Genomic DNA, 288,358 nt, shown 5'->3' with positions numbered 1-288,358 from the left:
TCTAAATGCTAGGAAGCGTGGTTCCCTATTCAAGTCAAGTAAGCCTTCTGATAAAAACCAACTGGGGGCTGGGGATTTAGCTCAGCAACATAAGCACCTGCCTTGCAAGCAGGCAGTCGTGAACTCGAACCCCGGTACTGATAAAAACAACAACAAAAAAAACCAAACTGGAGGAAGGAAGAGCTGAGAAACATCCTCTGCCTGCCCACTACACACCAGGACTCTACCAAAAGCTCTGCCTATTATCATCATCTCCTCTAAGGGGAGGAACACTCATGTCCCAAGTCACTTGTTTATAATACATGGCAACTATACATGACTGAGTGAATACACAAGTGATCAGGAAATGGGAGCAGAGTGGTAGAGCAGGAAAGACCCAAGCCTTGAGACTAGAAAACTAAATTCCAGCCCCACCCTGGCCACAAAATAGAATACAACTGTGCCTGTGCCACACACCTCTTCTCATCCTCAATGTCCTCATCAGCAAGCTGAGGCCTCCTTCCACAGTGGTGTCTCCAGAGCAGTATTTTATGCTCTTCCAGTATAACATCCCTCTCTATGAGGCACTGAAATTATTTCTCTCCACTCAAATCTGAAAGGCTGTTGTGATGCCTCAGCAGAAATCACAGTGCATGACTTCCACAGACCGGTGATAAAAGGCAGACAGCTACCCTTGCTTTCACTCTTTCAGGATGCCTACCTTGGGGGCTCAGACCCCACACTGTGGGGCTGTGCAGACTACAGTACTGAGGGGTGCTATGCAGAGGAATTAAGTCCACAATCACAGGGCAGCACCAACAGTCACCCATGTAAGGCTGCAACCTTCAGGTGGCGCACACCCTGAGCCTCCTCCTTATTCTAGCAGAGTCAAGAAGTCAGCACTGACAAGAAGTCAGCGGAGTCAAGAAGTCTGAGGCGTAGCTCCATGGCAGAGTACCTACACGGCATCGGTAAGGCCCTAGGTTTCATCCCCAGTATCGGCAAAAGAACCTCAGCACTGTACGCCATTCTAAGCCTAGAACAGCAAAATACACAAACAAAATAAATGACGGTTTGAGGGTAAGATACAGTCACTGTAACCAGAACAGAGCCTAAAACTTCATGAGTCTATAAATCAAGCTTTGTTCTCATTTCAGAATTTAGTATAAATGAAGTCTCCTTAAATTTTAAGGTCATTTTAGAAAGCTGTGGACCCTAATGTGAGTTTCTTATTCATCTATGCTGCCCCTGTAAGATCTGGCAGCAACCTGAGTAAGAGGAAAGTGTACTGGCACAAATTACTTTCTACTAATGTTTACTGGCATCTCCTGTTTCTGTTCATTTCACATATAGAGGGAGAAAAGAAAGACTTTTTCAGGTTTTTGTGAAAGTATTGTTTATGGGCCAAAAGAAAATATTTCTCATTCACTTCCACCTATTCCTTGATGTCATAATTAAAATGATTTCTTCCACCAGCTGGTTCTCACAAAATTTCTTTTCTTCTATATATTATGTAGTTCTACTTATTTTTTAACATAAAAGCATTATAAAAATACAACACATACACCCTACAATTTGCCACTAAAAGTACAAAATTCAAAATCTTACTATTCAAAGAATTGTACATTCATTACCAAAATCAACTTACAATACTTTCATCATCCCAAAAAGAAACTTTTGCCCCTTAGCAATGACTCTGCTCACTGTCTGTCTGGGGTACGTTATAACAAAAAGCTCTCCTTTATTCTAGATAGCAGGCAAGAATATATGACTTGAAATTAGTTCTTATTTTGTAGGTAATCATTTGATTCTTGCTGACTCTTCATGTATCCACTGAAGCACAACAGTCTGTCATTTTGATGAAGTCTAATTTCCAGAAGTCAAAGTTACAGAAAGACAATGCTTAATTTTGTTACTGTTGATGTTCATCATTAAATACCTAAAACGAGGATGTAATAGAGATAGCACCTAATGTGCCTATTGGGTAAATAAACACATAAAAATAAGAAAGTTCTGTGTCGCTGGTACAAAAAATCCTCATCTGCTACATGAAGTCAAAAGGTTAGACAAACTACTGCATAGATACAATTCAGGACACTAACAAAGACAGGCTAACAGTGGGAGATGATAAAAACCATGGGAGCTGAGTATGGTGGCACATACCTGTAATCCCAACTCTCTAGGAGACCTGAGGCAAGAGGACTGTAAGTTCAAACCTAGACCAGGAAATTTACAGCTTAGTGAGGCCTTGTCTCAAAAATTTCTTAACAAGGCAACCCAGTATGAATGCCCTGGGTTCAGTCCCCAGTACCACAAAAAGTGAATGAATGAATGAACAAATGAAATGAATACACATATGTATATATGTATATATCCTGTGGGGACTCTGGCTTCTTTTCCCATGTACAACAGTGTGTGCTTCAGCCCTCCTTAGGTAGGGCAAAAGATTCAAAACTGTGTTCCCAAGAGAAAAATATCTGGTGGAGGTGCTCAGTGAACCAAGGGAACTGCGAGTTCAAGGCCAGTACGTACTACAAAGTGAGTTCAAGGCCAGCCTGAACCATATAATGAAACCCTGTCTGAAAAAGACAAAAAAAAGAGCCAGGCATGATGGCATACACCTGTAATCCCAGCACTAGAAGATGGAGGCAGGAGGACTGCCATGAGTTCCAGGCCAACCTGGGCTAAATATTGCGATCCTATCTCAAAAAAAAAAAAAAAAAAAAAAGGAGCTAAACAGAGACAAAAGTCTATTTGTGGAACTAAACATCATACATAAAGGAGGTACTATTGAAACATTGTAATGGTCTTATATTTCTTTGAATGATGTCATAAATATTGGTAAGGTTTGGGGTTTTTTTATTTTTTTATTTTTATTTTTTTTTGTCTTTTTGGTTTTTACCAGTACCAGGGATCAAACTCACAACACACTTGCAAGGCGCTTATGCTGCTGAGCTAAATCCCTAGCCCCTTGGGTTTTATTTTAAATAATGTTAAAATTTCTAGGTAAACACAAAAAGAACAGAAAACTCAAAACAGGCTGGGGATTTAGCTCAACGGCACAAGCACCTGTCTTACAAGCACACAGTCTTGAGTTCGGTCCCCGGTACCAAAAAAAAAAAAAAAAAAAAAAAAACTCAAAACCAAGTAGAGGGCATCAATGGAAGGAAGAAAGCCCAATTCATCTAAGAGAAGGCAAAGGAAAAAAAGGACCAAACTGAAGCAAGTAAATTGTAAAAAATGTAGTATCACAAAAAAGGCTAAGAAGAACTTTAGTGAAAAAGCAAAGACTGTCACACTGACTTTTTTAAAATTTTAAAACAAAAAAATGATGATCCAGAATTTCAAAATGAAATAATGGGAGATTAACAATGGTTAATATATTGTGTACTGTTATCTTCAAAGTAGTTGCTCAGGTTAAAAAACACAGGCAGGAAGCTGGCAGGGCTGTGGGGAAAAAGGAACCCTTCTCCACTGTTGGTGGGAGTGGAGACTGGTACAACCACTGTGAAAATCAGTGTGGAGATTCCTCAAAAAACTAGGATTGAAGGTCCCATTCAATCCAGCTATTCCCCTTCTAGGTATTTTTCCAGAAGAATTCAAAACAAACCACAGTGATATATGTGCACCTGTGTTTATAGGAGCACAATTCGTAATAGCTAAATCTTTGAAATAACACTGACTTTTTAAAAATAATCTCTTTCACTGTTTACAGGAGACAAAGTATTAAGGACTCAGAAAATTTTAAAGAAAAACAATGAAAATAGTTATACTACACCACATATGTTAACAAAAAGAAAGCTAGTGTAGCTACATTCCTATACAAAAAACAGATATTAAAACAAAACAATTAGAAAAGGGCTGCCTACAGATGAGGGTCCTCACTCCAAAAGTACAAAATCCAAAGCCTCTTGAGCATCGTGCCATTTATGATTTAAGAAAATAATGATGACTCTTCATATAAGAGAAGTTCCATAACCTGACAAACAATATGAAACTTATAGCAAATATCATTCTTAACAATATTAGAAGCACTTCCTTTAATGTAAAAAACCACACAAGTAGGCCTACCATTCTCCTTGCTCTTCAATATAACATCTGAGAGCCCAACTAATACATTAGTTCAAGAAAAAGATTTACAAAATGCATTATTTAAAATTGTCATTAAAAATGGTATACTTACCTACCCAAGTAGAATTTATAACCGTTAAGTTTAAAGAGGTGTGATGACTGACACACTAAAATCAAAACACCTAGGTGATACACTTGAGTGATAAGGCTAGAAACAAATGCCTGGACAGCCACAGGAAGTAATTACACTGGGGTTGTGGGTGACACTGTTTGGCAGGAGAGACAGGGCCTTCCAATAGTGGACCAATACAAATCTTTCTGTGAAGAAATGGGGAGAGGGGGTGTCACCCAACACCTCCCAGACTGTCTTAAACTGTCAGTTGGTTATAGAAAGAGCATTTGTATGATGTTTATCAGTTAGAGTAACAACATTCTCAACGTTAAGATTGTTTCAAAGTCTCCCAGAGTCACTCTCTTTCACATGCCCATGTTTATTTAGGTACAGCACACAACACAACTACTTCTCAGTATCAGAAATTATTGTATTTATTTATTTGTCTTCTTAGTTTATCTGTTGTACTTTATTAACCTGTAAGCATCAGAGGTAAAATCACGGGACTGTGTTTTACTCTCAACTATTACCCTAGTATTTAGAATAGGGACCAGAAAATAGTAAATTCTAAATCATCAGTGGCAAAATTTTAGAGCTTTCAGTGATAGCAAACAGCCCACTGCAGCATGCATGCCACAGATTTGCCACCACTGTCATGCTAAACACTGATGGAGAAATGACCCCTTGAATCTTGAAGGTAGTCAGAGGCAGTCTGCCAGATAAGGAGGGAGATAATGGAATTAGCAAAGGCACAAAGACATGAAACAGTGTGACCTATCCACAGGAAAGCCATGCAAGGTGGTACAGCATCTTAAATGTCTCTGAGCAGCCCATTGTTAAAAGGCTGGCATTACTGGAAAGTGAGGGCAAAGGGGACAGCGGGGCATCAGCTCCTTCTCCCTTCTCTACTGCTGTCATCAGGTGAGCAGCTGCTTCATCACTACACACCATGATGAGCCAAAGGAAACAATCATAGACCAAAACCTCCACAACTGGAAGCTGGAATAATCCTTTTTTTAAGCAGTTGATTGTCTAGGGTATTCTATTATAGTGACAAAAAGCTAACCCACAAGGCATGTGATACAAACGGGGAACTGAAGAACAAACATCATAAGACATCATCAAGATGACAGCCCTAAGATATCATCAAAGTGATAAAAAGCAAAATAAAGAAATGTAAGTAAAGAGTAACATGGAGTCACATGATTCAATAAAGCACACAAATAGATTTGAGAGGCCCAACTGGACAAAAGTACCAGAAACTTACTGCTTTAGTTCAGAGAAATAACAGTGGTTTAAAACCATTGTAGGCTGGGTTTCTGTCTCCACTCTCCTGCTACAATCATGCAGCGTCAATTTTATAATACTCCTCTGCTGGGTATATGCTTGAAGTAGTATCCTTTGAAAAGGTTTCACAATCACTGGTCCAGATCAATCGCCCTATGCTAAAAATGCCAAAAGACTCTGAGATTCAGTAAGTGTGAACTAGTCAAAGTCACACGGTCAAAATCACCAAGATAAGCAGTCAAACAGCAAAACAGCCCTTCAAATATTGGGAACCACCTCATTCCTCTCTGATATCTTCTGTTTTAAGTCCCATTCCTCCTTCTCTAAAGCTTGTAACAAAAGTTCTGATCAAAGCCAACCTGAAGAGTGAAAGGAAACGTTCTGCACACCAGAACAAGGGCCCCGGAGCTGTGGAAACTCACGCATTTCTAGGAACAGCTGCCTCTTCTCCGCCATGGTCTTGCGCTTGTTCCCACTTTCCTCAATCATCCTAGAGACAATGAAAGACATGGTAAACCGCCGTGCAATTTATAATTCAACCAAGCCACTTTTCATTCTGTTGTGAAGAAGTACAGGAAGCCACCCTGACTGTGCACATTTTAAGACAGTCTAAACACAGTGGGATCCTAATACAGATAAAGGCAAGCCGCTGTCCCTTTATTTGGTAGCTTTTAAAATACTGTTTAGCTTCTTCATTAGTGTAAGTTTATAATACATAATGATTATATTCATCGTGGGAAACTGGTACATACACGTATCACATCTTCATCACTTATTTACTCCCCCATCCCTTCTCTGCCCTCCCATCTTCTTCCATTCCTCTGATTCACTTCCCACCTCAACGAAGTCTATATATAGCCATAAATGACCTTGTACGCCTGCTTTCTGTCCCAGGTTAAAAAAAAAAGAGGAAAAAACAGAATAAAACTAGTCAAAACAAATCAGTGTCACACAGGACTTCAAAACATTATGAAATCAACAACAGTTACCATAATGCCTTTGGATGCCTTCAAAATAGCTGCAGGTAACTTTGGACATAGTAAAAATCAAACAGAATCGAATAGAATAGAAACAATAAAAACAAGACAATGAATGCAATAAAGGAGTTCAAAATAAGCCAATAGTAAATCCAAAATGGCTACCATAATATATCTTGCTATCTTTGAAACTGCTGCTCCTGCTATGTCTTATTTCTAACTTAATTATTTTTTCTACAGGGTCCTGGATTAAATGAGACACAATTTCATATATCATCACTGCTTTCACAAACATGTTACTAAATATAATTCAGGAACTAATATAAAGAAAAGCTATAATAAAGTACATAAGAATAGTGCTTTTAAACAAAAATGATATAGGTAAGATGTTCGTGTGTGTGTGTGTGTGTGTTTGAGACAAGCCTACACAGCCTAGGCTGGCCTCAAGCTTTTGATCCTACTGCCTCAGCCTCTTGAAGTGCTGGAATTACAAGTGTACACCACCACCATGAAAACAGAAGAAAATGAATCTTCTATTTTCATGTCAAACATCTCCAAATCCTAAGAGCTCCTAAATGTACCTTTTCTATCACGTTATAGTCTTTTATGCTGACAGACTTAGGTTATGCCACGCACTTTGCTACAAGTGTATAGGTAATAAGTTCAGTATGATGGCAAATACCTGTAGTACCAGCTACTCACAAGGCTGAGGAAGGAAGAGTTAAACCAGGAGCTCAAGACCAGCTTGGGCAGCACAGAAAAGACACTATCTCAAAAAAAAGCAAACAAACAAACAAACCCCCAGAAAACTTCTGCTTGCATTCATGCATTATCTCATTTAATCCTCATGTAAAAATTACACACTATTATTATTACTATTATCATCTTTTTATTTTTTTTTGGTTTTTTAAAATTTGATTTAAAGAAAGACTAAACAAAACAGAAGATAGGTAGAAATAATACATACATTCAGAGAAAAAATAAATAGTAAGAAATCACTAGTTGATGTTTATGTACTGTTGTTTTACAAATAGTTGTTCAAAATACAAAAAAGGAACGTGTAGAGTGTGGAAATTCAAACAGTGACACCGCAAACAGTTCTGTGGAACTGTCCAACAAAAACTTAGTAACATGGTTGTCAATCTTATACACTTAAACATACATGCAGTTATCCATATCTTCATTTATGTTTAGATTAGACAAACTAAAGCAGGTTAAAATCATTCTGAACAAAGAATAGTACTGCTGGATTTCACATGACACTCCGTGATGAGCACTGGGTATTATAGTGTCTTTTTTTAAAATTTGATTTAAAGAAAGACTGAACAAAACAGAAAATGGGTAGAAATAATACATAATTTCAAAGAAAAAAAATAAACAGTAAGAAATCACTAGTTGATGATTATAGATTGTCTTCTTACAAATAGTTATTCAAGATACTAAAATGGAGCATATAAAGTGGGGATTCAAACAGTGAGACTGCAACCAGTTCTGTTCAACTATCCAACAAAAACTTAGAAATATGGTTATCAATCCTATACACTTAAACATACATGCAGTTATCCATATCTTCAATTATGATGAGATTGAACAAACCCAAGCAGGCTAATATCACTCTGAACAGAGAATAATACTACTGCTGGGTTTCACATTATGACACTCCAGGATCAGCACTGGGTACTTTAGTGTCTCTTTTTCTTCAAAGTATCTGTTCATTTCATCATGTGTCATAAGATCAGTCCTCATAAACTGTTTATAGATTCTACACATTCATGAATCTTAACATGTATTTCTATCCTTTCTATATTAGAGAAACAAAACAAAGCAAGGCAAAACAAAATATACTCCTATAAACAAATGAAACAAAATAAACATATAACACCATTGTACAAAGAGTTCTACCATGGTTCCTGTGTTTTCTCTTGTTATCTCCAATATAATTGGCTATATCATCAGACATAGCATAATTAAATATATCAGTACATAACAGTATTAATAAAAACGCAACTTTGTATATAGTATAGAACTTCAAAAACTGGCAGTTATCAAACCAGAATGTGTATTGTAGAGTCTTGTCATCTTCAGTGTAGTTGCCTATACTTTCAGACTTGATACTATCAATCATATCAGTTTTGAATAAAATCTTCTCTGCCTCATTTCTGTTATGCTCTTTTTTTGCCATCAGTTGTCTGCTTATCTTCTTCATTCTGTTTTCTGTCCATTCATTGAGGCCTCTCTGCCACTGTTCCTGAAATCCTACTACTTTTCTCTCTCTCTAGAATGCCCTGAAGTATTCTCTGTAGAGTTGGATTGGTGGTTGCGAATTTCCCAAGTTCCTCTTTGTCTTGGAAGGATCTGGTTTCTCCATTAATTTCTAGAGACAGTTTAGCAGGGTATATCAATTTGGGTTGGAGGTTATTTTCTTTCAGGGCTTGGAATATTTCGCTCCAGGCTCTTCTTGACTTGATGGTTTGTGTCGAGAAGTCTGCCATTATTCTAATGGGCCTTCCTCTGTAGGTTATCTGTTTCTTGTCTCTAACAGCTTTTAATATTCTGTTCTTATATTGAATTTCTGGGATCTTGATTATTATATGCCTGGGTGTAGCTCTGTTATGGTTGTAGGTGGCTGGAGTTCTGTATGCCTCATATATCAGAATATCATTTCCTTTTCCTATGTTTGGGAAGTTTTCTTTAATTATTTCTGTGAATAGCCTTTGTAGTTCCTTTGTTTGTATCCCAGCTTCTTCACTTACATTCTTTATTCTCAAGTTATAGATCTTTTTGTCCTCTTCTAGCCTTTATATTGTTACTGCTTGTTTCCTTGTTATTTTTAAAAAGTTTTCCCTTTCATACTCCCACATTGCAAAATTGTCCTCCAGTTTGGATAATCTAGCCTTAGTTTCTTTCAAGCTGATTTGCCATCCTTCCATAGAGTTTTTAATTTCCTGGTGATATCTTTGAATCTGCTTCATGTATTCTATATTTTTTTTAAATATTCTTCACCAAATGATTCTCTCCTGTGTTTGAGTTCCTCCCTTCTTCCATCTGTGTCTGCTTTGTGGGGTGCTTAGTATCTCTTTTATTAATCTTCTTATACCTTGCTTTATTTGACTAAATATTTCACTTTTGAACTTGTCTATGAGGTCCTGAATATATCTCTTTACATCCACTGGCGTTATGTCTGATATTGCATGTTTGCTGTTCTCATTCTCCCTTGTATTTACCTGTCCTGGGTCACTGTTCTCAGGGTTGGGGCCTGGAGACTTTTTGTTGTTGCTTCCTCTTCCCATCTTTTTTGCTTCTTCCAGGAGGCTGCAGTTTCTTTCTTTTTTGGTTACAATTCTTCTGAAGCGCACTGGCTAGATGACCCTTCACACTCTATCATCTCTTTTTCATAGATTAGGAAACAGATACCTAGAAAATTGTACTAACTTGCTAAAGGGCACACAATTCATAAGTGGTAGTGCAGAATCCCAATAACAATGATTAAACTTCTTACATAATTCCTGCAGATGCGTATTTTCACTCTCTATTTGTAAAAGGCTAGAACACAATAGTCCATTATATGGATGCTACTAATATAAAATTCATGATTTTTTTTTAAACAGGGTCTCACTATGTAGTGTAGGGTACCCTTGAACTCACAGTGATCCTCCAGCCTCAACTTCCTGAGTGATAGGATTAGAGTTGTGTGCTACCATGCCCAGCTTAAAATTTTTTCTTCAGCAAAAACTGTCATGAGGTGTGGGAGACAACTCCAGTGAATCCCCTTGAATGCAAAACAATTACTGTGACTTTGCTTATCTGGAGACAGTTCATTACACTGATATGTAGAGAACTGGCTATGGGATTTCCTTCTCTCTTCAATTGGCTCCAAGTATTGCAAATAAGGCTAGTCGAGGTGCTGGTATGTAACCTCTAAAGTATGTAACCTCTAAAGTCGACAGACAATCTTGTCTCCTCACATAATGTTAGCATAATGTTCTCCGTGTACAGGATATGAGCACAGTGGGATGTTAGAGCTAACAGCTCAGGGAATGTCAAGTGGGTAGGAGCCTCAAGGTAAAGAGGCTATGACTCCCCAGGGCACAAAAGTTTGCATATCAGAAACTGAAGCCAGAGCCTCTTAAAACAATTCAGTTGCTACCTTATCTTTATCTCTGCAATTTACGGAGGTGCCTTTCTTTCACCTGGGTAGCCAGCTCAAGTTACTCATGTAATTTCGACCATCCTCACTGTCATTCATCCCTGAGCCACCCTCCTTCTTCACAAGATAATACATGCTGGGAGAGGCCTAGGATCAAGGCCTTTGCCCACATGTCCTTATGGGAATTGGACTTAGGACTCCTTGGCTGCCCTTAATTGGATCATGTCCTAGTGTCTTTACTCTGGCCATGGGTTACACTGGTGGTGGCAGATTAACTTGCTGGGATTCCAATGATGTCTCAATGATATTACAAATATAACCTTTTGGAATGGAGGAAAACTGGAAAGAGGAATACAATATTTGGATGACTGAACTCAATATTTGGGATTACAATAATGAGGATATAGTGGTGCATACCTGTAATCCCAGACTACCACGAGTTCAAGACCAGCCTAGGCTACATAGTGAGTTCAAGGCCAGCCTGAACTACACTGAGAATTCATCTTAAATTTAAAAAAAAAAATTGAGAGTGGGTTGTGCTATGTAATTCAGGCTGGCCTTGAACTTTCGGCAATTCTACCTCAGCCACACAAGTGCTAGGATTACAGATGTGTGGCATCATGCCCAGCTGAAATTTTTTTAAGTGACACTGGGGATAAGACCCAGCACTCTATACATGCTAGGCAAGCACTCTACTACTGAACTACATTCCTAACTTTTCAGCTGAAATTTGTTTTACTGTAAGAAGGAAAATTATCTAGGCAATTAGCATAATTTTCCTAAGTAGATTAAACTGTTATAATCAAATATGATTGTACATTGAACTATTACAAACCATTCCTAAATATGTTATAATCACAAATTGAATGACAAGTATACAAATGTCACACCCATTAAAGCAACATGCCATAAAAAGTTTAGCTAGAATATTTCTCCACATTCCACAATTCATATTTTTAATCACTGAAACTGATCCTTTCTCTCAAACTGTGGATATAGCTCAATGGGAGAGTGCTTGCCTAATACATATAAGCCCCTATGTTCAACCTCCAATACCAAAAAAAGATACCCTTTCCCAGATCACTGAAATGTTACCAGCTGGCTTCAACACTCATAACGTAATGAATAATTTATTCCAGTCAAAAGAATTCTACATAGATGGGGGAACGTATCTGTAATCCCAACACTCAGGAGACTGAGGCAGCAGGATTACCTTGAGTTCAAGGAAAACCCGAGCTCCACAGTGAGTTCAAGGTCAGCCTGAACTACATAGTGAGACCTTGTCTCCAAAATAAATAAATAAATTAATTAATTAATTAAAAAAAAGAATCCTAAACAGAAAGCCAAAGAAAAAGTAATCACAATCGTGCATGGTAGTACATGCCTGTAATCCCAGCACTTAGAAGGCTGAGACAGGAGGATCCTTGTTGAGACCAGCCTTGGCTGTGAAGTGAGTTCAAGGCCAACTCAAACTGCATAGCAAGATCTGTCTCAAAAAAAACATAAGAAGTAATCAAAAAGCAAAAATCTAATAAAACCTAGCTCCTAGAAAAAAAAATGATTCCAGTAACATATAATTATGAAAGAAAAACAACACCCAAAAGCTTGCTCACTCATCCCCAGTCTTGGTCTTTCACTAGGTAATACAAATTTAAGTACAGAATGAAACAATACCATAATAGCTCTTATCATATATCTCATTTATTATATTCTTTTCTACTTGTATTATTCCTTTATATCACCTACTCTCTCAAAATAAGGATAAGAATTCCTGGAGATTGCTATATTCACAACAATTTTATAAATTTTGTTTTCATTTCCAAATTAATCTTGAGAAAAAATGCAGAGTAAACTATAATCTGCCTCATCTGGATTACAATACTACAAGTACTACCAGGCAATTAAAAGACCCACATCTGTGTCATTACTCGTGGCACTGATGGCAAGGGCTAGCAAACTACACAAATTATACTACCTTGGGCATAACTAACTTGCCATCTTTTTTTTTTTTTTTTTGGTACCAGGAATTGAACTTATGACTTTGCGTTTGCCAAGCAGGCACTTACGTGCTTACATGGCTAAAGCTCCAGCTCTTTGCCATCCATTCTTGCAAATAAAGTTTTCTTGGAACACAGCCACATGGATCCATTTCTTAATTGCCTAGGACTGTTTTAACACTACAATATCAGATTGGAGTAGATGCCATAGAAAACATCCAACCTGCAAACCTATAATATTTATTATTTAGCCCTTTAAGAGAAAGTTATGGGGCAGAACCCATGGTGGGCCCGGGCGAAGTAACAAGAACAACAGGAAGCCAATTCACCCTTCTGGCGAGCCAACTGGTGCACAGGCTGGGAGACAAGAACACCAACTGGCACCCACCCATGAGCAAGCACCTGGCTGATTCAAAGGACAGGCTGAATTGACAGCATCTGAGGTACCAGAACAACTTAATGCTTCTATTGTTTTACTGACTTTGCAGGCCTAAGGCCAGCAGTCTGAACATCTATTAAGAGGATAATAATACAGCAAACATGGGGATTTTCTTCTGTCTTGTTTTTGAAATCCAATATTGTTCTGTTTGTTTTATTTAATGTCCTGTTTTGATTGGTTTCATTCTGTTTTGTTTTGTTTGATTTTATCATGTCTGATGGTCTGGGCAGCAATTTTGAAGATTACAAGAGGCATTATGGTAGCCATTGATGACTTCCTATTATCTTGTTTTGAAATCCTGGATCACTTTCACTGTTTTCTTTTGATGGGCTTTATTCTGTTTTATTTTGTTTGGTTTTATTCTCTTTAAAATATGCATTTAATCTTTTGATTGGTTTTATTTTGTTTGATTTTATTATGTCTGATGATATGAACAGCTATTTTGAACAAAACATGAGACATTATGGTAGCCATTGCTGATTTCCCATTATCTTGTTTTGAAGTTCTGTATCACTTTCATTGCTTTGTTATGATTACCTTTGTTTTGTTTCGTTTGATTTTATTCTTTATAAAATAAAAAAAAATTTTAAAGAAAGCATTAAGGGAAGCTGACCCACAGCAATAATATTGAATTACTACACGTCTACCTCACCGCACACATCTGGCTATAATGAAGGCAGCATGTACCCACTGTCAACATGACAGCAATCATCCTACCTGTATTTGGATTTCAATTCCATTACTAGAAATCTATCTTTAGAGCATTGCTTCAATCACTCCAGGATTCATTCCTCACTGCTAAAATGGCAGAATTATATAAACTTCACACTAATGACTCATTTGACATTTATTGGACAGCTCTTTAGCGGGCACGTGAATAAACACCCTCACCTGCTCATAGCTTACATTCTTATGAGAGCAATGAATGTAATAATTCACTCAGTACCTTCTATGACTACTATTGCAGGTAGGTGATAATCTAGTGGGGAGAATCTCAATTGTAAATAATATTTGACTAATTGATTTCCTTTTAGCATCTGACTTTCTAAAACTAATAAAGTCCAGACTACACACTTCAGAAACTTGATCTATATGGACAAAATGATAGTATCTTGAACTCACAGAATTATTGCAAATCTGAATCAAACAACACCAAAATATGTATCAAGGAGATCTGAGATACCAAACGAAAGGGTTCTATCACACTGATAAATCTATAATGTATAAAAAGACATCTAAGACTCTTTTACAGACTAGGGGTATAGGTCAGTGGTGGAGCACATGCTCATTATGTGTGAGGCCCAAGGTAAGCATAGGCCCTGCTTCAATCTCTGGCACCTCCAAAATTTGTTAAAATAAACTGGATGCTAATTTTGTTACTATTCTTAAAATTCTCAGATTTAAAAATACAATTCACCTATGTAAGTTTATGTTCTCAACTGAGGGGGTGGAGAGAATGATGGAAGGAGACAGAAAACAGTACTAAGAAGGCAATTCCACACAGACCACCAGCTCTAGAAAGAGCTTTGGGAAGAAAGCCAACCTTCAGTGCCTGGCTCAGGCTCCCTTCCCTCTGGCCTCTAAAAGGATAAACACCTTCAGGCTGTGTCAGGTACATACTTTTCTTTCTTCAAACAGCCCGGCATGGTGGCACGCACCTTGTAATTCCGGCACTCTGAATGGCTGAAGCAGGAGAATTAAAAATGCAATCCAGGCTGGGAAGCTTACCAAATTTAGCAAGACCCTGTCTCAAAACAGAAAATCAAAAGGGCTGAGGATGTACTCAGTGTGAAGGTGCTAGGTAATTACTTCCATTATTAAAAAAAAGAACCTGTCGTGCTGAGCTTCCTGAAAGAAGTACACGCTGTTCCCAACCATGGTAACTCTGTTCAGAAGTTACGTGTTTTAGATTTTCCCCTTACTGACTTCAGAAATAAACCTAAGTAAGGTCTGGTTTCACTGTATGAAAAATAATTAATACATCTAATATTTTCATTATTTAAGAAAAATCATATTAATGTAACAATATTCTATATATTTTATAAAATTTTTGGTCATATTTTAAAATTCTCAAACCAGATGTGGTGGCACACGCCTATAATCCCATCACTCAGAAGGCTGAGGCAGCATCACTGAGAGTTCAAGGCCAGCACGGGCTACAACATGAGTTCAAGGCTATCCTGAATTGCAGCATAAGAACCTGTCTCAAAAAAAGACACCCCCCCCCCCAAAATAAGAAAAGAAATTTTTTTTTCTGAAAATTTGAAGCTACAGCGTAAGGCTGCAATTTGTTCTTTCAAAAACAATCAAGAAGCTGGTCCAACTTAGTACAAGCACTCAGGAGGCTGAGGCAGGATGCTCACTTAAGCCCAACGTGTGAGGTCAGCTGGGGGCAATATCTTGAGACCCAATCCCAAAGGGGGGGGGGAATATCTGGACTTTTTGCATATCACTCAGCTTATGACGTATCAAGTGAAAACTTAAAAGCAAGAAATTCTCTTTATGGTGCAGTAACAATTACTTAATCATCACATCCATATAAAAAAAGATTAGAAGTAAACATGAAAATGAAAGTGCACTTATAACATATGGGTTTTTTTCTTGAGGTTCACTGTCACCATGGTGCTTGGCAATTTTTAGAAAACTGAATATATTTTATGTTTGTACTTAAAATAGTTTTTAAATGTTTCAATATATGTGCTTGGACGCAACAGGCAAACAGATACTCTGATAGGCTGATGGTACATATACTTTGACACAAGCATTTTGGGAGGGCAACTGACAGTATCTTCCACGTTTTTACACGTATACTAATTTTGATCCTGTAAAATATGTACAGATAGGAATGGAAGTTACACTTAACCCAGAGATTCAAGCAGACTTCTGGGTATGTCTGGGTGACCATGGCAGCCCAAATGTGACCTATCACACGGTCCAGGCCCCTTCTGCTCCTGCACTGTTACCCCTGCTCTGCTTCCTAGCCTCCACCAGGCTCTTCCACCACAACGGTTCTGCTTAGGAGCCAGCTGATCATGGACTCAATCCCCTGAAAGCATGAGCCAAACTAAGCCCTCAATTAAATCCTGGGTGTCAAGAAAAAGGGAAGCTAACTAATATAGTTTTTTTTTTTAAGGGTGAGGTTGTTAAAAAAAGGAAAATTGGAGGAATGGAAAAGAGAAGCATAAACGAAGGAAGGAAAAGACAGGAATGAAGTCTGGCGATTTAGGTCGGCGGCATAAGCACCTGGCTGACCAGCATGAGGTCATGAGTTCAATCTCTGGTACAAAAAAAAGGAATTAAAGAAGAAAAATTCATTATGAAACAGGTTAAACAAGTTATGGAACATCCATGAAATAAAATAATATAGCTCACAAGTATTAAAACAAATAAGTAGCTTAGTCTACCTTTGGAAAGGATGTTCAGGACGTGTCGACTTAAAGGCAAGTGAGGAACAGTACCACGGGCCTAGATGCTCCTTCCCCACAGTGACCTCACCAGATCCTCCAGGTGCTGGGAGCTGTGATTTCTCGAAGCTGCACTCTTCCCTGGAGAATAACCTTCAGCCAACTGCATACTCCCTCACAAGAAATGCCTGCAAAATGACTCACTCTCATGGGGGTAAAAGGTAGCAGCAGCAGATTATTGGCTGACAGAAGGTATAACAGTTCTGGATCCCAGGAGGATGGAATGAGCACTTATCAACTTCACCCAATGAATGCAAGTACAAAACCTGCATTGAATATATCCTGGAATTACCTGAGATCATTCAAGTGTAAGCGTAAGTGCAGAGACTGAGAAACAATACAGAAATCCAGGATATAGCTGAGCTGCAAAGCACCTGCCTGGCAAGTGCAAGGTTCTGAGTTTGATTCCTGATACCAAAAAATAAAATACAGAATTTAAAAGACCACTGAATAGACAGTAAGTTTGCCCCTTTCCCATCTTAAATCTCTAAGCCTGACTCTACAAAGCCAGGCCCCCAAATTGAAGGCTGTGGTACATATGGGAAAATCCAGGAGAAACCCTCAAGTTCTGCTCCACAAGAACTAAATCACAAAGTGTGAGGGAAAAAGAACCCAAACATTTACCTTCCTTCTTTATTCTCTCCCATTGCAGCCCACAGATAACCTCAAAGAGAAGGCAGAAGAAAAGTAGAAACTACAGAACTCAAAAATGTGAAAAGGAAATGAAAGCTACCCAGATTGAGAGGCAAGAAATTACACTGTCTTTGTTCAAGGATACCTCGACTGTGCGAAGAAAGTAAAAAAAACTGACAAAAAATTTATTTCTGGAACCAATCAGTAATTATGCTGATTGTATGTGAGGTTGTAGGATAGAAGGTTAATAAAGTATACAAAATTTTTTCCTATATATTAGCAATAAACAAGTGCAATTTCAAATTGCAACATAATACCAGATTTTTTTAAATGTAAAAATTAGAAGTCAAAACATAACACTGCTATGGGGAGCCACAACAGATTACATCAAACCTCACTGTCTAGCCAGACGTAGAACAGGACAGATTTATGTAACCATGACTTAAGCACAGGTAAGTGTGCATGTGCTGCATGGGGAAGCACACAAGAACATAAGCACATGTAACAACATGTAAGAACTGGAAAATAAAGATGCAGGCTGCGGGCTCTGCTCTTCCCTGCTGCTTGCTATTGCTTCTGTCTGCCTCTATGTGCTTTCTTGGGAAACTCACAAGCAAATTTAGCCATCCCAGTAACTGCTTACATTAGCACCCACAAAATAAAACACAGATATAAATCTAGAATAATATATGTAAGGTTGATATAAGCAAAACTATAAACCTCTGATGAAAGAAATCAAAATTAAACTAAACAGTAAAAGATATTCTATGGGTATGGCTTATGTCTAGATGTCTCCCCAAAGTCTCATGGAATAGGCTTCAAGGGTTTGTGTCTGATTCATGATCCAATGTGGGATTAGGGATGTGAGTGCTACACCGGCCCTGGGGTGGGTAGTCTACATACATTATAAGAGACAGAGTTTTGGCACACTCCTCCCTTCTTTGGTCTTGATACTTTTGCTGTTTTCTAACAATGAACTGTTGCCCTTTGCCACAAGCCATGCTGCCTTGGACCCAGCAGGTTATGGACTGAAACCTCCACAAATTGTAAGTTAAATAAACCTTACCTTCCTTAATTTTGGATGTCAGATATTCTGTCTCAGCAATAAGAGAAAAGTAACTAATATATTACGTTCATAAAAAGGAGCATTAAACAATGTCAAAAGGACCGTTCTTTCCAATTTGATCTATAGATTGAATGCAATTTCAAACTCCAAGTAAGACATTTTGTGGATACTGACACAGAGATTCTACAGTTTAGAAAGACAAAAATCTGTGATTTACTTATCAACTGACTTGTGAAAAGACTGTGATGGACTTGTCAAAAGATTGTGAAAGACACCAATTTTTTTTAAATAAAAACAAAGTTGGAGACCTGACATGACCTAACTTCAACATTAACTATACAGCTACAATGATCAAGGCAGTCGGATATTAGAAAGAACAAACAAATCAGCAGGACAGAAAGGAACACTCATCAACACACCCATATAAATAGTTCCAAAATACCAATCCAATGCAAAAAACACAGTCTTCAACAAAAGATACTATTAGAATTAGACGATCATATACAAAAAAATGAAACTAGATACAAACTTAACTACCCTTCACAAAAGTCAACTTAACTAGATGATAGGGCTGATTTTTTTTTTTGAAAGACAGACAGGGTCTCATAGTACAATTCAAGATAGTTTCAACCTCAATGACCCAGGCAGAGTAGTCAGCAGCAGAAAAAAAGATGCTCTCTGAGTCACTGTCTAGACACTGGACTATAGCACTGTGAGGAAGACAAGAAGGAAGGAAGTGGGTCGCCTGGACCTAAGAATACTGAAGTACAAACTGAAGCCCACTGAAAGAGTAAAAAGAAAAATCCAAGGAAGAAAAACGCAGTAGCCAGCAGCACCTTCACCCTGAGATGGGACTGACTCACTGCACCACAGAAGCTGCTCAAACCAGTGGACACACAGTGACAATGACAGTGACAATGGCCAAACCCAGATGCCTCTGCAGAGAGATGCAGCAGTGGAAGGGAGCAGCAGATGTGGAGGACTACACTGGCTGGTGAAGAGTGTAGAGAACTTAGTCCTCTGACAAGGAGAGAGTGATGAGCCAGGAGCCATTTTGGAGATGAACTACCTGGGCTCAGAACCCAGAACTGCTGCAAGCTCCATGTAGGGGCTCCCAGCTGGGCGGGGACCCATGGAAATTTCATGGACTGCAATAAACCCAGTGAGTCTGGTGGCAGGGCAGGCCTGCTGAGGTTATCCACTACCCTACTACAAAACCACTGCTGTAATGCTGGGGTGGACTGGCACAGTTCAGGACTCTGTCTCCACAGGGTGTCTGCTAGTGAGACCACAGAGGCTCCTGGAATGGAACTGTTTGATTTTCTTTTCTTGCCTCCTTCTCCTTCATTGTTTTTACATGAATGTGACAGTGATTCCTAACCTCTATGTGTGTGTGGTTCTCTTCCATTCTTCCTTCTATCTCTACCATGTCTTTTTTCCTTCAGTCTTCTGTACCAGTTTCCCCAAGCTGGTGTGATCCCCCTTTGTCCTCCAACAATACTTCTAATCTCTTTCTCTGCTTCCACTTTTCTATTTTCTCCTAAATCCATTTTAAATTTTAACCCCTGAGGGCAAAAATGACACTTTGGCCTTATATACTGCATATAATACTCTGGTTCCCGTTACATTTTATTATGTAATTACAAATCTAGTTAATGAGGTTAAACGTTTCAAATTAAGGTTTAGCTCAATCTGTTGCTCTCTAGGCTGTGTTTGATGCTATTAGTACCACTATAACCAAAACTGACCTAACTATAATAAAAAGCTGTTGGTCCTGGTAATTTATGACTAAGATTAACAGTCACAGGAAACACAGTGGCACATGCCAAAGAACCAGCAACTAGAACACACAAGTAACAACTTCTCATCTCCAACAATCTGAAGAGGTAAGATCTTCCAACAGATTCAAAACCAAAAAACCAGCTACACCTAGAATATACCTCAGAGAATGAATCATCACCTAAAGGTCCTAAACACTACCAATAAAGGAACCCACCATAGGCAACTTAGCATTACAATAAATTAAACTTAAAAATAAAAGAAAAACAAAAAAGTGAGAAGACATTAAACAAAATGCAACCTCAGATATCCAGTTCCCCAAAGGCAAATCCAGGGGGCAATGAGCTGGGACAATCTGCAAGCCCCCCACCAGGTCTCTCAGAAGTGGAAATAACAAAGCAATGGAATGAGGCTCTGGAAAAATGAAATAAAAAATAATCTCTCATGTAACTACAGAGATTACCAAATACCCACCATGCTTAGCAGACATACACAAAAATGTTAGAGAGGACACAGACAAAAAGAAAGATGAGCTTAAGAAAATTATGGAAGCTCAACATAGGAAAGAAATGGAATCCATAAAGCAGATTCAAGCAGATATCCAGGAGAATAAATACTTCACTAAAAGTAGTCAAATCAGATTAAATCAATGTGAAGACAAGATCTCAGATACTGAAGACAGGCTTGTAGCTGGCCACCAAGAAAAGAGGATTTCTCAAAAATCACAAGGGACTATGAGAAATCAGTCCAGCAGGTGCTAGATGAGACAAACAAGAATAACTTAAGATCTATTGGAGTCAATGAAAAAGCAGGAGATACTAAAAATGACATTTAAAATGTTTATAGACATCATGACAACTTTCCTGGTGGTAAAAAATAAACTGACATACAGATAAACAAGGCATATAGAACTAAATTTGCAATTATCCAAAAAAAAAAATCTACAGCCAGGCATATCAGACAAGACTCCAGAAACTCAACACAAGAATAAAACCCTAAAAGTTGTTAAAGAAAAGGAACAAATCACCTATAACAAAAAAAGGAAAAGCCCATCAGAATTACAGCTGAATTCTCAGCATAAACTTCAAGTCAAAAAGTGCTTGGAGTGAAATACTCCAAATTCTAAAGGAAAACAATTTTCAATCCAGACAGTTTTGTACCTTGCAAAACTATCTTTCAAAACTGATGGAGAAATAAAATACTGTGATGACAAAGACCATCTGAGGAAATTAATAATCACCAAACCAGCACTCCAAAATGTTCTGAAGGACATTCTAGAAAGAGATAATAAGGACCACAGCTCCATGAACCCAAATAAAAGGAATTCACTAGGAAGGCAAACAAATAGAGGAAGGGGGTATGGGGAGAGCCAATAATAGGAAAATAATACAACAAGGATAAATTAATACATTTCAGCTTTAAGCATTAATAGTAATGGTCTCAATTCACCAATCAAAAGACACAGACTGGCAAAATGGATCAAGAAGCAAGATCCAACAATACACTGCATCTAAGAAACACATTTAATTCAAAAAGAAATTCATAGACTGACCGTCAAAGGATGGAAAACAATACTCCATGTGACAGGAACCCAGAGAAAGACAAGGATATTCTATTTGCAGACAAAGTAAATTTCAAGCCAAGACTGATGAAGGGAGATAAAGGTTACTACGTTCTTGTAAAGAGAACAAGCCAAGAGGCAGAGATAACAATCACAAATATATGTGCAACAAATACCAGTGCACCCAACTATATAAAGCATTTACTAACAGACATGAAAAATCAAATAAATCCTAATGCAATTGTATTGGGAGACTGCAATACCCTACTGTCACAAAAAGACAGATCAAGTGGTCAAAAACTCAATAATGAAATATTAGAAATAAATCAAACTTTTTAGCAAATGTACTTAGTAGATATCTACAGAGTGATCCACCCCACAATATCAGAATACACATTCTTCTCAGCTTCACATCAGACATTCTCCCAAACACATTGCAGACTGGCTCACAAAACACGGGTAAATAAACCCAAAAGAACTGATTGTTTTTGTGTGTGTGTGTGGTTTTTTTGTTTTGTTTTGTTTTGTTTTTGCCTTTTTTGAGACGAGGTCTCCCTATGCAGTTCAGGCTGGCCTTAAGCTCACTTTGTAGCCCAGGCTGGTCTCGAACTTGCAAGAATCCTCCGACCTCAGTCTCCCGAGTGCTGGGATTACAGGCGTGAGCCACCACGCCTGGCAATCCAAAAGAATTGAAATTATCCCATGCATACTGTCAGACCACAGTGCAACGAAATTGGAATTCCATGCCAAAGGAAACCACAAGAACTTCATAACACACGGAAATTAAATAGCACACTATTGAACAACCAATAGGTCACAGATGAAATTAAAGAAAAAAATTAGTTTTTACAGTTCAATGATACTGACACTACAGCACACTAGAACTTATGGGACACAACAAAAGCAGTCTTAAAAGGAAAACCAATACCTGTATCAAGAAAACAGAGCAAGTGCATATAAACAACTTAATGTTGAACTCCAAATTTCTAGAAAAAGTCTGGCCCTGAATCAAGGCCGGCAGCTCCCTGACTGTTAGTTTTAAGGAGGAGCCTAAAGAGATGTCTTTCTATGGTCTGTTGGCCATTTCAGAACTTGGGCAGTGAAATGGTCAATTCATTAGAAAAAAACAGCTGGAAGCACCCACTCCACCCCCATGAGGGGCTGTGAGCATGGCAGGCTCTGGTGACCCAGGACAGGAGCCACCAGCATTTACTGGGACCTGTGCCATGCTGGGACCTGGAGCACCTGAAAACCAAGGAACCTCTCCCCCTCTGCCTGTTTTGTTTTGTTGAACTTCAATATACATGAAAGTATGGACACCTATTTTGAAGAGAATGAGAGACTCTACAACAGTCATTAGTGACTTCCCTACTGTCCGGTTCTAAAGAACTAAAACACCTTCCTCATTCTGTTCAGAACAGTTTTATACTATGTTGTTTTGTATGAATTCTCTGTATGCGAAGACATGGACAACTATTTGGAAGAAAACAACAGACAATATGATAGAGAGTGAAGATCCCAGGTCGTCTACCTTTGAAATTTATATCTCTTATATTACTTTCTTATATCCTATTTTGTTCTGTTTTGTTGTGTTTAATTTTACCCCGTTTAAAATAAAAATTTTAAAAAAAACAAATTTCTAAAAAAAGAAAAGCAGGCTAAGCTAAGAACTCCTACAAGGAAGGAAATTATAAAGATCAAAGCAGAAATTAACACAATGGAGACTAAAAAACAATACAAAGAATCAATAAATCTAAGAGCTGATACTTTGAAAGAATAAATAAAACTGACCAACTCTAGCCAACTTTATCAAAAAAAGGAAAGAAAACCACACAATTAGGAATGAAAAGGGTGAAATCACAACAGACCCTGCAGAAATTTACAAAATCATCTACATCTACTTTGAAAACTTGTATTATAATAAGACGGAATACAGAAGAAATGGACAGATTCCTACACACATATGAATTACCAAAGCTGAATCAAAAAGATATAAAAATTCTGCATAACCCAGTATCAATAAATGAAATTGAAGATGTAATTAAAAACCTATCAACAAACAAAAGTCCAGGTCCTGATGGATTCATTGCTGAATTCTATAAGAAATTTAGGGAAGGCCTAACACCACTACTTCTCAAACTCTTTAATGAAATTGAAAGGGAAGTAATATTTTCAAATTCATTCCTGGAAGCAAGCATTACCCTCATACCAAAACCAGAGAAGGACCCAACTAAGAAACACAATTGCAAACCAATCTCCCTAATGAACATTGATGCAAAAATCCTCAGTAAGATACTGGCAAACAAACAATATAAAATCGTCAAGAAGATTGCAAACTATTATCAAGTGGGATTCATCTGAGGGATGCAGAGATGGTTTAATATATGTAAATCCATAAGTGTAACACACCATATTGACAGAGCCAAGGACAAAAACCATACGATAATCTCAGTAGATGCAGAAAAAGCTTTTGACAAAGCCAAGCAACCATTATGATAAAACAACCCTACAGAAAATTGGAATAGATGGTCTTTATCTCAATCTGACAAAAGTCACGTACAACAAACCAATAGCCAACATCATACCAAATGTACAAAAACTGAAAGCTTTCTCTCTAAAATCAGGAACAATACAAGGATGTCTACTGTCTCCACTCCTATTCAACATAGTTCTGGAAACTTTAGCTGGGACAACTAGACAAGAGAAAGAAATAAAAAGAATAAATACAGGAAAGAAATTAAACTTCCTTATTTTCAGATGACGTGATACTCTACTAAGAAGACCCCAAAAGCTCCATCAAAAGACTACTAGATTTATAAGCCAATTAAGTAGCATAGGTAGATACAAAGTCAACCCTCAAATCAGTAGTTTTCTTGTACATGAATAACAAAGTCACTGAGAGAGATCAGGGAAACAATACCTTTTCTAATAGCATCCAAAAAAATGAAATACCTAGCAATCAATCTAACAGAGGATGTAAAAGACCCCTACATGGAAAACTACAGTACTCTGAAAAAGGAGGCTGAAGAGGATATTAGAAAATGGAGCAATATCCCATGCTCTTAGGTAGGAAGAACCACTACAGTGAAAATGGCCATACTACCAAATCTGCCATCCCAATAGAAATTCCAATAGCATATCTCACAGAATTACAGAAAACAATCCTAAAATTCACCTGGAACCAGAAGAGACCTAGAATAGCAAAGGAAGCTCTGGGCAACAAAAACAAGGCAGGGGGCATCATAATCTCTGACTGAAATTATAGTACAAAGCTATGATAAAAATAGCATGGTACTGGCAAACAGAAAGACTAAAGGATCAATGGAACAGAACAGAAGTTGCAAAAACAACTCCAAAAACTCTCACTACTTTATCTTTGATAAAAGGATCAAACATTCTCATTGGAAGAAAGATAACCTCTTTAATAAGTGGTGCTAAGAAAACTGGCTTTCCACATGCTGAAGATTAAACCTAGACCTGTATCTCTCATCATGCACTAAACTAAAATTGAAACAGACCAAAGATATAAATATTAAAATAGTAACACTCTGCTATAAGATAAAGCAAGTAAAACTCCTGACAATATAGGTGTAAACACTTTATGAATGAAACCCCAATCACGCAGGAAATATTACGAAGAATCAACAACAGGGAATGAGAAAAAATTTTTTACTAGCTACACTTCAAAGGACTAATATCTATACTACAGAAAGAACTGAAAATAATCAGGCCTCCCCAAATTTAAAGACATAATGCAAAAATCGGCACCTGAAATGAATACATACTTTCTCAGACAAAGAAGCACAAATGGCAATTAAGTTTATGGAAAAATGTTTAACATCACTGGCCATTTGAGAAATGCAAATTGAAACAACACAGATTCCATTTTGCTTCAGAAAGAATGGCTCTCATCAAGAAATCAACCAATTACAAGTGCTGGAAAGGCTATAGGGAAAAAAGGAATCCTTCTCTAATTTTGGTGAGAGTGTAAATTGGTATAAACAGTATAAAAATCAGTATATAAATTCATCAAAAAACTAAAACTAGAGGTTCCATTTTACCCAGATATTCCCCTTCTAAGAATCTTCCCAAAAGAGTTTAAATCGTATCAGAGATTTATACACACCCATGTTCACAGCAGCACAATTTGTAATAGCTAAATCTCAGAAACACAGCCCAGACGCCCATCAACTGATAAATGGATAAAGAAAATAGGGTTTTTATATACGATGGAGCACTACATTGCCATAAAAAGGGTAGAATTAAGACTTTTAGGTAAATGGTTGCACCCTGAGATCATAATTTTAAGTGCAGCCAGGCACAGTGACACACATCTATAATCCCAGCACTCAGGAGGCTGAGGCAGAAGTGCCATGAGTTTGAGACCAGTCCAGGCTACATGAGTTCAAGGCCAGCCTAAATTGCATAGCAAGGCTCTGTCTTTAAAGAAAAAAAGAATAAAAGAAAAATAATTTTAAGTGAAATAAATCAGACATACATGTTGAAATATCACACTGTTTATCTTGTATGAGAAACCCAAAAAGTAAATGAAAACTGAAATAGAGGATATTGACAAGCAGGAAGAAAATGTTCAAATTGGAAGGGGAACAAGGCAGGCAGAGGAGAAGAGAAGGGAAGGGAGGGAATAAGGACTTTAAAAGACAATAGAAAAAAGGTGATTTTTTTTGTTTTTGGTGTTTTTTTTTTTTTTTTTTTGTCTTTTTCCTTTTTATTGGTACCGGGAATCGAACTCACGACTGCCTGCTTGCAAGGCAGGTGCTTATGCCGCTGAGCTAAATCCCAAGGCCCAAAACAAAGGTTTTTAAAAGGAGAGAAGGATTGAAGGGAAGAGGGAGGAATGGGTAAAACAAATTAAAATACATTATATACAGCTAAAAATTCCTTTTGATGACTATGATCATTTATGTATGTCAGAAGTGTACCAATAACATTAATTCTTGAAAAAATTCTAGAAAATGCATATTTACTAAGTGAAAGCAGTCAATCTGAAAAGGCTACATTTTGGCTTTCAAAAATAAGACAGCGGGGCTGGGGATTTAGCTCAGTGGCATAAGCACCTGCCTTGCAAGCAGGTGGTCATGAGTTTGATCCCCGGTACCGACTTAAAAAAAAAGGAGGAAATCAGTAATAGTTACTATATTGCATATTATCCTCTAAGTAGTTGCTCAGACTACCAGATACAGGCATGCAAAGTTAACCAAACAAGTAAGTCCTAAGCTGTGTCCCTAGTTCAGTTGGTATCATTTGAGAAATTTCAGGAGTATGACTTCCTTTTGTGTCTATGTCTCCTGCACTTGTTCTGGATGGACTAAAGGTCTGAGACTGCACTCTGCTTCCTCATCTTGACATTTTCCCATGTTCCTCCGAATCAGTCAGCTGCTGAGTCCCGTGTACTTCCTGCCTGTCCCACAGTGCAGGGGACTGGGCTTAGGTACCTGGGTTCCTCCAATCCAAGGTTCCCAGGGTGGCAGACAGATGCACGGGGGAGGGGGGGAGCCTCACCTACGCTCCCCCAATGGTGGTGAGGCATCAGGGTATGGCTTCTCTAGGCCAGTGTGGGGGAGTCTTTTTTTTTTTAAAGGATTTTCTCTAATCTCTGAAACCTATTTTGTTCCCTGTATTCCACACCTATAATATTAGAGATCTATCACCCTATATAAAAATAAATCATTCAATGATAAATTCTATATTTATCTCATCACCTCTAAGACACGCACTTACACTAGCTTGCAGAATTTCCCACTGGGAATAAGTTCCGTTTATCTACAGTGTAACACACTTTATAACAAACTCTGCCTGCTACCTTTCCTTTCCCTAGCTTACTTCCCAGTCTCCACCGGTTTGTACTCAAATCCTTGTCTAAGTGTCAGCTACTGAGGAAAGTCAGACAAAGCCTGTAATTAAGATCACTTAAAACTCAAATTTATGTACTTCGCACAAAGTAAGTCTACTATAAATGATTTCCCTAGGCCAGTGCTTTGTGTATACTAACATCTGCATTATTGTAATTATGTTTTTAACAGTTCCAACAAGGATATAATGCTATTACCACAGCTAAGTATTTGCCCTTGTCATTCTGACATGACCTTGAAGGTCAACACTTCCAGCAATGCAAGCTCATCTCTCTACTTCCTTCCACTTGACTTCTGGCACTGTGCCTTTTCTTAGTCACATAATCTACAGATAACCAAAAGTCTATCACTCCTTCACACGCTAACTTTAATTTAAACCCTGCTATTTCCTTCCTCATATCCACCCTCTTTTCCCATTTCAACTGCCAAAAATTTATCCACATTAATGAACAAATAAAATCTATGACCTCCCGATCTCAGGACACTCCGCCCCCCTTTTTCCTGTAGTTCATCCTGTAGAAATACAAAGGTGTACTTACACATGTGCAGTCTTCAGTTAGTGGCAATCACCCTGCTTAGGCACCTAATTTAAAGGTCAGTATAGGCTTAGTCTACAGAGTAAAAGACGAGCAGGATTCTACCTATCAGCATGTAAGCAAAATGTGACAAATCTAAAACAGGCTAAAGGAGCAGGGGATATAGCTCAGGAGCACAAGTGCTGGTCTACCAAGCATGAGGTCCTGAGTTCAGTTCCCAGTACCAATAAAATAAAATAAAGTAGGCTAAAACTGGAAGTTCTTAGAGAGGTAGTTTAATGTCCTGAGCCCAAAACCAAACTGAATAAATGGATTTTTAGATACGAGAGACAATCCATGACACAAAAACTTGATACACTGAACTTTATCAAAATTAACTGCTCTGCAGAAGATATTAAAACAATGAAAGGACAGACACCAAAGTGAAATCTAATAAATATTTTCAAAACATAAGCCTAATTTAAAGGCTTATATTCAAATTACACAAAGAATTCAGTAAGGAAACAGTCCAACTAAAAAATGATCATAATATCTGATCAAATACCTCACTAAAGATGGTAAGTTAAGGATGTGAAAAACAGTTCAGTATTGTCTATCAGTAGGAAATTACAAATTAAAACAAAAAAGAGATACGACTCTGCACCCATTTTAGAATGGCTAAACTTTTAAAAGCCAACAATACCAAATGCTGGCAAAAATGTAGAACCAAAGGAACTCTATCTGTTGCTGGTGCGAATGCACAAATTTGCCTAACAAACACTAGGCAGTTTCTTACAAAGCTAATCAATCTTACCATATGTTATGGATTAAGAACTGGTGGTCAACTTAACGCCAGCTGGACTACATCAGCATGGCACTGAGCGAAGATGCTCCACCCGAGGAAAGTTGCCAGCAGAAACAGGGGGAGAAGAAGAGAAGTGTTGAGGCGTTAATGCGTTATTACATTGCATTGAGGTATTATGGGTTCTCCTACGAGTTGCTGTTTGAGCCGTTGGTTCTCTTGGAGAAGCTTTGGTCCTCACATCAAGCATTGCTTCCTGGCTCCAGAGGGGAAGATGTGTGCCGCTTGCCAGGATGGGCTTGTCACGCTGGCTTCCTGACATGTACCCGACTGTGCTTGTCCTTGGAGGAGCTTGGGGCCTCCGTGTCGCTGAGGATGGCTGTGGTGCCTTTCAGGACAGCCCTGGTCTTTGTTGTGAGTGTGACTTCTCGGCTCCAGCATAGAACCCTCCTCCCACTAGCACGGCTCCTTCGTCCTGCTGGCATAAACTTTCTGGCTTCCACCGCTGACCCTTGGGCCTTCCCGGCACGGATCCATAAAAGAGACTGGTGTGAGTCCTTCTTGTGGGCTCTGGTCCTCCAGTTGGACTCGTGAGAGGCATTGTCATGAGCTCTGGGTTTTATCTGGAATCATGTGGGACACTGCTGTGGGATTTAGGCTCTTGACTAAATAATCTATGTTTTGGGTGTTGCGGATAGATTTCGTGCATTTTCTTGTGTTAACACCCGGTGACCATTATAAAATAGTATTATAAACTCCATGTCCTGATTCTATTTGTTCTCTGCAAACCCCTAACTACAACACCATATGATTCAGATACCACACTACTAGGCATTTATCCAATTGAATTGAAAGTTAATGTCTACACAAAACCTGTTTCAAAATGTTTATACTAGCCTTATTCTTAAATCTTCAAAAACTGGAGGCAACAAAGATACCCCTGAATCAGTGAATAAATAATAAAACTGCAGTATTACCATAAATGGAATACTGCTCGGCAAAAAAGAATGAAATACCAAGCCACGAAATGATACAGAAGAAGCTTAAATGCATATTGCGGGCAACCCATTCAGAACACTCCTATCTCCGGAGTTATTCCTATTCCTCCTTCCTTTTATTCTGTAAGTTTTCCTACTCCTAAAAAAAAAATACATATTACTAAGTGAAAAAAGCCAGTCTAAAAAAGGCATGATCCTAAATTTATGACCTTATAGAAAAAGCAAAACTAGAGAGTAAAATTATTAGTGGATGCTAGAGGTCATGGGGAAGTGAAGAAGAACCAAGTAGGTAAAGTACAGAGGAACTTTTACAGCAGGAAAATGCCTATGTATGGTACTCACTACAGTGGTAGATACACGATGCTATACATTTGTCAACAGTGATAGAACTGTACAACACAAAGAGTAAACACTAATCTTTACAACTTTTTTTAACCAGACCCCAGATAAAAAGTATTCTAATTGTTTTTGCAAATATATGAAACAACCCTTTGAAAAGGGTGAAGGAAAAAATAACAAGGACATGCAAGCACTGAGCACTATCACCAAGGAACAAGACACATGGTATCTACAGAACACTGGCCCCACCAATGACAAAGTGCACCTTCTTTTCAACTGCACACAACAAGTACACCAAAAAAAACAAACAAAACAAAACATACCGTGTGCCGTAAAACAAACATTAGTAAATTCAAGAGAACAGAAATCAAACACAGTGTGTTATCTGTCCATTACAGACGTAAGCTAGAATTCACTTAGGGAAAGAAACAAATCAGTGAAACCAAAAAAGCTGGTTCTTTGAAAAGATCACTGAAATTAGTAAGTAAGGATCAAAGATATAGCTCAGCAGCATAGCACCTACCTAGCAAGCATGAGGTCCTGAGTTCAATTTCTAGAACCAAAAAAAAAAAAAAAAATATATATATATATATATATATATATATATATATTAAGCAAGACAAAAATTTTAAAAATAAAGAAGTCATAAACTACCAAACTCACTAACGAAAGAGAAAACATCACTACAAAACACATTGACACTAAAAGAAATACTACGGAGCAGGCCTGGTGGCTATAATTCAAGCTGATAGGAAAGCCGGGGTAGAAATTCAAGGAGGTCTGGGCAAGGTAGGGAAATCCAATTTCAAAATAAAATTTAAAAAAACAAATGTACCTCAATGGCAAAGTGCTCACCTAGTACATGCAAGGTCTTCCCTCACTTCAGTCTCCACTACTGGAAAAAATAACAGAAGGGAAGGAGGAGAAGGAAAGAGTACAAGAGAGGAAGGAAGGAAGGAAGGATACTACGAACAATTTTATTCAAAGCACACAAATATGACAATTTAGATAAAATGAGCCAATTCCTCAAAATCCACAAAACTCAATCAAACCTAAATATTAGAATGACCCCTAAGAAATGAAATGTAGGTTTTTTTTTTCCTTTTGGCAAAGGGAATATCCAAACCCAACTCCAGAAGATCTCTAAAAAACAAAAGAAAAGGAAACACTTCCCAATTCATTTTGTGGCCAAGGAGAAAAGTGTGAGGAGAATGTAAACTCCACAGTCCACGCAGGTTTACTGCAGAACCTGAGAGGGACCTCCCTGTGCGAGCAGAGCAGAGAAGGTGTCCCTTATAAGCTAAGAGGCTTTTGTTAATAGTGTTTTTTGGTGGGCTTCAGAAGAGGTGAACTGGAGAAAGGGTAGGCTTGTGTGTCCTCTTTCTCCTCTCTAACCTGCTGTCATGTCCTCAGGGACTGCAAAAACTCTGAATGTGTCCTTGGGAGACGCACTTGTGGCCTGCAGACATGCCCTCTGTGACTAAAGTGAAATGAGACCCACAATTCTCTAAGATGGTGGGTGGGCTCATTCGAACTGGTAGTGTCCCTGTTCAGGCTCTATCAGCGGCCACTGTTATACAGATACCAAAACGAGACAAAGATAATACCAAAAAAACTGCTAGCCAGGCATAAGTGAATCCCAGCACCTGGGAGACTGAGGCAGGATGAAGTGAATTCAAGGCCAGCCTTGAAACACGAGGCCTCCTTACACTGTTTTCCCCACACCTGGCTTGAATACAAGGATTACTTAGGAATGCACACATATACAGAAAAAGCATGAAGAAGTACTCCGGTATGATAACCACCAAATTCAATCAGTACTCCAACAATATTTGTAATATTTGATAACAAAGGATGAATTATTACTCTGTACATTATTTCAGCCAATTTTACCAAAATAGGAGGAACAAAAGCTTATGGTTGTTTGTCTTTTACTTCTCAAGTAAGAAACCTCAGAATAATGTGTGTGTGTGTGTGTGTGTGTGTGTGTGTGTGTGTTTGAGACAGGGTCTCGCTATGCAGTTCAGGCTGGCCTTGGGCTCACTTTGTAGCCTAGGTTGGTCTAGAACTTGCAATGATTCTCCTGCCTCAGCCTCCCAAGTGCTGGGATTACAGACGTGCGCCCCCATGCCCGGCTTTCAAAATAAAATTTTAAAACATTTTTGTTAAGCTTAATAAAACTTTGAAGTACTAGATCAATCAATATATAACTTTAACCATTACTGAAAAAGATCTTTATCTTTAGATTCTGAATGCTTAGTGTTTAAGTACCTCAACTGAGAATAGAGCCTCATGAATATCATCAGCCAAATATCTTAAAGCACAATATACTCAATGCATAACAGTAGTATTTTTAATAATTTTTAAGACTTTTTAAAGATTCTCCCATCAACTGATCAGATTATCATTGCTCTTTTTTGCATTTGCCTGACAAGCTGACAGCATAAATGTAAGTATCCAGTCTGCTTATTTTCTTGCTCTTCAGAGTGTCTGTACTGTTACTTCGAACTTCAGTTGATCTGAATCTTGGAAACTGCAAAGTGAAGTTTGCTAAACTATTCATCAATTTAGTAAGGTTCATTTCACGCAAATTAGACAATATAATCTGAAAGACCTATAAGCCAAGCAGAAGGGAACTGCAGTATGTTCTAACTCAGCAAAAGCTTGGCAAAAAAAGGCCGATCACATTACACACTTCCCGCATCCCCCCAGGCTCCCTGGCCTGCCGCAAAAAGGCAGGTCATCAGATGCACAGATGGCGCAGCCTCAGCAATAAACCGTAATTGCTTACATTTTCTTGTTATACCTTGCCTAAAGAATCATTTTGCATGGCTCTTACTTCTTTAGAAACCACTGCTCATGGGCTGGGTGTATGGCTCAGCAGCACAGTGGCTGCCTGGCAAGCACGAAGAGTTTGATTACTGGTACCAGCGGAAAAAAAAAAACCACAAGGTGTGTAATGGCACACACCTGTAATCCTAGCACTCAGTAGGCTGAGGCAACACAATCACTAATCTGAGGCCAGCCTGAGTTACACAGCAAGCTCAAGGCTACCCTCTGCAATGCAAGACCCTGCCTCAAAAACCATTAGAATGAGAAAATACAATTACAGGATTATAAATGTCAGAATTAGATAAGGAAATTGAGAACCTAAGTAGCTAAATAACTCGGCCTAAGGTTACTAACCTAGTAACTTGTGTAGCTAGGCAATGAGGGGCCTCTAAAGCCCATTTTCTTCCTTCCCACTGCACCACATTTAGCAATTTTTAAAAAAAAAATCTGGTCCCCAAACTGTGAAGTTAATGGGGTCTGGACAGAGGGCAACAATAAGTCCTTTTAGTACATTTTCTTCTAGAAAGGCAATGTGCTCCACAGTTGGACGAAGTCTGCAGACAGAGGTCAAGTAACTGCTACAGTGAAGACTAAAGGAAAGAAAGAGAAAGCTGAAAATGTAACTTTCCCAGTGGTTCACCTGAAATCATGCAGGTACTGAAAATTCTTGTGCAAGTTCACAATCTCTCACCAAAGCCTGACAAGCTATTCTCTGCATACCCATTTGATGCAGAACTCAGAGAAAGCTAAGAGTGCCCCTAACACTCAGTTACAGCTAGCCAAACTGTCCTGAAAAAGAGATAACCTTCTGCTTATTTTAGGAAAATTCTCAAGTATCTTCATCTAATACTTCTCTTTCAGTTTAAAAAAAATGCCAATGAGCGCCAGGCGTGGTGGCTCATGCCTGTAATCCTAGCACTCGGGAGGCTGAGGTGGGAGGATCGTTGCGAGTTCAAGACCAGCCTGGGCTACAAAGTGAGCTCAAGGCCATCCTGAACTGCATAGCGAGACCCCATCTCAAAAAAGACAAAAGAAAATTTTAATAAAAAAAGAAATGCCAATGAAAATAAACATAAAATCCTAAAGATTTATTTTAATAATCTGAGAGCACTCTCTAGGTTCTAATGAAAAACTTGTAAGAACTGTATTCCACTACTACCCAGAGCCGGGAATAATTACATAGAACCCTGTAAAGCTGTGGCAAGTATTAAACCATACAAAGCATTAGGCTGGTGCTTAGCACCACAATGCTTAGCACAAAACATGAAGCTAATAAATATTAACTATCATTTTATCTTTTAACTATCATTTTTAATGTGAATTGGTACTCTTTGATCACTTTGAAGTATTAGATTACGCAGCATTTTTTAAATTACAATGAAAGGCAGTGGCAAGGATATTTAGTCCAAAACTTACTATCACAATATTTCAGTTCTGTTTTATCTATAGTATTGATAATACACAAAAGCTCAAAATAGAAATGTATTTTGTTTAAAGACCACTGTTGTTAAAATGAATTAACAAGTAGGTCATATACATATTTCCCAGATAACTACAATACAGAAAGACTTGTCCTATTTGTAACACAGAGAAAAAAAAAATGATAATTTCAGCAAAATGCAAAACATTAAAGAGCCCTTCATAAAATTTAATACTCAACAAAAATATAGATCAAGAACAGAAGAAAATGTAGTACTTAAATTGACAAAAGACATCTATCAGAAACCATAAGGATGCATCATCTCTAAAAGCAAAGCACTGGAAGCATTCCCATTCAGGAAACAGGTCAAAATGCCCATTACCTTCACTGACCTCAAGGCTTAGACTTGAGGGCCCAGGCAATACAACAAAAAATAACAATAGTAACCAAATGATAACCTTGGTAGTGAAAGGATGTTGAGAAAGAAGCCTGGTCAATTTAGTCTCCTAGTTAAACTAGCCAGTAAGTAGGTACTTTGATGTTTTCCTTTCTAAAATAATGGAAAAATATTTTTACAATAAAAGTCAAAAAGCATAAGGCTCAAAAAACAAGATAAAGCTTCATTTAGATGAAAAACAGAACATCTACACAAAGTGGTAAGCAGGGCAAAGCTGTAAACTTGCTAGACTCTGAGTCCAGAACCACACATGCACTACCTGCACACTCAAGACAGAAAGGAAAGGAGGGTGGAGAACAGAGGTCATCTCAGGCAGACCGGCTGTGGAAGGCCAGGGAAGAGGCTAGGGCTACCAGTCTCTGCCTAGATTCCAGTTTATATAACGCTTAGAAAGTAGGAGGACGGCATAAGTGCCTGCCTGGCATGCACAAGGTCGTGAGTTCGATCCCCAGCACCAAAAAAAAAAAAAGGAAGCAGAAGACACAAACATAGACCATGATCAAGAACTGAGACAAGCCATATAGCCTATGACTAGATCTAAAAATCCAATTACTTCCAAGAGCAGAATTCCTGACCCATCACTACCAAGTATGACTCCACACTCCGGTTCCAAAGGTCAGCTCGACATCTGAAATACCACACACAGAGAAGGGTGAACACTGAGGTAAAAAACAAAATGAAAAATACTCACTTTAAGATGAGTCTGTAAATCAAAACTTTGAAACCCATGAGGAAATACAATGCTAATTAAGGCAACAATACTAACAAATGAATCTGAATTCACTCCAGATGAAGATGAATTTTACAAAACATTCTGACAAAGACTTATTTTATAGGAACATTTAGGGTATTTGAACAAAATTTTTTAAATATTTAAATATTAGGAACCTTAAAGAGAAAAAAGAAAGGAAAAAATAAATAAATAAATAAATATTAGGAACCCAAAATGGTAGTCAGTTCAAAAGCCAATTTAGCAGTATCTACACAGTTAAACATATTCAGACCACATGACCTAGCTTCATGCTCCTACATGTTTACCTAGGTGAACTAAAAAATTCTATCCACACAAAAACCTTTCATACACATTTTTAGCAGCTTTATTCAGACCTAAAAGAAACCTACAAGCAACCAAAACACCCTACAGCAGGTGAATGAACACTTCCATACAATGGAAGAGTTATCTCAAGCCATAAGAAGGCACAAAGGAACTTTAAATGCACACTACTAACTAAAAGAAACCAATTTGAGAAAGTTACACACTATATAATTCTGACTTACAAGATTCTGCAAAGGCAAAACTAAAGACAGTAAAATGATCAAAGGTTGCTGGAGTTTAGTGATAGAAAGAAAAAACGATTGAGGGGAGCACAAAGAATGTTTAGAGCACTAAAATTATTCTTTTTGATTCTGCAATGGCAGTGTATGTAGTGTTATATAATGGCATTGGTGACATATGACATTACATATGGAATTTGTCAAAATCCGTGGAACTGTACATCACAATTTATGGTCTTTGGTTAACAATATATCATTCATCAACTGTAATTCTACCACTAATGAAAGATATTAATAATAGGAGAAAATTACAACAGAGAGTACACAAGAACCCTTTCACTACCCAGTCATTTCGGTCAAATTGCTCTATTTTTATTGTTACATATATTGTTTATAAAAACATATCACTGACGATTCTACTTGAGTATACCCAAAAGAACTGAAAGCAGGACTTTAAATAGATATATGCATACTGATGTTCATAGTGGTATCATTCACACTGCCATATCAGCCATGGATTAATGAAAAAATAAACATGAGCCAGTCATGGTGCGCACACCTGTATACCCAGCCTCTCACTGAGGCTGAGGCAGAAGGATCACAAGTTCAAACCCAGCCTGGGCCATTTAGGGACTGAGACCCCATCTCAAAATTTAAAATTTTTCTGGTCCTGAATCAAGGCTGGCAGCTTCCTGACGCTGCTGGTTTCAAGCAGGAGCCTAAAGAGATGTCTTTCTATGGTCTGTTGGCCATTTCAGAACTTGGGCAGTGAAATGGTCAATTCATTAGAAAGGAACAGCTTGAGGCAACCCCTCCCGCCCTGGTGAGCAGCTGTGAGCCTGGCAGGCTCCGATGGCCCAGGACAGGAGCCAAGGGCATTTACAGGGACCGGCACCATGCTGGGACATGGAGAGCTGCGAAGCCAAGCAACACCACCACCACCCCGTGAGCGGCTGTGAGTGTGGCAGGCTCTGGAGGTTGCACCATGCTGGGACCTGGAACACCAGGAAACCAAGCAACCCCTCCCCCTGCTTATTTTGTTTTGCTGAACTTCAATATACATGAAAATATGGACAGCTATTTTGAAGAGAATGAGAGTCTCTACAACAGCCACTAGTGACTTCCCTATTGTCTGGTTCTGAAGAACTAAAACACCTTCCTCATTCAGTTCGGATCAGTTTTATACTATGTTGTTTTGTATGAATTCTCTGTATGCGGAGAAGTGGAAAACTATTTGGAAGAAAACAGGAGACAATATGATAGATAGTGAAGAACTCAGGTCATGCAGCTTTGAAATTTGTATCTCTTACATTGCTTTCTTATGTCCTATTTTGTTCTGTCTTGTTGTGTTTAATTTCACCCCCTTTAAAATAAAAATTAAAAATATTTAAAATGTCTGAGAGTGTAGCTCAGTGTGAAGCCCCAAGGTTCAAACGCCAGTCTCGCGCACACACAAAGACAAGTATTATAGCAGCCTTAAAAAAGAAATTTTGCTGGGTGCAGCAGCTCACACCTATAGTCCAAGCTACTGAAAAGACAGAGTTCACAGCCAGCCTGGGCAACATAGTAAGACCTTAATGCAAACAAAAAAAATTTTTTTGAAACATTCTACAATGTAGGTAGAGAGCACATTCTGTTAAGAAAAATAAGCCAGACACATAAAGATAAATACAGCTTGAAAAGCTGAAGCAGAAGGATTACTGTGAGTTCAAAGCCAGCCAAGGTTACAAAATGAGTTCAAGGCCAGCCTGAACTGCATAGCAAAACACTTTTTGTCTCAAAAAAACCTAAAAAAAAAAAGAAAAGGACAAATACAGGATCCACTTAAATGCGCTATGTAGAAAAGAGCAATGAGATTGATAAAAACAGAAAGTAGGATGGTGGTATGTCAGGGGCTAACGGGAGAATTGGGAGTCACTGTTAATGGATACAGAGACTCTTTTGGGGAAGATGAAGCTTTGGAGAGGAATAGTGGTTACAATTCCAACAACATAATATACTTAATACAGCAGAACTGTACACTTAAACATGGGAGAAATGGTAAGTTATATATTATGCATATTTTAACACACTAAAAATTATTTTTAAAGTATTAAAAAACTTGTTATCCAATATATTGTATATTTTTTCATATTACCATACATAAAAATAAAATTCTGAATGAGAAGCAAAACTTCAATAAGAAAATATGTGAATTTTACAAGAAAATACAAAAATATATAATTCATATCTTGTGGTAGTGAACATTTTAAGCCAGACACACACAAAGACAAGCAACTTAAAAAAGAGAAATTTTCCATAAATATGGCATCAAAATTTAATGTCACAGTTAACAATGAAAAAGGAAAAGTCTCAGATTGGCAGAATGCATTTGGAATACATACATTCATCAAATAATTACAATGCAAAGAAACCAAATTGTTCCCCAGGAAAAGGATAAACTCTGCTTTAAATCTACAATTGAATATATTCGATAAAATAGCTAAAACTCTTGAAAGTCATTAGCATAGAAAAGGACTTCCTGAACAGAACTCCAAAGGTAAGAGAAACAACACCAAGAACAAAAATGAGATTATATAAAATTAAAAAGTTTCTGCACAACAAAGGAAATAACCGACAAAGTAAAAAGACAACCTATAGAATAAGAAAAAATTTTGCCAGCTACCCCTCAGGGGACTACCACCGAGAATATATAAATAACTCAAAAAAGTTACCCCCCCATAAAAGACCCAATCCAAAAATAGACAACTGAAATGAACATTTCTCAGAAGTACAAATACATGAAACTATGTTCAATATTGAACTGGGAAGCCAATATTGAACTACGTTCAATATTGAACATATAAAGACATACCCAACTTTGTCATATTAAGACAAACCCAACTTAATATGACACTGAGATTTTGTCTTCCTCCAGAAAAAAATGGCTATCATCAAGAAATCAAATTTCAAAGTAAAAAAAAAAAAAAAGAAATCAAATAATAAAAAATGCTGACAAGCCTGCAGAGAAAAAGGAACTCTTCTATACAGTCGGTATGAATGTAAACTAGTGCAACCACTATGGAAATCAGTATGGAGAGTAATCCTAGCACTCAGAAGGCTGAGGCAGGAGGATCATTGCAAGTTCGAGACCAGCCTGGGCTACAAAGTGAGATCAAGGCCAGCCTGAACTGCAGAGCGCGAGACCCTGTCTCAAAAAAAGACAAAAGAAAAAGAAAAAAGAATTAAAGACATTGGGCTGGGAATTTAGCTCAGCAGCGTAAGTGCCTGCCTGGCAAGCGCAAGGTCATAAGTTCAACCCCCGCACCAAAAAACATAAAAAAAAAAAAAAAAAGTTAAAGACATAATATTACAATTTATATCAACACAATTCATAGTAGCTAAACCTTGAAAGTGGCCTATATGTCCATCAACTGATGAATGAATACAGAAAATGTGGAATTTATACACAATGGGGTGTACTTTAAGTCACTGGTGGGAGAATGGATGCCCCTTGAGATCATAATGGTAAGTGGAATAAATCAGGCACACAAACTTAAACATGGCATCATTTCTGTTACATGAGAAACTCAAAATCTAACAAAGAGCAAAATAAGTCCCAGCAGTTGAAAGGCTAATACAGGAGGACTGCTGCAAGTTTAGGGTCAGTGAATTCAAAGCCGGCCTGAACTCCATAGTGAGACCCTGTCTCAAAATATAAATAAATTTTAAAAATAAATTTTAAAAAAGATAATAGGAAACAGAAATATAGATCTTTTGCAAATAGGAAAAGGAGCACAGGATGAGGTAAAGCAGGCTTAAAAAGAATTAAAATGTGTTACCTACATGTACCAACCCCCCAAAATGAATGTAATCATTATGTCCTACAAACATGTACTAATGAAAAAAATTTTTTAAATTTTGGATTACTATGCCCTTACTTTTTTATGTGGAAGCCCTGAGAAATTATTATCAAAGGCATATAATAAATGGCAAATCAAAATTCTATGAATTCTAAGTTTCTAAGTGTAATTAGAAATTTTGTCTCAGACAAATTTTAGTGGAACCGAAAATCCTTCCCAGCACTAGACTTTGTAACACACTTCAAAGGCAATTTCAGGTATGCCTGACAAATATCCTCAGAGAACTCATAAAAGGTCACGTTTTAATTTGGCAGACAAAGTAAACTAACAGGCACCGCAACCCAGAGGACTGAAGCAGCAGCCTGGAGCTGGAGAGTCCAACAAGGATGAGGACAGGCAGAATTCCAGCCCTCACACAAGAGCAGAAACAAGCATCTAAGACTCAAGAGCCAGGATAAAAACGAAAAGAGTTTTCTAGACAAAAGCATGCTCCCACCTCCCCTAAGAAGCCAACGGAAGCTCCAACCTAGCCTGGGCTACAACAGTGAGTTCAAAGCCAGCCATAACTGCATAGCAAGACCATGTCTCAAAAAAAAAAAAAAAAAAAAAAAAGCCAATGAGAGGTCCAGAACATGAGGATCTCAAACAACCACCCAAAAGGAGTGGCAGGCTCTAAGAACCAGAGACAGTATGTGGAGGACAACAGAAGCCGATCAACCATGCCAGTGATGGATAACGCTCCGTACATAAAGTAGCAAAACTCTGCTCATTCATTCACGCAGCAAGCATTTACTGCACTACCGCTGCAAGCCAGGCCACATCCTGAGGATTTAGCAGTGAACAGTCACCGAACTTAATTCTATGTGTGAAGAAAGGGAATTTCCTTTCTCTTTCCAAATTTGTTTTTCCTCACTTCTTGAAAGGTCACACAAGAAGAGCCTTCAAAACTCTCCCAAATTCCTCCAAGATTTCTTGATCTTTCTGCTTTGACCCAAAACCAAGCAAGTAACCGATTTCCAATTTCCCAGTACTGGGGAAAGACCAACGAGACCTGAAGGGACCAGGGCTTGAGACATAAAATCCAATGCTGCTTTTTATTTCAATATCTCCCTTCATGGCCAAATTGCCAGTACCTCGACACCGGATCTCGGTCGTGTCTCACACTATTTCGTGGCCCTTGTGCTAACCACGGCTGCCTAAGAAAGGTAGATAATCAATAAACGCTGGCTAAGAATGCTGCGAGGTCTACCACATCCCGAGGCCCGGCACAGGACTGCACCGTGAGCCTTCGCCAGCCGCAGCCTCCCTCGCCGGGACACTTTCCGACCGAGCGTGACCTCAGGGGCGGGTGCGATGTCAGGCGCCTCGGGAAACGGTGCTTCGGGGTGACCTGGGATAAATTCCCTTCCCTCTGCCAGGGCCTGCCCGCCTCACCTGCCCTCTGCCAGGACCTGCTCCTGCTCTCCTCGGGCACCTAAGGCAGAGCCTCCGCGCCGAGCGCCGGGCTCGGGCGGCATCAGCTGGCGCCCGGAGCCCTCGGCGCGCGGGACCCCGAGCCGCTCCCAAGCGGGCTCCACTGGGCCACGGGCTCGCCCTCGGCCCAGCGCGCCGCCCCCGCCCCGCACCCCGCACCACACACCCCGCAGGCTCCGCGGTCGGGCGCCGCGCGGGCTCCCTTCCCGCTCCTCGCGCGCGCGAGGCTCCGGCCCCGCCGGCCGCCGTGACTCCCCACCTGGCTCCCTTCCCGGCCGGAGCTGGGGGCGTCGGGAAGACCTCCGCCGGCGGCACCCTCCTCAGGCCCGGCCCCCTCGGCTGAGGCGGCAGCGGCGGCGGCGCCCTCTCAGGCCCCGGAGCCGCCCCCGCGGCGAACGTCCTCGGCGCCCGGCTCGCGCCGCTTCCCCGCCAGGCACGCGCGCAGCGAGCCCGCCCCCGACGCGAGGCCGCGAGGACGGAGGCGGAGGGGCGGGAGCGCGCGGCGGTGGGCGGGGCTTTCCCCGGCGGGGGCGTGGAGGGGCGTGGCCGTCCCCTGAGAGCCGAGCGGTACCCGCCCCCGGCCGGCTCCGAGTTCCGGGCGCGCCGGAGGGGGCGCTCCACGGCCGTCCGTGCCGGGCGCCCGCGGCGGGGCTGCGCTTCCTCTCCTCAGGTACCGCCGGGCCGCTGGGTACCCGCCCTGGTGACTGGGAGAGAAGGAATGCAGGACCGGGTCCCGCCTCGGGCGGCTTTCCAGATGAACGCGGCGGCTCTGAGCGCCGGCCCCGCAGCGTCCGTCCCGCGCTGTCCCGGGTGTCGCCGTCGCGGCCCCTGGCCTGCACCGCACGCCGTTTAGAAGAAAAGCCGTGTCGACTGCCGGCTCAGCTGCAGAGCCGAGCACAGCCGGACCCCGGGCGAGCGTGAGCAGGAAGAGATGGCGTCCGCTGGAGCCAGCCGAGGAGCAGCTCCTGGAGGAGGCGCCCGAAGGAAGAAGCAGCAGCAGCCTTGTGACAAAAAGAGAGCATCGCAGCCGGTGGACGGCCTGGGCAGAGCAGCAGAGGGTGGTCGCCAAGGCTTGGCAGCCCAGCACCTTTTTTTCGTATTTTTACAGAATCCCAAATATGTAAACGATAGGAGGGAGGGGAGGCCACATGAGACACGGCTACGCACTTTTCAATGGAGCAGATGATTCTTTTTCCTCTGTATTGTTTAAGACTCAAAAACAGGATCATTTTTAAGGGTTACTGATCAGCTAAGCAACCCCGAGGGCAGTGTGCTTTGCAGCTGCTTGTTGACACCTTGTGGTGTAGCAGATCACGCCCCGCCTGCCGCCGGTCCTTCTGCCAGCCTGCCCACCTTTAGAGCACCCTCTTCTCTCCTCTTCCTATTTTTAAACGCCTATAGAGAGGGAAATGCTGATAACTAGCTTTAAGTAAGCGTCAAAACAGATTCTTCAAAAATAGTGCATCACCTTTCACACACGAATCCTGTGAATGTGTTGCATGCTTGACGCTTTCTTTGCTATGCAGGGTATTGACAGTGGTCTGACCATGTTAACATACTCAGAAAACACCTACGAGGTATCTAGTTTATTCTTTGGCCGTTTGTTAACCACCCGCTATGGGGCAGACATTGAAAGGATAAACACTGATTCATCCTTAGGAGAGAAGAGTATACTCATAAATATGTAAATGTTGCATGACATGTTTGCTTTGTTGATTGAAACCAAGGTTATTCCAGGATGAGAGCAAGACCCCTATAGACCATTCTGGGAATTAACTACTTCATACCCGCTGGTTTGTTTTTTTTGTGTGTGTGTTTTGTTGGTTTGTTTGTTTGTCTTTTTCGTTTTTATCGGTACCAGGGATCGAACTCACGACTGCCTGCTTGCAAGGCAGGCGCTTATGCCGCTGAGCTAAATCCCCAGCCCCATACCCGTTGGTCTTAGCATCTCTCCTGGGTCATCACCCCCACATCCCTAGAACACTTTTCCAACATTTTCCACTCATTATCTTTACTCCCAGGTTATCCATTTGTCTTGCCTCTTTTTCCTGCACCATCTAATCCTATTCAAGCTTTGCCTGTCCTAAAGAAAAAGGACGAAAATTCCACGCCTGTTACCACTTCCTCCATACTTTCCTTAACAGATGTCTTGAGAGCTGATCACATGCACCTCCCCTCCTCATCAGCTTCCCACTCCTCTACCCGTGGCTATGCCCGCACCACCGCGTTAATGGTTTATGTGATCCTAAATGTCCCTGTTCCTTTGTGAGTCCTCATGTTACAACTTTCAGGTATTTGGCAACGCTTTGAAACCCTCTTACCTTCAATACATGACCCCCCTCTTAAGCTCTTTAACCACTTCTCAGCCTCCAGGATTCTGATTTCAGCTCATCTCCCCCGACATATTCTCTCTGAGCCACTTTGTCTCCTCCATCTTCATCTACTACCTGAATCAGCACCTGCCACGGGGTCAGCCCACATACACAGAAGCCTGCCAGGATATCCTCCTGGAGGTGCCTGAAGCCCTGCATAGCAAAAATGACTTAGCACACTGTGTGCCACATGTCCTATTCAGACACCTGGGCATCGTGCTTGATTCCGATCTTTTTCTCCCTGCCACATCCGATAATCATGAAGTCCTGTCGATTTGACTTCTTAAATACCTCTGGAATCTGTCCTCTTAGCTCTTTCACATATAGATTAGTGCACCAGCCCTTCACACCTGTTTCCCTCCTGAACTCTTTTTTTCTTTTCTTTTTTTTTTAATCAGTACCAGGGATCGAACCACCACCTGCTTGCAAGGCAGGTGCTAATGCCGCTGAGCTAAATCCCCAGCCCCTCTCCTGAACTCTTATTCCAGCACATCTCCCACGTTGCAATGTGATGGTTAAGGTAATTGTCAACTTGCAGGGTTTAGAGGTTCCTGGAGAGTGACTGGCTCATGGGGAGCATTAACCCAGTGATGCTGACAGCTGACCATGCTGTTAGGAGGTGGGGTCCCTGGGGGGCAGTCACTGAAGGCTGCCCTTGGGGGTGCATCTCTCCAGCTTGGGGCGCTCTTTCCAACTTGGTCTGCTTCCTGGCTACAATGAAGTGAGCAGCTTTGTCCAGCACACCCATCCACCACACCTCTGCTTTAGAGCCAGCTGAGTATACACTGAAACCTATGAAGCAGTGAATGCAAAAACAAACCTCTCGGGGCTGGGGAGTTAGCTCAGCAGCATAAGCGCCTGCCTTGCAAGCAGGCAGTTGTGAGTTCCATCCCCGGTACCGATAAAAAGGAAAAAGACAAACAAACAAACAAACAAGCAAACAAACCTCTCCTCCTTTCAGTTGTGTATATGGGGTAAAGCTAATAGATGCAGACTGGAAAAACCTTTCTAAACTTTGCCACCCATTGTGTCCCTGCACAGCATGGCACGCAGACGTCTGTCCCTCCCCTGTCTCTCTGTCTCCTGTTGCTTCCTACATCACCATCCAAAGTCCTAGAATGCTACTGCTTGCCCCAACCCCCATACATCTGTGCTATTTGCTTTCTGTTTAGAATGTCATCTGAATAAAGGCAACAGTGCAGAACATCAGTGTTAGCTGAAATTCCATGTATGTTGAAGCTATAATCCAAGAAGCGTTCTAGAAATAAGAACATGTAAGTATATACAATGGAAGGGTCCACCCTTGCCTGAGGAAACTGCCAAAGAATAATCAACTTCGAGAACCTTACTATTAAAATTGTTTTACAATTAATAATAGTTGTAAAAAAATAACAATAATAGCTTCACAGGCTGTTAGGCAAAAAATTCAAATTTTTTAAAAACAGGGCTTTATACAGTGCCTGCATGGCAAGCAAAAGGTTCACTGGTACCAGAAAAAAAAAAAAATACAGGACGTTATGATTATTGGGTATGGCATAGAGGAAGAAGGAAACAATGATGACCTTAATTCCAGCACACTGGGAAGCTTGAGAGAGAGTCATGGGTTCAACCTCAGCCTCTACAATTTAAGGAGAGTCTGTCTCAAAAAATAAAAATAAAAAAGGGGTTGCCGCAGGTTAGTACAAAGGCCCTTGGTTCAATCATCAGTACCATAAAAGAGAAAAAAGTAGGAAAAATTATATGGCCATCCTGTAAAGATGGCTGCAATTTCTTTGTCACCCGTTTTGACCCAGCTGGTCGTGGCAAATTGTAAGAACAATAAATTGTGTGAAGAGCTCTCCAGGTATCACCTGGTCTTTAGGAACACTTGCTGTTAAAGCCTGCACTGCAGGGAGAAATATTTCATTTCCTGCAGAAAGGTCCTGAGACTACATGAAGGAGAAGCCCGCACTGCTCCTCACCCACAGTAGTGAACTCAGGACTCTGTAACAGTCCAGATACTAGCTCAGTGCTCAGCGACCTCCCATGAAGTCAGGTGGAACAGAGGAATCACGCAACCAAGCCCTTCTCAGATTCCCGACTCCAAAGTTTATAAAACTATTCAAACAGTTCTTACTTTTTAAAAACCATTCTCTTTTAGGGTAGTTTATATGTGGTTGTTAACCAAAATAGTGGGCATCAGACTTCTCAAGAGCATCACGAGGGACGCATTTTCAAGAGATGCAAGCTAAAGGTTTTAGATTATCTATCATGCTGTTTGTCAAGCCTCAACACTATAGTAAATCTGTTTTTTGGTTTTTGGTTTTTTTGTGCCAGGAATCAAACTCAGGACTTTGCACTTGCCAGACAGGTGCTTATGCTGCTGAGCTATATCATCAGCCCAAAAATCTGTTTATAAAATGCAACAACTCAAGAATTCTACATATAGGGGTTGAGGATTAGCTCAGCAGCATAAACGCCTGCCTTGTAAGTGCACAGTCGTGAGTTCGATCCCCAATACTGATTAAAAAAAAAAGAATCCTATAAATATAAGCTGATCCTAAGTATCTACTATAATGGGAGTTATTTTCTTTCTTTCCTTTTTTTTTTTTTTTTTTTTTTTTGGTACTGGGGATCAAACTCATGACCTTACACTTGGCAGGCAGGCACTTATGCCACTGAGCTAAATCCCCAGCCCTGTAAATTTTTCTGAAGCATCACATAATAGTGTAGGTTTGGCAGCTACCCAACTCTTGTCACTGTAGCACAAAAGCAACCAGAAATAAAACGTAAGTAAATAGGTGCATTTACCTCAACATTTACCTTTCAGTCTAGCACTGTCACTTGTAGAAATTTACACTGAAGATACTTGTATTGAAGATACGTGGAAAAGTACATGTGCAGGGCTAGGGATTTAGCTCAGCGGCACAAAAGCCTGCCTTGCAAGCAGGCAGTCGTGAGTTCAATCCCCCATCCCGATAAAAAAAAAAAAAAAAAGAAAGAAAGAAAAAGACAAAAAAAAGTTCATGTGCATTCTCATGTATGTAAACTGCTCCATTGTCCTGTTATGAATTGAAAAATATTAGACATAAGTGCTTGAATATAAATGACTAGTCAGATAAACTATGATACACACAGTAGAATACTAGGAAGCAATAAAAAGAAACGAAGTTTTCAGTAACTGATCTGTAGTCATTCCAGGATATATTAGCAAGTTATAAAAGCAAATACATTCTATGTTAATTTTTGTCCAATAAAGATAAGGAGTAAAGCCAGGCATGGAGGTGCACACCTATAATCCTAGCACTTGGGAGGCTGAGGCAGGAGGATCATTGTAAAGTCAAGACTACCCATGGCTACAAAGTGAGCTCAAGGCCAGCCTGGAATGTGTAACAAGTCTCTGTCTCCAAAAGACTAAAAACAAAAACAAAAAAAATGAGTAAAATATAGTGGACTTACGTATTTTAGTAAAATGAATTACAAGACAAGTAACCAGAAAACAATGCAATTCATTATCCACAAGGACCTAGGTGAGGGGACAGGATAGAAAGTAGAAGAGAAGACAGTTCTGATATTTTGCTGTAGTTTTGGCTTTGGTGCTAATGTTACATACATTCAGAATAAAAACAAATTTAAAAGGAGAAGGAAAAATTAAAAACTTTCAAATGAAAGCAAAGAGAAGCAAAGGAATCTAGCTACATGGCCAAAAAATGGCAGGACCACAATAAAGAGGGAGAAATAAATCAAAGAACTTTGAGGATAGCACATTGCTATGTCAGCATCAGATGATGACAATAAACTGCCAGAGGCCGGGGGGGGGGGAGAGGGGGACAGAATTGCTGTTTGAAAAAAATTGCCATTGGAAAAAAAGAAACAGAATTGCCAATAAACTTTTTCTTTTTTCCAGTACTGGGAATTGAACATAGGGAATGCTGAGCTATATACAGAGTCTCACTAAGTTGCCCAGTCTGCCCTCAAACGTAGGTCCTCCTGTCTCAGCCTTCTTGGATCACAGGCAAGCACCACCGTGCCAGGTGGAATATTGGGTACCTTAATGTTTAATACTTATTTGCAAGCTAAATTAGCAAAGTTTTAAAATGTTAATATTCAGTGTTAAAGCATTTGTTGAAGAAATGTAAATTATACAATCACTATGGAAGGTGATTTGTAGCTAAAATTTTTTAAAATGCTGATACCCTTTGACCTAGAAATCCTAATTTTTAGAATTTATGAGTGTTTTATGAAAATATTAAATGATGTATAATTAAACTTACGCATTAGATTTTTCTTATCAGAGTTACTTCTGAAAATCAAGCTGGAAAAAAATCATTACTGAGCCTCAATGCCCACAGCAGAGTTATGGAATCAGCTTCAATGTCCACCAGCAGATGAATGGACAAAGAAAATACAGTAAATATACATAATAGAATATTATTTAGCCATAAAAGGTGACATCCTGTCATTTGCAGCAAAACAGGTGGAATAGGAGAACACTATGTTAAGTGAAATAACTCAGACCCATAAAAATAATACTATGTTTCTCTCATATGTGGACATTTTAAAAGTTGATTGAAATGTGTAACTGTGATCACCATCAGAGTCTAGGCAGTACTGAAATACCACACAGTACCCCATAACTATCTACAATTATTAACATGTTAATGACAATTTTTTAGGATTTTTAAGGAATTAGAAGTGTTAATTACAGGGCTGGGGATTTAGCTCAGCAGCATAAGCGCCTCCCTTGTAAAGCAGGCAGTTGTGAGTTCGATCCCCAGTACCAATAAAAAGGAAAAAGACAAAAAAAAAGAAAAAAAAAAAAGAAGTGTTAATTACTCTGATTTGATCTTTACACTGTGTATGCATGCATTGAATTATCACACAGTACTCCACAGTATAATTATGAATATTTAGAAGAATATTTTATGTCATATAAAATGGTATGTACTGTATCATTCAAAATTATGTGAGCTGCAGGTATCCAAATAGAAAAAGGGACAAAAATGTAAATTTTGTAGGAGAGAAAACACAGGGTAAATAAACAAATCAAAAGACTTTCAACTTATTAGCATCAGGGGCATGTAAATTAATACTACAAAGTTAAACACCCATTAGAATGGCCACAGTTGTGAAGTCCGACAATTTCAAATCTCGGATGGCAGTTACTCACTCGGGGATCCTTGCACTGGGAGTGTGAATCAGTGTGATCGCTTCAGCAGTGTCCCAGGAAGCTGAAATTCTGTGCGACTCTGTCTACAAACTGCACCTGTGAGACACAAAACACCAGCACCAGGAGGTGCGTGCAAGCCCCGCGCTGCTCTCAGGACCCATGACTGTAACGTACTGAGGACAATGCCAGTGTCCAGAAAGAAAAAGATGAGTAAATAAACCCGGGCTTCTGTGCGGGCTCGAAATAGCCAGGAAGACAGGCCGTGCAGGGTGTGAGCTGGCACTGCGGTTCTCCTCCAGATTAGAGTCCATGACAAAGCTTTTACAGGCAAAAGTGTGCTGCTTTTCTTGTCTTTTTTTTTTTTTTTTTTTGAGACAAGTTCTCACTGTGTAATCTAAGTAAGCCTTAAGCTCAAAATTCTCCTGCCTCAGCTTCCAAAGAGCTGGAATTAAAGGCATGTGCAACCACGCCAGTTGATAGACAAAACTTCTTAAGATTTACCTTGGAACCCGCAGTCATATTCTGCAACAAAACCACCCCTGAGACTGATCCCCCTGGCACAGGTGTGTAATCCCAGCTACTGGGGAGGCAGAGGCACAACTGCAAGCTTCCAGGCCACCCTGGGGGACTTCGTGGGAGTCTGTATCAAAATGAAATCTTAAAAGAGCTGGGAGCCAGGAACATCTCAGCACTGTGGGAGGCTGAGGAAGGAGGATTGCAAATTCAAGCCAAGCCTGAGCAATTTAATGATTTAAGGTACTGCTCAAAATAAAATATAAAAAGCTTTAAAAAGTTCAGTGCAAAGACCCTGAGTTTAATCCTCAGCATATGAAAATGTATACACATAAACAAACAGGCTGGGGATGCAGCTCAGTGGTAAAGCCCTTGCCTCGCATCCATGAGGCCCTGAAATGGATTTAATGGGACATTAAATAAAAAGGAAAAATAAAAACCCTTCTCCTTAGATGTCAAGCTGAGGTTGAACTGAACTGGATAGAGCAGGAGATGCACGCCATGGCGTCTTCTGTGTGCGGCCGCCACAGGAGCAGCTGTCGTTCCCGTGCATTATGCAGATCTCCTAAGTCAGAGGCTGATCCACACCCATAGGCAAAGCTATCCAGGGGCAGTGTGTCCCGGGTTTTGCTGGCTTCCCAAAGATCACTTGTTTATGTGGTGCTGTTGGTCCCCTAAAAGATCCACAGAGTCTGTGCTGATACAACTTTCTGTAAACTGACTCCAGATGACCAATTCCAGCTGTTCTCTCTGGCTCCACATCAATCCTCGGACACACTTCTGAAACAAAGATACCTATGCCTGGGTCCCACCAAGATGAAATTTTTAGAGACCCCAAGTTATACCACCTACTCAGAGCAGACCACTGAGGTCCTCCCTTTGTTGCAGTTAATTATTTGAGGAGTTTCTGGTTGCATAAGGAGTGCAAAGGGTGCTGGAGGACAAGCCGAGAAGGGCATTCTGCCAGGTGACCAGCGAGGTGCTTAGAGACCGATCAGGCGGGGGGGGGGGGGGGGGTGTGCCTAGATTCCAGGGGGTTAGCACACTGCTTTGGCCACTTTCGGAGGTCAGCTCCGAGGCCCGTTCCACAGGAGGAACAGACAAGGGAGGTGCGTTCTCCTTCCTTTCCTCTCTCTAGCTGTGCTGGAGGCCAGCGGGCAGGCCAGGCCTGGCCATCTCTTTCTTCCCTTCTGGGACTTTCCCCAGGCCTGCGGTGGGTCAGCCTCCTCTGCTCCACGTCCCGGCAGGTCTGTGCCTGTCTCAGCGGTTGGCCGCTCAGCCTGCCCGCAGCACAGCCCCTCCCCAGGCCCCCAGAACTAGCTCTCCATTAGGGCTTAGAGCGCCACTGTTTTTAGCAAGAGTCCTGTTGAGGCCGGTGCGGCCCTGGGCCTGTTTGGGAGGGAGGGAGGGAGGCAGCATTGGCCCTGTGGCTTCACTTGGGCTACATTAAAGGTGCTTTCACTATGAATCAGAACCACTATTTGCCTAGCAAAGTTCCTGCTTTCTTCTTGCATTGAGATATTTCTATCCTTCGCAAGATTACAGTAACGCAGATCCCAGAGTGCAAAAAAGAGAAAAGGCTATCTTGTTACTGTCCAGATTCCTAGCTGGAACTCGGACCAGTGTGGTTACAGCAAAACCACGCGGCCCGCGGGAACCCCAGAGCCTCCTGCTGCAGATGCTCTCCTCTGCGAGGCCGGCCGAGGTCCCATCCCCCAGGTCCGATACACTCCAGCTGCGGGTGCTTGGCATAGAAATCCTCCCTGTAGGCCGAGAACGCTCCAGAAAATTCACCCACAGAGACGCTTCTGGATACCCAGACACCCCACTGGGTACAGGCAAATTTAGCTCACTGAGGTGTCACAGGGGTCACCTTTATATTCCCAACATCTTTTTTCCGCTTTTTGTCTTCATGGTGTCTTTCCTCCTCCACACATCCAGTGTTAATCTCCTGTTGCACCCTGTGGCTTTCTCCTTTCCCACACCTTTCTGTCTCAGTCACACTGTCCTCTGTCTCCACTGACCGCTGGCCATCACCTGTCTCAGGATCTGAGGCGGACATCACCGTCCCTGAAAGGCTCCTTAGCCTTCACCCGTGATCGCTTCACTCCCCCTTGACATGGAGGCCTAGCTGGGGCTGCTGGTTGTCAGCATTTGTGGAGATGTTGCTTGGTAAACAGTTTGGGGGTGTTATATGTGTGTCCAAGTTCTGTGTCCTCAGCTAAATTGCAAGTTCCTCAAATGCAGGGCTCATGGCCAAAATGCGTGAAATAAATAGGGTTTGGCCGTGAGACAGGCAGGTATGGGGGTGCTCGGAGGGATCGCACCAGCGTGGGGCAGGTGTGAAGTGTAATTACGGTGGACGGGGCTTTTCCTCTTAGCTAGACTGACACTCTCCAAACCGCATTTCTACCAGCCCACATCCTTTTGTGACTTGTTAGGAATCTAGAAAATCATCAATCTGCAGAGTCACAACCTGGGCAGTACACTGGGTCCTTGGTGGGAAACACCGCTAATCCCACACAAACTGCAACACACTGCGTCCTGTTGCTAGCACTTGTTCACTAGCAGCTAATATTGATTGACTGATTTATTGATTGATTAGGGGAAGTACCAAAAATCGAACTCAGGACATCATGTTTGCAAAGCAGGTGTTGCACCACAGAGCTAAATTCCCGGCCCGCTAGCAGCTAATATTTAAGGAGCATCTACATGTACTAAGCTATGAAATAAAAGGTAGGATAGAAAACAGACCTGATGACTAGCCCTTCTTCAGCTGCAGCTTATTAATTTCTCACCGTAATGGTAACCATGAATTTCTCCCTTTCTACTCCCCAGCTCCTGTTACCACCAAGCCCTCAATTTCTCCTTTGTATGTGTACTACAAGACTCATGCGTTCTTGATAACTCTGGCCCATTGTAGACCTAGGATAGTATCTTCTCAAGAATTCTTTTGCAATCAATTTCTACTCCCACATTGGAACTCCTGAGGAGATAACTTAATGACTACCCTCTCTGTCTCTCTTTGAGATTTTTGAGCCTAAGTTTTTCTCCAGTGTCATCTTTGGATAATTTGCTTATTTAATGGAAAATTCAACAACAGGAGAAACATCCCATGAGACTTTGTATCTCTCATTCTTTTTTATGGTACCTAGCACATAGGCGACCTCTTAAGTAAATGATAAAGAGGTAAATAGTTTCTGCTTCATCATGAAAATACACAAGTGTACCTGCTAGAAAAATATGAGAGCCAATGGAAAAGAACCCAGGCCCCTCTAGATCTGACGACAGCCAGCTGGTCCCCCAAACATGTGTCACTATGTTACCACGGCTGGCCTCAAACTCACAACCCTCTTTTTTCAGTTGGGATTAACAGAGTATTCTAGGGGCCACTGTCAGAGGCAGCCTTTTGAGGAGTGGACCACAGCCGGGGAGTTTTTAAAAGTCAAAGTTCAGAAACACAGGAAGATACGGTGAATTCCTCGCCTGACAACACTGATGATCATGCCATCCCCAGAGCTGCTATCAGTAAGACGATCAAAGGGGCTCTTCCCAATGCCCAGTGGCCAGCAATGCCCGAGAGCTGGTGGTAAACTGCTGCACCGAACTCACTCACCTTATATCATCTGAAGCCAGTGAGATTTGTAATACATCAGAAAAGAAGACGGTCTCCCCGGAGCACACCTTACAAGCCCTAGGAAGTTTGGGCTTTGGCTTGTACATCAGTGCAGTAAAAGAAGTCTTACAAAAATGCAAGATGGTAGCATTAGAAAGAAGAAAGGCCAGTTCTCATCTGGAAAACCCTGGCATTCCTGAAGAAGGGTAACTGAGCCGGCAACAGGAATTATGCACAAAAGCTAAACAGCAACAAGCAGAACTGGCCCCACAGGACTGGCTTCCAGTGCAGCGGGTGCCCAGCAAGCACGGCTCGCTGCTGCCTCGGCCAGCCGGCAGGTGCATCTGATCCGGCAGGATCTTCCCCACATGAAGCAGACGACGGTGCTCTCTGAAATCCCCCAGCTGAGTTGCTATTTCCTGTTTCCTCTACAAATGTCTTTTCTTGCACCACAAAACAGTGGAAAAAAAAAAGGCTTACCTGAAATTTTGTATGTATCTTTGTGGACTTACATTGGTATTCTAGGGATCTCTGCTGTTAAGTTTCATCTATTGTGTGCTATTCTTGTAAAAACTGTCTCTTTGAACTATTGAAAATTTAAGGTTGACTATAGTATCAATTTTGAATTTTTAAAGGTGTTTATGAAATTTTAGATTGCACTGAGCCCTTTATTTGATCAGTAAACAGTGTTATAGAAAGCTTCAAGCTTATAAAATTACAGTGAAATTTATACAGAAGCTCTTAATCTGCATTTGCAACTCCTCTGCCCTTTTAACTAAACTAAAATTGGAAATTTTAAATTGAGGTCTGGTGTATATGATGAAGACTACAGTGGATCAGGTTGGTAAAAAAAGAGTTCAGTTCTATAGTATTTGAATATTTGTCTTTTAAAAAGAGTACACATACAGATAATAAATATATATATACTCAGATACATATACTTCTTTAGAGAAACTTCAAAATAAGACATGAAAAAACTACAAAATAGTATGTTTGATAGTAGATGTATAAACTTGATGAGTTTTTTAAATTTTGTTTTGTGTAGAGGTAAAAATTAGTTTTATTATGGTATAATTTATCTTGAGCTAAGCTACTATATTTCAAAGACTGCCCAATTTTGAGACTGTCATGGTGCTTACTATTTCATCCAGTTCAGTAATTAATAGTATTAGTTCCTTAGCCCATTCATGTTTATATTATTCAGATATATAATTGGAACTTGTTAAACAGTTGTGTGGGTTCCATTGGTTTAACCGAGGTTTATAAGTATTCAGACCTTTGCCAGAGAAAAGAAATGAAAGCTTACGAGCATGCTTGCTATGAAAGAGGGCCCCTCTTTTTTTAAAATTTAACTTATAGCTGTAGTTTAAACGTTTGCTTTTAGCATTACATTTATACTTTTTGACTAGACAGCCTAGCTTCCTCTGCTACCTTTTGAAATAGCATCATTGTCTCCTTCTTCATAATTTAATGACAGCTTTTAAAAAGTTTGGATTCATTTAAGAAAGTGTGTCATAACCTATCACCCCATCTGAAACATAGTGTCAACCTGCTTTTTAAAAGGGGGAAGCTTTAATTTGTTTCCAATAAATAAAGGGTGGTAATGATTGTTATAGGAATCTAGTATATAGAGAAATTGCATATTGTTTGTATTTGGGGACCAGAAAGTAAAAGCCAATTAAGATGATATAAAGTAATTAAATTCCTACATTGATTGCCAAATCACTTAAATTTCTACATTCGCCAAGCCCCCAAATAGGTCCTAGTTGCAAGGATTCCAATTTTAATTGAAGAACTAAATAAGGAAAATTTATGATTATTAGATAGATTAATGATTATATTTTGCAGTTTTTGAAAAAGGGAAATAGTCATCTATTTATCAAACATACTTTGCCCACATACTGTGAAGGTTAATAATATTGATGACTGTTTTTAGTTGAAGTTACTTCATGGATATTATACTCATTAATATTTGAACAAATGGAAGGAATTTTTTTTTAAAAAAAGTTAAAGTACCAAAGGTAGTCTAGTCTAAAGAAATAATAAATGTTGGCTTTACTAATTTGTACTGTGACATCCTGATACTTTCTATTTTACATGTTTCTTTTTCTCAATTAAATAACCTAGGTATTTTTCCATAGCTTTTTTTTCTCATGCAGAGTTCAGGTTAATATTTTACTGCACCTAATCATGTAGGATATGTTTGAACCCTAGGGACTTTTCATTTGAACATTCTTGTGATTTCCCATGATGTATTCTTCAAGCAATAAAATGCTGATGTGTTTGATAAATAAAAAAAGAAAAGGAAATAGACCTGATGATTTTTGATTGAAGAGACTTAAAATTGAGCTGGGTATGGTGGTGCAGGCCTGTAATCTTAGCACTCAGGATCCCGAGGTGGGAGGTTTGGGTTCAACAGCTAAGGGAATAAATCCTCATTACCCCAGAGGCATGGTGGTAGACTGGAGCAGTCATGGTCCCCGGGGCAGCATGCCTCTTGGCGGGCATAATCTCGTGTGTTCCCCTCCCACACAGACTCCATGTGGCTGTGGCACATAAAGCAAAGGTGCACGTGACATGTGCAAAGACTTGGTGGTAACATCTGCACCTTCAGGTTTGCTCCTTGTCACACTGCCTGGGGGCCCTGTGTGAGAAAGTCGGTCTGTCTACAGAAGGCCACGCCTTGTGGTGGACCGCTGGGGTCCCCCGCTCCGCCAGGTGTCAGCGTCCCCTACCAGGCCTGAGAAGGGAGTCCCCCTGGCTGTTCCAGTCCAGCTGATGAATCCAGAAGTCCCTCTTATCCAGTTTTCCTTGCCAAGGTTTGGGTTACCCATGGTCATCTGTGGTCCAAAGATATTAATGGAAATATCAGAAATAGTTCCCAAGTTTTAAATTGCCATCTGAATAATACAATGAGATCTGCCACAGTGTCCCACCAGGGACCTAGCAATCAGTACTTTGTCCAGAGTATCCATGCTCTACTTACTATCTGTGGAAGCGGAGGGAGGGAGAGACCACATTCATGTCACTTTTATTACGATATATTATAACTGTTCTAATTTATTGTTAGTTATTGTAAATCTTTTTTTTTTTTTTTGGCTTTTTGAGACAGGGCTTTAGTGTGCAATGCAGATTGACTTGAACTGACTTTCTGACTTTGTAGCCCAGAGTGGCCTCCAACTCACAGCAATCCTCCTGCCTCAGCCTCCTGAGTACTGGGATTACAGGCATGTGCCACTACCACCAGCAGTTCATCTCTTAATTATAAATTATAGTCATTTATAAGTTAAGTTTCACTGTAGGTGTGTATGTACAAAAAAACCCCACAGTGTCTATGAGGTTGCTGCCACCCAGCATTTCAGTCATCTACTGGGAGGACTTAGATTTTATCCCATGTGGGGATAGAGAAGTCCTGTGACCACATGAAGGGCCTGGTGACCCCACGAAAGTGGCCTCCCAAACAATTGAGGAAAATAGGACTAAATTTTTAAGATCAAATATTTGGGGATAATTTGTTATACAGCAAATGCTTATATACAAACAATTGATGCCCAGTGCTAGAATGAAACAAAACCTTTGGTGCTTACTGGTTTGGGGCTGCATGACAGAGCGAGGCTGGCAGGTGGCACAGAGGCTGGCAGGACAGGAGGACTCTGCTAGCGCAGGTGGAAGACAGTGACGTGAGGAAAAGGGGCAGCGAGACCGGTTAGGGAGAAACCAGCACTGCTGGCCCGTCCCTTGCGGTGCCTCACAGGTAGAAAATACACCTAATGAACTTGGGAATCCAAGCAGTAAGCTCAGGCAGGATGCTAGAAGTGTAAATTGTCTTTTCAGCAGTTCTAATGAAAAGGGAAGGGAAAAAGGAACTATTCAGCTTGCCAACAGGATTCAGAAAAATGGGGGAAGTCTGAAATATGTGGGGTTGCAAAATAAAAATTTTCATAGTCACAGCTTCTGCAACCCGAGTCTCAAAGTGAAACGTGGCCTCGGCGTGAAGATCAAGTGAAATCTGAGGCTGTAAGATGTTCTGCTCGGCCTCAGAGACTGAGAGGGCACTGCCTCGTTACTCCACCAGTGATAAAGGCCAGTTCTCACTGGGAAGGAAATAGATCTCAGAAGGTGGAGCCTGGAGGCCACAGAGCAAAAACCAAGCCCCATGGAAAGCAAGGGATGGAAGAATCACTCTGAGCGAGTCCAGGGAACTCCTTCTTCCAAAGCACAAAGTCTTGGAAACAGGGATCCTGCTTCTTTCACACTGCATCTCCCGTTCCCCCCCCCCTTTGGACACTGAGCATCTTCTGAGGCCATCTGTCCTAGCTAATTGTTGCATGCTGGGTGTGTGGAGGAGGACATCGTTTATCTCCTTAGCTCCTCAGTCCTTGCAGCTGAGGAACCATCTGTGGCGCTGCACCTGTGGCCCTTGGCCACACCTGGACCTGTTACGGATCGCAGTCTGTGTGGCCATGGTTACACAGGACTCCTAGGGCCCTAGGAGGAGGGATCTTAGGATCATACTCAGCGTGAGGGAAGGTGGGAACCATGTGGAGTCTGAACAGGCTCTTAGAAAGTGATTGTCCCTCCCTCTTTTGTGCATCGGACCTTGGCACTGTGGTTTTCTGTGACCAGAGGGACAGTGGCACACACCACATTACTAGAGCCTTGATGAGCCCTGTTCATACAGCGCCCACGGCTATCACATCAGGAGGCCAGTTTGCCCCCCAGAACGAGGAGAGACCACATCAAGGAACCAAGATACTCCAGATGTCAGCCAGCATCGGCTGCTAAGCAACATCCTGGACCATCATCCCAGTCTACCCCATCCTGGATGAGTTTTTTCAGGCTAACCTTTCCTTTGCTGAAAGAAACTATCTGACCAATCCACAGAATCATAGAAAATTATGAATCATTGTTAATGTATATATAGAGTCTAGGGATGGTTTTGTTAGGCAGCAATAGATAACTGATACACAGAAGATGGGAAAATCCTTCTTGCAGGAACAGGTACTATCGGATCCATAGGGTTAGCACATGGAGAGCCAGGAAAGGATTACCCTGGCACTGCAAGAGAAACTGCAGTGAAAGCCAGGGCATCAGGAGCTGCTTCATACTTAGCATGCCACAGCCTGCAAGAACTACTCCAAGGAGCAGACATCTCCTCCTAGCTCCACCAGGTCTTTCATGGCTTCACAGATATTGGTCTAGTTGAGGTGGCATGGCGTGAAAGAGGCCCAGGGCATTTCCACTTTTACTGCCCAAACATATGTCATGAAAGAGACTCTCAGGGTGGTGTTGGCCAGAAGACAAGCATGAGTTGTCCTTTATCATCTGTGCATTTAATAGAAAATAAACATATAAACCTGAGCATGGTAGAAACAGAGTACTCCAGGTCCAGTTACAATATTGTCATTTTGAAACTTTGCAACCATGGATCATGAGCATAATTTCTCTGGGTCTCATTTAATTTGTAAAGTAAGCAGATGTCCAACTCTGAAATTCTAAAGTTCTAGCAAGAGACTATAATCCATAAATAACAATGAAAGTGTCTCCTGCATTTTAAGCAAGCATATATGTGTTCAATATGAGTAGACATTAGCAATAAGATGGACTAGCCACCCTGGGATTCTGTCTGTTCATCAATACAACCTTTTCAGAAAGTAACGTGGAAATAAGAATCAAGAGTCATAAAAATGTGCATTCCAGACTGGCTGTGGTTTTGCCTGCCTATAATTTCAGCACTCGAGAGACCGAGGCAGGAGGATCACTGCAAATTTGAGGATCAGGCGAGCACAAGCGCCGGGGCTGGAGGGTTCAGGGACTAACTTGTCCAGGGCTTAAACCCGCGGAGACAGCAGTGAAGGAGGCTCGATGGAAATGGGGAACCGGGAGGAAAGACCTGGGGTGCAGTGTGTCCGGGGTGAGTGGCCAGGGCCGATGAGCAGCTGAAATTTATGCGAGAACTCAGGACAGAGGTCAGGGTGAGACTGGAGAGCTGACCAGTCTGAGAAGATGGAGGTGTCAGAAGCAAATGGTGGCAAGCGTGCCCAGGCAGGGTGGGCGCAGGGGGTGAGGGCTGCAGTGTGGACATGCGGGAACGCAGCAGGGGTGCCAGCTGGGTGGGGATGGGGGCTGCTCGGGCTGGGAGGGTGGGGCTGGAGGTGCAGGGGTGGCTGGAGGTGTGGATCTTCCCCTGAGAGCACAGTCACAAAGTGGGCACGCATTTCCACAAGCTTATCGGTGCTTTTGAGGGTGCGCACCTTTGAGTGCATTTGCAGGTACACTGCTGGTAAATGACAGGAAATCGTGAGCACTAGTGCAAGCACAAGAGGAGCTGAGGCTTTAGTGCATCTGCTTTGTCAGGACACAGATGTTTGTGCCTTCAAAGCAATGCTGTTAATTTCTTTTTTTCTTAATAACAGCAATTGTCAGGCAAACTTATTCAGAGCATGGGGGGCTCATCACTGCTGAGCTGAAACGGAATGGAGAGATGTCACACTGGGGCATCAGCTCCAAGAAAAACAAAGTGTGGGTGGAGACAGAAGGGCAATCGTCACCAGGAAGCTGGGAAGGGAGAGATTACTGAAAGCCACAGACTGTGAAAGAGCCACAGGGAAAACGGAGCCACTGGTGCCATTGAAACTGGGAGAAATGGGATTTCTGGGCCACACGGAGGTCCCCATGGAGTGGGAGCAGGACCCGAGGTGCAGCCAGCTGGCCCGCTGATTCTCTCCAGCTGTGCTGTCGCCAGCGTGGGGGCTGAGGCAGGGAGGGCGCACAGGGCTCCAGGGAGCTCTCAAGGCCATGCTAGAGAAAGCCAGGCCCCCGAGGCTCTGGTTACCAACCAGCAGCGGGAGTGGGGCTCTGCTCCTTGGGCTGGGGTCAGTGGGCAGATAGGCTGCTCTGCAGGCCAGGACACTGGCGCCTTTGCACCATCCTGTCCTGTGGTTTTAGTTTTTTGGAATTGTGGTAAGATGAGTATAATATAAAACGTAACCACAGTGACCAATTTAATAGTATATTTATATTGTTGTGCAACTATGGCCACTACCCATCCCTAGAAACTTGGCATCCTCCCCAGCTGACTCTACCCCTTAAATGGTAGCATCCCCTGGCCACTCGGAACGAGCGCTCCAGCCCCATCGCTGAATGTGCTCCCCCCGGGATCACATGTAGATGAAACCAGACCGTTTCCTTCTGCAGCCTGCAGCATAATTTTGACCCCGATGTGTGGTGCCAGCTATGTGAATACAGGGTACCAGGGGACTGGGGCAGCAACGCCCCCACCTGGCAGCCACACATACCCATCTCCAGACGCCTCGAGGGAGAGATCTGGTCTTCCAGGAGTCAAGGCTGGATCCTAGAAGGACTCTTGGCTGCCTCAAATTGGGGACAGAAAGGAGCCACGTGAGCTGCAGAAGCTCCAGGCCTGCTGGCAAACACCCACCCTGAGGTGTGGCGTGGAGCACAGCCGTGCTTGGACCTGGGTGAGAACACAGCGGGCCCCTGGTAACAGTAAAGCTCGCGTTCATGAGGCAGGCAGCCTTCCTTCCTCGGGGTGTGTGTGTGTGAGAGAGAGAGAGAGAGACAGAGACAGAGACAGAGACAGAGACAGAGACAGCACAGGTCCTGGAGTCAGCTAGTCTTCTGCTACAGCCTGCCCTTCGCCCCATCTTAGCTCCGTTATGCTGGACAGATCATCCTATCACCCTGATTCTTGGCATCCTCATTTGCAAATTGGGTGTCTACCGGGTTGTATGGGAGGTGTGTGTAAGTGCTTGGTAGGTGGTCAGTAAGCAGTTTCCTTGCTTCCTCTTTTCAACTTCAGGACCCCTGAGGCCCCTGGCCCCCTCCCAGGTAGTTTTAAGCTGCTCAGGAAAAGAAAAAGGTGAAAACACTGCCCCTCTGCCTTCCTTCCAGGGGTGAAAGGCACGTATAGTCAATGACAAGCTCATATTTTATTGGCTATGAATCAGAAGTCAGATCTAATGTATAAATCCATATCCGAGTCATCAGCGGTGTATCACTCTAACCAGAGCCTGCCGCTTCCTGTTCATGTTAAACCCCGCACAGCAGCTAATAACATGGAGTCCTAACAAGGTCACCTTTGCTCAGTCTGACTGACTGCAGCCTCCTAGCTGCCTGCTTACCCGTGGTTAATGTGAAGAGCGCCTGGCTGTGAACAGCAAGAGGCCAGTGGACTTCTGAAGCCCGGAGAGTTCAAAACACCCCGCACCAGAGCACAGACAGCAGATGAGAGCTGGCAGGGTATGACTTGGGATGGAGAATGAGCTGTTGATGCTGTTCTTCAGAGAGACTAACAAAGCAGGAGTGGGAAATAGCACTGCAGGGGCTGGGGATTTAGCTCAGTGGCATAAGTGCCTGCCTTGCAAGCAGTAGTCGTGAGTTTGATCCCTGGTCCCGATAAAAATTAAAAAAAAAAAAAAGACACAGCACTGCAGCTGGTCACCTGGTACTCCCTAGAGCTCCAGGCTCTGCCAGAGTGGGCACCGCAGAGAGGAAGTGGGGGATGAGGCAAGCTTGGATGTGGAGTCACCCAGCAGCGGGGGAGGGAAGGCCTAGCCCAGGGTTCAGCAAGATCTGAGCCAGCATTCCCTGAGAGCTGGCAGAATCCACTTGTAGGAACCCAGCTATTGCATCAGGAGCAGGTTCCATCCTGGAAGCTGCCTTGCTCTAAGTCTCTCACTGTGCCTCATCTGGTTGGCTACTGTGTCAGTTCCTCTTCTCAAAATGCTCGCTCCTGGGGAACAAGAAGTCAACAAGAAGCTAAGACCTCCTGTGAGTCGGCGTCATGGGCAGGCTGACGGGGGAGAGTCAGATCCCAGTCCACTCCAGCCTGCGGGCAGGGAGACTAGAAGAACCCCTTCCTCTCTTCCTCCACCTCAGGAGACTGGCTGGTCCAGAGGGACACAGGTGCGATGCTAGCTAATGAAGGGAAACACAGCTTAATGCGTGTAGTGTTTAGTGTTTCACTGCCTTTGCAGGATCGTCTATGTGGAGGACAGTGGTGTGCAGTGCAGCATCTCTGGGGATCTCCTTCTGAAGGTGGCGGCCATTGTTTAAATTATCTTGTTTTGAAATCCTTTGTCATTCTCATTGTTTTGTTTGGTTGGATTTTATTGTGCTTTATCTTGTTTGATTTTATTATATCTGATGGCATGGGCAGCTATTTCAAAGATAACAAGATATATTACTGTAGTCATTTTGGATTTACTATTATCTTGTTTTGAAGTCCTGTACCACATTCATTGTTTTGTTTCTGTTGGTTCTATTCTGTTCTGTTTTGTCTGATTTTACTGTGACTGAAGGTATGGGCAGCTGTTTTGAAGACAAGAGGCACTATGGTAACCATTGTTGATTTTCTATTATCTTGTTTTGAAATCCTGTGTCACTTACACTGTCTTGCTTTGACTGGATTTATTGTTTTATTTTGCTTGGTTTTAGTCTCTTTAAAATAAAAAATTTTTTAAATGCTTACTCCTAGGCTCTATCTTGGATGTATTCCTCCGTGAGTGCTGTCCAACAACCTGTGTTCCCACCCCTCAGTGATTCCAAACACACTGAAGTTGGAAGATCAATTAATCAATCCTCCCTTAAGCAACAGTAACACGAACCCAGATGCTTGGGCAAGTACGGGGTCGGGGGAAGCTGGGTGTGGTGGTGCATGCTTGTAATTCCAGCGTTCTAAAATGCTGAGGCAAGATTACAAGATTGAACCCAGCCTGGAAAACTTAAAGGACAGAGCATCAGGTGATGTACATAGATTCAGGCTTAGGCTCAGAACAGATGGGTGCCTTCTTCAGCTTAATTACATCTGCAAACCCTAAATATGCAACAAGAAAGGAAACAGCACATCATCTGTGATACAAATGAACTCAGTGAACTACATAGTTATTATAAGGTGATATTAAAGTTTAGGGAAATATTTGTTATTAAATGTCATAGTAAAGGTAGAAGACAACTAGAAATATGAAAAAAACTACACAAATATGAAAAATAAAATTATGCAAAGAATGGGCTTTGAGAATTGTGACCAATAATCTCTGCTTCTTAAATTTTTTAGAAAATCTGTTACAGTTGTTAAAAGGTACCTTTCTATGGCCCCTTTTCTGAATTACAAAATGTTACACTGGGTATAGGGCATGTACATCTAGTCTTTGCTACTCAAGAGGCTGCGGCAGCAGGATCCCGAGCCCAGAAACAACAGCAAGACTCAGTCTCAGAAATAAACAAACATGGGAGCCAGGAGTTTAGCTTAGCAGCGTAAGCGCCTGCCCCGGCAAGCTCGAGGCCGTGAGTTTGATCCCTGGAATCAAAAAAATTAAAAAATAAAAAAAACAGGGCCAGGTGGTGACTTTGCTTCCTGGTATCACAAGAAAAAAAAAAAAAAGATAATGATATGCTATATATTAACTAATGTTAATTATAAATAAATAAACAAACCAGGAATGATGCAACCTTCTATAATCCCCAAATTCTAGGAAGGTGAGGCAGGAGGATTGAAAGTTTGGATCTATCCTGGGCAATTTAGTGAGGCCCTGTCTCAAAATAAAAACAAACCAGGCACACCTATAATCCCAGCACTCAGGAAGCTGAGGCAGGACAATCATTGCAAATTCCAGACCATCTTGGGTTGCAAAGTGAGCTCAAAGCCAGCCTGAACGACACAGTGAGACCCTGTCTCAAAAAGCAAAAAAGAATTAAAAAGTAAAATAAAAAGGGCTGGGGGTTCAACCTCCAGTGCTACAAGGAGGAGGAAGAGGAGGAGATGATGGAGGAGAATGAAGAGGAGGAAAAGCAGGAGAGATGAAGGGAGAGAAGGGAAGGGGAGGGGAGGGACACAGGGAGGGAAAGAGGAGGAGACATGGAGGACAAGGAGGAAGAGGAAAGGCAGGAGGGAATGATGGAAGAGAATGAGATGCGGAGGAGGGGAGGGGAGGAGCAGGAGAAGGCTGGCGGAGCCAATCCTGCTTGGCATTGCCCTCCGCCACGCTGTCCTGCACACATGGAGGCCTGCCCGGGAGGGACCACCCTGTTGCTTGCACATGAAAACTTCTTGTGGGCATGGTGTAATCCCAGCTACTTGGGAAGCTGAGACAGGGAGGCTGCAAGTTCAAGCCCGGACAAGATAATGGCTGAGGATATGGTCCAGTGTGAAGGCCCTGGGCTCTTTGGCTAGTATTAAAGACAAAAGATAAACTATACCCAGGACTGACAGCTACAGTAACAGAAGTGCATGACTGCTCAGAACTCGCCAGTTTTGAGAGGTAAAAAGTATCCCCCCACAAGGTCCTCAGAGCGACCCCAGCACTGAGGGACAGACAGCAGGATGACCACAGGTTCCAGTCCTGCTGGGGTAACCCAGGAGACCATCTCAAAGCAAAAGAGTTGAGGACATTGCTCAGGGAAAGGCCCAGCGTTCCACCTCCAGGACTTCAAAACAAAAACAAAACAAAAGCTGGCTGGCAGCGTGGCCTCGCCTGTTCTCAGCATCCCCAACCTGAGCTGAGCATTGAAGCAGCTTGAGCACAGCAGATGCGGGTCCCCCAGGGCCCCTCTTGTCCACCCCCAGATCTGCAGGGAGCCGGCAGGAAGGGGTCTCAGGAGCCAGCGAGGGGGCGCCAGCCTCCAAAGCCAGCCTGGAGCAGGTCTGGCTGAATACTTCTGGGCCACTCCTGCCTGTGCCCCTTACTGCCGGCGGGTCCCAGCCTCCGCCTTCCTGGGGATGAGGGAGGCAGCGCAAGCACCTTCCCTTGGGAGAATTAGGGTTAGGGCCAAGGTGTGGATCCAGCCAGAAGGAGCAGGCAGAGTGAAATGTAAGGGACACAAGTGCTGAGGATGTAGCTCAGTGACCCGAGAGCCTTCCTGTCAGGTGTAAGGTCCTGAGTTTGAGTCCTGATTTTAAAAAAAAAGAGAGACACAGTCTCATTATAATGCTTCCCTTTTCAGCCTTTGGCTGTTCTAATACTTGAGCATCTTCAGGACAAAGTAAATATTCCATCTCGACTTACTATCACACAAATGAATGAAAAATTGCTGGATTACAAATAAAACTTGAAACAAAGTTGGGCGTGGTGGCCCACGCTTGTGATCAAAGCACTTGGGAGGCTGGAGCAGGAGGATCTCCATGAGTTTGAGGCCAGCCTGGGCTACACAATGAGTTCAAAGGCCAGCCTGCATTACATAATGAGACCGTGTCCCAAAAAACCAACCAAAACAGCAATGCCCTGAAGGGAATATTGCAAATTTCCTATTCTAGTGCAAAGGTTATAAGGGGTATGGAGGCTGCTTTCTCCCAGTCACAACCTCCGTGGCCTGAGCAAGTGTCAGAGTCAAGCCGTGGCCCTGTGGACTGCGTGAGAAGGCACAGCGTGGACACGAACACCTGAAAGGAAAAAACAGAGGAGAATAAAGGATTCCTTTCTGCTCTCTCTGTACACGGTGTGCTTCTTAATTCATGGCTACTATTTTATCAAGCTATTTGGCAAGTTACGGTTACTCCTTAAAGGTAAGGAACTCATTTTTAACACATTTTTATCTTCAAAGACTCAGTTAAAAATCCAAGCCAATCCTTGACACAGAATAGCATCTAAAGGAAATTCACTAGGATGTATCGAAGATTCAGGAGTGCGGCCAGTGTGTGCTTAGAGGGGAATGTGTGTAAGCCCTACACCAACAAATAAATCTCATACCAATAATTTAACTTTCCACTTTAAAACACAGGAAAGCCGGGTGTGGTGGCACATGCCTGTAATCCCAGCACTTGGGAGGCTGAGGCAGGTGATCGCAGTGAGTTTGAGGGCAGCCTGGGCTACATAAGCAAGTTCAAGCTCAGCCTGTACTACATAGTGAGGCTCTGTCTCAAGTAAACAAACAAACAAAACAAATTAAAAATAAATAGAGTTGGGGATTTAGCTCAGCAGCACAACGCATGCCTGGTAAGTGCAAGGTCATGAGTTCGAATCCCAGGAAACTAAAAATAAATAAGTAAATAAACAAACACAGGAAAAAGGGGCTGGGGCCTGGCCCAGCAGTGGACTGTGTAGTTAGCACGCAGAAGCCCCTCGCTCAGCTCAATCCCTGCACCCATCCCAGGTTTGCTCTGTGGAGCTCTAGACACGTGTGGGAATATTTGGTCAGTGCTGGGCTTCAGGCAGATGAGACCCCAGGGTGATGTAAGGAACAATATTCTGTGTCCTGACGTGAGGACAGTGGCAGGGAGACCGTGCACATGGCATCTTCAGACACCTTCATGGGAATAAGAAACCTGCTTCCCTCGGGACTTCAGATGTCCGACAGCCCTGTGCCACACTGAGAGGTCAAAGAAACATATGTCCTGGAGAGGAGCCAGCACAGCGCTGGAGCCCTCACGGTCGCTGATGCCAGCTTCTTCTTCAGAATGGAACCCTGACAACGATACAGGACACACAGACACATCGAGCAGCAGCAGTCTACAAACCCAGCGCCAGTAATTCTGGGACCACCACCTCCGACATGTCATTGTGGTGGGTCAGCAGTCAGCCCAAGAGGAAATCTGGGTGCTGGCAATGGAAGCTTGCAAGGCCCAAGACCCAGGCAGAAAGGCAGAGCGGGCACTGACTGAGCTATTCGCATCATGGATTTTCAGAGGAGGGAAAAGTTGAGAGCTACCAGCTGCTAAAGCTCGAGGAACCATTTGGAGTTATTTCAAATCATACACTTCTAAGTAAAATTAATGAGGCATTTATTGAAATGGCACCTACAGAAGATGCTCAGGCGGCTGTGATTATACAACTACGCCAGCATGAGTGTTTGGCAAGCCAGTGAGAGTTCATTTATCCCAGAAACATAAAAGAATGCAGAAAACTGAAGGAAAGCCAGATCAGAAATCTGATCAAAAGCAAGAACTTGGGTGCGTGATACATCTCAGTAATCTACCCCCTGCTGGCCATGCCGATAGTCCTGGAGCTTGCTGAGCCTTACGGAAAAATACACAGTTATATATCCATGAGGATGAAAAGTCAGGCTTTCATCGAGATGGAGGCCAGAGACGACGCTGTGGCAACGGCTTGACCATTGTCTGAAAAAGCCCTGTGGTTTCAGGGGAGACGCTGACCTGTCTGAGAAATAACGATGAACTGTACTGAGGATTCCCAACACTGACTTGTTGAAGAAAGGTAAGTCCTGGAAAAGGTCTTATTCTGCAGCTGCAGACAATCTCCAGGGGATCAGAAGGCCACGCCAGATGGTCCTCAGGAGACAGAAAGCACAGCCACACAGAAGAACAAGAAGAGCGGTCAGTGACGATGCCGAGGAAGACACGAAGGAGGACCGCACAGAACAGGAGCCTCGAGAATCCGAAGATGAGCGACCGGAGATGAAGAGCAGCTGCAGCAGCTCTTCTGGAAACGGCAGTTCAGTGGGGATGAGACGCCTCGCTAGGTTAGGTGAGGTGGCTTCTGATGGGAGAAAGGAGCCATCCGAGAAAGCTCAAAAAGAGGCAAATGCTTCGGCAGCAGTCAGGAAAAGCTCAAAAGGCGGACGAGATCAAGCAACCTGATCATGACAACAAAGAGCGTTGGAAAATGGAATTAAAAATGAGGAAAATACAGAACCAGGGCTGAGTCTGCCGAGGATGTTGATAATCCTGATAATGATACCAGTGAAAATGCAAGTGGCCGAAGAGGCGCAAACAAGGGGGACTTTACAATCCAGAAAAGCACAGAACTGGCCGCAGCAGCCCAGTGCTCCCGCTGGTACAGACTATGTCACAGTCTGGCCACAGAGAATGACGTTGTAAGCTAAAATGACCTTCACTACTAAAAAAAAGATAATGTGGAACCAAACTGGCTGTGGTGGTGCACACCTGTCATCCCAGCACTCAGGAGGCTGAGGAGGAGGATCCTTGCAAGTTCAAGACCAGCCTGGGCTACAAAGTGAGCCGGAGGCCAGCCTGAACTGCACGGCGAGACCCTGTCTCAAAAAGACCAAAAAAACAAAACAAACAAACATAGAACCATTCAGATAAATGAAATTCAGTAATTCAAACTTCAAAGAAATGTCAACAACTTTTGATTCAATAAAAAGCAAAACTGACTGTATTTTTATTACTTTCATCTGAAACATTCCACATTTTAGTCTCAGCCTGGCAGACTTTTTCTTTGCTGTCTGAAACAGTGTGGGTTGCATTTCACTCTTAGAGAACTTTCTGTGCGATTGGCAGTTCCAGTGCAGATGCAGTTTTCTTGAGTGTCATGCTGTTGTTAGGTAATAAGAAATGTGAAGTAATTGGGTTTAGATTTTGTAATTTCTCCCCTGGGTTCCAGATATGTTTTATGTTCTACCAGTCAATGTATTTTCAGTGAAATGTAAAAATATTCCCGTTCTCTTTGAACAGTATTAATTTCTGGGGATCTGGCTTGAATCCTGCAGCTGTCATGCATCTTTGGTATAAGCAACATTTGCTTTTTGAAGTGTGCAGACCATCTTCATAGTTTCAACATGTAACTTTACATTTTTGCATTTTAAAAACAGTTTGGGGGCTGGGGATTTAGCTCAGCGGCATAAGCACCTGCCTTGCAAGCAGGCAGTCGTGAGTTCGATCCCCAGTACCGATAAAAAGGAAAAAGACAAAAAAACCCAGCTAAAAACAGTTTGGCCATAACTCTTGATGCACGCTTCTAATTCATGAACCTGCACATGTGACTTTTGTGAACACAAACTTGCACGTATAATCTGTGTTTACTGGTAACTCTCTGGTCATACACTGCTTATATATGTGGATTCAAGTTACTGCAGTAAATACCAATAAAAGAAAACCTAGGCCATGGTCTTTGGTTATACATGTTTGGCAGGTTAAAAAAGAAAAAGAGGGCCGGGGATTTAGCTCAGCGACATGAGCGCCTGCCTGGCAAGTACGTTGTCATGAGTTTGATCCCCGGTACCAAAAAAAAAAAAAAAAAAAAAGAAGAAGAAGAAGAAGAAGAAAAAGAAGAGGAGGATGAGGAAGAACAAATTGAAAAATGTAAGGAAGGAAATAAAGAGTGGAGTGGAGGTATAATGAAATAGAGGGCAGAAAATCAATAGAAGAAGAAAAACAACACAGAACATCAATGCAATAAAAACTATTTTAAAAGATCAACAAAGTAAAACTTTTATCTGGATAAGCCAAGGAAAAGAAAAGGGTTAAATTACTAAAATCAGAAATAAATGAGGGGGCGGTGGATGTAGCTCCGCGGCACAGCTCCTGCTTGGCAAGTGCAAGGCCTTAAGTTCAATTCCTGATATCAAAAAAGAAAAAGAAAGAAAGAAACGAGGGGACGTGACAAGATTCTTCCGATTCCACAGAAACAGAAAGGATCATGGAGAACACTGTGCCCAAGTACGTGCCGACAAATCAAATGACTTAAATGAAATGGAAAAGTTCCTAGGAAGACAAAAACTACCAACCCTGACTCCAAAGAAATAAGAATCTGAATGGATCTATAATGAAGAGATTTAACTACAAGTAAGTAAATAAACACTGTACGGGACCGGGGATGCGGCCCAGGGGCAGAGAAGTTGCCTAGCGCACGAGTCCGGCTCAGTCTCTAGCACTGCAAAGCAAACAACACCCACTCTCAAGAAAAAGCTGAAGCCGGGCGGCTTTATTGGCTAATTCTACCAAACATTTAAGGAATCAGTACCAGTCTATCACAAAACTTTCTGAAAAACAGTCAAGGAATGAACATTTCCTAGTTCATTCTAAGGCCAATAGTATCCTGACACCAAACCAAAACATCACAAGAATAGAAATTCAGCTTAGCATCTCTTAAAAATATGGTCAAGGGCTTGGGATTTAGCTCAATGGCATAAGCGCCTGCCTTGCAAGCACAAGGTTGTGAGTTCGATCCCCGGTACTAGAAAAAAACAAAAAGGTCAAAAAAAAAATCCTCAAAAGTTGACAAACCAAATTCAGCTGCGAGTTAAAAGGATTAGGTACCATGATCAAGTGTGATGTATGCTAGCAATATGAAATTGGCTTACATCCTCAAATCAGCTAATGTAATGTGTGAACCTCATGCGTGCTAGGCAAGTGCTCTATTGCTGAGTTATATCCCAGCCCACAATACCTAGTCTTGATGTTAAACTGCCAGCAGCGTAGGAATAAGAAATGATTTCCTCGACCTGATAAAGGGCTCAGGGAAGCAGGTGAGTGCTGTGAGCTGGGCTGGGCAGGGAGCCGGAAGTCGCCTCTGACAGAAGGATGTGCAGAGTCATCTGCATGACTCAGTTTGCGGCAGTATCTAGTGTTTTGGGGTCCGTGCTTCAGTTCTGCTGTGTAACCCTGGTTCTGCTTCTATGCGCTGGGCAGTCATCACCTCCTGTCTGCAGTCTCTACCTCAGCCGACAGCGTGGCTACACATGACCTAGCTCACGTGTACTTGGGAGCTGTATTTGGGACTTCACTGACCTGTCCATTGCTTTAATGACCACACCAGCACTGCTACACCCATCTGCATTGCTTAAAGCCAATTGAGAGGACAAGGGAAAGTCCTGGCCAGCTCTATACACGTCAGTACATGGAAACAGATCTGCGGTTAGCCAAATGGAGACAGTTTCTCTTCTCCACATCATGGGCTACATTATGAGACCTTATCTGGAAACAGGATCCCTGCAAATGAGGTCATCCTGATGTAGGGCAGGTCCTTAGTCCAAAATGACTGTATCCCTGTAAAAAGAGAGACAGAATCGGTCACACAGGGGAAGGCCATGGAATGACAGCATCAGGCTGACAAGGTGCAGAGGGCTTGCTGGGGCACCAGGAGGTAAGCACAGGCAGGGCATGGATTCTCCCTTTGAGACTAGGCACCTTGATTCAGACTTCTGGACCTTAGAGCTCGAAGAATAAATCTCTGCTTTAAGCTCTCAGGCTGTGGCAATCTGTTTTGACATTTCCAGGCCGCAGACCATTGAGTAAGCACTTTCTTCCACTGGCCCAGCAACCCTAGTAAGGGAGGGCTCTCCTGCTAGCAAGCAGATACCTGTGTCACCTGCTTACCTGTGTTCCTGCTTGGTCGGGAGCAGGCCCTTTGTATGTGGCCAAAACCCATGACCCAGGGCTACCCACACTGACTACTCAGAAAGGAAAGGAAGCTCTTAGTGGCTCTGGCCTCCCCCGTCCCTCCACTGTTGTGCAAGTCCACCCAGCATCTGCCCATGTCTGACCAGGGGTCAACCTGCCAGAGCGGCCGACCATCTCCCAGCTCAGCAAGGACCCTGATCATCCTAAAGCAGCAGCCCAGTAACCTACTCATCCAGGGACCGACTAAGGGACGGGCCAGCGAGGGAGCTCTCGGGGACCTGTGAGAGCTTCCAGCGTGCAGACACCGTTAAAGCCACGAGATGAAGTGAAATCCCGCCAGCACGTACAGAAGAAAGAGCCTGCAGCAGCAGCAGCCCCTACGGAGAAGGAACAGAAGTGATCACCGGATGTGCGGGCCCCGCATTCTGGGAGGCTGAGGCAGAAGGATCGCAAGTTCGAGCCCAGCCTGGGTAACTTAGTAACTTAGTGAGAGCCCGTCTCAAAATAAAAAGGGGCTTGGGTATGGCTCACTAGAGTCCCGGGTTCAATTCCCAGTACTGAAAAAGACAAAACAAAGAGGCCAAACTGAGAAGAGGGAGACAGAGACAGAGACAGAGACAGAGACAGAGACGGAGACAGACAAGCTCAGCAAAATGCATAAGAAAAAACATAAATATATAAGACCAGTGTCTGAATGTTAACTCAGTAAGTTAAAACTAATGATAAAGACAGCTTACTATGTGCCAGGTCTTCGTATCTATGATCCATTTTGATCTTTGTAAAAATTTTATTAGCAATTTTGAAATTCCAGTAATGATTCCAAAGTACCACTGCACGAAGTTGGTTAAAAGCACATCTCGGTTTAGGGGAGGCTGTGTGCTGTGTGGAAACAGATGCCCTGCAGGAGCTGCTGGTACTTCAGCTGAGAGGAATCTGGTAAAAATGTAACAAGAATTTTAAACTCGGGAAACCTTTTGACCTTACCTAGGGAGGAAGAAATATTTTTTCTTTGGTACCAGGAATCAGACTCAGGATGTTGCTAGGCAGGTGCTGGCTGCTGAGCTGTATCACTGGCCTAAAGGGAGGAAAAATTAACTTTACATACAAGAGGAGATCAACCACTATGATGAGTGTTTAATTTTTTTAAAAAATATTGTAGTGAGACACATTGCTATGAATCCCTCTCAAAATGCGAGGTGTGATTAAAAACTAAATACTGCCCAGTGCCATCCGTCAGAAAGGGAGGCTCGTAAAAACATCACAGTGTGCCCACATCCACCTAGTGCACCGAATCTGGCTGTTTCTCAAAGTCAGGAGGGAAGGCGGACGCTTTGAGTTCATTCAGGACATCGTGGCAGCCATGTCAGCCGAACTACAGACATTCACGGGAGAGGACGTCCAGAGGGGCTGCGGGAAGTGGCCTGAACAGTCGGGAAGTGTGTCTGAAGAGGGGGCATCTTGAGGGAATGAAGGGCAATGCGTCTTCTACTGCGATACACTTTCAAAATTTAAGCACACACCATATTTTTTACCCCACCTTGTATGTTCATTGTAACTTATCAACGAGCATGAAAAACTGGAAATGACCCAAGTCATTGCAAACAAGCTACGGCACAGTACCATTTGGAACGGGCACTTAACCACTGGAAACGGTAAGAATGCGCACTGTGTTGATACAGCAGGGTAATTTGTCTTGGTTGAGGAGCTGCTTCCTTTTGAGGACAGAATACCAGCCAGTTAGCTGAAGCATGAGGAAGCTTACTCTGAGGACACAGAGGTATCCTGTGAGTCTAAGAGCAACAAACAGAACGGGGACTTGGCCCGGGTAGCCATGGGAGCAAGGCAGTGCCTCCCAGACATCTTTCTGGGCTTACCGTGGCAGAAGCCCTGAATCAACCCCCAGGATTTGGAGGCAGATTTACTCATGCCGGCAGGCACTGGTTGGGCTCATTCCCAGAATATCAGGCCCCAATCCCTGGGGGCCTGGGGCTTTTATATGATGCCCAAGCAGAGATACAGAGGAGGCACAAAGGTGAGCGGGACAGCCTGGCAGTTCTTCTGATTAGCTAGCAGGGTGAGGTCATCGCTAACAAGGGTAGACCAATGATCATCAGTTCATGAAGCTTGGTTCAGTGGTGCAATCATGTATCCCGCATTTTCTGTTATGCTCTTGAGGTTACAGGGGTCAAGAAAGTAATAACAAAGCCAGGAAACAGTTACAGAGCTGGGAGTTTCAAAAGAACGAAGTTTATAAAGGGACAGTTTGTCTTGTACAGTGTTCCCACATCTCTCTATCTCATCATCTCCCTTTTTCGCCAATCAGCTCTCTGAGGACCAGAAGGGGGCCTGGCGCCCTCTTCAGCCAGGTGCGTCCATTACAACTCCAGGAAAGCGGAAAGCAAGGAACGTGCCCACGCCAATTTCAATCTTGTAAAACATGCATAGACAAAGCCCACAGAGGTTGGAGTAATACTTACAATGTAGACACTTATAAATTACTTTTTTTCTGTAAAATTTCTTGCAGTCAAATTTAAAAATGCATTCCTGAACTGTTATATTGGAGTTCCACCTAAGTGTAAAAGAATAAACGTTCAACCATCATTGGTTGCACGTTAACACGAACAAGAATTCAATGGAAAAAAGAAAATTAACGGGCACATTTAAAATTAAGTCAGCTGACTTCTGGGTGGAACACGGAGCAGTGGCAGCAGTGAGCACAGCCTCTCTGAGCATCACCATCCAGACTCTGGAATACGGCATCGTAAGGCAGATGCGAGGAAGAAGTGGGTCCCTGAAGAGCAAATGAAGCCCACAGAGAAGGAGAGAAGAAAAACTTCAAGGAAGAAGAAGGCGGTAGCTGGCAGTGTCTTCCCCTGAGACGGGACTCACCACACAAGAGGAGCTGCTCAAACCAGGGACGTGGAGGACCGCACTGGCTGGTGGTGAGTGCAGGGGACTCAGTCCTGACACCGGGAGAGAGCCGTTAGCTGGGGCCGTTTTGGAGATCGGCCTGCTGAGCTTGGAACCCAGAACTGCTGCTGGCTCCATCTAGCAGGTCCCAGCTGGGCACAGAGCCCTGGAAATTGCTTGCACTGTGGCGAGCTCTTTGAGACCGCTGAGATTATCCACTACCCAGCCATAAAGCAACCGCTGGCTTGCTGGGATAGATGGGCACAATTTGTGGCTCTGTCTCCACAGATTGTCTACTAGTGAAACCATAAAGAATCCTGGAAGCAGACTGTTTCTTTTTCTCTTTAATCCATTTTAACTTTTAATCCTCGAAGGCAAATTGACACATTACAGATGTATATTTTGCATATAATTATCTGGTTCACTTTACATTTTGTTATGTCATACAAGTCTTGGCCATGTGTGGTGGTGCATGCCTGTAATCTCAACATTTGGGAGGCTGAGGCAGGAGAATTGTTACAAGTTCGAGACCAGTCTCAGCTCCAAAGTGACCTCAAGGCCACCCTGAACTGCAAAAGTGATACCCTGTCTCAAAAAGACAAAAGAAAAAAGTCTATTTCATAAGGTTAAGCATTGCAAATGAAACTACAGAGATTACCAAAATATCCACCATGCTTGTGATGTTAGAGCAGACACAGACAACAAAAATAGACAATGTTAAAAAAAATTATGAAAGCTCAGCACAAGAAAGAAATGGAATCCATAAAGCAGATTCAAGCAAATATCCAAGAGAATAAAAACCCCACTGAACGTATTCGAAGCAGATTAGGCCGATGTGAGGACAGGATCTCAGATACTCAAGATAAGCTTGCAGTTAGCAACCAGGAAAAGAAAGATTTCTCAAATCTAACAAGATACCTGAGAAATCACTCCATCAGCTGCCATGTGAGACAAACAAGAATAACTTAAGATCTATTGGAGTCAGTGAACAAGCAGGAAATACCACAGAAGACATTTAAAGAATATTCACAGACATCATGACAGAAAACTTGCCTGACAGAGAAACAGAATTTGACATCCTGATAAGAGAAGTATATAAAATTCCAATTAGCAAGGATCAAGAAAAATCTACAGCCAGGTAGTCAAGATTCCAGAAATTCAACACAAGGATAGAACCCTAAAAGCTGTTACTGAAAAGAAACAAATCACCTAAAAAGGAAAAGCCCATCAGAATCACAGCTGACTTCTCAGCACAAGCTCTCAAGTCAAAAAGCACTTGGAGTGAAATACTCCAAATTCTAAAGGAAAACAATTTTCAATCCAGACAGTTTTGTACCTTGCAAAACTATCTTTCAAAACTGATGGAGAAATAAAATACTGTGATGACAAAGACCATCTGAGGAAATTAATAACCACCAAACCAGCACTCCAAAATGTTCTGAAGGACATTCTAGAAAGAGATAATAAGGACCACAGCTCCATGAACCCAAATAAAAGGAATTCACTAGGAAGGCAAACAAATAGAGGAAGGGGGTATGGGGAGAGCCAATAATAGGAAAATAACACAACAAGGATAAATTAATACATTTCAGTTTTAAGCATTAATAGTAATGGTCTCAATTCACCAATCAAAAGACACAGACTGGCAAAATGGATCAAGAAGCAAGATCCAACAATACACTGCATCTAAGAAACACATTTAATTCAAAAAGAAATTCATAGACTGACCGTCAAAGGATGGAAAACAATACTCCATGTGACAGGAGCCCAGAGAAAGACAAGGATATTCTATTTGCAGACAAAGTGAATTTCAAGCCAAGACTGATGAAGGGAGATAAAGGTTACTACGTTCTTGTAAAGAGAACAAGCCAAGAGGCAGAGATAACAATCACAAATATATGTGCAACAAATACCAGTGCACCCAACTATATAAAGCATTTACTAACAGACATGAAAAATCAAATAAATCCTAATGCAATTGTATTGGGAGACTGCAATACCCTACTGTCACAAAAAGACAGATCAAGTGGTCAAAAACTCAATAATGAAATATTAGAAATAAACTTTCCAGCAATTGGTTTAATAGATGTCTACAGAGTGATCCATCACACAACATCAGAATACATAACTGCACATGAGACATTCTCCAAAACGCACCACTGACTGGCTCATACAACATGCTTAAGTAGGTATGAAGGAATTGAAATTATCCCATGCATACTGTAAGACCACAGTGCAATGAAATTGGAATTCCATGCCAAAGGGAACCACAAGAACTTCATAAACACGTGGAAATTAAATAGCTAGTGAACAACCACAAGGGTCACAGATGAAATTAAAGAAAAAATTAGACAGCTTTTACAGTTGAACAATATTGACATTACAGCACACTAGAACTTGTGGGACACACATAAGCAGTCTTAAAAGGAAAACGTACAGCAATAAATACCTGTATCAGGAAAACAGAGCAAGTACCAAGAACATAGAAAGAATTCAAAAAATCAGTCCTCCCAGATTTAAAGCAGAAAAAGACAAGGCCACGTGATGGAAAGCCAGTCAAAAATTGGCATCTGAGATGAACACACACTTCTCAGATGAAGAAACTCAAACAGCAAGTAAATAAATGAAAAATGTTCAGCCTCACTGGTCACTCAAGAGACGCAAATTAAAACACTGACATTCCACCTCACCCCAGACAGAACGGCTTCTATCAAGAAATCCAGCAATAACAAATGCTGGAGGGGCTGTGTGGAAAAAAGAACCCTTCTCCACTGCTGGTGGGAATGCAGACTGGTGCAGCCACTGTGGAATTCAGTGTGGAGATTTCTCAACAAACTAGGACGAGGTTCCATTCAACCCAGCTATTCCCTGGCTAGGTATCTTCCCCCCAAAGTTAAAAACATCATACCACAGTGACATATGTGCACCCAAGTTTACAGAAGCACAATTTGTAATAGCCAGATCATGGAAACAATCTAAATGCCCATTGACTGACAAATGGATTTCTTAAATGTGGCATTTTTATACAATGGAGTACTACTCAGCCATAAAGAAGGATAAGCAGGAGACTTTTATAGGTAAACTGATGCAACTTGAGATCATACTCATGAGTGAAATAAACCATTTACACATGTGAGATCACCGTATTGTCTCACTAGTGTGAGAAGCTGAAAGAAACAACATATGTATATATGTATATGTTTATGTATATGTATATGTATATAAAAATAGTTAAGATAGTTACACTACTGATTTCTCTGAATTTACTGTAGAGGAAGATTTGTGTTGATATTGTTGAGATGACTGAATGCAGATTTCTTGTGCCCTGGATAAATGATTTGGGGGGGACAGTGTGCAATGTATGTACCATTGTTGCCCTCTGTTTGATGTGTTTTGAAAGTTTAATTTTTTCAGGGCTTGGGATTTAGCTCAGCGGCACAAGCGCCTGCCTTGCAAGCAGGCAGTTGTGGGTTTGATCCCTGGTACCGATAAAAAGGAAAAAGACAAAAAAAAAAAAAAGTTTAATTTTTTTTCTCCTTTAAATAAAATGGATTTGGAAAAAAATTTTAAATAAAACTAAATTAATTCAGAATGAAACGAAGGCGGACTGGTGGCTCATTTGGAGCCAGTCATTCCGTACTTAGAAGAACCTGGCCCTTATAACACATGACCATTGTGTGGTGTTTTGTGCGTGGCTCTCACCCACACGCTTTCTCCGTGAAACCTAAGGTTATTATTTTTAGTGGACTCATGGGAGAAGCAGAGGAGCCATACGGTAGAGAAGCCCTTGGTGACGAGCGGTGCAGAGCAGTAGAGAATGCTCCCCGAGACCCGGACAAGGTGCCCTTTGTGACATCTCCGTGGCTTGAAGCCGGATGGGAGGCTCAACCCCGCAGGCAGCACTCGGAACCTCGCCCGCTGGTCAGAATGAGGCCCTGCCCTGGCCTGTCCTGCCACGCTGCAGCCACTCCCGCGGGACTGGTACACTGTCTCACAGCTCACTGTGGAGGCCACCGTCTTCCTCCAGGCCGGAAGCCGTCCAGTTCCCTCGGCTCTGGGTGTGAGTACCAGGCTTGGCAAACTGTAAGTGACAGATAAACACTTGGCCAGCTGAGCTCCTTGACTGCCATTTGCGGCTTATTCCTTACAGATTCCTTCACGAGCTGAGTGGGCTCAGTGTGGCCTCCCCACATCGCGCTCAGGTTCCAGCTCAGGTCTGTGGGCCCAGCCCGGAGCCCTGGAGAAGGCAAAGGGCCCCTTCTCTGTCCCCTGGGGAGAGGCCTCCAGAGGAGCCTGCCGGGCCTGGTGCTGCAGCTGGAGAAGAGCTCGGCTCCTGCTCTGCGCTGAGCTTCCCTTTCTGGACAATACGATGGTTCTCTGTCCAGATGGGGATCCACGCAATGACCCGAAAGAGATGGACCAGAACGAAGGAAGGATTCATTCATTTTCCTGCTGTGGGCTTGGTGAAAACATACATGCCTCCACTCCCTATCACTGCTGCAACGAATTACCAACATTTAGATGCTTAAAATCACACAAAATTACTCTCTTGTAGTTTTGGAGGTCACAAGTCCAAAATCAGTTTGGTTCTTTCCCCCCAGTACTGGGGGTGGAATCCAGGGCCTCACACATGCTGGCAAACGCGCCGTCCCTGAACTACAACCCCAGCCCTTTTTATTTTATTTTGCAACAGGACCCGCTGAATTCCCCAGGCTGGACTTGAAGTTGCTATGCTCCTGCCTCGGCCTCCTGTAGAGCTGGGATTACAGCAGCGTCCCATGCCTGGCTCCAAAATGAGGTTTATCGGCTGATGTTACGGTGTCTGCAGAGGCTTTGGGGAGAGCGGTAGAGGCTGCTGGGTCCCCTGCTGGGCTTCACATCCACCGCCTTGTCTTCCTCCGCTTCCCTAAACTGCTCATCAGGTCACATCCACTGCCTTCCTCTTGATCACGTCAAAGCCACACAGATACTCCAGGACAACGTCTGCGTGGCTGTTGGCTGAGTCTGTCTACCAAGTTCTCTTCCCTTACGTCACGTAAAGTAGTAACAGATGCGCCACGGACTGGGACAAGGACCCTCTGTGGGGCCACTGTTCATTCTGTCACCGGCTACTAAAGGTAGACGTCTTCTACCTCCCAAAAACCCTGCCCATTCAGAAAGCCCTTCTCCGGTGTTTCTGGCCTTTTTAATAACTGCAGCAAATCAATGACACCGCTGAACCCACTGATTGGGCCAACCATATATATCCCAGAAAAAAGAAAAAAGTAAAGCAGCCTGTTACACTGTGTCTGGATGTCTCCCCCGAGCCTCCTGCAGTCATGGGGGCAGGTTCTAGAATTCACAGTCCAGTGCTGGGATCACGGGTGTGAGTGCTGTACCCATCTAAGGTGGGTGTGACCCACACACAATAGAAGGAACAGAAAGATCCTTCTCTTTGTGCTCCTGACACTTTGCTCTCTGTCTTCTGCTGCCATGAATGATGCCCCTCTGCCACGCCACTCTGCCTGGGAACCAGATGGTTACGGACTGAAACCTCCACAAACTGTGGGCTAAATAAATCTTTCCTCCCCTAATTCTGGGCATCACGTATTTTGTCTCAGCAATGAGACAAAAGTAACCCACACACAGCCCAAGAAAACATAACTGCTTCAAAGCTAAGGAGTCATATTGGACAGAGGATTGCATGTTTTGGGGTTCATGCCCTATCAAGGACACAGAATAGGGTGAAAATCATTTGCAGTGAGCTTCAGAACATGACATACAACAGGGAGTGTAATAAATCAGGACTGTAGTGTGTGTGCTAATCTTAGAAATATATTGTCCTTATCTGGGACTACCTTATTGGTTGACATGCATGTATCTTTCCCATGATACCTCACTCACTAGAATGTCAGAAGAATAAAGTAGGTGCTAATGAATCTCAGAATGCATATATAGGCCTGGTGTACCGGGGCATTACTGTAATTCCAGAACTCTGGGACGCTGAGCAGGAGGAGCACAAATTTGAGTCCAGCCTAGATGGCTTAGCTAGACAAATTATATATACTTATATATTTTTTTCCTTTTCCTTCTACCCATTTAAAAAGAAATGAGCTGGGAATGATGGTGCATGACTGTAATCTCATCACTCAGGAGGCTGAGGCAGGAGGGTACCCATGAGTTCAAGGCCGGTCTGGCCTACACAAGCTGGTTCAAGGCCAGGCCAAACTACAAAGTGAGATCCTGTCTCAAAAACGAAACCAAAACCAATGAAAATAAAGGACATGACCCTTGAGTTTCTGTTCATAAGCAACAATTAAATAACAGAAAATAATTTTAAACTGGGTGTGGTGGTGCATGCTTTTAATCCCAGAACTTGGGAGACTGAGGCAGGATGATTGCTGTGAGTTCAAAGCCAGCCCTGATTCTTAGTGAACTCAAGGCCAAGCTGAACTTACATAGTACAGACCTGTCTAAAAAAAATTGTGTCCAGAGACACATCTGAAGAAGATAGAAGTCTCCATGGCTAGGCTTACATACTTCCCTAAGGGATGAGCATAAACTTGAGGTTATTGGTATCACCCTGATGAGATGTACCACTATCTCATCGGGGTGGGTCATCTTCGCCCACCCTCTAGGCCTAAAGCCACTAAGACTAAAGACAAAACTTCAGACCATGGACCCAAGTTAATCACGTCGCCCGTATGCCCTCGCTACCACTGGATCAATATTACCCAAATGTCTGCACTTGCAATCTTATGAGTTAGTTATGATCCTGACCCATGTTGCACCCCACCTCATGATTCTGCTCTGTACAACTTCCTCTAAGAAGTGGGTTCCCTGGCGACACATTCGGGACCCCTCCTGTCTCTCAGGAGCTAGTCCTGTTCCTCTTTGCCTTTCCCCAGGAAGTTTTCCTGCTCTTCACCTCTGGCGTTCCTTAGAATTCATTCTTCAGTCAGAGAACATGAATTCAGACTATCTGATACATCTAGCATTTCCCCTGTGTCATCTTGGAGGTCTCACCCAAGATACTTGGAAAGAGGCAAGCGTTTGCTTCTGCCTTAAGGCAGAATTTCAATTGCATATTTCAATTGCATTCTAAATTATGACTCACCTAGATAATCAAAATTGTCATCCTTGAGTTTTATGCCTTTGTCAGTTGCTTAGGCCTTGTCTCTTTTATGCACTATCCTTTGTTAAAATGATGATAAATTTAAATTGAGAACATGGGAAGGCTATGATGCTTCTGTAATGGAGTATTTTGTTCCCATTTTGTATGTTTTTTTTTTTTGTCTTTTTCCGTTTTATCGGTACCAGGGATCGAACCCACGACTGCCTGCTTGCAAGGCAGGCGCTTATACCACTGAGCTAAATCCCTAGCTCCACCCGTTTTGTATGTTGCATTAGAGTATTTGCTGAATTTACTGCTGTTTCTTGCTTATTAGACAACAGCACTGAGAAAAGTAGTGTTAGAGCACCCCCTAGTGGATTTTGCTATGAAATGCCATAAAATTGGTCTTTTAATGGAATCTAGTCTACATTTATCTAGGATGTTTCCCTAGCAACTTCTAGTGAATCTCCAATAAAATGTTGACTAGGCAGCTGGATTCCTTCCCAGAGACCATCTCTGGGTGAATAAACCTACAGCAACTGAGAAGACCCTCATAGCTAGGGCTACCTTCGGGGTAATCATCAGAAAAAGCACCCCACCTATCTATTATTCCCACCTGCACTCCTCTGTGGGGTGAGTGGTAACACTTTCAATGATCTTCTGGTATCCTCTGTCTCCGTGACTAGAGGCAATGCTGTTAGAGCACTTTCTGAAAGTCTCCACTGAGAGCTAAGCTACAGGCATGGACTTTTCTTTCTCTATTAGTAAGTTGAAAACCCCAGTTTTTCTCCAATTTGCTGGGAGTTAACTTTAGAACATCTTCTTAGACTGCTCCTCCCTCCAGAAGTCAGGCTGAGGCAGCTTGCAGCTGTTGGCCTTTTACAAACAAAAACAGCTATCAGAGGAATGATTTACACTTATGCCTCACCTATGCTAAGGAAACAAGAGATTTTAATCAGCTTTTCTCTCCTTTCTTACGTGTTTCAAAGACGGATAGATGTGCCTTTGTTAACATGTGAATTGTGGTTGCTAGGTGACAGGTACAGGTTTATCCTGCTAACTTCAGTGATGTAGAAATTTTAGAATGAACTTAAAAACACATAGCCTTGTCTTACTGCTAAGGAAGACTGGCTGGGTGATGACATGGATAATATAAATGTCTTACAGACTTGATGGCCCGAGGGCCCAGGGCAGGATTTTTCTCTGAACCATTTCTGCCTGGCTCTACCTATAGGTGACCTCTTTTACAGGAGTGCTGCCTTTGATCTGTTTGCCTCACTCTCTCTCAAAGAATTACAAAACAGTGCTGTAGATCCCTTGATCGTTGGTTTTGCCATCAACATTTCTTTCTTGAAACATGATTGCTACAGCTGGAATCAATTGTAGCTTGCGCTCTCAGAAACATCTGCTATGATCACGGGTATGAGTTTCCTGGGAAGACAGGGCCGTGAGCTGGTAAAAGGTGGCCTGTCCAACCCAGCGGTCTTCTGGTTCTTCTCCGGACAGCTGCCATCTGCTCTGGAGTGAGTCACCTCAGGGATTCCTTGGGGATACAGAAGTTAAGTAGAAATTAAAAGGATGTCACTTTTTTTTCTCTTGCATTGATGGGAAACCCTTACTTTTGATCTCAAATCTCTTACTCCTTTGGAATTTTTTTTTTTTTTTTTTGGTACTGGGGATTGAACTCACGACCCTCATGCTTGCCAGGCAGGCACTGTGCTGCTGAGCTACATCCCTGGCCCAAGAATGTATTCTTAAGCACAGAAGAATCTGAGACCCTTATGGATTAAGAAAGAGTGGTTTGATATTTGTCTGCACCCACACATGGCCAGCCATAATTAAAGCCTCCGTGAGGCTGTATCCACCCTGAGCTGACTCTGTTCAAGCTTCTCAGAGACAATACCCCTTAGAAGAAGTAAGTGGACATTTGGACTACGCAGGTTCTATGTGACCTAAACGGATCAGTCAAGATCTCAGAGAATTTTCAGATGATCCTAATACATACACTGAGGCCTTTAAGGGATGTACTCAGACCTATGAACTATCCTGAAAAGATGTAATATTATGCTTAAATCAAACATTGACTTCTAATGAGAGACAATAGGTACAGACTTTAACCGATGAGTTTCTTAAGTGTACTACAAATATCTGGGGATGTATTTTCAAAGTTTAAATAGACCCTAGCCAACATGCTGGCCAAGTTACCTCGGTGACCAGAGAACCCAAAATGCCTCAAAGACTTCTGTGCCCTAGGACTGGGATTCCTTCCTGTCTGGAGGCAGAAGATCTCTTTTGCAGACCGGGATTTTAGAGCTTTTCAAAGTCACTTGTTAGAAAGTAAGCTCTAAACAATATAACTGGAACACTTCTATTTTCTTTCACTCTCAAAAGCAGCCATGAACGTCCATTATTGGTTTAGTTTTCTGTTTGGCAATGCAGTTGGAGTCAATCATGGCTTTTATCTCCAGAAGCATGTTTGGCTAAAGATTAGAGACCCACCCTGGGAAAGCTCTTCATCTTAATTGTCTCTCTGCACCTGCAATGGTTAGGATTTAGTTCTTGTGTCATACTTGGGGTCACTCTTCGGTCCCTTCTCCACTGCTCTGTCCCTGAGAAACAACACAGTTGATAACAGCGTCTGGTTCTCTCCTTTGTGGCTGCTGAATTTCAGGACCAAGTTTCCAGAATGGTGAATTTCCCCTCCCTGGGGCCCTTCCCAATGACACTGACCTTCACTTATAGCTGGGTCACATTAAAAAAAAAAAAAAAACAAAAACAAGTGGTCTAGATTTAATCCTTCAACTCTCAAAGAATAAGTGTAAAGTTTTAGTCCAGGTTTATCTGCCTTTCAGTCTTTGGGAAGAAATTAACACCTCTCAATGATGCTGACTGGTTTTTATAGCACAGGACAGACTGCATAATTCTTATACACAGATAAGTCCACTGGGGGAACCTTATAGTTTTATACATGTGGGTATCAAAACAGCAGTTTTGATAGTAACTATCTGCCATGACTATCAAACCACTGAGGCTATGAAAGCAACAGGGAGAAACCTGAATAGCTGGGCATTCCAGTGAGATAAAGTGTTAGTCCAGGGCCTGTCTTAAAACTCTCTGCTATCATAAGCGTAAAAGATTTTTATTCATTCTGATTGTTTTTATCGGTACCGTGGGCTGAACTCAAGACCATATGCTTGCAAGGCAGGTGCTTATGCCGCTGAGCTAAATCCCCAGCCCCCATTCTGATTTTTATTAGAAGAGATTCTTGTTAGCTGATCTACAAAGATTTCTGACCAGTCTATTTATAGTTACAAACTGATCCGACCCGCGGATTGGTCTGTGGGCCTCGCCTGGAGAGGGGACGGAGATGGAGGGCTGGGCGAGAGAAAAGAGAGACGGAGACAAGGCAGGATTCCATTCAAGTCTCCTTTATTCTTAAAATGGCTACAACTTATATAGGGTGGAGGCGGGCCAATGGGGCAGGAAGAGGGCACGGAGTGTTATCTGATAGGTCATTGTCACATCCAGATATATGACATAAGCAGGAGAGGATTATGGGAGATGTAGGCTGAAGCAGGAAGTTGCTCATGTCATGCGCACGGTAGGCAAGGGGAGGATCATGGGAAATGTAGGCTGACACACAAAATGCCCTCAGGTGGGAGGGGCAGGGCAGCAGCGGCCATTCTGAGCTGCTCCCTACATCTCCTCCCTTATTATTATATATTCTTGAGGAATATGGCAGACCCTGGGAGGACAGCGCCTGTCTTGGATCAAGGAGTCCTCATATGAACCCAATCAACCTTACCCGTTGTGGGCCTGCAGGACAGTCGTTGGTCCTGGGCCTGTCTTAGGTGGCCAATGGCAAAACATGTGTCCTAGTTGCCCGTCCTGGCTGCCTGTCCAGTGCCTCAGGGCATTTGGGCCACAGTATCATGTGGGCAATCGGTGGGTGTTCTTTCCCGATAACTTTGTTGCTCTGCCATCTCCAACCGATGGTGATGTACCTGAATGGGCTTTGCCATAAATGTGTCAATACTGTTATTAATGTTATTAATGAGCATCATGATCCTCTGAAAAATACAAGGTCCTATAGTAAGCAGTAACAGCAAGGTGGCTAGGGGTCCCAAGAGGGGGGCAATGTAAGGGAAGAGACCCCCCACATGGAGGAGAAGGTGGTTTGTCCAAGGCGCTCTTTTTCTCTCTCTTTGAGGTGTTCCCTTAGCTTAGTCTTGGACTCTTTGACAACTCCTGAGTGGTCAGCATAAAAACAACACTCTTCCTTGAGGGCAGCACATAAGCCACCCTCCTTCATAAATAGGAGGTCTAGCCCTCTTCTATTCTGTAGGACCAACTTCAGATAGAGATGTCAGGGATCACAGATCTGTAGAGCCATCACAGATGTTTCTATTTCTTTTAAATCTTGATCTACTGCTGCCTGTAATTGAGCTAGATGCTGATTTCCCAACACTAGAGCTGTAGTCATTGTTCCTATTCCCATTGTGACTCCCTTCATCCGTCCCACGGATCGGTCCGTGGGCCTCACCTGAAGAGAGGATGGAGATGGAGGGCTGGGCAAGAGAAAAGAGAGACAGAGACAAGGTGGGATTCCATTCAAGTCTCCTTTATTCTTAAAATGGCTACAACTTATATAGGATGGAGGCAGGCCAATGGGGCAGGAAGAGGGCACGGAGTGTTATCTGATAGGTCACCGTCACATCCAGATATATGATGTAAGCAGGAGAGGATTATGGGAGATGTAGGCTGAAGGGGGAAGTTGCTCATGTCATGCGCACGGTAGGCAAGGGGAGGATCATGGGAAATGTAGGCTGACACACAAAATGCCCTCAGGTGGGAGGGGCAGGGCAGCAGCAGCCATTCTGAGCTGCTCCCTACAACAAACTTAAACTGCAAAAAGGTTATTATAATTTAAGTTGGCCAAATACAGCAGCATGCACTCTGATCTAATAACAATTATCTTAAATGTGCCTCTGTCTGTCTGTCTGTCTATTGAATTTGGGACTAGCTACAATATTTATAGCGGCTTTATTTGAAGTCAACAATATTTTTCTTCTTTTTGTCTTTAATTTTTAAAATATTTGTCTATAGCTTAAATTGGCTTATAGATAAATGTCACTAGCATTAAGAAATGCTTCCACACAGGGCTGCCAGCTAACCAAAATAATGTCAAGACTGGTTTTACAAATGCAACAAATGCTATTGTTGTCTATGTACAATAATTTAATATTTTATTGACCAAGAATAATGTGTTAATTGTCATGGTTTGGTTCTCATTTGAAAAATTTGTTAACGTAATGAAATTGGACCCCTTAGGTGCAAGGGAGCTGCTGGACAGGACTCCCTTTGGTGAATAAAGGAGCAGTTGCCTGGAAACATTTTTATTCCAGCACTAATGGGATCCCACTGATTTGCACACTCAATGAACACTGCTAAACATACAGTTGTAATATGTTCACCTTGGTTATCATCAAAAGATTACATTTTCTTGGCTGGAGGTTTAACTCAGTGGCATAAGTGCCTGCTTTGCAAGCAGGCAGTCGTGAGTTCAATCCCCGGTACAAATAAAAAAGGAAAAAAGACACACAAAAAAAGATTACATTTTCGGTGAGTGAGATGATAAGATCTTTTATTAAAAGATGCTCTTGGTACAAAACTAAATTAAGAGGCAAAGGTTTCCATGTAACTATGACACTTGTTACCATTAATTCTATGGTATACTAAGTGTCTCTATGGCTTCTGGGTGTACAAATCTCATAAGATGTAAAATTAGGGTCATTTATGGTAAAAACCTCTTTACAGACTCAGCTGTCTGCTGAAATATCAGACTTACAGATCATTTCCATCGGGAGAGGGTCTCAGAGCCTGCCAGGTCAATCAGTATTCCAGTCCCTTCTGAGCAGTCCCTGGAGTGGCTCTTTCCCCAACCTGCCTTTCTGCTCCAGGGCTCACGCTCTGAGTAGACACGCTTTAACTTCCTGGGAGATTTATTCCTGTCTAGAGGCTGCCCCTAGATTGACCTTGTAAAGGGATTTCCTAACGCCACACTGCAGCATGACTTCTGGCCAAGGCCCATTAGGTCAGCTCTCTGGAGGAGACCTGACTGCAGTCCCCCCTATACCCGCCCTCAGCTGGGAGCAGCTAGACGGGAACTACGCCCCTCTACCCTGACCGCAGTTAGGGGCCTGGGGAGGACCGCCGAGCCGGCTCCCCCGCCAGACGGTTTGTTTCCTTACCCTCCTTCCATTTACTGATTGCACAGAGCTGGTGGTAGGGAGGTGCCAGCCCCTCATTGGCTGTAAGTAATGCAAATGGGGCTGGCTGAGGTGCCCACGTGTAGCTCGGAAGCAAAGCAACAGGTGTGCGTGTAGCCTGCCTAAGGCTCCCTCCTGCTAAGCACAAGCTAGGCGAGAGATGCTGCACCTTCAGCTGGGACAGATCCTGAGAAAGAAGCAATGGTATCCCATGCAGATAAAGGCCCTGCAAAAACACAAGATACTGCCTCAGACCATGTCCTGCAGGTGCCCCCGACTTAGAGGACACGTGTGACTGGAATTCAGGGCTCTTTCCACATAGCGCTCTCTCTCTCTTTCTCTCTCTCTCTCTCTCTCTCTCTCTCTCTCTCTCTCTCTCTCTCTCTCTTTCTCTTCCTCTCTGCATACTGCAGAGGTGCTAATCGTTTCACCTACCTGGCTCAGCTCACAGAATCACAGAATTCATGTAGTGCCCACCAACCACACCGTCACTCAACCCCAAGCCCCTGCCCGTTTCCCAAATGATGAAAACCTGGGTTCGGCCCTGGGTCGTGGCCCGTGTTCCGGGTTGGATTTAGGATCCCGCTGGCTCCCCACAATTGCAGATATGTCTCTGCCTCTTTTTTCTCACCGTGGGTTGCATTGGAGGTGCTGGATTAGAGTTTACGCGTGAGAAGGCCAGTTACTTTCCCCTGGGATTACAGTGTACCAACTTGAGCTCTTGAGGGGCTGGGCATTGATAAGACTTCCTCAGAGGGGGACACATAGACAGCTAAGTTATGTAGAAATATAGCAGGCTGTCAGACAGGGCTGGGCCCTCCAGAGAGTCTGTGCAGAAGACAGGGTGTATTCAAACTGTGTTTGGGCTGGCGATTTAGCTCCGTGGCACAAGTGCCTGCCCAGCAAGCGCAAGGTCCTAAGATTGATCCTGGGTACCTCAATAAGGCTGACTATAAATTATCAACCAAAGTTAATCATGTTACTCATCTGCCCTTCCTTGCGTTGGCTCAATATTACTGTATTTGTATCTTAATCATAATTTTGACCCACGCTATGCCCACCTCAGGATTTTGCCCTATAAACTTCCTCTGAGAAGTGGGACCACCAGCGACACCCGCGGGCCTCTCCTGTCTCCGAGGAGCTATTCCAACCCCCCACTGCTCCTCCCCAACGCACTTTCCTGCTCCCAACTTGGGTCATTCCCTAGAATTCATTCTTTGATGTCAGGGAACCCGAGCTCAGCGTATCTGACATCTAGCATGTCCCCAGGTCACCAGCAGCAGCCAGGCTGCTGACCGCACCCTTGCCCAAAGCACCGTTTGTTTGACATGGGCATCTGCTCATCTTGCTCTAGCTGGACTCAAATCCCCAGGCCTAAGTGAGGCCTGCGTCAGCCCCCTCAGCAGCCAGAACCACGGGAATGTATCACTCTACTGGGTCCGCGCACGCCGTCTCGTAAAGAATGAAACTGTCTCACAAAATAGGAAAGGCTGTGTGGAGAGGAGCTGTCTGTGTGTGTCCTTACCTCACACTCCTGACACCGCAGCCTCCGAGGAGGAGGAGGAGGCGACAGTCTCCTTGGTGGCCGTGTCTGCGTGAGAGCGGGAATGTGCCACGTCCCTCTTCAGCCTCGGCTTGCTCAGCCCCACGACAGGCGCTGACTGCTTTGCCTGTCACTCCCAGGCTGGTCCTGTCCCACCTGCGGGCCACCTTGGCACGCCTGCTGCATCCTGCTTGGCACAGCGCAGGGCCGAGGCTCTGCCCCTGGCCTCCCCTCTGCCCTCTCCAGCCTCCGCAGTGCAGAAGGGACCCCTCCACTCCAGGCCACCAGGGCCTGCGGGGCGGTCACCGGCAGTGTTGCGGGGGAAGATGTGTGTGGGGAAGGCAAGACTGGCCCAACCTTATCATGTGGCAAAAAGAACCTGTGACTGAACTTCTTAGGGCCTCAGTTTCCCCATTTGTACCACAGAGATGAGATAGTAAAGCCTCACCCAAAAGGTCAGTCTTCTAAAACATAAGGGCACATTCCTGACACATTAATGAAGTGACTGGTTTGGGGGGCCCTGGCTGTGTGAGGCAGATCCCTGTCAGACCCTGGTACAGTTAGCCACCACCTGGGCTTGGTTTACTCTGGTTTAAATATTTATGGGGACAAATATGAGCCCCACAGCTGTCTGAGGTCCCCATGCCAGTGACACTGATTCTAGGGACCTCCCCGTTATCTGGAACCTTTGCATCTTTTGGACGCAAGGAAATGTGTGACACAGACTCACCTCTGCCTGTCACCCCCACTTTTGCAGGGGGAAAGCTGTGGTTGGAGGAATTTTAGTTCATTCCTGCAAAACTTGGAAAAAACAATGCTGTGATATCTGAATTTACTTTACTGAATAGTTTTGCTTTAGTGTCTATTTTACTTGTGCATTGTATGAATGTCATAACATTTGCCATATAAGTGGTAATAACGCCACAATTTTTTTGTCTTTTTTTTTTTCCAAGGCAGAGGCTCGCTATGCAGTTCAGGCTGGCCTTGAGCTCACTTTGCAGCTGAGGCTGGTCTTGAACTCACAATGATCCTCCTGCCTCAGCCTCCCGAATGCTGGGGTTGCAGGTGTGCACCACCTCGCCTGGTTAATTCTACAATTTCTTAAAGCATCTGGTATGTTCCAGGCATTATACTTAGTCTTTGACTGCAGCAGTGCATAAGATACACAGTGCCCTGCCCTTGTGAAGCTGCTGGTTTGGGGGCGGTAACTGCCTTGGTGCGGTTCTCTGGAAGCCGGGAAAGTAACTCTATCCTCCCCATGCACCAGCGAGTGGAGCCAGGACCGTGCACCGCGTTACAGGCCCTGACCTTTGTCTGTTTTTCTTTTTGAGCCAGGGTCTCGCTAAACCGCTACAACACCCAGGTTGGGTTTGAGTCTGGGATCCTCCTGTTTCAGCCTCCGAGATTGCTGGGATTAAAGACGTGCACTACCACGACTGGCCTACAGGTTTCCCTAAACCACCACCTTTCCCTACATACGTTGACACATTCAGGTTTAAGATGTCCTCTGTATCCCAGCCCCTTCTCTGAAGGACTTCTTTTGCCAGTGGAAGGTGCAGCTCCCTGGGTGTGTCTGCACTATGTGGTGGCATCTTTGTTGTTACAACTTGCACGTGTGTGCACACTACCGGCCTCTGGTGGGCACCGGCCAGCGCTGCCCCCCACCCCCACCCTGCTCCTGGAAGGCCCACGACAGAGACTCAGCGATCTGCGGTGCACAGACCTCAACAGCGGGAAAGCAGCCAGAGTCCGTGGTCATTTACTTCAGGCTGTTACAGGGGAGAAACACATTTTAGCCTGGAAAGGAGCGTCTCTTCCTGTTCCCTGGCAGCTTCCCTGGTGCCCGAGGGGGTACAGTGCATGGGGCTTTTCCATCCTCGGGGCTCCCAGGTCCCTCAGGGGCCGAGAGACCCAAGCTCAGGGGCTGTGCCTCTGTCAGCTCAGCCCTCGCGCTCCACTTGCACGGCCAGGGCTCCACTGGATTCTCCTATGCAAACGAGTTTTCGAATAAAAAGCTCCAGAAAAACACCTGTCCTTTCTACCCTCTGCAAGCTGTACTCAGCTATGCAAATGAGCCGAGTCATCTCAAGGTCACTGAACCTGAATTTTCAGCTCATGTGGTTTTCTTGCTTGCTTGCTTTCTAAACTGTTCTCAAAGCCTGCTTGGGGATAATTAATCCAATTTGCTGTTTAGGGGAGCCCGGGCCTGGTTTCTATGGCTGCTTTTCTCTTTTTCTATTGCTGCAATAAGAGTTCCAGCAGAACTTTAGACAATGCAGAAGATGAGAAAGCAAGAGATAAAATATAGTCAGGCACTGAGGGGGAAGACAATGAGAGACAGACAGACAGACAGACACTGAGACAGAGACCCCCTAAAGGAATGGCAAGGTGACCAGCACAGAAAGAATGAAAATGCAAATACCGTGGCTTTCTCGGGAAGCCCTGCACTGGGTTTCAGGCTGCTTCCTGGCTCTGCACAGAGGTGGCTCCTCCAGCTCATAGCTGGCGTCTGAAGCAGGATCCTTTAGCTGGGAAGCGAGGACGTGCAATCGACAATGATTCAGCAGCCAGATCACCTTACAGCGAAAGGAAACTTATTGCTTGCTATTGCTGTCGATGCAGCTTGGATGTCCGCAGCTAAGTACCAGACATGGGTGTATGAATCAAGTCTGTACTGTTTGATTGGATAACAATTCAAACTGTGAGGTGAATCCTTTTCAATCTGTATTTCATGGCTGTATCTCTTTTACTAGAAAGGAGAGATGATTTTAAAAATGTGTCACAAGCTGGGTATGGTGGCACGTGCCTATAATCCCAGCACTTGGGAGGCTGAGGCAGGAGGATGGCAAATTTGAGTCGTACCTGAGCAAAATAAAAAGATTGCTTTGAAAGAAAGAAAAGAAGAGTGTCTTGGTTGCTTTTTTCTCCTTACTGAGACAAAATACCCAACACCCAAAATTAAGGAAGGAAAGGTTTATTTAGCTCACAGTTTGTGGAGGTTTCAGCCCATAATCAGCAGGCTCCAAGGCAGGGTGGCCTGGCACTGGGGCAATAATACTTCAGGGTGGCAGAAGGCAGCAAAAGCAGCAAGAGCAGAAAACAAGCCTCTTTGCTGTCCCGTACTGTAAGCAGTTTACCTCCTCTCCCCCAGGGCAGGCGCAGCTCTCCCACCACGTCCCCTCCCCTTACACAGGATGAGGATGTTACAAGGTAAGGACCCTGCTGCCTGCTGAGTCTCTTTGTCAAACTTCTAAGTTTCTCAAGTTGACACAATGTATGAACTAGCACATAAGCCAGCAAGTTACCCACCTGTGGTACTTGTGTGAAGAGAATTTTGTTGGACACCCTTAAGCATCATTCTTTAAAGTTTGTTACCAGCGAAGCTAAGGGTTCCTGAAGCACCTTGTTAACCTAAATAGTACAAAATCTTCCTGAGAGGGAATTTGACTGCTTATGTTTGGCCCTGCTTAGTTTTCCTTCTGTTGAATTTCCCCAGCTTTGGTTTGGGCTCAGCTCCGAGGGACAGTGTTTCTCTGGGCACTTCGCAGCAGGACAGTTAATAACTGCCTGCGTTTCCTGCACAAAGCGTCACTTGGTGGGCGTCTGAGTGGAAGAACCGGAGAGCTTGGTGCGGTGGGGTCTCAGCACATCAGTGCGACCGGCCAGTGCCGGGCTGCTGGCTGGCAGCCTTTCCTGTCTCTGTTTCTAACCTGTCCATTTTGTGGGTCGAGGACCTCACCAGGCCAGTCTCCCCCAGTTCTTGGGGGTTCTCACTGGAGCCTTGGCCGCATCCCCATGGCCTTTCTCAACCAGCCCAAGCCTCGGTGTGGTGACCTGTGCTCTCCTCTGGGGTCAGACTGATTACATAAGAGCCCAGGGGAGCTGACTATTGAAAGGAATGCAAATGAGGCTGGAAATGCCTTATTCTTTGTTCTTCTGGTGGGTGACAGGATAATTACTCCAAACGAGATGCAGCCTCATGGGCTATATTTAGTCTAATTGCAGAGGCTCCTAGAGGAGCCTTGGACTCCTCCTTGCAGAATGGCTGTGCCTGGAGGGGAGCCGTGGCCAGCAGGTCAGCCCTGGCCACCGCAGAGCCCGTGTCCCTGGCAGCTGGGCAGGTGTCTGTGTGTGTAAACGGGGTTCAAGCCCCACCCCTACAAGGGGCCTGCTTTAGACAGGACGGATTTCCCCACCAATGTACTGTAGCCTCGAATTTTTCATTCTAATCAGATTTCAGGAGCTAAAAAACTACAGAACAGCTACATTTGGGACTTTCCTTTTTCCATCTTTATTTTTCCCAGGACTGGCGTTAAAAGGCTTCAGACTTTGTGACATCACAAGGCCTTTTTATACGTTGGGACAGGATTTTGGCTAAGGTGCCTGGGCTGAGCTCCAGCTTGGGATCCTCCTGCCTTAGTCTCCCAGCCTGCTGGGATTACCACACCGGGCTTATTGATTGATTATTTGCAATACTGGGGACTGAACCAGAGCCTTCTCACTGAGCCACATCCCCAACTCTTTTATTCTGAAATAGGGTCTTGCCAAGTCGCTAAGCTGCCCAGGCTGGATACGCACCCCCACCCAGCCATTCAGAGCTCACCTCCGACTCACCACCAGCTCCATCACCTTGGCCCCACGCAGGGCCCGCAAGGCATCCCACACCAGATTGCAGTGAAAAACAAAACAAACAAACGAAACATTATAGTGACCGCTACTTATTTCTTCTGTCATTGCCAGTTTAACATAACTCCTTCATTTCTCCTCCTGACCAACTGAAAAGTTTCATGGTGGCACAGATGCCGATGAGAATGCAGAGTGGACACACGATTTCCTTCACCAGTTTCAAAACTGCCCATTCTGGCTGGACATGGCGGGGCACAAGTGCAGTTCCAGCTCCTCAGGAGGCCGAGGGAAAAGGTTAAACAGTGGGAAACCAGCCCAGCGATTTAGCACTAGGTCTTGTCTCAAAATAATGAACAGATGCATAAATGAGCTAACTAATAGGGTGTCGCTATTGGTGGACAGCCGAGCTGGCATGCAGAGACCCTGGGCTCAAGTCTTAGCAGCGGGCACTGAAAAGCCCCTAAGTGTCCTGGCTGTGTCTTGTTTGGGTTCCAACGTGCCTTCTTCACAGCGACCTTCATGAAAGTACTCGTGTGAAAGCCATTTTAAGGAGCAGAGAGGGTTAAACGCTGGCAACAGCCTTTCAGAATTGGAAAGGTACTATGTGGCACATGGAGGTTATGTTGCACCTGCAAAATAAGGCTCTATTTATGCAAAAGAGGAAAGAAAATTTGGAAACTCCACGATGAGGCCGCTCTGACCACAGCTCTGGGGAGGCCACCTCCATGGGGAAAGAGCCCAAGAAGCATCCTCGGGGGCCAGGGGGTGAGATGAGGTTTTCTTTCCAGCCACATCTACTGAAATCCCACGCTGGCAACGTGCAGTTCTTGCAGTGTTCACAGCTCTCTGCCTCTTTGACAGCAGAGGTAGAGGTTTATCCAGAGCGGGAGAGAACATGTCTTCCTCTGTGTCTCCCGCCTACCTGGCAATGCTTCCTGGGCTCCCTCCCTGTGCTGTCTTTTAATCTCTAACCCTGCATTCAGAGGTTTTGAGCTTGTGGTTCCAAAAGTCCCTTACTTCTGCATGTCCATTTCATACACACCCACGAGCTGTGGTTAGAGTGGCTTCGGGGTCATATTTCTGAGATTTCTTAATTATTATTAATTTTTTGGTTGGTTTTGTTTTTTGCTTTTCTGACACAGGGTTTCACTTTGCAGTTCAGGCTGGCCTTGAGCTCACTGACAGCCCAGGCTGATCTCAGATACGCATCAGTTCTTGTGCCTCAGTCTTCTGGGTGCTGGGATTACAAACAGGCACCATGATGCCTGCTGATTCTATATATCCTTGCCTCCTATTGTAGCATCTGCCACTGAAAATTTTAACCTTGATATGGCCAAATGTTACCTTTGGAAAGGTTAAGAGCCACCCCTTATAACCCTCTGTCCTCTTTGTTAATCTCAATAGCTTTTTGTTTTGCTTTGTTTAGAGACAGGGTCTCGCTCTGCAGTTCAGGTTGGCCTTGGGCTCACTTTATAGCCCAGGCTGGTCTCGAACTTGCAATGATCCTCCTGCCTCCGCCTCCCGAGTGCTGGGGTTACAGCAGTGCGCCACCACACCCAGCAACAGTTCTGGGTTTTAGTTTAGGAAAAACAACTCATATAACTCATGACATCACCGTAGAGGGAGCCCCACGTGCTGTCTGTGGCACCTGTCCCATAGGTTTGCCACCGCTGACTTGGAAGAACGGGGGATTCCTGAGGGACAGAGAAGCCATATATTTCTCAGAGAACTTTTCATGTGAAGTTCTTTAGACTTAGAGAGCAATTATAGAACTGGTTTAGGCTTCCCGGGCAGTCTCCACCCAGCTCCCCTAATGCCAGCACCCTGGGGAATTATGCCACCTTTGATTCCCTTACTGGGTCTCCTTCAGTTTGTTAGTGTGACCCTGGCTTTGTCTCTTTGTGGGTGATCCTTTGGCAGAGAACTCACTGGCTATTTTCTAGAATGTTCCCCAGTATGGGTTTGATTTACTTTTTATACCAAATATTTTATGTAATTCTCTTTGTAGCTTTTTTTCTATTTTAACTGCAGATGAAGTATCATATCTGCAAGTATGCTGTTCTCTATTAAAAATTAAACTTTTTCCAGGCATGGTGGCACATGCCTGTAACCCCAGCACTCAAGAAACTGCGGCAGAGAAGTCACTGCAAGTTTAAGGTCAGTCTAGGTTATGTCATGAGTTCAGGGCTATCCTCAACTACATAGAGAGAGCCTGTCTTCAAAAAAAAAAAAAAAAAAGGAAAAGAAAAAAGAAGAAAAGAGAGAAAGCTGTATGTGGTGGGGAATGCCTATAATCCCAGCACTCAGGAGGCTGAGGCAAGGAGGATCACTGCAAGTTTGAGACCAGCCTGGGCTACAAAGTGAGCTCAAGAGCTCAAGACCAGCCTGAACTGCATAGGAGACCCTGTCTCAAAAAGACAAAAAAAATTCAGACTTTTCTGCCAGGTGTGGTGGCACATGCCAGTAATCCCAGAACTCTTGAGCTCTTGAGGCAGTGACAGTTGACACAAGTTTGAGGCCATCCTTGGGTCAATTCAAGCCTGGATTATATAAGGAGACTCTGTCTCAAAAAAATAAGACAAAACAAAACAAAACAAAATTTAAATCAGACTTTTCTACAACTGAAAAATAGACACTCATATTTGCTGGAGCTTGGCTTTATTGATGCTATATTGAGCCCTCCATTTAACTAGTGACCTGCTATTTGATCTAGGATAATGGAAAATTACCTAGAGCATAAGACCCATGAGAAAAGCAGAATGAGCTGTACCGATAAGAGAAAAATTAACCTGCTCAACAAAGAAGCAGGATACAGGTGTCAACCAAAAATTAATGTAAGATTTGAGCTAAACTGTTTCCAACAGGATGTCTTTTTGTGGTTCTGTTTTAGAAGCTTTGTAACTTTCCAGTTCGGGACCACTTGGTGAAACTCTGAAATGGGTCAACGCGAGTGGTCCTGAGCTCAGCTAATTAAATTCCAAATTTATCAACTTGGCTGCTTGGATTCCTATATTGTTCATGAACCCACTTCAGTATTCAGCAATTTTTATCTTGGTATGTTGTGCTGACTGTGGACCTGGGGACTGCTGAACACACAACCGGGAGAGATGTGTGTGGCATCTCTCATCATTTTAGTTGGGAGCTGAAACTCTGCAGTAAAATAGTTCGTGTCGTCCAGTTAAAATACACTCGCTATACAAATGGAGGAGAACAGGGATCAGGAAGTATCATCACGTCTGCGTCTTAACCAGGTGGTTCTTTCTCAGTGCACTGACTGTTTCTGAAGCAGGTACTCTTGTTTGTGGTTGTTTATTTCTTTATGACAAAGCTCTGGGCCATTTAGCTTCAAACAGTGCTTTTTATCATGGCTCAGCAGGACAGCTCTTCTGCCAGTTGTTGCTTTATTGTTTGCAACTAGCCATTAACAGCAGCCCACCATACCACCCTGCCATCCTGCCTTGGAGCCAACTGAATCTGGATTAAAACCTCCAAGAACTGTAAGAAATAAACCTTTCTTTCCCTAATTTTGGGTGTCAGGTATTTTGTCTCAACAATCAGTAAAAAGTAACTAAGACATACATATTTGACGCTAGTGAGACAATATGATGTTTACACAGGTGTGTCTGATTCATTTCACTTATGAGTGTGGTCTCAAGTTGTGTCCGTTTACCTATAAAAGTCTCTAGTTTATCCTACAGATAGGATTTTTAAAAATGAACTTGTGCTCTTTTATAAACCTACACCTACCTATTCACTGGTCTGTATATTTCTCCCATCAATTATTCAAATTCTATCCTTTAAGTAAGAACATGGAAGATATTTTCTCAAAAGTCAGCCCAAAACGAGCTCTGCCTCCTGATACAAGGTTTTCCTTTTATTCCCATACAGCGGCACATGAAGTAAACAGGATCTAGAAGTGATGGGCAAGGAAAGAATGGGCACACTGCCATGCCTGCCATCAGGAAGCTGGATCCTATCAGGCATCAAGATTCACACTCATTTACAATCACTTTTAGAATCACAAGCTCCACCACGTCAGATGCAGTAAGGAACCTCTCCTCACACTATGCACACATCACAGGTGCTACAGAACGCAGGAAATCATAGAGACCAACGGGGAAAACGGGATTTTATTTAAGGATTTTAGGAGCACATGAGCTCAGCTGGCACTTTGGTATGTTCAAAACAGCTGAGCATCGGACAAAGGAAAGGCTCCAGTCTTTACACATTTGGTCAAGGGGGCTGGCCCGAAAAAGACAGAGACAGTTATTTACTCAGTGACAGAGCTCAGCTTAGCCATGAAAGAAAAACAGTTCTAGGGGAGTTCAGGGTGTCACAAGACTGTGTTCATAGAAACATAGTTATCTACCTTATCTGCACTTCTTGAGAGAAAACAGTTTCTAAGATGTCACAGGGCTCCATCTACACAGCATAATGGTCTACTTATCAGTACCAGAGCAGAGGTCAGCCTTGAAGGAAAGCAGACTCCTGAGGAACCTGGACACTCTGACAGGACTCTGTAAGAGCTTTGTTACGTACCTTATCTGTAACAGGGGCAGCAGCTGTGAGGAGCAATCTGGAAGCATAACTGTGAAACGGGAGAAACTGCTTGAGAAAGCCTGATTCTTCCTCCAAGTTCTGCTTTAGAGGTACACACATTTCCCATGTAACTTGGAATGAAAGTAAGGTTCATAGATCCCTAAGTGTACCTTGGCATAACTACCCTCATTCTTTTACTAAGTCTTGAGAAAAGGAACAGAAGCGAAAGATTCATGAATCACATTCGGTTGATGGTTTACGCCCTAGATGTTCTGGACTAAGTGTGACTTTCTGTCACTTCATTGTCCAAGAGTGACAGCATCCTGACACACTAGGGTCGGCAAGAGGGGAGAGATAAAGGCCAGTGGGAAGAACACAAAGACATGCAACAGGAGGGAAGAAGTAAAAACAGAGAAAATAGAAATGTGTCAGAAGTCTGAATAGGGGCTCCGGCAATTCCAAAAGACACCAAAGGAGACAGTCTGAGAACCAAGAGGCCCCGGGCACGGGGAGACTGCAGGCTGCGGGGGGCCACGCACTCTGGGCATCTCACACAAGCCTGGCGTGGTCTGCTCAGCAATACTGGCAAGAGAGGGCACTCCACGGAGAGCGGGGTCCAGGCTGTGACACGAGGTGGAGGTGGCCAGTGAGACTGCAGACACAGGAGGAGAAGGGAGAGGGGCACCACAGCAAACTTCCTTTACATCGATGAGGCCTGAAGACTCCAGCACGGTGGCCTTCCACCCCTAAAGCGCGACTCTCGGCACCTCAAATGCTGTCCTCTTCACTCGTGGAACAGCCTCTGCTATTCTCGTCACTTCCAATTTCTACGTACAAATAAAGATTTGTCTTCACTAAAATATCAACTTCGGGCGGGGGGGTACGCCTCGGTGGCACAGTGCCTGCCTGGGAAACACAGGGTACTCAGTTTGAGTCTCAGTACCAAAAAACTCATCGACTGCATTTGCCCCAGATTTGCATGGTAGATGCCCCAGAAATCATTCTTCGGCAGCTCCTTCCACAAAAACTTCCATGTTAGTGTTGTCCTGATCTCTGGAAGTACCCATTAGCTCAACCTCCGCGCAGGCGCCTTTAGATCGGAGACAGTTTCAGGGCCAGGCAGGCGCAGCAGACGACCTTCGCTGACCCAAGTGGGCTCCGGGGTCTTAGAGAGGAAAGAGCTGGACATGGGGGTCAGCCCCACGGAAGCGCAGGCAGCACCCTGCAAGCCCTTCAAACACTGCTTCCCTTTCTCCTTGGCCTTGCACCCACCACGGGCAACCTACTGCATCGCCTATCATTTTGGAGTACATTTTAGATATACATAACGGTCATATTCATCGAAGATAATTTGTAGCTGTACATGACCTAATTTGGTTTTTCTTTTCCCGAGTACTTTACCCTCCCTTCAAGGCTTCCTCCCTCCCAGGGCTTTGTTTCCATGTTTTCCTTTTCTCTTTTTCCCCCCTACTCTTCCCTTTTTGCTTCCCCCCTGCACCTCTGATCATCTAATGCCCACCACGTCACCTGAAAAGGATTTGGCTTCTTTGGCTCGCGTCATCCCCCACGCCAGCAAATCCACAAAGCCCAGGACCCGCCGGGGGCCAGAGCGGCCCCGGCGCCGCCATCTTTGTCCCGCGCCATAGAGACGCCAGGCGCCTAGAGCGCCCTCTGTCTAGTTGCCGGGCCACTGTGGCTGGAATCCTAGCAACCCGAGGGCCACGACACGGAGCGGTGATCTGAGGGCGACCTCTGTGAGTCTAAACGCGCCCGGGGGCTGACTGGTGACCCTGGCCGCCAAGTGGGCCTCGGTCGATGGCCACTACGAGGGAACTGACCGGCAGAGGCTAGGACCTGCGAGGGACAACACCGTGGTCGTCGCGCGGGCGAGGGGGGATGGGATCCCCGGCGCGGCGACCCGGCCAGTCCCGGCCGCCCAGCAGGCGAGCTCTCATCCTCCCGAGAGAGTTGAGGGGAGCCGCTGGGCCGCCGGCTGCCAGGGCTCCTTTGACAGCCGCGATTAAACCACTAAAGGCGCCATTGACGCCCCGCACGCAGAAGCGCGTGGACCACGGGGTGGCGTCCTGGCGGGAAGTGCCCGCGACTGGACCCTGTGCCTCCAAGCATACGACCCCTACCGACCTCAGCACGTGCTCCTCGGTCCTCACCCTCAGTGACCTACAGAGTTTCGCTATTGAGGGCCTCAGCCCTGAGAGATTGTAAGTACTGAGGGCGCGCTGGGCTCCCCCAGGAGCTCCGGGAAACGTGGGGAAGACGCTCCAGGAGCCCAGGAAGGTCTTCCTGGACCCAACCACCCAGTCTCTTCCCGGGGTCCTAAGGAGCTGCTCCAGTGGAATCCATTAGTCGTAAACACTGAGTTTCACACCTAGACTGCCACTTGTAACCGTGATGTGTCGTGCACAGGTCACTTACAGGTGCTTTCTCCTTTGGAATGTTGAGCTCATACCTTGCAGGGTTGTAGGGATTGCACAGTGTATGCGGGAAGCCACATTCCCCATCTTTACACTAGCGCTTTGCCCATGTCTGGCACGGTGTCTGCAACGTAATGCGTGCTTGAAAAGATCTTTTCTAGGAATAAAGGACCCTGTGCAGTCTTAAAATTATTTCTTACATTATGATTAAGAACTGTTAAGGGAACTGGGTGTGATGACACATATCTGAAATCCCAGCAGTCAGGAGGCTGAGGCAGGAGGATTGTTATGAGTTCGAGACCAGCCTGGGCTACAAAGTGAGCTCAAGCCAGCCTGAACTGCATAGCGAGACCCTGTCTTTAAAAAACAAAACAAAACAAAACAAAAACCGATGAGAGAATGTCTTCTTTCAGGTTTGCTGAGACTGGCACAAGATCCTCTCCGCCATCGGCATGTCTCATACTTCTCCATCAGTGCCTGCCACCAAAGAAACTGACAAAGAGGGAGAAGAGACTGAGAGAAAAGATTACAGCGGCCCTCAGGAAGCTGAGCAGCCAAATCCAGGATGCTCAAATGAAGCAGAACTGGCTGTTGGAGGAGAACAGGCAGGTGCAGAAGGAAAAGCTCCTCGTGGAGGCTGAAAGCAAATCTATTCTGGATTACCTGACTGAGAACAGTAAGCACCGGGCGAGGAAGTGTGAGGAGCTATGGAAAGAGTATTTCCAACAATGCCAGCAGCTGGAGCACAGCAAACAAGAATTAGCTTCCAGGTATGAAAAAGAAACCTTGGACCTGAAAGCACAGCTTTTGCAGGGTGCAAAGGTCCAGTTCAAATTGGAAGAGCAGTTGAGGGCTCTGAGGAATATTACTGCCATCAAGGAGAGGCAGGACAGGAGAATACAGAGCTTGCAGGAGCAGATAGAGAGGATCCCAGCGGAGACACACATGAAGGACCGCGAGGCCCACTTCCAGTTCCTCCAGCAAAAAGCCCTCCTGGAGCAAGAGATCAAAAGGCTGGACCTGGTTCGGGAGCAGCTGCGGGAGAGAAAAAGAAGGGATCTGGCTGACAAGGCCCAAGCCTTGGAGTACACAGCACAGAAGTCTCATTTTGGATTCTGCCGCGGCTTCTACAGAGAAAACCTGCAGCTGAGGAAGACATTAAAGCCACTACTTCAGGAAGCCCAAAAACTGGAAGCTATTCAAAGCCAGTTAGAAAACCAGCAGCAGCAGCTGGAGCAGAGACATTGGTATCAAGAAGCCATCATGAGGGGGAGGCAGCGGTTGCAATCCAGGGGCCTCAGAGCCCGAAGCCACAGGGGCTCCAAAGACCACATTGCACACCCCCAGACACCAAGTCAACCCCCAAAGGGATCCCCAACATAACAGATGAAGAACTGGATCAGGTACTCCTCGGCAGTAGAAATCCCTCTAAGGAGTTAGCTGAGTACTCCTAGGGTAAAATATTTTTCAATCTTGTTCCATTGATCATAGTAGCAATACCTGAAGTTTTAGGGGACAAGGAAAGTTACCTAATTGTAACAAGTACTATATAGTACTATTAGGGGACTTAGTTATCCTTCCATGTGTACTCTTGTCATATGCAAATAACCTTTTGTCATTTATGTGATCATGTATTTGTGACCATTTAATAGAACTAAGAATCATATTTTAAATTATTACGGACTTTTTTATTCGAATTGTACTTTCTGCATTTTATGGCCGATGAATGCTAGACTAGTGATTTACTGGGAGGTGACTCTGGGTGCAGCTGAGTATATTTATATACTTTAACATTACTCCTCTGTGGAAAGATAGAATCAACCATGTTGTCCAGAAGTGATGAAAAACTTCACAATCATCTTAGTGAATAGAGTGAAATGAATTTATTGAAAACTGGATTAAAAAGACTTTCTTTCCAAGTGCCTTTTACTCCTAGCTTTCTATTTTTGGTTACCTAAGTGGTTTCTTTGTATTGTTAAGCAGTATTTTGTTATTTAAAAATAAAAGCCTGCTTATGATTATAATTTGTCCACTGGTTTTATTACTGCTTCATTATGCTGAATTATCTACCACAACATTCTGATTTACCACCCCTGTCTACAGAACTTTTGAAGTAATGTAAGTACTTTTACTGCAGAAACCAAGGGCTTTCAATAGCATGCAGTTAGGGATCACTGGACTACGTCCTTTGTGGACTGAAAACAGAACGTAGGAAGCACTGGTATCGAGACAAATCTGAGATCCTTATTTCCTGTACATAGGACACCCCAAGAACTGTACCTCAGGCTGTTAGGGGGCTGGGAGCAGCACGGCACTTGGTTACTGTTCCCCCTCCGCTTCCCCATGTATAGTGGAAGACTGGGTCACTTCCTCTGGCCCCAGTGTATCTGCAGCTGTTACCATCCGGACAGTGGACCTCAGACACTGCTCCTGGCTGTGTTTTTCAGTGAGTCTGAGAACCGAAAGTGGCATGTGGCTGAAGTCCAGTAGTAGGAAGATGAGAAAACGTGGGGAAGGGACAGGAAGGTGAAGCTAGTAACAGAACAGTACGGTAGACAGACAGACGAAGAAAAGCATGGTGGGTGTGGTGGCACCGTTTCCCCAAGCGCAAGAGTCAGATGTGGTGGCACTCACCTAGACTCTCGTGGCTGGGGCAGAAAAGTGGTGACTCTGATACTGGCGTTGGCAATAATTTTCTTGAAGAATTAAGGGACCAGCTGGGCATGGTGGCTCACGCCTGTAATCCCAGCACTTGGAAGGCTGAGGTGGGAAGATCGTTGCGAGTTCAAGACCAGCCTGGGCTACAAAGTGAGCTCAAGTCCAGCCTGAACCGCATAGCGAGACCCCGTCTCAAAAAAAAAAAAAAAAAAAAAAAGAATTAAGGGACCTGATTGTAGAGGTTAGGAAGTCACAAGAGGGTGAGGCGACTTCAAAATTTAAGGCAAAGTAAAAGTAACTACAAAAGTGTTCCCTTTTAAGAAGACAGGCAGATTATTTTATTCTTTTGGGTATGACTTGAACTTTTTTGACTGGATTTTAAGAACTATTTTAGATAACAAAAAGAGAAAGGTACAGTTCATTCTACACCTCAAGAAACAATTACACAGTCAGTCAATATCCTTCTGGATCCTAGAAGTACTACCCCAGATTTGGAGTTTGTCATTCATGTGAATTATTTTCATAATGTAGAAACACTGATGCGGACCTCCACATACATAGACGTGCCTGGAAAAGCACTACTTGCATTTGTGGTAAATTTCATGTAAATGGGATTCTTAATTTCACTGGTTTTTCCTATTTTTGTATTAATGTGTAGTGAAAACCAGAAGCCCTCATTAGCTTTAATAGCTTGTGTTTTGGTCTGAGATTATTACAGTCTATCCCTTTTTCAGATGTTCTCCACAGGAACTTTACTCTTCAGTGGATTGTGGGAGGGATAGTTGATTTTGCTTATTTTTTATTTTTTCCAAATCCATTTTATCTCAAGGATAAAAAAAAGAGGAGGAGGAGGAAAAAACTGCCACAAAATTTCAAAGCACATCAATCAGGGCACATTGCACATTGTCACCCCGAAATCATTGACTCTGATTTTGCTTATTTAAAAAAAAAAGACACTCAAGGGCTGGGGACTTAGTTTAGCGGCACAAGCGCCTGCCTGGCAAGACCAAGGTTGTGAGTTTAATTCTTGGTACCAAAAAACAAAAACACTTGTTCCTAGCTGCCGTCAATTCTTGTGATACCTTGGGAATCTCTGCCCATCTGATTTGACATTCTGTCCCTTGGCTGCTGTCCTAGGTCCCAGAACAGACCTACAGTGGTGTCACTGGTGCCATTCTCTGTGTTGGTTTTTAAGATCTGTAACTCTCCCTTGTCACTGCAGAATTATCCCCAAGAGCTCACTTCCTTAAAAAGGCACAGTTGCTTTTGAGAGCCCTGCTAACTTTTCTTTTCTTTCTTTTTTTTTTTTTTTTTTTTGGTACTAGGAATCAAACTCAGGACCTTGCACTTGCACTTGCCAGACACATGCTATGCCACGGAGCTGTATTCCCAGCCCAAGCACTGTTAGTTTTTGTAGTGTGACAGGGTTCTTTTGAACTCCATTTTTTTTTTTTTTTTGGAAAACAAGTAACATGATATTTTAGAAATAACTATAATAAAAATATTTTCATTGTTTATAACATAAATCACCCAAAGCAGAGAACTCTAATGGCAGAGCATGGTAAAATAGGATGGTAAAATCCAGGTTTGGTCCCAGTACCCTTCAGCATCCAGCCCTGACACATGCTAACATGCTCGGGGTACATCAGAGAGCAGCTCAGTCAGCTCTGCTGACCGTGTTCACACTCACTTCCACACACAAAAGCAAACTGCAGAGCTGGGACTTACCAAGTAGATGGAAAGCGAAGTCAACCAAAAACCAGTGTAAAAGGCAGCGTTCATATGCAGGTGTGGGATCTGTAAACCTCTTCTGCTCGGTCTGTTTCTAATTACGCCCTGCACATTTCTCACCTCCTTCATCCTAACTTAAATCAGTCTTCTCAGTCTACCTCAATTTTCTCACACTCGTAGTTCAGCTCCAAAACGACAGTATTATTTAAGGAGTATATTTCTAAAATAAATATATTTTAAAAACCAAACATTATTTCACCGTGGCTTCACCTGGTCTGCCTGTAGCCCAGCTCTCCTCTCATCTGCCACCACTCTCTCGAGTTTTTCTCAGCAGCCTTACTAGGTCCAGTATGCACTTAACAAGCTCATTCCAGCCTTGGGGCTTTGGCCCTAGTAGTATCCTGAAGACTTTGTGTCACCCACCTAAAAAGGAGCCCACATGCTCAAGCTCTTCTCTGTGCCATCATCTGGTTACTTACCATGTAATGCTGCTATTGTGATTTTTTAATTTAGGTGATAATTACTTCCCAGTGGAGAGCATATGTGTCACTTCTACACTCTCAAAACATGAGACAATGTCCAAGTCTAGAAGCAAATCAGTAATGGGTTCAGTTAACAAGCAAACCTCGGTGAATTAAGAAATCTAGATGCCCTGAAATGGTTTAACTATCCATGGCCATAATCACTGTTCTTGCATTTATAAAAGGAACTGAAGTTTCCAAATAAGTGTAGACACAAAATTATACAAACCTGAAGAGGCAATGTTTTCTCCCCTTTGTCTCCTAAATCTAATATCCCAAGTCATTATTTCAAACTAATGCTGGCCTCTCAAATCCCCAGTGTGCAGAGAACAGAACTCTTCTCTTTGTTCCCATGCAGGAATATAACATGGCAACTCAGTATGCTTTTGTCAATCATCACAAAACTTACTTAAATACTTATCCATAATTTTTCACCTTTCCCTCAAATGTCTTTTTCATACCAAAAAGGAAACCTACCACCTAGATTCTAAGGTCTTTGGTAATTATTGTTCTCAGTAATTGGAACATATCAATGTAAAAATATTACTCAGAAGCATCACAGCTGGCTGCCATCATAGATGTGTGAGCTGAAAAACACCACGTGGTCTCAGACTGACAGCCTTTTCTACAGAAATGAACCACTTTCAAAATCGTACAACGCCACCAGTTCTTTAAGTGAACCCACTCAGGATTCTCAGAGAGATTGTCACACAAATTTTATCTACTTGGGATTTCCTTTTATTACTTTAAAATCATAATAGACACAGAATTTACCCCTTCACACCATTTTTAGGGGGGTGCGTTAAGCACATTCACTGTTGTGCAGCCAGCACCACCATCCGCGCCCAGACTCTCATCACACGCAGTGGAAATTCCGCTCCAGTTGGGATCACTGTTATCTGTCCTTTGGGGCCTGCGCTGGTACCCTCAAGGCTGATCCACGTAGCAAGTCAGAATTGCCTTCCGTAAGACTGAAGATTGCACTGCACATACACTTTCACCCATTCATCTGTCCGTGATCATCAGGCTCCCTTCCACCGGAAGACTCACTGGGAACACTGGTGTACAATGTCCTCAGTCCGTTTCCAGTCCGTTTCCACTTCTCAGGGCACACACCCAGGAGGGCATAGCTGGACCACATAGCAGTTAATTTTTAAGGACCAATCACACGGTCAGGGCAGCTGTATGTGAGCGCGTCTCGCCACATCCTGGACAGCACTGTTATCTCTGCCATGTCCATCAATTTTGGAAAAATATTTGTCTTCTACTCTTGAGTATATTTGAAGTCATTTTTACCAGATGATTTGCAAATATTTCCCACTTTTCTGAAGCTTGTCTTTTCACTCTATTTATTGATAATATCCTTTGATACATAAAAATCTTAAGTCCAGTCTGTAACAATCCTTCCTTTTGCTGCCAGCTTTTGCACATTCTAGAGATAATTTTCAGGTCCAATTATGAAATTCCTTGACTTTTATAAACTGTTTTCCCTTCATCTTTGTTCATGCGTTACGGGTTCACCTTCACTCTTTTGCACGTGGACATCAGATTTCCCCAATACCCTTTGTGAACACTGTCATTTTCTCACTGACTGAGCTTGGCGCTCACATTGACAATCATTTGATTGTACACATGTGCGTTTATTTCTGGGTTAATCTGTTCCATTGGTTTGGTTTATCTGTTCTCACACCAGTACCACGTTTTTATTATGATTGTTTTTTTGAGACAGGGTCTCACCATGTACTCCAGACGGCATTACACTGGCCTCAAACTCACAGTGACTCTCCCATCTCAGCCACCAAGGGCTGGGATCACAGGAACGTGCCGCCACACCCAGCCTCTTTGCTTGAGACAGTCTCACTGTGTAGTTCAGGCTGGCCTCGAATTGCAGCAATCCTGCCTCAGTCTCCCAAGTACTGAGATGACAGGAAGTCACCGTCATGCCTGGCTCCTTATTTTTGAAAGATACACATTCGGGTGTTAATGAGCTCCTGAGCCCCCTGGGAGTGTGTACTAAGAGATGAACACAGTCATGACCCAGGAGCAGTTGTGCCATCAGGTACAGGGCTGGGGCAAAGGGCAGGCAAACCATGCACAGGTATCTGGTTTCTTTAGAAAAGGCACCATGGCCAGAGTAAACTGTAAGCCTTTATTGAAGCGAGCCACTAAGATACAGCTTGTCCATGTGCAGAAACACTATGCATTCCACTCTGAAGAAGGTAGTGTCCATGCGACCCGTCGAAGGGAGCCCGAAAGTCGGGAATAAAGATGGTGAGCACTGAAAGGCAGAGTTCCACCTGTCAGCGTGCTCAGAGCTGTGCGCACAAAGGTTTTAATGTGGACCAGACCAGCAGAAGGTCATTTCTTTCGTTTCAGACTCTCCTTGGCACTGGTGAGAAGTGTCTTACAGCGAGTCACACAACTAAGAGGAGTCCTGAAAAAAGTCGGTCAATGCACTTACGGATAGGTTTTCATTTCTGTTTGGTCATGTGCTTCTCATCGTTCATGGATTCTAGAAACTGAGTTCTCTACTCTTTAATCAGAGAATAAGCTATTATGTCCTCCCCAACATAGAACCTAACAGAGTAGACAAATACAAGATGGGCAGAATTTTAATTTAAAACATGGCGAAGTGATTACATACAGGTTCAGATGGGGTCACTAACGGAGTTACCAAATGGTTAGCAGTTACCCGAAAACCTAACGTGGAAAAGAATTGCTGACTTAGGACCAAAGCCCAACTTCATGTCCAAGCTCTAGGTATCTAAAACATGAAACTGGGCTTTCTTAAAGGAATTTACCCAAGACACGTAAAAACTTGTATACTGTACTTTCCATAGCAAGTACACGGGCTGTGTGTAAAAGCCGGGGCCTAAAGCTGCCACAGTTCACACAAAGCCACCCCTCGGCCCCTCACATGTCTCCAAATTCCACGTTATACGCAAGGCAATCTGCCATGTTAGGGAAACCCAAAACTAGAAAGTAACTTAATTCAAACTTTTTAAAACGTGTATGTCGCTTATTCTCTTCAAGACTCCTCCAGTTTGGTGAAAATCAAGGCACCCCTGCTTCCCCCACCAACTTCTTCTGGATTTGAAGAATGAAGAAAAATGAAGGTGCCCTTCAGGAGAACCCACTTTCTAGCCACAGCTGCTAATCTCTAAACTTGGAAAGGTTTTTTCTATCCACGTTGTTAGGAACAGTTTTAAGGTTACCGTTTTTTTAGGTAAAGGCTAGAAGCTACTTGAAAGTACATAGTATTTTTTAATTTTTTTTGGTACCAGGCATCGAACTTATGACTGCACACCTGCAAGGCAGATGCTTATACCACTGAGCTAAATCCCCAGCCCCAGTATTAATTTCTTGGTCTACCCAGTATGAAAGAAACCCAACCTTTGCCAAATCACCAAGTATTAGAGAAATAAAGGCTATTCATCCTCCCATCCTCCACTCCCAGGACAGAGTGGAGAGTACATTACACAGTGGAATACCTTTAACATCTGTGTTACTGAAAGGTGAGTGTACATATCTTAGCACACAGAAACTGGGTTGCAAAGCCAATAATCTAGGTTAAAGTGGTAAGGAAAATTCAAGACTAAGCACTGACAAAATGTAACTATTTCTCCTTTTACAACTTTTATATTCCAAAAGCCCTACAGAAAGAATTAGGATTAAGGTTAGGATTTTAGGTGTTACTAAAATGAACATGTATAGGGCAGTAAGGGCAAACCTTTTAGTGCTTTTAATGATTAAATAGCCTGCTACAGCACACATGCCATAGGTTTGCAACCACTGGTATGGGAGTATGCTAGAGCCCTTTTAAATTCATGTTCTCTGATGAGAGAGAGAGAGAGAGAGAGAGAGAGAGAGAGAGAGAGAGAGAGAGAGAGAGAGAGAGAAAGAGAGAGAGAGAGAGAGAGAGAGAGAGAGAGAGAGAGAGAGAGAGAGGGAGAGAAAGAGAGACAGAGAGAGAGAGAGAGAGAATTCTACAATGGTAAGAAGAGAAAACCAGGAACACTAGTTTTATTCATTACGGACTCACCTCCTTTTCACCTAGATGAAAAATCTTGCTTTACAAAAAATCCCCTTTAGCTTCTTTTGGGTTTACATAGTGACCAGAAAGCTGTGTTACTTACCCCAACTGTTGTTTGAAAGGATGAGTTGAAAACTGACTTGAGTGAATCCTAAAGGATTCTTTTGGTCTGCCTCTCTGTCTAGATTTAAGAGATTTCTTAAAGCCCACTAACTGTATTCCCATAATCATTCTAAAAAAAGTAGCTTATTACCATGACTCCTCCCTTCCACGGTACCTATTTCTCATCTAGAGGCAATGTTTTTTCATGTCTTACCATTGCGTTGTCCGGTGTCCTGACTACTTGTATTTTACACCCCGCTTGTACTCCAAATGTGTCTTGGGAAACATGTAGCACTGGCTACTCCTCTGTCAACTACAACGTATGTTGGACTTAAAGGATGCAGACGTTCCGAGACTCAAATGAACTTCCTTCACAAATGGCGTTTTCTGGTAAGATCTAGTATCCGCTTTCTTGGATGGACAAACTATCTCCAAAGTACTGTTACCGGGATGTTTGAAAGTCCTACTTTTAAAAATCAGTTCATTCTTAATCACAACAGGATATATAAGCCTGCTGGGCACTGCACAGCTTTTAATACCTTAGAATCCAATTGAGTTTTACTATCCCACCCACTTCCCATCCTACATTTTCACCCAGATCTTGCCTTTAAGAAAATTATTGTTTTTCTCCCCTAGCACTGGGGATCAAACTCATGACCTCATGCTTGTACCAGGCAGGTACTTGTGCTGTTGAGCTAAACCCTTTTAAAAGCACTGCTGGATATTAATTTTCAAAATATACTTTTTCCGTGAAAACAGCTGAGGAATTTTGGAGACAACTAGTGAATTACAACAAAAAAGTTTCATGGATCATTAAGACACTTCTTGAGCTGGGCATGGTGGTACATGCCTATAATCCCAGCACTCATGAGGCTGAGGCAGGAGAATCGTAAGTTGAAGGCCAGTCTGAACTACAGTGAGACCCTGTCTCATATTCTTGAAAATCTGACTATATCAATTTTCCTTTTGTCATCAAGAAATCCATACATTATCCATGTTTAAAGAGGCCATATACCTTGACTTCCAAAGACCATCTATCCAATTTTGCTCCAACATATTCTAAAACCAAGTATTTTACAGCCACCAGACGAGTTCTGTTAAGTTAGTGACCTAGGTGTGGGACTACAACCAGCCTCTCTTAACACTTGGCTCAGTCTTTACTTCCGAAACTTCTCTGACACCAGGGAGTTCAAGTGTCAAACACGGAGACAATCTAATCAACACAGGTCATTCCCTTCACAGTCACCTGCAGTCTCTCCATTAGTCTGGCAGGACATGACTGGAACTGTGGCTGTGAAATTCACCTCTCAGAGAAGAACTGAGAAACAGAAATCGTATTTTTTGTACCTTCAACAGATGACTTCCTCACATATGCCAGGCCTGGAGAGTGGCAGTGGCAAATGCCTACTAATAAATCAGTCACTACGGAGAAAACCAATCCATCCCTCCACTGAAGCATTTCCTTACCTGTTTAGAAGGAGTAACGAATACACGTGAGACTCCCCTGTGGTTTCACTTCTCCAGTAACACTCTCCCATTTTCTTCACTTTTGGAAACAGATTGTGGGGGCAAACAAGGAGCTAGAAGAATTCTGCTCAAGTTTGGGAAGGGATGCACTGCCCTGTCACCCAGCCCCGTTCTAGTCCCTTCCACAGGGTCTGTGACACCTTCCCCCACCACTCTCAGGTGTATGTCAGACCTCAAGATTCACCAAAAACTCCAAGGTTTTAATGTCACTTTTAATTATCTTTTACTCAATAATAAAATGAAAAATAATATATGAATACATACAATCTATATACATATATTTATTGCAAATACTTAAAATTCTTATGTAAAATGATTTTTTCTATATTTGTGAAAAAATATGTCATATTAAATGGTGTTGACACCAACTTCTCTGTACATACCCTCAATTCCAATGTTAACAATTCCTTGAAAAAGGCAAGAGACACAAAAGTTTAGCATTTACCAAACCAGTCTGTACAAACCTTATAGCCAGAGGGAAAAAATAGTTTGTGGTAAATAAGTCAATTTCCATTTAAAATAAAAAATAAACCCCAAAACTATCCCCATTATTGCATTTTTTGGAAATAATCTGAGTATCTTTAGGGCAACTTCCTCTGAAACAACGTGTACCTTAATAGTGTGGTCTTACATTACATAAACCATATGTGAGAAATTTAAAGTCTTCCACTGTCACCTTTTACATAGATATTAAAATATATTATTACTTAAAATATATTACTGGAAAGCTATATTTAAAATTGATCTTTAATAGTTGTATCAAATGTAAAGCATTAAAAAAAATAAAGTAACCAAGACTCTAAGAAGCTATTGCTTCAACTTTAGGAAACATCTTACCTACTGTTTTCTTTCAATAGGTGTGCAGGTATCGAAACATGAAGGAGAGGACCCTGCCTGTCATCATGTTCCTCAGTCTCTTTGGACAATTCTATAAAACAAGCTGAGACTCGTCCTGGGCCGAGGGGTTTACCTAATACACCGGCGTTAATGCGATGGGGAGACCTTCCCCTCCTCGGAACGATGTTGATGTGACACTGAAGAGAAAGCGACCCTGGCACTGCTGACAGTGAATTTTAGAAATAAATAGCAGTATGATGACCAGAGACCTCTCATTATGGCTAATCATTTAACCAAAGAGTTCTTTAAGGATCTCTAAGGCCGAAAAAGGCAGTAAGAAGTGATTAGTATGTAGGACACTGCACCTCACCTGGAAGGCAATGAGGTCTTCCTTTGGCGACTTATTTAAATCTGAGATAAGCTCTAAAATACCTCCAACTGCGTCTTCCCAGCCAACGGAAGCTTACTTCTCCCCACTCCAAGGCAAACTTCCCACTGGCCAGCTCTTACCCTCAGAAATGTTACAAGAATACCACGGATAGCTGCAGGATTTTCCACACAGGGGCAAAGGAACTAAAGCAGGGCAAACAAATCCACGTTACTTGGCTTTCCTCTCTGCTTAACAGGATGCAGAATTCTGAATAATCCAAAATCTTAGGATTCAGGGACTGTTTACTACACCACGTAGAACATTTATAAATCAGAATGAGAGGTCCATCACGAACACCCTTGCTGGGGGGAGGGAACCAGAAGGCTGGAAGCGCGCACAGAAGCACATCCCTCAGACGCGGCTGCCGTGCCACCCAGTGCCCTAACAGTTGGTCAGCACTTAAGGATGAATTTAAAGGTAAAACAACTAAGCCAGAACTCACTCTCACGTTATTACAGAACCACACTCTAACAATTTAAAGGGCCACTTTTTTTTCTGTTCAGCTTACAAAATGAATGGCTTTCTACTTGAAACTACTGACTTCAAACAAATGAAGTGGACTGAGAACTGGCCGCCAATCTAAGATGTATTCTCTCATCTGCCAAGTCTGAAGCAACACATCTAGATGGCCATTTGTTTCTGAAGTACAACTAAATGCAAGTATTTTCCTGGGAACTGTTTGGGAGAATCACATGAAAAACAAAGGTTGGGACCTAGCTGCAAGGCCAGGACTGAGGAAGAGGCACCATGAAATTTCTTCTCTGATGAATGAAAACCCGATGCCCTCACCGTCCTGTACACCCTTTCCTTCTCAGATAAAGGAACACAGAGGAAAGCCTTTCCAGTAGTCGTGAAGCAGAAAAATCCCTTCATCACTCCAAACTGGTGACTGCTGTGCAGCACAGGGCCAACTCCAGAACACGGAACTCTCTGGGCACAGGGCTGCACTCAGCAGTCAGGGGTGCAGCAAAGGGACGGGGCAGGGAAGTTCTCCTCACCAACTTCTTTTTTTGAGGCAGGGTCTTGTACAGCTGAGGCTGGGATTATAGTCATGGCAACCAACAGGCTTGTCAATAACCCCCCTCGGATTACCCAAGGCATCAAAGTTTGGGAGCTGGGCAACCCTAGTCAGTCTCCTACCGGTCCTTCACTGGAGAACTTATCCCCGGATGCTCGAAGCCTTTTTAATCTCTTAGCTATGTATGTGCTGAGAGAGGAGGGGAAGATTGAAGGCCACCATATTGTCTTGGCTGAAACTGGAACCCAGTTATTCTGTATTTGCCTTAAGCCACAACAAATGGCCAGAGAAAAATAAGAAACTGGAGCTGCTTATGCAGTCTGGAGCAGACACGGCAGAAAAGCAACAGAGAGTGCGTGGTGGGCTGGGGCAGGCAGCAGAATGCAGACAGGGGCCCCACAGATTCCTGCCGCCTTTCTCTTGGTCTGGAATGTGACTTAATAAACATTTTAAACTGTTCTGAATTTTGTAAGACTCACACCTAGAATATTATGTGTAAACAAAACTGCACCTTGGTGCACTAATACTATACACACCTCAAATTAGGAGAACTAAGTAAAAATGTGTACAGTAACATTCTCAACACCAAATTTGGGTGAAACTGTAGAGTTTACTTATTTTTTGGGTTTTTCTGAGGCAGGATCTCACCATGCAGTTCAAGCTGTCTTCAACTTCCTATGTAGCTCAGGCCGGCCTCAAACTCACAGCGATCCTTCTGCCTCAGCCTCCCAAGTGCTGGGATTGCAGGCGTGAGCCACTATACCTAGCTCAACTGTAGGGTTTTTAAAAAAAGTTCTTTAATCGTGACCTAAAAAGTACGTATTTGAAATTTTTTTTTTAATCATCAGAGGAGGACTTAAAAAGAATAAAAAGCTCCATGAAATTTAGGAACTAACTTTCCTTCCTTGCTAGACAATCCCTTAGCCACTCACTGAAGTCCTTCTACCTCAGACATCCCTAGTGCAGAGAACAGGAATTCTGTGACAGTGGACAGGTTTTCAAAAACAGCAGTGCCCTGCACCATGTCTGTGCACACACACGTGTAAGATCTAGTGAGACTACTACTTACTCCTCAGACACCTTGGAGATCAAAGCAAGTTGACCAGAAGCAGCCAACAAGCCACTAAGGAGTTCTTCTAGCACAACAGCTGACTGTGTAACAGCAGGCTGAGCGGAGGTAAACACACAATACCTGGCTGCCAGCACTACATCCCTTCCAAAGTTCTCTGCACTGGGTTTGACAGTTCTGCAGCTCTGCTTCCCTGTCCAGTGACACTGTCCAATGCACCGTCACTGACCCTTGCTTGCTCATACCTGTCTGTACAACCCCGTGAGAAACTGTACAGGTCTTACTGCAATGCTGTCGCCATGCACAGAATAGTCACAAAGTGGGGTCCAGAAAGGCACTCTCTTGGCAGACCACAGTCATTACTTTAGATGAGGGGGTGGGATTAGGGAGCAGCAGGGCGCGGCACGATAATGGTGCTGGTTTCCAAAAGCCAAGAACCAAGCCAGGGCTTTCTGGGTCAGAAACAAACACTGCCCATGACATTAATACCTTGTGAAAAACTTTCACTCAAGAAGGTTCCATCAAGGGACTGAGCAAACCCAGAATCCAAATCTTGAAAAGGCCAAATAACCTAAGAATAACGTCCAGCCAGACTGCAAGGGCACAATCAGCATGAACAGTCAGTTCTTTACAGACCACTCCTTTTTCCCCCTAAGTTTCAAGAAAGGTAAAAAAGAGAGACAGCTTCCTGTCACCACAAATGGCATTCCGCTTTTCAGTGTCACATGAAATGAAACATACATCAGAATTTAAAGAATAATACATCATTACTGAACACTGAAAAAATGTTAAAACAAAATGTGACATATTTACATGATTTCTTAAGTGCAAACTTGTCACAAATTCACAAAGTCTTGCTTGACTTAGACTTACTATACAAGGTGCGCTTCCTCTAAAATGTAAAAGACCTGTACTCTGTATTCCTGATTAACTGTCTCTTCAGACAAACCCACCCTTTTTTCTGTGATTCCAAAATGATGCAGAAACACATCCTGCTAGCCCCACCTTTCCCCCTTCCTTTGCAGCATGTATCTTGCAAGACTCATTACCGAACAACAAGGCAGGAGACGCACAGTTTGGAGGGGCCAATGCAATCATCATGGCAGAAAGCGCCACAACCTTTGCACATGATCATGGCTTTCAACCTGCAGTAACATTTTGAAGGTGTGTCCTCTATGCTGTTCTCTTCAGGAAAGGCCTGAACAGGAATTGTCTGGCCATGGCTGCTGGGATTCATCGCTTGGCTAGCAGGGATGGTAGTGACAGTCACTGAAAAGGACATGACATCACCTACACTGCTAGACACCTGGCTACCTAGTACAGCAGAGCTATGGTCCACTTCTGATGAGGTGGAGACATTGATCATTCCTCTGTAGCTTGGCCCTATCTGTGTGGGGCTTCCATACAACTTTGGGGTTTGCAGAGGTGGAAGGAGCAGAGGCTGATGGGTGGGACTGTCTGCAGGCAGAGAAAGAGCAGTGGAACTGAACAGCTCAGGGCTGCTGCACATCACCTTACCTCTAACGGCCTGAGCCATTTGTTTCTGGGCCACCTGAATAAAATCTCTGGCTAAGGTCTTTTCATCAAATGTTTGGCCTCTAGGGAACAGGTAACTTCCCTTGCTTAGCGTGGTGTGCTCATTCATTGGTGCCTCAGCCTTCACCGTTTTGTTGGCCAAACCATCATTGGTGGAGGGGGCTTCCCTACTCTGGGGTCCTGAACTTGCATCATGCTTGCCATAGTTCTGGCAGGCCTGGGGCTCTTCCTTCACCAGCACTGAGTCCTGCTCCTCCTCAGAACTCTCTTCATCAGTTTCATCATCTTTGCCACTGCTACTATCCCCTGCTGTGTTTCTACAATCTGTGTATTCCATTCTCAAGCCTTCAGGGGGGCTACTGAGACAAACGCGATCTTCAGGGTTTATGGACTGGCTCCTCCTACAGCTCTCTGAACCTCGGCCATAGGTGGAAATATTAAGTAAGTAGTGACCCGACATTGCAGGTTTGGATGTCCTTCTGCCAGCAAAACCCAGCATGAACCTCTGGCTTGTGGAGATGTCCTCTACCTGGAAACCTGAGTGAGCAAAGTTAAATTGAGAAGGGGGCACAAATGAGACAACGTTCTGCCTCCGAACCCTCTGGATCAGAGTCTGAAGGATCTGATCCTGGGTTGCTTTACTCAGTCCTTCTTGGTATTGGTGTGTATCAATGCTAGAGTCCCTCAGGTCCTTAGCTGAAAACAGCTGTGGGGACCTTTGGACCTGGGGGAGCTGCTTACTCTGCAAGGTTTTCCCCAGCTGCTGGATAACCATCGGATGGGGCTGTCTATCACTGACTTCCTCTCTGGTGCTAGTCTCTGTCCCAGTGGTACTTGTGAGTGGCCCTACCCCCTTTTCCTCTTTTGGAGTCAGTGGAACAGTTTTCATTTCAACTTTGGTGAGAGGCTTAGGCAGAATTTGTTCCATGGGAACATCTTTGCCCTGGAGAAGCTGAGTAACTAAAGGATTATTAGCAGGGATACTGGAGCTTGATCTTGAAATGGGTCCATTCATATTTGCAGTAGTTCCTGGGGTTTTAAGGCTAGAAGCAGCTGAGGATGGAGCTGATCCAGTAGATGCTACAGTTACACTGGCCTGGGGTACAGGAAGCTTTTCTATAGTAGTAGTTGTCAATAAAGATGTCAAGGGGGAGGGAGCCACATCCACTGGAGTAACAGCAGTTGTCTTTGTTGAGGCTAAAGGGGTTGGTATATTCTTACTAGAACATGCTTTGGGTTCAACTGTGCCATCAGCCACAAAATGAACAGGGGAGGCTCCTGAGATCACAGCAGGCCCTTTTGGAGAAGGAGCCCTCTCCTGTCCACAACCACTGAGCCTCTGTGAGTGGCTAGGGGAGGTCACTGTGGCTGTTGTGGTAGGGTCCAGGTTTTCATGACTCAATTTCTCTACATGGGCTGGTGATGCGGCGTTTGTGCGTGCTCCACTGATGGCAGGTGCTGGAGGCACTGAGGGGGTTTGCTGTAGTTGTGCTCCTGAAACACTATGAGGCTGTGTCTGGCCTGGGCTCTTGGTCTCAGGTTGGGGTTGAGCGTCTGGACCACAGGGTAAAAGCTCTCTCGGACCTCCCCTGCTTCCAGTTCCTGCCAGTTCCAATGTAGGGCCCTTTCCAGGTGCACTGACTCTGTCTGAGCCTGGACTCCCTCCTCCAGTGGTCTTCCTTTCACCACCCTCTCCTGGACCTTGTCCACCCCCAGGGCCTGGTCCGGGAATGGTCCCTCCGACTGAGGCGGCTGCAGCAGCTGCGGCGGCGGCGGCGGCGGCGGCTGCTGCGGCTCTCTGTGCTTTGACCAGCTGCGCTTTTGCCTTGATGTCTGCGAGAGTTCTGGCTCCTGTTCTGTTAGGACTAGTGATGGAGACTGGAAAACGAGCCCTGGGAGAGACCTGCGATGCAGGAAACGGCATGGGGGAGATTCTGGAGACCGGGATCTGAAAGACACAGAGCAGTGAAAAACAACAGAGGTTAGTATTCATTTATAAGACTAACGAAACTTTATTACCATTTACATCTTAAGAGTATGTGACTACAACAGCACTCATGACACATGATGGATATTACTGAGCAACATGATTTTGTGTCTAGGGTCCTTCCCATTCTCCCACAACAGAGGGGGTAATGTACACGTTCATTAGTCATTCTCACCCCTGGCCGGGATTACATTCATCTGTGCAGCCTTTTAAATGCCAGGCGTGATGGAGCACACGTGTAATCCCAGCAAGAGGTAGGATGAGGCAGGAGGATCACTGCAGGTTTGAGGCCAGCCTGGGCTACACAGTGAGCTCAAGGCCAGCCTGAACTACACAGCAAGACACAGTCTCAAAAAGCCAAGGGGGAAAAAAGCATGCTTTGGATTCTATTCCAAAATTTACAAATTGTAACTCCCCCCAAAATAGTTAATTCCAGTACATTGAGATGTAGATCTAATTACTAGTTGAGTTTAAAGGGAGCAGATAATTGTTAGAAGATGTCCTAGAATACTTAATTTTTAAAAATTAAGCTATTAAGCTCTGAAAAAGTACATGCCATCCTTTTGGAAATCCTAACATTAAGAATAGTATGGCCACTAAGTATCTTTTCATTAATTTCTCAAAAGGTCGGCAGTCCTGAAAGACTGACTCTGTAACTTGAAGGTCAAGCGTGGGATTATAATAGATGTCACAAAGTGCATGTACCATACATTATGAGATATACTCAATCGCTTTGGCCCAAACTGACTTTACACCCAACTGTAATAAGCCTAATGGTATACTTGGTGATGACAATTTTTTTTTTTTAATCGGTACCAGGGATCGAACTCACCACCGCCTGCTTGCAAGGCAGGTGCTTATGCCACTGAGCTAAATCCCCAGCCCCCTAATAGTATACTTAGCACACTGTATTTCAGAAGCTAAAAACAGGAAACAGGTAAGAAAGAATTAACTGTTTCCCCTTGTTAATATCACTTAGAAGAGACCATAGGGGAAAATAGATAAAACTAGAAGATTAAATACAAGAAAGTTAGAGAATCTAAAATAAGGATAAACAGTGGTATCTAAGACTATAGTCTTAAATGTGACACCATACCTAGCATAATAGATATCTATAATGGTTGAAAATCATTAATAATAGTTGATATCAAAGACAAGCATCAAAACAGGCGAAAACTTTTCATAACAGGTTTCATTTGTACAAGCTACCTCATGTATGATTTATATATATAAAACTTTTATATACATATAATGTAACAAACTTATTTGTACTAAAATTCAAATTTTATTATCTATATAAATTTTGTTTAAAAGGCTTTGCTGTGCTGTAAATTACATTAAGCTTTGTATTTGCAGGTGAGATCTAAGTCTAAGAATAAAGCAAGTTTAAGAGTAAAGTAATTTAGGGTGCAATCTTTTTTACAGGTATGAGGAGGGAGATTAAAGGGAAAAAAAAGGAGAAATTTGTAAATATAAACCAGGTGTGGTGGCACACACTTGTAATGCCAGCACTCGTGAGGTTGAGGATAACTGTAAATTCGAGGTTAGTCTGGGCTACAAAGTTCAGGTCAGCCTGAACTGCATAGCAAGACCTTGTCTCAAAGACAAAGGAAAAAAAAAAAAAGAGTAAAATTGTATTAACTTGGTGAGATTAAATTTTTAATCCAGGATCTCTCTGGATTACCCGAAAGAACACAGAGTGATGTAATCAAACTTTACCGAAAACCAAACAGAAAGCAACCTACTGCTGCTTAAAGCTGCAACTGCAACTCAGTTCTGATTGATACTATTAAAGAAAAGTTTCTAATATTTTTCTAAGTAAAAATTATCATAAAAACTACAACATCAGAGAGAGAGAGAGAGAAAGAGAGAGAGAAGAAAGTAAAGGAGAGGGAAAGAAAAAGGGAGAGGGAAGAAGAAAGAAATATTCCTTACTGAATTTTAAATCTCGAATTTATAAAAGGGGACAACGGTACTGAGGATAAAGCCCTTGGCTCAATTTCTAGTACTGACAAAAAAATAAGATTAAAAAACTAAAACCATAGGCTAAACTTTGAATAACTTCAGTTTTTGTAATGCAAAGCTAGAGAGATAACAAATTTTTAATAACATTTTAACCAAATGTCAGAAATAAAACAAAGAACATCAGACCTAGTAACACTAAGTAAGATGTTAGTGAGGAAAGGTGCTGAATGCATCAAGTGACACTAAGAGAAAATTTCCAAGGATTAATTTGAGCGAGTAAGAGAGAAGAAAGTGTTTAATAGTCTATTTTTCTACTTATATACTAATGTGAATGAGTAATGTTCTACAGTACAAGGGATCCTAATTGGCAAATCAGTACTGCTAATAAATAGCATTTATTAAATGACTGAACTACAAATTGATATTCAAAATAAGCCCATGTGTTAATAAAAGTCAAGATCAGGAGTAAAACTGTATTTGGATTTTGAAGGGCTTCTACCGGTTTGAGTTGGTATATATTAAGATAGTTATAGAGATACTACCACAGTGCATTAAGAAATACAGCAAGGCACTCTTATTTTGACATGTAAGAGAATAATTTCTGTAACTGTCTTAAGATCCAAAAGTAACAGCATGGGAGAGTGAGGGTGTCTAACATTAGACACTGAAGTTCCTTATTCCAACTTCAAGAAAGATCTGTAGGAATGAATGTAATTCTACATGCCTGCTCATCAGTAATTTTAGTTGTGTAAGATCACAGCTAGACGCACACCAACATTCATACCACAATTTACTTGACATCTGGGAGATGTGACCAAAATGTAAGTGCTCAGGCCATCTGTCCTCTTCACTTCCCCCCTCCCTTACCTTGAGAGGCGGTACTTTTCGCAGCTGGACTCTGTCCCCTCTGTTAAGAAAGGGCTGTGGTGAGACCTGAAATGGCTGCTGGTGCTGACGATCTTCAGTGACACGCGGCCTTTTCTCCCAGCTTGCAGGGGCCTCTTCCTGAGTGAGGGAAGATTTTCTCTTGAGGCTTTCTGGGCTCTGCTCAGCAAGAGTTACCAGAGGTTCCTTCACGCTGGTCTCTTGTGGACCTGCTTCTATTGTGGGCTTCATTATTGCTTTTTCCACCCCAGGACTCTTGGGTTTGCTTGGGGATGTAACTAAAACTTCCTGGCTTTCACTTCTGTGATAATTAGAGGCTGAGGCGACATGGTTTTCTTTCTCAGGCTGCTGTTCAGCAGAGGCAACTGGCTTCTGTTCCAAGACATCTTCAGGCTTTGGGCACTTGATGGGAAGAATGCTTAGCTCCTTTGTATTGCTAGCTGAGGCGAGAGGTGGCTCTGGAGACTGGAAGCTTGGCTGTGCCTCTTCCTGGCTTCCATGCTTTTCCTTTCTGACTCGGGAGGGCATCTGCACCACTTCTTCTTTACATTCTGACAGGGGAACCACTGGGTCTGTCCTGGTAGGAGAGACCTCTGAAGGAAGCATGGATTTTGGTTGCTCAGTGGGGGTTTTCTTTACTTTGGGATCACTGGGGGAAGATGTCAATTTCTTTGAATCTTCAAGGCTCAATCCAGAACTAAAACATGGGAGAAGAAAATATTCTAGTTGAGAAATGCCCCAAGTGACTGAAGGCATTGTGAGAAAATGACAATTCGTACGAACATTTTTACTAGATAATTTTTAAATTTCAGTTATTGCTAGTAAAGAATGTTTCACAGCCAGAGTAACTGCAATCCTGGCTATGATATCAGCTGTCCATGTGTTTTAAGTGACAAGTCGGCTGCACCTCAGTTTCTTTAACTGCACACTGGAGTTAATGACTTTACAACTATTTCATATAATGTTCATATAATGTTCATGTCACAGCACATGACGACAGCTCCCTAACAGATTACTTCTGCTTATGAAGGGGTCACATCACCTAGAGGTAAGTATTACAGACTACCTATAAAGGCGTGACGAAATACTAAAACCCATCCAGCCTGGGTGTGAACTGTGATCAATTCTGCTTCACAGAAGTTGTAGAAACGATGGCTTAGGCGATCTAAGAGAGCAGGAAACTGGCTGTCAGTATTTGGCAGAGGCTAGAAGTTGTCACTGAGCTTTATTTGGGCAAGCTTGTTTGAATCCTGCTTCAATCCAGCTCTAAAATTTCAAGATCACATGGTGCTGAGCATTTCTGGGGGTTTAGATCAGTTAGGATTTCTGAAGTGTGGCCTCATTAAAAGCCATCTACTCTTTCAGAGTCACTAATGATTTAAACTATTATATAACAGGCAAGAGTCAACGAAACCCTCTGGTGACTTAAAAAAATCAGTACTGCACCTCTGAAAGGGAGTAGTTGGCCTCACACTTTGGAGATCTTCCTGAGGGCGGGGATTTCAAGTGTGTCCCACTACCCCCAGTCTGAAACTCTTAACAGAAATCTATTCTACATTAAGTGTGAAAGGGATCAATAAACACTACTTAGAAGTAAGAAACAGCAGTCCTTAGTTCCAAGCTGTAGTTATGGAATTTTCTTAAGGGCTGCTATAGTATGCAGACAGAAGGAAGAGAGACCACCAAAGAGGAGCCTAGGTATTACTTCCTACTTTGAATGAAACAGTTCCATTATTTATCATTTATTTAAATATCTTCATTAAGATTTCATTTGGACTTTGTTAGGGAAAAAACAGATTGAGACTATATATCCTTTTAAAAATAGGCTTTGTGTCTTGATTCAGCAATGGGAATCTCTCAGAGTACCTTTTAAGAGGACACCCATTTAATTACATCTGGGAGATTTTTTTTTTTCTTTCGGGGATCAAACTTACAACCTTGCACATGCCAGGCAGGTGCCTGTGCCGCCGAGGTAAATCCCTGGCCATCTGGGATTCTTTAAGGAAAATTGTGTTTTAGGCCTTTTACCTCTAACTGCATAATAGCACACATAATATATTCCTTGGACTCCTGAGAGGTTTTGAGTAAGGCATATTTTGGGATAAATACTAGAAAAATACACAGAACCTCAGTTTCTTACATCTAATAAGGGTACTGGAAGAAAAGCCAATTTACTTCAAGGAAAGGACCGCATCAAGAATTTTCTTTAAAAAATGAAGCAATCTAGCTATGATATTAGTGATATTAAAATAGGTTCAAAGATTATGAATAATGCCATTCTGCACATATATAATTCTTAAAAAGGAAAATTCTTGGTAAAGAATTGGCAAGTAAAAAGTAAAGGAAACTGGGCACTGGAATTTCTGTTAAGGTAAAGAGATAAAGCACAAATGACATATATGCTAGAATTAACATCTGGTTTATAAAACTGTTTTAATATTACCTCTGACCATAGTAGCTTTCAAAGAATTGTTCTTTCCATGGCTCCACTTTTTTCTCCTTCTCAATCTCTTGTCGAATTCTCACCTGCATCTCCGGTGTGAATTCACCTACAAGGAATGAAAAGATTATACGAAATGGGAACATGTTATTTGTAACTTTCAACGATAGCTACATCATGGAAAATTCATGTGGGAATCAGAATACTATCATGTAAAAATAACAGAAACTTTCCAAAGAAAGTCACTGTCAAGGAAGACCTAAATATCACTGTATGAAGCAAAAATCAGCACGCTTCTTTGCATAGTGTTTAGTAATCAGCTGAGGCTTACACCATTTTCTTTCTGGGCCTCCCCAGTAGCACCTCTCTTTCACTCCAGTTATCATATTCCATACAGATATCTTTATCTCTAATCTTTATTTCTTATTTATCTTCCACTGCGGAGGTGGGGGGAGGTGATGTGCTTTAGGTAAATAATGCCACTGGGAAAGTTAATTTCTTAAAGGAAAATTATATTTTAGGCCTTTTACCTCTAATTGCATAATGAAAAGCCATGGCATACTTAAAAAACATTTGTGATGCCAATAAAAAGTTACTCGAGTTATTAATTTTCTAATTTTTCTAGAAACTGTACCAGTCCACACCAGTACTGAACCAGTCCATGAGTGTCACAGCAACAAAGACAGTCAACATGCCAAGAACCCAGCTCCTGTGAATGTGCCATTTATTTGCAATATATCACAACCACCTCAATCTTTCCCACTCCATTGGTACAGAACAGGAAAGTGTTTGGTGGGCAATCTTCAAACTTGTGGATCAGACAGGTTACTCCCTCTTACAGTCTAATATCCAAGATGTCAAGAATAAAAGGAAGAAACGGCAGACTTTGAAGTTTAAGACCTGCTGGGGGCAAGAAGGAGGAAAGAAAAAGTATTAGGAGACTGTGGACATCACAGTCCTGGGAAAAGGAATATGAAAGGTGAATCTGGGAGTCTGAATCCAACCCAGAGTTTCTGGTGTTGATTCTACTGTGTATCCTAAAATAAGGACTAAAATGTTTTGAACCTTGTGGCCATTTAATCAGTGTTCCAAGTTTTGCTTGCTCATAAAATATCACAAGACAACTTGCTCACCTGTAAAAAAAGAAAAGGCAACAGTAATAAGCAAGGTGCCACTGCTGATAGCACCTAAAACCTATGAAAAAAGAGCGGTTGGGCAGTTTAGTCTTCAGTAACCTGAAGTTAGTACCAGTAACCTGAAGGTTTCAAAAGTATTTCTGTAATTTTAACTCTTTCAAGAAAAATGGGTCTCTACCAAAGGAAATCTGCAAGAAATGACTAAAGGAAGCAGAGCAAGAGACCCCTTCTACACAGAATGTGCTCAGGGGACTAACTGGAACATAAAAGTGGGTTCCACAAACATGTCCCTTACTGTTCTGCCGTAAATTTTTACTTTAGTCTAAAAGTAGCTGGCTGTGTATTTCAATACCTCTCCCTGAGGGCTATGTGAAGCAATCTTTGTGTTTATCCACTTGGTACAACAGAAGACAAAGTGTGTGCCTGTGTGCAGAACTGTCAAGCCAGTATTTTCACCTACATGATGCTCCATGGAAGTTTTTGCATGTTTATCTGAGCATCACAAAGGGTATAATACACCCACACCACTCTCTAGGATTTGGTTTAAAATCAGATTTCTTTTGATTTTTCTGGAAGAAGTAGTTCAGTTCAATACAATGGCACAGATTTGCAAGTTTCTGAGGTCAAATGTGAATCACAGATTACTCATTCATGGATGATGAAGATGATCCATTATGGTAAAATACATGTTTTCATAACTGAAGAGTGGTACGGGTGGATGATGATGATGAGTTTAAACATTGGCCACGGGAGCCAAACTTTCTGTAACTGAAATAAAGCAAGAATCCACTGATAACACTGATAACACAGTGTATAGAGACTTCTTTTATTCAGAAGACAAAGAAAACAGCAATGTGAGTACATTTTTTTTTTTTTTTTTTGGTCTTTTTGAGACAGGGTCTCGCTTCGCACATCAGACTGGCCTTGAGCTCACTTTGTAGCCCAGGCTGGTCTCGAATGCGCAACGATCCTCCTGTCTCAGCCTCCCGAGTGCTGAGATTACAGGCTTGAGCCACCACGCCCGGCTGTGAGTACATATTTAACTAGCTGAAACGTTGCAAAATGGTCACACAACTGAATGGTACCATCCAATGTTGGAACTAGGTCTGAAAATACAACAAGGGTCTGGGCAGGGGTGAAAAATATTGGACAAAATGCCAGCACTGCCATTTAGTGTTGGAAAGTCTAATGTGAAATACTACAAGATGCTGTGACACTCACAAAGGCTGAGCTCCAAGTAAAATATTCTGTTCATACCACCAGTCATACTAAAAAATGTATTTATGATGACACCTCATCAGCTGAACTGAAAGCATTCATGTATGCTGTACTTATATGGAAGAGCTATGGGTCAAAATATGGCATAAACACTTATGCCCTTGTAAACGTGAAGACTTATTACGCTTTCAATTTAGAAATTTACCCTGGCACTCAGCCATCAGGCCCTTGTTCAAATACTAATATAATGAATGATGCTGTGAACAGACTTGTTGCTCCCATCTTCCAAATTAATCCGAATGCCATTCAACAACTGGTTGCTCAGTTTCCAACTGATGCTACATTTGCTAACAGAGGACAACTTGGCCATGGCAGAAACAAAGCAGAAATTTCAAATGTAACATTGCAATTTTTGGAAAATTGCATTTCAGAAAGTTGTAACATTGGCCTTGTATGTGGCAAACAAACAAACAAACCCTCCAAAAATAAATCCCAAAGTGGTCCTGCTGATGTCATCAACATCATACTATGATGAAAATACTGAAAGGGAAATCTCCACAAAACAGACGCCTGGATAGAATTTTCTACATAAAACCAAAGGCAGAGTAGTAGATGTTGAGGTGGCAACTGTGATGTCACTTGAAACACACAGCATTAGGCAATAGTTGTGTTTTACTCAACCCTAAACATGTATGGCATAAACAGTTTGATAGTTTACAAAGAAAATAAAAAGTGCAAAATAGTATGGAGAAATGTTCTTACAGGCCTGGGACCAGATCATTTACAGCAGAATAAAAACAAAATGTTTCTGCCCAGAGAAAACAAAACATCCGTGTCATCAGTGTATACCATACTTGTGTGTGAAAATGCAATTTTCCTGTATTAAGACTTCCTTGGGTGTGACAATTGAACACGAGATTATTTCTGGCGTAGGGTTTTATTAATATTTTCACTGCAGTTCCCATACATTTTTATTTCTGGTATTATCGCTTACATTTTATAAACAAGTATAGAATTGATGTCTATTCTAAGCACTCAATACACATTTGATATTTTATTTTACTGATGTCTCATTTTCCTGTTAAGAGCACAATGTAGAAAATGGACGCTCCTTACAAAACAGGGAAAGAAGAGGGGTAACAAGAATGGCTTGTTACACTGGAAACAAACAAAAGCTAAGAATGTGTGCTACACCAGCGCAAAGTTTAACGTGTACATGGCGCATGTAGTCGTCATGTGTAAAGACTGCCTTGCATGTGACAGCTAACGCAAAGATTATTATTTTTTGTCTTTTTAAGTTAGGGTCTTGCTATGCAGAGTTCAGGCTGGCCGTGGGCTTACTTTGTAGCCCATGTGGTCTTGCACTTGCAACAATCCACCTGCCTCAGCCTCTCGACTGCTGGGATTACAGGAGTGCGCCATCATGCCTCGCAGCAAAGATTACTTCAGTGGTAGATTTTGCTTGTGCTTGCACTGTAGCTCACATAGGTTTTTTGTTTGTTTGTTTCTTTGTTTTTTGTGGTGCTGGGGATTAAACTCACTACCTTGCGCTTGCCAGGCAGGCACTTACGCCACTGAGCTAAATCCTCAGCCCCTCACATAGGTTTTTATTTCTGACGTTACTTCTTAGATTTTGTAAGCAAGTACACAACTTAATGAGACTGGGAATATAGCTCAGCAGCACAGCATCTCCCTGGTAAGCTCAAGATGGTGGGTTCAATCCTCAGTACCAAAACCAAACCAGTAATAATAACGTCCTGACGAAACAGTAAGATCAGTGAGATGTCAAGTATGTACTAGAAAAAGGCAAGCAAAGCAAAATATATGAACTGTCCAAGTAAGTGATTTGTGTGTATGAGGGATGTGCTGTTTTTGGCATGTATAAAAGACTGCCGTGGGTCTGATAATAGAAGTAAAGGTTTTATTTTTGTGGAATGTTATTGGTATTTTCATAGCAGTTGATACAGGAATTTATTTCTGCTGCTCTTTTTTAGACTTTGTACCCCAAAAACCATTTGATGTTGAAAAATTTGATGCTTTTATATAAACACTCAACAAATATTAAAAATGGAATACTTTATTTTTTGTTATTTGTCCTGATAAGCACTCACTGTTAAGTAAAATTCATAAAATTCGTAATTCATCAGGGTCAGGGATATAGCTCAGTGGCACAGCACCTGCCTGGCAAGTGCAAGATCCTGAGTTCGATTCCCAGTATTCAAGAAAAATAAAAATTAAAAAAAATAATTCATCAATAGAAATAGTCTAAAGAATAAATGCACACTTGACACACCCATAGTTATATCTCTCATATGACAAAACGTATGTTACATTCCTTAAAGAAACACTGCCGTAGTATGTTATCAGGAGCCTACGTGGTTCCATGGATCTCACAGAAGGTCTGACAACGTGTTTTACACAGGACAGCTAGTTCTACCTTTTGACCACTTTACCTCCCAAAACTGTACAAATATCTGAAAAGCAAAGAGTGCTTACAGTTGTTCAAGTTCACACAGACCCTGGGAGAGGACGTGAGGTAGAACTCGTACCTTCTGATAGTCTCTCCTTCCAGCCTTGGGCTGCTGAAGTGAAGAACTCATTGTTAAGGGCTGAGCCATTCAACTTCATCAAGCCATCCGGACCAACCTGCGTTAAAGGACAAGCCACACAAAGTTGTCAATGATCCTTGGCACTCAACGTTCTGGTTTATGGCACTAGGAAGTTGTTAACAGCTAGGCACAGTGGTGACAGCCTGTGATCCCTACACCAAAGACGGAGAGGCAGAATTGGGAGTTTGAACACAGCTTCAGGAACTCAGGGAGACTGTCTCAGTATAAAAAACATAAAAAGGGCTGGGGATGGGGCTCAGTGTGAAGGCTCTGGGTTCAATCACCAGTATTGCCAAAAAGAAACTAGTGTGTCAGTGTAGTCTATGAAAGTGGTTGCTTCAGAACCATTATTATTTCCTAACACCAGCCATGTTAGTCACTGACAGTTCTTTCTCTTAAAATCATTATGAAAGCAAGATGAAAGCAGTTTCTCTACGTCACAGTGAAGAGCTACTTATATTCTCCAGTTTAGCGTAAGAGATTAACAAAGACTAAGTCAGCCACACAGCTGTCTATAAATCTAAATCTAATTCTACACATAGCTATATTTCTCTGGCCTTCCCCTGAATCTTCCAAACCTTTGGTGTATCTTCTTGCTAGTTTTGTTTTTCCAAGTCTAACATACACCAGTATATGGTACATGAATTTATTTTCTTCCATGATTCTGGTCACAAAATGAACCAAACGAGAATCAAATCAATTTCCCCATAAGCTCAGTATTGAATCCAACTATCAGCCAGGTGTGGTGATACACACTGGAATCCCAGCATTCAGGAGGCTGAGGCGGGAGGATGGACATAAGTCACAGTTCTGTGACAGTTCTGGCTATGTTATACAGCAAGACGCTTTCTCAAAAAACCAAAATAAGTAAGTTAAGTAAGTAATACTAAAAAAGAATGTAACCAGTGAATTTGATTGGTTCTCATCTAATTCAGCTTGTAACCAGAGTTGAGTTCATGATCTGAGGCACTATTATACTAGAGTTTAAATTATTTTCCATGAGAGCAATGCTTCCTTTAGAAGATTTTCACAAAATAATAAAAACGACAAACACATCTAACTCAACCATTATTCTTCCTTGTCCTATGTCCTTCCAGATGTGTCTGTGTATCTGAATCTCTGTTTTTGGCTTACTCTTTTCTTATGCAATGCTCAGGATCAAAACCAGAGCCTTGTGAACGTTAGGAAAGTGCTGAACCACTGAGCTTCCCCCAGCCGCAGTGGTTCTCTTTTCTGAAGCAGACTCTCACTGTTGCTCAGGTTAGTCTCAACCCCATGACCTGCCTACCTCAGGCAGAATGGCTCATTCCTACTCCCCTGTGCCACTGGCCCGTATCCTGCTAATACTGGATGAAGACAACTCCTCCTGAACTGGAGTCTACACCCTGCCAGGACAACCACTCAAACTGACTCTGCGCTCTAACCATTCTATTAAGAGTTTCTCCTCCTGATTTAATAAACCTTATAAAGCCCAACTACTAAGTCACTTAAACATATTCTTATTTAGTACCATTAATATCACTTCTTTACCAATATATGTAAAAAAATCCTTAAATGTTAAAGAGTTCTTGGGCCAGGGATTTAGTGCAGCAGCACAGCACCTGCCTGGCAAGTGCAAGGCATGAGTTTGATTCCTGGTACCAAAAAAATAAAAATAAAAAGTTAAATAGTGCTAAATATGATGAGTCAAAGTAGTCCCACAAGGGTTCAAAGTTGCTTATGTTTTAAAATGACAAACCTGTCGATCCACCTCTGGAAGCAGTAAAAGAAGTCGCTGCTGGCAATCCCCAGGAAGGACGGAAAAGGTGTGTTTATTTATCAGTGCTCGCAGGTTTGTATTAACCAGGATGGAGTCTGGGGTCTCCACATCAATGTCAGCACATTTAGTCCTTTTCATTTGCCCTAAAAAACAAGGAAAAGAATCATTTATACCTCCCTCACAGTCATGTTTCTACCTAAATCTGTGCAGTGCAAAAATTGAGAGAAAAAATTTCATCTAAGGTCAACGAATCAAGTCTTATAAATGTATACAGGATAAAACAATACAACTTATCCGCAGCACAGCAAGGGATTCACCTCAGCGAGGCCCACAATTAAAATCCAGTATATCTCACAATTATTACCCAAGAAATCACAAGTCATGCCACAACAGTCATTGGAAACGAGAAATAACCAATTTAGACCTAGAACCATGAAGCAGAGCATGTAATTATAAAGATAGGAACAATATAATGAGGAATGTTTCCTCTTTTCAGAGCTGGGGATGGGATCCAAGGCCTTGTGCACGCTGGTAAACATTGCACCATGAAGCCATACCTTGGCTATGATCAAGAATTAACAGACTTTTTAAAAAGTTAAGACTTCTATAGATGTAGGGTACCAGCTGTTGAAATCAGCTACTATGGATGGATAAAAGAACAGCTGAGATAATATTAAATAGGCAGGTATAATGTACTAAAAATGATTTTTCCAGAATAAGAGGGGGTAGGGTGGGGAGGGATGGAGGGAAAGGTGCATTTTAAGAGCTTTAGAAAAAACACAAATACCTAATTAGAAACCATGAAAAGAAAAATCAACACAATGGATAAAAAGGACACTCAGGAGACTTAGGTGGGAGAATCATGAGTTCAAGGCTCAAATTACAGCATTAAGTTATAACGTAGGAACCTGAAGCCAGACAGTATAGCTCAGGTTCTACTCAGTATCATCTCACCACATAGGTAAAGGAATCATGGAGTATATCATCTCTGGGATGCAGGTATTTCAGTTAAAAGTTCAACAAAAACATAAACAGAGGGCTGGAGATTTAGCTCAGTGGCATAAGCGCCTGCCTTGCAAGCAGGCAGTCATGAGTTCGATTCCCGGTACCGATAAAAAGGAAAGAGACAAAAAAAAAAAAAAATAAAAAACATGAACAAAGGTTTTTATATATTTGGAATTAAAAACAAGTACTTAAATATACCCTAAGACAAAGAAATTAAAATCGACTTTTCAAGCTGATAATAAACCCAGTACCCGGGAGGTATGCTTAATAGTCTGGATGGGTCTGGAACATGGAAATGAACACAGACATGCCTTCTGAGCTCCTCAGCTCCATTATACTGTCTTGGTAAGAGGCTAGGCGATGAGGGTGAGCCCAGGACCCTTGCACAGGCAAGGCTTGTACTTTACCACTAGCACTCCCCAGTTCCTCTTGCAGTAGCCTTGACCTTCTATGAAACTGCTGGGAGCAGACCTGACTCTTTTTCTTTTGTTTTTTGGTACCAGGGATCACACTCACAATCTTGTGTTGGCTTTTTCTCCTCTCTAGTTTGTAACTAACTTGATGTGTTACACATGTCTTGTTACAAAAGGGTATACAACGGATATACTATGCAATGTTCAAATCGGGGTAAGCATATGTGGTGTGACCAAACTGTATGATGAGTCTTTTAAAAATAAAGTAAAATAAAAGTTGTGACAGCTGGGTGCAGTGGTGCACAGCTGTAATCTCAACACTCCGGAGGCTGAGGCAGGAGGATCACTGAGAGTTCAAGGCCAGCCTGGGCTATAAAGTAAGTTTTAGCTAAGCCTGCAGTGCACAGCACAATCTTGTCTCAGAAAGAAGAAGAAGAAGAAAAAAAAAAGGCCATACAGTAAATGACACTTTGCCATTCATGTGCATCCAAATATTCCTCCTCACTTGAACACACTTATGCCATGATTCTTAACACTTTCTGAAGCAGTTCTGGAAGTCTGTAGTGGGTGAGATACAAAATACAGTATTTATTTCCCTTTCTACTTGTTATTTTTTTTCTGATAGCCCTGCTAAATTATTTAGCACTATGAAAATCTTGGATTGGTATGTTACTTTTACTTTTCTACTCAATTTTTCTTGATCTATTTTTGCTGATTTTTGTTTTAATTAATTAATTTATTTTTGGTACCGGGGAGTGAACTCATGACCTTGTGCTTGCCAGGTAGGTGCTTAGCTAAATTCCTGGTTGTTTTTTATTTTAAAGACAGTTTTTATTTTAAAGCTCAGTGGCATAAACAACTGCCTAGCAAGTGTGAGGTTGTCAATTTGATCTCTGTTACCAAAAACCAAACCAAACCAAACCAAACAACAGTCACACTACGTAGCTCAGGATGGCCTCAAATTCACAGAAATCTTTCTGCCTCAGCCTCTAGAGTGCTAGGATTATAAGTATGTGCCACTACACCTAACACGAATTTCTTCAACTTGATCTTTCAATATTTCCAACATGCATTTTTTTTGGAGACAAGGTCTTACTTCATAGTGTAGACTGGCCTTGAACTAACTTACGTAGCCCTGGCTGGCCTCGAACTAACAGTGATCTTCCTGCCTCCTGAATGCTGGGATTAGAGGTATACATCATCACACTTGGCTCCAATATAATTTTTCAATTTTAATTCTCATGTCATTTAATATCCTAGAACTCTAACTTTGTTTTAAAAATAATATTCACTTCTTTCATGAATATGATTTCTTTCTATAGATATTTTAATTTTTGTTCTTTCCAGGCAAGGTCTCAGTATGTATTTCACACTGGTTTTGAACTCGGTATGTAGCCCGGGCTGGCCTTGAACTCATAGTGACCCTCCTGGTGCAACCTCCAGTGTGCTGGGATTATAGGCATGTACCACCATGCCTAACGATAAATGTAATTTTAAGGTTATTTGCTTTAAATTTGGTTCTTTTTAGAGTCTACTGCTTTTATTTTTATCTCACACAGGGGAAATTTCCTTCAAAGGGAATTTTTGGTAATTATTATGAAGAGAGAAGCATTAAACAGCTGCCTGGAAATTTTGTATGCGTAGGTAGGTTTTTTAGACTGGTGGACTTCACTGTAGTATTATCAAGATGACCTGTACAGGTAGAAACTTGAAGATCTGCCACAGAGAGGTGGTAACTTGCAAATCTGCTGCAGATTTATTTATTTTTTGAGGCTATCAGATTTCTTTAGGTATCAGTGCACCAATGACTTGCTGGAGGAGACAAGAAATAGGAGTGTCAGAAATATTCTTCCTTATTAAAAAGCATTCTGGAAGGCAGGCCGGGAAATTACTTTTTAAAATTTGTATTCCAGTTGACTTCCCCAATTTCTGGCCAGTGTCTCATTTTCTGCCCTGAACTATTTGTGGCTTACTTAAATTCAGTTTCTTCCATCAATTTCAACCCAGAATAAACTTGTCTTCTGCTAGGGAGAAGTGTCAAACTGCTGCTTCTTAACTCCTGAACCTCACGGCCAATTTTTAGACCTTCTATCCGCCTTTCTCTCCTGGAATGCATCCCCCTCACCAGCTCCAGAGCCTTTCTGGTGCTCTGCAGTCACAGCTGGCTGCTCACTATGACAACTGCTTTCCACCAACATCAAATTTTTGTCTTGCACAATTTGCTGACACCTGCCCATCTGGTTGTCTTCTGGGTTTTCTCACCTCCTATACAGATTTAATCTTTTGTATTTCTATATTCTCATGTTAGTGAAACTTCCAAGAGATCAGGAAAACACTTGCCATATTTAATTATAAACCTTTCTATCTAAGAAACAAGATGTGAGTAATGCAGAACAAAGCGTTCTACTAGTATAGAGAAAAAGAAAAATCACAAAAATGACTGAGAACATATTGCTCTGAAGTAAAAAGTTTGGTAAGGGGAGGACAGGAAGAACATGAATCTAGTGAAGACCTCAGAGATGAACAGGGCTAGCAAATACAGGAAAAAGACATTAAGCCAATTTTGTCTCATTTTTCTTTTCATTTCCTGGAAGTACTTATGTCAGGCTGGAAATGTAGTTCAGTGGTAGAATACTTGCTTAGCATGCAAAAGGCCCTAGTAGGTTCAATCCCCAGTACTGCAAAAATAACAACAAAGCTCTTAAAGTTAACAACAGAAAGAAAAACACATACGCTATACAAGTAAAATTACATACTAAGCCTAATCCAAAGAGCGGATGAATCTTACACACACAACTGGTAAGTTTTGCAATGAAAACAGAAGTTTCTGCAAACTAACTTACTTGTGTGGAGTCTGTCAGACCTCTGGAAAGACTTCTTCCCTAAGCTTAGCAATGGATTTTCCACTTTAACTGAAGAAGAAAAGCTGGAGTTTGAGTTCTGGGGGCTGCTTGACTGTCCATCAGACTGCCTTCCTTCCCATATTACTGGAGGGAAAAAATATGTAAAGACTGGTGGCACTGAGGTTAGAGAGAAATCAATCATCCCATGTTAACTAAAGGGAGTTATGTATAAAGGAAATAGTCTTGCAAATGTGTTTTGAGTGAGAAATTAAAAATAAATTCTTTCTTCCAGTACACTATATACTTCTGGTGATAAATCTTTCTAAAAAACATGCAGAGTTCTTCAAGGCTCATAACTCTGACTTCACGGTAGTTCACAAGAATAGATTAACCATAAAACAAATAGTAACAGCAAGATCCAGAAGGTGTACAAATATATCCAATGAAAACTGAAAGGCAGTATGAATTCTTAGGAAAATTTCTTATTTTTAAAAGGACAGAATTAGTAAAGAATTCTTTTTCACCCTCCTGTAAACTGTAAGTGTTACAGTTTGTGTCTAGATGTCCCCTCAGAGTCTCATGGAGTCATGGAGGCTGGGCTTCTCAGAGACAGCTGAATCTACGTTGTGACTGATTCATGGTCCAATGGTGGGATTAAGGGTGCGGGTGCTGTACCTACCCTCAGGCCAGTAGCCTCCAGACCCTATAAAGGACAGAAGGGGCCTGTCCTTCTCCCTGCTTGCTTTTGCTGGCTTCCTCCCCCACGAGCTGTTGCCCCTCTGCCATGTGTCACCCAGACTTGGAGCCAGTCAATTATGAACTGAAAATGCTATAAACTGTGAGCTAAAAGCCTTCCTCTCTTTAACTCTGGATGTTGGATATTTTATCTCAGCAATGAGAAAAGTAACTAGAATGTAAGGTTACGGATTAGAAGCTTCCAAATATTATTAGGTCAGATATACCTGCAGTTAGTCATTTACTGCCTTCTTACATGCTGATCTCATTGATGAGCTTGTTTAAAAAACTACTGTATATGATTATTTCTCATAAAAATTTTCTCATTTATGCCAAAAATATTTATACTAATGATTTGGCAGTACAAGGACCGTGTAACAAAATATAGCAATTCAAAATTAAGTGATACAATATACAAATGTGTAACACAAACACACAAATAATGGGAAAAAGAAACTTCCACTGAAACAAAATGCCCAGGATACCCACCAGGTTTGGCAGGTACGGAGTCACCAGCTGCTCTGACCGTCTTGAGGGAGAGGTGCTGGCTGGAAGAGACTGACATGCCAGGCCTGCACTGCTGCTGCTGCTTCTTCTGCTGCTGCTGCTTCAGAGCCTACGGAGAGAGAACAGACTGTAAGGAACAAATCAGCTTTTAATACTAAAAAGTAAATGACTTGTTTATAAGTGGGGAGAAGCATTTTCACAATTCAATTTATCTTTTTTGGTCTTTTTTTTTTTTTTTTGAGACAGGGTCTCACTATGTGGTTCAGGATGGGCTTAGGCTCACTTTGTAGCCCAGGCTGGTCTTGAACTTCCAATGATCTACCTGCCTCAGCCTCCTGAATGCTGGGATTACTGGAGGGTACCACCACGCCCAGCAATAATTCGACTTTTTTGAAATCTATCAAAACAAATAAAAATCTACACTTAGCCAATCAAACACAAGGCTTAAATAATCTTAGGTTAAGGAATCTTTAAATTAAATAATCTTTATAGATTCTAGCTATTTTTCTGAGAAACAGTCATAAACTTTTTTTTTAACTTAAAAATCACCACAACCCTGCCAAGGTCATGAGCTGGAGTCCCAGTTCAAAACAAAAACACTAAGTTAAGGATTTTGAATCTTGTAAATCATTATATGATTTCAAATCCTCTCTGGAAACAGAATTCTAAGTCCTTTACCAAGAAGAGTTCTATCTGCATCCATCCTAGGTAGAAATGCAAGTATTTACCTCATGTATGGTTCAGAGGTGCTGCTTTTGAAACAAAGGTTGTAAATAACAAGTTTGAGTTTTCCTGGGTAAGAGCAATGAAACTTCTTGGGTAAAAGCAAAGAAACCAAATGTTACCAATCACCTAAATCTCAACAATTTAAGAAAGGCAGTAAACAAAAGGATGAGGGGGTAGGACACAGTGGTACCCTCTGGTTACTCCAGATTATTTTTATTTCTGTGAGATTCTTAAACTACAGAATATATCTGAACAGAGCTGGGCATGGTGGCGCACTCCTGTACTCCCAGCACTGGGGAGGCTGAGGCAGGAGGATCGCTGTAAGTTCAAGACCAGTCTGGGCTACAAAGTAAGCCCACAGCCAGCCTGAACTGCATAGCAAGCCCCTGCTTCAAAAAGACACACAAAGATTATACATTTGAACAGAAAAGCCAAGAGACACATAAACTTTAATCACAAAAATATATGAGACAACTTTTTAACTGAAGGGGAGGGAGACCATGAACCAAAAACAGTACTTGCCAGAAAAAACTGGATCCATAACTTGGCTACAATGTTTGTTTTGTTTTAGTATTAGAAGCTGAACTTTTTTAGCACTCAGCGACACCTTCCCACCCCTTTAGACAAAGTCTTGCTAAACTGCTAAATTGCCCAGGCTGGGCTTGACCTTGCAATCTTCCTGCCTTTGTTCTCAGAGCTACAGAAGATTCCATGCCTGGGTACCCACCCTGTCCAATTTGAGGCTATCACCCTCAGGACTGTCATGCAGAAAGTGTGCAGTAACTGGCTACTTGTTGGTTTTCCATTTCCTTATCCCAGCATAGTTTTCTTGTTTTAACACTCAGTATCTCAGGCTAAGTCTAAGCAGTGGCAACAACTGCCCTGCTCTCAGCTGACAACTGGAGAAATCCAAGTGTCAGGTCTGGTTTAGACCCCCTACATCATTTACAATTGGTGAGGCAGAAGTGTCAAGTATAAAAAATGACGAGACTAACGTTTATTCTCTCATTCTTTGCAGTTAAACCAGAAGCTGTCCACAGGCTCCCAAGTGGTGACCTAAGAGCATCCATGCTTTGCTCCTCACAGTACCCACTGTCATTCCAGGCTAACACAAAGCATAAAAGAATCACCATCCCACATAGTTGGGTTGTGCTCTTGTAAATTCTGATATATGATGGAAGCAGGAGAATTTAGACTACTCTAATCAAGAACCCTTAGTAGTGTACAAACTCTGAGCCTAATTCTATTTTTATTTTGTTTTGTTTCTGGAGACACGGTCTCACTATGCAGTTCAAAGCTTGAACTCACTCTATAGCCCAGTTGGCTTTGAACTTGCAGTGATCCTCCTGCCTCATCACTCTGTTGCTGGGATAATTCTCTTTTGAACTGCCTTAACTCAGTGATTCTCTTGACTCAGTCTCTCAAGTGCCACCACAACCAGCTCTATTGTAAAATTAATAAAAATGTAATGACAAGAGCCCTCTAATTTGTGAAGCAAATTTTTTTTTACCTAATAGGACAAACTTATTAGAGACAAGGATTTATATACCACACTGATATTCTATAAAGAAAATGTAGTATTTGATGGTTAAACTAAGAGTAGCTGGGTATGGTGGTACACACATGTAATCCCAGCACTGAGGAGGCTGAAGGAGGATTGCTTTGATTTTGTGTACACCATAGGCTACATAGTGAGTTCAAGGCTAGCCTGAACTACATGATGAGACCTTGTCCCAAAATACAGTCCAAAAACACCTTCCCCAAAGTAGCATATTTTAGAGTATGTGTCTAGGATTAGTTGACAAGATTTAGTAAAACATTTGCCTTTTCTCTGTGGAAAATAATTCTGTACTTATTAACTCTAAAGAAATTATGAAAAATACAAGTACTATATCAGCATACTCAGACAGGTAGTACTCTTCTCAAATTCATGAACAACATTTAATAAATGTACTTTTGGTTTAAACACTTTGTGAGATAGTTCAGGTTAGGCCTGAACTCAGTATGTAGGACAGGCTAGCTTTGAACTTGCAGGAATCCTCCTGACTCAGCCTCCCAAGTGCTGGGATTACAGGTGTGCACCATTACACCCAGATACACCTACATAACTTTCAATTTATTTTTCTTATTCAGCTGTTTTATGTGTGTATACATGTACACTTAAATGTCGGGAATAAATCCATCCTGTTCTTTACATATTCTTGAAAATTATGTTGCAAAATTATATGTATATACATACACATACAAGGTGTATACATACCTAAGGTATATGTGTGTACACACACCTAAGTATTCATATTCTTATTAAAATATAGCATTGCTTTGTGGGTACATCATGTCCCACCTTTTTAGTAAAAATTACTCAGTATGATAGCTTCTTGGTAATTTTTCTGTATCTAAAGTGTAGCACAATCCTATTATAAAATAAACTTCTGGTCTTGTATAACTGTCCATCTTAAGGACATAACGATTATAATTTTTGTTTGTGAGACAGCATCTCACAATGTAGTTCAAGCTGGCCTTGGCCTTACTCCATCCCAGGATGGCCTTGAACTCTTGAAAAATCTCCCTGCTTCAGCCACAAAAGTGCTAGGATTACAGGAGCACATCACCATATGATTATTTACTTATTTATTTTTGGAAGGTCTTTTTGAGACAGGGTTTCACTATGCCATTCAGGCTGCCCTTGAACTCACAGCAATCCTCCTGTCTCAGTCTCTTGAGTGCTGGTATTACAGGTGTGTGCCACCATGCCTGGTATATGATCATTAAAGAATTCCCTAATTGAATATGTTTTAGGGAAGCTACTTGCAAATTCTGGCTACTACAAACTTAAATGTGATTATTTTTCTGTTTGCATATGTATCTTTCTAACATAAATTCCAAAACATTCAATTGCTGAAACACAGGGTACTGGTATTTAAAAAACTTGTATTTCTGGGCTGGGATATAGCTCAGTGGCACAGTGTCTGCCTGGCAAGCACAAGGTCCTGAGTTTGACACCTGGTACAAAAATAAACAAAAAACCCATCTTGTATTTGTCTAGTAAACAAATAACTACTTTTCTACACACTCACCATTGATATAATTAAGCTCCTTAAATATACAGCAAAATCTGAGGATAGACATAAGCTGTCTTTTTTTTTTTTTTGTCTTTTTCATTTTTAACGGTACCAGGGATTGAACTCACGAATGCCTGCTTGCAAGGCAGGTGCTTATGCCGCTGAGCTAAATCCCCAGCCCCATAAGCTGTCGTTTTAATGTTTCCCTAATTAGCAGTCAGTTTATGTACTAATCATTTGTACTTTTAAGAAATGCAAAGCAGTTCCTTGAAAAGTTCGGTAAAAAAGTAATACTAGGAAGAAAAGACATAAAACGTACAACACTGGTGAGGTGGGTGGAGCAGGCAGGGAGGCATAAAAGCCCTTCTGTACAATTTTACACCAGTAAAATTGCAAAGATTAGGCAATATAGACAATTTTGTAAGAAAAATAAATTTCTTACATAAACCAAAATTGATTCAAAAAGCAGAAAACCAACTAATTAATGGTACCAGGCTACTGTAATGCTACAATGATTGTAAAAAGTTTGACCTACTGAATTTAGGAAAAGATAATTTCTGTAATTCTGTCCACAATCTAGAAAAAGAGAGCTCCACAACTTGCTTTATAATGCTAGATCAATCTTTATGTTAAAGCTGTGTCAGGGTAGTGTGAAGACACTGTAAGGCTGAAACTAAGGCTGGGAACATTGCTCAGCGAGCAGCACAGTGCTGGCAAGCGCTCAGTTTGACTTCTGGTACCAAACTAAAAGTCTTAAGAAAATTTGGCAGCCGGATCCCATGGCACACACCTGTACTCTCAGCATTCTGCAGGCTGAGGCAGGAGGATCACTGCAAGTTGAAGACAGTGGGGATTCAGCTTAGCGGCGGCCTAAGTTATGACCTACAAGCGTGAGGGCATGAGTTCAATCCCCAGTACCAATTAAAAAGCCAAAAGACAATTTTGCAACGTAATTTTCAAGAATATGTAAATAACAGTTGGATTTATTCCAGACATTTAAGTATAGCATATATCAGAAACTAGGTGTGCCATCCTGTTAGTTTAAAAGAGAAAAACTTACTTGATCATCTCAATAAATTCCAAAGAAAACAAGCCTAAGTAATTCAACACCTCTTCATAATTTAAAAAGCATACATGTAATAAAAACACAAAACTTCTTAGCAAACTATGAACTTTTAAAATGTGTTAAGAGCATCTACCAAAACCTGCAATAAGTACTATATAGAGAAATGTATAAATTACTAATGCCAACAAATTAGGATACTGCAAGAAATTTCCCTTACAGAGGGTCTAGTATTAAAGCCTTTCAATGATTGCCAGAGCTGTGCATTTGTGACACGGGAGGCGACGCTTCTGATGAAGGCTCGCCACGCTTACCTGCTTCAGGGCCTTCTTGCTGTGCTTCTGTGATGGAGAGATGACTTTACCTGCTGGAATGGTGGGTGAAGGACAGCCTGATTGAGGGGAAGATGGCTGGGACAGTCTAGATGATACTATGAGAAAAAGAGACAATGAAAAATTGTGTTGGATCAGAATTGGTGTCAAGCACCATTCCAGCCCCTGATCATATGCTGCTACCTGTGTTAAGAACTGTGACCAAAACACTATAGAGGACCTTCTTTTTAGAATTCTACTGCAAATGGTCTTCCTTTTCAGTTTATTTCCTCAGAAAATTCTAGTGAAGGATGACAGGATAGGGAAAGGAAGTTAATATGCATTATTTTTCATTCCCTGAATTTTCAACAGAACTGATTAAATATGAAGGAAGTAAAAAAATCATTAATCATCAAATTACATAGGAAACATCCTAGGAATCTTCAGATAGTCTCAGTGCTCCTAAGGCAAACCTGAAGGTGAATCAGGACAAAGCTATAGAATGTGATAAGGTCATTTCACCTCAGAAACTCTGCCAGTGTTAAGCCTCCCTCCCATTCCTTCAACACCTTAAATCCACAGTTTTAGGCTTATCAGTGTGAGAGGGCATCTGAAGAACTGTCTAATGAAGAAGCACAGATCAACAGGACAGCCCACTTGCTATTTCATTACACGCTGTTCTTGCACTTCTGTCAGAGGCTGGCCAACATGAGTCATATGTGAACAAGGTTTCTTCCTTTATGGTGTGTGAAACAGCATGTGGGTGCTGTTTATGATAAGAAAGAACATAGAAAGTGCTGTTGATTCACACTTCTTATTAAACAAAAAAGAAACTGCAATCACTACTACTTTAGTGATGACTACTCAGTCAATGTTTATTACTGTCCTCCTCTTTGTAGCAGCCAAACTGAAAAGGTACTGTACAAAACGGCATCCTATGGCAAAGCCAGTAAGTTTCAACCTAGCATATGGTTACAAGATATGAAAGTGAAGAAGCAGTTTATTAGAATATGTATTTCCACTATATTCTCAGATGTTCTAAGAAAAATGCAGTAGTTACACTTAAAGAAGGTAACCACAGACAATAGCAGGACAATTTATCTTTAGTTCTGTACCTCAATCTTTACAAAAAGTTTGTATGTGGAGAAACTGACATATAGTACTATAATCTTAAGTCCTCTCTTTTTGTGATACTGAGGATTGAACTCAGAGCCTCGCATATTCTAGCCAAATAAAACAGAACAAAAACACAAACACACACACAAAAACTCCCCAAATGTTCACGCCATCATAAGGACAGGACAGGACAGGACAGGACAGGACAAGGCAAGTAAGACAAGAACTGGATAACTCTGAAAGTGGCTGAACAACAGAAATAAACCATAACCTTGGTGTACTCTGATGCTGATAAGTTTTTAAAAAAAATGTTTAACACATAATTTATATAACATACAAATTCATCTGTTTAAAGTAAAAAAGTAGTTTTTTGCATATTTTATTAGTTACAAAACTGTGTAACCATGACTAGCATCAGTTTTCGCCCTACCCCCCCAGTGTTTGGCATACCTACTGTCTGGCACGGATCTTCCTCCGTCCTAGTGGACGTCCCATTCTGGACAGTCTATGTGACAGTCCTTCTGTGACTGGAGTTTTTACTCATGAAGTATAATGCTTAGAAGGCATGACATATGTGAATACTTCACTCCTTGCAATCTTTAATGGTATCAGTGCATGTGTATGTCATGTTTTGCTTACTTGCTGGCTGAAGAAAACTTGGATTTTTTTTTTGTTTGACTGAAAGAATATAAAAGTCTGAATACTAGCGTTTTCCTACGATTGGCTTGCATTTCCTGTGGCTTCTGCTTTATGAAACTTGCTGTCACAGAAATCTTAGTAACTATCATCGTGTTGTATCTTCATTACAAACCAAAGTGTGATCGCTTTAACACTTTTTTCTGAATACAGTGATACTTAGGCTGTTGGTCTCAATTCATTCCAAATTTGTGGTTGAACACCAAAAAGTCTGAGAACCGAATATATTTTTCCCAGAAGAAAAACTGGAAAGCTACATAACTGGTTCCGAGGTCTCCAACGTTACACTGACCAGTTTATTTTTCGAGGGTGGAACACATGTTGCGGTGCTTTCTCTCTTCAGCTCCGTCACAGTCCTCCCATTTTCCTCTCGGCTTTCCTGCTGATATCACTTACTTTCTCTGGCGCCATGGTTTGATGTTTTAGGCAAATGAAGTGCACCATGGCATTTTTTCCCCCAAATCTTCATTTTTTTCACATGTGTTACACAAAAGGTCTGTTGGTCCCCACACAAAAAACGTTTGGGATGACAAGTCATCTCAATTTAGCAATTTAACTCTCCAAAGAGTCAGGAAAATATTTTTTAAATTAAGTTTATAGGTACAATTTAGATATACACAACAATCACACCATGGGGAATTTGTATCTGCACATGAAGATGATGAGCAAAAAATGTTAACAGAATTTTAGTAGAATAATGTTTGAATGACGAGTAAACTTTATTTACTTGTAATAAAGTAATAAAGTAAACTTTATTCCTGCATTAGTTCCCTAGAACTGACACTAATAAGTACTGTAATATTAACTGGGTGGCTTAAAACAATAGAAACTTTGTCTCACAGTTGTGGAGGCTGAAAGAGTAAAATCAGAGTGCCACCAGGAAGAGAACACAGTGGCACACACCGGTAATCCCAACTATTCCGGAGGTAGGGCTGGAAGATTGCAAGTTCAAGGCCAGCTTGGGCAACTCTCAAAACCACGTCTCAAGATAAAATACAAAAAAGGGCTGTGGATGTAGCTCGGTGGTTAATGAAGTTGCCCTGGGTTAAATCCTTCTGAGGCTGAGGCCAAAGCTGTTCCACTCCTCTCCTGTTTTCTTTGGCTTTGTGAGGCACCACTCTGATTTCTACCTCCATTTCACATGGCATCCTGGTGTGTCTCCACGTCCTCACACGGCCCTTTTATAATGCCAGCCTTGAGAGGTTAAGTTTGACTTAATTCCCAAACTAATGTCCAGATGAAGTCACATTCTGAGCTTTCAGGAGTCAAGGCTTCAACAATCATTTTAGGGCAGTATAACCTGAACCCTAACACTCATCTTTTATTTATAAAGAATGTTGTCCAGATCTACACAAATGGTTGAACTTAATACTTCGCTATTCGTTGAGTATGAGTCTGGACTATTAGAGCTTTCCCCTATGCATCAAGAAATTACAGAATGTACTCTATTCTAACTCATGTTCTCATTCATGTTTGAATTACAGGCCTTTACTTTTTACTATAATTATGTTAAGCTTTAATTAAAATATTCTTGTTAAAGAATTCCTCAGCCTAGCTGGCTTCTATCAGTGAATTTTCCAATTTTTTTTTTTTGACAAGATCAAACTGTGCAGCGCAAGTTGGCCTTAAACTCACTATGTAGCCCAGATGCTTCTCAAAGTTGCAGCAATTTTCCTGCCTCAGTATCCCCTGTTCTGGGATTACAGGCATGTGGCACCATGCCTGGCTCTCCCAAAGTTTTTAAAAGAAAATAATTTTACATAAACTCCTTCAGAGAACCAAAATTTTAAAAATTAACAACTTGTTTGATATCAAGCTTTGACAGAAAAAGTATATTGAAAAAATGCTTGCAAATCTTTTTTTCACCAATAAAGTAAAATATTAGTAAACTGAGTCTATGGATATATAGAATGAATAATATGCCATGAAGGAGTAGTGTATCCTTGGAATATGAAGCTGGTTTAAATATTTAATATTACATATTTAATACATTAACAGAATAAAGGAAAAAATACGGCTATCTTAACAGATGAAAGAAAAGCATTCATTGTAAAATCTCTTAGCAAACTACAAATAGAAGGAACTAACTTCATGTAAGAAGTGTACAACCACCTACTACCTAGTGAACATTCTTAAAAATGTCATAATATTTCCAGTCACTGGCACGAGGCCTTGGGCATGTTTCTATCGAGTCCATCTATTTACAGGTTTTATTCAACTCTGCTATTTCTTTGCTGATTTTCTGTCTAGTCGATCTCTCTCTCTCTCTGTGACATGGGGTACTGAGGTCTCCCATTACAACTATGTTATTGCTCATTTGATTTTCCATCCTATCAATATACAGTTGGATATAGTCTTACATAGTTGGATGCCCCTGTACTAGGTGCATATATATTTGATTGTTATATCATTTGTGCTGTCTCCACCTTTCTCACTGACCCCATCAATCTTGTTCTTTGCTTCATTTTGTAGCTGTTCAATTGATTCTCATGGTCTCTTGCTATTTTTAAGATCTTTCTTTTCATGATTACTAGCTGCAATTGTCTTCAAGATACGAAATTCTATCCTTCATATAAGTAGAAGTTTTAAAATTATAATATTAAATACTACAATATTACAATAATTACAATTAAAATTACAATATTAAAAACTACAATATTAAAAGTTCTTTTTTTGGTAATGGGAAATCCAACTTAGGACCCCATGCTTGCCAGGCAGGTAGTGTGCCTCTGAGCTGTATCCCTGACCCTATAAGCTCTATCTTAAAGGTACAAAATAGAAAGGATGGGGTGAGGTGGTAGCTCAAGGTACTTTTGATTTGCATCTCCCTGATTAGTGATGTTGAACATTTTTTTTGTTTTTGCTGTATTTTTTTTTAAACAAATATTAAGACTGAGGATGTTGCTTAGAGGTAGAGCACTTGCCTTGTCATATGCGGCCCTAAATTCAATCCCCAGAAAAGGAAAAACAAGTCTACTTAGTAGCAGTGTCCCAAAACGGTGTAGTAATAAGTGCCAGCAAATTACCTTCTCCAGGACAGTGTCTGGAGTTGGAAAACAATACTCGGGAGAAGAACTTAAGTGAGTGGAGGTTACTCAGGAATCATGAGGGAACTGATAGGGGAGAAGACAATAGGATTAAGGATGCAAAAGAAATAGAATACAGGTTGAGGGGAGCCCACACAGTGCTGCTTACACTGCCTGGCTAGCTGCCAGTTGGGAGGCAAAGTGAAACTGACAACTGTTTTGCTCAGAGAACTGGAGAGCTACAATAAGACTGAAAGAATCACCTGCAGGGGAACCAGCAAGGAAACTCGGGACACTGCTTCCAGAGCAGCCTTCCACAGCGGCCAGCTGGCGAGTGACCTCGGTACAAGCATCTAGGAGCCAGAGCCAGGGATGCCACTGCAGAGAAGGGCTGTGTTTGGACCTGTAGCGCACAGTAGCCCCGTGGCTGCCTCACACTGCCGAGTTCCCCGAGGGGATGAGGCTGGCGGCAGGTACAGAGCAGACTGGGGGGAGTCCCGGCAGGTGGGGAGTAGACTGGGGAGAGTCCTGCTGAGATGGCGAGCACAGACCACACTGCTGTGCTCAGAGGCCAGCTTCCGGCGGAGTTACAGAGGACTGGACCTCACACTGGCGCCCTGCTGTCACTGGAAGCAGATCTCGCCACCAGGCACCATGCTGCGGCTGACGGCACCTTAGACTGCCTGCGTGAACAGAGCCGGATCCGGGCCTAGCTCTGCCCCTTAACCCTAGGCAGCAGAAAGAGCCTTGCACCCACAATAACTTTCTCTTATTATTCTTTGACTGTATTACTTCTTCAATTTTTATTTTTTAAAATTAAAAAAAATTGCTGTTTTCTTCCTATGTATATTCCCCCACACTTTTATTCCATCATTCTTCCTTTCTTTGGTCTTTTGAGACTGGGCTCCGCTGCTCAGGTCAGGCTGGCCTTGCACTCACCTCGCAGCCCAGGCTGACCTTGAACTCGCAGCCATCCTCCTGCCGAGCCTCCCAAGTGCTAGGGTTACAGGTGCCGCCGTCCCCCCTCCAGCCTGTTACCGTCTCCTTTTCCGCGCATGTCCCGAGTGTGTACGTCCCTCCTTCCCTTTTCTCCCCACACAGACTACAGAGGGTGCGGGAATGCTCCCTGTCCCTTTGCATCCTCGGACTTCCATCCCTCTCGCTCTGCCTGACTTCATTCTCCTGTGTCTTATTTATTATCCGTTTTTCTTTTCTTTCTGAGATCTCACCCTTTTTTTATTTGTCTCCTTTTAACTCTGGCCCCACCATTTATTTATACTGGTCAGGAATCTTTCCCATCCCCGTTTCTCAGGGACAGCTCCGCGCCCAGGTTTCCCTGTCATCCCCTCTAACATGTAACGTACCCTGACCGTCACGAGGGTCCCTTGCCCCCTCCTATTTGCGCCTTCCCATACCACAGAGCAGAGGAGTATTTAATGTCTGTTACCATCGTCATCTTACAGGTTTCCTTTTTTGTACTTTTCTTGATTTATTTACTAATGTGGGGTTATGTTGTGTTCTTTTATGGTTTCCTGTGTTTATCAGGCTGCTACTTTGTGTACTGGCTTTCACTGGTTCTGATTTGACAGACATTCAGCTTCTCTCCTCGCCTCAGCTTCCTATCTAGTTTCGTCACCTTGAACCCCCAAGACAGTAATGCATTTATTTTCCCCCACCCATGGCCACTTTCCGCCCAAGTCTTTAATTCTGCACACTTGGCTTCCTCACTCACGCCTGTCTTCTCTAGCATTATTCCTTGAACCTCCTGCCTGAAGCCTTCTGCTCTTCCGTAGTTTAGCTAGCTTCCAGTTCTCACCAGCCAGTCCTGACAATCACTTAGCTTTCTTCAATTGTGACACCAACCCCTTCTCCCTTGTCTTGACCTTGCCCCCAAAATATCCTGTGAAAACCTGCAGTACTAACCATTCAATCCAACTAGAAGTACTGCAATATACTCAGAGCCCGCCTCCCCTTTTCTCTTTCCCGCTTAGTCCCCTCCTGAGTGCCTGATACTCCGCATCCAACCACCTCCCCTTCTCTCATCCCGCCTCACCTACTTCATTTCAGAACAAGCACACAGTGTGCACAGAGAACAGACGAGGGGGAAAATGAGCTGTGAGGACTCTAATACGGAAGTGGTGTAGGACGGAATCTGTGGGTGCTGCTATAAAAATAATTTCGTAGAACACAGAGACAGAGTCTAAATCACTTAAGGTAAATAACAGGAGTAAATACGAGCACTGGATATTAAAGCTGAAACTTAATCACAAGGAGTCAACATCCTACGACACAAATTTTCCTCCCTTTTCTAGTTCCCAACATGCAGTAATACCCCACCACCAAAAAAGAGAACAAAAAAAAAGAGTCCATATAAAACTTTAAAAAACAGAGTACACACACACACACACACACACACACACACGAATGGGAAGCAAGAAAGCAAAAGGTCTCTAACTATAGAACCCTTTCCCTCTACAGATTACTATTCTCAAACTTATCTTCTTATTGCTCCCTGGAAACACTGTACGTATCCTCACTTCTTGGTTTTATGCTTTCTTTCTATGATATATAACGGCTTTCCTACTGATTAACTCCCACAGCACATTATCTAAAAACTCTCCGATGTTCATACAATAGTTAATAATCCAGGAAATGTTAACGAAGCAATCCTTTTCCAATTTGCCATAATATAATGAACACATGTAATGTATAAAGTCATTTGCTAATTTTCGCCCACTCCCCACCAAACCCCTCCAGACATCTTGAGAAAAGCAACTTTAAGGGCAGGGGTCCTACCTTCGTCAACTGTGTTTTCAAATTCCGTACTGAAAAAATGAGTGCAGCGAGAAGTCTACAGAAATATTACTTTGGCTGTTATAAATAAATTAATAGTTTAAACAATGCTTTTCAAGGTTATAATTTGTCTTCTAATACAGATTGTTCAACAGACAAAAAGAATTATTTCAGAACATATTTTTATCTGATTAGCAACAAAACTTGACAGGAAAAGACTAAAAAATTCTGACCAAAACATCAGTAATTACAAATACTTAATTTTTTAAAAAACCAAAATATCTGTAATATAGTACACAAATGATGGTCATTTTTATTTTGTTTTCCCAGACAGGCTCTCACTATGTAGCCCAGGTGGACCCTGAACTTGAGGCGATGTTTCTGCTTCAGCCTCATAAATGGTGGAATTACAGGCAAGTGCCACACACATCACAACAAATGATTTCTTAATCTTAAGTAACGTTTTCGGGAAAAGACTTAAAACAAAATTTAGAACCTAAAGCTCATCAAAGTCATTTTACATAGCTTACTAATGTAGTTTCAGGTCACTTTTCAGAAAGATTAAACAATTGAGAATTTTGCATTCCCACAGATGACTGTAATTTTGAAAAGATGAAAAATATATAAACTCTGAATATCAGATTCATTCGAATTAAAAGCTTTGGTAAGTAACCACTATTTTAAAATTTTACTTTCTTCTGAAGGCATCTGACAGGTCTCCAGTATTCGGGACATGATCAGAAACACTGCAGCAGTAACAACAAAAGTGAAACAAAACTTACGTGTAGCTGCAAGTGATTACTGAAGGACTGGAAATGAGTGAGTCTTGAAAATCGTTTTAGGCTTTAAAAACAGCATGACTTCTCTTGAGGGGGAGGGCTTATTAAAGTAGTCTTTCTTTAAGGAAATTTTTAAAGGGGAAATTAATTTATAGAAGTAGCAGACTTGTTTTAATCTTAAGTCTCCTCTTCTCCCTCTTAATGGGCACTCTGGTTACTGATCACACTCAGTCCCTAACCAAACAGGGAAGGCCACACCTGAACTTCTTGGTTCTGGGTATCGTCGCTATCCCAGCCCTGTTCATGAAGCCATCTTTAATATAACACAGTTAAAACCTGCAACTCAGCTATCACCACTGAGAGAAAAGAACATCTCCTGAAGCCTTTCTACCTTGGTTAACTCTATCAGGAGTTCTTCTTCCAGAATACCATGAAAGGAGACATAATCCTCCCCATTCTGTAACACATACATAAATGCTATCAAGATATATGGGTCTATGGTATTTTCAGTAACTCCAGATACAATATACATCAAATTCCTGATTTAAAGTAACTCTGAATAAGCAGTAAATGCACAATAGTTCAGGCTCCTAGAAATAACTAGTGATCACTCACAATGAAGAGAGAGTTTTACTTAATAATTTTCTTTAGACATTCTAAAGGCAGATCAAAATCTAATAACTTTTGTATCAGGAGGTAAAAATGAATACAACTCCTGTAGTTGCTTTATGCTGCAATATTTTATTCAGGGGAAAAAGCAAACTTAACTTAGCTATGAGCATAAAAAAGCAACAGAAAGCACTGACTTCAGTAATCATCTCTTTGGAGTGACTCCACCTTACCTTGGTTTGGAATTCCATAAAGCTCTTCTCTGAACATTGCTTCCTGTCTGAAAACTAAGAACCAAAACCAGAAACTTCAAAGTTTCTCTGTTTATACAGATATCAGTAAGTTAGTTTAATACTGAACTAAATTTCAACACTCTATTCTCTGTTCCTATTTTGCTCAAAGGTATACATATATCAAGAGAATTTCTATCAATTTTCAGCTAAAAGTATCAGTTTTGCAGTTAAGAGCTCTTTATTTTTGTACATAAAAGGAAGTGGGTTTTGATACTATCTCAATGTTCTTCCTGTCTTACAATGTACTTGAAATAAAGTGATGTCACATTAAGAATAAAAGTGCTAAATAAGAAAATAAAAGAGGCACAATTATTTGCTTTACTGATAACTGCAACAGATTAAGAACTGCCTTGTTGCATGCTGCTGCTATCACACTGCTGGCCATAAGTCTGTTCTTTCTTTTTTTAAAAAATGTTTTATTTCAAAGAGAAAAAAAGCCCCCCAAAATGTCAAAACACATCTCTTGTAATAACTTCTATTGGACTACAAAAGCATTTATAAATATATGATACAGACCTAAAAAACATAGATATCTGTACCATAACAAATGACCCACAAACCAGAGACTAAATAATTTTTTTAGCTTGGCATTTATCTATTTCCTGGGAATATCACTGCTGCTGAAACAGATATGAACTACTGTGACATGTGCACCTCCCACTGCAGCCTCCAAACTTCTCTAAGTTTAATAGGCTACCTATAGTCAGAAAAGACTTTCATAAAACATTCCACCTTACTGTGTTCTACAGATGAATAACCAATATAGTGATGATTTCTAGGAGAGAAACGCATCAAAGACAGTCCAGAAAAATTCTGCATTCGCCATTACCTTCCGGTTAATGTTTTCTATTATTATGCAGAGTGTAGAATGAGCATTATGCTATTTGAATCTAGTTATTAAGCTAGTAACATGGGGGTTACTCCAAATTCTTAAGGAGAACCACTAGTAACTATTAGCTCTGAGCCGAATACAATGGCAACAGTTACTATTTAAATGACTTCTACAGCACATAGAAATCGAGGACTCCCACTGTATTCTCAGGAAGTTTACTACACCAGCCTCTTTTAATAGTGATTTCCCGCTTCAAATCCTATCTAGAAAATATCAATCTTGCTAACAGTTTCCTTTGCCTGATGGCTTGGTTTGGTTCCCAATCTTAGATCTCTAATTTCTACACTTAAAAAGTTTAATCTAAGGATAGGCAGCGAAAAGAAAGTCTCTTTCACTTTTAGCTTTACTGTTCCAAACCAGGTGCCTGACTGACCCTGAGGGCCATGGAGCACACACCTCCTTCCACTATTGACTGGGACTGCTTTACACATCAAGGATTTTAGATACTCAGCAGGCTAGTCAGGAGAATCAAAAATCAAGGTCAGGCTCAGTCACATAGTGAGCTTGAGACTGTATCTCCAAAAAAAAAAAAAAAAAAAAACCAAAATTTAAAAAAATTATGGACAGAGGTCGCTACTTTGTCTTGTTCTCAATTCATTTATCCCTAACAATTGAGGACTGGATGACTCTCCAAGTGGCTGTGATCTTAAAGCTATGATCTTTTGACTTTAGATTTGACCAAACTGTGTATCTAGTAGCTATACAAACAGCAAAGATGAGGCCAACAATCTCAGTTCTTTCCAAGAATAGCACACACACATTAGCACAAGTATGGTAGAGAATCAGAACGATTTTTTTGATACAGCCATATTAAGAGTTCAGAGGCATTCAAAAGTAATGTGCTTAATACTCCTGGAGGCATAATCTTAGCTTCTAGATGCAAAGACAGCTCACCTATTACTCAAATCAAAGAGGACATTTAAGCAATCAAAAATCTTGAATGTCTATTTTACTCAGAAATATCAGTTCTTTATAAAGGGCTCAAGATTTGACTCAAAACTTGCCTTGAGGGCTGGAAATTTAGCTCAGTGGCCTAAATCCCTGCGCCTGGCAAGTGTGAGGTTATGAGATCGATCCTCAGTACCAAAAACAAAACAAAACGAAAGTTGCCTTGAGTTAGTAACATGCATTTGAGAGTTCAACTTTTATAAATTATAAATATTGGGATTAAAAAAATTTGGCCTCTTCAAAGAGATCCTGACAAGAAACTACAGAAAAATTGACAGGAATAAGTAATAAAGTGTAGTCTCAACTGGAAAATTCTTTCTAGGGAAGTTGTTGCAATACAGACATCTCCTAAAGAAAGATTTTAGGGAGAGTTATGAAGCAGACACCAAATGGTATGAGAACAAAAAGAAATAAACTGGATTTGCTATTTGCTACTGGGAATGAAAAGCATTCTTCTGTTAGTGAGAGGAGAGCTGTTAGCATAGTAAGCACAAGAAATTAAATAAGAACTCTTTAAAAAGGTTACAGACAACTAAGGGCTGAAAACCAAGGTAAAACCTGAAATACTCCTAAACACATCTGCTTATTTAAGTTAAAAATTCAGTTTCTGACTAGACAAAAATAAACCTAGACACAGATCTCGTATCTCTCACAAAAAGTAACTCAAAGCTGAGCACACTAGTATATATCTACAATCCCTGCCTTTTGAGAAGTTGAGACAAGAGGATCACGAGTTGGAGATCATTTGCAGAAACCTAGAAAGACCCCATCTCAAATTAAAATGAAAAAAGGAAGCTGCATGGTGGCCTGTGCCTGAAATGCAGAACAAAAAGGAAACTGAGGCAGGAGGACTGAGAGTTCATGATCAACCCTGGCTACACAGTGAGACTATCTTTAAAAATGGGAGAGAGAGATACAGCTCAGCACTCTGCGTTCCACCTCCAGTACTACATTAAAAACAAATTAGAACTGGATCACAGAACTAAATATAAAATTATAAAACTCCTAGCAGGTAACAGGTAAAAAACCTAGGTTACCCTGGGTTTGGAGGTAGTATTTTAGACACAATCCACAAAAGAACTGGATTGCATTAAAATTTAAAGCTTCTGCTCTGTGCAAAAAAAAAAGTGACAAGAGAGCCAGGGATTTGGCTCAGTGGTGGTCAGTGACTGCCTGGCAAAAAAAGTGACAATAGAATAAAAAGTCATGGTTTTGAAGGAAATATATGAAAACTAATAAATGAATATTACTTGAAATATACCAAGAATGCTTGAAATACCACATTAAAAAAAAAGGAAAAAACTGAACCAAAGGCCTGAACACATCTCACTAAAGAACAGTAAGATGTTCAAAAAGATGTTCAATAAGATGAACAAAAAGATGTTGTACATCACACACAATCAGGAAAATGCAAATTAAAATAAATATGCACCTACAGGAGTGGCCAAACTACAGCATGGACAACACCAAATGCTGACGATGATGTATAACAACAAAATTGATTGCCTGCCGGTGGGAATGCAAAAGCCACTTTAGTGATGTCTGATTATTTCTTATAAAACTAAACATACTCCTTGCATATAATTCCACAGTCACATTCTTGTATGCATCAAAAGGAAATGCAAACTTACGCCCATGCAAAAACTGCACACAGTAGTTTACAATGGCTTTATTTTTAATTGCCAAAATATGGACACAATCATTGTGACCTTAATACGAAAATGGATAAACTGGGGTTCACTCAAACAATAGAGTATTCTTCAGTGCTAAAAAGAAATGGATCAAGCCATCAACAGGCATGGAGGAATCTCAAATGCCATTATTAGTAATATAGGATGCCAGTATGAAAAGGTTCCAACTATTTGGCAGTCTGGAAAAGGCAAAACTATGAAGAGAGTAAAAAAAAAAAAAGCTCAGTGGCTCCCAAGAGTTAGAAAGAGAGTGTTGCATATGGAGGACAGAAGATGTTTAGGACAGTGAAACTTTTCTGTGTAGTACTATCATGGTAAACACATGCCTCATGTCCGCATGCATTATCGTATCTGTTCAGTGCTTTAGTGTGCACGGCCCTGATTCTGGGGGTAATGATGTGCCAGTGTAGTTTCATCAACTGTAACAAAAGTACCACACTGGCAGGGAATCTTCAAAGCGGACAAGGAGATGCCTGTGCAGGGACAGGGAGTGTGGGCAATTTATGTACATTCTACTCAGTTTTGCTGTGAACCTAAAGCTGCCCTAAAAAAGAAAAATGTAATTCCTGGGTCACACTAATCATGTCCATGTGGCATGTGTTGTGTTGGACAGTATAAATACAATATTTTTCACTACAGGAACTATTAGAAATACTCAATTAGGGGTAAAGGCAAGAGCCTGGCTGGCCTGGGGTCTGGGGAGAGAGAAGCTCCTAATGAGGGTGTTTGTTCTACACAGCACTCAGAATGTTATGAAAGGGTCAGGTAGATTTACCTTTCCTTTTCCACCTGCTCTTTTTTCCCTCTTTGTTGCTGCCACCATCACTGCTGCTGCTGCTGTTCTCAGAACTCTGGGAATCTGACTGACCATCACTGCTTTCTTCTGAACCTTCTGAAAGCTCTTTCACCCCATCCGGCACATCTTTCTGAAAATGCAGGCATCCAATTAGGATTAATTATTAACATAATACAAATAGGAATGAAATTCTGATATGCAAGGTTGCAACTTAATTGTACTGACTAATTTTTAGTATTATAAGACATAGTAGAAGAACTAGCAATATTTTCTAATTTCCTGTCATTTCTCTTTCTTGGACCAAATAAATGCTTCCATCTATATTCAAGGATAAAAATTATACATAACCTTTGTATACACGTACAATACATAGCCTTAAATTAGACAAATATGGGCCAGATCTCAGCTCAAGTAAATGACGTGTTTAGGATTTAATGTCATTAAATATATGTATATCTGTGTAAGTACCACTATTCTGAATTAAATTAGACAACTGGAGGCAGGATGGCAAGAGACAGTACACGATTATATTCTAAATGGTTCCTAGATACTTGTTAATAACTATCCAAAGTCAGAAAAAGGAATGTGTTTAAAAATCTTATCAATCTTGTTCGTTTTAGAATTTAATAATGACATTGCTAACCAGAAAGCACAAATGTGTCAGCTTACTACATAAACAGAGTAATTGTAAGATCAAGAATTAGGAAAACAAAACTTTCTGGCTTTATCTTCTAACTGCCTAGTCTTGGTCAAAGCATTAACCTCTCCTGGCTCAGTTTCCCTGACTATAAGGTGGGGATAACAATATTTCCTCAAAAAACAATCATTTGGAAATTAAATGACTTAATTAATATAAAATGCTGGCATAAAAGTTCAAAAAATGTTACTATAAATTTATGTTGTCTATAAAGATATACATGTGTGAATACAGATTACAGAATGTTGTTTCTAAGTTACATTTACAAATTTTTTCCCATTTTACCATATAATTTCAAATTAAATTGAAAAAATAATTCTGACAAAAACAAAATATGACCCTCCTACATAAGTGACAGTCAAGTGACATTACAGACAGTATCATATACTGTGATAAGTAACAATTTTTCCACTTGAATTTATATCCTAGTGCCATTTCTCTTCAAGTCATCCCTTATGTTACACACTTTCTTAAAATACAGACCCCATATTTTTCTATTCTTTCCTTCAAAATGCAGGACAGCTTTTATAGTTAGTTGTCAGCCAGGTATCTTGACCTGTAGGTTCAACAAGTATCTGAAATACAAATATAATTAACTTCTTTTTGTAAAAAACTTGGGATCCTGGGATCATCTGCTCATGTCCCAAATCTCAGAATCCACCACGCTCACCCACTCCAAAAGTGGCGCGTGGTGTTTCTGTAACGTCTCTTATTCCAGCTCCTTTACCACTTTCTTAGTTTAGTGGCCCAGTTTTTACTCCAGACAACTATAACCACCTTTTTCTTGCTTCACTCTGAAATCATTGGATTACATTGTTCTGGAAAACCTCTGTGTGCTCACGTGCTCGCTCTCTCTCTCTCTCTCTCTCTCTCTCTCTCTCTCACACACACACACACACACACACGCACGCACGCACGCACGCACGCACGCACGCACGCACACGCGCCAAAACAGCTCAGTCAGGTTCAAATGCTCCAAACTTTGGTTTATCTAATGTTTACATATTCGGATGCCTTAAAGAAGCTCACACACAATGGTCTAACTATTCTAATTTTCTCTACTTTCAATGAATAACATTTGCTTGAGCTATTTTTATGTTCAAGAAGGCTTCTACTCCCACTACTTATTTGATAAAAGCCCAGTTTAAACCGTATAAGCTAACAATAATATCAAAGTTTTAAAATTTATTCAAAATTAGTTTTTATTTTACATCACTGTCACAGTAGTTCATCACATAGCACTAATATAACATAGTATAATAGTATACACTAGTAATACCATAAATCTATTACTTGGTCTCCATTCTGTTCCTGACATGCAGCTCCAAAACTCATACAATTTCCTGAGCAACCACGGTACCAGAAGACTTCTTTCTAATACTTGCTCTCTGATCTCGTTTCCTGAGACACAGTTTCTAAGACCCCTGTAATTTACAGGACTGACATAGCTCCTAGGCCCCTTGGGATCTCCTGGGTGACAGCAGCACCTTTTACTTAAGTGAGATGACACTGGATTACTCCAGATGACAGTGCTGGAACTTTCAGCCCAACGTCCTAGGAGCAGAGAAAGCACAGAACAGATCAGCACTGGCCAATGATACCACCTAATGAAACCTCCATACAATCTCAAGAGGCCTGGGGTTCAGGTGAGCTTCCAGATAAGCTGAGCACAGGTGAATGCCTTGAGGATGGCCCTCCCAAAGGGCCCAGATGTTTCATACCCCTTCTCCCACACCTCATTCTGTGTCTCTTCTATCTGCTATTCATCTATACCTTTCCTAATATCTCTATTTAAAAAAAAACAACCAGGTAAATGGCTGGGCCTAATGAAATATGCCTGTAATCCCACAGCACTTGGGAAGCTGAGGCAGAAAGATCACCATGGGTTGGAGGCCAGCCTGGTCTCTACACAATGAGACGACACCTCAAAAACCAACACCCCCCCCAATAAAAGGACAAACAGTAAATAAAAGTAAAGTGTTTAATTTCTGTAAGCTGTCCTAGCAAATTAGTCAAATCTAAGAAGACGGTTATGGGAACCCCATTATAACATCTTTAAGAATTACAGGTTACCACCTGGAACTTGTAACTGAGATCTGGACCGGAGACAGTGGGGAGCGAGTCTGTCTTGGGGGAATACAGCCCTCCATTTGTGGAATCTGACACACCATTTCCAGATGGACAGTGTAAGAACTGACTTGAATCAGCGTACCCAGCTGTTGTTTGCTGGAGAAGTGCTTGGTATGTGGGGAGAAAACCCCATAAAAGTATTACACTAAGTGTACATTTTGGATTTTTTTCTTAGAGCGCCAATGGAGTAGATACCTCATGGTTGTTATTAAAATGATGAAGTTCTAACACAGATAAAGTCTCAAAACAAAAAGTCTTATGCGGGAATAAGACTTTTAACTTCACAAAGTTAAACAGAGGAGGCAATATAGGCAGTTTAGATCTTTTTAATGTTAATAGGCTAAACACAATTACAGAGGACAGTAATGACCACAGTTTGGAGCTATAAAGCTAAGAAGAGACAGAGTCTCTCACAGACGTGGACATTGTCATTGCCTGCCAAACATTTGTTCTGTCTCCTGATAAACTTATCTTGGACAACAATTTCTTTCCTTAGTTCACCTGTCTGGAGTGGGCTTAATCGCAACCTCACATCAGGGATGATCATGATCTGAATACCAGCCAGTCAGTCAGAAGAAACCATACATTTGCCAACAGCCATTATTCAGGGATGGCCACATTAACCAACCAACTAAACCAAACCCTGGATTTTTCTCTTTTCAGGCTTGTAGTATGCAGAAAGAGGACTGAAGTTAAAAGACATATATGATGGGGAAAGAAGAAAGTCAACCAAAAGAGAACGGAGATATCACTTGAGTACCTTGATCTAGCCTGATTCCCCTAGAATTTTGTTTCATGAGATGGTAAATTCTGTCTCATGCCCACTAATTCAGAGCTGTTTTGACTGCTTGTAACTGAAGGATATTGATAAGCAAGAGTCACTTTAGTGTAGGAATTAAGATATTAGCCTGTGTGTTGTAAAGTGGAAAAGATGGGTTTGGGAGTTAAAGTTATATCTGGGTTGATATTCTAGTTCTGATATGGACTGGCCAACACTACTCAAGAGCAATTCAATCTTCTTAACTTTGATACTTTTCCATTAAAAAAACAATAATCACAATTATGTTATATCAGAGAACTAATGAAATAGTAATGTATAGCTTCTAGACAGTATGGTTCATCATAACACCCTATAATTATTCAAATGGTACAAAGTTCTTTAAAATCACTGGAGAGGCTAGAAAGCATGGTACAATAATCCAAGTTACTTGGGAGGGAAAAGGGTTCAAGTTCGATCCTAGTCAGAGCAACATGTGATACCCAGCCTTGATTAAAAAAAAAAAATTACTCCCAGCTACCAGGGAGGATCCTCTTGAGCCCCAGGAGTTCAGAGCCAGAACAACATAGCAAGACCCATCTTTTAACAAGAAGCACCAGAGATCATTTTTATTTCATTCTTTCAGGACAATACTATCATAAGGAATAATTACTTCTCTGGTCGACCTATAGATTCGTAAAAAGAAAAAATACACACACACACACACACACACACACACACACACACACACACACACACGAGGCCTGGTAAGGCACGTGCATGACGTGCATGAGGCTCTTGATTCATCCACAGCATCCAAAAGCAAACAGACAGACAGACATTGTATGTGTGCACGTTAGAGAGTTGATAGACTTATTTCAATGAAAATCAGTGCTTCAAGAACAGAATTCTGTCTGTATAACTCAAGTATTATTTATGGTTTCATTTTTTATTTTTTCTTTTTAAATAACTTCCCAACAGAAATATTTACCTTCAAAGTATACACTCCCATTCTACCTGGAACTTTATAGAAGATGCCTTCTTCACCTCGGGAATTTGTATGTAGCATTGCATTCAGACATGCGAGCGGGGAAGTCCCACTGTAAAACAAAATAAGATGATGATGATGCTACTGAAGACAGTGATCAGTCTCCCTCTCTGATTAGTCTATGTAACACTGATCTGATTTTTTAAATTGGTAGATATTCCTTTAATTTAAACATAGTTTGTCAATGTCACAGGTTACCATGATTGAAATGGATGTAAAAATCATTCTCATGTATCCGAAAAAAAAAAAAAAAACCTTAGTACCAATCTAGTATCTAAATTTAAGTCAAGAAAAATATAGAAGCAAGCATATATTCTGACACATTCTATTTTACTAATGCACAAGCTTTACAAATATTAAAGAAAAGTGTGGGGGGGATCACACACAGAGACTCAAATAAATGGTCTTTCTCCTCTTGCTATTGTTGCACCAAAGTAAATCTGACCTGTGAAACTACTTTCTTGTACATAAAACTATCATGAGATCACTTAAAAAGGCATTAATTGGGACTCTGAGTATTTATTTTGAATACAAAAACATAGATAAATGTGTGTGGTGAGATCAAGATACCACTAGTCAGACTGAGAGAAATCAAATAGATTCGGATTTTATGTAAGTATTGTACTAATTCAATTTACAGGTTTCCGACTATAGCACTATATTTATATAAGATATCATCAATGGAAGAAGCTGAATGAAATGAACATGGGCACCTATGTACTGTTTTTGCAGTTTCCTGAAAAAACTGGAACCACTGACCCAACAATTCCACTTGAAAATCTATCAACAAGGAAGTAAGGTAACAAGGACTCAGGCACTTATGTGCAAGGGTTTACTTCCTCCATCACTGTTAGCAGCATAAAGCACTGAAAAATGACCTTGAAATCCACTTAAAAGCCAACAGTTGACCGTATGTTAAAATAACCAACGGGACATAAACCCTAATAGCCACATTAAAGCTAAAGAGTGCTAAGTTCCAAGACACTTTTACTTAAGTCTTCCCCAAAACCCTCAACGACAGGCAAAATTATAAATTTTTTAAAATGAGAAAAAAAAACCAAAAAACCTAATGCATGGAGGTAGTAAAATTGTTCAAAATCCTAGTTAGTAAATTATGAAGCCAACATTTCCCTGAGAAGAAAAAAGAAGCAGCAAAATAGAAAAGGCTTAAAAAGAAAGCATATATCTAAGAAGAAAAAAAAGAAGTTCAATAACTTCTCAGCCAAGTTTACCCTGATTAATGGCATTCAATTTCAATATTAAGCACAGTGATAAACTAAAGTTGGTGGGTCCAAAAAGAAAAGCTCTTTTAGCAGAGAGTCCATCAAGGAAGAGCAGGGAGCAAACAGCCATGTAACACTGTGAGGCCTGCTGCTATTATAACCGACACAAGTCTGTAATTTCTGACCCAAAACACTCTAGCTAAATGTTTCAGATATTAACCCCATCCTCCCCAGATTTTAGAAAGGTAGCCCAATATACCTAAGTTATGTAACAATGTCAAAGAAATTGGGGGCAGTACTGCAGTCATAACCAAACTCAGAGAAATATGAATTCAACAAAGATTGTGTTAATGTCACTTCACAAGAAATGTCATCAGATGGCTTTTGGTGTTAGTAAATGAAGAATCTTCATTTCTTGAGAATCTGAGATACTGCAATTATTGGGTAAGAGACTGTCAATTGGCATATAAAGTAGTTTAAGTCAAAGAAAGAAAAAAATTCTTAATACCTGGAACAAAAATAAAACATTAATTATAAAAACAATCCTTAAAGTGACACCTATAGAATGAAAATAAATGGTACACACATCTGGAGAAAAGATGTGATGGAAGGGTGAATCTGCATATACAGTCATATTTTCCTTGCAAATCCGATACACATGCCATGTTAGACCACATATATCATCAGAACAATTTTTAGTTTATCATCTGACTCATCTGACTCTGTAGTAGGCCAGCCAGATTCAATGATGCGTTATTTTATTGAAAGCCTCTAAGGTAACAGACTCTCCCTTCTTCTACATTTGAACCTGAAAACATCTAGCTCTGGGAGCAGCTAAGTCTGGTAACAATGATGGATGAGTCTGCTGAGAAAGGAGCAAACATGAAGGTGGCACAGCTGAAGCTGCTGCAGGATCTGGCTCGAGCCTGCCTGGTTTTTTCACTTACACTAAATGACAGATTTCCTTCAGTGGTTAAGCCACTTTATATACTGTTTTCTGATTTACGAATGAAAATAGCTGACACAAGGTACCTTAGGTAAAAGTATTCAAATTTACAGATATAAAAAGGAAACATTAGAAAACAATATTTAAAAGTAAACAACTATTAAAAACATGTTAACTTTGTGATCAGTAACATCTATTATATGGTAATGTGAGAAAGGGGAAGGGGCTATCTGAACTTGCACAGACTGTAATCAGAAACGTGTTTCTAATTTTGTTTCTAAATCATAAGTTTCAAGGATTAAGAAAAAAATAAAACATGGATCTAGACATGAAATTCCAAAGGACAGCTTAAAGCGGCTATTTTTATTTAACATTTATCCATCACATGATGACCTAGAGTGAAACATATTTCTCTTGTCACAGTGATGGTGGGCTTTGACCTGGTTGATGACATAGTAAGAGAAGTAGGGGCTAACATGTGTTTGCGTTTGGTCTAGCCCTGTAACTACTATGACAGCACAGAAAACTATCATCAGACAATCAACAGTAACTCAGCCTACGTTAAAATACATACATGAAAAAAAAAGGATTCACTGTTACAAATCACTGAAAGTTTTGCCATCGTTCAACAACAAAAATACCTTAAAAGCAAGTCATGTGTGTGTATACATGCGCACATGTATGTATATTTTGTAGAAAACATGTTTCTTAGTAATACATAATTCCAAAGACAATAAATGAAATTCTTAAGAAAAACGTACCCAGGCATGGTGGCACATGCTTACAATGCCAGCAACAATCAGAAGGCCAAGGCAGGATGATTGCTGCAATCTGGAGGCCAGTTTAGCAACACTGTAAATTCAAGGCTACCCTGGACTAAATAAGTGAGACCCTGTCATTCACACACAAACAAATGTACATACGTCTAAACAAAGATATTTACATTTACTGTACATGTTATATTAAAAGACAAGAGAAAACTTTCTTCAGATAACAAGAATTCAGAAGAAAAATCATCTGTAAATGTAAAAATTCTATTAGATGAACTCCAATTAATAAAATGTACCACAGCAGCATAAGCGCCTGCCTTGCAAGCAGGCAGTCGTGAGTTCGATCCCCGGTATCGATAAAAAGGAAAAAGACAAAAAAAAAAAAAAAGTACCAGAAATAAATAATTCAGGAATGAAGAAAAACAAAGTCTCTTTTTAAAAAGTAACGTATAATCAGACATGGTGGTGTACCTTGTAATCTCAGCACTCTAAAGGCTGAGGTAGAAAGATTCTAAGTTTTGAGTTCGAGTTCAGCCTGGGTGGGTTACATGGTAATACTCTAACTCCCCCCCCCCAAAAAAAGGACAGAGTTATGTATTATGATAGAAATTTAAGTATTTTTCAACCTCATTTTGAAAATAACATATCCTCAGAATGTTTTTAATTTTCTTTGGCCTCAATTTCAGTAGTCATTTAGGAATAAATAATTCTCAATAAAGAAACTTGTCTATTTTCTTAGTTTCTTTAACTGAAGACAGTAACCAATGGTTATTCCTAGATAAGAATTCCAGAATATCTTTCAGCGAACATGTTTTATGATTTTTAATTTTTTTGTTACTAGGCTTCATTTATATAAAAAGTTCCAAAAAGACATGAGTATTTGCCTTGCAAGCATGAAGTCCTGAGGTCAATTTCTGGTACCCTCAAAAAAACCCAAACAGTAAGAAAAGAAATCATATACACAATGAGGCAGAAGTCTAATACTGAATAAAGATACAATGAACAGCAAGGTGTTTGTCGACCAAGTACAAGAAGACACAAACGCAAAGTCCTACACACCCATAAATAAAAAGAAATGGGTTACTTTCACATGGCATTCAAAGATCAAGAAACAAACCTAAGATAAAAAAGCTGTGAAGATCTAATGATTTTAGAATAAGCATATTTGGATCACATTACTATAATTTTTAATTGTTTGAATTATATGTAATGATCATTATGGGGGAATTAAGCTTTTCATTTACAGATACTCACATAAAAGCAAATAGCTTGAAAGTTTTGTTATATCATAGTGTAAAGTATGATTAAAATACATGGTAACAAAAAAAGTAAAAAAAAAAAATATACATGGCAACTGTTTAAATTTTTAAAATGTTTTATGGTAAAAGACCCCATAGCCATGAATCCCCCGGCTCTGAACATATCTCCTATTATCCTTGCCACTTCTGGAAGTCTTCTTTCATGAGTGTCTTTATCAGATGTGATTTTAAAAATGCAGTGAACCCTGCTGCCAAGAGCCATCCACCAGAAAGGAGGCTTCTAAAAGCATTACAGTGTGTCCTCACCCACCTTAATCACCATGAGAGCCTTCTGGCTTTCTCCAAAGTCAAAACAATCATGCAAGGTTAACATTTTGAATCAGTTCAGCACATCAAGGCAGGAATGTCAGCACATTAAAGACACTCAAGAAACAGCAGTTCCAGAACTTACAGAGCAGTTACAGAACTGCTTCAGAAAGCAGTCAGAATAATAGGTTAAGGATGAGGGGCCGGGCTTTTTAGTTTTGTTTCGATTTTGACAGTATGCTTGTGACAAAGAGTGACTGTGCAGAAGTCCTTTACTCTTTCTGAAAGTTTTCTTATTTTGATAAACCAAGTAACTTGTTTATAACCTATAAAATGCAGGAAAGGTGATGTGGCATCACTTTAGTGACTATTTTACACAAAGAATTGAGGGATGTTAACGACATTGTCTTTTATTGTGATAAATTTAAGAATTTAAACATTCACTGTATTTTTAAATCATACTTTGTAGGCTTCATATAAAAGTACAATCACTTTGCAAATCCATAATAGAATAGGTTACATGTTAAAATTTATCTTTACAATAAATTTCAAAAATAATTTATTATTTAGACACTGTTTGGATGTCCATGCTAAGGTGTTCTTTGAATAATGTTCTTAGACAGATTAAACTACTTATCCTAAAGCAATGAATGATTACAAATAATAACCCATACAATAAGATGAAAACTCATGAATTCAGAATCTAAAATGACCCCCTATTACTTCTACTACTTGCTTATTTATAACGCTTGTGGAATTCCCTCCTTTGAATACAGATGGAACCAGTGATTTGCTTCTGACCAATGATATGCAGTAAAGGCAGTATCAGCTTAATGACTGACAAAGGCTGCACTGTCCTTGCTAGGTAACGCTCTTTTTGATAAAATATGTGGCCATACGTGGGAGAACCATATGGCAAAGAATTCAAGAATTCAGCCTCTAGTCAACAAGCATTTAGGAAGCAAGGCCCTCAATCTGATAGCCCAGAAATACCTGAATCCTGCCAATAACCATGACAGCTTGCAAGTAGGTTATTTCCCAATCAATGTCAGAGGAGAACCTAAGTCCTCATCAGCACTCTACTGCATTGGAAAGCACCTAGTGAAGGCATGATCATGACTCCTGACATGGGAACCAAAATAATAAATGTGTGAGGCTTTAAATCGCTACATTTGTGGCAATGTTAAATAGTAATACATTATAATAAAAGCAATTAACTAACAGTTAATTGTAACAGCTAACAGTAAGTATGAGATGCCAATATTAGAGGCAGCTAAATTTGATTTACAGTCTGAGAGGGACTGGGCTGTCAAGGAAGTCAGAAGAAAAACAGACATCAGAATTGTGACTGCAGGCACATATGAAGATGACCAGGGCTCAAGACAGAGATGCAATGACGTGCTTCCCTAAGAGATAAGCAGTCACTTGGAATTATACTGTAATTGGCACATATGGTCCAGTAAAGTCCAGTTAGCCATCAGTCACCCAGGTGGGTAACCACAGCGTTTTGATCCATCTCTTCTGAAAACTGCCTTTGTTCTTCCCATGTACCCTTGCTACTGGACCTGTATTAATTAACTAACAGGTTGACTTATTGTTTGAACTACACTGTACCACAATGTGACTCTGCTGTACAAATTACCCCTAACAAAGGGTCTCAGTGGCAACTTCTGGGACCTCCTCCTGTCTCTCAAGAGCTATCCCTGTTCCCCAATAAACTTTTCTTACACTTAATCTCCTTTTTCTTTGGAATTCATTCTCTGATTTCATGGAACATGAACTCGGTCAGCATAATTGACATCCTGCAGGAGTTAACATTTTCCCCCCATAACACTAACACCCACTGTTTAGGGTTAATACAAAACTAATAAACAGTAAAGAGCTAATAATGAGATACTAATACTATTGTGCAAATGTATAACAAGAAACAAGGTATTTTAGTTATTTCAAAGTATTTCCCACACCCTTATAATGTACTTACTCATTTCATAGGGAAAAATATTGTAGCTAAAAATGGAGAAATTCGCTAGACAGTGGATAAACTGAATGATCAAAGTTAGCATCACCAAACTGGGATAATATGAAATCATACAGCTCATGATAGGATGTAGTAAAAATTCCACAATACCACAGAGTGGTATTTAAAGAAGAAGAAGAAAAAAAAAGCAAGAACAGTTGAACCTAATTATGAGGAAACATCAGTATAACCAAAGCATGGGGCACGCTACTAAAGATGCAGCCTACATTCTTAAAAACTGTCAAATCAGGTCCAGATTTAAACAACAACAAAAACTAACACTAAGTAAAGATATTGGACTTAAAAACTAAATGTAAAGATCTGACCATGAAGATATTGGCAGAATAATAAACAAGTCTGGATAAAGTTTGTGGACTACAAAATAGAGCGACAATGCCCACTTCACACTTTGATAGTTATACTGTGGTCATGTAGAAGCATGAATTTGCCTTTAGAAAACATGCTCTGAAGTGTTACAAGGTGAATGGAGCATCATATCCAAAATTTATTCTCAATTATTTCAGGAACACAGACCATACAAGGGAGTAAGGGACACACAGTAAGTGTCAACATTTACAGAATAAAAGCAAGGTTACATAAAATGTCTTTGTACAACACCTGCAGCTTTTTAAAAAATCTAGAACGAATAAAATAACTGAAATCAGAACTAAAAGTTAATGACAAGCATTATGTACATGAGGGAAATATAAAACAATTCAGACCATATGGACCAGGAATGAAGCACAGACGAATTTTATGACAAATTAACCACAAAACCATTATATGATCTCATTTATATAAACATCTAGATATTTTCAATCTACAGAAATGGTAATTAAATTAGAGATAAGTGGTAAGAATGCTTGCAAATGCAGTAGCACTTGCCACAAAATGATTATTCTTGGCTGTGGGCTGGCACAATCTATGCAGGACCTGGAAAGAGAAACAAGCCAACTGGCCAAACCCATGGGTTGGCAGAAGCCCTTCTGGGCCTGGGAGGAGTAACAGGTCAATTCACCCTTCCTGTGAGCCAACTGGCACGTCGACTGGGAGACAAAAATACATGTCCACTTTTCCTCACCAGTGCATAAGCAACTGGCTGATTCAGAGAACAGGATGCGTGGATATCATCTGAGGTATCAAAACAACTTAATGCTTCTATTGTTTAACTGACTTTGCACACCAAAGGTAATAGTCTAAGCATCTATTAAGAGGATAACAATATGCAATGTAACAAATATGCATGATTTCCTGTTTTGTTTTTCAAATCCAATATTGTTCTGTTTTGCTTTATTCAATCTTCTGTTTTGATTGCTTTCATTATGTCTGATGATATGGATAGCAACTTTAAAGATAAAGAGACATTACAGTACCCACTGTCAATTTCCTATTATCCTGTATCACTTTCACTGTTTTGTTTTATTGGCTTTATTCTGTTTTATTCTGCTTGGTTTTATTCTCATTACACTTTTGAGGACTTCTGGAAAGATGGTAGAGCAACAAGCAGCAGAGAAAACAGCCTCTCTGGGAGCCACTCTCCAGACACTGGAATCACTGGAATCATGAGGAAGACAAGAAGTAAAAATGGGCCGGGACACCTGGACCCAGGAAGAATTGCAGCCCACAGAGACAATAAAAACAAAAGCTTTATTGAAGAAGAAAGTGGTAGCTGGTGGTACTTTTTCTCTGATATGGAACTCACTGTGAAAGAGGAGCTGCTCAAACGTGGGGAAATATACTCATGGTGACAGTGATGGCGATGGCTGGCAACTCGAGAGGACTCAGGAGAGAGACACTGCAGTGGAGGGGAGCAGCAGACATGGAAGACAAGAAGTAAAAGTGGGACACCTGGCTAGTGGTTAGTACAGAGGACTTAGTCCTCCCACGGGGAGACTGATTTTCTAGAAGCCATATTGGAGATGGGGCAGATGAGCCCACAAAACAGAACTCCCGCTAGCTTCCTCCAGCAGGTCCTACTGGAGACAGACAAACAGAAATTGCCTGGATTGCAGTGAGCCCAATAAGTCTGGTCTCACTCTAGGCCTGCTGAGATTATCTACTACTCCACCATAAAGCAATTGCTGGCTTGCTGGGACAGGGTGGCACGATTCTGTCTCCATAGGCTGCCAGTTAGTGAAACCAGAGAGAATCCTAGAAGTAGACTATTCCTTTTTCTTTGCTTGCTTGCTTGCTTTTTCTGGTTTATTTTTTGCTGTTATTTTTCAGGTTTTCTTTCTCTTTCTCTTTTTTAAATGAGTGTAAAAATGGTTCCCAAGACTTCCAAGAGAACATGGCAGATGGATAACAGCAGTGACAGAGGCTCTCTGAGATACCCAGCTTAGATTCCAGGAATGGTGCGGTATGGGGAGTCCTAAGCAGGGGGAGATAAACCCTGCTGACCCAGGAACGAACTAAGCTGAGAGAAACCAAATGGGAATGCAATCCTGGTGCTACCACTAGAACAGCTAAAGTCTCAGTGCCAAAGCTAGAACTCGCACCTCTAGAAACTGCGGCTTGAATTTCCTGCCGTCACTGCTGCATTTGAATCGGCACAGCAGGGATAGAGACGTGAAGGCTCTGAGAGTGGGAATCAGCAAAACAAATTGAGAGCAGAGCTGGCAGGGAGCCCTGCATCAATCTGCGGTGAGTGAGAGGAATGGGGACCCTTCCACAGATAGGAGGCTCCAACAGAGGACATTCTGGGACCAGGCAGACTAGCCAGAACAGGACATTGCAGTGACTTGAGTCACATATTCCCCTCTCAAGCAGAACTGGTGGGGAGCACTTGACCTGGGTGATACTGTGGACTAAGACCCAGTAGGCTAGCCCAAACCAGTTTCCTGCGCCTGGCAGTGGACCCTAATGAAGTGAAACTTTCAGCAGGTTGACTGACCTGGAGGGACGGGCCCAGCAGAGGCTGCCCAGGTCTGTGTCTCCCCAGTACACTGTAATGGGCGGGAACACCTAGCCAGCACGATTCAAATAAACCGTAACCGACAAAGAAAGAAACTGGGCCTTCTGTATACACTTGTATGGAAGGAACAAAAAGTATGGGAAAAGGGAGCAACAAGAAAGGGTCCTCAGTCCCCAATCCTGAGAACACTGATCCAGGAAAGGGAAATGCAAAGGGAAATAAGGACAGAAAACATGCAATATCAGGCACGGCACTAACAGACACAAGGCGTTATCTCCAGGACCTCACAGATGAGTTTAAAAGTGAAGTATTTAACCAAGTAAAGCAAGATATAAGTAGAATAAAGAAATGCTAAGCACCTCCCAAGAAAAAACAGATGGTGGAATGGAAGAACAGAAAAAAAGGGGAGAATTGTTTGATAGAGAAAATAGAGAAAATGTAGACTACGTGAATCAGGTTCAAAGAGATTACCAGGAAACTAAAAGCTCTATTGAAAACTGGCATAACAGCTTGAAAAAAACTAAGGATAGATTATCTGAACTGGAGGACAGATTTGTAATATGAGAGCATGAAAGCAAAAACTTCTTAAAAATAACAAGGAAACAAGCAGTAACAACACAAAGGCTAGAAGATGGTAACAGGATCTATAACTTAAGAATTAAAAATGTAAAGGAAAAAGCAGGGATACAAACAAATGAAATGCAAAGGCTATTCACAGAAATAATCAAGGAGAACTTCCCTAATATGGGAAAAGGTAAAGATACTCAGATCTATGAGGCATACAGGACCCCAGCTACCTACAACCCAAACAGAACTACACCCAGGCATATAATAATAAAAATTCCAGAAATCCAATATAAGAACAGAATATTAAAAGCCGTCAGAGACAAGAAACAGATCACCTACAAGGGAACACCCATCAGAATTACAGCAGACTTCTCGGCACAAACCATCAAATCACGAAAAGCGTGGGGGGAAATAATTCAAGCTTTGAAAGATAATAATGTCCAGCCAAGATTGATATATCCTGCACAACTGTCCCTAGAAATTGATGGAAAAACAAGGTGCTTCCAGGATAAAGAGGAACTAGGGGAATTTGCAACCACCAATTCAACTCTACAGAGAATACTGCAGGACATTCTAAAGAAGAAAAATACCAAGATTGCAGAAACAGTGGCAAAGAGGCCACAATGAATGGAGCAGAAAGCGAAATGAGGACGCCAAACTGACAACTAACGACAGAAAAAGAACTCAACAGAAATGAGGCAGAAACAGTTGGATGGTAGGAACAAGAAAAGGTCCTCAGTCCCCAATCCTGAGAACACTGATTCAGGAAAGGGAAATGCAAAGGGGAATGAGGACAGAAAAAATGCAATATCAGGCACAGGTGATGCTAACTTTGACCATTCAGTTTATCTACTGTCTATTTTGGAGAAAACAAGACATCATAATAGCTAGTGCTGATTTAATATCATCTTATTTCGAAGTGCCATCAAGCTTTTTTTTTTTAATTTTATTTAAGGAGAAAAGAAAAAAAAAAGCAGGGAAAGGGTACAAGTTATACAGATTTACAGAAAAAAAATGAACAGTAGGAAATCACTAGTTAATGGATTACATATTGTCATCTTAGAAATAATTGTTCAAGTCACAAAATTAAAGCTTGTAAAGTGGACATTCCATCAATGATACTGCAAACAGTTCTGTTCATTGATCCAATAAAACTCTGTGATATCATTTTCTATCTTATACACTTAAATATACATGCAGTTATATAGTTTGGAGCACTTTCTTTTCCTCTCTTTTGTACCATGACTATTACACATTTTGGGTTTCATTGCTCCCACGGTTCTTATTACTTTTTTGAAAGAGAGTAAAACCAAATGTGACATAACAGAACAGAATCGGTCAAGTCAAAAGGGTGGACATTATAGATAATGTAAAAACATAATACAAGGTGATCAACAATGGTTACCATAATGCCTCCCGCTATCTCTAATAGAATTGCCTATATCATTAGTTATAATACAATTGAACAAAACAGTAAAGAATAAAACCGACAAAACCAAAACATTGGAGACATTGTAGGTCTTCAAAAGTAGATAAAAGTCAACAAGAATGGGCGTCATAATGAATCTCATTATCTTCACAGCTGATGCCTAAACTTTCGAACCTGATACTATCCAGCAAAACAGAATAGGGGAACATCAGTTAAAAACCAGATGGTGAGAGTAAAACAGGGCTTTAAATCAAGGTAATGAAAAGTCAAAGTGGGTTACTATAATATATCCTGCTATTTTTTTTCTTTAATTAAAAGGATAAAGATAAAAAAGTAAATAATGGAGTGGAGATTGAGATAAAAGAGAGCATAACAACGAAACAGCGCAGATCAAAACATAACCATTTAAGCAGAATAGTGTTTCACCACCAGATAATCCTAACCTAAAAGTAGTTACCATATTGTTTCTTTCTTTGAAATCCTTGAGTACAACTTCGTATACTGTAGCATTAAGTATATCAAAACAATGTAAAACCATTCAAGAGAATGACAGCATTACAGAGTATTTAGAATTGACTAACAGAAAATGAACAATGGTTTCTGTATAATCTCCTTGTCTTTAAAAGGTTTTTGCTTATACTATCATACATAATAAAATCTAATAAGATACAGCCTATTTAGACCATTGGAGACAGAAGGACAAAAGCTAGATGAGACTTCAAAACAAGATGATACTAAATCAGTATTACCTATTAAGATGTCATTTTCTCCAAAATAGCTGTTCCTATCATCCAATCTTCTCTGCCTCATTTCTGTTAAGCTCTTTTTCTGTCAGTAGCTGTCAGTTTGTCTTCTTCATTTTGTTCTCTGCTCCATTCGCTGTGGCCTCTCTGCCATTATTTCTGGATTCTTTGTATTTTTCTTTTTTTAGAATATCCTGCAATACTCTCTGTAGAGTTGAATTGGTGGTTGCAAATTCCCCCAGTTCCTCTTTATCCTGGAAGCACCTTGTTTTTCCATCAATTTCCAGGGACAGTTGTGCAGGATATTTCAATCTTGGCTGGAGATTATTATCTTTCAATGCTTGAATTATTTCCCCCCACGCTCTTCGTGATTTGATGGTTTGTGCAGAGAAGTCTGCTGTAATTCTGATGGGTGTTCCCTTGTAAGTGGTCTGTTTCTTGTCTCTTACAGCCTTTAATATTCTGTTCTTGTATTGAATTTCTTGAATTTTTATTATTATATGCCTGGGTGTTGCTCTGTTTGGGTTGTAGGTAGCTGGGGTCCTGTATGCCTCTTACATCTGAGTATCTTTACCCTTTGCTAAATTAGGAAAATTCTCCTGGATTATTTCTGTGAGTAGCTTTTGTAGTTCACTTGTTTGTGTCCCTACTTCTTCTTTTATGTTCTTAATCCTTAAGTTATGGATCCTATCATCTTCTTGTCTTTGTATTATTGCTGTTTGTTTCTTTGTTATTTTTAAGAAGTTTTTCATTTCATTCTCCCATATTACAAATCTGGCCTCCAGTTCAGATAATCTATCCTTAGTTTCTTTCAAGCTGTTATGCCAGTCTTCTATAGACTTCTTAGTATCTTGGTAGTCCCTTTGAACCTGCTTCACGTATTCTATGCTTTCTCTGTTTTCTCCATCCAACAATTCTCCCCTCTTTTTCTGTTCTTCCATTCCACCACCTGTTTTTTCTTGGGTGGTACTTCGCATTTCTCTAACTATTCTGCATACTTCTAGCTTCAGGTCATTGATAACTTCATTCCTGAATTGGTCTATGAGGCTCTCTATATGGTGCCTTATGTGTATTGGTGCGGTGTCTGCTATTGCCTGTTTCTCAGAATTGGGGGCCGAGGAGCCTTTCTTGTTGCTGCCTCTTCCCATTCTGCCTCTTCTTCTCTGTTCCTTATATATGCAAGCTTATATAAGAGGCCCAGCTTCTCTCCCAGTCAGCCACAGCCTGATCAAATTGCGCCAGCTAGGTGTTCCCGCTCACCGCTGCGCACCAGGGAGTTACGGACCAGGCAGCCTACGCGTCTCCCCTCCCGGCCACCGTCAGGCTCTGGGATCTGGGTTGGGACAGCCTACCAGGTCTGCCGGCAGCGTCACGCAGGCCAGGCACTTTTCACCGATCCCGCCCGAGAGGGGGATGTGTGGCAGGAGTCGCCACCGCGCCCTGCTCCCGCAGGACTGCTCGGGCCCAGAAAGTCCTCTGCTGGAGTCAAACTGTGATAGAGTGTCAGTTTCTCTCACTCACCTCACCACAAGTCAGTGCACGCCTCCCTGCCATTCGCAGATTGCTGTTCTCAGAGCTTCTGTGCGTCTCTTTCCTTGCCGAGCCGCTGTAGAGGCAGCCAGCCGCCGCGTGGCGGGAAACCCAAATCACGGCTTACAATGGCGCGGTTCCAGCCTCCACACCGAGTCTTTTCTGTTCCTGTTTTAGCACCAGGACTGCATTCCAAGTTGGCTTCTCTCAGCCCAGTTCGTTCCTGAGTCAGCAGAGCATATCTCCACCTGCTTATGTCTCCTTAGTCCGCACCACTCCTGGCTTCTGAGCCGAGTCTTTCAGAGAGCCTCTAGTAGTTGCTGTTATCTGTCTGCCATGTTCTCCCGGAAGTCGAAGTGCCATCAAGCTTTTGTTCTTTTGTCTCCATCGGTATTAACAGGTTGTATCTTACTGGATTTTATTTTATGTGATAACATAAACAAAAACTTTTATAGACAAGAAGATTATACAGAAACCACTGTGCATTTTCTGTTAGCTGGTTCTTGTAATACTGTCATTCTCTTGTATGGTTTTACATTGTCTCGGTATGTTTGATGCTACAGTATACGAAGTTATACTCAAAGATTTCAAGGAAAGACACACTATGGCAACTACTTTTATGTTGGGATATCTTGAGGTAAAACACTATTTTGCTTAAATGATTATGTTTTGACCTGGGCTGTTTTGTTGTTATGTCCTCTTTTATCTCAATCTCCTTTTTTATTATTTATTTTATTTTTATTTTTTAATTAAGGGAAAAAATAAATTAAAAATAGGATATATTATAGTAACCTACTTTATTTCCTATTAAGTTGATTTGAAACCCTGTATTGCTCTAACCATCTTGTTTTGACTGATTTTCCTCTATTCTGTTTTGCTTGATAGTACCAAGTTTGAGAGTACAGGCAACAACTGTGAAGACAGTAAGATTCATTATGACACCCATTCTGGTTGACTACTATCTTCTTTTGAAGTCCTGTAATATCTCCAATGTTTTGGTTTTATTCTTTACTGTTTTGTTCAATTTTATTATAACTGATGATATAGGCAATTCTTTTTAAGATAGCAAGAGGCAGTATGGTAACCATTGTTGATCACTTTGTATTTTGTTTTTACATTATCTATTATGTCCATCCTTTTGATTTGACTGACTCTGTGCTATCACATTTGGTTTTACTCTCTTCAAAAAAAAAAAAAGTAATTAATAAGAACTGTGGGAGTAACAAAACCCAAAATGTGTAATTGTCATTGTACAAAAGATAGGAAAAGAAAGTGCTCTAAAGGATATAACTGCATGTATATTTAAGTGTGTAAAATAGATAACCATATTACTGAGTTTTGTTGGATCATTGAACAGAACTGTTTGCAGTCTCACTGTTTGTCCACTTTATATGCTTTAATTTTGTAACTTGAACAACTATTTCTAAGATGACAATATGTAATCTATTAACTAGTGATTTCCTACTATTTTTTCTGAAATTCTGTATAACTTGTACCCTTTTTCTGTTTTTCTTTTTCTCCTTACATAGAATTTTTTTTTTACATAGAATTTTTAAAAAATGGTTCCTAATCTCTTTGTGGGTGTGGTTCTGTTCTTTCTTTCGTCTCTTCCATCTCTCTTTTCCTTCAGTCTTCTGTACTAGTTTCCCTAAATTGGTGTGATCCCCCTTTATCTTCCAATCTTACTTGTAATCTCTTTCTTTTCTTTCACTTTTCTGTTTTTTCCTTAATCCATTTTAAATTTTAACCCCAAAGGCAAAACTGACACATATGGACTTATGTATTGCGTATAATTCTCTGATTTGTTTTACATCTTATATAATCACAAATTTAGTTCCTATGGTTAAAAATTACAAATTAAGGGTTACTCAGTTTGTTGTTTTCTAGGCTGTGTTTGATGCTATTGGTACCACTACAGACAAAACTGAAGTAATTGTTCTAAACAGCTATTGGTCCTGATAATACATGACTAAGATTAACTAAGGGTCACAAAAAATATGGTGGCATAGTACCAAAGAAACGGGGACTAGGGCAAATTATCAACAATTTGTCATCTCCAACAAACTAAAGAGATACAATCTTCCACCAGACTCAACACCCAAAAACCAGCTACACCTGGAAGATACCTCAGAGCAATAATCATCACTGACATACATTAAATACTACCAATAAAGCAACTCACCATAGGGAAACTTACAAACATCGCCAAGGAATTAAAAGAGACAGAGACAGAGAGAAAATAAAATAAGACACTTGAGCGAAATGCAACCTCAGACATCCAGTTAAAAGAGGCAAATCCAAGGGGCAATGATGTGAGACAATCCAAAATTCCCCACCGGGTCTCTCTAAGTTCAAAAACAAAACAATTGAAAAAATGAAATCAGAAATAATCTCTCAGATGACTACAGAAATTAACAAAATACACACTATGCTTAGCAACATTATAGCTGACACAGACAAAAAAAACAGATGAGCTTCAGCAAATTCTGGAAGCATAGTACAAGAAAGAAATGGAATCCAGAAACCAGATTCAAGCAGATATGCAGAAGAATAAAAACTCCACTGAAAAAATTCAAAGCAGATTAGGCCAATATGAGGACAGGATCTCAGGATCTCGGATATTGAAGACAGGCTTGCAGTTAGTGATCAGGAAAAGAAAGATTTCTCAAAAATAGCAAGAGACCATGAGAAGTCAATCCAGCAGCTGCTAGATGAGACAAACAAGACTAACTTAAGATTAATTGCAGTCAATGATCAAGCAGGAGAATGACACAAATGACATTAAAAGTTCACAGACATTTTGACAGAAAACATTCCTGGTAGAGAAAACGATTTGACATCCTGATACATAAGACATCTAGAACTCTACTTAGCAAGGATCAAAAAAAGATTCCAGAAATTTAACACAAGAACACAATCCTAAAAGCTGTTACTGAAAAGAAACAATCACCTATAAAGGAAAGCCCATCAGAATTACAGCTGACTTCTCAGTACAAACTCTCAAGCCAAGGAGAGCTTAGAGTGAAGTACTCCAACTTCTGAAGGAAAACAACTTTCAACTCAGACTGATGCATCCTACAAAGCTATCTTTCAAGATTGATGGAGAAATAAGATACTTCTATAACGAAGAATATCTCAGGAAATTAATGACCACCAAACCAGCACTCCAAAATGTTCTGAACAACATTCTAGAGAGATAATAACTACAGCAGCATGAACCCTGACCAGGGAAGACAAACAATTAGTGGAAGGAGGGGAAATGGGGGGTAGGCAATAGGAAATAGCATAACAAATAGGAAAAGAGCATAACAAGTATAAATCAACACATATCAGTAATAACCATCAGTGCTAATGGTCTCAATTCACCAGCTGAGAGACACAAAAGGGCAGAATGGATCAAAAAGCAAGATCCAACAATATACTGCATACAAGAAACACTTTTTTTCAAGAAACACATTTAATTCAAAAGAAATTCATAGACTCAAAGAATGAAAAAATACTCTGTGTGATAGGAACCCACAAAAAAGCAGGAGTAGCTATTCTATTTGCAGATGAAGTGAATTTCAAGCCAAGACTGATTAAGAGATAAAGAAGGTCACCACATCCTGGTAAAGGGAACAACCGAAGAGAAAGAGATAACAAGCATAATAAATATATATGCAACAAATAAAGGTGCACTCAACTGTACAAAACAATTATTAACAGACATGAAAAATCAAATAACCCATAATACAATTGTATTGGGAGACTTCAATATCCCACTGTCACAAAAAAAAAAACAGTCAACTGGACAAAAATTCAATAATGAAATATTAGAACTAAATCAACGTTTCCAATAAAAGGACTTAGTAGATGTCTACAGAGTGATCCACCACACAACATCAGAAATCATGTTTTTCAGCTTCATATGGGACATTCTCCAATAGACTGGCTCATAGAACATGCTTAGGTAAATACAAAGGAACTGAAATTATCCTATGCATACTTTAAGACCACAGTGCAATGAAATTAGAAATCCATGCCGAAGGAAACTACAAAAACTTCATAAACACATGGAAATTAAACAGCACCCTACTGAACAACCAAACAATCATGGACAAAATTAAAGAAAATATTAGATGGTTTTTACAATTGAATGACAATGACAATATACCATATCAGAACTTGTGAGACACAAGGAAAGCACTCTGAGGAAATGTGTAGCAGTAAATACCCGTATCAGGAAAACAGAGCAAGAGCACATAAACAGCTTAATGTTGAACCTCAAATTTCTAGAAAACGAAGAGCAAGCTAAACCAAAAGCTTGTATAAGGGAAGAAATTATAATGATCAGAGCAGAAATCAACACATTTCATACTAAAAAAAAAAAAAATCAATGAATCAAAGAGATGGGTCTTTGACAGATTAAATACAATTGACAAACCTTTAGCCAACCTTATTTTAAAAAGGAAAGAAAAAACTCAAACCCACACAATTAATAATGAAAAGGGTAAAGTCACAACAGACCCTGCAGAAATCCATAAAATCATCTATACCTACTTTAAAAAGTTGTATTTTAACAAGATGGAAAATACAGAAAAAAATGGACAAATTCCTAGATATATATCAATTACCAAAGCTGAACCAAAAAGATATAAAAATCTTAAATAACCCGGTATCAATAAATGAAATTGAAAATGAAAATAAAAACACAACTAACTCAAGAGAAATCAGTAGTATATCTTAAAATTTTTTATATACAAACAACACATATGTGAAAAATGTTCAACATCACCATTCAATGGAGAGATGCAAATTAAAACCACAATGAGATTCCACCCAGAAGGAATGGCTACTGTCAAGAAATCAAGCAATAACATATTCTGGAGGCTGTGGGGAAAAAAGAACTCCTCTCCACTGTTGGTGGGAATGCCAACTGGTATAACCACTGTGCAAATCAGTATGGACAGTTCTCAAAAAAACTAGTTCTTAACGAACTATTCTCTGTCTGGTTATCTTCATACCAGACATCATACCAGAGTGATGCACGTGCACCCATGTTTATAGCAGCACAGGGTGTATAACCAGATCCTGGAAACACCTAAAAACCCATTCACTGAGGAATGAATAAAAAAATGTGGTGCTTTTATACAACAGAGCACTACTCAGCCATAAAGAAGGATAAAATGGAGATGTGTATAGGTAAATGGATGCAACTTGACAACATTCTTTATTAGTGAAATAAATAACACACATGTAAACACTATTGTTTTATTAGCGAGAAGCTAAAAGAAAAACGTATATGTGTGTATATATATGTATATAAAAAGCTGAAATAGTCATACTACTGATTTCTCTGAGTTTGCTGAAAAGAAAGGTTTGTGCAGGTGTTGTTGGAACAACTGAACGCAGATGTCTTGTGCTCTGGGTGAATGATTTGGAGACAACAGTGCCCAGTGTATGTTTCACTGTGGCCCCTGACTGACGTGTCTTGAAAACTTCTTTTCTTCTTCCTTGTTTTTTAATCCTAGAAATAAAATGGACTTGGGAAGAAAAATAAAACTTATTTAATATTCATATCAGAGTTACGGAATGAAAGGAGAGATTAGAATTAAAGAAATATACCTATGGAGTTAAGAAACTGAGTGAACCTAAATAAGATAAAGTTTAAATAAGTCATCAAGATACATCACAAGTGATCTCTGGAAAACTGACCCCACCCGACTTGACTCCATACAGAGCAATACCCAAACAATTATAGACAACTGTTAAAAAAATTATAGGCAGGCAGACAGGGCTAGCCCCTTCAAAAGTCACTGCAGATACATTACAATTGTGGGTGGAAACACTTTCCTTAAGACCAAACTATATTAAGGATAAACAACGATGATTGATATTTGAAGAGTTTCTGCCCACATACAATTCACCAAATCATCATGGTGAGGATTCAGAATGGCAGAGCAGCCAAACACAACACCTTATCACCTTGCTGCTTCTTCTCCAGCCCTTCCCTTTGCTCCCAGTAAATCTTCCTGTTTCCTATATCACACAAGCAGTCGCTGCTTCAATCAGCTGTTAGTATGTCACTTTGCCAGCCTTCCAAACTCCTCCCCTGACCAAGACCTAATAAAAACACTTGCACTTCTTTGCTCCCTTGAGAGAGAACTTGCATTTTTCTCCAGCTCTTCTGTGCCTGCAATAAAGGCCTGCCTACCTCCCTCTCAACTGCTCTGGAAAAAACATATGGTTTTGGTGGTAAGGACTCAGATCAGTTGGGATATACAGCTCCTGGAGGCCTCCCTTGGTCTGAGCTCCCCATGTCAATGGTCATCCATGTCTTCCTCATCTCTGTCATTGCCATTACTAGTCTCCATCCACCACCGACCCACCTCAGTTCTCAACGGTGAACTACCTCTCACTTTGGGGTTCCTGTCTCATAAACTGTGGGCCCACGTCAGGATCCGCCCCTGTTCACATCCTTCAGGACGACTGGGCCTCCAGAAGGCCCCCACCCCACTCTGTTCCCTCAGTGACAACTGGTGCCTGGCAGATACAGGAGTTGAGGATCTTGCACTCAGTTATATTCCTGAGAAGGTTGACGATTCTTCTTGGGAATTGTGACATGGCTTTTATGGCCTTAGGTTCATCCTTAGTTCAGTCACAATAGAAACATTCTTTTCCATCCAAAAAAATGACACTCCACTAAAATGCCAGCTGAGACAATGGGCACCACTGATCTCAGGGGGAATCTCAAAACCCAAACGATTGATTTTTTATTTCCAGATGGCTTGGTCATAATACAAGCTTGATAATGGCTGCCACTGGCTAGGAGGGTACATTTGATCTTGCCACCTTCCGTGATTCAGATATCTTCTGCTACCATAATGGCAAATGGTCAGAGATTCCTTATGTTGAGGCCTTTTTTGCCCTCCAGGCATGGCCCTCGCTCATCCAGACCTCTTGACTCGCTCCACATCACCTGATCCCCTACCCAAACACTCCCCTGATCCTGCAGATGGTGTTCCTTTGTTCTCCATCCCCCACCATACTCAGAGGTCTTCTCCTCCTTCTTCACTACTTTCCCTTCCCCATCTTCTCTTCCAGTCTCCTTTACACCACCCTCTTCTCCATCTTCTCTCCCTCTGGTTTCACTCCCCCTGCCTCCCCTCCATCTCCTCCTCCACCAGTCCCTCCTGCCCATCCTCTCCTTCTCCTCTGCCAGTCTCTTCTCCTCCATCTTTCCCTCCCCCAATTTCTTCCCCTTCTGATCTCTTCTCTGCTCACTTTCACCATTTCCTTCTGCCCACCACACCAGACCTCACTCCATCTACCTGCTGCCATCTTGTCACTCCTCCCACATGCCACCATCTTTCTCTCCCTCCCTTCCATCACCACTTCAGGCCCCTCTCAACATCCTCACCCTCTTCTTCCCTTGTGTGAGTTGGCTGGTGCTGAAGACTTAGTCTGCATTCATATTCCCTTTCTATCACTGACCTTTCTCAAATCTCTTGCTATGGAGGCTACTTTGATGCTGATCCCTACAACTACATTAAGCTCAAATTTGTAACTGAATCCTATGATTTAACCTATAAAGGTCTTTATGTTACTCTTTCTTCCACTGACCCCTCAACAATAAGCTCAAATTTGGCAGGTGGCCCAGGGTGTAGAAGATGAAAAACATCAGATGGATACTGAACATCCCATTGCAGTAACTGAGGTGCCAACTATGGATCCCCAATGAAATTATCAGCCTAATGCTAATGGCTCACAACATATGGCATACATGACAGACTGTATCTTAATAGGCCTCCACAAGATATCACACAAACAGACAAATTACCAAAAACTTTTGAGAACTAACCCAGTAGGATGATGAAAACTCTGCTAAGTTCATGATCTGCCTCACAGAGGTTCTTCTCAAATTTACTGATGTAAAACCCAAATCACCCAGGGGGATCATTCTGCTCAATTCTCATTTAATTTCTCAAGTCGTGCCAGACATTCAGGCTAAATTCAAAAAATCAGTTCTTGTCCTCAATCTCCCCAAGAGAGCTTTTAAATGTGGCTTTCCATGTTTGCAATAATAGAGGGGAACAACAAAAACAAGATGACCTTCAAAAGGTTACACTCCAAGCTAAATTCCAAGGCCAATTTCTGGCTGTGGAACTTGGAGCTCAAAATAAAACACAGGTCAAACAAAAATCTAAAATCCAAGCACCCCTCCCCCCATCCTGGACCATGCTGGAAATGTGACACAGAAGGACACTGGGCATGAGATTGCCCTAGCCTATGGCCACCACCTGGACCTTATCCCATCTGCAACCAAGAGGGTCACTGGAAGTGTGACTGCCCTGTTCCCGAGAGCAGGTAAGTCATCAAATCTCCTGCCCTCACAGGATACAAAGTCACTGCTGCCTCTCCACTCATCACTTGGTGATCTGCTTGGACTCGCCACTGAAGAGGGCTGATGGACTCGGGGCCATCATGGTCCCCATCAAGGCATCTCTCTCAGAGCCCCAAGTCTTGCTGGAAATCTCAGGCAAAACCCTCTCTCTTCTTATGGAAGAGAGGTCACCTATGGTGTTTTACCTGAGTTTTCAGATCAATGTTACTGATCTACAGTCTAAGCAGTGGGAGTTGATGGCCAACCTACTCGCCCTCTCTCCAGACAGGACCTGTTCCTATAGATCCCAAAGCCTTTTCTTACACACAATTTTCTTGTTATTCCAACCTGTCCTGCACCCCTTTTAGGTAGAGATCTGCTCCAAAACTCAGTTCCTCTTACACTTTCTCTCTTCCCACAGCTCTCATACTCCAAACCCAACAGTCACATACCACATGCACTGACTTCACCCCTCCTCTTCTCTTGTTGACCCCACAGTCTGGGACACCTCCAATCCTACTTGTGCTACTCACGTTTATCTGATGCCAGTTCACCTCAAAGACCACTCGGTCTTTCCCTGTGTTCCTCAATACCTGGTAATTCCTAAACACCAAAGGGGGCTCAAACCTATAATCCATCACTTGTTAACTAGTGGGTTTCTAAAGGTCACCCACTAGCCTTACAACACCCCTAGACTTCCTGTCCATAAATCCAATGGCTCCTGTTGCTTAGTCCAAGATCTCAGAGATATTAAGCATGTGGTAACGCCAATTCACCTAGTGGTGCCAAACTCTTATACGGTCTCAAGTTCCTCCACATAACTTCTCATTCTTCTGTGTTAGATCTTAAAGATGAACTTTTCACTATTCCCTTACACCTAAAAGCAAGATTTCTTTGCCTTCACATGGACAGATCCAAACACTCTCCAGTGTACAGTTTATCTGGACAGTCCTACCTTAAGGTTTCAGGAATAGTCCACACTTGTTCGCCCAAATCCTTGCTCTGATCTCGTGGCTCTCAACCTCAAACCCAGCACTCTCCTCCAATGTCAATGATCTCCTTCTTTGTTCTCTATCCTATGCTCTAGCCATACAACACACAGCCGCCCTCCACAACTTCCTCTTAGGTCATGGATACAAAGTGTCCTCAGCCACAGCCCAAAAAGCTCCGGACAGGTTAAATATCTGTGTCTCATCCTCACTCCCACCACTCACTCTATCACCTCAGACTACAAGTTCTTCTCTGTGATCTCCAAATGCCAACTACAAAACAGTAAGTTTTATCTTTTTTAGGTTTAACAAGGAATCACCTCAGAATGCCTAACTTTGCTTACACAGCCTAACCTCTTTATACCTAACCTCTAAAGCCTAACCTCTAAAGATCCTCTATCAGAGCCTCTCAACCCTACTACTCCTATATATCTCTCCTTTTTAAAACCAACAGAGGCCCTTTTAAAGGCCTCAGCTCTCAACTCTCCCTAACCCAACCCAACCTTTCATTCTGTATTCTGCCTCTCAAGATCATAATGCTGCAAGAGTTTTAGGACCCCCAAAGGGATCTTCTTTCCAAACAGTTACCTACCTCTCAAAGAAATTAGACAACACAGTGTATGGCTGATCTCCATGCCTTTGAGCATTTGTCTCAGCAGCCACACTAACACAAGAGGCTGAAGAGTTCACTTTAGGACAATCAACTACAGTCTAGTCACCTCACTGTCTCAACGATCTTATGTCACAAAAGACACTTCCTGCTTTAATGACACCTTCTTGCCCACAACAAGTTCAATTATTACTCATACAAGATCGTACAATCACTCTCTCTGCCAGCAGCTCCCTCAGCCCAGCCACCTTACTCCCCACCTCTGATGAGACTCCCCCACTCAATTGTATTGAGGTGCTACAGATGACTCCCACTCCCTTCCTTCACATTTACCGCACTTCTCTCCCTACGGCATTTTTTTTTTTTTTTTTTTTTTTTTTTTTTTTGGAGACAGGGTCTCGCCGTGCACTTCAGGCTGGCCTCGAGCTCACTTTGTAGCCCAGGCTGGTCTTGCACTCGCAAGGATCCTCCTGCCCCAGCCTCCCACGTGCTAGGATTACAGCCATGCCTGGCTTCCCTATAGCTTTTGATACATGGTTTATAGACAATACAGACCAATACAGACACTCAAAAAAGAACAGGATATGCTAGAGTCAACAGCTCCAAGGTAACAGAGGCAGATCTACTACCACTCGGAACTTCTTCCCAAAAAACAGAACTAACTGCCCTCACAGGGGCCCTCACATTAGCTTAAGACAAAATCATAAACATCTATAATGACTCAAAATATACAGTTAGTATCCTTCACTCTCGTGCTGCCATTTGGCAAGAAAGGGGTCTAATCACCGCTCAAGGAACCCCCATTACTAATGCACATTTTATTCTCAAACTCTTAGAAGCAGTACAACTCCCCAAACAGACAGCAGTCATTCACTGTAAGGAACACCAAACACCATCAGATCCTGTCTCTCAGGGAAATGCCCTTGCTGACACACAAGCCCAATTAGCTGCACCACAGCCATACCCCTCCCGTCTTCTACCCTTATCCCAAATACCTTGCCCTCAACCCCAGTATTCACTTACACAACTACAATTAATTCACAAATCTACCTATAGACAAAACATCCAGGGATGGATTTTTCCAGGGGTCAAAACTCCTCCTCCCCAATCAACAGGCCTCAAACATCGTTACTAACTTGCACAACTGTTTCGTGTAGGCACTGAAGCCCTGTTACAAACTCCTAAGTCCAGTCATGACTTGTGCTTCCCTAAAAAATATTAACTTGTCAAGTCACCCACAGTTATCATCTCTGAGCTAAATAAAACCTCTTCTCAGGGACATCTACCTTCACCTTCCTTCCCATCAATTTCAGGGATACACCCCAGATGTAGACTGACAGACAGACTAGCAACATGCCTAAATACAAAACTTTTAAATAGCTTCTTAATTTCTCGTCTGTACTTTCTTAGGGTAGACAGAAGCCTTTCTCACTGCCCAAGAAATTGCAGACGCAGTCTAACATTCTTATACAGGAGAGCATTCTCCAATTTGAGCTATCTCACACTATCCAATTAGACACCAAACCAGCTTTTATCTCCCAAGTTACTAAACAGATATCCTCAAGTCTAAACATTACCTGGCCTCTACACATACCGTATCTCACACAATGCTTAAGGCAAACAGTCTCCTGAAGACATACCTCACAAAATTCACTGTTGACCTGCATCTAACCTGGCCTCAGCTCCTTCCTTTAGCCAAGGCTAATCTCAGGGCACTTCTTCAGGTGCCCACTTTCCCTGGTCTTTTTGAGTGCATGTACGACAGGCCTGTTCCTCTCCAAAACCTTCCTACTTCACAAGAAATTCGTCCCAGAGCTGATTTGTCCCACTTCCTTTGTATCTCAGACACTTGCTAAGACAACATGCTGATCTCTGTCTCTCACAACCGGCAAATATCTCAAACCAGAACCCCCTGTAACTCCTGGGGACTTAATATATTTCAAATCTTCCAAGCACACATGACTATAGCGCAAATGGCCAGGACCCTACCTGGTCCTCCTCACAACACCAGCAAAATCAAGGTCTCCAGTATTTCCTCCTGGTTCCACGTCACTCAGGCTAAGCAGTGCCCTAAAAACTCAGACACATCTGACCCAAGTTGTCATCCTCACAGTGGTCATCACATTTCCTGTCTCCTGCTTGTGTCTGCTACACTGAATTATCATGACTACAACTTCCAGGATAACTCATGTTCTGTTATCTCGCCTAGGTTCTGATTACCTAAGGTGATTTTCTGTGCTATAGGATTCTGTGCTGTCTTTCCAGAGGTCTTCCATGTCATACATAAAATCGCTTTTCTACTTTCCTATGTAACAACTATCTTAGTTCTCTCCATCCTCAACTGTTAAACCTGAGGTCTTCCTGATTTAGGTTATTGTCTCATGTACCATGACACTGACACAGCCATCCCCACCTCCTTTCTATAATTTCTACCTTTCCAAACAAGGAGGATCAGCTGGCCTTTATCCCACAATAATAGCTTAAAAAAACTGGACCTCCGGCACTATCAGGCTTATTGTCCTATGGTGTTCTTCACACACAATCATAGACACCTCTGATAGGACTGGGTGTCAAGTCCAGCTTATGGCACAGCACTATATTATGTCCAGAAAACCCTGCTATACACCCTGTTATGATGTGTTATCCTACGTTTTACCATTCTTCATCCATGATCATTCCCAGGCCTCCCATAAAGTCAAATGGAAATTCCGATTCTCTCTTGACAGTGGTACAAAGATGTTTGTGACTCTACATGAGAGTCAACATTCATTCATTCTCTCTTCTCTATCTCCCACTCCATCCTCATTCTCTTGTCACACCCCCAAGTCCTGTCTATATCTCAACTTCTTAACAACACTTTCCAACTCCTAAAGACTGCCTTCAGACACTTAACACTGCTGGCCTCTCCGACTGCTGGCTCTGCCTGCCTCTTCAGCAGGATTTATATATGGCCTATCCAGTCACTCTAAATATCTCTCTACTGCAAACTAACCCACGAGCCAAAATTATTAACCCTCCCTAACTCTAGCTCTGGCCAAATAACTTCTCTTGCATCTATTACCCTAACCTTCTGAGTCTGCCTCTCAGGTGAGTAATATGGCTTCCTGCATACACCTCTACACCATACTAGACATCTTGACTCCAATCGGCTCACACCACAGGAACTTCTTTGAGACCAAGGATCATTTACCTGCCTTCCATCGACATGGTAGGGCTCTTGTACTCTGGCAGTAGCAGCATCACAAGTTATACCTCATACTAAAGCCCAAATCATAAGGGGACTCCGAGCCTCATTTTCATCACATGAAAAACCTCACAGAGCCATAACTGTTGCTTCTATTCTAATGGGCATAGGCATCTTCTAGGCTAACGGTGTGGGTGCAGGAGGCACTGGGGTACATGCTGATTTTTACACCAACTTATCAATGATCTAAAAACATGCATCTATAATGTCTCTAAATTCCAAGATGCCCTCCAACATCAAATTAACTCATCAGCAGCTGTAGCTCTCCAAACTCGCTAAGCACTTGATATCTATGAGTGGAGAAGGGAGGTACCTGAGCCAGGCTGTGGGAACAATGCTGTAATTTCACAGATCAGTCAGGTACCATCAAGGATGAAGTTAACTACAACCCCTAGCTGCTGACACAGAAACCAGGTCACCACCTCCTTCCCCTCCTGGTCCTCTTGGTGACCCACATTAGACTCCTAGGCCCCTATGGTTCTCCCCATTTTGGATCCTCTTATCCCAATTAATTTTTTTCTTCTTATAGTACCCTGTGTCTTTAAAGGTCTCTCGGGCTTTATCCAACCCAAGATATGGACCTTCACCACCGCAGAGCTTCTCATCTCGGCTGATACCCCGAGACCAGCTTCTGTGCAGGTGCTACCTGACTACCCAAAAACCACCATAGTGCCTATCACTGCATCCCTGTTCAGCAGAAAGCAGTCTGCACAACAGAGAGATGTTGTGCCCTTATAACAAAATGACAGGAATGAGGGGTTTCTGCCCACAATTCACCAAATCATCATGGTGACAATTTAGCATGGCAGAGGAGCCCAAAACAACACCTTATCATCTTTCTTCTTTTCCCTCAGTCCCCAGTGAATCTTCCTGTCTCACATGTGTAGAGGCTCATTCCATCACCGATTAATAGGTCGTTTTGCTGGCCTTCCAAATTCCTTCTCCAGCCAGGCATAACAAAAACATTTCCACATCTTTGTTCCCTTCAGAGGTATCTTACATTTTCCTGCAGCCCTCACTGTATCTGTAATAAACATCTCCTTCTCTCTCCCCCCTCCTCTCTCTCAACTGCACTGACAAAAAAATAAATAAATAAATAAAAATAAGAACAAAAACCTAACAACAGTCTAAATAGGCACTAAGCATTTGGGAAAGGGACCAGGAAGAGGCCCTGGTAATGGCTTTCCGAAAGGTCCTTGTTTTTTCCATAAGCACTTGCTGCATGACTTGCTTCCTCATTAGATTAATATTCCTACGGAACTAAAACTATCAGTTGATCACCTCATGACTTTGCTCTTATAAAGTTTCCCTGAGAAGCGGGGTCCTTGGCAACCCATTTTCTGGGTCTCCTCTGTATCTCTCACAAGCTATCTCATCCTCTCGATAAATACTTCCTACTCTTAGCGTCCATTATTCCTTAAAATTCATCCTTCAATTTTGGGCAACACAATCTCATAATATGAGGTATCTTGCTGGTTAAAAGTTGTATTTCTCTTTTATTATTTAGAGGTAATATATCATCCCAGTAGCATTTTGGAGGCCTCACCAAGATAACTGGGAAGCGAAGTTTGTTTTTGTTTCATAGATTCCAGACTGAGATTCATTTAGGCAATCAAAAACTGTCATCCTTGTCTGTCAACTCTTATGCCTTAAAATTTTCATTAAATTTATTCCTTGTCTTTGTGAACTGCCTAAACATTGTCTGTCAACTATTTATGTCTTGTTGCTTTTATGCATTGTTGTTGTTAAAATGACGATTAAGTTGAAAACATAGGAAAGATTAGCTCTGTTCTGCAGGCAAGGTCTTGTGTTCCCATGATGCGTATGTCACATTTAAACTAGCTGCTGAACTTACTAAATTCTTCCTGTGGTTTGTTACCTCAAACAGCAGCACTAGGGAAAAGTAGTATTATAGCACTCCTTAGTGGGCTTTGAAATGAAAGACTATAAAATGGGTCTTTTTACAAAATCTAGTCCATTTGTAGCTTAGGCTTTTATTAATCACATACAGAACTCCAACAATGAAAGGTTACTTTGCCAGCTACTTAACCGCTCTTAGGGCAGCTGCCACCCTTAAAGCAGAGGACAAGTTTCCCCAGCATCTTTTGGATTCAAACCCCAATGAAGTCAATGGCCCATGGAAGGCTGACTAGACAGGCAGCTGGATTTCTTTCCAGAGACAGTCTCTGGTTGCCTAGAACCAGTGAAAGGTGAGAGGACAACTCAGGGGTCATGGCTGGTAAGACTCTCCGGTGGATGCCCAAAAGTTCTTCAGTGAAAGCTGGGTTCTGACAAACCAACTGGGTAACCAGCAGAAAAATCTCCATTTATCTACTATACTTTTCTGTCTGGTAGTTAGTTAGGAACTCCCCCTAAATTTTTCCAACTTGCTTGGAGTTAGCTTGAGAATCACCTTGTAGTTAGACTACCCTTTCCTCCAACAGGTCAAACTGCACCAACTGTTTGCTTTTGGAGAGGAGAAACAGTTATCAGAAAAGCAATTTACACTTGTGCTTTGCAACTAACTAAAAAGTAAGTTTTAGTCAGCTTTTTTATTTCATGTGCATGCAGAAAACCAATTAATATGTCTTTACTAACAGGTGAATTGTGATTTTTAGGCAATGGGTGTTAAGTTCAACTTGTGAGCTTTGGAGACATAGAAATTTAAGACAGACTTTGAGTCAAACTTAGCCTTGTCTTGCTGCTAAGGAAGACTGTGTAGGGAAGTAGGCACATAACTTGAGTCTGTCTCTGGAGGTGTTCTCTTTTGCGGACCTTAGGGTGCTTCACAACTTTTAATTTGCGATTTGATATTTTCCTTACTCTCTTTCAAAGAACTAGAAAGCAGTGGTTTAGACTACTTGATTATTCATTTTGCTAGTAATGCTTCCTTCTTTAAACAAAACAGCTGAAATCAACTGCAGCTTGTGCTTTTAGAAACACCTGCTAGAATTAGGAGAGTGAGTGTTTGGGGAGACAGAGTCATGAGCTGGTAAAGGTAGCTAGTCAGACCCAACCTATTCTGTGCTCTCCAGATGGCAACAACTGCTAGGGACTAGGCTGTCCCAGAGGATTCCTTGAGGATATAAAAAAGGACACCCAAATCTTTTTCTTCTATTTTCAGATGGGACGCTCAAAGCCAAAATCCCGAACATCTTTAGAATGTATTCTTAAACATTAGAAAACATTTGATCCTCATATATTAAGAAAATTAACTATTTTTCTGTACCTGTGCGTGCCCTGCCTACCCAGAGCCAAAACAGAATGCAAAGGTAAATATTGATTATGATGCTATTCTACAACTAGAACTGTACTGTAAGAAAGAGAGAAAAACTGCCTTATGTTCAGACTTTCAGAATCCTTCTTTGTGTTCAAAATATAAATATAAGCCACAAGAAAACCAGACACTTCTGATCCTTAAGTCATCCACTATCACTGAGTCTGGGGCTACTTTTTGGACCACCTTTGGACCCCGAACAAAAAGTTTCCAAGGGAACCTTAATGAAGGTCTCATCTATTATTACTGAACCAGAAGACAAGGTTTCTAAAGCACTTTAATCAGGGCCACATGCACTACTACCAGCTTCCCTACTTGCCCTTTGGGTCCTTCAGGTGAGAGTCTAGACCAGCCATAACTGACCTCTGCAGAGCTCTATCGATCCTTAGCTGATTTGGTTCACACTCAAGGACAGCACCCCTTACAGGAAATAAATGCCAAATAGGGGACTGCCTACGGCCAGGTGTCCTTTTCTCTCGGTGACCCAAAACATATCAGACAAGATCAAGAAAAGTTTTCAGATGACCCTGATAAATACACTGAGGTTCCTAGAAGACTTACTCAGACTTATAAACGAGGCTGGAAAGATGATATTACTCTTAAATCAAACATTGACTTCTAATGAGAGACAAGCAGCATTACAAGCTGCTATTACATTTGGGATGAATGTCATATTGTTAACTTCAAAAGGCCAAAAAACAAGCATCCAGAGGAACAGCTGGTTTCTGCTGGAGCCTAAGCAGTCACTACCCCAGAGCCCTACTTGCCTACCAACTAGATGGGAGATTAGAACAGGAGGCACCTCCACACATGTATCCTTAAAGGTATAAAGAGGACAAGAACTGAGCCCTTCCAACCATTGTAAACTGTCACCTGTTATCAGGAAAAATGAGAAGCCCTCTGCCTTTTTAGGTTGTTTGTAGGCACTGATAAAACACATTTCCCCAGCTCCTGATTTGATAAAAGGATATATTATTCTTTTTTTTTCTTTTTTAAGGACAGGGTCTTACTATGTAGTTCTGGCTGGTCTGGACAAACTATGTAGCCCAGGCTGGCCTCGAATTCATGGCAATCCTCCTGCCTCAGCCTTCCAAATATTAGGATTACAGGCACGTGCCACGATTATTTTTTATTTTTTGGTCTTTTTGAGACAGGGTATCACTATGCATTTTAGGCTGGTCTTGAGCTCACTTTGTAACCCAGGCTGGTCCCAGACTCACCACCATCCTCCTGTCTCGGTCTCCTGAGTGCTGGGATTATAGGTGTACACCACCATACCTAGCACGCTGATTATTCTTATAAAGATAGGTTTATTACTCTGTCAACCTCAAATACTTTTTTAAAAAAAGCTACAAAAGATGGTTTTTGCTCCATAAAGTCACCTGATACTACAATAATTTTTTTTATTTTATAACTGAGACCAAGAAAAAGCAGCTACCTTAAAAAGAATAAAACTACCTCTGATCTTCAGGGCACTAAAAAGAGAGCCAGGACTATATTCACCTACTAGTACAACAAAAAAAATCAGGCCACTTTAAGAGAGACTATATATAATAACTGTCACAAGAGGTCCCGGAGTGTGAAAGTGATCACTAGAAGTCAAACTGCCCCTTGAGGCCAAGGCCTCAGAGCTCAGATTCATCCTAGCAGATGGTCCAGCTAAAGCACCCGGGGCACTTTCTGCCCTCTCCTTCCAGTTGGATAGTCATGTCCACAGAGATACCTCTGATAGATAATCATGACTATAAAGAAAAAAAACTCCAGCCTGCTTCTGGACAATTTCATGTGTCTCTTGGTCCTTCTTTTCAATCCTGGCCTGCTTCTAGCCGTCATACCCAAATAAAAAGTCACTAAAAAGGAGGCAACTCATTATTTCTCACAACTCTTAAGCTATTAACTGGGTCACTTCTCTTTTTTTTCATACGTTTCTTTTTAATTATGCCTAAAAGTCCAGTTCCCCCTCTTGGGGCAGATATTTTATCTTGTTTAAATACTATAATATATATACATACTCAGGTAAGGTATGCTACCTCCTCCTTTTGGAGACAGAAATAAATTCTAAAATATGGGGAACTAAAGATAAAATAGGTAGAACAATAAGAGGTGGTCCAGTGCAAATACATCTCAAAAATTGTACTATTTTCCCTAAGCAGAGACAGTACACTCTAAAAGCTAAAGTTACAATTACTGCCTATAATTGATAACTTAAGGGCACAGGTTTTTAAAGTCTACACCAGTCAGTGCAATCCTTTCATCTTGAGAGTTCAAGCATCCAATGGGGAATAGGGTCAGTATGGAATCTCAGACTGGTAAGTAAAGCAACAGTGCTAACCTATCTGATGGTACCTAACCCATACACTCGCCTTTCTCAGATCCCGGAAGATGCTGGTTGGTTTTTGGTTTTCAGTGTTAAAATAAATGATGGCTTCTTTTATATTCCTTATATAAATTACCAGTTTCTTTTTGCCTTTAAAAATCCTCATGAACTGGCTTCTCAATTGCTGTGGGCTTCCCTGAAGTATTCTGAAGCAGTCTTCACCTCTTTGGACAAGCGTTTTCCCACAACTTGGTACAGCTTAAATTTCCCCAAGTCATGGTCCTTCCCAGGCTGTGAAAGTTCAGTGCAGGAGGGGTGGGGGGACAGGATGAAGAAAATAAAAATATAGATAGGAAGCTGGGCTCAGGTGGAGCCCTTCCTTCCTCCACAGGAGACAGACCCTGCTCAATCCCCGCAGAGTGTTTAGTGATGCACTTGTCATCCCGCCGCCTTGGCTTGACTAGCTCCCTTCTTATGCTCACTCCCCCTTCTCCTGGGCTGACCTGCAGCACTCTATGCCCTCAGGGTGCTTCTTCAGCCGCTCTGTGCCTTTGGGGCACTCCTGTCTAGGCACCTGTGCTTTGGCTCTGCACCTCTGAAGGACTGCAAGCTCAGTGGCTCCCAGCATTGGTGATTTACTGTTATTGTTGGGGCACAATTATAATGTAAGAACACCTTTATAAAACAGAAACTTGTAAGTATTTCATGATCAATTAGAGGTCTCTGACCAAGTTTCTGTTCTGCTGTTTCTGCTGAATTCAACTGATCCTGACAGTGTTTAAAGCCCATCTGCATATCTCTGAAGAGCACTGAGCCAGAGTAACTGTCTGTACCGTAAGGCCCCTTAGGCTAGTCAAGGACACTTTGTAAGGGTCCCCTCCCCCGAAATGTTTCACTCTGTAAGGGGCCCTCCCCAGAATGTTTCTATAGGGCCCAACTTTTACATTCTATATAAACTAAGCTCTCTGCAAACTCAGTGCTGTTGCCTTTGAGGAATTATCCTGCAACAGGCATAAACATTAAATGCTGCCCTCCTTTCTCCTCAGTGCAAAGTCTTCCTTTTGGTTTGGCTTAGGAATTTTCTTGCAACATTATGTGCCTTCTCAAATGAGCTCTCTGGTCAAGGCACCCATGCTCTACTAACTTTCCTACTAGACAGGGGTTATAAGGTTTAGATCTAAAGCACAACTTTATAGACTTGAAGAAAATTATTTGGATCTTATCATATCTAAGGGAACTCAAATGCTGAGCAAAGAGAAAATTAAACCAATACTTTCCTTCCCACACCCCAGACTTTAAAACAGCTAAGGAGATTACTAAAAATTACAGGCTTTTGTCACCTTTAGATAACAAGATATGGTAACATTTCATGACACCTCTCTCAGCTTATTTGAAAAGCCCACAACATGGGCAGATATCCATATTTTAACCTGGGAATCTGATTCCCAAAGTATATTCCAAAAGCTTTCTGACAAGGACAAGACACCGCTTTAATCTATATGTTGCCAATAGGTGGGGCATGGTCAGTGCTTATGTAGGATCAGGGACATGCTCAACAGCCAACAGGGTAATTAAATCAATAAATTAAGACACATTAGCAAACGGTGGCCTGCGTGCCTTAGAACTGTGGCTGTAATGACACTCCTAGTACCAGGGACATACAAACTGATGTTAGACAAAGATCTCATACATACGCCTCACAATGCGGCAAGACTTTCTTCCAAAGAGAGCCTATGGCTCTCAGACAACTGACTTTAAATACCAGCTCTACTTCTAGAAGGACATGTTTCTCCTTAAACTCTGCCACCTTTCTACGGGTGTGTGTGTGTGCGCGCGCACCCCTAAAGACATGACTGCAAACACATAATTCTTCATACATACACAGTCAAAAAAGACTTGTTAGACACACTGCTTACTAACCCTGATTTGACCCATCTTCTGTGATGGCAGTTCCTTCACAGAAAATGGAAAAAAAAAAAAAGATGAAGTATACAATAATGACTTTACATCTACACTAAAAAGTTCCTCACTTACTCTTGAGATTAATACTCAGCCAACAAAACTCATAGCTTTAACAAGAGTTTTATTACTCAGAGACTAAATAAATACATGGCCCAGTCTTGCCCCAAACAGTGTATACACATCATAACTTTACAGGTCAGAAAATGGTTTACTACAGACTGGTTTAATCATCCTAAAATTAGATGAAAAGCCCCAGTGGCATTCATTGGCCCTGTGGAACCAATATGTGGCCCTGGCTCCCTGATGGATACATAGGGAGATACACTGAAACTTACATGGTTACAAGACAATAGTGTCAAAAGTATCAACAAACCGACAACCTATCCTGTCTACAACATCAATAGTCTCAGAGTGTGTTTGCTAATATGATCATTTGGCTTCTATCTATTCCTTCCCTAAGATTAGAGCACAATATGCAACATACTGAGGGCTGAACTAAGTGTAGTCAACAGGCTTTAAAGCAGTGCAACTGGTCTTGCTCTCCTACATCAAAAAATAAAACAAGGCAACCAAAATCAAATGGTATTACGATGGCAACACATTTCTGATTCTTCTGCTAATATCTTGATGGCTATTCATGACGGGTTAATACCATATCAGACTCTAAAATTCCTTAGATATTGTCCTTATCCTCTTCGTGGAGGCTAATACTGGCTCTTCCAGGTGAAAACTTTTATGGGCTTTATTCATAATAATTATGTTGATCTTATGATTTGGCCTATGCATACTTAACTGTTCCTTTGATATTTTCTCCTCCAGGCTTAAACACCTACCCAAGATAAAGAAGCCTGGCATATATTAAGCAACTTTAGAAAGAAGTTCTGTAGAACATCTTGAACTGCCCATCACAACAACCCTCTTCAGCCAGAAGTAGCCAAAACAATCTGCGCCCTGTGCCCCCTCACAGCAGTCAGGAGTACTGCTTCAGAGCAGAAACTATTACAGACAGTTACTACAAAAATTATAGGCAGTCAGACAGGGCTAGCCCTTTCAAGGGGTCACTGCGGATACATTACAATTATGGGTAGAAACACATTCCTTAAAGGCCAGACCTCACAACAAAAGATAAAATGACTACATCTACCTAAGCCCCCCAGGGATACACAGTAATGATTGATATTCAAAATAGGCCTCAAGCACCTGGTAGGGCACCAGGAAAAGTCCCTGAGCCATCCATCCTTCCAGCAGAGTCCTTGTTTTTTCCATACACACCTGCTACATGACTTGCTTCCCAGATTAGCTCAATATTACCTAAGTGATTATATTTGAAATCTTATTGGTTGATCGCAGTTTTGTTCAACCTTGTATCTACCTCATGATTTTGCTTTATAAAGCTTTCCCTGAAAACTGGGGTCCTTCAAAACCATTTTCCAGGTCCCTTACTGTTGCTCTTAAGACAGAAGGTATGTCTCTGCCTCAATAAATATTTGGTAATCTTAGTCTCTATTATTCCTTAAAATTCATTCTTTAATTTTGGGAAAACCAAACTAGGTATGCCAGACATCCTGTAGACTGAGAGTTACATTTTCCTTGTATTACTTAGAGGTCCCATATCATTCCTGTATCAAAACAACAGCTCTGCAACTAAACTCATGGAGGCCTAAAAGAAATAGTACACCATGCCGGAGCACTGAGTGAAAAAGAACTTTCAATTGTCAATTCTGTATCTGATGAGCTGTATCTTTCAGAAATAAAGGGAAAATAAAGACACGTTTAGAAAAATTAAAACTAAAAGAATTTGCTCCTACCTTACCTATTCTTAAAGAACAATAAGTTTTTCAATAGGAAGGAAATGAAAGAAAAAAAAACACAAAAAGAACAGGAATAGATACATACAATGGACTACTCTTGTGAATTGTACAAATCATATTTGATGACTAGAACCAAAATTGTAACACCATTTGATACTCAAGACAATAGAAGTGTCCACGTTTCAATTGAAGAAGTAACACAGGAACATCAGTACACTGTGATAAATCATGTGCATATTTTACTCAATGTAAATACTACAAAATTATGTGAAGATATACACAAAATATAAAGATGGAATTCTTAAAAAGATACATGGAGGGGGCTGGGGATTTAGCTCAGCGGCATAAGCGCCTGCCTTGTAAACAGGCAGTGAGTTCGATCCCCAGTACCGATAAAAAAGAAAAAGACAAAAAAAAAAAACAAAAAAAAACAAAACATACATGGAGAAGGCAAGAAAAGAGAAGCAAGAAACAGAAAGCAAATAAATAAAATGGTAGACTTAAACATATATCAATAATTATCTGAAACATAGATTGTGTAAATATAAAATTAGAAGGCTAGAATTGGCAGAATTGGAAGTAAAATAAAAACCCTAAACTATGTGTATTTTATAAGAATTCATTTCATGTACATATATTGCTGACAGAAAAGTAAACAGCATAGTCAGTCTGAAAGTTTCTTTAAAACTAAGCATGCAGTTACCATACAACCAGCAATTATACTTCTGCATATTGATTTCAGAGAATGGAAACTTTATACCTATTCAAAAATATGCATAAATGTCAGTAGATGCTTTATCTATGGTAGCAAATGTAACAATACAGATGTCCTTCAATAGGAAAATGGTTAAAACACGTGCAATCCATCAAAGTCATGAGACAACAGTAACAAGAAATGAACTACTGACACATGTAACTCTAAGGACTCTCTAGAGAATTAAGACTGGGGTGAGGAGTTAATGTCACAGGATCTCATACTGTATGGTTATACTCATTAATAATGTAAATTCATTCTTGAAATGACAAAATTATAGAAATATAGGAGAGATTAATATCAGGGAGGAAGGAGAAAAGGTGAGCAGAAAAGTAGGTATGACAATAAAAACAATACAACAGACACTTGTTGAAATTGCTCTGGATACTGACTGTGGTGCGCGTGTACAAACCTTGCATACGATACACACACATACACAAGTTGCACGCCCCACTGAGTACCACTAAAACCTGGTGGAATGTATGAAAAGCAGTATCTTGGTTGTAATACTGCCCTACTGTTTCACATAATGCTACAAATGGAAGAATCTGATTAGTGGTTACATCTTAGAACAGCTTTTGACTTGTTTTACCTTTTGTACTCTTAATTTTCTTCCATAAATAACATAATATGCATCTGTTATTTCTTTCCAGCTAACACTCAGGCCCCATTTTCTGGAAAAAATATTCTGTCCTGATTTGAGAATATATGCCCTACCCTGCAGTAACAGTTTTAGCCAGCCTGGCTATCAAAGTCTCACCATCACTGGGCATTAGACCAAGATTCTTCTTTGAATTTTACCAATGAGCAAAGCAAGGACTAAAACAATAAATTAATTAAATTTTAAAAAAGCTGTTAAGAAGTAATTCATCTGAGCTAGAGTGCTTAGATGAAACTAGCCACTAGTTTTAGCATGTGCCTCATCTTTAAAGCAGCCTTCCTTCCCTTAACTTCAAAACCCATCTTTCCTTGTGTGATGCCCCACATTCTTCTATTATATCTCATTTTGCTTATGTTATTGACAATTGGTGCCTATTATTTGCACCTAAAGAACCCCTTCAAGTAATAAGGAACACACACACAACACACACACACACACACACACACAGGTGCACGTGGCAAACAAAAGAAAAAACAATCTAGCTTTTAGTATTTTAATTATACTTTAAACTTTATAAGGCCTTAAATGGAACTTCTTTTATGAACTGCTATTCAAAAATAGGTTCTTACAAATGAACTTGTACAAATTTAAACCAAGTTCAAAAGATTTTTTTTGACTCTAACTATAAGTCAAGTAGGTTGTATCAAGTGAAAATACATGGATATGGTTTATTCTCTCAAGGTTCATAAGGAAGGAAGCCAGGTAATTTTGATAATTACAGTATGACATGGAAAATGCTATAATAGAGGATGGTCTAACATGCTTTTTCAACACAGACAAAAAGCCAATTCAGTAGAGGATCTGGACTATGAATTTCACATATTCTGTTCTGATTTTAAGTAAGTGTCATTCCTATAGATGACTTATCAGTATTTTCTCTATACCATGCAAAGGATAAATACATTTTCAATCTTAAAGCCAAAAAGCAAATATTCATATCCACATTTATAATCTCTTATTTTCATTATTAACCTCCAGATAGTAGGTATTCCAATACTAGTGAGTCAAATGACAAATTTAAGATAAAGTAGATTGGGTTTCTAAAATTATAACCAAATAAAGATGACAAACTGCACGAATCAAAAAAACACATTTAAAGAGCAAACATCCACACAATAACATTATTATTATTATTCCTTAGTTATTGGGTTAGTTTTTTTATAGAGTAGAAACCATGCATCCAAAGGTAAATTCAATTAAACTTACAAAAGTGTGCTTTACATTATATACTGCTTTAGAATAAAATAATACTTCTTACCTTCTGGAGTTGGAATGCACCCCAAGAAAATGAAAGGAAGAAGAAAAAAAAGTTTTTAATTTCTCTTTACAAAACAACAAGGCCAAAAAACCAAACTGTCCCTTGCCCTCCCAGCAATATGTGCAATTCCTCAAATTAGTACCACCACCACCACCCACTTTACTACATAAAACATTAGTTTCTTCTTTAAAATTATAAGGTAATCAAAACTATCAGTTTAAAAATGCACAATTAAATTCAGCTCAAGTCTATATCACTCCAGAAAACAACTACAGGACCTTAACTGTGTGCCAGAGTAAAACTACTAGAGCAATCTAGAATTAAGTGAGTACAATGAATATTTTCCATTTTTTAATGTTCTTCCCATGCATTTTCAATATCAAGGAGCCACCATAAACCATCAACTATGGACTCTAAAGTTTATTAGCTCTCTTTGACCTGCAAGATAACTCACACTGCACATAAATAACGAGAGTACTTTTCCCTGTCAATATCCAAGTTATTTTAGTTTTTTTCTTTGTTTCACTTTGTTTTCAATATTAACCCTTTTCAACATCCCTACCAGGTCTGTGGGCTTCAAAACAGACTGTAACTAGTAAATAAGAAAATACAAGTCAGAAATACAACACTAGATAAGTATTAATTTAATTTTAAAAATGCTGTTCATTCTCAAATTGAACTCTTTCTAATGAAATTACTTTTAGGCAATTCACATTGGCAAAGAGTCAAGTGATCTACTCTATATTGATAATGAAATGATTTCTGATTTTTAAAAAATGAGATCCAAAAATCTAATAATAATGACAAGGTTGACTTTACTTTCTTTGCTATATTTTCATTTGCATAAAGGCAGGTAAGAGAAAAATGAAGTGTTCTGATTAGTTTTTGGTACATGAGCTAAAACAAACAACCTTAAGTAACATGTGAGAGAGATTATGTCATTCATATGAAAACTTAGAGAGATGAGGCACTGTATGGATGTATAAGTGGTAAAAATATGCTGAAAGAACAAACACCAGAAGCAGTAAATTTAGGTTTCTAGTTTTGAACTGAAAATATAGCCCTTGCCGAGTATGGATCGTCATGGGCCTTAATTCTTCAATAAAATGAGACATAAACTATAACACCTTTTGCAATTATCTTTTCAAGCTGCAACATTCTATGCCTGAAATAATGTGACTGATGGAAAGACAGGGGAAAGAAAATGAAGGCTAAAACAGAGATTATGCATTTTGGAATATTGATAATCATACATATCATGATGTAATGTAACAAGATAAATTCTGTTGCTGAGACAAAATACCTTCTGGAATCATACGTATCATGATGTAATGTAACAAGATAAATTTCACTGGCAAGAAACACAAGTCATCCACTTGTCTTCAAACTTGCCAGTATTTCTACGTAACATTTAGCTTTCTTTTAGGTCATTTTCCACAAAGAACTTTTAATGCTTTTAAGTACTCCTTGATTTCCTGTAGAGGTGAAAAATAAGGAAGAAGCCAACTAATTGTTAATAGTTTGTGTCTAGATGTCCCCCCAAAGCCTCATGGTAGACACAGGGATTTTTAGTAGATGGCTGAATCCAGAGTGTGTGATGATTCATACTGTAATATTGAGATTAAAGGTGGATGATTATTGGTACCAAAGTGGATGATTACTTATTGAATTGGCATTGCCCTAGTCCCAGGTATACTGCATACAATATATAGCTTTGTTTTACTCTCCCTTGCTGCTTTGCTGTCTTTCACTATGAAGAACTGTTACCCTGCTACCTTGTAGCCAACCTATTATGGATTGAACCCTCTACAAACTGTGAGCTAAATAAACCTTTCCTCCTTTAAGTTTGGGTCTCAGGTATTTTGTCTCAGCAACAAGAAAAAAGTAAGATAGAATCTGGTACTGGGAATGGTTTTGCTATTGTGACATGTGACTCAGGAGGCTTTGGGAAGGGCCTGTGGGAAGAGTTTGGAAAGGTTTGGAGAAATCAGCTGAAAAAATAGACCTGGACAGTCTTAGGTTGTACTACATAGGAGATTCTGGCTTGAGCTCACAAGATCAGAAAGCTGATAAAGACCAGGCCCAGGATGTTTCTGCTGAAAAGGACTTCATCAGCTGCTGAACTTCAAACGATGTGTGCTATAGTTTGGCAGAAAGTTTGTATGCATTTTGCTCATGTCCAGATACTCAGTCAGAGACTGACATTAAAGGCAGTGGATTAACTGATCTGGCAGAAGAAAGAAAGGCAGTTGAATATTGAGGCATGTTGAGAATCAAGAGCAAAGCATCCAGCAGAACAATTTAAAACATTGTGAGTTTGGCCAGAAAGGGAACTCCAATGAAGGACTGCAAAGATAGAACAGAGGAGATCATGATTGCTGAGGAAAAAATGGCCTGACAGCATCACAAGAAGCAGCAGGACTCCACTCTTTGCAGCCTCAAAACTGCAAAAAAGTGAAAGACATTGCTTTGAGAAGAAAATCACAGATTGGCATATGCTTCAGAATGGTGACAACTAGAGAATTTGTTCCTTGGAATTGCATTCGGAGTGCTCAGAGATCCTCAACCTCTACAGTCATGAGAGTGAAACCTGGTTCTGGCAGCAGACCCTGGCATCATTCACATGGTGCTGGTTTTAGGTGCATGCACAAGATCAAAAAGCTGTGGAGATAAAAAAAAACAAAAAAAACCAAACAAACAAAAAAGGGGCTGGGGATTTAGCTCAGCGGCATAAGCTTGCCTTGCAAGCAGGCAGTCGTGAGTTCGATCCCTGGTACTGATAAAAAGTTTAAAAAAAAAAAAAAAAAAGAGCTGTGGATCAGAAAGGCTTCTATCCAGATTTTAGAAGGCCTGGGAGGCCCAACATTGTGTCCCTGAGAAGGCAGTATATTAAGCAGTGAGAGGCCAGGAACATGTATTGTCTAAAGGAAATTATAAGGAGGGAACAGAGTGGGCTCAAGAGAAAAGACATGAGAGAATGGCAGTGCTATAGAGCAGAGCCATGCAAGCCCTTTGCAGTTGGCATCTTACCTCAGATTGTTGTTTGTTTGTTTGTTTGCTCTGGTACTAGGAATCAAACTCAGGACCTTGCCTTTGCCAGGTAGGCACCTGTGCCACTGATCTATATCCCTGCCCCCCCTCACTGGATTTTGAACTTGCTTCGATCTCTTTCCTTTCTATCCTTCTATTTGTATTTTTTGGAATGGAAATGTCTATCTTATGCCACTGAATGTTGGAAATGTTTAACTTCCTTTTTATTTGTATAGGGGCTCCCACCTAAGAGTTGCCTTAAATCTCAGAGTAAATTTTTGACTTGGACTTTTCAGCAAAGCTGAAACTGTTAGGATTCTGGCAACTCTTGGAGATGAAATAAATATAGAAGGCTGGTGATAAACCACTTGGCTAGCATGTATGAGGCTTTGGATTCAATCATCAAGACAGGAGAAGAAGAGTGGAGGGCAGAAGACACTGTAAGAAAAATAACCTGAAAGCAAATAGAGAAAACAAATGCAATACTACAGGAAAAAAATTATTCAAATGATCATCGATTTCTCATCAGAAACCATGAAGGCCAGAAAGCAGTGCCACCAAAATTCTATGTGCAGCAAAAATTAGCCAAAGCAAACTTCAAAACAAAGAATATTACCAGGGACAAAGACGTTCATCACAAAATGCTAACAATAGATACCTGTAAACAAATATTCAAAATACAGGAAGCAAAAGTAAAAGAACGGAAAGGAATAATAGATGAGCATGTAATTATTGCACATGAAGATTTCAACAATCAAAAAACAAGTACGCAGAATAAAAACAAGGATATAGAAGACCTGAACATTTTCTTTTTCCCAGGTTTGAATTCAGAGTCTCATACATTCCAGGAAAACACTCTACCAGTTATGTCCCCAGCCCTCAACAATATGATTAACCCCTGACCTAAATGACATTTACAGACTACCCCAAAACAGCAGAAAAGATCCGCCTATATGTATTCTTCAAGCATGCAATATGCAATATTCATATATACCAAATAGACTGTTCCTGAGTAGAACATAATCACTGCAATAATGGGCTGGTGGCACATCTCAGTGGTAGGCATCTGTTTAGTACAATGTTCTGAGTTCAAGACTCAGTATAAAGAGGAAGGAAAAAAACCCCTAAAATTGGTAAATTTTTAGTGAGACAAATAGAGGAGAAAAAGCACAAATCACCTATATGACGGGTGAAACAAAAGTGTCACTACAGATTCTGTAGCCATTAAATAATAATGATAACAGCACAAAAATTCACACTTATTAATTCCACAAATTAGAAGAAATGTACTAATTCCTTAGAAACTTCAAATTATTCAAATTCAACCTAGATTAAACAATCTACATTGTCCTAGATCCTGCAGACCTATAATCCCAGCACTCTAAAGAGGTAGAGATAAGAAGGTCCCAAGTTCAAAATATAAAAAGGCTTGGGGGTGCAGCTCAGTGTGAAGGCCCCAGGTTCAATCTCCAGGGCTTCGAGAGACAAGAGGGAGACGGAGACAGAGAGATTGAGGCTAAGGTGTGAATAAGTCTCCAGAAAAAGAAATCTCCAGTCCCAGATGGTATCAACTGAAAATTCTGCTAAAGCAACTAGATAAGGGAATGAAATAAAAGGAATAATAATAGGAAAGAAAGATGTTAAATAATCATTATTTGCAAATGATACTTTCACATAGAGGAACCCAAAAACTCCACCAAAAGACTTCTAAATTTAATAAGCAAATTTAGTAGCACAGCTGGATACAAAGTCAACACTTAAAAATCAATCAAGAGATTGAAGAAAATATCAGAAAATGCAAAGGTATCCCTTGCTCTTGGATAACATACCTGACAGTGAAAATAACCATATTTTCAAAACTGTTATACAAATTCAATGTATTTCTGATCAAAATTCCAACAGCATGTCTCTCAAAATTAGAGAAAACAATCCTAAAATTTATCTGGAATCAGAAGAGACCTAGAATAGTAAAGGTAATTCTAGGCAGCAAAGGCAAGATGGAGCATCACAATCTCTGACTTGAAATTATACTAAAAAGCTACTGTGACGAAACAGCACAATCCTGGTTAAAAAAAAAAAAAAAAAAACACAGATCAATGGAACACATTAGAAATGTAGAACACACTCAGCCACTGTATGTTTGACAAAGGTGCTAAACACATTCACTAGAAGAAAGATAGCCTCTTTAATAAATAGTGCTAGAAAACCTGGCTCAGCACAGGCCAAAGATTAAAATCAGACCCTATCTTTTTTGGGAGGAGGGTACCAGGAATTGAACACACAACCTCACACTTGTCAGGCAGGTGCTGCGCCATGCGAACTATATTCCTGTATCTTTCACCATGCACTAAACTAAAGTTGAAACAGAGCAAAGTTCTAAATATTAAAATAGAAACATTAAATCTACTGGACAATAGAACAAGTAAAACTCTTGAAGACACTGGTGTAGGCAAAGACTTTATGCATAAAACTCTAATCACGCTATCACAAAGAATCAACAACTGGGGTTCCATCTTATTAAAAAGCTTTGTACAGCAAGAGAAAACACCAGAGTGAGCAGACAATCCACAGTGTAGGAAAAAAATGTTTCCCAGCTGTTCCTTGGACAAAGGATTACTATCAAGAACATATACAGAACTAAAAAAATCAGACTGAGAATGTAAGATGAATACACACTTCTCAGAGGAAGAAATACAAGCAGCAAATATATATGTATCATTAATCATTTTAGAGATGCAAATTAAAACAACACTGAGATTCCATCTCACCCCAGAAAGAATGGCTATTATTAAGAAATAAGGAATCAGCACCATTCATGGACTGCAGGGGAGGAGAAGAAGTCAACAAGAAGCTAAGACCTCCTGTGAGTTGGCGCCATGCACTGGTAGACTGGGGAAGAGCCAGACAACAGCCTCTTCCAGTGCGCAGGCAGTGACAAAAGAAGAATCAAAGTGTCCCACACCCTCACCATAAGCATCTGGCTGATCCAGAAACATAGGCTATGATGATAGCTGATGACATAAAATACAACTTAATCCTTGTAGTGGACTTTGCAGGCCTAAAGCCAGTAGTCTGATCATCTATTCAAAGGATATGGATATGCAATGTAGCATACATATATGGGGGAATCTCCTTTTGAAGGTGATTGTTAATTCCGTATTATCTTGTTTTAAAATTCTGTATCATTCTCATTGTTTTGTTTGGGTTTTATTGTTTTATCTTGTTTGATTTTGTTGTGTCTGATGGCATGGGCAGCTATTTCAAAGATAGCAAGATAGTATTACATAGCCATTTTGGATTTACTATTATCTTGTTTTAATGTCCTGTACTGCATTCATTGTTTTGTTTTTATTGGTTCTGTTTCTGTTTTGTTCAATTTTACTATGTCTGAAGGTATTAGCAGCTATTCTGAAGAAACAAGAGACATTTAGGTAACCATTGCTGATTTCCTATTATCTTGTTTTGAAATCTTGTGTACTTACACTGTCTTGTTTTGATTGACTTATTCTTTTATTTTGCTTGGTTTTATTCTGAAATAAAATTGAAAAAAAAAAACTTAAAAAAAATCAACCAAACCAGTAACAAATGCTGGAGGGATCTAGGGGGGAAAACGAAACTTTCTCCACTGTCGGTAGGGCAATTCCTCAAAAACTAGACTAGAAGTACATTTGATCCAGCCATTCCCCTCCTGGTATCTTCCTGAAAGAATTAAAAGCATGATACTACAGTGATATATGCACACCAATGTTTACAGCAGCATAGTTTGTAATAGCTAAATCTTGAAAACAACCCAAGTGCCCATCAACTAATGAATAGATAAAAAAAGATGTGAACTTTTTATACAATGTAGTATTACCCTGTCATAAAGATATGCTTGAGACATTTCTAGGAAAAATGGATGCACTTTGAGTCTATATTCTTAAGTGAAATAAATCACACATGTTTAAATACCAGCTTGCTTCTCTGGTGTGAGAAATTGAAAATGTAAATAAGGTATTGTGAAATAGGAAGAAAATGTTCAAATGGGGAAGGGAACAAGGGAGAGGAAATGGGAGCATAAGGGGGAAGGAAGGAAGGAAGGAAGGAAGGAAGGAAGGAAGGAAGGAAGGAGAGACAAAGAAAGAAAGAAAGAAAGAAAGAAAGAAAGAAAGAAAGAAAGAAAGAAAGAAAAGGAAAACAAGGAAACAAAGCCTTTATAAATGAGAAGGGGAAGGAGAAGTTGAAGGGGAGGGCAAGGGAATAGGGGGCGCAACCAATTTTATCATGTACAAGTATAAAGTATAAATCATTAAGTATATCTAAAATGTACCAATAAAATCTGATTGGAAAAGAAAAAATATTCTGCTGAAGACTTTAGGAACATCAATTTTACACAATATATTCCATGAAATAGAAAATGAGGGAATACATCAATTCATTTTATGAGGCCAATGTTACTTTAATACTAAGACCAGACAATAAATACAAAAATAAGAATACTATAGACTGACACAGAACATCCTTAACAGTTTATCAGCAAACTCAATGCGACAACTCATAAAAAGAGCTACGTGGGGCTGTGGATTTAGCTCAGCAGCATAAACGCCTGCCTTGCAAGCAGGCAGTCATGAGTTCGATCCCCAGTATCGATAAAAAAGAAAAAGACAAAAAAAAAAAAAAGCTACGCACCATAACAAAAGAAGGGTTTACTAAGGAAGTATAGAGCTGGCTTGGCATAAAAAACAAAAACAAAAATAATGTAAACAATTATTTCCTATTATCAAATATTCAGAAGGTCAAGGCGGAAAGAAGAATCACAAGTGTAAGCCCAGGCTGGACACCTTAGCAAAACTGAATGTTAAAAGAAAATTCCGAACAGGCAAATGATATACATGTATATAGCTCAGTGACAGAGCAGTTGCCTAGCATGCATGAGGCCTTTGGTTCAATTTCCAGCACCAGTTCAAATAAAACAACAAACAAACATCTATGAGAGTATAAATCTCTGTTGCATACAGTCATTCAATTTTTGTTACCTGGTTACAATAGCCTTCGTAAACTAAAAGGATAATTTCTCTACCTTAATAAACAGAACCTACAAAAACCTGTAACTAATGTCATATTCAATGTCTGAAATATTTCTTAATCAAATTTTAACTTCAGCCAAAAGAAAACAAGACTAGCAGTGGGTTAGATAAAAGATTTTAATTTGAAGAGAAGTGACATTGATTCCATCTGAAATTTTAAGTCGGGATAAGACATTTCTAAAACAATCTCAATTATGAAGCTTTCCGATACCGCCTTCTGTGTACAAATTTACGCTTTCTATTTCCCAGATGAAAAACAGCTATGACAGGAGCTAGTCATGGTGGTGCATGCCTAAATCCCAGCCCTCTAAGAGGCTGAGGAAGGAGGACTGACACAACTTTGAGGTCAGCCTGGGCTATGGAGTGAATTCATGGGCACTTTGTTTCAAAAAAGAAAAGAAAGGATGGGGGCTTGAAAAGGAAAAAGATCAGCTTTCTGGAGGTAAAATCTGAGTTGGTTTTGAAGAACTGTCAGGATCTTTTCATGACGAGACAGTAAGAGACTGTTCAATACCTTAAGTAAAGGTAAGAAATGAACACAGAACAGTAGTGTATGCATCAGGCAGAAACAAAGGCAGACCAAAGTGGTATGTGGATCCAGACAAAACGGATATTTAATCCAGAAAAACTGTGAAGAGTTTTTTGTGCCAGTTTATTGGTCCACTGACTTCAATCTCCAAATCCAACCTTCTTCATCCTTATCTATGATAATGGAGTTGGGTCCAAAATTGCTCTCCTTGGCCAGCTGCTGCACTGTTAAGCTTTGTCAGTGGGGTGCTGGAAGGGCAATGCAGAAAAAGGTGCTTTTCTTCCTTTAGCATGCCCTTGCCTGCAGGCTTGGATGCGTCCAAATGTCAGCAGCAGGAGGAACACTCAAAGGCATCTGACCCGCTCAACAAGGCAAAATCCTTTGTGATGGCTTTGCAGAGAATTCTCCTGGTGCCTTAGCGGGCTCCTAGCTAGTTTTACAAGTATAAAAGTAGGGAATAGTCCAACAAGTTTCAGTGTCCAGCAGGCAGTTTCCTACGGCTATCTCAGGCACCAGTGAACTCTGTCATCCACTAAGCAAGGCAGAATCCCACTTTCTCCAAGAAGATTTGAAACACAAACTAGGGACAAGAGCCTTGAAACGTGCTCCTCCCTCAGATGCACTATTTCAGCTCCAGAAGTAATGGCTGTGCTCTATTCTGCTATGATTGTATTCTTTACCAGTTTCTCTACTTTGCTCTACTTTGAACTGTTAATCCTGGTTAACTTGTTAATAATTTCCAGTTAATAACTTCCTTGTTCAAATTACCGTGCAGTATGTGTTTTTTTGTTGTTGTTGTTATTGTTGTTGTTGTTTTTCGTCTTTTTCCTTTTTATCGGTACCGGGGATCAAACTCACGACTGCCTGCTTGCAAGGCAGGCGCTTATGCCACTGAGCTAAATCCCCAGCCCCTCAGTATGTGTTTTCTGATTGGACCCTAAAAACTATAAAACTGTACACCTTAGCAAAAATAGAATGTGTATATAAATTTTTAATTTTAAATAACAAAAATATCCCAACTCCCTGAAACAGCTGCATGGGAGAGAAATGAAAAGCAAGATGGGAAACTAAGTGCTCTGGGTTAAGTTTCCCTGCAAACTATACTGTTGTCCTCAAAGAAAAGAATGAATGAAACTATCTTAAATTTCCAAGAGGCTTTTTAACATAATGATGGCTAATGACAGCCATGTGCCATAAATGCTACACTGATTCAAAGTAAAATAAAATTCTGTATAGCTTCCCTTAGGATCTGAAGAATATACTCAAAATACACACACCTATAGACACATTTCTCTTTGGTTTCACTTCCAGTGCCTTTGTGGGTTTGTTTTGTTTTTGGTGGGAGGAGCTCTTTTTCAGATAGGTTCTCGCTCTGCAGTTCAGGCTGGCCTTGGGCTTACTTTATATCCAGGCTGGTCTTGAACTTGCAACTATCCTCCTGTTTAGCCTCCTGAGTACTGGAATTACAGGAGTGTACCACTCTGCCCAGCTACTTCCAGTGTCTTTGGATGGAAACAAAACAGCCAACCATTCTTTCAGGAGAGCCAAATGAAATGTGTAATATGATCCAAGACAAACAAACATGCTATAATAATGAACATGGGGGGGAGCTTCAAGCAAACTCAGTAAAATTTCTACCCAATGAATATGTATTTTTGAAAGGAACTTATTTATATAAAACCAAATTACTTTCAAGTACTTCAAATTTAGAACAAGTAGTTCTGTGTTGAAAACTTCAACCTTCAGAAGTAATTGTCACAATATTTTTGGGATTTATATTAAGAGAACAATTAGGGGCTGGGATTTAGCTCAGCAGCATAAGCACCTGACTTGCAAGCAGGCGGTCGAGAGTTTAATCCCCGGTACCAATTTAAAAAAAAAAGAGAGAGAACAATTAGGCTGTACTGTAACCATAAAAAGTTGAAAAGACAGTGAGATGTTACTCAACAAATTTTAAAACTTTTTTTTAATAAATAAATTCATTTGTAAACTATTATTTTCTAAAACCACTATTTGACAGCAAACAACCCAGAAACTAATTTCTTATTCCAATTTTAATATATGTGCTGCCCAAATAAGCACTAACTTTTTATTTACAAATATGACAGTTTGAGCGTCTGCCTTCATTATCAACTGCTCCCTTACTTCAGGCTATTTAAAAAAAACAAACCTCCAGAATGCTTCCATTTATTTACTTAAACCAAATACAGCAGAATCAGTTCTTAAATTCTGCATGACTGTCATGCCTCATGTTATGGATTAAAAACTGGTGGTCGGGGCTGGGGATTTAGCTCAGCGGCGTAAGCACCTGCCTTGCAAGCAGGCGGTCGTGAGTTTGATCCCTGGTACCGATTAAAAAAAAAAAAAACAAAGAACAAAAAAACTGGTGGTCAAGGCTTCCGGTAAAGATGGTGGATAGATAACAGCAGATTACAGAGGCTCCCTGAGACAGTCAACTTAGATGCCAAAATAACACAACGTGGGGAGTCCCAGACAGAGGGAGATGGATCCTCTGACCTAGGAAGAAACTAAAGTAAAAAGAACCAGTCAAACATGTAGTCCCAGTGCTACTATTGTAACAGCTAAGATTCTGTGCTCTCCTTCGAGTGCCCAAACTCGCATGGCTGTGACTCATCGAGCTGCCAGGATTCCCGCCACTTCGACTCACTGGAACCACAGTCACACTGAAAGTAGGAAGTTGGCGAGCCCAATGGAGAACAGAGCTGGCAAAGGACCTGTCGACCTGCGCTGAGTGCCGGGAATAAAACCTTCCATGGAAAAAGAGTGTCATTCCAACGGGATGACATCTTGCAACTGGGCAGGACTGGCAAGAACAAGGAACAGCAGTGACTTCAGTCAGTTGTTCCCTTCCCAGACGAGATTGTTGGAGTATGCTTGCCCTGGGCCATGCCCCTGGTTGAGACTCAGTAAGATGTCCCAAACCAATTCCCTACATGCGGCGCACACTAACATAATGAAGGCTTCAGCAGGTTGACTGACCAGGAGGAGAGGGGCCAGCATACGCCGCCCCTATTTGCACCTCAATAACACACTGGAGCAGGCAGGATCACCTAACCAGCATGCTTCAGAAGAACTGTAACCAACAAAGAAAGGGACTGGCATCTCCTCTTTCTGCCTATATAGAAGAAACAGAAAATATGAGAAGAGGAAGCAACAAGAAAAAGTTCCCAGCCCCCAACCCTGAGAACATTGATCCAGGGAAGGTAAATACAAAGGATACTGAGGACAGCAAACATGCAATATCAGACATGGAACCAATGAACATAAAGAGGTATCTTCGGGACCTCATAGACAAGTTCAAAAGTGAAATATTTAACCAAGTAAAGCAAGATATAAGTAGATTAATAAAAAAATGCTAAGCACCTCTCAAGAAGACAAAGATAGAAGAATGGAGGAGCACAAAAAAAGAAGAGAATTGTTTGATGAAGAATATAAAGAAAACATAGAATACATGAAGTGGTTCAAAGAGATTACCAGGAAATAAAAACTAAGGATAGATTATCCAAACTAGAGGACAAGTTTGCAATGTGGAATCATGAAAGGAAAACTTCCTTTGTAATAACAAGGAAACAAGCAGTAATAATACAAAGGCTAGAAGATGACAAGAGGATCTATAACTTGAGAATAAAGAATGTGAATGAAGAAGCGGGGTACAAATAAAGGAACTACAAAGGCTATTCACAGAAATAATTAAGGAAAACTTCCCAATCATAGGAAAAGGAAATGATATTCTGATGTATGAGGCATACAAAACTCCAGCCACCTACAACCAAAACAGAGCTATACCCAGGCATATAATATTCAAGATCCCAGAAATTCAATATAAGAACAGAATGCTGTCAGAGACGAGAAACAGATTACCAATAAAGGAAAACCCATCAAAATCACAGCAGACTTCTTGACACAGACCGTCAAATCAAGGGCTTGGAGCAAAGTATTTCAAGCCCTGAAAGAAAATAACCTCCAACCCAAACTGATATACCCTGCAAAACTATCTCTAGAAATTAATGGAGAAACAAGGTGTTTCCAAGACAGAGGAACTAGGGGAATTCATGACCACCAATGCCACTCAATTCTGCAGGACATTCTAGAGAGAGAGAAAAGTACCAGGATTCCAGGAACAGTGGCAGAGAGGCCTCAATGAATGGAGCAGAAAGCGGAATGATGAATAGCAGACAACTAATGGCAGAAAAAAGAGCACAACAGAAATGAGGCAGCGAAGACTGGCTATAATCTGTAATACACTTGATACGCTAAAAAAAAAAAGAAACACACGCAGAGCAGATCAGAAGGTAGGTCCACCAAGATGCTCTTTATAGGAAATACAATTAACCTGAAAAAGGGTACATGGACTGAAAATCAAATATGTGAAAACAATGCTCTATGAGACAGAGAACCAGAGAGAAATAGGGGAAACTATACCAGTATTTGTGGACAGATTGGAAAGACAAGCTTTAATAGGTAAAGGAATACAACTAGAGATCAAGTCCAGGAGGGAGAAGGTTTGGAACCACTTAGATAAATAGCAGGTTGCGCCCCCCCCCCAATCTAAAAACCAAGGGTGTTGGTGAGACCTAAAAATGCACAGTGCACCCTGGGAGAGTGAAAGGGGAGGAACAGTCTTAAAAAAGACAGCAGAAGATATTGTTAATAGTGTATCAGGATTTAAAACCCGTATTACTCACACCACTCTGCTTAGATTTTATTCTGTCCCAGTTTTTCTACTTGTACTAGATCTGAGGACACAGACAGCTATCCCCAAAATATCAGGATATAGTACAGTAATCATCTTTAATCTCCTATTAACTTAATCTGGAGCCCTGTATAACTAATACTGTTTTATCATGACCGATCGTAGTTAAATCTGGTTTGTTTGATTGCTGTTTGGTATCAACAGATTTTATTTAAAACTGTTATGATTGATAGTATCAAGTCTGAGAGTATAGGCAACTACACTGAAGATGACAAGATTCACTACGATACCCATTCTGGTTTGATTACTACCTGTCTTTGAAGTTTTACACTATCTACAAAGTTGTGTTTTTATTAATATTGTTATGTACTGCTATATTCAAATATACTGTCTGATGATATAGCCAATTCTATTGAAGATAACAAGACACAACACAGTAATCATGGTAGAACTCCTTGTACAGTGGTTTATATGTCTTTTTCATTTCATGTGTTTATAGGAATATGTTTTGTTTTGTCCCGCTTTGTTTTGTTTCTCCCTCTAATCTAGGAAGGATAGAAATACATGTTAAAGAGTCATGCATGCGTAGAACCTATAAACAGTTTACGAGAACTGATCTTCTAACACATAATGAAATGAACAAATATGGATAACTGCATGTTTGTTTAACTGTGTAAGATTGATAACCATATTACTAAGTTTTTGATGGATAGTTGAACAGAACTGTTTGCAGTCTCGCTGTTTGAATCCCCACTTTATGTTTCACTTTTATATCTTGAGCAAGACAATATGTAATCATCAATTAATGATTTCTTACTGTATATTTTTTCTTTGAAAGTATGTATCATTTCTACCCATTTTCTATTTTGTGTAGTCTTTCTTTAAATAAAATTTTTAAAAAACTGGTGGTCAACTGAATACCAGCTGGATTAAATTAGCATGGTGCTGCATGTAGACAGCCATTCTGACAAAAATTGCCAGCATAAAACAAAGAGATGTGGAGAGGAAGAGGATTGGCATTGTGGATTCTTTCTAGTGTCATTGTTTGGAGCCACTAATTCTCCAGGGGGAACTCAGGACCTTGTAACTGAGAATGGCCACAGTTCACTTTGGGGGAGCTCTGGTCCTTACTTTTTGAGCACGGCTTCCTGAACCTGGAGGGGAAGGTGCGTGCTGTTTTTAACCTCCAGGAAAAGTCTGTCATGCTGGCTTCCTGATATGCACTCGACTGTTCTCATAGTCAGAGAAGCTCAGGACCCCACTGTCGTTGAGGACGGCTGTGGTACTTTTCAGGGAAGTCCTGGTCCTTATGTTGAAGGTCACTTCTTGGCTCTACTGCTCTACTCCCTCAACCTACTGGCACAGAACCTTCACCCCACTGGCACAGTCTTTCTAGCTTCCACCCCCGACCTTTGGGCCTTCCTAGCATGGATCCGTAAAATAAGACTTGCGTGGATCATTGTCATGGGCTCTAGGGCCCCAGCTAGACTCATGGGAAGCACTGGCATGGGCTCCAGGTCTTCAGTTGGACTTGTAGAACACTGCTGTGGGATCCAAGATCTCAGCTGGATGTTTTAGGTCTTTAGTGTTGTAGACAGATTTCCTGCACTTTCTTGTATTTAACTCTGTGACCATCATAAAATGTTTTATAAATTCTGTATCCCGTATGTAATTGTTCTTGCAACCCCTGACCACCACACCACATTTCACCTCAAGTACCAAAATGTGTATTTTCTTTTTTCATATGACTCCACAGAGGGAGTGAGAAGATGGGGCTCCGTGGTAGAGAAGAAAGTAATGGACTTCAATGGGCAACTGGAAACGATATTTAAAAGAGATGAGCATCAAGGTATAAAAAGAATGTAACTGGACACACAATCGCAGATTATTGTGATGGGGGAAATTAAGTGCTTTTTCCTCTATTTCTAAAATGTTGCTATGCTTTATAGTGAGAAACAGATATTTGATTTAAATGTTTTAATATTTTAGTCTATAAAGAAACATGTCACCAACTCATTCACAAATCCACACTTTGGATAAATCATTTTTAAATCTTATCACCTAACTTCTTAAAGATTCTATTTCTGAATCTTTCTCAGCCAGGAATCAACCACTTCTTCTGACTGATTGATTTTGGTAAAACCACATAAAAGCTACCACTGGAACCACTTTTGTGTGCACAATTCAGTGGCATCAAGTATATTCACAATGTTGTGCAACTATTATTACTATCAATTTTCAGCATTTTATCATCTCAAATATAAGCTCTGTATCCATTAAAGGTAACTCCCTATGCCAGTACCTGGTAATCTCTTTATTTTTTGATTCTATAAACTGACCTGTTCTAGGTATCTAATGTAAGTGGGTATTTACCCTTTTGGGTCTGGCTTATTTCACTAAGTATGACATGTTGGAGGTTCTTCCATAATGTTGTACTATAATAATCACATCTCTCCCTTAAGGCTAAATGATAGTCCATTATATGCAGATAGCACATTTTGCTTATCCATTCTGCTGATGGACATTTTGAGCTGTTTTCATTTTAATTTAGAATAAAATTAGAATAAAATACAAAACACCAATCGAAATTAAGAAGTGCTTCAAAATGTGAGTAGAGGAAAATATACAAAAAGGAGAAGAGTTGTAAGACATGTACTGAGGGGCTGGGGATTTAGCTCAGCAGCATAAGCACCTGCCTTGTAAGCATGAGGTAGAGTTCAATCCTCGGTACCAATAAAAAAAAAGTTAAAATTAAAAAAAAAAAAGACATACTGAGGTCTGAGGAATGCAAAGAACAAACAGCAACAGCACACTTTTGGCTAGCCTTGTACGTGTTTCATTCTGTAATCTTTCTAAAAACTGTAAAGACTATAAGACTATCATTTGACCCATCACTACATGAAGAGAATAAGCAATAACTATATTTGGATATGACCTTCCAACCACCTGTGCTTCATATATGCATTAACAAGTACCGTACAATTCAATGCACTGTACAAGAACAGATATATGACTCTCATGGAACTAGCTTAATGTAAGGTATAAATAGGATTATGATTTTTTAAAATCACAAAAGTATATCACTTTAAGCCTTGGTACTACGAAGAATGAACTAAGAATACTGTAATATTCAGGAACCATGTGATCCAGTTAATCAAAAACTTCTGAAAACAAAATACTCAATCTGCAACTTGAAAGTTTAAAAGTGTCAAATAACTAAATGACAGCTAAGGAGTCGGACGATGGCAAAGTGGTAAGCAACAGAAAAAGAGCCTCTCTGGAAGTTCAGACACTGGAATGGGGAAAAGGAGTGAAATAGGTCCTCTGAATCCAGGAAGAATCTGACACAAGAACTGAAGCCCCTAGGAAGAACCAAGAGTGAAACTTCAACAAAGGAGGAGGAAGCTGGTAGCACCTTCTCCCTGCCCGTGAGAAGTGGTTAAAACCTGTGGAGACGTAGTGACTACGGGCAACACCAGAGGCCTCCACCGAGAGACATAATGGTAGAAGGAAACAGTGGATGTGGAGGACTACACTGTTGGTGGTGAGGGCTGCAGGACTGGACATCCTGTGGCAGACGGTGACTGGCCAGAAGCCAACCTGGAGAGGGGCCAATTGAGCTCAGAACTTAGAACAATACTGGCTCCATCTAGCAGTTCCCAGCTGAGTTCAAGCCGATCAAAGGTATGCTGACCGCGGCAAGCTAAATGGGTCTAGTCCCAATCTTAAATTCAGAAACCAGTCTGAACTTCAGGAGAAATAAAAGGTGCAGCCTCCAAAACATGTTATACAAAATGGAATAGGCTGACTTATATTTCACTTTTTCATACCAACAAAGCAAATCTTATTCCTAACCTTACTGGCATTTGGCCATAAATTTTTAAATTGCTTTAAAAAAAGATCCAATTTTTAAAAATCTCAATTAGAAAAGAAGATAAGAATTAAAATCCAAAACATGAAATAGCTATTTATCAAGAAATACACTATTGTTTATTTACAAATATTTGAGCATCGCTGTTTCTCAAGAGACTACTACTAGCATCTGAAGCCAACCATGCAGGATGAAAAACTGTCCAGCAAAACGCTGAACATTTAGCAACATTCCTGCTCTCTGCCCTCTAAAATGTCACAGTGCACTCTCCTCCCCAGTCACTGTGATCACCAAAAACTGCACCCCATCACCAAAAAGTGCACCCCATCAAACTGTGACCTTCTTTCCCCCTCCCAGGATCACCCTTAGGAGTAATTTCAAAGTACAATAACCTTCTTCTGTAAATGAAAATCTCTGTAATACAAACTGCCAAATTTCTGTCTTAAAATACAAAGCAAACTTAACATAATTGTAACGTTTCTTGATGACACAGAATCACGATTATGAACAGTGACTAGTACAAGTATCTCAAGAATTAAAGTGTGTATGATCTCTGATCTTGTATAACTGGCCCTAGTCTACTATATTTGGACATAACAGAACTTATATTTATTGATACAGGGTCTCTTCACATTGCCCACGCTGATCACAAACTCACAGGCTCAAATCATCCACCTGCTTCAGCTTCCCCCTGTGGCTGGAACTACAGGCATGTGTACTTTTCTAAAAGTTGTATGTGATAACCATTCTACCTTATTTATCTGTTCACTCTTCTAGGCAAATACACTATTTTTTCTTTCTAGACTAATTTTAGCATCTCCCCTGGACGATAGTAATTTAAATGCTAATGACAAAAAGCATAATAATAAGTGCTTTTTGGTCATTAACATAATAAATCAAATGCCTAAAGCGATAGGTGAAGGCTTACAAATGGCTCCAGGCCTCCCTATGAATTAAAGTGCATGGGCTTGGAGATAGCTATTTTCCTTCTAAGAAAATTTTTAACCGTATTTTAGATGTGCACTATGACTTAGAAACTCCAGCAATCTGATAACTGAATAAATCAGAACTTAACAAAAAACTTATTAGTAAATAATCAAGTTTTATAACTAAAGGATATTATTATATACTACCAAATACTCTAATCAAGTATTGTAATTATTACTAATAATATTTTTAAAACTCACCTGATTTCTTTGAGTCCTTCTCTCTGGATAACTTGCAGAATTTCTTTATGACTCATGGGTGTATTAGGGTATTTTTCTAAGACCTGAAAAACAAATATATGATAATAAATTATTTCTTCTTATTCTAAGTTCTTATGTAAGTAATTATATCTCTTCTTATAATTGTCTTAATCATTACATCCCAAACACATATATGCACAGAATTTTTATCCCAGATCTTCTCTCTCTCAATCACAAACAGTAAGTGAAATTCTTAGGCAAAAATGGATCAAAAAGAAAATACTAAAATATCAACTATTAATTGGTATAAAATTGTTTGCTGTTTCTGCATCCATCCACATATCACATCCCTACCTTTACCTACCATAAACATCTTAAGATTATCCATTTTTACATTTCTAGAAAGCCTAGTACAGAACAGATGTACAATTCTTAACCAAATTCTTAACCAAAACAAATGAATAATACAGCTATAATGAAATTAAATGACAAGTATATTCTGGTTCTAATACAGACAGAGGAAGCATAGCCCATCAGGGCACACGAAATAGTCATTTGAAAATGGTAGGAGGCGGCTTGGGGAGGAAACCACAAGTATCACCTGTATGATGGTGAGTTTCCTGGTTTCGTTTCCTCTGGTAGCTCTTGGAATGGACTGAGCGGTCCTACGCCCAGAACTGTACACTACATACAGATAGAAAGAATCCCGAGAGACGCCTCTCTTTTGATTGGAGGCATAGTACACGGTACTCTCTTTGGCACCACACGAAGGTGAAATTCTGTGGGAGTTTTGTTTGTCATTTTACTTTCTGCGCTTTTCTTTCTCTGCCTCTTCTCCAGGGAATTCCACAGCAGCAGCTGTGGTAGCATTAATACCAGTAGTGGCCAAACAAAGACCTGAAGCCCCAAGAAAGGGCAACCTCTGATCTCGTGTATGTACGGGGAATCTCCACAATTTATACTCTTTTTAAACATCCTATCACTTCAAAGGTAAATGCAATCACAGGAGTACGCAGTAAGTTGGGGGAGGTTACACACTCCTAGACAATCAGGAGGCTGAAGGACTGGCTAGTCTTGGAAATTTAGTGAGACTCTTTCTAAAAACGGGGAAGAGGAATTGGGGATATGGCCCAGGAGTACAGCACCTCTGTTCGACTTTTAGTATCACCCAAAAAGGAAGTGGCTGAGAGGGCAGATAGTAATAGTATTGGTGGTGTGTGGCAAATCAGAGAAATAAAAACCCTAGTTTTCCAGCCAGTTTGCAAGGTTTTCTTCAAATTTGTTTTTAATCTAAGGTTTCCTAGTAATCTGCCTGGAAAACTCTAGAAGCCAAAAAGTGCCAGGGAACTTGCAAAGAGAAAAGAGCTCAAGAAAGTGATAGCATGAAGTTCTGGTTAAAAAAAAAAAAAAAAAACCTAGGGTCAGCCCAGTGCTACACATCTGTGGATCTAAGCTGACACTGTCAGGTAGACAGATACAGACATTTCTCATTTAAAGACCAAGTTGCAGTCCTGCAACTAGGTCATTACTTGCACTGGTTGCTAAATGAGGAATTGCACACAGTATATACGATATTCAGAACAAAGAAACAGTCAAAGGGAACTCCAATATTTGCTTCTATTTGTCTCATACGTAATGTATAACAGAACCATAATACTGTACTATACAGTACAATCAGCAAAAATTGCAGAATTATGTAAACAAACTGTACTGTAGAAACAAACACATTGAGGGTATATAAACGAGATGTCCCAACTGCCAGGTGTGGTGGTACACACCTGTAATCCCAGCACTTGGGAGGCTGAGGCAGAGGATTGCTATGAGGTCAAGGCCAGCCTGGGCTACATAATGAGGACTAGCTAGGACTACACAATAAAACCCTGCTTCCAAAACTAAAAAAGGAAAAGAAAAAGATGCCCAGAATAGTATTTTTTTAAAAAGTACATTCAAGCTAGCATTTTAGTCACAGAATCATTCAGGGTCATCATCAAAATTATAATCAGGAGATGCAGAAGGCCCGAGTAAGAGAAATGATGAAGTAGAAATGGAAAAAAACTAGTAGTAGAGGTCCTTCGGTATACCCGTCAACTATCCTGTTAGTGTGATCTAGTCTGCTATTTCCATTTTGCCTCAAGAATTTTACATTGTAAAAGTTCACTCATTTGCCATTCTGCTTTCCTGAACTGTTCAACATTTAGATAGATAGCGTCTAGTTCCAGCTGGGTGTGGTGATGCATGCCTGTAAGCCCAGCACTTGGGAGGCAGAGGCAGGAGGACCACTACAAGTTCAAGGCCAGTTTGGGTTACACAGTGAGTTCAAGGCCAGCCTATACTACATAGCAACCTGTCTCACAACCATGGCCTCTGGTGGCAACAACTGCATTCACTTCTCAGGACACACCGACTAGGCCCTTGGCAGCAAACTTCTTTGTAACAGTACTTGTTTAATTCTTTTCTCTTCTTCCTCCTCTGCTATGTGTTACTGTACTTGCAACTCTATTAAATCTTCCTTAGTTCTTCCTCAGTATATTCCACTAATTCTTTAATGTCCTGCACTTCAACATCCAAATTAAGCACGTTACCAAGTTCCACCAAGTTCTACAGTTGTTCCTTTGTAAGACTGGTGCGTTATTAGTTGTCAAATAATGCCTTTGAACTATGCATACCTTGGTCCTAACTCCAAACTGCTGTTAAATAGGTAGGTGGTTAAACAAACAGTATCTGCACCTAATTCCCATAATAGCCACTAGGTGGTACCAAGAAGGACATATACAAATAGTTCTGCAAAGGCTTTGGAAACTGGACAATGCAAATTGTTTTGACTTTTTGAGACAGAGTTTTGCTGTGCAGTTCAGGATGGCCTTGAACTCCTCCTCTACAGCCCAGACTGGCCTCCAACTTGCAACAGTCTGCCTCAGCCTCCCAAGTGCTAGGATTACAAGTGCGTCGTACCACCATGCCTGGCCAGGCAATGCAATTTTAAAGCACAGAAGATGGGTAGAAACTTGTGACTTGAATCTAAAAAGGTCAATGCTTCCTTTTTAAAAAGTCTGCCAGCTGGGTATAATGGCATGTGCCTGTGGTCCCAGCACTCTGAGAAACTGAGTCAAGTGGATCACAACTTCTAGCCTAGGCTGCGCAACCTAATGATTTAGGAAGATCCTGTTTCAAAATAAACAATAGAATGTAGCTCAGGGTGAAGACTCTGGGTTTAATCCCTGCAAAACAAAACAAAACTCTCACCCCTACCCAAAGTTCATTTCTCTATAGGATTTGAAGAAAACAGTATCATGATACAGCATCAAAATGTCTAATATACAATCAAAAATCACTCAACACATACAACCAGGCAAAGACAAGCTATATATGACAAATTTGAAATAACACAAATGTTAGAATTATCAGACAAAAGCCGCTAGTGCTTCTATGCTTCAAGAACTCAGGGTATCCAGGTATGATAGGTCCCAGCTTAGGGTGCTGAAGCCATAGGACTGCTTAAACCCAGGAACTTAAAGTCAGTCTGGGGAACACATTGAAACTCCACCTCAAAAACAGAAACAAAACAGAGGTCAGACTGAATATTCTTGAAATCAATAATTAGTAAAGAAAGGTATGTTCATATACATATACTTCATTTATATATAAATTTGTTTATATACAATTTTAGTTTTAGAACTGAAATTTTAAAAATTATTTACTGGAAGGATTCAACACAAGAGTTAGTGAACTTGAAAAAAAATGATGAACAGATTCAAATGGATAATATTAACACTCACATCATTAGTCACAAAGGGAGATGAGAAACAACGTAGTTCAGAAAACATAATTGAAGGATTAGCAAATTTGGTGATAAACACAATTTTAAAGAAAAAAATTCAAGGACAACAACTCTCATACAAAGCAAATTCAAAAAGAAATCTATCCCCCGCCCCCCCAAAAAAAAGTCGGGAAACTAACTTATTACACATAGGAGAGTGATGGTTCAAGTGACTGGGGATTTCTCATCAGAAGCCATGGAGAGAAGAGTGAAAAAAGTATGGAGAGAAAAGAACTGTTGGCCCTAAATTCTGTATCTATCAAAATCATCCTTTGGGAACAGAGGAGAAAGCAAGGATGCCCTCACACGAAAGACACCATCAGATCTGCCTTAAAATGACAATCTCTTATGTCAGTTTTAGAATCTCCCAGGGTAAGTATTCTCCATCTGTCTGTATCTTCAGAAATTAGCCTCTTGAGAGGCACATTTAACTATTATTGGCATCACTGTTATTTTCTTGGGCCTCTTGGGGAATGAAACTCAGTGCTTTGTGCCAACTAGGCAAGTGCGCTACCTGAGCCACACCCCAGGCCCTACCACTGCCCTTTCTAAAAGATGCACATAAGGCCACAAATTCTCCTCTACCTGCGGCTTCCCTATATTCCTCAAGTATTCAAATGTAGTATTATCATCAACAATTAGCTCAAAATGCTTTCTAAATGGCACTGTGATTTCTTCCTTCAAATGTAAACGGCAGTGAGTAGCTTAATTTCCAAAATTAAGATTTTCCATTTTCCTTTTATTTTTATTAATGTACTGGCAACACAGAATTATACTTTTATCAGTAGTTGACATATGTACATAATACGTACACATAAATTTTCATATCCCCTTTCCTTTGCCTCTGTCCTCCCTCAATCCCTTCATCGCCTTTCCATTTAAAAAAGATGTGTCTCCCGGTTTTTCCCATTATCTTCTTTTTCTTTTGGTACTGGGAATTGAACTTGCAATCTTGTACTTGCCAGGCAGGTGCTTATGCCACTGAGCTAAATCCCCGGCCCCCCATTATCTTCTATTTTGCACTTTAACTTATTTATACTTTAGGTTTCTCATGTAAGAGAAACCACGTGATATTTAAGATTGCATGTCTGATTTAATTCACTTAATATTATGGTACCAAGGAACACTCATTTTCCTACAAATGGCTCAAATTTATCTTTATTACTGAACAGTAACTCCATTCTATATAAACACATTTTCTTTATCTAGTCATCTGTTGTTGGAGATATAGGACACTTCCAAGATTTAGCTAGTACAAACTGTGCTGCTATCAACACAGGTGTGCACGTATCACTGCCTTTATTCTTTTCTTTTTCTCACTGTCACTTCCAAGAACTTCAGAACATTTTATTCCAATTATTGTCCCCACCTCACCTCATACATCTTTTTTACTGTCTTATATAATTAATATGCATTCAGACTTACACATTTGTCCCTTCCATGGATTTTGACCTGTGTAGCATATCTCCAAGCTTCTATCTGGAATTATTTTTCTGACAAAACTCATTTGAGTATTTCCTTCAGTGTGAATCTCCTAATGGCAAATTCAGTGGCTTTTTAGTTGTACTTATTCTGTCTTCATTTTGGAAGATACTATGTGTAAAATTCTAGGCTGGCAACTGTTCATTGTCCTATGGACTCTACAACTTTTACTTAGAAGTTCTGCTGTTATCACTGATCCCTTGACCAACCTTCTGGGTTTGGTTGTAGCAGTTTTACTATTATATGCCTAGAAGTAATTTTAGCTGGACATTTATGGGGTTTCTTCAGCCGTCTTGGCCATGAGGTTTTCAAAACTGGTTTTGCCCCACTCTCTTTCTTTCCTCCTTGGAATCTAATTACTAAATGTTTTTGTTTTTACAATATCCCAAAGGACTCTCTTCTATGCTGTCATTTTCCCCATCTTTCTGCTTCACTACTCATGTTGTCCGCTGACTTTTAAACTAGCTGAAGAAACAATTACCAAAACTAAAATATGTACCGTAAGTCTAACCACTGAGATCTTAAATTTCAATTATTATACTCCTTTGGTTTAAATTTCCATTCCAATGTGGTATTTTTATACAATGGAGTACTGCTCAAGTATAAAGGATAAACTGGAGACTTCTATAGGTAAACGGATGCAATCTGAGACCACACTCATCAGTGAAATAAGACACACAAATGTAAGCTCGATTGTCTCTCACTAGCATGAGAAGCTGGAAGTAACAACATTTGTATATATATTATATATACATTAAAAATAGTTAAGATAGTTATACTAATGATTTCTCTGAGTTCAATGAAGAGAAAGATCTGTGCTGATATTGTTGAAACTGAATGATGTGGGTGAATGATTTGGGGATGACAATGTGTGATGTAGGTGCCACTGTTGCCCCCAAATGACGTGTTCTGAAATTTTTAGGTTTTTTTTTCTTGAAGTAAAATGGATTTGAAAAGTAAATAAATAAAATCTCCATTCCATTAGTTTATAGTTTTGAGCTTTCCATCAAGATTCTCCGCCTTGTTCTGTTAAGTGCATGTCTATATGCGGGGTGGGGGAAGAGTTTGAGACCAACTCAGAGTCTCAAACATGTCAGGCAAACACTGTAACACTGAGCTATCCTCCAAGCCATCAGTACAACTATTTTAAGGTCCATGTCTGAAAACTCCAATATTTGAGTCATCTGAATTTGCATCTATTATCTTACTTTTCCTTGCATTTTTGGGTAAAAGTCTATCTTAGGTTTTTTCCTAACTGTATGTTTTGTTATACAGTGTAATTTTTCTATAGTAAAGTATGGAAATCTTACATTTATAACTCTAGGAATTTTTAAGTGTATGTATATTACAGTTATAGATGAACACACCTCATAGAAATTTTCTTTTTCTTTCTTTCTTTTTGGTACCAGGGATCAAACTCATGACTTTGTGCTTGTCAGGATACTGAGCTAAATTGCTGGCCCTGAGATTTTCGATATTCCAAAATTAATTCCAGGTGTCAAGTTAAAAGCCACACATGATTATATGCATCAATATATAAAGCAAAAAGGATTGTCTCCATGCTATGGCTTGAATGTCTGTCATCTCCAAAAGTTATACTGAAGATCAACAGCCATTGTGATAGTGTTGAAAGACTGTTTTAATTTGAGACAAGGTCTTGCTAAATTACTAAACAGGCTGGGCTTCAACTTGTGAACCTTCTGCCTCAGCTGGAAGGCCTGCACGCCCACTCAGCTGTAAAAAATACAAAAAAACAAAAAACACTGTTTTAAGGGACAGTTTTATTATGGCCTAGCTCTAACCAATGAGCCTCTGTCCTGTTCTGTATGTGCTGTTTCGATAGGATTAAATTTCCATTTCGAGTAAAGACTTAAGTTTCGGCTTCGTGTAAATCCCCCTAACCCCCTTCTGCCATGTTTCTGCAAGGTGTACTGTTCCGGGAAAATGTTTGACCACAGAGAGCAATGGAATGTACCAAGAATCCCAGATGTTATCTGAAATAGGTCAACAGGCTTTGCTGTTTTTTTAGCTTTAAAAACCCCGCCCTTAGTCTGTTAGGCGCGCAGTCTTCCATACTGGCTACTGGAGGCTGTGTCGCCAGGTCTGGAAATAAAGCCTTTGCTCCAAATTTCTTAATTTCTTCCTTCCTTGGATGTTATTCCAGGATCCACGCTATCACAAGTTTGTTCAAATTCATCTCTAAAGTCCAAAACATTCCGCATTTATTTTGCACTCAAGTGTTTTTTCCTACCTCTTCTTTACTTAAGAAAGCAATTAGATTGTACTAGTTTTCCCCATTCTGAATTTTGCTGATTCTCTGTCCCTTTTACTCCTTGAAAACTAGGGTTTACATAGACTTTTTTAGGAAGTCCCACCTCCCTGGAAAGCACAGGCAGTATACTTTCTATCACACCACAACAGAACATACAAAATACCTTTGGTCTCTTTGAGATACCAAGATAAACTAGTGGGGCGACATGAAGTCTCACCTACTTTTCTGGTTGCTGAGACAAAATACCTGAAAGGTTTATTTCAGCTCAGTTTGTATAGATTTCAGTCCTTAGTTGACTGGCTCCAAGGCAGTTCATGGCAGATAAAAGTCAAAAGGCAGCAATAAATCAAACAGCAACACGCAGAGAAACAGCAGAAGCTGAAGCAGCAAACTGGCCTCTCCCTTCTGTCCTACCCAGGCTACCAGCCCTTTGGGTGGTACCAACCACACCCAGGGTGGGTTGCCATTACCCACTCCCTTAATCCCAGCATCACACCTTTAATCCAGTACCACATCCTAATCTAACTACCTACAAAACTCCCAACCATGAGCTCAGGAGGCTTTGGGGAGACTTGTAGATACAAACTATAGTATATGGTCTACTCAATGCAAGAAACAGAAACTAGGGCTGGGAATTTAGCTCAGCAGTATAAGCACCTGCCTTGTAAGCAGGCAGTGAGTTTGATCCCTATAAAAACGAAAAAGACCAAAAAAAAAGAAAGAAACAGAAACTAAATATGGTCTGTTTTTAAAACAAAATAGCTAACTCAGTGAAAAATCACCATCAGTTAAAACTACCTACAGGCCTGCAGACATGACAAACTAAACAGTCTATAGACAAGATGAAGTTCATGCATCTGGAAGGTTCCTAAGCAAATGAGATAGTGAGGAAGAGATAAAGTCTTTGTTAAGAAATGTAGGAGTAGGGAAAGGAGAACGCAAAAACCCTGGATTTACAACTGGTGGTGACCTTTTAGATACTGAGGGCCCAAAATGCAACACAAAACCCACCTATTTATCTCAAAGTGTCAACAGTGCAATTACCTGAATACGGAGGGTTTTGTTTAGAAAAAAATAACTGTTACTCAATGCTCAGCAGCTGGGGTGGTCTGGCTTGCATGCCCACAAAGAGGGCTCTGCCTACCTGCTGCAGCACGTGTGCCACAGGTTCGCCATCACTGCCTTGTAAAGAAATGCCGAAGTTTAGCTGCAGTCCAGGAGGCCTGCATACCCCACCCACTCAGCCAGTGAGGGACTTGTGTACTAGGGGTAAACTGTAACTGCCATGGGTGTACCTCCATACAGACTCTGATCTTAGGAGACTGACATTAAAGTCCTGCTTTCTCTGTGCTTCTTGTTTCTGAGTCCATTCCTTGAACTGGACAAGTGAGTGTACTTTTCACACCCAGTCAATCTATGAAAAAGTTTTCCATCCCTGTTCTAACCTGATAATTTAGCTGTCATTGATAATTACTACCTCAATTCATTATTTTTTTCAGTTATTTTTATTCCTATTAATTTTTATCTGTATTAATAATGATTACACTCCTTACAGGAAGCTGATACACAAACATAAAATATCTCAATTCTTTTTTCAATCCCTTTCCCACCATCTATTGATCCCCTGCCCATTCGAAAAGGATCTTTTATTCTTATGTAAGTGAAACTGTGCAATATTTAAGCTCATTTGTCTGATTTAACTTCACTTAACAATTTGGTCCCAAAATGCAATTTTCCTATGAATTAACAAATGAATTAGGTTTATTCTTCTTTATGGCACAGTAGTACTCCATTGTGTATAAATACTACTGAATTGTTCTGCTATAAACATAGGTATGCATGTATCACTGTAGTATGATGTTTTTAATGCTTTTGGGAACCTAGAAGGGGACTCCTTATTTAGGGGCTGAAAAGTACTAACAGTCTATCACCTCACTTTCACTTATAAGCTAAAATGCTTCTAAAAACAAAAGCTTTCCTCTATCAACTATTTGACTACTTTTAAGTTATAATTCATATAGAAAAAAAGGTGGAATAAATGATGAGTGTCTATTTACCAGTTTTCTGCATACTCACCTGATTTTCTAGTATCTTCCTAACTGGTGATGCTAGGTTCATCTGAAGCAGCATCACAGACATTATGAGTATCATTTTATAAAGCAGCATCTTTTTGTTCGTCTTTTTGAGACAGGGTTGCACTATGCAGAGTTCAGGCTGGCTGTGAACTTCCATAGTCCAGGCTGGCCTCAGACTTGCAGCAATCATCCTGGCTCAGCCTTCTAAGTGCTGGAATTTCAGGCTCACATTACCATTCCTGGCCTGGTATCACTATTTTGGGAAATGACTGGGGGGAAGGATGGGGATCAAACTCATGACCTTGTGCTTGCTAGGCAGGCGTTTATGCCACTGAGTTAAATCCCCAGCCCCTAGTATCACATATTTTGATAAATGAATAACTTTTCATCACTTGTGAATTTGTCAATTTCTACACCATTTATATTAGCTTTTTGTATTTATTTAGTCTTTTCAAGACAGTGTTTCGCTGTTGAATTCAGGCTAGCCTAGAATCCATTTTGTAGCCCAGACTGGTCTCACACTCACTGTGATCTTCTGCCTTAGTCTCCCAAGTGCTGGGATTACAGGTGTGCACCACCACACCTGGCCCTACTACTGTATCTTATCCTAAATTCATTAAACTTTTACTGTCACTACACAACATACTCTTTCTAGTTTATTATTCATTTTTTATTATTATTGATTTTCCAGGAAGGTTACCCATTTTAAGAACTATAAATGATTGTTTAGCATTTCTATACTTAAATGTATTTTCTCCTTCAACAGTTTAACAATTTTTATGTGTATATATATAGAGAGATAGATAGATAGAGGAGTTTTGGGGGGGTCTTTTTGAGACAAAATCTTACTATGCAGTTCAGGTGGGCCTTAAATTCATTTTGTAGCCCACACGGGCCTCAAACTCACAACAATCCTGCCTCAGCCTCCTAAATGCTGGGATTACAGACATACACCACCACGCCCTACTTTCATTTACATTTAAACTACATTTTTAAAAAATGCGTACAGACAGAAGTGAGAAAAATATATGAATACATCAAAAAAAAACTCAAGAGAAAAGGAAAAATAAAATGGCCATATATTTCCGAATAAACATACTGTATTAAATTATAGCAGTCTATTGCCACAAAATTAATGTAAATAAAAAATATTAAGTGGGTATGGTGGCACAAACCTATAATCCCAGCTACTTGGGAGATCTGAGGCAAGAGAATCACATTTGAGGCCAGCATGGGCAACTCTGAAAAATTTTCAGAATTTAAAAAGGGGGAGAAGGGTGTGGCTGTAGCTCAGTGGTACTATGATAGCATGCTAGGCCCTGGGTTCAATGCAGAAGAGATGGGGGGGGCGGGTTATACAAACTCCCTACAAGAATACAATCATTGTGCACTGCAAACATGTAAGAATAGAATAGAATAGAATAGAATAGGACAGGAAGATTTCAAGTTGAAAGTCAGGCTAGATTACACAGTGTTGGTCTGTCGCAAAAAACCAACTGAAAAACACACTCCAGTATCTCTACAAACCACTTTAACCATGGGGCGGGGGCTAACTGTTTATCACATAAACCGCATTCTGTTTGAATTTCCCACAGAACTACAAAAGAATTACCAGAAACTACTTTGTGAAAATATGAATAACCATTAGGAATTAAAATCAAAATTACAAAGCATGAAAACACAATAAAAATGTATTTTAAAGTGCTCAGTACACCTACTCCTTAGCTTACAAACTCTCAATCCACCCAAAAAAGAATTTTATAATTATATTTTCTGAGTACTCATCTAGGTAGCCTGTAATAGTTCAGTTTGATGTTAGATAAGCAACAACTGTATTGAAGTTACTGTTGCATTTACCAACTCATTCCTCACATGCGATGACGCGTGCGGTATGAACTTGTGTAATCTAGATTTTATATTTAAGATGGTCAACTTAATAACACAGTAGTATTTATAAATTTATGAGTGTTATAAAGGTTTATTTACTGTCCAAAAGCTTTAGTTAGGGTAACACAAGCAATGATAGCAAACAAGATCACCTAGGAAATCTGCACTATGGGAAGACATGATAGCACATACACCAATGTTTAAAAGCCAGGGAACAAGCAGGTGTGGCAGTGCCTGTCTGTAATCCAAGCATGAGGCGACTGAGGCATGAGTATCACCACACATTTTACATCAGCCTGGAATACATTTAGAGATCCTGTCTCAAAAAACAAAGTAATAAGACAAAAACCAAAAAAGAGAGTCAGCCAGGCTGGGGATTTAGCTCAGGGGTGTAGGGCCTGCATAGCAAGTGTGAGGTCCTGAGTTCAATGGAAAGTACTCCCCTGACACACACACACCCCCCCCCAAACAAGAGCCAGAGACTTAAAAACCAGCAAATAAACCAAAAGTGACCAGGAAAAAAATGGCGGGTGCAAAAAAGACAGACGTTACTAAGGTTAAGGTGGTCAACAAGGCTGAAAGCTGCTGACTTAACAGCACAACTTGACACTGAATGACAGTCCAGAGAGTAATGTCATTAATCCTAAAAACAGTGAAAGACATGAGAAATATGAAGTTAGAAATTACCACTTTGTCAAGTGACCTAAACAAGTACCCTAAACCAAGGTAAAAGGAGATGATCAGACACAGCAATCTCAACTTTCCCCTTTTTAACACAAAAGGCACACAGATTCAAACACAGTTTTTGACAGATACGTTGTTATCTGACCTGTGGTATTTAAAATCTGACACTGTGGAACAAGATTAGTTCAGAGGTTACAGTGTTCCTCATCTACCAAACTCACAATGAGAGCTCATGCATTAAGCACACGAGGAGGAGGGAGAACAGAAAGAATAACCAATAGAGCCAAATGCCTTAGAGGAAGGAGGGAACAGGGCCCTCCTCACCTGCTACGCTGGGTCTGTTCGATCACTGCTACTTCTAACCTGAGATGCACTCTTCTGTTCAGTTTCTATGACACTGGCTTCTCCTTGGTTCTGCCTTACCTTTCCATCGGGAGCCTTTTAATTCTCCACAATCTTGTAATGCTGATCCATCTACAGGATTGTATGTTCAACTGTTACTCTCCTCAGGTATTTTCATCATCCCATGATTTAAAAAATAAGCATGCTCCTGTAGCAACACCCCATATAATACAACCCTGTACTGCCCTTCCAATCCCACTACAATTACTGTAACTGCATTTTAAACATTCTGTAAGCTCCATGACAGCTGTGCCCCTCTGTCTTGCTCATCTAACTCTTCCTTGTCCCTGTCATCTGGTAGGCTAAATCATTTGATGGTTCACTGACAGAATTACAAAGGTTCAGCAATAAGGTTAGTCACATAATAAAAATGTCTCTTTTAAGCAAAAAGAAATGAAAAAAGTTGAAGGAAAATGTAAATAACTTTATAGATGGGGAGGATGCAGAAACTAGAGTGGGTCAATGGTCTGGCTTCATAAACTGAAAGAAATAGTTTCTACTTACAAAGCCCCTAAATTCTCAAAGCTCTCAAGTTTCCCTGATTTAATTCAATCCTATCTTAGATAATTTTATCTGATTTTCTAAGAAGTTTGAACACTGTACACACTTCCTAAAGAAAAAAACTCTCAAAACCTAATCCTCAATCAGGAACAATGGTGCATGCACCCAACCTAGCCTGAAGAATATAGTGAAATCCTGCTTAAATTGATAAGAAAGGGGATGGGGAAGAAATCTGGGGCTCTAGCTCAATGGTAGAGTGCACCTGCCTTCCATACATGAGACTCTTGAGTACAATCTCCAGTACCATCCCAAAAAACAAAAACAAAGGTCAAGACACCACCAACAGAGTGAAGAGACAGCCCACAAAGTAGGAGAAAATGTTTGTTAATTGTTCCTTAGACAAAGGATTACTACTGAGAACTCAGAAAGAACACAAAGAAAACCCAGTCCTCCCACATTTAAAGACTCAATCCAACAATTGGCATCTGAGACGAATACACACTTCTCAGATGAAGAAATATGAACAGCAAATAAGTACATGAAAAAATGTTCAACATCACTGGTCATCATTTGAGAGATGTAAATTAAAACAACACTGAGATTCCACCTTGCCCCAGAAAGAATGGCTACTATCTAGAAATCAAGCAATAATCAATACTGGAGGGACTATTGGGAAAAAGGAACCCTTCTCCATTGTTGGTGGGAATACAGACTGGTGCAACCACTCTGAAAATCAGTGTGGAGAGGGCCAAAAACTAGGATGAGGTCCCATTCAATACAGCTATTCCCTTTCTGCGTATCTTCCCAAAAGAATTAAAAACATCATACCATAGTGACGCATGTGCGTCATTATGGTAGCACAGTTTATAATAGCCAGATCATGGAAACAACCTAAATGTCCACTAACTGAGGAATGAATTTTTAAAAATGTGGTATTTTTATACAATGGAGTACTACTCAGCTATAAGGACAAACTGGAGACTTTTATAGGTAAATGGATACAACTTGAGAACATACTCATTAGTGAAATAAGTAAGACACATGTAAACATCGTCTATGTTTCATTACTATGAGACACTGAAAGAAAAAACATGTATATAAAAAAAAGATAGTTATACTACAGATTTCTCTGAGTTTGCTGAAGAGAAAGATTTGTGCTAATATTGTTGGGACAACTGAATGCAGATGTCTTGTGCTCTGGGTGAATGATTTAGGGATGACAATGCACTATGTATGTACCATTACTGCCGCCTGTTTGACATGTTTTCAAATTTTGTTGTTTTTCTTTTCTTTTACTTTTATACTTGAAGTAAAATAGATTTGGGATGGGGGGAACCATCAGGGATCCTCCTGTCAGTAGCCAATGTGGGGCAAGGAGAAGCAGCCAGCCACACCCCCCAAGCACCTGCTGCCACCAGGAAGCTTCAGTGTAGCCCAGAAGGTCTGAAGAAGCCTGCCCCACACCCACTGCCTCCCTGAGAACCTAGGTTCAGAGAAACCCAGGTACCTGGCCCATTCTCCTACACCACGGATGGGCAGCCAACACAGGAGGTGCCCAGGACACTACAACTGTCTTGTCAGGAGAAAGCTAGGAAAATGTCAAGACACATGAGCAATATGCAATCCCAGGCCTCCAGTCCACACAGAACAAGTCCAGAAGCATAGACATACAAGAAATTATAAGTCAAACACCTGAAATTTCTGAAATGATAGCAACTGAAGTCAAGAAACAACTTCAGGAGGCTGTAAAAGAAATCAGATCAAAATAATCTCTGGTAAAAGAAGACAATCACAATGAAAGAATTGCTGAGTATTATCTAAAGAAGGTATAGATTTTTTTTAAAAAAAAAGCATAGGAAAATGATGGAAACCTTAAATGAACAACATAGGAAAGAATTAAAATGCATGAAACATTCAAAGACATATCCAGAAAAAAAAAAAAAAAAAAAAAAAACTCCATTAAAGTCTGGCAAAAACAGTTGAACAAAACTGCAAAACTGAAGACAGACTTTCAGACCTTGAAGACAGCACTGCAGCTAGCAATCTAGGAAGGAAAGATCTCTTAAAAATCACAAAGAACCAAGAAATTAATTCAATGGCTACAAGACAACGCAAAGAAAAATAATTTAAGACAGATAGGTGTCAGCAAAAAACTAAGAGTCAACACAATGACATAAAAAGACTATTCACAGAAAACTTCCTAAGCATGGGGAAAAGACCTGACATCCAGGTAAGTAAGGTATATAGAACTCCAACTAGCCATAAGCAAAATAAAGCTACACCCAGACATATAATAATCAAAATCCCAGAAATTCAGCACAAGAACAGAATATTAAAAGCTGTTAGAGAAAAGAAACAGATCACCTATAAAGGAAAACTCATTAGAACCATGGCAGACTTTTCAACACAAATCAAGTCAAGAAAAACTTGGAATAAAGTGTTTCAAGTCCTAAAAGAAAACAACTTCCAACCCAGATTGATGTACCCTGCAAAATTATCTTTCAAAATTAATGGAAAAATAAGATACTTCCATGACAAAGAACTACTGAAGGAATTAATGACCACCAAGCCAACCCTATGAACAATACTGAAGCATATTCCAGAGAAGATAAAGATGACCACGATTTCAGGAACAGTAGCAGTAGCAGAGAAAGACTACAGAGAAGGACAGGCAATTGAACGGAGAACAAAATGAGGGAGCCAACAACAAGAAAACAGCGCGGCAAAGACAAGCCAATGCATGTCAGTCATAACCATCTATGTAGATGGCCTCAATTCACCAATAAAAAGAAACACAGACAGAGGATCAAGAAACAAGATCTATCAATATGCTGTATTCAAGAAACACATTTAAATCAAAAGGAAATCCATACACTGAAAATCAAAGTAGAAAAAGCAATACTCCATGCCACAGGAAGCTAGAGAAAAGCAGGGGTAGCTTGCCCATCAATCACAGCATGGATAAGAAAGATACAGTATTTTTATATAAATGGAATGCTACTCAGCTATAAAAAACGGTATCTCACGGCTCTCACAGGCAGATGGATGCAACATGAGATGATGCTCACAGGTGAAATGCTCAAGCTAGCACCATGGACTCACGTGGGTGAACACTATATCGTCTTCCTAATGTGAAAGACTGAAGGAGTACATCCAAAATGTACAATAGATACTGTGCAAGTGAAAGGGGAGGAAGTGGCTAAAAAGAAAAGGAACAAACTGGGATGGGGAAAAGGAGAAAAGAAAAGAATATACATATACACACACATATATATGTGTATATATATATGCTACTTATAATACTAATCTGTTAGCCCAACAAAAGAACAGTTTGTGCTTTTGTTGTATGATCATTTTTTCATACATGTCTGATAATCTGAACTATTTTGAAACAATATGCAACATATTAGCCATTGTTAATCCTCTATTCTGCTTTGAAATTCTATATTTTTATTTTGTTTTAAAATTTTAAAAAAACCTACTTTACCCCAAACTCTAAAATACTTAATAAAAGTAACAGTTTATACTCATCTGGCATTTAAAAGTTACTGTGTGTGTGTGTGTGTGTGTGTGTGTGTGTGTGTGTGTGTGTGGTACTGGGGATCAAACTCACAACATTAGGGGCTTGCCAGGCAGGCACTTATACCACTGAGCTAAATCCCCAGCCCTAAAAGTTACTATTCTAAGTGCTTTATGTTTATTAGCTCATTTAATAATAATAAACTTATTATTTCATAATATTATTTCATAATAAACTTAAGAGATGGGTGCATAAAATTATCTTAAGTTTTTTGAGACGTGAAAACTGAGGCACATAGAAATTAAATAACTTGTCAAAGAATACTTCACATTAAATGACAGAGCTGGTCTTGCTGCTGAGTGGCCCAAACTTGTCTTCAATGAAAACCAGTTCTAGGTGCTTCTATATCTAATGATAACTAACGACTGACACATTAAGGCAAAGACAATGTAAGGAAAAGGCAAATGGGTTCAGTCTCCTTGAGAATAATGGTCCCAAGCTTGCACCTTGAGTCATTTGATGTCAGACTGAGTCTGAGAAAAATGGGAGGTGTGGAGAGAGATAACAAATGATTAATATGGCTTTTAAACCAACTTCTGCAATAGAGACTATAGCTTTTTCCATTAACCCTCCTGTCGTGAACTGTTTTAAGAGACTGCTGCCAGTCTCTGTGCTGAGGATTAGTGACAAGAGTGAGCTTACGACGGAGTACAAGCTATGTAAGGGACAGATGAGCACAGGGTCAGCGCCCCACAGCACGTCCTTGAAGAGCCCCTCGCCTCTGGTTTCCACTGTGGCTCTGGGAAACAGCATGTGTCATGGTGTCAATTCTACCTCTACTCTCTACGGCTGACATACCTTCCACACTCTTTTTTCCTAACTGAAGGTTCATCTGTCTTCCAGCAAGATAACAAAAATTTTTAAATGTGCTAATATTCAAGGGTTGACAGGTACCTTAAATGTTAAACAGCTAAGAAAGTAGAATAATATATCTTTCTGGAACTTAATATGGCAATATATAACTTCAGGAGACTTTCAAAGATTGCTATCGTTCATACCCAGTAACTTCTTTTAGCAGTTCATAAAATAATAAAAACCCTTAAGAGGTATTTGCATAAAGATGCTTACTGCAGTGCTATTTGAAATAAACAATTACACAAATAAATCTATACAATCAACAGAATAAAAAAAAACAAATCAATTTAACTCTTCTTTCAAAGAGATTTCTTTTTTGGTTTTTGGTTTTAGAAACAGCGTAGCTAAGTAGTTCAGCCTGGCCTTAAACACACTATGCAGCATAGGCTGGCCTTGAAAATGCAGGAATCCTCCTGCCTCAGCCTCTGAGTGCTGGGATTGCAGGTGTACAGCACCATACCCAAAGAATCAAAGAAAATCATAGTAGGAACCAAAGAAATCATTTTAAAACTAAAAACTGATGCATTATGTTGGCATTAAAAGTATTTTGGGGGAAAAATAAAGATCTGAAAGTGCAGTAGGAATTAATAAGGAGCAGGAAAGGAGAGGAGGAGACAGAAGAGGAAAAAAAGCACATCAGGCAGGGTAGATTCTGACAAAGCACAATATATGCATGTATGAAGATCGTTAATCTACACATTTAATGAGTTAGTAATTATAATCTTTTAGGGGTACATGATAAGGTTTCACTGTGTAGCTCAGGCTAGCCTTGAACTTCCAGAAATCCTTCTGCCTCAGCTTCCAAGTGCTTAGGTTACAGGCATCTGCCACCACACCCACCTGGCAGTAATTGTAATCTTAAAAAAGACTAACGCTCCTGTTTAACAGTATTGTATTATAGACTGAAAAAACATTTCTACTAAAAAAAGGTTTGGGATGCAGTTCAGTGATAAGATGCATGTTTCCCATGTTTAAAAAGAAAGCCTAACACTAAATATAAAGCTATCAAATATTTCTGTACAACCATGTTCTCTCAGTCAGGTACAGTGGTACATACCTGTAATGTTAGCTACCTGGAGACTAAGACAGGAAGATCAAAAAAAGGCTAGCAGAGCACCTTGATCAGAACCTGTTTGTTTGAAATAGAAGGGGCTGGGGACACAGTTCAGTTGCGGAGCGTTTCCTAGCACGCTGTCAGCCCCATATTTGGCAGGTAGGGGTGCAACTCAGAAGTGCAGTGCCTGCTCAGCATGCATGAGGGCCTGCCTGGGTTCCGGTCCCAGCAATAAAAATACTGATGCGAGAATGGTTTTGACATGCAGGACTGATTACAAAATTTGAATTAAGAAAAAAAGGAATAAAAATAAAACATCCAAATGTTAATATTATGATCTTAAATCACAGAGATAATACACAATCCAAAGCCCAAAAACCAAACAGGCTTATTGCAATCTTTCTGCCTCTGCACCTGAGCAGCACAGGCCACCGTGGCCGGCAGCATTATTTTTAGTGAAGAATGTCTTCCAAGAAAATACAAAAGTAGGAAAAATTTTTGTGTTCACATGAGATGTTTATAACAAGTATTTATGAAAATCTTGTGCAGATGGCACAAACCTTGTTAAGTAATTTTATCTTTATCTTAAATATTGGATATAGTGCCTTAGAATTTATCACTGCATGTTTTTTCTAGTATGATTTCAAATACCTTTATATATTCTATTATTCCAGTATATAATCATGAGCAAATACACAATGATCATATCTACATTGTAATTCAAAATAAACTGGACAGATAATCTAAACATAAACTATTTTCCAAGTATACTTTCATGTAGTTCACCATCTACCTCAAATTCTATATACTAATTAATGCAGTCTAATTTGGGATTTACTATTACCTTGTTTTAAAATCCTGTATTGTGCTCATTGTTTTATTTCCACTGGTTCTATTCTGTTTGATTTTACTATGTATGATGGTATGGGCAGCTATTTTAAAGAAAACAAGAGACATTATGATAACCACTGTTGATGCCCTATTATCTTGTTTTGAAATCCTGTATCACTTACACTGTTTTGTTTTGACTGTATTGCTTTATTTTGCTTGGTTTTATTCTCTTTAAAATAAAAAATTATAATGCAGCCTAACTCCTATGTGCAGTATCTTGACATAAAAAAAAAAAAAAAAACCACTGGCCCTGAATCAAAACCAGCAGCTTCCTGACGCTGAAGCAGGAGCCTAAAGAGATGTCTTACTATGGTCTGTGGCCATTTCAGAATTTGGACAGTGAAATGGTCAATTCATTAGAAAGGAGCCCACAGCCTCCCGGCCCCTCCTGCGTCGCTCGGCCTCGGGGTCCTCCCGGCTTTCCTGCCGTCATGGCTGACAAGGAAGCAGCCTTTGACGACGCAGTGGAAGACCGTGTGATCAACGAGGAGTACAAGATATGGAAAAAGAACACGCCTTTTCTTTATGATTTGGTGATGACCCATGCTCTGGAGTGGCCCAGCCTAACAGCACAGTGGCTTCCAGATGTAACCAGACCAGAAGGGAAGGATTTCAGTATTCATCGACTTGTCCTGGGGTGACACACATCAGATGAACAAAACCACCTTGTGATAGCCAGCGTACAGCTCCCTAATGATGATGCCCAGTTTGATGCATCACACTACGACAGTGAGAAAGAAGAATTTGGAGGTTTTGGCTATTAGTGGAAAGATTGAAATAGAAATCAAGATCAACCACGAAGGAGAAGTAAACAGGGCCCGTTATATGCCCCAGAACCCTTGCATTATTGCCACAAAGACTCCATCCAGTGATGTTCTTGTTTTTGACTATATAAAGCATCCTTCTAAACCAGACACCTCTGGAGAGTGCAACCCAGACTTGCGTCTCCGTGGACATCAGAAAGAAGGCTACGGGCTTTCTTGGAACCCAAATCTTAGTGGGCACTTACTGAGTGCTTCAGATGACCATACCATCTGCCTATGGGACATCAGTGCTCTTCCAAAGGAAGGAAAAGTGGTGGATGCGAAGACCATCTTTACAGGGCATACAGCAGTAGTAGAAGATGTTTCCTGGCATCTGCTCCATGAGTCTCTGTTTGGGTCAGTTGCTGATGACCAGAAACTTATGATTTGGGATACTCGATCAAACAACACTTTCAAACCAAGCCATTCCAGTTGATGCTCACACTGCAAAAGTGAACTGCCAGGGGCTGGGGATTTAGCTCAGCGGCATAAGCGCCTGCCTTGCAAGCAGGCAGTCGTGAGTTCGATCCCCGGTACCGATAAAAAGGAAAAAGAAAAAAAAAAAAATTAAAAAAATTAAAAAAAAAAAAAGTGAACTGCCTGTCTTTCAATCCTTACAGTGAATTCATTCTTGCCACAGGGTCAGCTGACAAGACTGTTGCTTTGTGGGATCTAAGAAATCTGAAACTTAAGTTGCATTCCTTTGAATCACATAAGGATGAAATATTTCAGGTTCAGTGGTCACCTCACAATGAGACTATCCTGGCTTCCAGTGGTACTGATCGCAGACTGAATGTTTGGGATTTAAGTAAAATTGGAGAAGAGCAGTCTCCAGAAGATGCAGAAGATGGACCACCTGAATTGTTGTTTATTCATGGTGGTCACACTGCTAAGATATCTGATTTCTCCTGGAATCCCAATGAACCTTGGGTGCTTTGTTCTGTATCAGAAGACAATATCATGCCAGTGTGGCAGATGGCAGAGAACATTTATAATGATGAAGACCCTGATGGAAGTGTGGATCCAGAAGGACAAGGATCCTAGATATTTCTGCACTCATGATTTTAGACTCCCTTTTTTCCTCTCAACCCTGAGATTGATTTAACACTGGTTTTGAGACATACAGACTTTATTCAGCTATCCCTCCATAACAGATACCACCAATAATACTATTAGCCCCAAAAGTGGGTGTTTTCTAAATATTAACTGGGGTACTTGATTCAGCAAAGCCACAAACTTATTTAAATTTTCTTTAGGAATTTTCTAGCAACAAACCCAGGTCTAAAGTAGCTTTGAAAAGGGGAATATAATGTGTGATTATTTTTCTTTTAAAGCTGTATCACCAAGTTTTTCAGACTTGTTTCAGTAAAGGTTAGAGTGAATAAGGAATAGAGCCAAGTGACGGTAGGTGTCTGAGCCATGAAGTATAAGTACTGCAGGACGTCATTTTTATTTAGGAATTAGGGGAGAATCAAGTCATAGATTCATATTCTAAGTCATACCTGACTTTCCAGGATGCATATTTTCTTATGTAGACCAGTCTCCTCTTGGTTTCTTCAGTTAAGTCAAAGCTACATGTTCCTCTTTTCCCATATATTTTTGCTTGTTAGTGTATTTCTTGAGCTGTTTTCATATTATTCCTTTCCTTTCTGTGAAATGGTTTTTGTTGATTTTATGTTGTTTTAACTTGGGACCACCAAGTTGTAAAGATGTATGTTTTTACCTGACAGTTACGCCTCAGGTGGATCGTCAAGTTGAGAAGGGTGATATGATAGCTTGTATTTGTTTTTAAAATTAAATTAATCCTTGATAAGAGTTGCTTTTTTTTTTTTAAGGAGTAATTAATTAGTCCTTGACCACTAGTTTGATACCATCTCCATTTCAGGTGACCTGTTTCACCAGCAGGCCTGTTACTCTCCATGACTAACTGTGTAAGTGCTTATGATGGAATAAATTGCTTTTCTACATTAAAAAAAAAAATTCATTAGAAAGAAACAGCTTGAAGCAAACCCCCCCCTCAACCCCCATGAGCGGCTGTGAGTGTGGCAGGCTACGCACGGTGGCCCAGGACGGGAGCCACCAGCGTTTACTGGGACCTGCGCCACACTGGGACCTGGACTGCAGGGAAACCAGGCAACCCCTCCCCCCTTGCCTGTTTTATTTTGTTGAGCTTCAGTATACATGAAGGTGTGGACAGCTATTTTGAGGAGAACGAGAAACTACGACAGCCATTAGTGACTTCCCTATTGTCTGGTTTTGAAGGCCTAAAATGCCTTCCTCGTTCTGTTCGGATCAGTTTTATACTATGTTGTTTTGTATGAATTCTCTGTATGCAAAGACATGGACAACTATGTGGAAGAAAACAAGAGACAATATGATAGATAGTGAAGATCCCAGGTCATCTAGCTTTGAAATTTATGTCTCTTATATTGCTTTCTTATGCACTGTTTTGTTCTGTTTTGTGTTTAATTTTCCCCCCTTTAAAATAAATAAATAAATAAAAATACAGCAAGCCTTTGCAACACTAAAAAACAAAAAGAATAAACAGGCTCAGGGTTCTGTGAGATCCCTTGGAGTTCTGCTATTACTGTGTTTGTATTTGTATCTTCCCCTCTGAAGAACATCCATAGCTTTCATAAAATTCTAGCAGCAGTTCCCCTAGCATGTGCAAGGCCTAGGTTCAATCTAAGGCACTGAGGGGAATAAAGATCATCAAATTCCAAAAGGAAATTTGGACCCTAAAATAAATCTCTACGTAGCACAATTAAGATTACTTTTTTTTGGCCAGGGATTTAGCTCAGCAGCTCAAGCACTTGCCTTGGTTGTGAGTTCAATCCCCAGTACCAAAAAATGGGGTTACTTTTTTCAACCAGGCATGGTGGTACACACCTGTAATCCCACCACTTAGGAGGCTGAGGCAGGAGGACTGCTGTAAATTCAAGGCCAGTCTGTGCTACAAAGTGAGTTTCAAGGCCATCCTGAACTGCACAATGAAACCCTGTTTCAAAAAGCAGGGGGCTTTTCCAGAATTTTTTCCAGAAAAAAATCCTCTCTTTAGTAAGGAATGGTGGCACACATCAGTAATCCCAGATGCTCAGGAGAATCAGGGAAGTTTGAAGCTTTTTAAGCAACGTGGCAATACCTTCTCTCAAAAGAAAAAGAAAAAAAAAAAAAAAAAAAACACTCAGTGGTAGCGCGTTCCTGAATTCAACCTCCAAGATCACAAGGGGGAAAAAAAGTAAAAGATTACTTTTTTCTGCTTTACTTTATGTACATATGTATTTATTTACTTTTGCTGCTTTACTTTACTATTTTTAAAAGCAACATATATCCCTAGAGGAGCAGAGGTATTATTTGGTAAAAGTACTTATATTTCACAAAAATAAATGATTAACCTCTAATTTAACAAGTTTAAAAAACCTAAATCTCTTAAGTGTTTCCTTAAAACATTCCCATCATCTGGAAGCATAACAGTTTCAGGGTGTAAGAAACCAACTCTTATCCACATGGCAGAAACAAGAGTTCATATAATGTCCAACCTCCAAAATGGAATAAGGATAGGAAACCAAGGCTGACCATGTGTTCTACAAATATAATGCATTACTACAAAGGAAGCCAATAAAAAGATTCAAGTGGGTTCCAAATCCTACTGCTGTTAGGCTATCTCTGAAAAGATTTCCAATGAAACGAACTAAACTAAACCAAACATTAAAAAATTGAAGTTGGCGCTGGGGATTTAGCTTGGGACTGGGGATTTAGCTCAGTGGCACAAGTGCCTGCCTGGCAAGCGTGAGGTCCTGAGTTCAATCCTCAGTACAAAAAAAACTGAAGCTGGAGCCTGGAATGGTGTACACAGCTATGATCCCAGCACATATAAGGCTAAGGCAGGACGACCGTGTTTTGAAAGCCAGCCTGGACCAAAAAAGGAGGCTGCATAGCAATCACAGACCCTAAATAGAATGATGTTGCATCTCTCTAACCGATGATTATTAGGCAGAAATAAGGGCCCATGAATAATAAATAAATAAATAAATAAGGCTGATTTAAAATATATCCAACTTTAAATTTTCAGTAATTTGGCTCTACTTTTCCTGCCAATCATTAACAAAGTAGCTCAAAAAAAAAATCACTGATTGAAAAACTTAAATATATGCGCAAAAACCAGAAAATGTTCAAGTAATGAAACAGTAAATCCACAAAATTATTCCTTAAAATTACTTTTTAAACTCTCCCCCCAAAAAATCTTGGGCCAAAAAGAAAACCACACATGGCCCAGAAACAATTTATTATATGCAAATACATCGCTGACTCACTTAAGACTACCTGTTTTTCTTAAATCAATTTGAAGAAGTATCTAAGTATGTACTACAGTTCACTGCCTAGCAAGTTATCTAGCACATGTCAGTGGTATGACTACTTACATATACAACGTCCTCAACTGATTTTCTTCCTGGGTAAGGTAACCCAATTCCATTAACTCTCAAACATGATTCTCAGGAACCCTTTATGGACTTATCCTTATTAAAATGCCATTTTCTCCTCGGACCCATTACCAATACTTTTTAAAGGTAGAGATCACTTTGAGAGTTTGATGACATCTACAAGGACCCTTTTCAGAACAAGGCATAATTTCCACTAGTACACATCCAGACTCCACTACAATGTCTAATGTAAATCTGTGTTCTTACCAACTTAATCTACTATGTAACTTTTTTTTGTTTGTTTGTTTTTTGGTGGTATTGGGGATTGAGCCCAGGGTCTCCCACATCTTAGAGAACAATGTACCATTGCATTACACCGTTGGCCCTTTTAATTGTATTTTGATACAGATCTTGCTAAATTGTCCAGGATTGCCTTGAACTTGTGATCCTCCTCAGTCTCCAGGGAAGCTGGGATTGCAGGTAACACCAATGCACATGGCTCTGTTCAACATTTTTGTGAGAAAAGATGCATTCCATCTTCCATTCTCAATCCACCAGGAGGTGGGAACCAACACCAGCACAAAACCAGTAAGCACTTTCCAGGACTGTGATGCAATTTTGCAGTATAGTGCTTGCCAACCATGCATCAGGCCCCAGCCCAGCACCACCCAAACAACACAAAACAAGGTGAAAGAAAAACATTTTCCATCATCTTAGCCACAGCAACTGGTTTAGAAATGGGCAGAAGATTCAAGGCAAGGCAAAACAAGATGAGGTTTTGTTCTCTTTCACCCCAGCAACCACTGAATTTAAACCTAATCATAATAAGGCTGAAGCTAACAGCTTTCTTGGGCCATTGAGAACCAACATCCTAAAAACAAACAAAAAGAAAATAAATCTTCTTTTGTTTTTGTCTTTTCTTTTTCCTTTTTTTAAGACAGGGTTTCTACTATTCATTAGACTGGCCTTGAACTCACTTTGTAGCCTAAACTGGCCTCAAATTCACAGCAATCCTCCTGCCACAGCCTCAGTGCTGGGATTACAGGTATACATAACCACGCCCATCCAAGAAACTAAATCCTGATAATGCTTTTTAAACACTGAATTCAACCATATCTAACATTCTTCTCTAAGACCTTTCAGTGACCAATAAATACCCTTTTCTTCTATCACTTTGGAATAGGCTGTTTTTGGCATACGTTTTCTATCACTTTTCAAACACTTCTGAGATAGACCCTGCCATCAGGAGCCACACAGAGGCAGGAAACCCAAGCTACTGCCGCCTAGGTAGCGTACCCCTTTTGTTCCTGCTCAAGGGGCAGGGGGTGGGGCAGAAACACCTAGTTTGTGAAAGGGTTGCTGGCCCGTACCGGACACTTTAGCCAGGAAAAGCCTCAGCTGGAATTAGGGAGCTCCTGTCTCCCCCGCCCCTAGGGATTTACCTGTAACCCTATACCCCTGCCCTTAGTAAACCTACCTCTGGCGCCAAACGTGTGCCAATGGGCTACCTGTGCATCCCTAATACCCCCTAGGTTCCACCCCAGACCGAGGCTACTTATGTGCCTCACTCCACGTGTTCGAGAGACAGTGTTCCAGAGAGAGATCACCGGCCCTGGGGTGGAGATGCTGCGCCCCGGGGGCCGGGGGGAGGGGTGTCTCTCTCCCCGCATTCCCAAAATAAAGGTTACTTATATTTTATACTTCTTATCTTTTCAGCCACCACTGCCGACCACTCCTTCCCCCTCTTCTTCCCTTTCTCAGACCTAACAGTTTGTATACCAGGTGGTGAGGCTGTGATAGACCTTGCCAAGGCCGCCAGCAGTGAGAGCCAGCTGGCCCCCGAACTCTTGCTGGCCTCTCGTTCCTTCTCCACACTATCCTTGGCCTTGTTATGAGAGAAGTTACCCACAGTCAGGAATTCAAGAAGAAAGAACTCTAGTTCTATCTCAGTCTCTTAAAAGGCTGTAGTCAAATGTGTGTAAGGACTACATTCATCTGAAGACTTCACTGGAGAATGGAGAATCTAATTTCAAGGGTTTAGTTAAGCCGCCCAGGAAAGGCCTCAAACCTGTGATCCTTATGCTTCAGTATCTCAAGCAGCTGGGATTCCAGGTAAACAAAAATTCTGCCAAAACTCTGTGTGCTACCATGAGCCAGAGGCAACCGTGCAGGACAGGACCAAGAAGCCAACCTTGTTCTTCTGTGAACACAGAAGCAGCCATGCTGGTTGGGAGGAAAACCAAGAAGCCAACCCACGCCTTCCCATGAGCCAGTCAGCACACAGCCCAAGAAATAAGAAGAGCAACACAAACCCAAGTAAGCAACTGACTGATTTGGAGGAACACAGGCAAAGATGATAGTAATTGAAGTAAAAAAAAAACAACTGAATACTTGTATTGTTTGACTGACTTTGCAAGCCTAAAGCCAGTAGTCTGATCATTGATTTAGAGGATAATATACAACATAGCAACTATGGGGATTTCTTTCTGTCTTGTTTTTGGTTTTTTGTTTGTTTGTTTTTGGTACCCAGCATAGAACTCACGAGCATGCACTTACAAAGCAGGTGCTTATGCCACTGAGCTAAATTCCCAGTCCTTCTGCCTTGTTTTTGAAATTCAATGTTGTTCTCACTGTTTCGTTCAAAACAAAACCTTCTAAGCTAAAGGCCATTCCTAGAATAACATTAAGAACTCCTGGAATAATGAAAAATCTATATTCTGAATCCATACATAGATGATAACAGTAAAATTAATTATGGTGAACAGGATGGCAATAATAAGAGTATGTCAAAAAAAAAAAAAAAGCTTTTGACCTTGGAAAACCAAAATGAAACAAAAAATCTCAGATACATTTTATTTTCTGGTAAACTATTAGAATGATATGATGAAATATTCTCAGAAACAAGAAATGTCTGGAAGCTATTACCATATATAAAAACAAAATCTATGCTTCTACATTCTTGCTCAAAATAACCAAGCCCATGCTAGGGATATAGCTTAGCAGCAGAGTGCCTGCCTGGCAAGTACAAGGTCCTGAGTTCAATTCTCAGTACAAAAACAAACAAAATAACCAAGTGCAGATAAAGGTCTACTTTTCCCAAATGGTCAGCTCTTAGCCATAAGGACATCCCTTCTCAAGTACTCACTGTGCACAACTCAGTAAACTGTTTTTGACTTTTTACTGTTCCTAGTTATCTTATTCCCATACAATGAAATGCACTTAGTGCGGCAAAACAGCCAATGTTTTATTCAAGAGAAAACTGGAAGGAAGCCTTTTGAAGAGAATAGCAACTAAGCAGATTTAAAGTTCCTGAATTTTACCTTCTTTTCTGAAGAAAACTGAACTTTCTCTGAATAGTTAACACTGTCCCCACTCTCATGGTCCCCCAAGAAGTACAATTTCTATTTAAAGCTCTAATTTTAATGTAGAATAAAATATCACCCTCCTCCCTTTCAACTGCTTAGCATGGTTTAAGAGAAACAAAATGCAAGCACTGTAAAAAAGAGAACACTACGAAACAGTGAGGGAAGGCTGCACAACAGAATGAAGGGAAAGAAAATACAACTTTTACATGAACAGGTTCCTGACTTTCACCACGATGACCGCCTAACACCAGGACTCCTTGCTCTCGCTGCTGCCCTTCCTGGATCCAGTGAACTGTGTCCCAATTCATGCAAGAAACAAGAGGCAACCATTCCTTCATAATTTGTACACAGAGCATTCGTTATTTATTCAAGATCAGTGACCATGTTACATAGTAATGACTCCACAAACTAAAACAAGGTCAAACGGGGGTGGAACTAGAAAAAAGTATACTGAACTATTTATTAATGATCCTTGCTGAAATATCAGTGAGCACAGAACCGGGCTGATTCTTCTTTCTCACCCTTGCTCCAAATTCCTATCACATGTAAGTAATATTTTGACATATTTCTTTTTTATTTTTATAGTCAAAGCTTGTCTTTCATAGATTCAACACTCTCTTTTTTCTAAAGACTGACACAAAACTCAGATATATGTGAAAAAATATTGCAAATATGAATTAAAAGTGACAGAATTGTATGCAGCAGTGTGCATACACCACATACACGCATGCACACCTGCACCAACACATTCATAAAGTCTGAAGAAAAACCACAGAAAAAAGCTAGAAAACACATCACAGAGTTTTAACACATCAATGAGAAAAACTCATTCAAAGAAAAAACTGGCAAAGGATATAAAAGAAGTCAGAAAAGCAAAAACATAAGTGGCCAATTAATATGTAAAAAAAGATGTTCAATCGCAGCCAAAAACCGTAAGTTCAGAACTCAAAATCAAACCTACTGCTTAATATTTTTTTCTACATTAGGGTGTTTAAACATTAGGGTGTTTGGGGGCTGGGGGTTTAGCTCAGCGGCATAAGCACCTGCCTTGCAAGCAGGCGGTCGTGAGTTCGACCCCCGGTACCGATAAAAATGAAAAAGACAAAAAAAAAAAAAAAAAAAAAAAAAACATTAGGGTGTTTAAACTCACAACTGCCTGCTTGCAAGGCAGGCGCTTATGCCGCTGAGCTAAATCCCCAGCCCCCCAGATGTTGAGTTTTAATAATTGCTTTTTTTTGACGTGAGATAATCATATAATTCCTATTTGTCAAGGTATCACCAAGTTTTATAACCAAATTCCAAAATGTCTTAAAATTAGTCTTACATGATACAACTATTTCTGTAGTAGCTCAACTTCTAGTCAGTAGGTCTTTTCTTTAAATAATTAAAGAAACTAGGCTCTTTCCATGGAACTTTCTGCAATCAATCTGAAAAGAGCACAAGGAAAATCACACCATATTCTTTAATATTTTAGCCAGGAAGTGACATCTATTACTTGCTCAAACTCTACTGAAAAAGAAAATAGTCATTGGACACTACTTAGACACAGAGGGTCCAGGAAATACTATCTTCGAGGTGGCTATACATACCATCTCTAAATCTACTTTTTCAACTTTGACCTAGTAATTTAATGAATTAATAACTTCTTTTTTTGTTTTAGTAATTTCTTTTTTTTAATTAGTAAATTTTTTTTTTTTTTTTGGACCAGGAATTAGCTCAGGACCTTGTGCTTGCTGGACACTGAGCTATATCCCCAATCCTAAATTAGTAATTTCATAATAACAAAGCCCTTTTGCATCCCAGACTACATTGTGATTAATAACAGAACATTTTAGTATTCTTCTGGACTTACAACTTAACTAGACATACGCTTAGTGAAAGTAACTGATTTCTTTTTGTCCTGACCTTATTTGGTTTGGTATAATTTACCAAGCATTACTTCTGCTAAATACATGGTATTCAGTATTTTAATAAAATTGATTGGGCTGGGGATTTAGCTCAATAGCATAAACACCTGCCTGGCACTTGTGAGGTCATGAGTTCAATCCCAGCACCACAAAAATAAAATAAAATTGATTTACATACCAGACGAGAAGCCATGCAAGTTCAATAAGACTAACCCAACAGACAGAGATCCTAGTTGCTCATTTCAAAATTTTTTTAGAAATGCAGCATAAAGAATACTGAACAAACCAGGAAGCAGTGTACTCTAAGTGAAGGGTAAGTAAGACTTAAAATCAAGCCAGGGATTTAGCTCAGTGGCATAAGCGTCTGCCTGGGGGCAAGCACATGAGTTCAAGCACCAGTACCCAAAAAAAAAAAAAAAACTTAAAATCAAAATGCCATAGTTTTTCCAAAGCCTTTGAGGGAATTTTTACATTTCACTATCCTTATCAGGCAGGAAGGATGGCACCCCAGGTAAATTATCCAGAATAATCTAATCTAGAATCACTTCAGAACCTCACTGGCTCCCTTGAAGAGCATTTAGCAAAAAAAGAGCTGGGGAGTAAATAACGATGGGAAGAAAGCACTGTAGAAGCCACCAAGAATTCCAGGGACAAGGCTGACTCCAGTGCGAGCCTGTTAGCTCCCTTTACCTCTTACATCTGTTTGTCAATCACGCTACTCCAGCTACCCTGTTCTCTCCCACTATTCCTACACCAGAACAGGCACCTTCCTGCCCAAGAGTCTTTGCACAGACTGCTTTTTTCACGTAGACTGTGCTTTTTCTGGATATACGCAAAGGTTGATCTGAAGAGGCCAGACACTGGAAGTGTGACCTGGAAGGGTATATTTCCCTCCTCTGTTCCATCCCTCTGTTCTGTGCACACAATGATATCAAGAGTGTACTCGCTGCCAGGCCCTCCTCCTGCATTTCTGTGGACTGAAGCCATGACCTGAAATTTCTCAAAAGGCAAGCCTATTAATCTCTTATCCTTTAAGATGTGGTTGTCAGGTATTGTGTTTCAGAGACAAGGAAAGTGACTAAAACACAACAAAGAGTACATAAAGGGAAATTTAGGACACTAAATGTATATATTAGTAACAAAAGATCTTTTTTAAAAAAAATCAATTAATAAAGCTTCTACTTTGAAAAACTCAAAAAATAAAAGTAAATTCAATCCAGAGTAAGCAAAAGTAAGTTATTAAAACATCAAGCAAATATCACTGAAACTAAAAACAGGAAATCAACACAGAAAAATCAGTAAAACCAAAAGATGCTTGTTTGAAAAGATTTAAAAAATAAGCCTGCAGACAAAGCAAAACAAGGCACAAATCAACAGCATTTAAATGAAAGAAATGTCAATACAGATCCTATGACTATTAAAAAAGAAATCAAGGAATTGTTAAAACAACTCTATGCCCATACAACTGATAATGCAGGAAAAATGTTTGATGTCTTGAAAGGAACAATCTGATAAAACTCATACCAAAAAACAGAGACCATCTAAATAGACCGATAGCTATTAAAGAAACAGAATCAATAATTAGTAACTCCCCAAATTAAAAACCATCAAGCTTAGAGGGGGGCAGTGGTACATTCTACCAAGCTGTTAAATAAGAAATTATACAAATTCTCTCCAATGTCTTCCAGAAGACGGAAGCAGAAGAAATAGTTCCTTATTTTATGAGGCCAGTATTAAAAGAGAAATCTATAGACCAGCTTTTTTGGGGAGATAGGGATTTGTCTGCTTACATTCTTTTGAGACAGGGTCTCACTATGCAGTTCAGACTGGCCTTGAACTCACTTTGTAGCCCAGGCTGGCCTCAGAAGTACATCAATCCTCCTGCCTCAGCCTCCCAAGTGCTGGGTTACAGGCAAGCACCACCATGCCCATCTTTACAGACTAGTATTTGTCATAAACATAGATGCAAAAATTCTCAACACAATCCAATACTGATTTGATTTATTCATCCAAGTAAATGTTTGCAGGCAGACCTGAGAAGAAAATAAATGAAACATACCTCTGCACTGGCAATAAGGTTAGTATTTTTCTCCCCTTGTAGCATCTCTTTCAATCTAACCTCAACAGTTCAAAAGCTGGGAATGCACATTAGCATGAACAAAGAGAACTTCATGAAAAGCCCTCAAGCACCCAAATGCTTAAAGACGGAGCAAAAATATTTTAATTTCTCTTTTTCTCTCATTCATCTATTTTCCTCTTTCCCTTTTTCCTTTCTTCTCTTTTGTTCACTCCTTTTTATTTTCCAATTCTTTTACACTCGACCTCAGAGTAATCTTGTGTGAAATACAGTAAGGTGTAAGCGGTGCCTAAACCTTTCACAGAGTGAAACCTTTCCCACACAGAAAGGCTACGCTGCCCCACCCACTCCCTACTCTGTTTCATCTCTGCATACAATCCAGAAAGGGCATGGCAGAGCTGAAGAAGTTACATACAATAAAGGCAGTCCCAGACTCCTGGTCAAACAAGTGAAATGGGGACCTCTACAGAACTGGCAAGTACCAGAGACATTCAGATGAAAAAAGGACTCAGCCCAAAATGGGAGTTGTGGGATGGGCTACAGTTCAGTGCTGCCAGGCAAGCACGAGGTTGTGAGTTCAATCCCCAGTACCAAAAGGAAAAAAAAAGGGGGGGGGGAATGACCTAAATTTATAATCCCTGCACTGTGCTACATAGCAAGTTCAAGGCAAGCCTGGACTACACAGTGAGATCCTGCCTCAAAAACAAATAACCTAGTAATCCCTACCTTAAAGCTATTTATGAGCTCCCAGGAAAACCTCTGAGCTAGCTGTGCATACACACACTGAACTTAACAGTATGGACAAACTCTAAGAACTGAACTATGGGATAGATCTGATCAACAGTCATTTTCTATAAAATGGTAAAAAGTAAATGTTTTATATTTGGTGACCCATATGGCCAGTCACAATTATTCAAATAAGACCATACAGAATGGAGCTGGGTGTGGTGACATACACCTGTAATTCCAGCACTGGGAGGCTAAGGAGAGATCCCAACAGTTCAAGGCCAGGCTCAACTACATAGCGAGACCCTGAGACTCCGTCTCAAAATAAGCAAATAAGGCCAAGGATATAGCTTAGCAGCACAAGCATCTACCTGGTAAGTACAAGGTCCTGAGTTCAATTCCTGGTATCCAAAAACAAAGATAAACCCTCTTGAAACAGACAGTCTCAGCAAAGATAAAAAGAAAATAAAAATTTTAGTACGAAAAGCAGAATAACCAAAATAATAATAAAACCTCATTGGATGGAATCAATAGCAGAAAAGTCTGTGATAATATGGAAACAGAGAACAGGTTGGGCACGGTGATGCTCACATATAATCCCAGCCTTGGCAGGCTGAGGCAGATTGCAATGAGTTGAGGCCAACCTGGGTTATTAAAGAATTCAAAGCTAGCCTGAACTACATAGAAGACCCTGTCTCAAAAGAAAGAGACAGACAGACACAGAGACAGAGAGAGATTAATGTCTAAAGAAAAAGTTAAAATTTTAAAGAGCGATGTTAGTCATCAAAGGAGTTATCAAGAAAGCAAAAATATTGACAGAACGGAAAAATATCTGCAAATGATGTATCTAATAAAGGACTTGAATAGAGAACACATAACAAACTATCAGAAACCAACAAAAGGTAACCTTTTTTTCTTTTCTTTTTGCAACAGGGTCTCACTATGGAATCCAGGCCACCCATAAACTCACTATGCACCCCAGACTGGCCTAGAACTCGTTAGCCTCCTGACTGCTGGGACTACAGGAATATAGCACCATGCCTGGCTATAATCCAATGCTTTTAAGTGGCCAAACTACATGAATAAATACATAAATGATCAGTAAGGACATAAAAAGATGCTCAAAACAGCATTAGTCATTAGAGAAATAAAAATCAAAACCACAATGAACTACTATCTCACATCTACTCAGAATGGCTACGATCAAAACAAAAAAGAATGGCCAGAGATCCGGCCATGGTGGGACTCAGGCAGCTTATTCACCTACCCTCTTGGTAAACGCCTGTGGCGTGGGCCAGGAAGAAAAATAACCGTTACCTGTGAGCCGACTGCCACGCGGCCTGAAAATCAAGCACCTTTCTTTCCCCTCGCCCCCCTCCATAGCTACTGGGGATAGATGTCTCAGCATCTCTTGGGAGGATGACCATATGCAGTACAGCAAATATGGGGGATTTCCTTCTATCTTCTGTTTGAAGGCAAAGGTTGTTTTCACTGTTTTGTTTTGTTATATTTCTTTTGCTCTATTCAGTACTCTCAATTGGTTTTATAATGTTCTATTTTTGGTTTGATTTTGCTATACCTAATTGACTGGACAACTATTATGAAGTTAAGGAGATATACCATAGTACCTAGTACTACTATCCCAGTATCCTACTGTGAAATCCTGTACCAATTTCACTGCATTGTTTCGATTGGCTTTGTTCTGTCTTGTGCTGTTGCATTTTTACTACTTTCAAAATAAAATTTAAAAAAAGAAGAAGAAGAATGTAAGTGTTAGCAAAGATATGATAAAATTAGACCCCTCAAACACGGAAGGTAGGAATGCAAAATTGTGTGGTTAGATGTTAAAGTTTGGCAATTTCTCAAAAAGCTAAACAGAGTCAGACTGGTGGCACACTCCTGTAATCCCAGCACTTGGGAAGCTGAGGCAGGAGAATTGTCTGCAAGTTTGAAACCAGTGTGGGCTACAAAGTGAGCCCAAGGCCAGCCTGAACTGCATGGCGAGACCCTGTCTCAAAAAGACAAAAAAAAAAAAGTAAACAGTTACCTTATGACCCAGGAATTCACTCCTGGACACACCCCAAAAAGAATTAAAAATATGTTGACAGGGGCTGGGGATTTAGCTCAGCGGCATAGGTGCCTGCCTTGCAAGCAGGCAGTTGTGAGTTCAATACCTGGTACCGATAAAAAGGAAACAGACAAAAAAAAAAAAAAAAAAAAAAAAAATGTTGACATACAAAGTTGTATAAAAACAGTCATAGAGTGTTTGTTTTTGTTTTTGGAGAAGCATTTTTCATAACTGTCAAAAAAGTAAAAATAACCCAAAGGTTCCCCAACTGATGAATAAAAGGTAATATATGCATATGATGCAGTATTATGTGGCTATAAAAAGAACCATGCTACAATACAGGTGAACTTTGAAAACATTATAGTAGGTGAAAGAAACCAGTCACAAAGGTCATGCACTGAATGATAGTACTTGTAATGTCCAGGATAAGTGAACTCATGGATATAAAAATAGCTGGGCTTGTTGGTAAGTGCCTGTAATGTCATCACTCAGGAGGCTGAGGCAGGAGGGTCACTCTAAGTTCAAGGCCAGTTTGAGCAACATAATGAACTCAGGGCCAGCCTACACTACACAGTAAGACAATGTCTCAAAAAAAATAAAATAAAATGGCAAAGTGGTCACCAATGCCTGTGGGGAGGGGAGAATAGGCTAGGACTGCTACTGGGTATCAAGTTGCTTCCTGGGTGGTAAAAATACTCTGGAATTAGATATTGTTAACAGTTGCGTCAAAACCCACTGAGCTCTACCCTTTTAAATTGTGAATCAAATAGAAATAATCAGAAGGGTCTGTTGGACAATACCAAAAAGTCTACCATTCATGTCATCAAAGGTCTAGAAAGAAATGGGAAAGAACAAAGACATAAATATTATTTCAAACCACATTATAGCTTAAAGTACACCCAAACATGGTAAAAGATATAAAGCTATAGATTCAAAAATCTCAGCAAACTCAAAACAAAAATGCAAAGAAACCAACAGACACACCATCATGAAACTGCTACAAACTAAAGATAAACAATAACCTTGTATGTAATCAGAGAAAAATTACACAGTGCATTTAAGGAAATGATCTCAATGACTCCATGGGTCTCACCACAGAGATTAGAAGGCAACCAGTGAATATTTTTAAAGTGCTGCGGGTGGAAAAGACTATAATCGTACAAATAAAATTCTGGCAAAAATGCTGAAGGAAACCAGACGTGGTGACACGCCTGTAATCCCAGCATTAGTGAGGGTGAGATAGCAGGATCACTACAAATTTGAGACCAGCCTGGTTTACAAAGTAAACTCAAAGCCAGTCTGAACTGCATAGAGACCCTGTCTCAAAATGACAGGATAAAAAACTGTGAAGGGCGGGAGCATGAAGGTGAAACGACGCTATTCTCTTATGGAAGCTTGCAGAGAAAAGTAGCAGAACAGGCTGGGAACTGCTATCCTTAGAAATGCCGGGGTGCAAGACTGGCACCTGGATGTCACCTGGGAATCTGAATACAGAGGAAGAAAGAATGGCTCCACTGTGGTATACGGTACACATCTGTCTTCCTTGTGGAATTTTAATACATACTAACCAGTCTTCCAATAAAGCCCTAGGCCTTGACTTCCCTGGCAAAAAACATTTCACACTGTCAGGATTCATCAGGTCACTTGAAACCTTGTGCCTGGTTTCCTCCAGACAGTCACCCACACACCTTTCCTCTTTGCTGAATTTGACTTGAATTCCTTTTACCGTAATAACGTAGCTGCCAGTGTTATATGCTGAGTCTCCTGAATCCTTCTCAGTAGATCTTGAGACCTGGACATGGTCATGGGGAAGTCCCACACAGAAAAATTAAGAAACTGCTGCCAGAAGACCCACATTAAGAGAAAAAAGTCTTTCAAACAGGAGGAAAATGGCACCAGAAGAAAAATGAAACAACAGGAATAAAAACAAAAGTAAAAGAAATCCTATGGTTTTGAAATATATAATGGTTAAAAGAAAAAATTATTGAATTTTCAGTGTGACTATATAGATTTCAGTCATAACTGCACATCAACAATGATTAATATAAACAGGTTAAGGAAAGGGGCCTTTACAGTGATAAGACAGCCAATCTATATGTAGGGGGAAAATACTGACGGGCTCCTGAAAAGACAAGTAGGGATACTATAATTCCTAGGGTGACACCTTAAAAAAAATACAAACACACAGTTATAAAAAAAGATAAATTAAAATGGATTATTGTACCCTAGATTGGTGGTATATTCCTGGAATCCCAGCACTCAGAAGACAAACAAAACTAGCCCAGACTGCACAGCAAGATCCTGCCTCAAAACAAAAAACAAAAACAACAGAACATCTGGTACAAAAAAACAGAAAAAAGAAAAAAAAAGAATATTTAAAATGTTCAAATAACCTCAAGGAGGTAAGGGAAAAATACTAAGCAATACAGGTTAGCTCAGTGGTGTAAGTGCTGAGCATGTATTCAATCCAACGTGTGCACATGTGCAAAATCATGCCCAGAAAACATTAAAATGGCAGGTCTAAATCCAAACGTATCAACAGTAACACTAAATGAATTAATATAACAGGTCAAAAATGACATCACTACCTAAAGGAAATTTGATGTACTACATAACACTGTATCATAAAAAGTGGACTTCAAACTAGGTGTGGTAGGACACACCTGTCATCCCAGCTACTCACGAAAACGAGGTAAGAGGACTGAGAAATGATAGTTCAAAGCCAGCAAGGACAATTTGGTAAAACCCTAATTCAAAGGTGTGGATGGGGGAGGGGTACTACACATCTGTAAGCCCAAAACAGGAAGCTGGTAAGAGGCCAGCCAGGTTACACAGTGACTTCAAGACTAGCCTGAAATACATAGCAATTCCCTGTCTCCAAACAATAAAAAACACAAACAAAAAGGATACAAAAGAGTCTTAAGTTCAAAACACAGAACATTACTAAGGACAATGAGGAAACTCCTAAGAGAGTCAAGCCATTAAGATTTAACAATCCTGAATATGTATATGCCTAATAGAGTTCACAAATACCTGAGTAGCAAAACCTGATAAAACTTAGGAGAACAGTACTGATAACCTCCAATTATAGCTGGAGACACTAGTACTTTTCTCTCTTCAATTGACAGGGTAACAAGAATAAAAAGGAACAGAATAGCCTGAACCAACTGGATCTGACATTTTCATAACATTCTACCAAACACAGGCAGAGCACACACCACTTTCACAGGTACAAGAAACACTCACCAAAATTGTACCTGTCCTTTTCTGTTGCTATAACAAAATTCCACAAGCTGGATAATTTATTTTAAAAAGTTTGAGCTGGGCATGGTAGCACACACCTGTAACCCCAGCACTCATGGTGAGGCAAGAGGATCACCCCTAGTTTGAGATCAGTCTGGGCTACACAGTGAGTACACAGCCAGCCTGAACTGCACAGCAAGATACTGTCTCAAATAAAAAATTAAAAAAGGAGAAAGTTTGTTACAGCACAGTTTTACAGGCTAAATGTTCACAATTAAGTGGCCCTATCAGCTCAGCCTTTGATAAAGAACCTTTTGTTGTATCACAATAGAAGAGAAATGTAAAATATCCTGTCACAGGCAGAAAGACCCACGTCCACTGGGTGGCCTTGCCCTTTTGAGGGTTGCATCCTCAAGGGCCTAACTAGCTGTACTAGATCTTACCTCTTAAAGCTTCTACCACCTCAACACCAGCACACTGACAACCAAGACTCCAGCACTTGAGCCTCTGAGAGACAACCACATGGAAACCAGGTGTGGTGGCATATGTGTATAACTCCAGCTACCTGGAAGACTAAGGCAGCAGAATTCCAATTTCAAGGCCAACCTGAGCAACTCAAGAGACCCTGTCTCAAAATAATAAAAAGGATTGGGGCCAGGGATTTGGCTCAGTGGCATAAGCGCCTGCCTGGCAAGTGTGAGGCCCTGAGTTCAATCCCCAGTAACGCAAAAAATAAATAAATAATAATAATAATAATAAAAAGGATTTCAGATGTAACTCTGTTCCTTGTTTAATTAACAGCAAACACACACACTCCCCAAACCATAGTGTGACATGTAGGGTTACATTCCTTTCCTTAAGTACAGAAAGACTGGTGGCTGCTAGAAGCTGGGAAAAATTGAGAACTAGTTGCTTAATGGGGCAGGAGGAGGTCTCCTTCAGGTTGATGAAAATGTTTTGGATTTAAACAGGGTTGATCACTACACTATTACACATTACACAACAATGTCAATGTACACTGTCACTGAATTATACACTTTAAAATGATAAATTTGGTGTTGGAGGTGTAGCCCAGTGGGAGATCATATACCTAGTACACATGAAGTGCTGGGTTCAATCTCCAGCAGCACAAAAACAAAATATAAAAAGTTAGTTTTAAGTTATGCCAATGGGTTCAATGAAAAATCTACAACTTTCACTTAAAAATGAAAACCTTAAAACTGAAGAGCAAAATAAGCCTATAAGGATATAATAAAGATATACAGACTAATGCAATCCCTGCTTTCAGGAGAAAGAATGGTGAGTTCAGGGCCAAACTGGGTTACATAGCAAGAGCCTGTTTCAAAAAAAATTAAAAGTCTCACCATATAACAAGATTTCCCCCAAGATCGCAAGGCCACATCAAATTAAAAATTTGTCCAATTTGATTTGAAAATCCATGTCACCCACCATTTTACCAGTCTAAAAAAGAAAAACCAAATGACCCTATCAACTCTCAAAAAGTATTTGAAAATATTCACCAACAACTCAAAATTTAAAAGCTTCCAGCAAACCAAAAGTAAAAGAGAAATTCCTCAACCTAATAATAGCTGTTTACCTCAACCCCACAAAATCGCTGAAGCTGACACATGCCCATAATACAACCTACTTAGAGCAGATAATCGTAACTTTTCAGGCCGACTAGGACACTTAACCAAGACCTTGTCTTTGTCTCAAAATTAAAAAACAGAAGACTAGGGATATAGCTGTGTTCCCTGGGTTCAATTCCTAATACCACACACACAAAAATAAAACCTGTACCAGCTAACAGCTAATACACAATAGTGAGTAAAAAATGTTAGCCTTATATTCAAGAAGGAAATACCTGCAAATCACATATCCAGCTAAAGTGCTTGCTTTGGCAGCACACACATGTATACAGCTAGAGACTTCTACTCAGAATATATCAAGAATTTTAAAAACTCAACAGCAAAAAATAAACCCTGGGGCTGGGTCTATAGCTAAGTAGCAGAGAGTTTGCCTAGCACATGAGGCCCTACGTTCAATCCTAACAACCACAAAATAAAGCGAAACAAAACCAAAACTCACTTCAACAGTGACCAAATGTCTTGAACTAACCCTTCATCAAAGAGGATGTAGGGGCAGCTAACACACACACACCACAAAGATATATAGCATTATACAGAGAAATTAAGCGGCAATGATGTATCACTAGACATGAAATAGATTGTTAAAATAAGATGGTGGCACAACCGGTAACACACACTTCTAAAATGACTAAAAGTAAAAACGTGGACAATGCTGTGACACACGAGGATCTTGACAGGTTCAAGACCAGCCTGAGCCACAAAGTGAGCCCAAGGCTGGCCTGAACTGCACAGTGAGATCGTGTCTCAAAAAGACACAGACACACACACACACACACACAAAGCAGACAATACCTAGTTCTAAGGAAAACATACAATGAATGAATTTCAGGTATATTGTTATTAGAAATATACAGTAAATATTTTGAAAACTAGTTTTACAATTTATTAAGTTAAACATATATGTAACCATATTGCCAAGAAATTGCACTCCTGGCGTTTTGGTGCTAGAGAAATAAAACTTATATTGAATGGATACCCTGACCACAATTATTTATTGTGGATCTGTTCTTTGGTCTTATGTGTATGTAGTACTGGAGACTAAACTCAAGGGCTCACTCTTGGTAGGCAACTACTTACTCCATGTGCACTACATCCACAGCCTAGGTCCATTCTGGAATGTTAATAAAAACTAGATACGCAACCAGTAAAATAGCACTGAGCAATAAAAAGGAATAAACTACTGATAAATAAACTTGGATAAATCTCAAAGGCATTATGCTGAGTTAAAGAAACCAGTTTCTAATGTCACTTATTTTCTTTATGTAACACTCTCCAAAAGAACAAACTGTAGTGATACAAGAACCCCCAGCCCCACATACACACTGCACAGTATAACCATATCCCCAGGTGATTCCTACACATATTTGTTTAAACACCCAGTTAAAGAACCTGTCCAAGCTGACACAATGAATAATCTAGCCAAGATCAAATGTAGATCTGTGTAATTCAAAAATCCATGGGTGTGGTGACATACACATAATCCTAGCAGGCAGGAGGATAGCCATAAGTTTGAGACCAGCCTGGGATACCAGCAAGACTCTGTCCCAAAAAATAAAATTAGAAAAAAAACCATATTCTTAACAACCAGCTAAAATGGTAACTCAATCAGACCATGTCTCAAAATAAAAAAATAAAGACTAATGATATAGCTCAGTGATAAAACACTGGCATGTCCCAGCGCTCAGGAGGCTGAGGCAGGAGAATCGCTCAAGTTCGAGGTCAGTGTGGGCTACATAGTGATTTCAAGATTCAAGACCATCCTGAATTACACAGCAACTCACTACCTCAAAAGAAAAAAGAGGGAGAGAAAAAAATACTGGCATAGCAAGTGTGAGGTTTGGGTTTAAGCTCAACCGGGAAGGACTGGAGCTAACAGTGATACAGTCCACATATTTATTGTTAAGACAATACCAAATTGCTATTAAAATTGTCCCTCTTTTTCCATTATGTCTTTCATGAGTTAATGATACATAAAAAGTATAGTAATCTTGTAACTCATCCTTTTTCACAAAAACACAACATAAAATATATGCAAAAGAAAACCTTCAAAACACTTTAATATTTTATGGATATATCCATTTTAAACTTACAAAATTTGTGAAAACCTCAAAAAGATAGGGAACCTGTTACTATAAGGGATACATTTTTTAAAAAAATTACTACTTAAAAATTAGTCAGTAACACTATTAGACACTTTACTATTTGAAACTGAATACTGCTAAACCAGCTACTGAATAATTCAACAATCAGTGAGTTAAACATTTAAGATGAAAGTCATCCCAAGCTGTAAATATCAACTAAAATCCATCCCAAACCTATCAAAGGCTGTCAGTAGCAGAAAATTTGCAAATGAAGTCTTTCCCAACATAGCTTCTGCCAAAAAACAGATCATCTTACAAGAGATATTATAATTGTTAAGTGTTTACAGTGTCCTCTGATACGGTATCAACTACATGTGTATTTCTTTTTTTTTTTTTTTGTCTTTTTCATCGGTACTGGGGATCAAACTCAGGACACCTGTTTGCAAAGCAGGTACTCATGCCGCTGAGCTAAATTCCCAGCAACTACATGTATATTTACTACTGACCAAATTCAGTTCTATCAAAGCAGTCAGAAGAACTATCTTACAGACATTCCCCAAATTCCAAATGTAATGGGAGACTCTTTGGAGGTAAATATCCTGGCATATCTTGGAATTATTTTCTTTCACAAAGGAGTATTTTCAGCTAATTTCCCTGGTGTACCATAAGTAATACAGTTTACTAGCTTTATTCAAACTGTGGGGAAAAAAAAAAAAAAAACTGTGCTCTCTTGAAAGTGAGAGCAAGATTTTCAATCTTCAATTTTTAAAACTCCGCCTTCCCACACACACAAAGCATTAGCCCACTGTGCAAAACAAAAAAAAAAAAAAAAAAAAAAGTTTAACTCTGCAGGTAGAAACATTTTAAATAAAGTCTGACTTTAAAGAACAGTCTTACTGGCAGACAAACAATTTCCTTCTACTTATCCACAATAAAGTATGTATTTTATTAGGAAAGCTATGCCTTCAGAGCCACCAGTGTTTAAAAGCACTTATCATCTTTGAGTGGGAAAAACCTTTCTCAACAGGGCCCAAAACCTGGAAAGAATAAAAGGTAAAGATAATCAGTATTTTAGTCTGGGAGCCTGAGACAAAGAAGATCACAGCTCATGGAGCTCAACCTGGGCAATTCAGCAACTCAGCCGAACTTGTCACAAAATAAATTTTTAAAAAAATACCCTGGATTCAATATCCAGCAACTGGGAAGAAAAAGATTGATCAATTTTTTATACTGACATTAAAAATGTCTGGGGAGCAATATTCCATATCAACCAAAAGACAAAATAGAGCTTGTTGCAATGGTACGCTCCTACAATCCCAGCACTATGGGAGGCTGAGCCAGGAAGATCACAAATTAGCTAGCTGGGGAGACCCTGTGTCAGAAAGTAAAAGGCTGGCAAGCAGCTCAGTAAGGCCATGGGTTCAATCTCCAGCACCACAAAGAAAGGGAATCTGCAATGCATGACAAAGGCTGCTTTTATCTGCAGCACACTGATAAAAATTAGTATCACTGTTCAGAACTAAATCATGGCACCTAAAAAAAAGAAAACGAAAAAAATAAATGACTCATCGCTCTAAATAATCATGGATTTTGGGGGATGTATTTTGTTTTGTTCTTTTGTTTTTTGTTTTGAAACAGATTTCTGGTATGTTCAGGCCGATCATGAACTCACTAGCCAAGGTTGACCTCAAATTCACTATGTACTGCAGACTGGCTTCAAACTAGAGATCCTCCTGCCTCAGCTTCCACCTTCTAGTTGTACCCCACCATGCCCAGTTTAGGACTGATTTGTTAAGTGATGGTACATACAAAAACAATGGAATGCCAAGAAATTATTAAAAAGAACAAAGCAGCTACATAAATGGTGACATGAAAAGACATCATAATGTTCATAAAGTGGGGGCTGGGGATTTAGAGCAGCAGCAAAAGTGCCTGCCTTGCAAGCGCATGGTTGTGAGTTCGATCCCCGGTACCAATTAAAATAATAGTAATAATATTTGTAAAGAAAGTTACAGGATTTTATGTAAAACATAAATAGGTATGCCAGCAAGTTATATTTATTTTTTTTAACATCCTTCCTGACAGCTTTTGTACTGAAAAACTGTCCTTTCATCAACAAGAGTGAGAGACCAGGTATGGTATCACACACCTGTAATCCCAGCACTCAGGTAGGCTGAGGCAGGCGGTTCAAATTGGAGTCCTGGCTGGGGAACTTAGTGAGCCCCTGTCTCACAGTATTTTTTAGAAGGCTGAGGATACAGCTCTTTGTACGGTGCCCCTGGGTTTGATCCCCAAGTATTGCAAAAGTAAAAACCTATGGGTAGTGGATGAGGAAGTAGCAAGCACTTCTGCAAAATCTGGGGTTATTTTCTCAACTCCTGTCAGAATTCTAGGAGCTTCAGCAATTTTAGCAGCACCTTTCATAGAAAATTTTAACATATGTATTCAAAAAACATTTTTATTTTGGTTTTTGCGTTCAACAACCTAGATGATACATGAGTTTTTAGTACAAGAATATTAAAACAGGGCAGAAAAATTATGAACAATGCAAAATTCAAGAAGCAAAATGCAGAAGTTTACTACAATAATACAGCAGAAGGAAGATCACTTCAGCAAAAAGGATTACATCAGTTACCTAGCACAGACTTGTAGAAAGTAATTTTGCATGTAGCTGTGCAGTCACTGTTTTAAAAATCATGTTATCAAGCAGTTTCTCAATTTTTATCCCAGAGCCCTTAACAATACTTTCTCCGTCTTATTCTAATGTATTCCAAGAACCAAAAAATTTTGCTTGGTTTTACCTTCTGTAGTTTGTATTATAAAAACAAAAGGACAAATATATTTTTACCTTCTCTCTTGGAGAGTCTGATAAAGCTACAAATACAACACAAATAATAAGGCTGGGGATGTAGTTCAGTGATAAAGTGCTTGCCTAGCATGCACAAAGCCCTGAGTTCAATTCCCATTACCACAAATAAATACATGACACAAGTTAACAGACTTAAAAGGACTCTGGTTGTGTAATACATACCCAAAGGCAGATAAGCAAGCCTTATCATACTCCTAGTTATTTTTTAAGGAAGAAAACAAATTCATGGTAAAGACTTAGAAATTGACAATTTTTAAGCTAAAATATCTTTTATCCTAAGTGCATTTTAAGTTGTTTCTAAACACCTTCCTAATTAATGTGTTTTTCATACTTTTTAAAAAATGGGGGGCTGGGGATTTAGCTCAGCGGCATAAGCGCCTGCCTTGCAAGCAGGCAGTCGTGAGTTCGATCCCTGGTACCAGTAAAAAGGAAAAAGACAAAAAAAAAAAAAAAAAAAAAAAAAAAAAAAGGACCAGGGACCTAGTACAGTGATACCTGTCATCCCAGCACTTGGGAGGCTGAGGCAGAAAGATCACAAGTTGGAGGCCAGCCTGGGATACATAGCAAGACCCAGTCTAAAAATAATAACAATAACAACAATAATAATAGGGACTTAACCAGAGCTAAATTAGGGCTCAGCATGATGGAGGTATTGGACTTAATTTTCACAAAGTTCCCATTTTCCTTTCCTGTATCAAAGTAATTAACTTAACAATGTCACCTTTATTTCCTAAAGGCAAATAACCGAAGGTAAATAACCAGATGCTGTGTACTTTCAAATAACATTAATCAATAAATGAAATCTATTTTTTAAAAACTGAAGAACAAGTTTTTAAAAATCTGATTTTTTAAAAACTTGTTCTTCAGCCCAAATCATTTTCCAGATATCTGAACTACAGACAGCACGCTTCACCCTTAACACTCACACCTCACATCTCAGAGTTTCACCACGTTACTCCCAAGAGACCCACAGGTACCACCAACATGTTATCAGTCGCTAAGGCTGTGCTTCTCTGTCTCTTCCACTTACAGTCACACATCTCCATATATATGCACACTCCCCCTTGTCCTTTTGGGACACTTTTCCCTTCTAATGTTTGCCTAGTTGCGGTAGACTGGAGACTGAAGGGAAACCAAAAAGACCAGGGGCTGGGTAATGCAGCTCAGTGGATGTCGCTCCAGAGTGTGCCTAGAATGCATTAGGTCCCCCAGCACAGCAGCAGTTGAAGGGGAAAAAAAAAAAAAGAGCAAACTACTGCACTATGTTTTGTTTTGTTTTTGGAGACAGGGTCTTGCTATATAGTTCAAACTGGCCTTGAACTCACTGCGCAAGAAAGGCTGACCTCAAACACCACAACTGTCCTGCCACAGCCTCCAGGGGGCTGGGTTTACAGGTGTGCGCCACCAAGAGGGCTAAAATTGCAAAGTCTTCAATTTAAATTGAACTTTGGAGGATTAAAGCCTGAACTATTTGCACTGAACTATATTCCCACGACCTTTCTTTCTTTCTTCCTTTTTTTTTTGGGGGGGGGGCGGGGGTGAGGCAACAAAGCCTCACTGGGTTGCCCAGGCTGAGATCAAACTTTCAAGCCCCCACCTCATTCTCCCACAGTGCTGGGACTACAGGTGTAGTCACTGTGCCCATTAATTACTATCTCTTAATTTAAGACAAAGTTACTTCCACTTGTCAAATCACTAATTTTCCGATGACACTGTTCTACAGTCTGAAATGCTAACAGTTTACTTGTATTTAGCTCTCCTATTTTCACCTAATTCCTCACATAAAAACCTTCTTACCACTGTGATTTAATTTAATCCCTTTACATGTAGAATGTTTTCTAGACTTTGGCTACTAGGAAAAACTAATGTCACCCATTATCTTTCAAAAACTTCATTTTTGGGCCAAGGATATAGCTCAATTGCACAGTGCCTGCTTAGCAAGCGGTTACCAGTCTGATTCCTGCTACAAAAAACAAAAATTCATTTTTATTTGCACTGGACTTAACATATTTGCCAGAGTCAAATTAATAATACCAAGCTAATACACCAGTCCCCTCAGCAACTCATTCAAAAAACTGTATCATTCAAACTGGGCTTTCTATCTTTTCAATATGGCTGGGACATGAAATGAGCAAATGTACTAATTTATTATAGGAAAACTTAAAACAGGTGCAAATTAATTTTTCCCATGTGTCACAATCTCCCAAGAACCAGACTACCCAAAGAGATCATATTTCAGAAAGCACTGTTAAACTTCTAGAGACTCAAAAATTAACATAATTAGGATTGGGGTCTGCTTACTCATAATTAAAACTAACCATATTTCTTCTATTAACAGCAAGAAGGACACTGAGGAAGGAGTATTGCTTCAAGTCTGACGCCAGCCTGGGCTACAGAGAGTGCAAGGCCTAACTGGACTACCTGGGAAGCCCTGTCTCAAAAAAACAAACAAGAAAACCAGCAAGACTTACAGAGATATACATGAAGTAGAAAATAAAATAGGCTTCTGTGGAGAAGCAACCTCTCCACCATCAAAAAAATTACTTTTACAGTTTTAGACATAAACTACACATATAGTCACAATTATGAAGATGCATGGTAAGTAAAAATAATTTTAAAAGTAATTTATTTTTCACATTTCAACTAAAACAGAAATACAAATTGAGGATTCATCAACCTTCAAGAGTATAGTTTACAAAATAAATGCATGGAATTTACAAAACAAATAAACAAGATTCAATAAGACCCAAACTGAATGAAATAGGTTAGACAATAAAATACCAAATGTTAATGGCTAAAGGGTGAAATGTGTGACTTTCTAATTTTCTTTATACTTCTGTATAACTTTCCAAATTTTCCCACAAAATGAACAATTGCTTTTATAAGCAGAAATAATTATAAACCATACATTTAAAGGTTCATTTACAAAAACTCTATTTTGTCCAACTATTATTAAGAAGTGAGCAACGCTCACTTTCCAAACTGAACTGCTAGTGTTTAATCCCGTTGCTTCTCTGCTGCACTTGCAACAATGGAATGAACTTCACTGTCGTGATTCACTTTTAAATACACTTTATTTTTTTCTCCCTAAAATCCGTAAGTTCTCGATAATCCTCAAAATTCCGTCTCTTTAAAACCGAACTCTAAAGTTCCTTATAGTAAAACTGAAATTAAAAAATTGTTTAGCCCCATCACAACTTCATCAGGCCACCATCACTTTGGCTACCGAACAGTAAAACAGTAAAGGCCGAGTAAACTACACATCCCACCATGCATTGCTGTCTTGTTCAGAGTAGGTCTCTACGGAAACAGAAAAAAAAAATCTACAAGTCCCACCTGTTACTTGGTTTCTGAACACCTCCTGCACTTTCCGCTCCAACAGCAAACAAAAACAAAAGCCTCGTGACCTCATGTAGGCTCAGAGAGCCAGAGAAGCGGGGGGCCTGAGATCAGGTGGCACGTCTGCTGCAGAGGATAAATTCTACCGAGCTCCAGCGCTCCCCTCTTCTTTCTGGGGCTGGATGCACGCACAAGCCTTCCCCTGTCTGCATCCAATGGGGGGCTCCGCAGGCGCGCAAGCGAGAAGAACCGGTTGCTGTGCAAGCAAGCAACTGACTTCCCCGTGCCGGGGCGGGGGCTGCCAGAGTGGGGGCGACAGCGACAATACCCCAAGAGACAGCCTCAAAACACCAAGAGGACTCTTCACAGAGGCTGAGAGAAGCCACAGCCCCGCCGCGACTCACTCCCGCCGGCGCCTCCATTCCCACAAGGATCACAATCCCGACTGTAACCGCCACCCTCTCCGCGCGGTTTTGCGCCCCCTCAGCCGGGTCGCGGGACCGGTGACCTCCCTTCCCCTGCGACTGGAGGGCGGCAAGGGAACGAAGTCCTCCCGACCTTCCCCTTCACTCCCTCCCCCTTACCGTCTTGGCGGCCTCCGCCCAGGTCCTGCCCTTCTTCCTACGGCCCTTTTCCCTCATGTCGGGTCTTGAACTGACTGGGAGGCTCCCGTGTCCGGGCTCCGGCCGCGCTCCCTATCTGCTCTGCCCTGCGCTGCTTTTCCCGCGGTGCTGGGAAAGGTGGGAGAAAGGGGAAGTCAGGTCGGAGGAGCACCCTAACAGAGGAAGCGGCAGGGGAAGTGCGCGCGGGGGGGTCTATGGGGCGGCCGGTCCGTCTGCTGCCTTTGCCACTGCCACCGCCGCTGCCATATTGGGTTCTTACTGTACAGGCAGCCGCTTTAGTCATGTGACCGCTCCCGCGCGGTCGTCACTACTGTACGCAGCGGCTGCGCGAACGAGCGCGCGCGCGCCCCCCGCCTCCCGCACTCACGCCTGGCCACGCCCCCTCCCTTCCGGTCTCGGCCCCTTCTCAGGAGCATGCGCAGGAGAGAGAGCCAGCCAGAGTTTGCGTCTGCGTCCCTGCGTTCACGCCCACGGCGAGAATCTGCCTGCGGAAGCGGAACTATTGGGGAAGGATTCTAAAGCGGATCTGATCCGGACCGCGTGCGAGGTGCAGTGGCTGTGTGGATGCTTTAGAAGAGTCGGCTGCTACCCTCAAGGAGTGCCCCTACCAAATGTCATGTCTTAAAGTTTCTTGTTTTTCTGAAAATGGAACCGGGGGCCTCGCGCGTGAAGCTATTATTCTTGATAAGCCCCGCCTTGGGTTTTTTCAGTGTTGTATTCATTTTGTCAAAGGTTACCATTTGAAGATTGTCAGCAGTTTCCATCTACTTGTTAATCCCATTCGACAGATAAAATCGGTGAGATTGAGCTACGAACTCAGTTTTAGGATACAGAGAAACCAGAAGTCAGTTTGCCAGCTTAGAGGCCTTTTATCTCTGCAAAGTGGCTCATAAATTTAGATAACTTCTTTGAAGACTGCTACTTACTATATCCACATTCTTACACCTGAATAGCCTCATCCAGAACAGCAATGGTAACTTTTTATCTTAGTGCGCTCAGTCCCTGGCACAGTACCTGTATGTGCCAGGTGTCCAGTAAATATTTGCTGAAAGATTCAATGGTGGCTGCAGCCCCTGAAAGATCCAGACTAACCAGGCTTCCCTCGGGTTATCTGTGTCTTATGCTTTGCAAAGCTAAACGAATGTGGAGGGGTGGAGGATGTAACTCAGTGGTAGAGCATTTAACTAGTATTGTGGGGTTTGTGGGTGCATTTCCAAAGTTCATAGGCCCCCTAAAACTATAGGTAGTATTTTATGTGTGATTCGTGTTTGTTTTGTTTTTGTTTTGTTTTGTTTTGTTTTTGTCTTTTTCCTTTTAACGGTACCAGGGATCGAACTCACGACTGCCTGCTTTCAAGGCAGGCGCTTATGCTGCTGAGCTAAACCCCCAGCCCCGATTCGTGTTTTTTTTAAATAATTTTTTTAAAAACTTATATATATTAGGGAACTTCAGCCATCAGGCAGTGATTGCCCAGACCCATCTTAGCAATTGATTGGGATTATATATATATATATGTATATATATTATATTTTTGGGGGGGTACCGGGGATCAAACCCACAACTTTGCATTCGCCAAGCGGGCACTTACGCCGCTGAGCTAAACTCTCAGCCCTATCAGGATATATTTTAACACGAATTCTTTTAGGATCTTGTAATACTATCTGTAACACTCATGGTGCCACATAGTTACAAAGCCTATATCTGTAGTCAGGTCAAGAAGCCCCACCCAATTCCAGCTGTTGGCCGAGCTTGCCGTCCATCCTATTACCATCTCGTGAGCCCAGAAGCTCTACGCCAACTTGCCTTAGATTTTACTAGGCCAGGTCCTCCAGTTTCCTTACATTTAGATTTCTGGCGTTCTATCTCAAGGTTTTTGTCTCAAATCCAGGGATTGTGATGTTGCATTCCCACTTTTTAATTTTCCTCTGATCTAGACAGGTTATTAGTACAATAAATTTATTCTTCAGAGGGCAGGGGATATAGCATTTAACAGGCACAGTGCCTGCCTGGCCAGTGCAAGGTCCTGAGTTTGATTCTCAGTACCAAAAAAAAAAAATTAACCCTCTAATTTTGCCCCTATAAATGTTTGATTTGTTAGGTATACTTACATCTTTCTCATCATCTCCACCCTAGTTCTGGGTTTCCTTAAATGTTCTGTTTCTACTCTCATCCTACTCAAACCCATCCTTCATAGGATGCCCCCAAAATTCTTTCCCCCAGTATTGGGGGGGGGGGGGCTCATACATGCTCCACAAGTGCTCTATCACTGAATCCCAGCCTTCTGTCTATTCTTTTAAGCCCGCCCAGTCCATTAAGACATCTTGCATAGTTTTTAAAGTCAAAATTTCTAGTTTCAAACTTAGAGTTTCTGTACTCAGTTATACTTTGAGTTACCCTTGCTGTCGTCAGCATTTGCAACGCTCCTGAAGATCTCTATTTTGCCTCTTCATTTAACAAAGAGTGCACCAGACCTTTATAAAAATTGCCAACCAAAAAAATAAATTTTAAAAAATAAAATTTTAGGGGCTGGGGATTTAGCTCAGCGGCATAAGCACCTGCTTGCAAGCAGGCGATCGTGAGTTCGATCCCTGGTACCGATAAAAATGAAAAAGACAAAAAAAAAAAAAAGAAAATTTTAGCCAGGCATGGTGGTGCATGCCTGTAATCCCAGCAGGTTGAGGCAGAAGGATCATTGCAGGTTCAAGACCAGCTTGGGCTCCACAGTGAGCTCAAGGCCAGCCTGAACTATACAGCAAGACCCTTTCTCAAAAAAACAAACAAAACAGGTCTGACTTCCTTGGTAAGGACAATAACCTACTTTTACAAAGGTTAGCTGAGTATAGTACCCAAAAGAAATTCAAGAACTTTTTTTAGGCCATAAATATTAAACCCTAGGCTTGCTTTATTTTGGAATCAAGGCAAGATTTCCTTTTCAAAAGAAAAAATAACCTTTTTGGGCTGGGGATTTAGCTCAGTGGCATAAGTCTCTGCCTGGCAAGCACGAGGTTGTGAGTTTGATCCTCAGTACCACCAAAAAAAAAAAAAAAAAAAAAAGCTTTTTTCATGTTTACAAAATTTCTCCTTATAAAAATTTCATAGATATTTATTTAGTCTAAGGCAGAAATTAAGACTTGACTCCTTTTGCAGGTAAATTCCTGGGTGAGCTCTCAGCAGGAGACTGTAAGGGTGGGACACGCCATACAGAACGTGATAGAGAAGGGAAGAAGCTAAGGGGTGCCCAGCCCCACTCAGCCTGACACGTTGGCTAAGAAGCATGAATGGCCTCATTGGTTATGCCCACCTCTCTGCAGAGCCAGACTTCCCGTCAGACAGGACATCCTCAAGGCACAGCGTGAGACCCTGGGGACAGGAAGTACTAGCAAGCTTAATTGGCCTTGGCACCAAAGCTATTTTCAACAGTTTTATCATTAAAAATATTATATTTTATCTCAATCTGTCGCCTCCTCTTTGTATCTTTTAATTTTCCCCCCAAATTAGGCAAGTTGATACCCTAAAAATCTGACAGATAGTGTAATTTTAAATAGCCACATATCATTCTACTGTCTGGATTATGTATCATAATTTTATTTTATTTTATTTACTTATTTTTTTATCGGTACCAGGGATCAAACTCGACCACATGCTTCCAAGGCAGGCGCTTATTCCTGCTGAGCTAAATCCCAAGCCCATGTATCATAATTTTAACCAAGCTTCTATGATGAACATTTCCTATAGTTCACATGTCAGTGCTATTATTAAAAATACTGAGCTTAATATCCAGTACACATTGTTTTTCATGGACAGAGATATAAGAAATATTAAAGTGAAAAAGGCGAGATAAAGAACCATATATAGGGCTGGGGATTTAGCTCAGTGGCATAAGCACCTGCCTTGCAAGCAGGCAGTCCTGAGTTCCCTCCCTGGTACTGATAAAAAACAAAGAACCATATATAATATGATGTTTTGGTTGTTTTTATTTTGTTTTGAGACAGGGTGTCACTATAGTAGTTCAGGTTGATCTTGAACTCACTATGTGGCTTGGCTGGCCTTGAACTTGGAGCAGTCCTCCTGCCTCAGCCTCCTGAGGCATGTGCTGCTATCTAGCTATTACGGTCTTTTTCAGTGAGAAAAAGATGAAGGTATTCTTTTTGGCCAGTACTGTCCAAACTTCCCCCCCATACTGTCCAAACTTCCCCATATCTGGAAATATTCCACCTACTATTGAAATTGAAAGCATCAATCTCCCTTAAATGTGAGGTAAGTGATGTGCCCTAACATCTAACAAACACTTACGCCCTAGACTTTGAATCAAGTGCTAGGAATGTCCAGCATCAATGGTGTCAGTGATTCAAGCTGCAAAGCCTTCAAAAGGCCAGCTCTGTAGGCAGATTTCAGTAATTACTACTGTTAGTAAAAACTTCTGGGCTTGACCCCTTGGACTTTCCAGAGATTCTATGAGCCAACTAATATCCATTAGAATTTTTTTAAATTTTATTTAAAAGGAAAAAGAGAAAAAAACAAAACAAAACAGAGCGGTGTAAGGGTACAAGTAATACAGAACTACAAAAAAAAAAAAAAAAAGTAAGAAATCACCAGTTAATAGATTACACATTATCATCTTAGAGATAGTTGCTCATAGAATTTTTTTTTCACCAGATGTCGTGGTGCATATATATCATCTCAGCCCTCAGGAGGCAGAGGCAGGAGGATTGTGACTTCAAGGCGATTCTGAACTACATAGTGAGACCCTGTCTAAAAACAATAAATATACGCTATTACTGTATAAATTACCCAGAATTGCCAGGCGTGGAGGCACATACTTGTAATTTCAGCATTTGAAAGGCTGAGGCAGGATAACTGCCCCTTTGAGGACTGCCTGAACTACATAGAGACCCTGTCTCAAAAAATCAAAACAGGGGGTGGGGATTTAGCTCAGCAGCATAAGCGCCTGCCTTGCAAGCAGGCAGTCTTGAGTTTGATCCCTGGTACTGGTAAAAAAAAAAAAGTTACCAACAATTCATTTCTTTTTTTTCTTTTCTTTCTTCTTTTTTTCAACTAAAAACCTGATCATATGTGTCAGCTGCATGCGTGTGCACATATCTGAGTGCAATAAACCCCATGACGTGCCATCCCTGTTGGGACTGAAGACTTCCAGTACGCCCCTAGTTCTGAGCTTACTGCTGAAGGAAACCACCTTGTTCAAGTTCCTGCTCCTTTCTGGAGGCAGCCTCTACCCCCCAGAGACTTCGTGGGGAGTGTACAGTGCTTCTGAGCTGCTTCCTGAGGACCCAGCGTGCGTCCCGTTAGAGTGAGTCCTATGTCGAGCCTGGTAATGGTGGAGCCCTGGTCTATCTCCGACTCAATGTCTCCACATAATTAGAATAGAATGATCTTATTATCCATGTAATTAGAATAGAATTATTAGGTTAGAAGTTGACACAACCTGCATATTGGTTCCCTGACCTGTGGCATGAGAAGTAGCAAAGTGAGGAAGTCCCCTACAGCAGCCAAGATGGGAAGTTAGGAGCTGGGGATTTAGCTCAGCAGCATAAGCATCTGCCTTGCACGTGCAGGGTTGTAAGTTCAGTCCCTGGTACCGGTTTTAAAAAAAAGATGGTAAATTAAAATAATACCAATAGTAATTATAATAATAATGGCATGGACTACTTCCTTTCTAAAGACCAAAAGGATTCAAGGGTATTAGTCCTCATCCATTTCTTTTAATTTCATTAATTCTTTGTTGTTGTTGTTGTTGTTGTTGTTTTGAGAGAGTCTCTCTTTGTAGTCCAGCCTGGCCTTGAACTCAATATGTAGTCCAAGCTAGCCTCACGGTGATCCCTCTGCCTCAGCCTCCTGAGTGCTGGCGTTACAGGTATGTGCCGCCACACCCGGCCCTTTATTTCTCTCACTAATCTTGCCCCATCAATACCAGATGGATGCCAGAGGATGACGGTAGACAGAAATTGTGTCAGCTAGTCCTCCCAGTACCACACGTAGTGGGCACAAGAGAGGCATGCTTTTTTAAAAAAAAAATTGCTCCTGGCATGAAATGAAGCTCTGGTTAACACAGAGAACCTGAACATGTAGCCAGAAAATGATCATGCGCTTATTTCTGTCATTCAGTTAAACTGTAAGATCAAATGATTCCAGGAGCATCGTGTTGCCAGATGGAGGTGGCACATCTGGGGTTAGGAACACTGGGGTTCGAGAGCACAGAGAAGCTGCACACACAGATGGTACAGTTTCCAGCATCAGACCACATGTCCGAGAAACCATGACACCGCCCCTTCGGCCCCATCACAGTTGCTTGGGACGTTTCCTCACGACCAGCCAGCAGGAAAAAGAAGCAAAGCTTGGTTTATAAATGGATCAGCTTGGTGGCTGCGGTACCGTCCCACTCAGGATGGTTTTCAAGACAAGGACAAGGAGAAATTTTCCCAGTGGGCAGAACTTCAGGCAGCGTACTAGGTGCTCTACTGTCTGTGGAGACCAAATTGGCCCAAAGGGTCCGGGGATGTAGTTCGGCAGTGCAGCGCCTGCCTGGCAAGCACAAGGCCCTGAATTCGACTCCTAGTACCAAAAAAGAAAATAGAAAAAAAAAAAAAAAGACCAAAAGAAAATGGCCAAAGGTTAGAATAAAAGTACATTCCTGGTCCTTAGACAATAGCTTGACCAAGTGGTCAGGGGCTCGGAGCGGAAAAAAGAAAGTAGATCAGAGATAAGAGGCTGGGTGAGGCTGGGCACAAATGTCAGAATCCCACTGAAGGCACTCACCCTCACCGTAAGGAAGCACTGAGCAAACAAGCAGCCCATGATTCCATCCGCTGACGGCAGCCGGCCTCTGCCACTGACCACCAGAGTTTGGGTCATTCTTCCCTCAACACAGGAGACGTGGTGGCCGGGATGCAGGCTGTGAATGGGCCCAACGTCTTGGGCTTCTACCTACTGCGGCTACTAAATGTCAATCAGCCAGCGAGAAAGATAAAACCGGAGGTGCATGCTTACAGTCCAGCTAAAAGCTGAAGGGGAAGGATCGCAAGTTCAAGGCCAACCTAGGCAACATAGCAACACCCTGTCTCAAAAAAAGAAAGATGGGCGTGGGGGTGCACTCCTGTAATCCCAGCACTGGGGAGGCTGAGGCAGGAAGGTTGTTGCAAGTTCGAGACCAGCCTGGGCTACAAAGTGAGATCAAGGCCAGCCTGAACTGCATAGTGAGACCCTGTTTCAAAAAGCAAAAGGAAGGAGAAGGAGAAGGAGAAGGAGGAGAAGGACAAGAAGAAGAAGAAGAAGAAGAAGAAGAAGAAGAAGAAGAAGAAGAAGAAGAAGAAGAAGAAGAAGAAGAAAGAATAGAAAGTGGTATACATCTGTAATTCCAGCATACCAGGAGGCTGAGGCAGGAGAATCACAAGTTTCAGCGTAGCCTTGGGTGGCTCAGTGATTTCGTGAGACCCTGTCTGAAAATAGAGATGGACGTGGTGGTGTTGGGGATGTGGCTTAGTGTGAAGTCCCTGGTTCCACTGCCAATCCTGAAGGAAAGAACAGATAAAAAGGAAGGAAGGAAGGAAATTTGTGATTTGACACCATCCCTCAACGAGATGAATCAGCCACTCAGGAGCTGACTATATTGAATCCCTGCAGCAATTCATTTTTACTGGAATAAACATGTTTCAGGTATCAAGTTGCCTTTCTTATCTATAAACTCTCAGCCAGTGTGACTTTCAAGGGACAGATGAGGATGGTGTTGCGTGCCTAGAATCCCAGCTACACTGGGAGGCTGAGGTGAGAGGATCACAAATATGAGCACAGCGTTTAGCAACTTAGCAACTTACAAAAACCCGTCTCAAAATTTTTCAAAAAACAGGCTGGCCAGGGATATAGCCCAGTGGCACAGGGCCTGCCCGGCAAGTGCAAGGTACTGAATTCGAGTCCTGATACTCCTCCCCCACAAAAAAAAAAAAAAAAAAAGGCTGGAGGTAGCTCAGTGCTAAGTCCTTACAGTCAATTTGCAGTACCATTATTGAAAAAAGAAAAGGAAGGGGCTGGGGATTTAGCTCAGTGGCATAAGTGCCTGCTTTGCAAGTGTGTGGTCGTAAGTTCGATCCTCGGTACCGATAAAAGGAGAAAAAGACAAAGAAAAAAAAAGAAAGAAAGAGCGGTTACTAACACGAAATCCCATATAACAGTACATGAAAACAAAGATCCCATGTTACAACAAAGAGCATATGCCAGCAGACACATGCTTACAGTATCTTCAGGCCCGGGGATCTATTTCTTTTCAAAAATACAGAATTCTTCACCTCACACAGCAGCCTAGGCTACAAGCGGATTGAACTGTGGTAGTTCTCTGCCATCCTATGCTATGCATGTACTCCTGGCCTGACTGAGCCATGCAGGGGTGCACTGAAGGCGCCTTGAGGCCGAAGCTCAGAGCCCTTCCTGTGAGGATGAGACGGCCCAGCAAGAACACACTCCTACTTTCTAAACCGGTGACCAATGTTTGTGACCCCATAAGTAGAATACATGGGTCCAGAAATGAAGTGGGCGAGGTAGGCGCGGTCCCGCATCATACACCCCACTCCCTCAGCTCTGAGAGCTTAGAAATCCTGGGGGGCTGGGGATTTAGCTCAGTGGCATAAGCACCTGCCTTGCAAGCAGGCGGTCGTGAGTTCGATCCCCAGTACTGATAAAAAGGAAAAAGACAAAAAAAAAAAAAAAAAAAACAAAGAAATCCTGATTCCCAAAGGGGGCAGCTTGCACTAAGAGGCCCAGGAGGAGTCTTACTAAATTTAAAACTATGGTCATTTCCTGGGCACTTCAGGCTTTCAGTGTCAGGGGAAGTCGCCATTCTGACGGGAATTACTAACTCTGATCAAGAGGAAGCTGAGATTCTGTTAGATGATGGGCTATTTTTGCACCCAAGTACTCCACATAAACCCCTTCCTTATTCCTTTATCCAGTTTCACTAGTAAGTGGATTAAGTACCTCAGCCATAGCCTAAAAACAAGATTGCTACCAAGGTTCTAGAACCTTCCAGAATGAAAGTCTGGGCCAACTCACCAAGTATGCCATGTAGGTCAGCAGAGGCCCTGAGGGTGTGAGGGATCCGGATAGTGGGGAAGGAAGACAGGAGTAGCTCTGTGGCCTCAAAGCCAGCTCCGGTGGTGGAGGCTGTGCTTCATCCAGGATTGGCAGAAACATGCTGTCCCAGAGCCCGGGCTCTTTCCCTCGCCTGTTCTGCTCCCGCCCGTCCTCCTGCAGATGTGGCTTGGTGGCACTAACAACTCATCAGGAAACTGAGGCAGGAGGACTGCAATGTGTAAGCCAGCCTGGGCAACTTATTGAGACCTCATCTCAAAACTAAAGAACTGAAAAGGGGTGGTGATGTAACCCAACGATCAAACGCTTGCCTAGCATGTGTGAGGCCCCAATACTGCAAAATAAATCAAATTTCTGGAAAGATACACAAGAAGTTATGAAAAGTAATTATCTCAGAGTAATGGCGCTGGGAGTTGGGGATTATGAAAAAAGACATTCTTCTTTCATAAAACAAAAATATATTAATTATGACTATCCCCGAGAGCACATTAATAGGTTTTTTTAAAAGAGAAGTGGTTTCACTTCCCCTCTTTTCTTCCTGGGCTTACTCTGCTGCCAGATGGGAGGAAATCTAAACATGATTGAATTAAATCATTATTATTTTTCCCATGGGAAATGCATACCATCATGCTCCTGCTAAAACAACAGTGCTCCCCAAAAGGAAAAATGGGCAAACATGAAATCATAATTCACAAAGCAGGAAATTTAATTAGGTCATAAACATATGAAAATATCTACTTTATGACTATTGATGACATCTAAATTAAAATATCAGAGGGCTGGGGACATAGCTCAGCAGCACAGTGCCTGCCTGGCAAGCTTGAGGTTGTGAGTTCAATCCCCAGTACCAAAAAATAAAATCGCAAATTGAAATATGATTAATTAATGAAAGAATTCACTTAAAAATCCTGATTTAAAATACTTCCATGAAAGTAGACATTTGTGTGGGTGCAGCAGTGCATGCATACAGCCCAGGTATTGGAAATTGGAGGAAGGCAGATCACAAGTTCCAAGCTAGCCTGGACAATTTAGCAACTTAGCAAGGCCCTGTCTCAAAATAAAATTTAAAAATGGGGTGTGTCTGTGGATCTAGCTTGGTGGAAATGCCTTGGGTTCAATGCCAAAAAAAAAAAGTTTCCAGGAACTAGGGGAGGGGAAAATGGATATTGACTTTGATTTTTCCCTTTAAATTCTAATTAGAACCTTAGTGAGATTTATTTGGATATATTTTGACAAAATGATTTTAAAGTCTATCTCAAATGATAAACAAGTTCAAATTAATCAATACATTTTTTAAAAAAGAGGAATATTAGAGATTCTCCTTATCAGTTTTTTTTATTTGATTTTTTGAGATTGGGTCTTGATTTGCATCTAGGTTGGCCTTGAACTTGTGATTCTCCTGCCTCAATCTCCAAAGCTAGGTAGAATTATAAGCACGCACCACACCATGCCTGGTGCTAAATCATACTTTTAAATGCCAATAATCTAGCTGGGCATGGTGATGCATACCTCTAGTCCCAGAACTTGGGAAGCTGAGGCAGGAGGATCACCATGAGTTTAAGGCCAGTCTGGGCTACATAGTGAGTTCAAGGTCAACATGCACTACATAGTGAGGTTCTGTCTCAAAAAAAAAAAAAATTTTTTTTTTTAAATTAAAAAGCACAAGGACTGTGGATGTAGCTTAGCCTGAAGGCACCAGGTTCAATGCTCAGTACTGCTTCTCCAAGTAAATAATAAAAATTTGGAAAATTATAAAACTAACTGAGGGAAAAAAGTAAAACTGATTGAGGTTAGCAACAATCAATATTATAGATAATTTAGAAGCAGTTCTTTCTGACCAAGGTGACATCATCCATGGAGAAATGAAGTTTGATGTAATAAATGATGTTTATGGGGCCAGGGATCTAGCTCAGTGGCACAGTACCTGCCTGGCAAGCATGAGATCCTGAGTTTGACTCCTGATACCAAGGAAGAAAGAAAGAAAGAAAGAAAGAAAGAAAGAAAGAAAATGATTGACTGTGTAATTCATCTATGACTCTTTTGAAAACTAGAGCCTGTTCCTGCTCTGTCTTGGTTTTGGTGGAAGGGCAAAGCGGACCTTGGGCAGCTGAGTTTGCTGCCTTTACCTCCTACATGTCCTGTGCCAGGGTCCACACAGCCAGTGTCTACAGGAGCGGCCGATCTGGGCCTCGGAGCCCACTGTGACAGGCGTGAGCCAGCCCCAGGGAGGGAGGATGTTCATGAGATAGATATTGGCAAACGTGTTCCCAGAGCACTATTTATAGAGATGAGGTCAACTCTTCCTCGTGAAGTTCCTATTAGAAATTCTGCTTGTCACTGTCATGAAAGACAGTACCACGCTTTGCCATACCCGCAGGAGTCTGGAACTGGCTGGGAAATCACAGAGTCTCCTGGCTTTCTGCTGCTTGGCCAGAGGAGGAAAGATGTTGTCTGGCTTTACCTCCTTGCTCACGTTGTCTGTTAAAGTGAGAAGTCAAAACTGGCCCAGATTCCTCCTATTTTTGGAGTCACAGCTTTTAGCCTGGTACCCACCACCTCTCTATCTATCCCATCTGGACTTTGACCTGGATTTTCCTTTCAATGTAAACTCTGGTATCTGGTAAATATTGTGTAGACTCGTGCATATTTAACCCTACTCACAGAACGTGAACTACCTCATCGGTGGGCTGTTTCTTCCTTTCAGTTATGGATCTTCCAAGGTTGCCTTGATAGAATCCTAACCCAATCTAAAGCTGTATCCCTGTATCCAGCTATCCAGTTCCCTTTGGTTACATAAATCGTGTGTGCTTCGCTCTGGTTTTAGTTTTTTGAATTGTACCGTATTGTTTTGGTTTGCTTTGGCTTGGTTTTATTTATTTATTCATTTATTTATTTATTTTGAGACAAGGTCTTCCCAGGCCTGGGCTGATTTTAATCTCCTGGGCTTAAGAAATCCTCTCGCCTCAGTAGCTTGGATCACAGGCATGTACCATTGCATTACTCATCTTTCTTTTCCAAAAAAATTTGTGTTAAAAAATATACCTGGGCTGGGCATGGTGGCACACTCTGTAATTCCAGCACTCAGGAGATTGAGATGGGAGGATCACCCTGAGTTTGAGGCCAGCCTGGTGGTGGCGCACGACTGTAATCTAGGAGGCTGAGGCAGACAGATTGCTGCCAATTCAAGGCCATCCTGAGCTACATAATGAGTTCAGAACAGCCTGAGCTGTACAGCAAGACCCTGTCTCAAAACGCAAGCAAACAAAGCATAAAATTTGCCATCTTAATCACTTTAAGTGTATCCTTCAGTAGGGATAATTATATTCATGTTGTTGTGCAATAAATTTCCCTAAGTTTTCCATGTTGCAAAACTGAAATTCTGTGTCCACTGAACATTCCTTCCGGTCCTCGTAATCATTACCCTTCTTTCTGATCTGTAAACCTACAACGGTCTTAGTATTACTAATGCTCCTTGAGAACTTGCCCCTCTTGGAGCCAACTTTAGTTCCCTTAGGTGATGATTTCTATGTTCTCAGCCAAGGTGAAATGCAGCATCTATTTCTCCAGGGTGAGTCCCTTTGGATTTGAGACTGGTATCCATTGTCAACGTTCAGAATTAGAATCCTACATTACTCACCACTGTATTTTTAGCTTGAAGAATAATACTTGATACAATGTTTTCCAAACTTTTGGATATTGGTTGAATTTTTAAATTTTAATGAGGAGAATAAAGATTTCCAAATTTTTATTCTTATAGCAAATACATTTTTAAAAAATCAACTCCCACTGAGTGCCACGGTACTCAGTGCCGGTAAGATGCAGTAGGAGCCTGGCGTGGTCGGCATGGCTGTAATCCCAGTGCTCAGAAGGCTGAGGCAGGAGGATCGCTACAAGTTTGAGCCAAACCTGGGCTACAGAGTGAGTTCAAAGCTAGTCTGAGATACATAGCAAGACTCTCCCTCAATAAATAAATAGATAAATAAAGCAAGCAAGCTCTTGAGAGGCTGAGGAGACCCAGACAGGAGAATCACAAGTTTAAGTCCCTCTTGGGCAACTTGGTGAGACTCCAACTCAAACAAAACGAAACAAAACCAAGGATGAGAATGTAGCTCAGTGGTAGAGTGCCCTGGATTTGATCCCCATTACTAAAAATAAAAACAAACCAAAAAAATTAACTTCCATCTACCACTCCAAATGTTAAGTAAAGGAAGGGCATTCTAACCACATCCAGCTAGGAGGAACGTCGGGGGAACATAATCTCGGACCAGAGACCATCTGCTGTCTCTCTCCTGTTCTCCCCCTTCCCCCAGCCTCTGTCTAATGGAAGTGCTGAAGCAGTTTCCTCTAGAAACTTCCTGTAGCCTCACAGAGAACCAACGTCAATTCCAGAAGGAAACAGGTAACACAAAATAAAACAAACAGTTATATAAATACGCCAGAGCACGCCTCTGCCCCAGCTGCAGGCCCAGCCTGGATCGGTTTGCCATCTCAGACACACCTGCCACTGCAGAGCCCCGATGAGGAGGCCGTGTGGCCCAGCTCTAGACCAAGTGCATCCTGCTGATCCGTGTGTGCAAACCAAGGCTTCCAGAATCCCACTGTCTGAGCTGAAACTCCCCTCTCTGTGTACGTTCTACCTCTGGACTTGGGCCCACCGTGGAACCTCCTGAACCCCTGTCTCTGCTGCCAGTGGTATTGTAGGACCTGAAGGAAGCAGTGCATCCATAAATGTTTACTGCTATGGCTCCTTATATCAGCAAAGAAGGCAAAAATATATCTTCTCAACTCTTCTCCCCTCCAGGAGAACTTAACAAATACCTAGCTGTTTGCATTCCCCACCGAATGCACAAGATTTGTCCTACTTGGGGACAAAACCTGAAAGAGTCTAGAGCAAAGGAAAAGAAAGGACAGGGCTATTTGGAAACCTTTAGTCAGGGACATGTACTATGACCACCTATTCCTACAACCTTGAAATCCTCAATCCAATTGCGTTAAACAGATTACTTTAGTATCTAATAGCCAAATACTGGAGAAAGCACAGCACGCCGGCAAGCCTGGGGGGCAGGAACTGTCTCTGCTGAGTTCATTACTTTATCTGCAGGGGCTAGAACAGAGCCTTGGAAGATGTGGTTTTACTTTTTATCGGTACTGGGGATCGAACTCATGACTGCCTGCTTGCAAGGCAGGTGCTTATGCCGCTGAGCTAAGTCCCCAGCCCCAGAAGATGTGTTTTTATTCAGCCCTATGCACGGGCATGAACGGGGCCACCTTATGGAGGTGCAGTGGACAGCAGAGCCCTGGCTGAAACTGGACTGGAGTGCAGGTGGTCAGAGGCTCAGAGCCTGTAGGAAGCAGGAAGGAAGGCGGACAGATTGGAGGGCGGCCAGGAGCCACTGGGAACGGGCAGGCCAGGCTGCTCCTTAGTTACCGAGGGCTTTTTGCAGACAGATGTCCTTGCATCTCCTTGGTGTTCTGCGGGTGGAATTTGACTATTCATTCTGATGTTGTCTCCAACGCGCTAGTGCAGGGTTTCTGCATAAAGGAGGGTTCAGCCTGGACTACAATAGACTTAGGTTTACCTAACATTGTCATGTATTAGCTGGGTGAACAATTCATTTATATTCTCCAATCTTCTGTGTTCTCCTTTGCCAAAAGGTGGTATAATTTACTCAACATGTATTTGTATTTAGCGAGGCCCAGCATCTCTAGTCTCAGCTACTCCGGAGGCTAAATCAGAAGGTAAGGTGAGTTCAGGAATTCTGGGTGAACCCGAGCAACATAGCAGGACCCTCATTTTAAAAAATCCTTTTTGAAAGCCCATAATGTGGACAGGCTCCCTTTGGCTGTTGAGAATGCAAAAGTAAACAGGTGCGGAAGGCCCCATGTCACAGAGACATGCAGAGAAGGGGGAGAAATTAGCTGGCAAGACAATATCAAATATTGATCGCTACTTGGGAGACAATAATCCAAGCTGATGAGACAGAGACTGGGTGGGAGCGGCCTTAGGTCGTAAGGAAAGTGGCTCTGAGCGTTTAATATTGGAGACAGCAGACGAGGAAGGCAAGAAGGAACCAGCCCTGGGAAAATCAGGGTGTGGAGCCTCCAATTAGAGGGAAGGGAATTTCAAAGGCCTTAAGGCAGAGCAGAGCTCGGTGTGTGAACGCAGAGGCTGAGAGAGGAGCCAGGCGGAGAGCCTGGGGGAGGTGGGCGGGCCTGCAGCTGCGGAGGAGCTGGGCAGGACGCGTGAAATAGCTGCCTGGGCAGAAGGGGGACAGAGCATGCTGGAGAAGTGTTAGCCGGGTTGCTTGGCAGCACTGGGAGACCTCTGCAGCTATGTGGTCATGAATTTCAACTAGAACTGGTAGATGCAGTGGATGCGGTTCTGAGGATTAGATAAAATGAATGGAAGCTGCAGATAGTGGATGCTCAAATGTGTTCACTAGCAGGGTTGGGAGTGTGATTCGGAGGTAGAGCTCTGGCTCTTGCGTGAGGCTCTGGGTTCAATCCCAGCACCAGGGAAAAAACTGTTAACTAGCTTTCGTCAGAGACATTTATTTTTGCTACCATTGAAGCCCCAGAGGACAGACAATAATACAGGATGTATTCTGATCTTTAAAACAAAGGTTTTCTTCTGAAGAGCTTTTTGCATCTGGCTATTTTTAACCTGAGTGTTTCTGCATACCTAATGTAAAATGCTGTGATTTTTGCTCTTGTGGTCTTAGTAAACTGGAAGTCTATTTGTTCAGTGTCTGTAAGAAACACTTCCTTGTATTCCAAATATAGGAACTCAGCTCATCCAAAATTTGTTTCCCTTTATCTTTTGAGTGCTCAAAAAAAAGATGTCTTCTGGTCGCCTTCTGCTGTATTCTGAAATGTTCATTCACAACATTTGGTGCTGAGAAACAACTCTGCAGCCCAAGATATCACATCTTTGACAACTTCAAAAGTAATCTCCCTTGCAGTACAGTAATGGAGGAAGGCACGTATGAGATTTCCTGTGATTTCATTTCATTAATAAGTTCTCTTTTGACAAATCAGATTTAGAAGTCCTGACATCAAAAATAAATAGCATTTGATAGGGAGTGAAAGGGAACGATTTGAGCAGAACAAAAGCTGGAGACAGGTTTGAAGATAGACTGTATCATTCCTGGGGTTCTCGGGGACACAGAGAAGGAGACAGGTGCTGAGAAGTAAGGACAGAGGGTCAGCAGAAGGCCACTGAGGAGCCCAGTACAGGGAAGAGCAGGTACCCCCGCTTCGGGTATCAGTGATGGCAGTATGTGGCCTGGAGGACCCACTTTGGCTTCCACAAGCTTTTCTGGGGGTGTCTCCCTGAGGCTATATCCACTCGAAAGTTTGTTTTTTTTTTTTTTTTTTTTTTTGTCTTTTTCGTTTTTATCGGTACCAGGGATCGAACTCACGGCTGCCTGCTTGCAAGGCAGGTGCTTATGCCGCTGAGCTAAATCCCCAACAGCCCCACTCCAAAGTTCTTAGTACCTCATAGAAATCTTCGCCATCCCTCGCTCCACGGCACATAATTTTTTGTCTGTTTATAGCATTGGGGTTTGAACTGGGGGCCTTTGCACATCAAGCTTCACTCTCAATCCTTTTTGAACTTTTGTCTGAGACAGGGTCTCGCTAAGTTTTTCAGTTGCTCACAATGGGTTCAAATTCACGATCCTCCTGCCTCAGCCTCCCAGAGTGCTGGGAGTACAGGAATGTGCCATCATACCCAGTGCTTAACTTTGTAAGTTGGAGAAAAGGAGGTTCTGAGGTTGGAGCAAATGTTGCTGGCTCCCCATCCTATTCGCCCAACACCGGGGCTCTTATTTGTGTGACTGTGCTTTCCTGCAAATGTCCAGAGCACTCTACTGAGGGTTTTTCCTCATCGCTGGAGCTTGTGATAAAAGTCAAGGCCTTGGTGTCCCGGGGAGCAACTATTGAACAATGACTGGCCGGAATCCGTACTTAAATACATATTCCAGTTATGGTTACAAACTACTCCAAAATTCATGGCTTAGGACAACAATAATTTGTTATTTCTCATGAATATGAAGTGGGATGGGCTGTTCTGCTTTCTCCTGGGTTTGCTCAGGTTGTTACACTCGACTGCTGAGCAGGCTGGGCTGAAAATCAGAATTGTTCATGTGTCAAGACATGTGTCGGCTTAGGACACTGTATTTCACCAAAATCATTTGTGTATGTGTGTGTGCCAGTGTGTGTATCAGGACTGAACGCTGGGCCTTGGTGCTGGGCTGCATCCCCAGCCCTTTTGCATTCATTATCTTGAGTCAGGGTCTCATTAAGTCACTAAATTGCTCAGGCTGGTGTCAAACTTGTGATCCTGCCCAGAGGTCTGGGATCACAGCATGTACCACCATAACCAGCAAGACATGGGGCTTTTAAGGGATGACTAATTACAGGTGAAGCCTTCATGACTAGCTTGGAGGTCTTTAAAAGGAGCTAGAAAGAATTATTTTCTGCCTTCTGGCATCTGAGGACACAGCAGCAAAGCTTTATCTTAGAAGCACAGAGAACACCCCTCACCAGTTGCTAAACTTACCAGCACCTTGATCTTGAACTTCGTAGGCTCTAGAACTGCGAAGAGAATTTCTGTGCTTTATGAATTACTCAGTCTGTGCCAGGTGTACATGATAATGTATGCCTGTAAACAGAGGCTGCGGCAGGAGGATCCCATGAGTTGGAGGCCAGTCTGAACTACATAGTCAGGCCCAGTCTCAAAAAACAAAACAAAACTGTGTAAATTACCCAACATAAGACATTTTTAGTGGCACAAATGGTTGAAGACAGATACTGGTACTAAATGTTCGTGTACCAAATGTTGGTATAACAAATATCTACCCATACAGAGATACGCTTGTTATTGATAGTAGATAGAGGGTGGATCATGAAAAACTATTCTGGTGAAGGCTCATAGAGAAGAACTGTCAGTAAAGCCAGAATTTTTTGGTATTTTTTAATTTAAAAAAATTCAAATTATTTATTTTTTTTTGTATTTATTTTAGTTAATTTTTTATGTTGTTTTATTTTGTTAGTGCTGAGCATTGCAGGGCTTTTGTACTCAGCTAACTCCCTGATCCTTTTATTTTTCATTTTTGAGACACGTTTTTGCTGAGTTGCTAAGCTGCCTAGACCTCCCAGCATGCTGGGATTTCAAGCACGAAGGTTGAATCTTTTTATGGAGCACTTATGTGGTTACAATCTGAATATTGGTAGAAATGTGGATGGTTAATGACAATTCCATTGAGGACTTAAAAATGAGAAACAAAACAATAGAAACTGAAGGAAAGCTCTTTTTCACTTTTGGTACTGGGAATCAAACTCAGGACCTTGCACTTGTCAGGCAGGCTCTCAAGCCACTGTGCTATATCCCCAGGCTGCAAAGGTTCTTCTTATAAAGTGGCAAAGAACATGGTGGAATTATGTCCCCATCCTGATGCTTCATGTAAGACACAACTTTACCAGTGACAAACTAGGCTATGTGCTCCCAGACTTCTCTTGATTGCTTCTAGTCCAGTGTGAGGAGAAAGAAACAAATTAAAGACAGAATTTATCACTGAAAGGCAAGCATATCGTGAAGATTTAGAACATTCACAGCCTGCCCAGGCTGAGAAAGCATATTGGGAGAGAACACCAAGCAACCATTTGATAAAAACATTGGTAAGGCAGAAGGAAGCCAGGTGCTGTTCGTCAGGACGATGGAAATGGAATCCCCAGGGCAGTTTAGAGCCAACCCTCACCATAGGCCTAGAGCGTCAAGCGCTGGGGACAGAATTTTAAACATTTTTTTTTTTTTTTTTTTTTTTTGGTCTTTTTCGTTTTTACCGGTACCAGGGATTGAACTCACGACTGCCTGCTTCCAAGGCAGGCGCTTATGCCACTGAGCTAAATCCCCAGCCCCTAGGGGACAGAATTTTAAAAAAGGATTCCTCGGGGCTGGGGATGTAGCTTAGTGGCACAGTGCCTGCCTGGCAAACACAAGGCCCTGAGTTCGATTCTGGGTGGGGGTGTCCCTCGGAGGTCTCCCTCAGGCACTACAGAGCCTCAGCATCCACAGCCCAGGGTGGACTCCAGTCTCTGTCTCTGCACTCTGATGCAGTGTTCCTGGATCACACTGGCTGGGACTTGGGGCAGCTCAAACCACTTCTCCGGGAGGCGTAACCTGGGAGGCAGCACGCTCATGATGCTGACTGCAAAGATGTGCAGAGTGCGAGAGGTGCGCGGGCATTGAGTCCTCCACTTGCATCTCCAAGGATGACTCAGGGAGCCTGGAGACCCAGCCGGAGACCCGCACTGGTGGGGTCACAGCGGAAAGCCCCTGTTAGGGCATGTCTGGTACAGCTGTGAGTCTGAACTGCTGCACAGAGCTCCTACTAGCATGATGCTTCACAGAGCTGCGGAGACCGAGCCTGGAGGTGCCGCAGACAGGCGACTCCAATCCCCGGGTAATGTAGGGCAGGCTGTGTTTAGTCTTCCGTGAGCGAGAGAGAAAACAGAAGGAAAGACAAGGGCCTTTATCCAGGGCACAAAGGAGACTGCTGTAGAGACACACCTCCGGAAGCTTGGCGAAAACCCGCGGGTTTTATTTGGAATTTGACAGAGGCGGGGCAAAGGGGCGGGCGGAATGACGTATTGACAGATGATTGGAGGAGCCTTTGCGCGTAAGCAAAACACAGGATGATTGACGTGTGGGTTCGGGAGAAGAAAGCAAGGAGGCGGTGTCCAGAGCCAAAGGGAGCCCGTACGTGGGGCGAAACCTGTCAGGCTGCACCCCGGAATCATAACGAGGTGGCTGCCTGGAACCCCGGTGCCTGGCCCCTGCCTCAGTGTGTCTCTAAGTTGGAACGTAAAGTCAAAGATGGTCTCAAATTTTAAGACTGAATGTTGTTTGCCTTGTGGGTTTTGTCCCTGGGAGCTGTCACTCCTTTCTGCTCGCCTACTTGTTACATTTTGAATAGGAATATCTACTCGGCAAACAGCCTATTTTACTGTATATGGGGTATTTACACTTTTTTTTTTTTTTGGTACCAGGAATTGAACTCAGGACCTCATCTATTATATTTTGGAAACGCATGGCTTGTTTCACAAGCTCATAACTGAAAAACAATTTACCTCAGGACAAATGGTACCTGGAATCTCACCCCCATCTGATTCAGTTGATATTTAGATGAGGTTGGGAACTCGGGCTTTAAAGTTGATGCTAGAATGAGATCAGATCTAAGTGACTATTGGGTTGGAATATATATATTTTGTATGTGAGAAGGACATGAATTTTGGAAGTTCTGGAGTGAAATGTTATGGTTTAAATGTATGTATCCTAACATTTCATATATTGGAGCTTAAGTTCCAATGAGATAGTATTAAAAAGTATATATAATGTTATATATAATTGCTATATATTACATGTATATTATATGTGCAATATATATATATGTATATATTTATATATAGTACTAGAGATGGAACCCAGGGCCTTTGCACTGAACTACATCCCCAGATTTTTTCTTTTCTTTTCTTTTTTTAGACAGACTCTTACTCTAAGTCCTCCAGGCTGGGCTCAAACTTAGGACCTTTTTGCCTCAGCCTCCCAGAGTGCTGGGATTACAAACATGCAAGGTGGGGCCTTTAGAAGATGAATGGAATAGCAACATCTTAAAAGGGATGGAGAGAAGTTTTCAGGCCTTTTTTTTTTTTTTTTTAAATCTTTTTCTTTTTTATCGGTACTGGGGATCGAACTCACGACTGCCTGCTTGCAAGGCAGGCGCTTATGCCGCTGAGCTAAATCTCCAGCCCCCTTTCAGGCCTTTTTGCTCTTTTCCCACCTGAGAACTCATTGACAGACACCAGCTGGAAAGAAGAGCTCAGGTCCTCTCTAGACCCCAGTCTGATGGGGCCTTACTCTTGGATTTCCTGCCTCAGATCTATGAGCAATGAATTTCTAATATTTGTGCATTATCCAGTTTGTGCTGTCTTTACACCAGCATCCATGGACTTGGATTAAGACCAAGGCAGACTGAGGAGCTCTGCCTTTCTGCAGTCTGTGGACTGGGCACTGGCTGGCCTTCAACGTTCCCAAGATAAACCTGCACAAACTCTGCGGCCAGGACCTTCCTACACACATGTACACCCTGCCCACACACAGGCATGGCGGTAACGAAGTCTGCTCCTGTTCTTGCTTCAAGTGGTGGGCCGTGCAGCGCCCGGCAGGACCGCGGCTCACCTGGAAGGCCCTCCTGGGGCCCTTTTGCTTTCTCCTCCCGACTGTGCCCACGAGTGATGCGGTGAGCGCATCTCAGAATTCACTGGCGCGTGTACGGCGAAACGGTACTTCAAATGCTTATTCTAATAGCTGCTGCACCGGGCAGCTTTTCTTCTCCTTTCTCAACTTTTTATTGTAAAAAGTCCCACGCATACGCAGAGGTGTAAAAAGTAGTGTGATGACCCCCCCCACCCCGCCCGTATCCTCCGCTTCAGCACGCGGCACACGTGGGCGTATTTCACCCGTGTCCTCCCCTCCCCCACCTCCTCCATGTTACTTTCACAAAAATTCCAGATAGCACTTTATCAGCAAATAGCATTTCAGTATGCACCTCTAAAAGATTAGGGTTCTTACAACGTAACTGTACTGTCATACGTATTTGTATAAAAATGTATTTTGTGATACTGGGGACTCACGCTAGGCACGTGCTCTTCCACTGAGCCACAGCCCGGCCCTTTTTCCTTTCTTCTTCACTCTGTCCCTTGTCCTCTGCCCCCTCCCTATTCATACTAGATATTGAATCCAGGGCCTTCACACTTAATCGCATCCCGACATCTCTTATACTTATTTTTTTATATTTTATTTCATTTTTGTTTTGTTTTGTTTTTTACTGGTACCAGGGATCGAACTCACGACCAAGCACTTGCAAGGCAGGTGCTTATGCCACTGAGCTAAATCCCCAGCCCCTCAGGAAGGTTTAAATTTGTAATCCCAAGAATTACTAGAATTCTAGTGAGTTAATTCCAATCCACTACTACCAAGGGCCAGTTTAGCTCAGCAGCACAAGCACCTGCCTGGCAAGTGCTAGGTTTCGAGTTTGATCCCGGGTACCAAAAGCATAAACAAAAACAATCTACCACTCCCAGAGCACCCCAAGGCGAGAAGAAAGACCCTGAGACACATACACGGTGTGGGGAGCCGGGGGTCCTCAGTCCAGCCAAGGTGGTGATCACCGGGACGAAGGCCAGGACCCCGGCCCAATCCGGGTTTTATTAATTCTCCATGAGGGAGTGGCTCAGGGATGAGGGACAGTGAGTGGTGGGAAACAGGTGACTGCGGTGACCACCACGAGCTGGCCCGGGGAGGAGGTCTGAGGTCACCTCTGCGATAAGCAGAGGGCAAGAAATGCAGGGAGAGCAGCCTGCGTGACACTGAGGCAGCGTCTAATATTTTAGGGTCAGTGCTTTAGCCCCGATGTCCAGTCCTTTTTGCCCTGGAGGTCACAGCCTCCCTCTTGAGGCTCGGTCCCAGCTGACAGCATGGAGAGCAGATTTCCATCCCACCCGCTCAACCACGCATTTGGGGGTCCCTGGGCGGGGTAACACTGACCTATGTGTCGCTTTGCTTCAGAGATGACACATGAGCTCCTCAGCCAGCCGGTGTACATGGCTTAGAGCCAACTGAAGGGCCAAAGAAGTAGCCCGGCCAGCTCTGTACACATCAGGACATGGAGACGGGACCGAGTTTATCCGAAACAGAGATCAGATCCTTGTTCTTCAAGGACAGTCACCTGGGTGGTTCCCCACAGGGCTTGAACTTTGGATCTTTTGCCTTGGCCTCCCAGAGTGCTGGGATTACAAGCGTGCACCTCCATTCAACAGTATTTAACTGCTGCTACATGTTTGATGCTGGGGCTACTTCCATGTTCCTGGAGCTAATGTGATGGGGCAGTCTTGGTGTAAGCCAGGGGTTCTCAAACCTCAGTCTTCATCAGAGTTCTCTGGAGGGTTTATTGACATACAGATGTTTGTATCCTAGGAATATCTGATTCCTATGTAGAGTACAGCCCGAGAACATGCAGTGTTAAGGAGCACCCAGGAGTCAATACTGCAGGTCTAGAACCACACTTCGAGAAAGCGGTGAGCACTCAAGCACAAACCTTCAGGTCGCGGTAAGCACTGTTTAGAAAATAACACAGTAAGGCCTGGAAAGTTACCTAGGGGGTGGCCACTGGCTGGGGGGCCTGAGAAAGCCTCTCTGGGGAGGTGACACTTGATCTGAGCCCTGAATGTGCAAAGAAACCAGCCACTGAGGGGAAAGGCTTTCCAAGACAGTGACAGTGAGCAAGCACAGCAGATCTGAGGGGCAAAGGAAGGCTCTCACCGGATCC

General features: G+C 41.1%; 4 protein-coding genes, 1 long non-coding RNA gene, 2 other non-coding genes and 4 pseudogenes across 23 annotated transcripts in view; 8 read left to right on the top strand and 3 right to left on the bottom strand.

Annotated features, from left to right (window-relative positions):
• The window catches only part of Dtnb (dystrobrevin beta), a 337,086-nt gene extending 295,301 nt beyond the window's left edge, over positions 1–41,785 (bottom strand). For 5 of the 13 annotated variants that reach the window (XR_010041328.1, XM_063231357.1, XM_063231352.1 and 2 more), the window contains exons 1-2: positions 41,300–41,459; positions 5,872–5,939 (exon numbers count right to left, since the gene is read on the bottom strand). Coding sequence is in view for 12 of the 13 variants with exons in the window: in XM_063231357.1 (XP_063087427.1) it covers positions 5,872–5,939; positions 41,300–41,382 (151 nt within the window). In the remaining variant the exon portion in view is untranslated. Of the gene's footprint in view, positions 1–5,871; positions 5,940–41,299; positions 41,461–41,597 lie in introns of those variants that run through there. The other 8 variants (XM_063231365.1, XM_063231354.1, XM_063231356.1 and 5 more) reach the window with 5 other exon arrangements.
• On the top strand, positions 22,510–22,644 carry LOC111757791 (small nucleolar RNA SNORA2/SNORA34 family). The gene has a single exon (XR_002792077.1). It is a non-coding gene; the product is annotated as a small nucleolar RNA SNORA2/SNORA34 family (small nucleolar RNA).
• On the top strand, positions 36,688–36,824 carry LOC111757778 (small nucleolar RNA SNORA2/SNORA34 family). The gene has a single exon (XR_002792065.1). It is a non-coding gene; the product is annotated as a small nucleolar RNA SNORA2/SNORA34 family (small nucleolar RNA).
• Positions 41,786–51,534: 9,749 nt separating the features above from the next.
• On the top strand, positions 51,535–53,906 carry LOC134478384 (protein Dr1-like; annotated as a pseudogene).
• Positions 53,907–61,794: 7,888 nt separating this feature from the next.
• LOC100722456 (matrin-3-like) lies at positions 61,795–67,609 on the top strand (annotated as a pseudogene).
• A 29,990-nt stretch (positions 67,610–97,599) lies between these two features.
• LOC106028321 (uncharacterized) lies at positions 97,600–99,693 on the bottom strand. The gene is made up of 2 exons (XR_001201921.3): positions 99,554–99,693; positions 97,600–98,932 (listed from the first exon to the last, which is right to left on the bottom strand). It is a non-coding gene; the product is annotated as an uncharacterized LOC106028321 (long non-coding RNA).
• Positions 99,694–99,922: 229 nt separating this feature from the next.
• Ccdc121 (coiled-coil domain containing 121) lies at positions 99,923–102,482 on the top strand. The gene is made up of 2 exons (XM_003472856.5): positions 99,923–100,245; positions 100,872–102,482. Exons 1-2 carry the CDS (start codon positions 99,923–99,925, stop codon positions 101,839–101,841), a joined length of 1,293 nt encoding a protein of 430 aa, XP_003472904.3. The 3' UTR covers positions 101,842–102,482.
• An 8,739-nt stretch (positions 102,483–111,221) lies between these two features.
• Positions 111,222–265,019, bottom strand: Asxl2 (ASXL transcriptional regulator 2). Of its 4 annotated transcripts, XM_013155917.3 has the most exons (12): positions 264,834–265,019; positions 216,202–216,284; positions 158,799–158,907; positions 154,203–154,353; positions 140,588–140,703; positions 135,405–135,531; positions 134,181–134,324; positions 129,899–130,062; positions 128,101–128,197; positions 123,201–123,306; positions 120,740–121,454; positions 111,222–117,868 (listed from the first exon to the last, which is right to left on the bottom strand). In XM_013155917.3, the coding sequence occupies exons 1-12, from the start codon at positions 264,888–264,890 to the stop codon at positions 115,430–115,432; spliced, it is 4,308 nt and encodes a 1,435-aa protein (XP_013011371.1). In that variant the 5' UTR covers positions 264,891–265,019; the 3' UTR covers positions 111,222–115,429. The 4 variants fall into 4 exon arrangements, with proteins under 4 accessions (XP_013011371.1, XP_063087410.1, XP_063087414.1 ...); XM_063231340.1 differs by lacking the exon at positions 134,181–134,324; XM_063231344.1 differs by lacking the exons at positions 154,203–154,353; positions 216,202–216,284; positions 264,834–265,019 and having other exon boundaries at positions 158,799–158,909.
• LOC111757794 (small nucleolar RNA SNORA2/SNORA34 family) lies at positions 235,946–236,073 on the top strand (annotated as a pseudogene).
• LOC100719985 (histone-binding protein RBBP4-like) lies at positions 236,072–237,803 on the top strand (annotated as a pseudogene).
• LOC106028352 (uncharacterized) lies at positions 264,889–268,325 on the top strand. Of its 2 annotated transcripts, none has more exons than XM_063231346.1 (2): positions 264,889–265,419; positions 268,020–268,325. In XM_063231346.1, the coding sequence occupies exons 1-2, from the start codon at positions 264,889–264,891 to the stop codon at positions 268,101–268,103; spliced, it is 615 nt and encodes a 204-aa protein (XP_063087416.1). In that variant the 3' UTR covers positions 268,104–268,325. The 2 variants fall into 2 exon arrangements, 1 of the variants encoding a protein (XP_063087416.1); XR_001201949.3 differs by having other exon boundaries at positions 265,238–265,669.
• The last annotated feature ends 20,033 nt before the right edge of the window (positions 268,326–288,358 follow it).

Source organism: Cavia porcellus, unplaced genomic scaffold (assembly GCF_034190915.1).
Source record: "Cavia porcellus strain 051 isolate PalLab524CR breed Dunkin Hartley unplaced genomic scaffold, mCavPor4.1 scaffold_1, whole genome shotgun sequence".
Taxonomy (NCBI): Eukaryota; Metazoa; Chordata; class Mammalia; order Rodentia; family Caviidae; genus Cavia; species Cavia porcellus.
The sequence above is the reverse complement of the archived record's forward strand: the minus strand, read 5'-3'. Positions and strand labels throughout refer to the sequence as shown.

Bases quoted from the DNA above. Each gene is read 5' to 3' on its own strand.
- Ccdc121 (XM_003472856.5), top strand. From the start codon at position 99,923: ATGGGATCCCCGGCGCGGCGACCCGGCCAGTCCCGGCCGCCCAGCAGG. The intron at 100,246-100,871 runs GTAAGTACTGAG...GTCTTCTTTCAG, and splicing joins GGCCTCAGCCCTGAGAGATT to GTTTGCTGAGACTGGCACAA.
- LOC106028352 (XM_063231346.1), top strand. From the start codon at position 264,889: ATGTCGGGTCTTGAACTGACTGGGAGGCTCCCGTGTCCGGGCTCCGGC. The intron at 265,420-268,019 runs GTGCAGTGGCTG...CTCCTTTTGCAG, and splicing joins TGATCCGGACCGCGTGCGAG to GTAAATTCCTGGGTGAGCTC.
- Asxl2 (XM_013155917.3), bottom strand. From the start codon at position 264,890: ATGAGGGAAAAGGGCCGTAGGAAGAAGGGCAGGACCTGGGCGGAGGCC. The intron at 158,908-216,201 runs GTGAGTTTTAAA...TTTGTTTTACAG, and splicing joins GAAGGACTCAAAGAAATCAG to TGGGACTTCCCCGCTCGCAT. The intron at 140,704-154,202 runs GTAAATCTACCT...TTTTTCTCATAG, and splicing joins GAGCAGGTGGAAAAGGAAAG to TATCATCTAGACTGTCCCAG.